Source organism: Lissotriton vulgaris, chromosome 9 (assembly GCF_964263255.1).
Source record: "Lissotriton vulgaris chromosome 9, aLisVul1.2, whole genome shotgun sequence".
In the NCBI taxonomy this organism is placed as follows: Eukaryota; Metazoa; Chordata; class Amphibia; order Caudata; family Salamandridae; genus Lissotriton; species Lissotriton vulgaris.
The window spans coordinates 1,138,976,839-1,139,265,196 of NC_141697.1; the positions used below are offsets into that span (position 1 = coordinate 1,138,976,839).

A 288,358-nucleotide genomic window follows, 5' to 3' on the forward strand; every position below is an offset into this window, starting at 1 on the left:
TTGTCAATGAGCCAGTTTGAGTGTTCATCAGGATGGAGTTGAGTGAAATGAAGTCTTCCGGGGAGGTGACTTTCATATAAAATTGAGTGTCAGCCGCATACATATGAAAAAGAATATTCGTGGAGTTCAAAGCATTTGCTAATGGTTCCAAGAACAAATAATACTGTGTAGGGCTGAGATTCTTTGGGATCTGTTTTAGAGGAAAGAAGTGAACCATTTCAAAATCAACCCTGATGGGCCCGTCCTGTGTTCTAGAGTGGATAGTAGATTGATGTGGTTAACAGTGTCGAAGGCAGAAGACAGGTCAAGGAGAATCAGGAGGCAAGATCATTTTGGTCTAGAAATGTTAAAATGTCATCCATGATTTGAGTGAGTGCAGATTCGGTGCTGTGCCCTCTCCGAAAACCAGATTGATGATGATCCAACAGTTGGGATTTCTCAATGTGTGAGCAGAGTTGTGATTGCACGCACTTTTTAACGAAGTTTTGCCATTGTGGGGATGTTGGAAATGGGATGGAAGTTATTCAGATCAGAGCTATCTGCGTTAGTTTTTTTTTAAAATGAGGGATACCTGCGCTGCATTTAGACAGTCGGGGATCGTGCCGTGCACTATTGAAGCATTAACAATCTTAAACCATAAGGGGAGGAAGGTAGCTTTTATTTCTTTGAAGAAAGGAGGTGGTTAAGTGTCGCTGAAGTGGTTAGATGGATTGATTGCAAGAAGAGTGTTGTAGATGTCACTTTCACTGAGGAGAGTAAAGGTGTGCCAAGATGTATTGTTCTTGAGGCTAACACTAGGGGGGGAGGAGTCGCTCCTGGTGAGCAAGTGGAACAGTGATCCCAGAAATTGGAAGTAGAACCCTCTTTGATTCAATGTCGATAATGATGCTTTTACTTTTATGATGGAAGAAGGTGGACAATTTGTCACATGTAGGAAAGCCGTCACCAAAGTTATGGCGGTTGGGAGCCTTGACTGATTGTTGATTAACAAGTTCAAAATGTTTCTTAGGGCGGTTTATGGCTTGATTAAGTTGGGATCTGAAGAATTCGGCTTTTGCAGACTTGATTTTTTTATTGAAAAAATTCCTGATAGCTCTAGGATGGTTTAAATGTTTGGTGGATGGTATGGATCTCCAGGATCTTTCCGCAATCCTCAGTTTATGGCGTTCCATGTTTAGGTTTGTGTTGAACCAAGGTTTGGAGATTTTGTAGGAGCCATTTTGTTGTTGTAAAGGGGGTTATAGAATCCATGATACCAGAGGTGGAGTTATAGGAATCAGTGAGGCTATGAACATCCTTCATCTCATGTTAGCTCTTCAGTAATGATGTTTTTTTGAGGTTCCTTTTCAATTGCTTCAATTTCTTGGGATGGTCCCCCTTCACAGACACCTCTCACTTAACAAAGAAGAGGATGCAGTAGTGGTCGGACCAATCGCATGGGGTAATGGAATCCAGTGTGATGGTGTTACCTTTGGCTATGATGAGGTCCAGAGTTTCACCCTTGATGTGAGTTGGACTGTCACAGAATTGTGTCAGTTCTTGATCTAAAAGGAAGGATTTAAGACAATTCACTGTGTGATCATTTCATAGACCAGTGGAGGTTGAAGTTTCTCAGGAGGATTTGGGACACTAGAGGGTTGTCATTGGAAGAGATGATTTCCATTAGGTGCTCAATAAAGGAAAGATAGTCTCCCAGGGGGTGGTAGGATGCATGTACTTTGCAGACAGGGCGGGTTTTGCTAGAAATGGTGGTGCATAGATTTTCGCTGGAGATCGGTGTGGGGGTTTCTGATTGTGAGACCAAAAGTGTGTTTCGGTGTATTAAAGCTATTCCTCCACCCTGTTCAAAGACCTGTCCATACGAATTATGTCATAACTAGGTGGGATTAGAAGGTACAGGATAGGGAAGGAAGGGCAATTTGGCCAGGTTTTCCATGAGGATAATGATATCCAACTCGTTAGTAAGGATAAGATCATAGATATCAGTGGCATGTTTACTAGCTGATCTGCAGTTGAGAAGTACGCATTTCAGTTGGTCAGTCAAATGAGGCGTAGGAGTCTGAAGGATGGTAACGCGCTTGAGGTTTAATTGATAGCTCTGGGGTTGTGTGAAGGTTCCCTGTCAGGGCTGGCCTGAATGGTATGGATTTGACTCAGTAGGGACTTGTAAGAATTTAATGGGAGGGAATAATATAAGAGTAGATCACAGATATCACTGGTTGAGAGATAATTCTTCAGTCTTCTGGGGTAGGAGGAGGAATTTGGGAGGGGTAAAGCTTTCAAGATGTTGTGAAATGTGTGTGTGACAGGGGCAAGAGCTGCGTCAATAAGGACGCTTGGTCGGGTGCCTTGCGTGCTAAGTGTTCTGAGTAGGGGGGAGATGTTGGATTGTGATGGCGTTCTGTTACTGGATTTCCTTTGTGAGAAGACGCAGATGGTAAGAGATCCCGTCATGAAGAGCGACCCAGTCTGAGGTTTGGTGGTTGGAAGAGCGTTGTGCGGATAGTTCCAGTGGGCATTAAGAAGCTCAGAGGGAATGAATGAACAAGTGCAGTCTTGTTGATTCCCAATTAACGAAGAGAGGAGCTAGTGGCGGATGATATGACTTGTTTGTGCCAGTTGGGATGAGGACGAAGCAAGGTAGAGTGGGTAGGGAATGATAGGATCCAGGGAATGTAGTAGCCTGGAAATAGACTGGGCTGAAGGCATGTTAGGGTAGATCAAGCAGAGAGGTTCACCAGGAGAGGAAAGAAGTGGTGAAGCGAGTGAGGATTCCCCAGCAAGGGACCCTAAATGTATCTGTGTAGAGAATGGGGAAGTGTATGACGCTGTAGGTCCAATAGCAACTTGATTCAACAGTGATGTAGACCGTGTAGGTTCTGGTGACACAAGGTCAGGGGACTGGATAGAATAGAGATCGCTTAAGGAGTGAGGAGGGGTATGCTCAGTTTCAGTCTCCCCAGGCATGAGGAGGAGTGTGAGAGAGATCATTTGGAAGAGTATGGTTTAAGAGGGGATGAGAAGACTTAGAGTTCACCGCTGTCTTGAGGGTAGGGAAGATATTATCCATCTTAGCTAAATTGTCATTCGAGGCTTGAATTAGGATAATCCTGTTGTTGGAAAGGGAAATGGTGGCGTTTGCATTGTAGAATGTCGAGGGCGAAGCTGTCAGTTTGAGACCATACTGTGTTTTTCTGGTACCCGTTATTTGAAGCATAGAATAGAAGATTTTCCTCCATAATGCCCTTTTTCTGGAGTAGAAGATAAGGTAATTGGTTAGTTAACTATTATTGTCACAGAAGTAAAGGTCAGAGATACGTGTTTCAGGTCGGGTTTTGAATAAACAACGTTTGTGCTTCTTGGCCCCATATTTTGAGATGTTAGGAGGGTAGTTGATTGTGGAAGCATGGAGACCGGCTAGGGTAAGCCCTGTATCCACTCTGTGAAGACCCAAGGTGAAATCTTGAGGGTGGGAGCCGATTAAAGGGCTCTTAAGTCAGTTGACAGTGAAAGCTTAGCAGAGGAGATCCTCCATGCGATATTCAACCAATATTTGGAGTGGCTCAGGGAATTCTTTCTGAATCTCAGCGTGGAAACAGGACTGAGCCGTGTTGAAAGTCGCATGGAGATAACAAGTATACTGTGACAAATGATATTGCGCCTAAATGAGGTTCGTATTAATGGTAGGTGGGTGGAACCGAGCTCCTCTCGAGTATGGCAACATGTTAGTATCAAGGATGGTGGTAGTGCTGAGGACGCAAATGTGCAAACTTTTTCAATAAATTCGTTTTATCTACTACAAAATAGGATAAAAGTAATAAGTATTACATTGCATGACCCCCAACTAAGCATGAGGAAAGAGAAATCTATCAAATCAGTTATGAGAACCTCAAGAAAAAATATTAATATTATCACATTGCCCTCTCTAATCTAGATCACATCAATCTATGTTATCTCAGCCTCCTCACTTTTCATCACTTCTTCCTCCCTTTCAACCTGTAAATACTATTTCCAGCTCACTGGATTCTCCATCCATATATTTCAATTCAATGAATGTCCCTTTTATGTGCCTTCCTTTTTGCTCACCAGTCCCAAATTCCTCTACCTACCTGTTCTTCCTGCTCCTCTTCCCATTCCCATAATAGTCACACCAGATGCCTGCATTTCCCTTCTTGTCTCACCTGTTGACTCTAATCCAATTTTCACTTTACCTAACCAGAAGTTACCCTCCATATCCTGCTCCTACCGGTCTCCCAATCTACCCAGTAAGCCATCCCAAAACATTCCCTCCAATCACTTTTGCAAGCCTTATATCTATTTATTTCACTCCTCTTTATCCTGTAATACATTCTCTTAAGTTGTCATCTGACGTGGGCTTACTTTCTTTGCCCTCTCTTCCCAGCCTACTTTGTGCCATTTTCACAACCAGTCAGGGTGCTGCTTCTTTGAAACCTAGCCAAGATAGGCTTGCCCAGATGGTGGAGTGTTGAACAGCTGCTTGGAGCAGACTTACAAAATCCAACTTAGGATTTGCTTCTACCTGAATATAGAGCTGTTTTGCCCAAATGCAGCATAAGATGGGTTTGTCCTGGCTGTACTCCCAACTCCGCCCCCTCTTATTTCATCCCAACCATATCTAAAGCGGCCCATAATTTGGCTGCAAACAAAGCTAGTCCTTTTACGTTGGAACACCACTCTCATGAAAATCACCCTCATTACCAACATGTTGACTCAATTTGAACGCTCGTTGTCAAACTTATATTTGACTCTGCTTTCTTTCTGTGATCTGGTACCCTCCCACTTACTTCCCTAAAACACCCAGCAACCTTTTCTGAGGAGCAACCATGACTCTCACCCCAGTCAACTACTTCTCTTCCTCTCTAATGAAGATATATATGCCAAGGTTGATAGCAGGTGCCTCCACTCTGTTTTCTTTATCTCAGCCATTGGCAATTCTGATCCTATTGCAGTGTCTTCAGCCAATGATCCTGGTTATAATGTAGCCATGCCCCCAAAAAGTACTACAATATAACATTATTCACATCCATGTTGAATCTTGCTTCCCTAAAGCAAGGAACCCATCACAATGTTTGTTACACATTTATACTCAATAGTGCTATTACTATTGTTAAGTACAGTCTTGAGATACTCAGTTGCTAAGACTCGGTTCATTGGCTGCATCTCACATCATCACAGGGTTGCTCCGTTCAGTGATCACTCTATTATGCATTTTGATCGAGATGGCGGGGCATGTGGAGGTGTTGTAGTAGGTTCCAGGAATTATTTTCATTGTAGGAAGATAGGTATTGACTTGGGGTCCGTGTGGTTTATCAAAAGACATAGATTCTTACCAAGAAATCTTTTAAAACATTCATCAATCTAGATCACATACAACCCCATTCCTTTGGAAACATTGGATAAAACAGTTAAGTACCATAATATAGTAAATAAGACAATTCAGATGGATACAAATCTATGGCCCAGATCCAGTTTAAGAAGTGTGTTTCATTTTGTAGTGTAGCTCAAAGTACCTGTAGATCAGTTAGTGCTACCAAGACATGTGGTCTGTTGACTATGTGATTAAAAAAGGTAATTTCTTGTGTGTCAGGGTTCAGTACACCAAACCATTTTTAAAGAGACAGCCCTACATGAAGCATCAAAACCAACCTCTGCATATGATTCAAGTAATGATGAGTACCTGGCCCAGTGCCACATCAACAAAGATTGAATCAGATTTTCAAGTTGCTGCAAATAAAAGTTCTGTGAGGAATTAAAACATGCATTTCTATCATTATACGTAAATTTAACAGCAAAGGTGGTGTACTGTCAGCATGTGGGGTGGTGTAGTGTTGCCTTATACGAAAATATTTCACTGGCAGGGTAAGTGGCCTCAAGGTCCCAGTCTGCATACCTGTTACAGCAGGGAGTTGATATAAAAATAACAGTCTCTAACTTGGAAGGATGCGTAGGCTTGAAGATCTGAGAGGAGTTTATGCACAATGTCAATGTCCCAGTCACTGGTGAACAGTCCCCTGCGGGACGATGTAATCCAAATGATAGATAGACATTGTGCAAAACGTGTACATTCTCTACTGGGCCCATGATTTTTTTGCTGAAGTTTGCTCCAGAAGATGTTGTCTTGAAGTGGACATACAGTAAGGTTGACAAGGACATGGTGTGATGAAGTATAAAGGTTTAATTTAATTGAACTAGTTCAGATTTTTGAGAGCAGGCAGGTAATGTTCCAGCATTATTTTGAGGAGTAACACAATCATATTAAGCCACAAGATGAAGCATAGTGCCATGAGGACCATACAGACAGAAGTCTATGCCATCTAGACGTCTATGTACACCTTCTTGAAGGACAGGAGACACCCAAGTATTGTCACCAGTGAGAAGCACCAGACTTGCGACAGTCAGCCGGCTGCCTCCGTGATAAGCACCACTCTTGGCACCTTGGAAGAAAATCCGGTGCTTAATAGGAGGAAGAGGTTTCTTTATGCTACTGTACTAATTCTTAAAGTTCTGCAATAAGCAAAGTAGGGCCCCAAATGCACTATTATTTTGATGGCTTCTAGTGTAGCCCCATCATTTCTGGTTTGTTGTCAATCTGCATCTTCTGCCTGCCAGGAGAAATGCAGCACATCTAAATGGGCCTTCAGCATTGTGTATCTATGTATGGGCGTTATGCAAAGTTGACATTTTAGGAACTCTATACTATAGTATGGGTTAGTCCTGTAAGACTGTAATCAACGTCCAAAATTGATGGCTGTTGTTTCCTTGGGTCACAATTATCGATTGAGTCCATTATGCTTTCTGTTTGTCTGTTTTAATACAAACAATGTTAACATAGAAGCCTTCCTTAAAAAAAATGTTATTTTAGTGTCCCTTTCCAACATGCTTCCTGCTGTTCAATAAACCTAAAGGTTCTCCTGTAATCTAATTTCATATCTTGTGTCTTATACTACCAGGAATGGTTTTGAGAGCCTTTAGACTTTTTCCTGCAGTCTTTTCTTGTTTTGCAAAGGGGCGACCACTCGGTCCCCCCGAACGTATGGTCGGGGGCCCGGATCCTCCCGGGAAACCATTTTGGGCGGGGGGCGTGTCACGGCTGGTATGCCCGAAGTGGCGTAGCCGGGGCGCGCCTTTTTCCCGCCCAAGAGGGGTTGTCCTAGACACCTACACCGATGGCCACGCCCAGTAGGCGTACCAGCGGAGGGTTCACACCCTCCCGAAGAGGAATAAAGAGAGCGGGAATCCGAAGAAGCATCCTCTTGTTCTTGTGCTTGGAAGCTGCACCCACTCGTTGCATGTGAGCCCTCGACGGAACAAGGAGCAATTTTGAGAACTTGTAATTCTTGTGTTTCTCTTTCAGCGACTTCGAGGCTAAGGATCCAGGACCGTGTTGATCAACTTGGATCGAATATTCGATAACAATGCCTGGCAAGAAGGCAGGAAAGAAGTCCGGGACTGACCAGATGCTTCGCATGCTGATAAGAGATATGGCGAGCATGAAGAAGCAGATGGCTGCGATGAACAATACGGGTAAACCGAAGAAGGTAATAGGCCCGGCATTGCCGGGAGTTGTCCCCGCGGGTAGGGGTAAACGGGTCAGGAATAGGGCGGCAGGGGAGGAGGTCCCAGTTCCCGAGGTACCCCCGGCAAGCCCGCCCATCCCAGTCGAGGCCCCGGTACCAATCCCGGACGCGGGTCAACCGATTCCGGTTGTTGTTACGCCCGCCAACGAGGAGGACATGCCTCCAGAATTAGCCGCCCAGTTGGCCGCATGGCTCGGCAGGAAAACAGGGGGTGCTACGGCACCTGAAGACACGGCCGAAGAGGCCAAGTTACTAATGCAGCAGTTGCGGCAGTCGCGAGATGCCGCAAAGGCGAATCTCCCTCTTGTCCCCCCACAGGTGACCTTGGAAGGACCGGCAGCTGGCGTCGGAAAAACAGCAGGAACGACAATGGAGCCGGGTAAGCAGGCATTGCCAATGGCGAGGGAGGGGTCTTTGCCCTCAAGGCGGGAGAGGGTAGTCCAACATATACCGTTGGCCACAAAAGAATTGATATGGGCTGATAAGTATGTGAATATGTTTTCTCTGCTGACTGACCATCGCGAGATGGAGTATGCTAAGACGCAGAAAGATTTGTGGCACCCGAGTGTATGGCGAGCAAAAATGGCGGGATTCAGGGTTGATGAGACAATCACAAATTGGGCCAAGGCCTTTGCGATGTTTACTGCAATTATTGGGGAACGTAAGCCCGAGGTTTTGCCCGAATTGTCCTGCTATCAGGCACGAATAATGGATTTTTATGAAACGTATGAGGACAATGAGTGGATGGGTTACGATATGAAGTTCCGTAAGGCCAAGGAGTACGATTCATCTCTGACGTGGGATTGTCTCGACTCGATTTCTTGGCAGAAGCAGCTCCTGCCGGGCGCGACGAAGTCGTCCTTGCTAGGCGGAAATGGGTCGGGGCCTTCCCGCCAACAGCCCGCGGTGCCCTTTCGAGCAGGCCCCGGTGGCGACCACCAAGCAAGGACTGGTGGGAATGGGGGTAAGAGAGGGGTCTGTTGGAATTTTAACAGGGGCAATTGCACCAGGCCACAAGGGACATGTAAGTTCAGACATGCGTGTGCAGGTTGCGGGAATTCCTCGCACCCCGAGAGTTCGTGCAGATCCAGGAATAGTGGGACGGGGGGTAGAGGAGGGGCCAAGCAAGACTGAGGGGGACCATTGTGTACCGCTACCTACCCCCGTTGATATCATGGCAATGACCCCCTGGCTAAACGAATACCCCGATCATGTCTCCGCTGGGGTGTTGAGGAATGGCTTCTTATATGGTTTCCACATCCCGGCGGGGGATTTTCGTGGGGAACCACTTTGTAGAAACCAACTGTCGGTTCAGCATAATCCAGCGGTGGTGGAGAGGAAGATTGCAAAAGAAGTTGCCCTTGGCCGGGTTGCTGGCCCATATAGGCACCCGCCAGTAACTAATTTCATCTGTTCCCCGTTAGGAGTGGTTCCCAAGAAGGACCCGGGGGAATTTAGGCTGATCCATAACTTGTCAGCTCCGAGGGGTCTCTCGGTGAACGATGCGATTGACCCAGGAGTTTGTTCAGTGCGGTACGCATCCTTCGATGATGCCGTCACCATGTTGAATCGCCTGGGGCCCGGAGCGCTGATGGCGAAGTCAGATATCGAGTCGGCGTTCCGGTTGCTCCCGGTACACCCACGGGATCAGCGTCTGTTAGGCTTTGTGTTCCAGGGACGTTACTACATGGATAGATGTATGCCAATGGGTTGCTCCATCTCTTGTGCTTATTTTGAGAAATTCAGCTGTTTTCTGGAATGGGCATTCACCAAAGCCACTGGCCATAGCCATGTTATGCATTACTTGGATGATTTTTTGTTCTTGGGGGCAGCCGGCGACACAAAATGTGCGCAGGCGTTACAGGAATTTTGCACCCTCATGAAGGGATTCGGAGTGCCATTGGCACCAGGTAAGACGGTTGGACCATCTACTTCACTCGAGTTTCTGGGAATTGAGCTCGATTCTGTGGAGGGATGTTTCCGTTTGCCAGTAGGGAAAGTAGCGAAATTCAGGGCTTCCCTGGAACTGTGCCTTAGCAAGGAGAAAGTTACCCTCCATCAGTTACAACAAGCAGTGGGTCAGCTTAACTTTGCCCTAAGAGTGATACCAATGGCCCGCCCCTTTTCCCGCTCTATCGCACAAGCTATGGTTGGTCTCAAGGAAGGACACCACCGCACAAGACTGTCTGCAGAGGTTCGCCAGGACATGCACATATGGTTGGCATTTCTGGCGAATTTCAACGGTCGAGTAGTGTGGAACAAGCCGCCAGCGTCTTCGGACGAGCTGGGTTTGTGGACCGACTCGGCGGGGAGCGTGGGATTTGGCGCAATCTTTGGTAATCGATGGTCGGCGCAAACATGGCCGACGTGGTGGCACACCAACGGTCTCACAGGTAACATCGGGTTCCTTGAGTTGTTCCCCATTTTTGTGGCTCTGATGGCATGGCCGGATGAGTTCAGAGATCGCTCTGTGGTGTTTTGGTCCGACAATATGACTGTTGTTGAATGTATAAATAATCGGGCAGCACGCTGCAAGTGGATATTGAGATTACTGAAGGAAATTGTACTGCTTTGCATGAGACTGAACGTGCAATTCAGGGCGAAACATGTGCCGGGTGTACTGAATCAGGCTGCTGATGCACTCTCTCGTTCACACATGCAGGCTTTCAGGGATTATCTACCTTCCGCGGACCTAGCGGCGGCACCATTTCCCGAAGCACTCTGGCTACTCGGTGCCCCGGATTACAAGACCTCGTGGCAGCAAGCTTAGCCCCCAGGACAAGGAAGGCATACGAAGGAGCGTTTCGTTCCTATTGTGCATTTTTGGGTCCGGCAGGGGAGGACAAATGGGGTCAGGAGGATTGCTTCCTAAAGTTTCTGGTAGCATTACACAAGGAAGGCCGATCAGTAGCAACGGCCAATAGGCACCGGGCCGCCATTTCATTCATGGCGCAGGCGCATGGCATCAAGGACCCGACATCGTCCTTTTTGGTAAAGAAAGCCCTTCGTGGTTGGCAACGCCTGGAAGGTCGTACAGTAGACGAGAGGCACCCGATTGGGTTAGAAAGGTTGTCCCTGCTTATGTCGATACTTCCCACGACATGTTCCTCCCATTTCGAAGCAGTTCTGTTCCGGGCCGCTTTCACATTAGCGTTCCATGGGGCTATGCGGGTGAGCGAACTGGTCGCAAAGAATAAGAAAGATGTGGAGGGAGGTCTGTGTCGGGATCACATCCTGATTAGGGGTGATTCAATGATAGTCACAATAGCCAAGTCCAAGACTGACCAGAGAGCTATGGGAGACAGTATTGTTGTCCAGCGCATGCGAGGGTCCCCCATGTGCCCGGTAAAGTGCGTTGAGGAATATTTGGCGCGAAGGGCGGATACATGGGGGGGAAGCCTGCTGAGACACATTGATGCCACCCCACTGACGAGGTTTCAGTTTCAGAGGGTGCTAACAATGGCAATCGCAGCGGCGGGCTTGGACCCGTGCGATTTTGGGACCCATTCCTTTAGGATAGGGGCTGCTACTGAGGCTACAGCCAGGGGTCAGAGTGTTGAAGAAGTGAAACAACTGGGACGATGGTCCTCGAATTGTTTTAAAAGGTATGTGCGATTGCACATGTTGTGAAGTCAAGTTACATGCACTCACGCTTCTTGTCTTCTGTTTGATTTACAGTTTCGCGAGCATGTTATGCGGGGCGGAAATTGCAGTCGACCCGGTACCAGGGGACCAGCGGTCAGAGATCACCGGCTGAGGAGAGAGTGGTGTGGGTCGTGGGCCACTCATACGTGAGGCGGGCCGGGGACGTATTCAAAGCAGGTGACGTGACTCACGCAGCTGGGGAATACGGGTACAGAGTGACCTTCCACGGAAGGGGCGGGCTCTGTATTGACCAGTTTGAATCTTTTGTCGAGGAACTCTTAGGGCGGCAGAGGTCACCGCCATCTGTAATCGTAGTACACCTGGGGGGCAATGACATGGTGACACTCGGTCGGCGAGTACTACTCGAGCGAGTTTTATCTACTGTTAGCTGGCTGGCGAGAAGGATCCCGGGGTGCACGATAGCAAGGTCCCACATGATTCCCAGGAAGGTGTGGCGGGGGGGCCTCTCGGTGTCAGCACTGAACCATTCAGTGAAAAAGGTCAACAACAAACTGGGTAGGTTGTTTCGCTCGGCGCAGTTGCACAGTATTCCGCATGGATGTATTCGGGGGGATCACATGTATCTCGATGATGGGGTCCATTTGTCCCGGGAGGGGAATGTCTTACTCATAGGAGACTTCATAGCATGGCTAAGGGGTTTGTGAAAGCATGACCTTTAGGAGGAGTTTGTGGGGGGGCCGGATAGCCGGTCAACTATCCGGCCTGTGGCGGTAAGGTCATGATCGGTGAGCAGTAATTTCAAGGTCCCTAGAGGGGGGCACCACCCACTATGGATGGGAGCGCCCGGGGGGAGGCGGCCATTGGCCCCTCCCATGGGGAGGCGGCACCCACTAAGTATGGGTCGCCTAGGGGAAGACGGCCATAGGCCCCTTCCAGGGGAGGAGGTGGCTAGATGCCCCTCCTACGAATTTCCCGGGGCCCGGATATCCGCGACGGCGGATGTGATAGACAGTGTGGGGTGGGAGGGGGAGTCCACGCTGCCTTCTTACAGACACCTCACACGGGTCCTCGGACGACCTTTAAGATGGCGTCGAGTTAAAATGGGGGGCCCCCACAAGACAAGGGAAATTGGAGTTGGCACAAAGGGTACAGTCCTCTGCGTGGCTGCCACTCACACCGTGAGGGCGAGGGTTTTGGTAGTAGGGATCTGACACCGGTTGCGACCTTGCCGTTGGCCCATAATGCTAGGATGTACAATTTTAATTTAGAAAATATGCATTTGCAGGATGTTAGACTCGGCTAGGAAAACCTTTGTACTAGAGATTTGTTAAGGTTAGCCAATGAACATGTCTTCATCGAAATGTAATAAATGAAAATTGTACATGATATGAAACTGTTATTTTAATGTTTTAATTTTGTTTCATATTTTAATAAATACGGCCGGGAGGGTAACTCCCTCCCGCCTTCCAAAAGTTCAGAACTGCGTCCGTCTTCCCATCCTTAGGGATTGTGTTGGGAGGGGGTGACAGGCATCCCGGCCATATGGAAAGGGGCGACCACTCGGTCCCCCCGAACATATGGTCGGGGGCCCGGATCCTCCCGGGAAACCATTGTGGGCGGGGGGCGTGTCACGGCTGGTATGCCCGAAGCGGCGTAGCCGGGGCGCGCCTTTTTCCCGCCCAAGAGGGGTTGTCCTAGACACCTCCACCGATGGCCACGCCCAGTAGGCGTACCAGCGGAGGGTTCACGCCCTCCCGAAGAGGAATAAAGAGAGCGGGAATCCGAAGAAGCATCCTCTTGTTCTTGTGCTTGGAAGCTGCACCCACTCGTTGCACGTGAGCCCTCGACGGAACAAGGAGCAATTTTGACCCACCCACCAGCCCCTTATGGCAATGTTAGTACTGCAATAAAGTAATTTTCTTTGATAACATCTTCTTCCCTTTGTTTAGCGGCATATAAAGGTCTAGTTTAGTGATATGATGAATGTCTGAAGGTACTGTTTCTGGTAGTATAGACAAATGTTGCAAATAAACAGGATAATTTTCTCCCTTAGTAGGTAATCAAATGTCGTATTTATTTTTTGGTTGGGCGGTAAGGTCATGATCGGTGAGCAGTAATTTCAAGGTCCCTAGAGGGGGGCGCCACCCACTATGGATGGGAGCGCCCGGGGGGAGGCGGCCATTGGCCCCTCCCACGGGGAGGCGGCACCCACTAAGTATGGGTCGCCTGGGGGAAGACGGCCATAGGCCCCTTCCAGGGGAGGAGGCGGCTAGATGCCCCTCCTACGAATTTCCCGGGGCCCGGATATCCGCGACGGCGGATGTGATAGACAGTGTGGGGTGGGAGGGGGAGTCCACGCTGCCTTCTTACAGACACCTCACACGGGTCCTCGGACGACCTTTAAGATGGCGTCGAGTTAAAATGGGGGGCCCCCACAAGACAAGGGAAATTGGAGTTGGCACAGAGGGTACAGTCCTCTGCGCGGCCGCCACTCACACCGTGAGGGCGAGAGTTTTGGTAGTAGGGATCTGACACCGGTTGCGACCTTGCCGTTGGCCCGTAATGCTAGGATGTACAATTTTAATTTAGAAAGTATGCATTTGCAGGATGTTAGACTCGGCTAGGAAAACCTTTGTACTAGAGATTTGTTAAGGTTAGCCAATGAACATGTGTTCATCGAAATGTAATAAATGAAAATTGTACATGATATGAAACTGTTATTTTAATGTTTTAATTTTGTTTCATATTTTAATAAATACGGCCGGGAGGGTAACTCCCTCCCGCCTTCCAAAAGTTCAGAACTGCGTCCGTCTTCCCATCCTTGGGGATTGTGTTGGGAGGGGGTGACAGGCATCCCGGCCATATGACCATTATAGTCTTCCGACCTCAGAAACCTTAAGACCTCATAGTAATTCCTGCTACAGTATTTGATATGCACCAATTTTGCATTAAAGATTTAACATAAAACGTTAGGCTCTTTTCATAGCCGACTCAATGGAGTCGGTAGTGAATTGTTCTTATTCAAAACTAAATTTACTACTAACAACTGGGCTTGAAGGTTTAAAGCCAGACTGATCAAATAAGATCTTGTACATGAACCTGTTTATCCATTACATTTTTACTGGTTTACCACCGACAAGTGAGTCATTAGATACTTGTCTTGCAAGAACTGCTGTTTTCTTAATGTTTCCTTCAACAACTTCTGACAGGCCCCCATTCAACTTTATTGCTGGAACCATTTTCACAGTGATGAGATTACTCTTGTGTGATTCATTGTGAATCTTATCTTTATTTAAGCCGTTCATAGCAACTAAAAGTGGATTTCATTAATTTTGAGATAGCATCTTTAGCCTGAGTAGCATCATCTGTAATTATAAAAACATTTAAATTCTTAGAGTAAATGTACTTTAGTGATACTCTCAAGATTGGATAATGCGCGTTTCCATCTAGGGACCACTGTATCCTCAAGTACTCATGAGGACTGACCACCGTTTAACTTATTCTACCGTGGAGATTAACATTTTCCGATGCAATCGAATGCTTGGTACAGCCCTTTTGGCTGCAAAGTGAGTTTATGATTTGGGGCTGACTACAAGTTGGGCATAGTCGTATACCCACATGGAATAATGCTCCACCTGACTATTAATGGCCTCGGTGTCCTACACCTCACGTTTTAAAGTGAGGGGAACACCGGACTAGATTTTAACAGGACATTAAAATATCTTCAGGTTTGGGCTGCAAAAGCAGCCCTAATTCAACCTCCAGTCCCCACATAAACCCTTACAATGGCAAGGGGGAAGCACTGCATGCTCCCCATGCCCCTCCCACATGGCTTTTAAAGTTACACAAAGAAGTTTCTCACACGCATGTTTTGCCTCTTCTGTGTTTCTCCTTTTCATAAAATAGTCGAAATGGGATTAATTTCTTAGCTATTTCTTGTAATGGGGTTTAGGATCGGCATAGGGTGGCACAAAGCAGCACTAAACATACACCACCAGCGTCATAGGGACAGCCGGGAGCAGGGAGCAAAATCAGCACCTGGCGCCCAATATTGTTCAATAGAGTTTCTTCTTTTGGCAGACAGGCTGAAGGAGGTGCACCGGAGGTTGCAGGAGGGAGACCAACAACAGCAGATGTAAGTAGTGCGATAGGGGTTGTAGGGGCACCGTTGGTTCAGGTCACCAAGGCCCAGGGGGTTTGGATGCAGCGGTGCTTTTCGAAGTTGGAGTCTTCTTACCGGAGCCAGTCACTGTCAGGGGGAGCCTCTGGATTGACCCTAGAGGCCCCATTGTGGAGTCCTAGAGAGGTCAACCAGCGTTGCACAAGAGGTCAGGATCGCTGGGGACACTTCACTTCCCAGGTGAGCCACTCAGACTCGAGCCGTGGGCGTTGGGTGCAGCGTGGGCAGGAGTTGCAGCTCTGCCTTGATCCAATGTCATTGGAATTTGTTTCTTCTTAGACAGGTCCGTTGTCTGCTGGTGATTTGAGTCTTTATTGAAGGCAGCAGTCCTACAAGGGTTTTCAAAGGTCGCTGACAGCAAGACAGGTCGCAGGTTCACAAAAGCTGGAGACAGGCCGGTAAGTCTGAGGCCAAGGCAGTTGTCGTCTTCTTGCTTTTTAGGACATCGCAGGTCCAGTTTCTAGGTCTGGGGGAGCTCTCGAAATACAAAATTTAGGGGGCGTTTAAGATGGGTCTAGTCCTTGTCCGCAGCAGGGAAAAGATCAGCAGGCAGCAAGGCAGCTCAGCAAATCAGAGAAGCAGTTCCTTCAGAACAATCAGCCAAGGCAGAGTGGCAGTCCTTGCAGCACAGCAGTCTTTATTCCTGGCAGAGTTCTTCACAGGTCCAGTAGTGTACTGTCTTGGAAGGGTCAGAGCTCCAGTACTAATACCCAAATGGGCCTTTGAAGTGGGAGTGACTTCAAAGAAGGCCCTTATTTGCGGGGGGGTAATCAGTTCTTTGTGTGGGACAGAGGACAATGCCTTTTCAGAAGTAAGTGCCATCTCCCTCCCCTTCTTCCTGCCCACAGAGAGCTATGAGAATGTAGATGAATGCAGATGAGTTCTCTGTCACACCCACCCTTCCTATGTTTGTGGCTGTCTGGAGGAAATGCACAAAGCGTAGCTGTCACCCATCCTAGACGTGTATTGGAGACAGACGGCAGGGCACACACAGCAGTAAGAGCAGAGAAATGTTCACATTCTAAAAGTGGCATTTCTAAAATAGTAATATTAAATCCAACTTTACTACTAAAGAGGATTTATCATTACATTCCAAAGATATAAAACATGATTTAGCTATTCCTTTCTAATCAGGAATAAGCTTAAATGTGTTTTAAGGAATTCTCAATGCTAGCCTATAAGAGGGGTAGGCTTCACAGTAGTGAAAAACACATTTGGGTGTTTGTCACTACCATGATATGTAAAGATTAAAAGTACAAGCCCTACCTTTTAGTTACTTGGCACCCTGCCCTTAGGGAGACTTCGGGCCTATCTTAGGGGTGACTTATATGTAATAAAAGGGATGGTTTAAGGCTTTGCACGTAGTTTTAAATGCCAAATCGAAGTGGCTTTAAACTGCACACACAGGCCCAGCAGTAGCAGGCCAGAGACAGCTTCTCAAACTACTTGTATGAATGGCGCAATCACTGCTGTAGGCCCACTAGTAGCATTTTATTTAAAGGACCTGGTTATACGGTATTCCACTTTACAAGGGACTTGCAAGTAAATTAAATATGCCAAACAGGTGTAAACAAATTACACCATGTTTAGGGGAGAAGCACATGCACTTTAGCAGCGATTAGCAGTGGTAAAGAGCTCAGAGTCCTAAGGCTAATAATAAGAGTTCAGCAAAGAGTTTAGGGTAACCCTTCAGAGAGGGCATTTTTCCAACAGATGTGTTACCTGTCAGCATGCAAAGACTGGAAGGAGGACACATGTGACCATGAGTCACATAGGAAAATCAGAACGTCTCGTATATATATATATAGAATAACAAATTGATTTTGTTGAAATGCCTGTGAGCAATGGGTTAAGATGTATTCTAATGTTTGTTTGTTTAGTAGGTAGGCAGAGGATATCTAACCAGAAGATATGATGCTATCACTGTAGCTTAGCTTGTATTGAGAGAGTAGATTCCTAGACTTATTTTGCCAACTTCTTTAGAAACAGATAGGGGGACTCATTTTTAAAATGAAGTCATGAGAGTCATTTACATGGCACTGAAAGTAGAGCAGAAATTCCATTATGGGTGTCATACAGAAGCATCAGTAATTGTAGAAAGTGCCTGAAAACAAAGTTAGCCAAAGTGTGTTCGTCGAAAGCACTGAAATCGCCAGATTCTCTTCCATTAATTCTGTTGAGTATTAGTAGCAAGTATAAGACTACACGCTTGTCTCCTCATGAAGTCTTAATGGGATGAGCAATGAGGATTCCAGGTATTCCTTCATCTACGCTTGTGATTATAACTGATGATATGATTTTGGATTACTGCACCAATTTGGCTAATCTGGTAAACTCCATCCCTCATCACTTAAATTTGGCTATACCCTCAATAAGTGAAGAACACTACCATGACCCTCAGCCTGGTGACTGGATTGTGGTGAGGAAGTATTTTTGAAAACCTTGCTTGAAACCTCGATGGAAAGGACCTTACCAAGGGATTTTGGTGACAAATACTTCTGTGAAGTGCGGAAGGTTGCCACAATGGATCAATGCATCTCACTCAAAGAGAGTGAAGACTGCAGATGAAGTGATGGTGACACATACCACTAATTATCAAAGTCAGTCAATCTCAGGTTCGCTAGGTTGATCCAGAGGGGGGAAAACAAATCATTCAAGAAGAATAACATCAACAACAAAAAGAGAAGCAAAGATATCATAAATCAAGTGAAGATGACACCAGTGGAACAAATCAGACTGACAGTGGAAGTTTGATACAAGCCAATTGGTCTGAAGGTGTAAGGGATTTAAAAGAGCGTTATAAAAAGTTGACAGTTTGAAGAAAAATGGAGAAACATCAGCTGAAACAGTGACAGATCTGAATGGAATAGATTTTCTAAAGCCTGATGGAGTAATGGAACTGAGTTCTCAAGAAGAAATGTTCAGAGTGTGCCTGCATAACTCTCTTAGATCAGAATACTAAATAGATTTATTTTGTTTATACTATTTTTTTAATACTAATACATACTTTGAAGACTATTCATGTTGTACCTTATGTATTCAGCCGAAGATATTTTAGCTACCTGCCTGAAACCTTATAAATTGAACATGTAAAATTACATGACCGTATCTGCTTACACCAATTTATCATGAAAACTGAAATTTAATCTATGAAATTTCTAACATTTTCGAAGAACTTAATTTTTGAAAATGTTGTACCTAATTTAGAGGTTTAGTATTTACTTTTGAAACTTTTTATACAAAGAAGGTGGCTATATGCGAAAAAATCTGCGTTACTCTAAAATAGTTTTTACGATTTTCATTTTACTAGTTTTAATTGGCATATTAGTGAGTATGAATTATCTGGCTGAATATGCTTATGAAGATAACAATTATTTATATCATAGTTACACTCAAGAATTAGTGATCAGGTATTACAGATGTTTCTATTTAGGAAAAATACTCATGTTAATCTGCATACAGAATAACAAAAGATTATGAATGTTGGTAACTGTTATGTATGTACTTACTGGAATACTTCTATTTCATAGGGGGAAATTTGTTTTCAACTCTTTTTGAGTTATGGAATTTCTTGCAACATCTATTTACCAATTCTGTTAGGACAAGTTCTACTGGAGGAGTATAAAGTTCATTATGAGGTACCTTTTGATGAATTATCTGACATTACGATTTTGGCTTCAGGTAATGTAATGGACTTATTACTTTCAGGTTGGCAGAACTTGCGGAGTTTCACTCCTCGGAATTCCACAGAGTTACAGAAAAACTCAGCAAGATTCCATGAAATTCCGCCAACGGGTAGAAAATATGCAGCTTGCACTGCAATTTAACGCAGGTAGCACAAGCGGCGCTGACAATCAGAAAGAATGGCACCATGCATTATGCAAGAGCAAGCAGCCATTTGGGTTGATTTTGCTACAGCTTGAGTAGAAAATCTACTCCAATTGCAACCCTCCGACCGCAACTGCTAGCGAACGCTGGTGACCGGCCACCCTCGACCAAAATTGCGCTAGGGGGCTGCAAATCTTGCTCGCCATCTTGCATATTCTGGGGCCTCGCTGGAGAAAAATTCTGCCACGCTGCGATTGGCGGAATTTAGCCAGAACTTTGCGTTAAAGAGTAACACGGAGTCGCCAAAAATCGGCCATTTCCGTGAGCGGAAAGGAATATTTCGTCCACTCCTGCTTATTACGCTACCTAAATAAAGTCTTGATATGACTTATGAGAAGTATGTGTGTAGGTTGACTGATGTAGAGCATAACATTATTAGAAAATGTAATGAAATGAGAGTGAAAACTGGTAGAAACGCTACTGAACCAAACGAGATTCAATTACAGGAAGCAGCAGGAGATTTAAAAATTCAAAGATACATCCTGGACTTTAAATTCAGGAGAAGAAAGAAGTTATATGCATGATGTGAGAGAAACATGATGAACTGGAAACTTCAGAGATGACTGGGACAAGTGAGTGCAGTTATAATTATGTAGTTGACAAGAGATTATATGTTGGGTAAAAATCCAGTACTTCGGGGCATTTATCATGTCTGTGGTAAAACAGCTTATTTTAACATTTCAAGTAATCGGGTAGCTTCCTGCTATCTTGTGTTACTCTTTCCAAGAGTGTATCATATAGGTGAGATTAATGAGATGAGTGAAATACGTTTGAAAAAAGTGAACCATGTGTTTGGTCAAGTGCTTGTGGATATATTTGATGTGAAAATTGAAAATGATCTACTTTGAAGGATCCTTTGGCTATTAATACTGCATGTGAATTAACTACAATGAATAAAGAGATAATAGCCAATTGTGAAATGGTTATCCAAAATAGGTTAGCTTTGGAATAGAAAGTGATGTGTGATGTGAAATAAAGGTCCAGCAATGCTGTACATCTGTGCATGATAAAAGCGTACCAATTAATGAATATATTAATAATATAACTAATATTTTGTATGAAACTAAATCCTTGGATAAGACAGTGCATGGAAAATGATCGATTCGTGGTTGAGTACAATTGAAAAGGCTAATAATTTGGTGATGTGGTGGTGGCATATTAAAAAGTAAACTAACTCCTAATATTAAAATTAGTCTTAATCTATTTGGTCTATTTCTTCTATTAAGCATTTGAAAGTTTTCTTCACTCGATGACATCAAATCCCAAACTTACGATGAAATGAAAGCACTGGAGATGACAAACTTGAAGAACCCAAAATTGATGGCTGAATTATTGTAGAGAAGTGTGGTGTAATTTATCATGATTTCAAATATCATTAGAGGGAGTAATTGACAGCATTTTATTAATTTGAAAATCATGTTTATTTACATGTGTTAACATAACTAGGCCACAAAATTAATTTACGGGGCCTTTGGCCTGTTTGCACTGACAGGTGAAGTAAATGTGGCTTTTAAGTTTGCCTCAACAATTTTTTACATGCATGTTTTGTCCTCTTCTGTGTTTTTCCTTTTTATAAAATAGTCAAAATGGGATTCATTTCTTGGTTGTTTCTTGTGTAGTATAAATCAGTGGGAAGCCATGTAGAGATGTTCTCGTATGTTGCTATAATCAAGGCTGGTGCTGTCTGCTGCCACAACTATATTTATATTCATTTTAATATTGTCTATTGTTTTGCTTGCTTCAATAGTGCAATGTAATTTCCCTTCTTTGTAGGTTTAAAGGGATCATTATCTCTTAATAATATAGGTGGCCCCTAAAGTAGCCTGCTTTATGAAGCACAATTTCAGCGATGTTGATTGGTTTACGTCATGTATCTTTGCTAGTACAGCCTTAAGATGCCACTTCATGCAATTTTAGGAGTGTTGTTATCCACTTCTCTGAAACTATAAAATGTGCCTTTTCTAAGATGTGTGCCATATATCCTTAGACCTTCGTTAGATTCATGCAAGAATTCTTTGCACATTTCTATGAAGGCAGACTCTGTGCTAATCTGTTTATTTAATTTATGCTTAGAGCTTTCCTTGCTTCCATTCCGAGCAGGTCCCATGTCGACTGCTATCTGGCTTTATAATTAGACTTTTGCCTCTGAATTGATGGTCTCCATGTTAGACTATTAGCAGATTTTTTTGTTTCCCTAGACTTACGACCTGAGTAGATTAGTTAATTACTGAACTATATTTGGTTATGGCCAATTACTTTAAGTTATGTACCCTTGCAATTGGCTTTATTTCTAAACCTTATAGGTGCTGATCTGAATTTAAGTAACTACTTTTTGTCTTCTGTAATGAGTAATAATATTTGATTAAACCTTTATGATTTTGACTTTGAATTTTGTCGTTCAAGGTTTTCTTTATTTGTTCAAGGGCCCCAATCCATTGGAACTCCCGCTGCCCAGCTCCTGAGCATCAGCCCTCTAAATTTATTAGTGAATGTGCCAACATTGTCAATGCCCTATTATCGCAAGTCATAGCCAACTCCAATTATGCCCGTTATAGACCCACTTCCAAACTACTTGGTGTCTAATGTATTATGTTTTAGTAGGAATTGAGTGTTCATATGACTAGCTTACAAACTCTGACCCAGTCTTTAATGTTTGCATCTGCACTTACCCATTCAAATAGTGCTAATTATTGGGAGAATCTGGAAAACTGTAAGTGAGCTGCAGCTGAGCACATCCCGGTAATTCTCAACACGCCCAAAGGTACATAAGAGATCATGCAGTACAATGACTAAGCCAGTCCTTTGTCTGCTACACTTACATAGCTTCACTTAGCAAGTGCATGCTTCACTAATAATGCGGAACACCTCATTTATACTGCAAATAGGATACAGTTATGATATGTAATATGATGCGTAGTCTCATTCAGGAATGTATGGTACTGGACAACAGGGAGAAAATAGCATGGTTGGCATATGTAGGGTCCTTTTTGGAGGACTTAGGTCTGCAGAGATACTTCACAGACCCATCTACTATTTTGAAGTGCCAAGGAAAGAATTGAAAAAACTGTGCCTTTCCCATCTAGGTGAGCTACGACTCTCTCAAGAAATAGGGAAACCCTCAGTACAACACTTGCTAGCGATACAAACCACTCTCTCCATGCAGCCCTACTTGATGTTTACCTTGAACCAGTACGAAATGTTCCTGTTAACAAGATTTAGATTTGATAGTTTTCATCGGTTGATTTCCTTTCCCCAGCAAAATGATTGGACAAGGAACCTAGCACCCTGCCCGTGTGACTCTACGGCCCCACAATCTTCAATTCATACATTACTGTTTTGTAGATATTATGAAATTCCACGCAAACGTTGGATCGTTCCCATATTAAAAACTATGAGACTTCGAACCTGCCGTCCTGCTTTCCTAGTGCTTCAATTTTTAGATAATGAACTACATGCTAAATCTGTAGCCTGTTTTTGAAATTTTGTGTAAACCACTGTGGTAATCTTAACCTTAATTGATTGTTGGTATTATGTATGCATTGAAATATGTTATTTTATAATTGCTTTTTTTAAACACGTTTTTATTTGTGCTTTTATGGTTTTCTATGAATTATGGAAACCGAATAAAGATGGTTTTGACTTGACTTTGATATGTAATGAAAAAACAAGCTGAAGCATATTATTTTGGGTTTTCTGTTTACATGAGCAACCAAAGGTGCATCTTATTACGCTGAATTTAAAGAGCCAATACAGTAGAGCAATTTTGGATGATGTAATTTACTTATGATATTTGTACAGTGATTACAATAATAATTTCAATTTGGTAGACATGCTGATTGGTATTCAATAAACAGGTATTTGTTAACACAATATATAGTTATGACTACAAAAAAGACAGAGTGACTCTTTTGAACTCATACATTAAAACAATATGCTCTTAAAATACTTTTTCCATCTGTTCCATCCACTGAACTTGCTATGCTTACAAAATCACAAACCACAGATGAAACACCTCTGTTGAGAAAAAAAAATAAAGATGCATTAGTGCTTTTTTCACATTATGCAGGTAGACATTGTTTGTATATACATCAATGGACTCACATTTCTTTGTTGCAACTTTACAATGTATTGCCTACTTGCAAACTACCTAACAAGACAATTCACTAGATGTATATACCGGTAGTTTGGAGCCTGTTCACACACTGCACTTTTAGTATGTTTAACAGTACTACAAAAGTATTACTCCTGCATCACAAAATGCTATTCACTAACTTACCTGCAGAGACCTCCACCTCTCCCATCTTTTCCGTTCAAGGTATCTGTCTCATAAGCAGACATCTCCGCACACGGAGGTATACGTTTTAGGGGTTGATTCCGATCTTGTAAGGAAAGCATCTGACTGAATCCGGAATGCTTTCCGTACGACTCGGAGTGCTGGAGTCCGACCGAGCGAGTACGATGCTTATGGACTCAGTTCACTTGGATTCCCATTGAACTCTATGAGAGCCTGTATACTGAAAGTGTACACAGGCTCCAATAGCAAAAAAGGGTGGGTGGGGAAAACCTATACCCTGTGGCGGGCACCCCATGGTGCCCACCGCACTGTGTATGCTTGGTTCAAGGGGACCCATGGGCACCCCCTGTGACCGATTCGGAGGGCCCCCTGAAGTCCGAGTCCGACAGTCGTTTCGTCTCGCTGAGACCAAGTCGATACAGCTGTCCGACGCGACGCGGACGAGATCTTTGCATTGTACTTGGTAGGTCGGACCTGTGTACGATTTGGTCGGAAACAAGGGCTACGCATTGGATCCGGGAAAGACGAATCCGACTCAGAGGCCTTCCGAACGACATCGGAATCAGACCCTTAGTAGTAATTGCGTGAGAAACCCGGACGATTGACTGGAAAACAGGGAATACTTGCTACTAAATGGAAGGATATAAAGAAGGGGTAAAGAAAGGTTTAAGGAAGGACATGCAAATTCAAACTCCCACCCACTGAGGTCTAAGCTCACTGCTATTCACAAACTGCACCTTTAAAGTTACTATAGGCAAAATAATCCCAAACATAGTAATACATATACACCAGCTCAGCCTTGGAGTAAGTCCAGCACAACATATGGCCACTCACAGGTACAGCAACTTACTCCCTTAGACAATAATGGAGGCAGGGACCTAAAATATACCCAATTGTTTAAATCAAATTATTTTGACATATATATATATATATATAAGGAATTAATGGGAAATTTTTAAAGTGCAGACTTAGGCCAAGGGCATCAAGACCCTGCAATACAGACCAACATGCACGCAAAACCGATTTCCAGCTCAAACCCGTCTCTCAGGAAACAACCACGTTCCAAACGTTGGCAGCAGCAAATGAAAAGGCCCTCCCGCCCCATCTCAGTTTTTTGACCCTAGGAACCACAAGGAGATTCTTTTTTTGCTGACCTAAGGTTCCTAGAGGGCACATACTGTTGGAATATGGTCTTAATGCCCGAAGGGCCCAGGCCATAGTATGCGTTGTGAGTGAGGCAGAGGGTCTTAAACACAATTCTGCGATCCACCGGGAGCCAGTGCAATGAACCAAGGGAAGACGAGACCAAATGATGTTTAGGTAGATCCATCACCAGCCTTGCAGCGACATTTTGCACCAACTGCAGGCGGCGCAGCTGGCCTTTGTTGATGCCTAAATAGAGGGCGTTGCAATAGTCCAATCTAGACAATATTAATGCCACCACCACTCTTTTACGCGCTTCAAAACAGTTCGAGCGGTTTAAAAACAAGAGGTGCCCCGTGAGACTGAGTGGAAGCAGGGCCAGAGTACCAGCATGCATCTGTAGTCTATACATATACACACACACACACATTATATATATATATATATATATATTCCAGTACTCTATCTTTAGAATCCACTCGACAGACAGGACTCGGATAGACAAGCGCGGACCCAGTATTTCGTGCTTTCTTAAAGTTTATTTAAAGAAAAAGTTCCGCCTGCATCAGTATGCCGCCATGACGCGTTTCGGTCCGACCTGGACCTTGATCACATGACGCGTTACTCATGGACCCATGCCTCATTTAAAGTGACAAGCAATCAATGATTAGAAACAGCTGTTACATTTGCACTATAAAACTGGAAAACAGACTGTGCAATAATGTAGATATAGACAAGACCGCTAGTAGGATACATATGTACACTCATATTGATATTATGTACAATTAAAATAGATAGTATTTACAAGTAATTTCATAAATATATACCTATACATTGATACAAAATTATATATAAATACATCTCAATAGAAAATCATGTATATAAAAATATATAAATATACATATTCAATAAAAATAGAGATATATTAAAAGATGATTCCCAAATAATATAAGGAGATCATCAACAGTTATATATATGTATCTATTTACTTCAAAAGCAGTCTTGAAATTTGCTGTTCACGTTAATATAGCCCAAGTGGGCAAGCACTTCAAAATGGGCCAAAGGGTCCTGGGAAATTAAAGGATCGATGTTATCAGCCGCCTAAAAATGTCTAGGCGAAAAAGTGATAAAGTGATATATATATATATATATACACACACACACACATCTATAGTTATATTAATATAACATTTATTACATTTAATTAATCTTTTTACAAAAATATAAAACAATTTTATAAACATTTTGTACATTTTAATGTACTTTAAAAATTAAAATAGTTAAGTGTGATTATTTTTAACATTATGTTTATTAAATAGTGTTTGTAAGCTAAATATATTTTAGTATAGTAATTACTTTATACACTTTTAAGTTAATGTGCTGTAAATGTAATTTTATATGTTCTAGGTTTAAAATAAATATTCCAAATAAATTTATGTTAATATTTTAAATTAAAATATTTGTAATTTGTTTTTAGCTTAATCAACTTTATTATTTTTTGCTATACTTCAGGAGTTAATTTACATGTGTACCTTTGTGAATAGGCCACTTAGCTTGGAAAGGTTTTCAAAATATCAATGCATACATGCCCAATGACCAACATCACTAGTCCTTAAATTAAGAATTGTAATGGACAGAACTCGATTTTTATTTTCTTGACAGTTCATTTCATCAACTTGCTGCACAAAATTAAATGTACTTGAAATAATTTACTCTGAGCTGATTTGGTTAAATGTAAATCTTATGTAATTAATACATACAAACAATCCTACATTATCAACATTCAATTTGCATTGTTTGTTTCTCTCATTTTTAATTGTATTACATTTGTATTTATTTGTAATTTTATGTATCAGTACTACCTATAATTTTGTCATGACCCAAATCCTGCTAAAACCTTTCTTCACAACAAGTTTGTAGCACTACAATATTTACTCGTTTTGCATTATTTATGACCTTTAACCAGCAATCAACGCATCACCTTGCCCAGTCACTTTCATAGGAAGTTCTCTTCTTTTCACGATTGGTGTAGTGGCACATTTGCACTACTAGGGCTTGGTTAGTAAATATCACATTTTGCACCTACATTCCAAAGCTGCATAATGTCACTTTGCCTACGGGTGCAAAGAGGACACACTGAGAATTCTGTGGGTTGGGGTTCTCCGCCTGAGAAAAGATGTGCAGCTGAATAGCCTCGTTCATCGTAAAGCCACACAAGAAAATGTCACTACATCTGGAATACAACGGTGATGCATATGCATTTTATTTGCTGGGGAGAAGAGTATGGCTCTTGGAGACTGTAGGAAAATAAAGTGTTCTGGATGAACAACCTTACTATTCGACAGTGGCGTCACTGAGGTTGGTGTCACCCGGTGCGGGTAACTCATGGTGTCACCCCCTCACGACTTACCGCATGGACTACCTCTGTCGGAAATGTACGGTGCTAGGTACTGTCTTACTCCCTCTAGCTCCCTCTTTCTGTATAGCTCCCTCTCTCTGTCTTACTCCCTCTAGCTCCCTCTCTCTCTGTCTTACTCCCTCTAGCTCCCTCCCTCTCTGCCTTACGCCCTCTAGCTCCCTCTCTCTCTGTCTTACTCCCTCTAGCTCCCTCTCTCTGTCTTGCTCCCGCTAGCTCCCTCTCTCCCTCTCTTACTCCTTCTAGCTCCCTCTCTCTCTGTCTTACTCCCTCTTGCTCCCTCTCTCTCTGTCTTACTCCCTCTAGCTCCCTCTCTCTGTCTTACTCTCTCTAGCTCCCACTCTCTCTCTTACTCCCTCTAGCTCCCGCTCTCTCTCTTACTCCCTCTAGCTCCCTCTCTCTCTCTTACTCCCTCTAGCTCCCTCTCTCTCTGTCTTGCTCCCTCTAGCTCCCTCTCTCTGCCTTACTCCTTCTAGCTTCCTCTCTCTCTGTCCTACTCCCTCTAGCCCCCTCTTTCTTACTCCCTCTAGCTCCCTCTCTCTCTCTCTCTCTTACTCCCTCTAGCCCCCCCTCTCTCTGTCTTGCTCCCTATAGCTCCCTCTCTCTCTGTCTTATTCCCTCTAGCTCCCTCTCTCTTACTCCCTCTAGCTCCCTCTCTGTCTTGCTCCCTCTAGCTCCCTCTCTATCTGTCTTGCTCCGCCTAGCTCCCTCTCTCTCTGTCTTACTCCCTCTAGCTCCCTCTCTCTCCAGTTTGGTCCCTCTAGCTCCCTCTCTCTGTCTTGCCCCCTCTAGCTCCCTCTCTCTCTCTTACTCCCTCTAGCTCCCTCTCTCTCTGTCTTGCTCGCTCTAGCTCCCTGTAGCTCCCTCTCTCTCTATCTTACTCCCTCTAGCTCCCTCTCTCTGTCTAGCTCCCTCTCTCGCTGTCTTATTCTCTCTAGCTCCCTCTCTCTCTGTCTTACTCCCTCTAGCTCCCTCTCTCTGTCTAGCTCCCTCTAGCTCCCTCTCTCTTGCTCCCTCTAGCTCCCTCTGTCTCCCTCTCTCTCGGTCTTACTCCCTCTAGCTCTCTCTCTCTCTGTCTTACTCCCTCTAGCTCCCTCTCTCTCTGTCGTACTCCCTCTAGCTCCTCGCTCTGTCTTCCACCCTCTAGCTCCCTCTCTCTCTCTTACTCCCTCTAGCTCCCTCTCTCTCTGTCTTACTCCCTTTCGCTCCCTCTCTCTCTCTCTTACTCCCTCTAGCTCCCTCTCTCTGTCTAGCTCCCTCTCTCTGTCTTGCTCCCTCTAGCCCCCTCTAACTCCCTCTCTCTCTGTCTTACTCCCTCTAGCTCCCTCTCTCTGTCTAGCTCCCTCTAGCTCCCTCTCTCTCTGTCTTACTCCCTCTAGCTCCCTCTCTCTGTCTAGCTCCCTCGAGCTCCCTCTCTCTTTGTCTTACTCCCTCTAGCTCCCTCTGTCTCTGTCTAGCTCCCTCTCTCTCTCTCTGTCTTACTCCCTCTAGCTCCCTCTGTCTCCCTCTCTCTCTATCATACTCCCTCTAGCTCCCTCTCTCTGTCTAGCTCCCTCTCTCTCTCTCTCTGTCTTACTTCCTCTAGCTACCTCTGTCTCCCTCTCTCGGTCTTACTCCCTCTAGCTCCCTCTCTCTCTGTCTTTCTCACTCTAGCTCCCTCTCTCTCTGTCTTTCTCACTCTAGCTCCCTCTCTCTCTGTCTTTCTCACTCTAACTCTCTCTCTCTCTGTCTTCTTACCCCCTCTAGCTCCCTCTCTCTGGCACATTAAACCCACTCTCTGCCGCTTTCATGTGGTTTCTCTTTTAAAGCTTTTCAAGATGCAAAAAGAAATCTGTGTACAAGGCACCAGCAGCGAGTTTGTAGACGTGAGAATGTTACGATATGTAACAGCTAAAGTAAAAGCTAATTTCCAAGCGGTTAATACCCCCCCCCCCCTCCTCCCCGCCCCCCTCCCTCTTTAGCACTGTGTCTTTTTCCATATAAATGGCGGGGGCCCCTCATTACTACACTTTTCAAACTTTATCTAATGAGAACATTTTAATTCGAATAGGTGAGAAAATATCTTGGTTCGCTTTTGTTTTTAAAGCGGATCGAGTCTCTCCGAGGCCTTCGGGTGCGGTGCAGGGGGTGCCATGTACAGAGGCCTGCTGGGGGGGCGGGGGGCGCAACCAGATGGTGTCACCCCCATGTGAGGGTGTCACCCGGTGCGGTCCGCACCCACGCACCACCCTAGTGACGCCACTGCTATTCGACAGCTGTTTCTCACATGTGTATATTTATACGTGTGTATATTTAACTGAGACCTATTGGTGTAACTCTAAACTTTTTAGCTATTCCCCATTTCTGAGTGTAGATTTACACCTAGGTCTCGAACCCCCTCAAATCAAGGAACAGAGGTATCGATCTCCACCACAGAGACAAAATTCATTTTATTATTCTGTAAATTGTAAATATAGAATTTTAACCTATACCTAATGAAATAAAATGTTTCATATTAGCTCAAATTAAGCGTATATTTAATATTTAATTCATGTAAATATATTAATTTAATGTATAAATAATACTTTTAAACAATAATAAAAAGAGAATTTTCACCATGTGGGCCACCTTTGTGCCGACCATTTTGTGCCAAAAATGGCGCCAAAGCCCATGCTTCCTGCTGAATCTGTCCATAGACCCAGCTCTTCAGAGGACACGGCTGGTTTGTTCCAGACGACTCGACCATTGAAGTCCGCCAAAAATGCTACCCAAATACGCATGTCTTGGCGGACCTCGGCCGATAATCTCGTGCGATGATGACCCTCCTTCAGGCCAACCATCGCTTGGGCAATTGAACGGGAAAAAGGGCGGGCCATTGGGATCACCCTCAGGGCAAAATTCAACTTCCCCACCAATTGTTGCAATTGATTCAGCGTAACTTTAGATGCATTTATACATACTTGCAGGGCTGCCCTGAATTTCGACACTTTGGCAGCTGGTAAACGAAAACAACCCTTACTAGAGTCCAACTCGATCCCCAGAAACTCGAGACAAGTCGTGGGACCCACAGTTTTACCTGGTGCCAATGGCACGCCAAATTGACCCATTAACACACAAAATTCAGACAAGGCCTGGCCGCATTCGTGATTTCCTGCGGGCCCAAGGAACAGAAAGTCGTCAAGGTAATGCATTACATTTCGGAATCCCGTTTTCTTCGAGAATACCCATTGCAGAAAAGTACTGAATTTCTCGAAATATGCACAGGATATAGAGCATCCCATTGGCATACACCTATCCATGTAATACGATCCCTGAAACATGAATCCCAGAAGACGCTGGTCGTCTGGGTGTACCGGGAGCAACCGGAACGCTGACTCGATATCTGATTTCGCCATCAACGTCCCGGGCCCCAGGCGATTCAAAATGGCCACTGCTTCATCAAATGATGCGTATCGCACCGAACATACCTCTGGATCAATTGCATCGTTCACCGAAAGACCATGTGGAGCTGACAGATTATGAATTAATCGAAACTCACCTGGGTCCTTTTTGGGGACCACCCCTAACGGGGAACAGACAAAATACGGAACTGGGGGTACACTATACGGGCCGTCGACCCGTCCCCTGCTAACCTCTTTCTGAATTTTATCTCGTACTACACCTGTATGCTGCAAGACGGAAAGTTGATTCTTGCACGTCCCGACACCCTGAAAGCCCCCTACCGGGATGCGGAAACCATATGTAAAACCGTTCCGCAGCACCCCAGCAGAAGTACGATCTGGGTATTCACTGAGCCAGGGAATCATCGCCAAGGTATCAATCGGGGTTGGTAAAGGCGCCCCTCGGACCATATTAGACCTGTTTGGCGCCTCCTCTACCCCCATTCTCACCCGTCCTGGCTCTGCACGAGGACTCAGGATGGGACGACCCGCAGGTACTGCATTCGTGTTTGAATTTACACGATCCCGGAGGCCTGGTACATTTACCCTTGTTGAAATTGAAACAGAAACCCCTTTTCCCTGTATTGCCGGCAGGTCTCGAGTAATCGTCGGTGCTCGTACCTGACCGAAAGGGCGTCCCCGCATTTTGGCGGGAGTATTCAACAACATTGCTACCTACTAACGGCATTTTTAACATTCCTGACTCTTTCATTTTATCCCATGTCAAAGAATCATAACAGTCCCACGTTAAACTCTTGTTATGCTCCTTTTCTTTCCTGAAAAGGTTGTCATAACAGAACCAATGGTTACCTTGATACGCTGTCGAGTACCCCATAATTCGTGACTGGTAAATTGGAAACTCAGGAAGCAACTCGGGCCTACGTTCCCCCAAAATGGATGTAAAAATTCCCCACGCATTGCCCCAGTTGCCAATATTCTCATTTACTTTAAAGGCGGCCATTTTTGCGCGCCAAACACTCGGATGCATTAGGTCCTTCTGACTCTTAACATGCTCCACTTCATAATGATCGACAAGCAAGGAGAAAATATTCACATACTCCCCCGCCCAAATCTTTTCCTTTACTGCCAAAGGCACATGTTGCCCCAATTTCTCTCTACGAGAGGGTACTGACTCATCCCTTGCGATCGGCAATGGCCGCTTACCTGAACCGGACGCTGTTTCCGCCACTTGTGGCTTGTCTATCACCGCAGCCGGTGCGGGGACTTTGGCTGCCTCTCTTTTTTCCCGCAACTGTTTCATCAGCGCCTGTGCCTCGGCTGCCGTGGCGCCCTCACTACTATCACCCAACCACGCTGCTAGCTGTGCTGCCAGCTCGGGGGGCATATCCTCAGTGGATGTCGGGGTGACGACAACGGGGATCGGATTCCCCTCCATCGGTACCGGGGTCGGCGCCTCGAGCGGGGCAGAGGGAACCGGGACGTCTCCCCCGGCTGGAACCCTTCTTGGCCTCTTTGGTCTCCCTCCAGCCGGTGGATGCCCCGATCTGTCCTCCCCGTCTCGCTCCGCCAGCTTCTTCTTTATGTCGGACATTTCCTTAAAGAGGACCCGAACCATCTGATCAGTCGTCATTCTTTTTGCGCCTTTCTTGGGCATCTCTCCAACGAAGTATCTAGAAGACAAAGAAAAAGATCAAAACGCTCAAAATTGGCTCTTCGTTCTGTCCCGAGCTCACGTGTAGCGAGGAGGTGCAGCTTCAGAGCACAAGAACAAGAGGACGTCTTCTGGTCTTGCGTCCCTTTTTATCCGTCTTCAGGGCGGGCGAAAACCCGCCCCTGCCTGCCCCGAGGGCGTGGCTGGCTGCGTCAGTGTCTAGGCCAGCCCACTCTAGGGCGGGAAAAAGCGCGCCCCGGCTACGCCGCTTCGGGCATACCAGCCGAGACGCGTCTCCCGCCCAAAAATGGCTTCCCGGGGGGATCGAGGTACTCCGCCATACGTTCGGGGGGACCGAGTGGTCGCCCCTTTCCATTAACATTGTTTTATTTAATATGTAGTAAATGTTCTTGAAATTATGTTCAATGTCTTGATTAAAGGTTTAAATGTTATTTAGAATTACGTTTTATTATACATTTTTAAATAGCCAGATAACGCTAATAATTAGATGTCATTTTAATGTGTGCGTGTATAGACATACATGTGTAGTGATAGCTAGGTCAGAGTTTCGTAGGAAAAGCATGTTTGTTTTGCTAAATAACTTTGATGAAGTTTCACAAATCTGCATGAATCATTCCAAAAAAGTTCAACCACCTCAGCTATGTCATGGAGGTTTTAAGCCAAATGGTCAAGTGGGGTCAACGAAATGGGGGGGTGATGGTCCTGATTCTAATAGGAAACTTTGCTCACCAATACAGAAAACACAGCGGATGGAATTTAACCAAATTTGGCAAAAAGTCAGAACTTTACTCTGAAAACATGTTTTTTCTGTGATTTTGGGCTAAATGAATTCAATTGTTATTGAGAAATTGTGTTTAAAGAGGTTCTCGGGTTAGGCTTGAAGAGATAAAAAAGTTAAGTATATCTAGATGGTTGGTCCCATGAGCCTCCTGTGGTACTGAACATTTTTTAAAAAGGGCAGCTGATTGGCCAAGGAAGTTTTACCCCCGTCAGCCATTTCCGTACCACAGAAACAGGACCAGTCCTGCGGTACTGAGCGTTCTGACTGGCTTACCGTGACTCAGAAGAAATTGTTGCATCTAACATTGCAGGACTTGGGGACTTGATCCCTGTGTCCTGAAAAAGTTGGGGGAAATAATGTAAGTGGGTATGGTAGGGACACCCTGCCCTCTGGCACTTGTAGGGGTGGGGGAACCCAAAGGGACCCTACCAAAGGCCAAAATGTTAAAAACTAATTTGTAATGTGGTACATTTGTGGGAACTGTAGGTCAAGCTCCATCCCCATATTGCTGTACAAGATTCCTCAGAGAAGACACAGACTGCAATCCTTCATTCTTATGAAAACAAGTGAAACCACTTTTAGCTATGTGAAGATGCACGTGGTGCATGTTGGAGGGATATATCATGGTATCACAATCAATAGGATCAAATGATGCAGACAGATCAGAAATTACCAACAGTGATATTTCTTCCTCACCTGCTTCTGAAAACAGCTGCTGTTATGACACATACCTATCTCCTCCCACAACCTACTCCACTCCTGTCTTCTCCTTTCTTTTCCCTCTTTCCCTTCATCAATGCATCCCCCTTTGGCCCACCTGTTCCTTTCTCTGTTGTCTCTTCCCTCTCTACATCAGTATCTCTTTCTGTCACTCCAACGTTGCCCCCTCTCTTTAACCATCTTGTTTTCTCTCTTCCACTTCCCCTTCTTACTTTCATTCTTCTTAATTGATCTTGACCGTCACCCTGCTGCCATCTTCTCTTTCTTGCTCTTTCTGACTCTAGTTCTGATTCCCGCTCTACAGATAATCGTAAAAAACATGAAAGCAGCACCATGATTGGGTGGGCAGGAGAAGCCATCACTACATTTGAGAGCTGGGGCTGTATCTGTGCTCCCCACAGCTTCATGACAGCACGGATTGCAGAGGCATGAACTGTGGATGTTTGATTGGCCAAAGCAAGACACTGTTCAACCTGACTGAATGCACATTTCAGTTACACAGCCTTGGGGCATTGTCCCAATCAATCCTCTAACTGACACTTGAGCAATCGTCTGAGTGCAGACTGCATCACTGTGAAGGAAAGTACCGTGGTCGGTCCTATAAAGGAATGACTGAATGATTGATAGTATGAAAAATAACATTAATTGGGGAAATACATTTTAATAAGATACTAATGTACTAAAGATACATTAATCTGTCTGGTATATGGAGAGTTGCATGGGGGGTGGGGGTATGCCCCAATGCCCCCAAGGCCGAGCAGCCACTGCTTGACACTCGTAGAACTATTTCTCTTGGCATGGTCGAAGTGGGCAGACATAGCCCTAAAAATAAAATATTGCCTGCAACTAACCTCCATTGAAGATGTACTCTACACTTGTGAGAGAGGCAAAATAAAAGAAATGTGGGTTGTAAAAATGAGAGTTTCTTCCCAATACAGCAGCCTTAAAGGTGTGATGCAGTCTTTGTCATTCAAAATACGTGGCCTCTATAAAATAGATGCAAATATGAAACAAGGATGATATGTACTAAAAAGAAAGGTATCTATGACAGAGACCACGGTAGTTGTTGAACACCATGCAATCAAACTCAAGTGCTCAGGGAACCTGTTGTATGTCAGAATACAGAGTAGAAAAATATAATGAGCCAAAATATGAGGAATGAATATCAAGGAACAACATTTTGAGACAATGAGTGCATGTAGGTAAGTATAGATTTTCTAGTCCTAATTCCATGTCTATTTTCAGTGACGATGTACATTGTCCAGGTACGTATATGTGAAGTTCAGTACAGTAAACCAATAAGTTGGAGCTATTTTGATGTTTATGGGAATGTTGTTCTAGACCATGAGCATGCAGGTGTTATGTTATATTGATTTGTATAGCACACTAGTCACCTGAGAGGGTATCCAGGCGCTTGGGCAGATGTGCAGGTTTGAGGTCCACAGGCTGCTTATACGCAGAGCTAGGTCTCCAGCTTCTTGTGGAACTCAAGAAGTGAGGAGAAGGCTCTGATGTGTTGAGGGAGGTCGTTCCATGTTGGGTACCATGTAGGAGAATGAACAACCTACACTTTTGCGGATGTGGGGAATGTGTGCGAGTGAGAGTGAGGCAGAGTGTAGGTGTCCGGTGGGTTGGTAAAAGTGTATGCAGCTGTTCAGGTATTCTGGTTCTGTGTTTTGCAGGGCTTTGTATTTTGTGCATGAGAAGTTTGAATTGGCTGTGCTTGTGAATGGGGAGCCAGTGAAGTTTCCTGAGGTGCGGTGTGATGTGGTTGCGGTGTGAGAGGTCGAGTATAGGTCTTTCAGCTATGGTGAGGGTTGTCAATTCAGTCAGGTGGCCGTTTTAGTTGGTGGTGGGTAGGTCAGCACCAAGTTCTCTGGGGTTGAGTTGGTGTGCGAAGTTGCTGTAGATGTTTGTGATTTTGCTGTGCAAGAAGAAAGAAGATGGATAGGTTGTCACAGAGTTGCTGTGAGGCAGCAATGTTGGTGACAGTGGCTAAGGGTGAGGTTAAATCCCTAACAATCAAGTTGTTGGAGCTTATTTTGATGCGGTCCACTAGTGCTTTTCTATTGGTAGATATAGCATCTGAGTGCAGCCCTGTAGATACTTCTGTTGGTGGTGTCGTGGATGGCTCTCTATTTCCTTTCTAGCTGTTTACAGTGTTGGTTAGTGTCTCGGAGGAACTCTGTGTACCAGCTGGCTTGCTTGTATCATCTACTATGCTTGTTGGGCTTGATGTGTGCTAGGAAGTCCACACAGTTCTTCATTCAGTTGCTTATGTCCTTCCTTGTCAAGGTTGCCTGTGGAGACTGAGCCATACTGCTTCTTTGATTTTGTCCAAGTGGAGGCTTGGAATGCTGAACCTGGTAGGGGTGTTGACTTGAGGTGAGTTGATTTTGGAATTAGAGGATGCAGTGGTCAGTTCATATGAGCTGTGTGGTGGAGTTGCATTTCATGCTGTCTCTTGTGGTAAAGATGGGGTCCAATGTGTGTCCTGTGGTTCTGGGATGAGCTGGGTGAGTGCTATGTTGCTCAAGCTTTCAAGGAGTGCTGTGAAAGTTGAGGTCACTAAGGAGAATGTAGGCTCTGGAGTTGATGAGCAGTGTGACAAAGTTGGTGATGAAGTTGGTAAAGGTGGCTCAAGGTATGGGTGGTTGGTAGGTGAGAGTTCCGTTCACAATGACATTTTCTGAGATTTGCAGCTTGAAATGCAGGTGACATGCTCAGAGGGTGATGTGCATTTGATGAATTCCTTGTAGATGATATTAAGTCCTCCTCCTGGCTTGTGAGGCGGTGCAGTTGAGCGAACTTGTAGTTCACTAAGATTGCTGTGGAAATGTTGGGAGTCGTTGAGGGGTTGAGCCAGGTCTCTGTGATAAAGAGGATGTCAGGTGTGTGGCTACTGAGCAGGTCACTGTTGTGTGTTTGCTGAGTGATCATGTGTTGAGAAGCATGCATGCAAGTGGGTGTTGACATGTGGGTTTGCTGTGGCATGTGGTGTATGGTGGTGGTGTTGCTCGAATGCGAATTTACCTTGAAATAATAAAAGACAAGAGGCGTTTGGCAAAACAGGAACAGTTGGTTTAATTAAATGCTGTGGCCGGGAGAACAGTGACAGAGTTGGGGTCAGAAAGTGGTTTTGGCCATCCTTATATACATTTCACGAAGTGTCATAAAACAATTTAGAGAAAGAAATTCAAGTCTAGTCATGGAGCCATAAATCTGATCACCTGGTATGGAGCGCATGTGGGTCTCGACTTTGCGTGGGCACAATGCGGGCCAGTGGGTATGTGTCCAGATGTCTGGCATGGGGAGTACGTGATCACTGCATGTAATGTGCATGCTGTCTTCTGACTGACTGAGTATTCCAAACTTCATGTGGCATCTAACTTTATGACGTTTAGGGAATGAGCACCTCTACGGCCAAATGTGGTTTTATTGGGGCCAATTTCCTTGGACCAATGTGGTGTCGCTGCATTTCTGTGGGATTGATCTGGGACTTTCCTGTTTGCACATTTGTCTACTGGCTACATGTCATCCCACCTGTGGTCTGTCAATTAATTGCTTAAGGCCTAGGACGCAGGACCTGCATGACCATGTATTTCTGACTCGGGTTGATGGGGAGTCATATTGGGTGGATTTGAGAACAGTGTATATTGCCATCATATTTTCCAATATTAACAGGGGTGTAGGCATTGTTGGTATTTGTGTGGCATGTGTTTTGGGAGCAGTGGTTGGGGGACTATTTAGTAATTTTGCATGGGTGGTGTGGGTGTGTGGCTGCTGAAGATCTGGCAGTGGGTACAGGTGTGAGGTGCGGCACAGCAGCAGTTGGGGGGAGGGGGGGGGGGCAGCTTCCGGAGTCAGGCGACCTAAGGAGTGCTGTGGAGTATTGTTGGGCAGTGACTGGGCCAGAGTTTCTGGCGCTATGTGTGGTCCAAAGGCAGATGGGCATGATTTTGGCGCGACAGCAGCGCACCCGATGCGTGCATCCACTGCCTGTCCGTGTTGCAGCTGCCATTAGGTAGGTCCTGGAAACGGGGAGGAGTACAGGGTGACGTGATGTCAGTTCCTGTCCTGATGGGAAATGAAGCCTCTTGCTAGGCTTCTTCTATTAAAGGCGGTTTTGGCTGAAAAACAAGTAATGTCACGTCCTGTCCAGATGTATGTTGGGAAATTCGGTGATGTCACTTTCTGTGTAGGTGGATGATGTGAGATCCAGTGATGTTCCTGTGCTGGTAGGTGATGGGAAATGAAGTCTTCTTGCTTGGCTTCTTCTTTTAAAGACGCTTTTGATAGATGAAGGAACATCTCTTCTCATTAAAGAATGGCACCGATCCTTAGTGAACTTTTGACTTTCCACGGTTCAAATCTGTGACGTGCATTATTCAATCACTGAAAGGTTTCCGTCTGATGGATAAGGTAGTCAGTTAATTTGGACATACGAAAGAACTCAAACTCTTCTGTCCAAGGCAATGATAAACTGTGCTGTCATACTTCTGATCATGCCCCTTTGAACATTATGTATAGATAAAATGCGGTGCGTGGTAATATGATTCTGAAATACTTAAAGACACAGAATTCAGGGGTAAGACAGAAGAATTTTACTTTGAGGCAAATCATCACACTGCACACTTAAAGACCTGAATGGGGTGTGCTTAAGTGCTACAATTTGGGGGCGTGGGGGGTGAGCACAGCCTACACGTTTGATACCTAAGGTTTGCCTGAATTGATACGATTTAAAAAAATGATAATAATTATTTCGGGGTTCAGAAAAAAGGAAACCCAATATCGTCGGAATTAACAATATAAATAATACCTGCAAGTAGTTGGATTATACAATTAAATACAGTTTAAACATGATTTAAAAACGGAAGAAGAATACGTTGCTTTTAAGTTAATAAAAAGCATTTCCATATTCTTATTAGAATCCACTATTGCACATTCCCCGCTGGCCTTCCTGTTTTCCAATAATAACACTTTTAAATTTGGCAACTCCTTTATATCCCGGAGAACATCAAAGAAATTCCCATATTAATTGAAAATTAGTGTAGGAGCCTGACCTTAAAGCATATATTTTATCCAAGTTCCGAACTCTATACATTTTGTTCAACCACTGTTGAAATGTTTGGATGCTTTTACTTGCCAATAAGGCAATATCAAAGATCTGGCTTCAAAGGCATTAATAAATAAACGTTTCTCCTGTAAAAGACTAGTTATAATATCCCGAGATTATCCTATAATAGCAGTGTTAATATTTATATCTGCCCCTGTCTCTACATTGTGCTTACAATATTTCTCGAAGTCGCCCCTTATTAGTTTTTTATTTTTGTACAATCTTAGGCAATGTGGGCCCAATTACCTCCACCTCCCACTGCACATCAAACGCATTTATCTTGCATGCGAGGGCATATTTTATGCAAAAAGGCTAGGGTTCTATATAGTAGCCATTTGGCATACAATTGCAGTCTCCTGAAATTAGCCCCTTTCAATAATGTGGCTTAACCCCTCCCACGCTTGTGACAGAACCGTTCTGTCATGCCCCTCGGGTGGGCTGTGCTGGTGACGGAACGGTTCCGTCACGGCCCGCTCGCCGCGCCTGCGTGGCGCTGATTTCGCACCTGTGCGGCGCGTTTAATTGAGCGGGCGGGGCCGTGACGGAACCGTTCCGTCACAAGCACAGCTCATTCGAGGGGCGTGGCGGAGCGGTTCCGTCACCAGTGCGGGAGCGCCGCGCGCCCCCCCCGCCCCTTAGCACTGCGGCGGAATAGCCGCCGCAGTGAAAGGGTTAAACTTGTTGGTCTTATTCCAAGCTCCAAACTAAAGATGAAGTTTCTCTTTAGTTTTCCATTTATCCCGAGCTTTTTTGAACGTTTTATTATTAGTGTTCTCTCAAAAAATGGATATCCAGCCACTAATTGATCTACATGTGGTTGATTCAATCAATCCCTCAGTAAGATCCAGTTTAGCAGAGAGCAGAGTGGGATCTATACTTTTAAGTAATTTCTAATCTGTAGAAATGACCATTGTAAGGCATCTGAGTTGATAAAATCAGCAACCATGGAATATCCATTTCTTTCCCATTTCTGTGTAAGATTTGACTCTACCAGGCATTGTTCCCCATCATATATATCTATCAAGCGCGTGGAGCCTTTTATTAGAGGTATATTATAATACTTAAACACTTGTGACTTTTGTTTTAATAACCATTGCAGTATCTTAAATCATACTTTGTTGTTTTTTTATTACAAGTCTCTGTAGATCTAAAATTGTATATCCTTTTAAAAATCTTATCATAAAAGTTATCTGTACTGGACAAGTCGGAGCTGCCAATAAATCTATATTATGTGGAAAAGTCGCATAATAATATTTCTTTAAGTTGGGAAGCAACCTCCCTTCATAATTGGTCTGTATGACGTATCTATCGAATTCATATATCGGTCTTAGAGAAGCATATGGAGCTTTTGCTAGCCCCGCTTGTCCCACAGCACCCGATCACAACGAAACAGTTATTTGAATAATCGGAACTCTATTATAAGAAAAGAGAACCCCAAGGTTTATCTGAAGTACATGGTCTGGTATTGTTCTGAGACAAACCAGAAGATACCTTGGAATGTTATTCAGAATTTAAAAGGATATATATGCTGTCGTGAGAAGAGCGCTATTTTATATATATATATATTGTCCTGAAGAAGGTGGCATAAAGAAATACATGAGCTACCGAAACGCGTCAACGCATCATTGAATGTTACTTCCCAGGAACCATATGTGTGTTTATGATGATGAAATGATCAATGGACACCTGGTTAAAAATATACATTGAGTTCAATGTGGAGTAACGGAATTTGAGATGCTTTTTATTTCTTGCACTTCACTTGGTTGTTAGCTCTCCAGTACTTAGTTTTATATATTGTCTTTATATATAATTTGTAATTTTTTTCATGTACAGCGAAAATTGTTGGTTAACAGGACTTTTTTTTTTTCACAACCAAATTAACAGGACTTTTTAACTGTCATTTATATTTTTTAATTAATTGTTGTACTATATGTCATTATTAATTTTATTAAAGATAAACTGTGTTTTTCCTAATTAGTTCTGTTGTTTAATTGATGTCACCAAATTACCTTTGAGGAACTGAATGTATGAGGAATGGAAGAATGATATATTAAAGTAGGTTGTTTTGACAGAAATATTGTCCATGACTAATATTGATTAGAGGGTAACAAAATAGTCCCAGGAGAAATCCTCTTTTTTACTTACCAGTGGTACCCCTTCTCTTGGGTTTGGCGTCGCTCCCAATTTTCATTTTCACTGACGTATCTAGTGCCAGACTGGGTATTTTATTTGCCCATTTAAAGGTCGGGAACAGACCTTCTAATTCTTTAAAAAATGTTATCTGTAGTGCATATGGAATTGCAGAAAACAAAAAAATTACAAAGAGGCAGAATTGACATGCAAATTAAGGCCACACACCCAATTAACGAAAAAGGTGGTTAGGTCCATTTGGCGAACAGCAGCCTAACTTTGTGTATTAACGATATGTAATTCAGTATATGCAGATCGTTCATGATCGTTCATGTTCTCGATGACATATATTCCTTTATATCGCTTTGGTCTTGTATTAAATAAATAATGAAATTCAGGTAATAACGTGTCTAGTGCACAATTATGTAATAGAATTTCAGTTTTTAACTTATTTATTTTATATCTGCCTAGTTCTTGATATTCTTGAAAAATACCAAAGATTTTCTCCTGAACATCTTGCCCAGGTTTAAGTAACGGGACAATATCATCTGTTGCAGTTGCTTTATTCGTGATAGCTATTGCCAGCAGCTCTATAAACAGTATTGCCAAAGGCCCTATTAAGAGGGCAAAGAGTATTGGCAACAGGTGGCAGCCCTGTAGCGTGCCTCTATTTACTCTGCATGTACTTATATTCCTAGAATTAATTATGACTTGCGCCGTAGCACCCTTATATAAGCAAGTTATTATTTGGGCAGCCCTGCTATACTTTTTGCCTGCTGTCCGCTGTTCGCCCCGTGCTGAGGGAAAAGACCAGGAAGACAATAGGAGCCCGGAAACGGGCAGTGCAGCACTACACTCCCCAGAATCCCCTGCGGCCACCGGCGCCCAGCCGCCACCGTTCCTTCCGCTCCAGGAGGCGCCTATTTAATCTCGTAGGGGCTCCCACAGCGCGGGAAGCCCTGCTGTACCTTTTGCCTGCTGTCTGTAATTCACCCCGTGCTGAGGACAAAGACCAGGAAGACATGAGAAGCCGGGGACCAGGGGAGTGCAGGACTACACACCCCAGCTTACCCGGCGACAACCCGCGCCCACCCGCCACCATTCCTTTCGCGCCAGGAGGTGCCTATTTAATCTCGTAGGAGGCTCCTACAGCGCGTCTGTGCCTGTCTGCGCCCATCAGCGGCCGAAAGAGGCCGGGCTGGGCCACCCCTCTTGGCCTCACCAGTCAACGTGTCAGCACAACCACAAGTAAGGAGGCGTGAGAGCTTCTTATTGCAGTAATATCTCCCATTGTTATTAAACCCTAATTTGTGTTTGGATTGAAGCACTGTTCCATCATGGGGAGGAAGAAACCCACACGCACACTGTGAAAAGTACAGACGCTACTCTAGATAGGTTTTTACAGAAGGCTGTGGGGGCAATTAACAAAGAAATTGAACTTGCCAAGCGCAGACTTTCATTAGCCCCATTACCCCCATCTGATATTTTGAACACTCAGTCTGCCCACTCCGTTACTTCCTCTACCCTGGAGGTTCCCACTATTACTACACCAGCCAAGACCCCTGATCTTCTGGCACTTCCTCCACTCCCTCTTTCACCTACTATTACCATCCAGAGCCAGGCTGCCACAGAGGGAGTGCCAAAGGGAATGGAAGTTGCAACACAAACATCTATGAGGGACCAGAGCATGGCTGGGTCAAAAAGGAAGCATATTGACCCAATGGAAGCGGATTGCCGTGCAATGGGCCATTTGCCAAAGGTCAAGAGAACAAGGCAAAAACCCCAGGACTAGTGGGGAGATCGTGGGGGAGAGGTGGCCTTTCAAGGTCCCAGACTGAAATGGACACGATGTTAGACAGAATTAGTAAAATTGTGTTGGACTCCTTAGAGCCTATTCTGTCCCGCCTGGGTCGCATTGATGGTGAGAGAGGAGTTAACATTCCCCTTAGTGCTCCCGAGGGTGGGAGGGCCCAAACAAATAGCCCCATAGTTATATGTATTGCGGTCAACCCATCGGATCTTGCCTACGATAGGGTTAATAGCTTGGACCACCTAAGAGTGCCGTCAGCGATGGCACCCGGGAATCGGAGGCAACCTGGTTCTGCTGCTGGTGTATGCGGATGACACGGTTTTAATGGCTCCAACTGCTAATAATTTACAGAAATCTCTAAATATTTTTACCGATTTTATGTTAGCATTAGATCTAAAAGTAAATTTTAGCACATCATGGTGTGTGACCCGAAAGAAACAAAAACAAGAACATTTACTGTTAAGGGCAAAACCATTGATAAGGTGTCCAATTTTACTTACTTGGGGAATGTTTTTAATAACAAATTGAACTGGGACCACCTTGTAACAGCTAGGGTACAGCATGGTAGTCGGGTAGTAGAGGGTTTATTCCGCTTTGCTTGCAAATTGGGCCACAAGCCGGTAGGGGAAGTAATCACATTATATAAATCAAAATGTCTGTCTTTTGCAACCTATGGGGCAGGAGTGTGGGGTCACCATAAAAGTAGCCAATTACAAGTCCTAGAAAATAAGTTTATAAAAAGACTGCTGATGATCCCAAAAAGTGCCCCGACAACCTTCTGTCATTCTGAGGTAGGGCTGGAATTTATAGGAGGACCAAATTAACATTGACCCATTAGTCCTTTGGTCCAAAATCTGGCTGTCCGAGGACCTAAAGTTTTCAAGGAAAATCATCGAGGATTGTTTGGCCCTCGATAACGCCCTGACCATTCTATGGCTTCGATATGTTAAAGGAAAATTTCATGAAATTAGTCTGGAACATTACTATGATAGTCCGGCCAGTATCCACAAAAACATGAAATCATGCAATACTATTTTGACCGGTCCCCTTTACAACAAGAATTTTACCTATCTTTTACCATGAATGTACAGCTTCGATTTTATATAACCAGGTTCCGACTTTGCACGTTGAACTCTCTTGTGGCCATCCCTAAGCAGGCTGGGTGTTTTGCACACTTTATAAAGAGACGACGGCAAAGTTCGTCATTCCAATTCTAAAAGAAATTCGCCCTTGCAACTATTAAGAGGGTTTTAATTTCCTATGTTCTTTATCTACTGCTGCTATTCGTACTGTTTTTATTTCACACTGTTTAATTTTATCAAAACTGCATTTTTTATAAGACAATGGTATGAATTGTAAATGAAAATGGTGCCTCTTAAATTAAAGTATCTTTTTAAAGAAATAATGTGATGAGCTATAGGGATAAGAGTTATATTATTGTATAAACTGGACACGTGAATTTTAAGTATTATCTTTGTATGTTAAACTTTTATGGTCTAATCTGAACCGAATAAAGTTATTTTGACTTCACTGGACCTATTTGGGTAAGATTTTTCGGAAACCCAAATCCTCCAAGGATCGTGAAAAGACTTTCCCAAGTTACTAAATCAAAAGCCTTTTTGGCATCTAAAAGCATTACCTGTGCTGGTATTTTATTCTTTGTCATATAATCTAAGGCTTCTATTAAAATGTTTGTGATGGTAAAAAGCCTGCCATAAGCCTGCATTGATCTCGGTGTATAATCAATCCTATGGCGTTACTCACCCTATTTGCTAAAAGTTTAGTAAAAATCTTATAGTTGACATTTAAAAGACTAATTGACCTATAGGAGTTAATGTTTTCCTTATTTTTATCTTTCTTTAGGAAACTGACTACCACAGCTATATGAAAAGATGGCAGAGGTTCGCCTCCTTCCAGTATATAATTTGCAAGTTTTGAGATTTCTATGTTTAAAATTGGTGCAAATTTCTTATATAGTTCATCTGAAATGCCATCTTCCCCAGCCAATTTACCATTAGATAAGGTCTCACCACTCTATCTATTTCTTCAAGGTATAATTTAGTAACATCTTCTGAGCTTGATCATATGACGGCTGTAAAATAGGAAGTTTATCTAAAAACTGCCTAAGTCGGATGATATCTGCCTGTTGCTGTGAATTATGAATCATCTTGTAATGTTGCAGGAAAGCATTCTGAATATCTAGTGATTCTGTGAAGTGGGCCTTGGTTTCTATATCTATTAAGAAGGTGATCTTATTCCTGGCTTGTCATTCTGTAGCCTGCCAAGTCAGTAATCTACCAGTGTGTTCGCTTTCTTTATATACCTTTTGGAGATAAGTGATGTTTGCAGTCTGTTCTAGTGCATAGTAATATTCATGCATATGTATGTTTGCCTGGTTAAATAATTCTTTATTTACAGTATTTCTAGTTTGCAGAGGTACTATGCCTGCCTTGTGTAATTTGGCCTCCAGTTCACGGCTTTTTAAGGATGCCTCTGTTCTTTTCTGTATCCCTTTAGTCAGTGCTTAATTTGTAAAATATGAAGTGCAGGTGCTCACATTTTTTTAAGAGGCCACACCCACTTCTCGTGGCCCCACCCTCTTCTAGCAGTGGCTCCACCCACTTACTCTCTAGTTGCTTCACCCACATCCTCAACTAGTACTGCTGACTCAAGTACTAGAAAACTAGCACATGGTGGCAAAGGTTAATTTAGTCGGCCTTGGACAGTTGCAATATGGGAGCTTCCATGCAAGATGGTGGCTGAAGTGAAGCAGCATGATTGCATGCCATCCCCACTTGGAAGGTCTATATCTTTGTTTCAAAGAATGTCAGTACTTCATGTGGATCTCCGTTGAGCAGCTCGCTGCTCAATAAACACTATGGTTCCCCATGGGTTTGCACCTCAATTTAAGACCATTCTAGTCAGCTGGTCTTTTGTCCTATATCATGCGCAAAGCCCAGTATGTTGCAGTTAAATGAATGAAGTCAAGTGGAGTATTGGTGTTCTCAGCATTGTGGGCGGCATGCGGTCAATGATTGCAAACAGGGTTTAACAAATCAACATGCACATCTGAATTGCTTAGAAAATGACAGAGATGGAAGAACCAAAAAATAATTAAATACAGAAAGTATTCGATTAACAAAAAGTGTGCGTCCACGCGCTAGAGACTGAGGAGGAAGGAAGTGGAAAGTGATTGAACAAGAACATTAGAAAAAGGAATGAGAGCAGTGTAAATCCAAATTCAAGTAATTAAACAAACATATGCCATTTAGTTTGAATATTAGTGTTATCAGTCTATAATAAAGCTTTAAAAAAGAGACATTGCACTTACTAACATTGTGCTTGGAGGACCAGAACTCCCTTTCCTCCCTTCTTGTGTGAGACACTCCCTTTTCACAGCATCTTTCAGTCATCATTTTGAAAGACATCAAGGAAAATATTGTGGCTAGGCCTCCAGATTCAAAATAGTGCAAACCACCTTCCAAAGCATATGTGTTGGGGGAGGCAGCCTTAGAGAACGTTGTTTGGAGCTTTGCATGTGTTCAATGCATGAAGCTGCTGTTTACTGGTCTGCGAGAGATGCACGAACCTGAGAGCATTTTGCTTGTGGATGAGAGATGATAATGTGTTTTAGCGAGTGTAGCGCAGAGCTTTGACCAGGAACACGCACAGTGCAGACCTGTTGTGGTTTCACGCTCCTGCTTCATAGTGCAGACATGCTCTGCTTCCTGCAGATGCCGGCATGACACACACCTCCTGCAGAGCAACAAAATAAACTCATCCGGACCACATGCCTGACGGCGCTTATGCTGTCGGTCTGGTCATCTCCCCAGGGTGGAACACCTCTCACAGACACAGCAACTCCTAGTCACAGCCTCGCCCACCAACCCCACTCCTGGGCGCGCAAAAGTGATATGTGATGCAGTTTGCCGCAGTGTTTAATTTGTAAAACAGTAAGTGCTGGTGCACAAAGTTTTGCTCAAAGCCTGTAGGTGGCAGTATGAATATTGGGGATGCCGCATAGCAATGTTACGTATTCTTGATTACACATCATGCCTATTTCATCCAGCACCGGTCACCCCTTTTCCTGAACTCATGCATGTTCTTTTTTTGTTACTGCTTTCTTCCTGTGTCACTGTTTTTTCATATTTCTCTACCTCTTTCTTTGCTCTTATTATGTTTGTATCTCTCTGCTTTGGGTGAAAGTCTGATTAAGATAAATAGGTAATAGTCCCAAAGAATAGGTGCTGGTGGGCCCCACCTGCATCAGCCAGTTCAAATCAAGCTCTGAGACAGCATGTTTAATATACCTTTCCGTCACAGTCACTGGCACCAACTTCCCAACCAGGTTTAGGCTCCACACTCTCCAATACTTATATTCATACACATTCAGAATGTGCCAGCGCTCATAGGGTTACAACTGCTGCATAGAAACCAGAAATTGAAGGGCACTGTAAGGCCTGACTGTCCCAACAGGATGTGAGAGGCTCCAGCGCACATGCTCTCAGTTGCCTGCAAATAAATTATCATTATTTCTCAGTCTTGCTTTCAATCTGCAGCTGCCTGGTGTTCTGGAGGACACCAAAATAGTCTGCACATGGAAGTGTCTTCACTCAACTCTGGAAGAAAAGCGAAGAAGTGTCCTGATTAAGTGCACCCCAGAAGCCCCGACTGAATGCACTCCTAGCAGCGTCAGCATCCAGTGCTGTGCTGCCAACATAGTGAGGTCAGCAAGAGGCTGTGCCTGCTGCACCGATCACGCAGGAGCCAAGCAGTTCCCAGCTCCTACTGGCCTATTCTATTGTCTTGTGATTGCTGAATTGCTTAATGGACGGGCATGGAAGCACTTCAGCAATCAAAAGAAAATTGAACACGCCACAAGGTTGTTGATAAAACCAGCAGGAGGTGTGAACTGCTTGGCTCATACAATAATAGAATTAAATCTAAGATTATTTAACCTCACCTGACCTCGATGGATCAGAGTCTTCCGGGGCCAAGCTTTGTTCCAGTGCCAGCTATTCCACATGGATGTGGCTGGCATCCTGCTGGGAGAAACCCCCTTTGAAGGGTGGCTGACTGGCAGCGTGGATGCTGGCTGGCCCTTCGTATTTCACCAGCGCTGTTCGTGTGTGTCACTGTCCTCAAAACCGTCCGTTTTATTTGCCTTTGCACTGCAGCTTGATAATAGCAGCTGTAGTAGGTCCAGGGGCAGGAGCCCCTCGGTCTCCAGAGTGGAAGTCTCAGAGCCACTACGAGGAGCTTCTAAGCAGCCCCATCCAGACAGTCGCAGCAGGGCCTCATAATGAGAGGCACAGGCGGCGGTGCGAGGGGTGGGGGCTTCAAAAACGAAACTTACAAACATAACTTCCGCCCGCTCGCACCGCCCAGTTAATTACTACATTTTCTGTCTTGGGCCCGGGCAGCAAATGAACAATGTTGCCACTTGCCGTGGTGCTGCAGCCCCTGTGAGATCACAAAAGGTCTAATTAATTATGTGTGGCAGGCCTGCTTCAGCTGAAAACAGTTCAGTGCGTGCGAGGCTCGAGCTGTTTAAAAAGTAAGGCACGCACTTTTAATTTTACTCCGACGACCTTAGGCTCACATTGACTTTGTGCGGAGAGTGCCTCACCACCATAGACCCGGCCCTGTTCAATAAGTGCCGGTGCTAAGCCCCGGCAAGCACCGGCACAAATTAAGCACTGCCTTTAGTTATGATGAATCTCCGAATTGTTGCCTTAAAAGCCTTCCATACTTTCTCTATGTGGGCAGTTTTACTATTGATCCTAAAATTATGTAAAATCTCACCATGGACTTCTGTGCACCACTCTTCATCCTCTAAAAAACCATTGGCCTACTGTTCTTTCTATCTTAATTTCTATCAGTCATTTTAACCATGGCGTGGTCTGAAAAGCCATTTTGTATATATTCATGATTAACCAATTTCAAGTTAGACGAAGTGAGAAAATAATCTATTCTTGAAACAGAGTTATATGTAGCAGTGAAACATAAAAATGCACGTTTCTTAGGATATTGGGTACACCAAAGATCAACCAGGTCTAATTTCCTCTTGCAATTGGCTAAAGCGTTAGCCAATTGCAGCTTATTTTGCATCAGTGTGGTAGAGGGTGTGTCTAAGGCCAAATCTTGGAGGAAGTTAAAATCTCCACCCAGGATCACCTGCCTGGAATATTGATTAAGGCTTTAATTTAAGGGGAAGGGGGATATCTAATATTGGTGCATATATCGTAGCTATAGTTAGCCTTGTTTTTATTAAAAATTCCATTAATAAGCACCCACCATCCCATGAATTGAGATGATGGTGAGATTAGCAACAAGCAAAATAAAACCTTTTAATAAAGCTCATGCAATTTGCATTTGGATTTACTGAGCTGCAGGAACATTTCTATAATAAATGCTGTACTTGTCATGAAGATGATCGTAATATCAGATGAAGAGGATACACATTTAGGGATGAAAGCTAGCTGGGGGTTGGTAGGTAATGATCAGACAAAAGGTACATTTGATCTTTAACATGTTGTTCTACAAATGATACATTTTACAGCACATATGGGCTACCATGTTGGAGCACCGATATTAGGGATAGTTGGCACTTAATACTTTAATAACAAGAACAACAATTTGAAAAAAAAATGGTGGGGGGCAGATAGCTATCTGGCTTAATATGGACAGGGCAAGGAAGAGGTATGTCTGGGAAGGTTGTACATGGCTGTGCAGTTTAGAGGTTTGTCCAGTTGGGATATGGAGTAGCGTGGGAGACTAACCAGTAACCAGTATGAAAATGAATCGAAAATCCTGAAATGGATAGTTACACACACATGTACCCAGTTGCATATTCCACTAGTGAATGACCTCAAAGATCATATCTTGGCTACAGCTACTCACTTTACTGTGGTGCTTTGAAAAAGTTCTGGGCAATCAATCCGTGACCATATTTCTGACAAACGTTATTCCTTTCTCTGGCAGCAACCCGATTATTTGACCGATAATCCAGTTGTTTACAACAGTGAGTCTCAAGCAAATGGTCAAGGTAGCTAGTCAGCTGAAGGCTTATTATACACTTGTCTGCTACAAAAAAGCTCTCATTGGGCTAGGAGACTTTTTGGAGCAATTATTGCTTTATTTCAGCAAGGAATTGTGTCTAACATCGTAAAACACACAATGAACACACATCAGCCAATCTACAGGGCCCAGCTAACTTCACACACATCTCAAATCTACTCTTAATTAGTAAAATCATGGAGGGGGAAGCTATTCTTCAACTGCAAAAAATTGCAGAATTAGTTCACATTCTTACTTGACAATCAGTCTGTAGACCAGGAAAATGAACGGAGACTGCGATTACCGATTTCAAAGAAGACTTGATCACCTCCCTTCATCTGGGTAAATCAGAAGTCTTGATCCTTTTCAATATATCAGCAGTGTATAATCCAGTGGATTACAAAATGCTCTAGTACAGCCTGCAAAAAAGGGTCAGGATTACCTTGGCTGCCTTTCTGTATTGGATATTACGTTTGACATAAGGAATGTGAAATACTGTGGAAAGAATAAATCGAACAAAATTCAACTCCAGCTTTGCTGAACTTCTTTATTGAGTACATGTGTATGACTCTTGACTTCTTTGTGTGCTTTAGTGTTTTCTTGGACTACCCTTCCAGGCCTTGACGTATTTCTTGTCAAATAGAATTAACTAAATGATTATGTATATTGCTCTAGCTGGACAACCAAGAGGATCAAAACAGTAACATCATCACCTGCCGGAAATACCTACATCACTGGATGAAGGAGAGGTACCTGTCCTTTGAAAAAATGCTTGCAGTGCAAAATCCAGCAGATACCAGTGAGCTGGTTATCTGAGTGGACAAACTGGGTTGTACCCAGTCTCCTACCTAATCAATTAGGAAACTTGAAGTATGGCACAATGAAAATCTCTTTGCATCATCAATGCTGCACAACAGATTAAAGAGATCCACTTCTATATCATTCTAATGAGGAGACACCTCCTGTTGGTCCAGCTCCTAAAGTTTCCTTGACCAGGGTCTTGGTGTTTTTGAGACACAGCTTTTATAATATGGTCTATGCTGCATACTCCAAACAAGAGACTGCAAAACTAGTCTGTCTTATCAAGCGGTCAGTCTTTGCCTCAACTTAAAGATATTGGATCACATCTTCACTGGCCCTCCAAGTTTTCAATTGGCTTTCAGTGACACAGAGAATAAAATTCAAAATGATCTGTGCCATCTTCAAAGATCAGGAGGGTCTTAGCCCCAAGTACCTACAGATTTATTCAAACTGTACCCACGCAGCGGTAATTTGTAATCAAGTATGGCAAAACTAGCTGCACAAGCCAGACAGAACAGCAAGAAACATGGGGCAAGAGATTGAGCTGAGTATTGGACACTTAACTCAGTAACAGCCTCAGACAAAGCTCAGCCTCATCCTAATCAAACTGTGTGCAAAAACTGAAAACATCTCTCTTCCATTTTAATCCATCTGGAAGCTTTTTGAGGTGCTTCTTGTCTGCAGATCCCGAAGATAGCAAAGGCACCATGGATGGAATCCATGACTCACCAAACAGATAGTAATAGGCATTAGTAATAGGCATTTATAGATCACACCACAACCCGCGCAGCATTCTCGTAGTGCGTAGATTACATAACAGAGAACACTAACGTATTAAAAAGCAGTGCAATGAACTGTTATTCCAGCTTTAGTGACCCAAAGGATAAAGCATAACCACCTGCTCTGGTATGGCAAATTGTCTGATTCCTCAGATAATATGAGCAATAAGATGTAATATGGCATGCATGGATAAACAGGCAGAGCGACTACTGCATATAAAGAGGCACGCCATGACAACGTGCACAGTGACAAATGTAGAGGCATTAAAAAAGAATACTCGGCAAGCAGGCAGCCAATGGAGATCTTTCAACTATGGAGAGACAGAATAACTAGGTCTAAATCCCAAAATAAGTCTTGCAGCCATATTTTGAATAATATGTAGGTTTTGCAAGATATTTTGGCAAACCAGTAAAAAAACAAGTCCAGATCGGAGGTCATTATTATCTTCATTACTGATCTAGGGAACAGGCTTGCTCAAGTACTACTAATTAGGCTTCAACAGCACTACTAAATCACAAACCAGCAGCATACAAAATTTGTATACAAAATATTTCAAAAAAAATATTAAAACAAAGACATCTTACAGACAACCAGTCCTCAACTGAAAATGTATCAGCAACACATCTCCAGGACTAGTGCAACCCACCACTGGTCAATGGCAGAGGAGGGCCGCGCTAGCCTGTGGTGTTGCAGCAGTTGTCTGACTACACCATGCGTAAGTGGAAAAGAGGAATTTGAGCCTCATTAGCCAACATTTGTTTTTGAACTTTTTTAAAGACTTTGAACTTGCTAGTTCTCTTGATGTTAATCTTGTAGCTGCTGAGTTCTCACGACACTTGTTAGCAGCAATGGACACCCTTGCCCCTGTTAGCAGCCATTATTCAGCAAGAAAAAACCCTCTGCCCCCAGGTTTATGGAAAGACTCAGAAAAATGAAACAGGATTGCCGCAGACAGGAGAGGCGTTGGCATGCTAATCTAGAGCCATCAGGCAGGAAATTGCATAAACAGTGCCTTAAGGATTATAAGGCAGCCATCGCGGAGGAAAAAGGAAAATACTATTCAAAGATCACAGGGTCCTTGAAATCTTCTAGGGATCTTTTTCAAATAATTAACTCCCTCATCTCTCCTCATGTGGCAGACCCCTCTGAATTCTCCCAAGAGTTCTGCAATAAATTATCTGATTTCTTCTTATCAAAGATCACAGACATTTATTCGCTGTTGGAAGCCTCAAACCCTAGGGTTGGCTCCTCTGTTCAGATCGCCCTCCATTCTAGCGATGCCTTTCCGTTGGAGGATACTTCTAGGCTTCTCACGTTTGCTAGTTTGCTGCCGGAGGAGATGGATCGCCTCCTAGATTTAGTCAAATCAGGCTCTCCTTTGGATCCCTGTCCCCTTAAGGTGTTAAAAATCGCCCACAAAGTCATTCTTCCACACCTTACGACTGTTCTCAATATGGCAATTTCTGAAGGGTTGTACCCCACCTTATGGAAGACGGCTTTAGAGAAGCCATTGCTAAAAAAGCCTTCCTTGGACCTGGGAGAATTGAAAAACTATCGATCGATCTCTCTCCTGCCGGTCTCTGCTAAGATGTTGGAGACTCATCTAAACACCCATCTTAGTACTTATCTTAAGGATCATTCTTTGCTTGATGCTTTTCAACACAGATTTAGAAGCCATCACAGTGCGGAAACCGCACTTACCACGTCTTCAATAACATCCGTACTAAAGTGGATGAAGGGCCTACAACTTTGATTGTTCTCCTTGACCTCACCGCTGCCTTTGATACCCTGTCTCCCCCAAGGATGGTTCAACGCCTCAGGGAGATAGGGATCGGAGGCTCGGCTTTGAGGCTTCTTTCATCCTTTCTCAGTGACAGGGCCCAAACCGTGAAATTTGGCCCTTTCTACTCCGCTTCTAAATCCTTGTCTTGTGGTGTGCCTCAGGGCTCTTCCCTGAGCCCAACACTTTTTAACATTTAAGTTGCACCCCTGGCAAAAGTTGTTAGATCTTTTGGGCTTGAGGTGCTGTCCTATGCGGACGACACCCAAATTATGGTCTCCATATTCCATAACATCAGGACTCTGCCCTTAACTTCAAGCTCTGCATGCAGGCCATTTCCTCCTGGATGGTGGAAAATTATATGAAACTAAACGGAGACAAGACAGAGGTACTGATCTTCTGTAGTAATCAGGACATCTGGTCTACTGACTGGTGGCCTGCCAGCCTAGGTGCCTGCCCCTGTCCGGTTTCTCATGGAAAGAATCTAGGTGTCATTGTTGACAATTCTCTTTCCATGGAGCGCCAGGTTAGTATGACCATCTCCACCTGTTTTTGCATTATTAGGGCCTTTTGAAAAATTGCTCACTTTCTTTCCTTTGAAGCATGCAAGCAGGCTGTGGTAGCACTGGTAACGTCCAGACTGGACTATTATAATGCCCTATATTTGGGCATTAACAAGGGTCTTGTGCAACGTCTGCAGTTGGTGATGAATCTCCCAAAATTTCATCCAGTCACAGCCGCCATCAGGTCACTGCACTGGTTGTCTCTTGATCAAAGGATCCTTTTGAAGTCCCTCTGCCTGACTCATAAGGTCTACTATGGCTTAAGTCCTGAGAGCATCAAGTCGATGTTTCAGTGATATGTCCCTAGCAGACCTCTTCGCTCTTCAAATAAAAACCTGTTAGCACTTCCCAAGTTTAGAAAATCCAGGTGGGGAGGTAGAGCCTTCTCGCTGACTGCGGCCAGGCTGTGGAACTCCCTCCCGGAAGAGCTTTTTGGTCAACCTTCCCACTCCATCTTCCGTAGGATCTTAAAAACCTGGCTTTTCTCACATACTTCAGTATGAGCGTGTTGTCTAGTCCGCTGTCTCCTCTTAGTTGCATTAGCGCCTGGACGCCGTTGGGCTTAGTTTGCGCTGTATAAGTCCAATACTTACCTACTATAAGTAGTTATGGTGTTGACCCTGACATGGCTGTGGGTGGTTGTCTAGAATTGTTTGTCATTATTGATAACTGTGCTGTGGAGCATAGTTCTCCTTGTTCAGAAGCTGTACTTAGGTCCTACAAATCCCTTAAACATATGGCACACGGAGTGAGCAAGCCATTACCTGCATTTGGTGTGTTGTTTCTGGATATATGCTATGTTGTAGGCCTTGTGTTCCTTGGAAGCTGAGTTTTGTAGTACAGTGTCACCTACTACATCTTAAATTTATAGCCACTTTTACATGTGGGGAAACGGATAGTCATTAATGCTTGCCATAGCATCTTGAGTTGCAGTTAGGTGTGTGCAAAAGTCAAAAAGGTGAAGGGAGTGCATGTTGGCCTTTACATCTGTTCCAAGAGTGTCCAGGATGGCTACATCAGGCTAACAAATCTAGAAATATTCGGAGTAGATGGTGAGGTGCTGGCTTACATCATATACGATCTGTATCTTGAGGTGGGTATGTCCTCTGCACTGGACAAAGGGGCATCTCTAAGGCATTTTGATAGTAATGCCTATGCAATCCGTACGTACAATCCTTCATTAAGAGGAAAGCCACTGAAGTGGTCACTCTAGTGCTTGCTATATCTCCCATGGTATCTGGGTGAACAAGCCGACATCTGTAACTTGCCACAGTAGGCATCAGGCGGAATGGCTATTAAATTTCACTTGGGTAACTGCAAACCCCATGTGGGGGACCTGTGTCAAAACATCATAGTGATTCTTCTTGATTTACATGGCGTGCACCATGTCTTTATGAGGAACAATGTGAGCTGTGTTCAGTCATATTGCAGTCGTAGCTGGGTCTGGATCTATGCAGACCCTTCCAGAGTGCTTATCAACCTACTCTGACTTCTTGCGTTTTATCGAGCAGAGAATCAACATAATGAAGGGATCAAACCAGAATAAAATCTACAGAGGAAAGAAGTCAAATGTTAAGATTTTTTCTGAATTCTAGATCATTAGACCTTAGGCACAGATTGGAAGGACTACAGTTCAATAGGTCTGGAGCCATACCCAAAAAACAGTGCCCCCTTTTTGTTGTCAGTGTACCAGAAGTTATTTTTTATAAACCATCATGAGAAGAGGATTTCAACATGCGAGTTGGCACATATGACAGAAGTTTAATATTGCCACAAGTCAGTGCCCTTCCCATTGATGAACTGTGCACAATGGCAACCACCTTGAAATGAATAAAATGGGCGACTGGGAGTCAAAACAACATGAGTAGCAGAGGTACTGCATGATTAAGCTTATGGGCTCCAATTAGGATATGGACAGTCACATTTTGTATGATTTGGCACCATGAAGGTGGGCACTTGGCAATCTGGAGATTTACAGTATCACCAAACATGCACAGTGTTAGTGGCAGTCGCCCCGTAGGAAGGCAGAGAACAATATTTTCCAGATGTCCCAGCTTCAGAAAAGGACCAAAGCAACCTGAGAGACAACGCAGAATCTATTTTTACACCAGGTTTTGTCACAACTTTTAGTCTGAAGTGCAGGTGAGATAATTGCGCTGGCCAGTAGGCAGCATCCCAGTGATCCACTCTACTCTACCCCTCCATTTTACCTCTGTTTGCCAGAGATTACTAAGAGCGAGCGCCTGTCCCTCCAGTTCCATATATCCCTTATATATTGTTGGATATGCTATTGCAGCAGTACCCAGAATCCCGCTCTTCTATTCGCCAAGACTGTAGATGGCCATGATGGGACCAGCTCAAGCAAGCCAGAGATGAGAAAAATGCTCAAAACAGATTGGCATGGGGGTATACAGAGGAGCCCTGTGGGACCTACAAATAAATGGGCAGGACTTTGGGTAAAAGATGCAAAACCAATGGGCTGACAACTACCTGTCAGCAAGCATCAAAAGCTCTTGAGCACTGGGCTGCTCAGACAAATACATCAGAGATGACAGTGTTCCTATGTGACCTGTGCCTAACAGGACCGGGGATGGAACACTGCCATCACCCACCATCAATTTCCAGTTGACTATTCAAGATGACTTGCATATATTGCCTAAGATCTGGCCTTCCCACCAGTGATTTATCAAACATTCACAATTAGTGTTGGCCTGATACATTTACGGAACGTATATCAAGCTTAATGATGGCATGATCAGAAATTAGAATGTATAAGATCCAAAATATTGATTTGGTCAAAAGAGATGGTGAAACCAAAAATAAAACAAATCTTGGATAGATGGATGGGGATGGAAAACAAAAGCATATTGCCTTCCAGTTTGGGTTTCTAAGCATTAAACATCTTGCAGGTAAAAATGGTTTTAATCAAACTTGCAAATGAGTTTTAAGTCCTCGTTCTGCTGGTTACAGGGCACTAGGGAAGTCATACTTTGTTCTTTCAGTTTAAGGATACACAAATTGCACAAATGTGTAAAGGGTGCTTCCTCGCGGGAGCGGAGTTCTAACCCACACTCAAGCTATAGAGGGGATAGTGGATGAGTCCTGATTACTACTCACAGCGGCTCTCCTATCGCCTGTAGTTGTCACTTCGTGATAGAGGTCTGGTTGAGGAGGGCAAAGGGATCCCCTCTCAATTCCTTTTCTATGCAAATCATGTCATTGGCGATCTCCCATGGCTAATGAGCCAGGCTGGAAGCAACAGGGTGCCGTTTTCAGCCTGTAAAAGTGATTGAGCAAGGCTGCCCCCACCCACTGCAACCACACCCAAGAAATTCACTCCTCTTAGAAGGGGCAATTATAACTCAGTATAAGTATATACTGCATGGATAATTGTTTGATACCATGATAACAGCTTTGAATCCCGAAGATCTAGTCAGCCTTTCATACCCTGAAGTTCGCTAAAACTCATGCACCCGATTTACGTACACTTAAACACATGTTATGCAGGGCTAAGAAACCTCTGAGGGTGAATGGCCACTTTTCAAATACAGGCTTTATTAAAAAATATTAGAACGCCTGCTTCCCACTCTCATCCAAAAAGAAAAAAATGTACATCCCAAGAGAAAAGTAGAGTTCGTCCTTTATGATTAGGACATCCTAAAAACACTCAAACATCTACCAGGACCTTCTCAAAGGTCTTTGACTAGTCCCTGGCTCTTATATCTAGAACAGAGGTCTTCACAACTTTTTATGCCGATCCTCCTTGAGCAAAATAATTTAAATTTGGGCCCCCCCTCCAAAAGTTTAGGGTCCAGAAGATGAGGTGCGTGATTGGCAAGAGTGGGTGGGATATATAAATCAGCAGTAATTGTGTTAAAATACTCATCTGGCTCATGGCTACGAGGCAGCAGAGCTCTCAAATTTCTAGTATATGCAGGTTCACCTACTCCTGGCTTTTTTTCTTGGCAATCTGAGACTTCTAGTCCTGATTTGATTTGATAATTCAATAAACATAACTGCAACTTGCACAAGGACCTAGGACACTTGAAAGTGCTTCCCCACAGTCTTCCCCCACTGGGGTTTAAAGTAAGAATAAAAGAGCCATGCATCTCGACTTTCTCCCCCGGGCTAGGACAGTTTCAGGGCCACCTAAATAGCTTGCAAGTTACGTAGGCCAATGCATACAGTCCAGGCGCCGTATATATATTTTATTGTATGTCTCCTAGTCCTGATTTAATAATGTAATGAACAGGACTTCAAGTTCCACAAAGAAAGAGTAAAAAATATAATCTGGACTGAATAAACTATACTTGAATGGGCCTTGGAAACCAGAGACTGCAGCCTCAGCTGTTTTCACCTTGCAGGGCTTAAAGTAGAAACACTTTAGCCATACCCTCACCCACTCCTCTAAGCCACAGCACAGCAGCACCTAGAAACCTGACTCTTCTAGGACTTTATATAAAAAAAAATATATATTGAGCATTGATTCTCCCCCCTGAGCTATGGCTCTGTGGCCCCCAAAAGAGCTTTCAATTGTTCCAGGCACATATTTGAGCAGCTTATCCTGTACAGGAATTATTTGTTTTGCATTCTGGGATATGCAGTTGTGACTTAACAATGTAATATACAGGACTACACATGTTTGGATGCAGAGAATTAAAACTTGGGCTGGATTAGTGACTCATGCATTAACTTGGGAAAATATGAGTGCTGTCTCCCCAGGGCTTCCACCTTTTTGCCTTGGCCTTAGTAGTAAGGCCTTAAGCTATATGTCCCTTCTCAGGCTTTAAGTAAAGAACTTGGTCCTGCATCTCACTTTCCCCACAAACCTTGGACTCCGAGGCCTCTTGGAGTTAGTGCACCGGGTGGCTCTGTATACGAGCCACATTGCCTGCCTGATTGGAGACTCTCCCCAGCCCTGCATCACATTTCCCCATGTCCTCTTTCTTGTCTTTTTAAACAAAGACAACGTGGAAATGTGCAAATTCAGTTTGTGCTCTAAGGCTATTTGAATACAATGCCCTTCCCCCTCCATACATTGTAATGAGCCACGAATGTGTCTGAGGGAATGGCGCCCCCCCCCCACCCCCATATCAAGTCACGGACCCCCTGAGGGGTGGGTCCCACACTTTGAACACCACAGTTGTAGAATGTTTCACTAACTTATTATCCATTAACTATAATTTTCCCCACTTATCTCTTAGTGGTTAATACTACATTTTTACCATTTTATATCTATGTTTATGTAGACCTTAATGTTCCTTATCTCTTGTCATTTTTGCATTACGTTTAGCCACAGAAAGGAGGATCAACGAATACTTTAAAAAAAACCTTGGCAAGCATATATTTGTCAATTGGTTGAACTGAGGATTGGGAAAGCTTGGACAGATTGCAATAAACTCTATATCATTATTGTGCAAGCTAGTCGTTGGCAGATACATATTTGCAATACCCCTCACGGAATTAGTTGGTGAATATATTATATGGAGCTGTCCTTATATAGGCAGCTGACTTTCATACAATAAAATGTTCTATTTTATAGGATCGATTTTATTGGGGGGAGTAAAGTCGTGAAGCAGTGTGGAATCGGTTTTTGCATTGTATCAAGGTGGAGCCCCCTGAAGGTGTAAGGGAATCCAAATCGGTCTTTAATACATTAGTAAAAATCGAAGGGGCTCTGTGTACCCTTGCACAAACCTACACGAGGTGTACCTTTTTTGCTCAAAAGAGAATGAGAGTGGTACTGGCTATCCAGGTATGGCAGATAACTATTTGAAATATCCCTCTCACTTAATTGGTGATTATATAAAATCGACCGCTCTTTATACAGGCAGCTGATTTTCATACCAATAACATTTTCTATTTTATAGGGTGGATTTTATAGGGTGGAGTAAAGTAGTGAAGCAGAACCACATGATTTTTAAAGAAACCGATGAACAATGCCATTCTTACCTCGAAAATCTGTGAGATCCTCCTAGTAAATGGTAGCGACTTGTAAGATTACACATCTTGTTTTCTGTTCTCCACGTGTAAACTCGAAGGGATAGATCCATAGATGATGTGATAACCCGAAAAGGATCCTTAAATATATAGATGTGCTGATTAACATAAGTAACCGAGAGAATATGTTTGTAATACAAACATGACCTACAAATGTTATGCTTACCACACATATTGATGTGATATCTTCTGTGTGATCTTTGAAGGATGCTAACTTAGATCCGGATATGGTATATAGGTAAAGCTCTGGTCCACTTGCTAGAAGAAGGGTTTCTGTTCCATGGCCACATATGTGCGAAACTGATGATCCCCTCCCAGGTGCCGCAAAGCTTGCAACCTGTTCAACTAAGGAAAGTTTTGACAGTTAAATATAGATTGCTTTGATTTTTAGCATTTTCTTTACTGCGACTATGAATATGCTGAGGCAATTTCAACATTCAGGAATCAACAAGGGTTCTTCTTTCAGACTGCGCTCATAAATCAAGGATAATAAATGCATCTGGCTGGAAATAAGCCATCAGAGGATACAAGAATAAAGCACACCTTTAATTTGCCTAAAGTAAAATGCCAAACTGCAGGGCTCATTTCCACTGAAAATTAAAAATCCATAACAGTTGCATTAAATATACAAGACACTGATTGGTCTCTCAAATCACCAAAAATCAAACCACTGGTAGTCACCTTTGAACTTCATATAGTGGTACATTACTTCAGCTATCGCCCCCTAATAGGCAAGATATTTTGTACCATCAAGGAGGCAGATAATTAAGAAACGGGCATAAACTGGGCATTTACCAGATTTGTTGTCAACATTAAAACTGAAACATATCAAACATAAAACTGCAATATTGGCTGTGCGTAAACCCAAAAATTAAGACACTTCAAACAGACAAGGAACCTATTGATCCTGGTTTTGCACCCTTTCTTGAGCTCTCTAAAGATGTATCTCTCTCTTGAATACACTAGTATCAGGGCCTTTTTACTGGCCGCATTCAATCGTTTCAGATGTCAGGCCTGGTGAATGCAGGACATCTGTCAAAATGCAGCAGATGTCCCATTCACCAAACTTGTAGTTCTTCAGCTCTACTTAGATTTGAGGAAACGCCATGTTCCGGAAAGCTGAGCATCTGCGGGTTCTGACAGCAGAAACCTGCAAACGACGGCCACTCTGCCATATGTCAGACCATCAGCGCTATTTAGGGTGGACATTCTGACTCAGATTTTTGCTCTTTGGAACCACCATGGAAAGGTTGGCAGTCTTGAACAGGAAGCCAAAGAACTCGCCCCAGGCACTGAGACAAAACCTGAATCTAGTGGAAAGCTGTTCCTCTTACAGTGGTGCCTCAGTAATTAAAATCAGAGAACCAGCCAACATCTATGGAATGATGGTGGTGATGGAACCCAAAGGCAGAGAGGGATTCCGAGGGGATCCAGCTTATGGGGAACTAAGGGCTCTTTGTCGGAGATCGTTTGTTCCTTAGCGTTTGATGAAGGGGGGGTGTGTGGCCCGTGTAAGTGTAGATAAAGTGGTTGTATGATGCAACAACGCGTGTTATTACAATGCGTGCTGTTACATCGCAGTCGTTACAACGACTGCATGTTACCACGCTATGCCTTTACTACGCAAGTTTTTACATCGACTTGCGCTAGGTGGCGTGCTAACATTAAAAAAGTGTAATTTACTATTCCAACTCCAGTCCACTTATCAGTAGGGAAGGTGTTGGGATAGTAAACTACACTATTTTTAATGTTAGCACGCCATCTAGCGCAAGTCGATGTAAAGACTTACGTTGTAATGGCATATCGTGGTAACATTGTGGTCGTGGTAACGACCCCGATGTAACAGCATTGCGGTGTATTGTCTGCGTTGTTAATGATGTTTCCCGATAAAGTGAAGTGCAGTGGGTGCGTTAAAAAACGTTAGATAATCCAAATAACACTTTTATTCAGGCTGATTATCTACCGCAGTAAAAGCATAAAGATGGCAGCTTTCCTGACGTGAAGGTTCAGTTAAAGCTATGCTCATCTCGTGGGGTCCCACCAGTTTCGCATAAGCGGGATCCCCTCCGAATCCCTCTCCGCCGTTGGGTTCCATCACCACCATCATTCCATAGATGGTGGTTGGTTCTCTGATTTTAGTTAACTAGGCACCACTGTAAGAGGAACAGCATTCCACTAGCTTCAAGGACCTGACAAGGCACTAACGCTGGACCTCGAATAAAAAGCCCTACAGTCCCCCCTCTTTTGGATAATACTGAGAGAAAACTCTCAGCATAGCCAAAACATGTATTTTTTCTTGTTATTTTTAGCTTTAAGAAACAAAACAACTTTGCTAAGCAGGCGCATGAAACATGACGTCCGCCCAAGTATTTTTAGTGTCGTCCACCCTATCAACCAGGATCTGGAAAAAACAATGAATCACCAACTCTCTGAACATCTAGAGCTTGCTTCTGCTTTGGAACAAGAACTATCAAGATTTCCCCCTGTCCACGGATATCATGGCACTGATGCTGTTAGATCTGTTTTCGGCCTTGGACACAGTTGACTAAAACAGACGATTCACAGGCTCCACAGGATCAGGATCAAATAAAGGGCTCTTAAAATAATAGAATACTTCCTCATCAACAGGATCCAAGCTGTAGCCCTCCCACCTTTTTCCTCTGCTTAGCACACACTCAAGCGTGCCACACTATTTAACACTTATGTTGCATGTTTTGGAGCCCTCATATGTTCTTTTGGGTTTGCCTAATACAAATATGCCGATTATATGGATCTCATTATCAGGTGTAAAAGGCACTAGGGGGAAACGTCACATAAATTCAAAAATGGCGGATCACAGCAGCAGCTTGGATGTCTGGAAATACTTTAATGCTAAACTGACAACATTGAGCCTTTGGTTTTGGGTGATTAACCAGTGCCTGGCATCCCTCCATAAAGCAATGGATATTGGAGTACTGTTCAACCCTTCTCTGTGTTTTACACTTGAAATGAACAAGAGTACCACTATGTACATCCTCCTTTGAAAGAATGTACTTTTCCCTCACCCTGAAAGTAAAGGCAAGAAAAACTTCCCTCCTGCTTGGACTATGCTATGATCCTTTTCTTTAAGAACAAAACGGGATAGGTCCATAAACACGTGGTGGGGGCTAGACCCTTTATAAAATATATAACACATATTGCCCAAACCACAAAATATCTACAAGCTTATTAGGAGGGAAAAGATCAATTTATTGTGATCCCCTTCGACATCCTACTTAGTGTCAATGTTTATTATCTTTTTCAATTTATGACAATCTATATGACAGAAAACAACAATACATTAAATATTTACACACCTATATATACTTTGTACATACATGAAAAACAGATTCTTTACACAGTACAAAAAGAAAATTTCTTGCATCAAACGTTACAAAAAACTAAGAATACATCACAAACAACATTAGAACAAACATTACAATCAAAAAATGAGAAAAATAGGAAAAACCAATCAAGGGGGAATTATAAGCAAATGAATGGCTCTTAAACAAATCAATACTGGACCAGCCGGTCCTATTATCGTAGAGATGACATTTTATTCCACCCTATGAAAGTGCCGACGCGTTTCGAGATCAGGCACAGTGTCGCTGATCTCTCATCAGGGCTGTTTTATTCTTTGTATCTGTAAGATGCAAAGAAAATATTTTACACATCACTCTCAAAACCGAACTTCTTTTAAGGCAATGGGCTGAGAAAGAAAATTGCTACATACCAAACTTGGTTGTAAGTAGAGCAGGGCATTAAGGCGTAAAGGATTTCAAACCAAATATTTCTAAACGTGGCCAGGCAGGACAACCTACAAGAAATTTTAAGATTTTTTTTTTTGCATTGATGAATCTAACCAGCTCGTGGTTTCAATACTAAGGCGTCACCCAGTGCTACATAAAGCATAACTTGCTATTGTCGACTGCCGCCAACCGGTGTTCTTATATATAATCCACCACCATGAAGGTAGGCTCCTAAAACAATAGTGACAAATGTTTTAGTGGTGGGGCTGTTGATTGCAATGTTCGCATAGTGCATGCATTATTAAAATACCAGGAAAGGCAGGAATCATTTCGCCTACCTTAATGATGTATTTCTATTCCCTTTTTAATTTTTGGAAATGTGCTCTAAATTTGCCGTCCTGTGTTAGCGAAAAAACCAAAAAGCGAGTGTAAGCGCCTGTAGCCAAAAGTATGACCATTCAAACAGATTATAAGCGTGAAATAGACAGGAAACATGTCCTGGCATTTACCTGCTCGAAAATAACAGCACGCCGCTGGTGTGATCAAAGTTTTCTCACAAGAGATGGCCGCCCAAGCACTTCCTGTATTTAAAGTCCACTTCCAAAAAAGGCATGATGGGACTTGTAGTGTCCTCATAATTGTGCTATGAGAAAATTATGTTTAGTATGGGAAGCGCATGTAAAATCAGGGCGCGCCTGTTACGTGGTGTCATTGTCAATGAATGGAGGCAGAAAATCAATTTTTTAACTATTTTGGTTACGCGCTGGGTTTAAACTAAAAAAACTTCAAAACTTTATTGGCAACTCGTATCTGAACACTAATGTTAAAACGGGCCATTTCATTTAAATTTGATAAATGCCGATTTAAATAGCATTTATTCCACAAGTACGGCAAGCACATTGAGGGTCATTATTGTGATCGTGTATTGCATGCACCCTTAAAAAAATGAACTTTAGTAACAGAGCACGTGGGGAGTCTGTAGGTGACGCTGCACCCATTATTAAGATTGCATATATCTACCTGTCAGGCAGTGGCCACGCTTACTCTTTATACACAAAATGTGTTAGTGAAAAGAGGACACCAGGCTACAGATTAGGTCCAGGGATGTCTGACAGATGCCAGTCCCCTATGCTGTATGTCTGTGCCAGTTATATATGGGCTATCTCAGATAAGCTATTAAGGCCTGTTTGAGTGCTATTGTATTTCAAAATGAGGTAAGCCTCTTTCTGCAGTAAGGCACGCTCAATATCGTGGCATTTTGTCATTGAATTCACAGTGAATAACACCGACCATTTAAATTCATGTTCATTATGGCCTTTATCACAGAAGTGCTCATCCAGCGGAGCGGTCATTATTTTTTTCTTTATGCGTGATCGATGCTGGCTGATCCTTTGGTTGACTTGTTGGCTAGTCTTGCCTAGTATTCCGTAAACAACATTTTTCGTTTTGCAATTGGAGAATTCTGTATGTCTCCACTTAGTTCCCTGATGGACAAATTCATTGCCCTCAATTGTGGTAGAACAAGCAACACAATTGCCGCACCTGTGATGACTTTCCACGGGCTTTAGGTTCCATTGTGCCAAAAGGTCACTTTTAGGTTTTGGAATGGTAATGTCAGCTTCTTAGGGTAGCCCCTGTACAGGATACATTTATGACGTCTGGCTCCTGTGGCAGGGGAGTCAGGCAGAGCTAATGTCTTTCCATGGATGGCTCAATGCAAGACACAGGGACATCAAATTCTCAATAGAAAACAGCACTAGTCGCATGACGTTTTTGGATGTTGAAGTGAGATGTGAGGAAGGACGATTGGTAACATCGCTCCATAAAAAGGCGACTGATAGGAACACCATCCTGCACCATAGAAGTGCCCATCAACGAAATTTAAAGGCCAATCTGCCCTATGGGCAATTGCTCAGAATCAGGCGTAATTGTTCGGATGTGGCTGATTATGAAAGACATGCGAGATCTTTTTGTCATGACATGCAGGACAGGGGCTACCCTAAGAAGCTCCTTAAGCACTCATTCAAACGTGCTAGATACAAGCTGAGAGAATGCTTGCTGCAGCTTAAGCAACGCCCTCCGATGAACAAAATTGTGTGCGTCACAACGTTCTGTCCCGACACCCACAAGCTGCGCCAAGCTGTTCTAAAGAATTGGCATCTATTAGAAGGTTTGAATTGTCCATTTCCTAAGCCCAACTTCGCTTATAGAAAAAATCGAAGTATTGGCGAACAATTGATTAGAGCTGACATTACCATCCCAAAACCTAAAAGTGACCTTTTGGCACAATGGAACCTAAAGCCCGTGGAAGGTTATCACAGGTGCGGCAATTGTGTTGCTTGTTCTACCACAATTGAGGGCAATGAATTTGTCCATTAGGGAACTAAGTGGAGACATACAGAATTCTCCAATTGCAAAACGAAAAATTTCGTTTACGGAATACTTTGCCCGTGCCCACTAATCTACATAGGCAAGACTAGCCAACAAGTCAACCAAAGGATCAACCAGCATCGATCACGCATAAAGAAAAAAATAATGACCGCTCCTCTGGTTGAGCACTTCTGTGATAAAGGCCATAATGAACATGAATTTAAATGGTCGGTGTTATTCACTGTGAATTCAATGACAAAATGCCACGATATTGAGCGTGCCATACTGCAGAAGGAGGCTTACCTCATTGTGAAATACAATAGCACTCAAACAGGCCTTAATAGCTTGTCTGGATTAGCCCATATATAACTGGCATAGACATACAGCATAGCGGACTGGCATCTGTCAGACATCCCTGGACCTAATCTGTAGCCTTACGTCCTCTTTTCACTAACACATTTTGTGTATAAAGAGTAAGCGTGGCCACTGCCTGGCAGGTAGATATATGCAATCTTAATAATGGGTGCAGCGTCACCAACAGACTCCCCACATGCTCTGTTACTAACTTTTATCTTTTAAGGGTGCATGCAATACTCGATCACAATAATGACCCTCAATGTGCTCGCCTTACTTGTGGAATAAATGTTATTTAAATCAGCATTTATCAAATTTAAATGAAATGGCCCGTTTTAACATTAGTGTTCAGATAAGAGTTTCCAATAAAGTTTTGAAGTTTTTTTAGTTTAAACCCAGCGCGTAACCAAAATAGTTAAAAATAGATTTTCTGCCTCCTTTCCTTGACAATGACACCACGTAACAGGCGTGCCCTGATTTTACATGCGCTTCCCATACTAAACATAATTTTCTCGTAGCACAATTATGAGGACACTACAAGTCCCTTCATGCCTTTTTTGGAGGTGGACTTTAAATACAGGAAGTGCTTGGGCGGCCATCTCTTGTGAGAAAACTTTGATCACACCAGCGGCGTGCTGTTATTTTCGAGCAGGTAAATGCCAGGACAGGTTTCCTGTCTATTTCACGCTTATAATCTGTTTGAATGGTCATACTTTTGGCTACAAGCGCTTACACTTGCTTTTTGGTTTTTTCGCTAACACAGGACGGCAAATTTAGAGCACATTTCCAAAAATTAAAAAGGGAATAGAAATACATCATTAAGGTAGGCAAAATGATTCCTGCCTTTCCTGGTATTTTAATAATGCATGCACTATGCGAACATTGCAATCAACAGCCCCACCACTAAAACATTTGTCACTATTGTTTTAGGAGCCTACCTTCATGGTGGTGGATTATATATAAGAAAGCCGGTTGGCGGCAGTCGACAATAGCAAGGTATGCTTTATGTAGAACTGGGTGACGCCTTAGTATTGAAACCACAAGCTGGTTAGATTCACCAATGCAAAAAAATGTCTTAACATTTCTTGTAGGTTGTCCTGCCTGGTCACTTTTAGAAATATTTGGTTTGAAATCCTTTACGCCTTAATGCCCTGCTCTACTTACAACCAAGTTTGGTATGTAGCAATTTTCTTTCTCAGCCCATTGCCTTAAAAGAAGTTCGGTTTTGAGAGTGATGAGTAAAATATTTTCTTTGCATCTTACAGATACAAAGAATAAAACAGCCCTGATGAGAGATCAGCGACACTGTGCCTGATCTCGAAACGCGTCGGCACTTTCATAGGGTGGAATAAAATGTCATCTCTACGATAATAGGACCGGCTGGTCCAGTATTGATTTGTTTAAGAGCCATTCATTTGCTTATAATTCCCCCTTGATTGGTTTTTCCTATTTTTCTCATTTTTTGATTGTAATGTTTGTTCTAATGTTGTTTGGGATGTATTCTTAGTTTTTTGTAACGTTTGATGCAAGAATTTTTCTTTTTGTAATGTGTAAAGAATCTGTTTTTCATGTATGTACAAAGTATATATAGGTGTGTAAATATTTAATGTATTGTTGTTTTCTGTCATATAGCTTGTCATAACTTGAAAAAGATAATAAACATTGACACAAAGTAGGATGTCGAGGGGGATCACAATAAATTGATCTTTTCCCTCCTAATAAGCTTGTAGAGATTTTTTGGTCCGGGCAATTTGTTTTATATATGATCCTTTTCTTTGGCCTGCTTAAAAACAGGATCTGCTAACTCCAAATTATTCAGAATGTTGCAACTGTACTGCTTTTCGGTTTGCCACCCCTGGGTACAACACACAGGGCCGTCGATCACTCAAATCTGAATCTGCATGCCCAGGCCTAATGTTCTCTTTTGGCTTCCCTGTTTCTCTTTAAATCCTCTTCTTGGTGGTGCCTCTTTGCCACTGCATCCGTCTGGATGGGTTTTCCTTCTCTGGAATGTTCTTCTTGCTTTTTACTCTGTATGAAAAAAACTACTCTTTCGCACGTTTGAACCTCCTCGTCTCAGACTAAGGTATCGGGTTGTACAAGATTTAGAGTCATTACTTCTTTTGGCAGCAGTGTGCTTTACAAATGTAGAATCAATCACTCAATATAAGTCTGTACGTTTACAGAAGGTCAGTATTATATTTTAAGCATGAATTAAACCTTCTTTACAACTGACAGCATCAAAGTTGCTAACACCTTATCATTAAAAGAAAGCCAGACTTTTTCAGAAAACGTGGGACAAAGGTAATAAGTTGAAAGTATAAGTTTATCAGATAAAATGTCGAATCTCAGTTGCCACCTAGTCTGCTCAGTTGAGCAGTTTTTTTTATCACGAGTGACATTTCTAATGAAGGATAATTGAGCAACAATGGAATGACTTCTCAATTGCACAGCAGAATTGTCTGGAAATAAACTATTGACTCATGAAATTAACGCCATTGAGTTTCCCTGCATTTGTTCTCCAACCCATTCCTTCTTACCTCTTACTAAACTACCATAAGACCAAGCCTGTACATGTTTCGTAGGTGGCCTTGCCTTTCACCCCTTACCTTGATGGAACAATGCAGATACAATTCCGCATGAGAGAGCTACTGTCTCAACAAGCCGATAAAGCCTTTCTTGCGCCTGGATATTGTATGTACAAGCCCAATCTCTCAGCTCACTGGGGGTTTGAAGATTCCACTACCCCTAATACTGGTTTGTATTTAGCTTAAATAGTTCTGCATCCATGAAATATTCTTGATTAACTGAATTCAATTGGTATTAAATATACCAAATAGTGCAGACTGCTTAAATTACCTAAATAAACAATTGCTTAAGTATCAAAAAGCAATAAAATAAACATTAAACAATGTACACAAGCTAGCAAAACCAAATGCGATGTGTGTTTATTACTGAAAAATGTGCACTCAACTCAATGAACATATGAAATGCAATGGGGATACATAAGCAGAAAAATGCATAGATTAAATCACCACTACTTCTTATAATAATAGCAACAATAAATATATTACAGAACATTTACGGCCACATGCATCAACCTATTTAGGAAGTGCAAACGGTGTGAATCGGTAAATTCGGCCGTTTGCGATTCCTAAATAAGTTTTTGGGATGCATCATGCATTTTTGTGAAATTCGCTTTTTTTAGCGATTTTCAAAAATGCGATTGCTTTTAAGGAATCGCAAATTTGCGATTCCTTAAAAGCAATGCATGATTGTGTTTCAAATTGCGAATTCGCAATTAGAGGGTGCAAATTACCACGAGGGTGAACCTCGTGGTAATTTGCGAAAATGTATTAAAATGCTCAAAATTGCATTTTAAAACACTGTCATGTTACAGACACACATGTCCTTAGGACATGTGTGTGTGGAACATGCACTTCAAAATACATTTCAGGGGTGCAGGGGGGGTCCTTTGGACCCCCCCCTGCACCCATGGAATGCATTAACATTTTGCGAATCGTTAATTGAAATTCGCAAAATGTCAATGCCTTCCCATTGAATCAATGGGAATTGCGAAATCGCAAATTAGAATTCGCATAATATTTGCGATTCTGTAAAAATTGCGATTTTTACCGAATCGCAAATATTATGCGAATTAAATCATGCATCCCATTATGCGATTCCTTATTTGCGATTCCCTAAAAATCGCAAATAAGGAATCGCAAATCCTTACTTTGATGCATGTGGCCCTAAATTCTGTTCATAAATGCGAAAAATATGTGAAAACCCAATTAATGCACAATTTGTAATGCAGCAGTACAGCATCAGTCATGTGGTTAAAATATCTCATAGCATGGTGATGCCACACTCTGGTACCGCCCATAAATGGCTGGTGATAACAAAAGTGCTACACATTTGGTAATAGTGTCATCAAACCACATTCCTAGGTTTTCCACAAAATGCAGGAGGAAACAGCCATAGTAATAATAATCCCACTATAGGGTATTTGCTGCTGAGATTTTCTTCCAAGTTCCTTTGTATTAAATGTAAGGTTTAAATTCACCAAAAACTTTTAAAGCTCCACAGATTCTAAGCAAAGAAGGGATATATACCCTTTCCCAGAATCACAAATTAACCTGGCGCATATCTGGGAAATTCACATTTTTTGTACATTTCCTGCCACTTACCTGAGTACTGAAATCTACGCTTGCAGATTAGAGACACTGACCAAAATTTACATATCTTTTTTATCTTTTCTGAACATGGAAAGTAGTCTTTGATGTGAAGGTTTTCCATTCCTCAAGCTTCATTAAAATATAGGAGTATTTATAACCCTTTCTGCAAACCAGTTTTGTCCAGGCCTAAATTCACAAGTGTAGTTGAGACTCATACCATTTCCACTGCCCACTCCTTTAGGACTAGCCTCAAACCGGCCACTAGAGGTCACACTTTGGAAGATTATACACATCTTGCAAATTTTATTCAGCAGTAAGTGACTTCTGTTCACCTAAAAATCGGCAGTTTATTATTCTCTGAATCAGCTAAAGAATTTCAAGAATTTGTGAGTAGAGGTCTTGTCTTTTCCAAGCATAAGTTACACTTACAAGTGGAAAATGTTTTTGAATCAGCGCCTAAAATATCCAAGTGTTTCAGTCACCAACCGCTGCCATCAGCTGTTCTAGCTATACATAAGCCCCTTTCAATGAAGATCTATCGTTTTTTCTCAGAGTTAGACTTCTTAATCTTTCCTCATGCGCATGAATTTGCTATTTAGCAGTGGAAGCCAGCCATTACGAAAAACTGCCAGTTGCTTGCTTCTGCAGCTTTAACTTGAATAGTTTTGTGATGTAGTTTAACTGGGTCCCTCTATTCAGGTTAAAGTGCAGTATTTCCAGGAGTTAAAATCCACAGTTTCCTGAACCACAAGCCCCAAAGGGTGCTTCGTACATAATATTTAAAGCATACCAACATTTGGAATATCACTTTATTTCGAGTATCCCACTGCCCTTTTATTACATGTCAGTGGCAATGCTGCTGTATTGTCTGAATACTCCAATACCTTCCTACATCCCTGACTTTGATGAGAAGAATAACCTAATAGAACAACCAATCCTCTTGAGCAATGCTTAATTTGAGCCGGTGGTTTCAGATGGGGCCCACCGGCACTCATTTGTGGGGTACAGCACTTATTTTAACTCATTAGACGTCTATTCAGGGCAAAAGGGAGAAAAACGCAAAAGGGGGAAGATGGAAAATCAGTGACAAAGAAACACAGCAAGACTGAAAAAGAAACTAAAAGGGTGAAATAAAGGGGCAGAGAGGATGTGATGGGGGATGAAAGAGGAATGAGGTGGAATCAAGAAATCACAGCCTTGGTTTCCGGCTCCCCTGGGTTTAGACTGCGCAGGCTTCTGAGCAAAAATGTGGGCACTGGCTCTTGATCTTTTACAAATTAAGCACTGCATTTGAGAGATAGTAAAAGCACAAAAATAGAGTTGGTGGACCAACTAACCATTTTCTCCATTCAAATTCTATTGCGACACGTTGTACACCTCGTAATTCCCATCTCTAAGACCATTCAGTACCATCACTAACACTCAATACCATCCATTTACCAATATCCATATGACCACGTCTTCATTCACTTGTTAGAACCAGCCCTCTCAATCCTGCGCCTCCGGAAACATCCATATTAACAAACTAAAACAACCAGCAAGAGGTCTGCCTCCATTCCCAACCCATATTCAATTTGTAGGTGAACCTATGATTAACTCGGCCTCACTGCACGCATTGGGTGACATGCTGAGAACACAATTGCAATCTCACTAGCCTTTCAGCAGCTCCCCCTCTACAGCCCTGGTTTTTCCTCCAGCACCCACTTTCTGAAAGCGAACATGCTTGTATTACTCCACAAACGGGGCAAAGGAAGAACCTCGTAGCCTTTGGTGAACTATAAAAATGCTCTGAATTACCTCACCTACAGTAGAACGTAACACAGCCGTATCTAACTACTTTCTTGACTAAATCACCCCTCTAGGCTTACAAATCGCCTGTCCAATTAACATGCTCCTCTCTCACACAATACACATGCCTCTACAATCTCCTCTCCCTGTCTGTGTTTGCCTCATTCTTCACTAAATTTGCATTAATCAGGTACACATTTACTACTCCATCCGACCCAACTCTCTTCCTATTTCCGTAGCCAGAACCTATGCAGCTATGTTATCAGCACTAAAGATCACAACTCAAGCTGAGCTGGTACCCATTCTGGAATCCACCAATCCCTCTTCAGCATCTCCTCACTCTCTCAGTCCCTATATTGTCACGCCACCTCTTATCTAAAGTGCTATCTGTGTGTTAATCTCTCTCTTCAATAACTCTACCAGCTCTAATGCTTTAATTTGCAAGCGGTAGAACCTCTACTTAAAAAAGACCCAGCTGACCCGTCAACTCCACCTATTTTATGTCCAGATTACAAGCATTTTTCCTTTTTTAGGGACCTGGAATAGAGTCTTCAGATATTTACCCTCATTTTTCTCTACTCAGAACTAATTAAACCCACTAACAATGGGTTTCTGACCACTGCACTATTCATTCTCTTATATTGGTAATTTCATTCCTATTGACCATCATACCAATTAATCTTCTATACTTAAAAGGTTAGACCTCTTAAATTCATTTTACACCATTGAATACTCCACACTCGCTCTTGGTATCACGATCACGCTCTCAACTAGTTTCCTCCTAATTTAATAATTGAATGTCCTGTCTCCTAAAGCCTATCAGACTTGCCCTTATTAGCTGGCATCACACAGGGTTTATGTCTAGACCATCTGTTTTTCCCTATATATACTGTTGATATATATTGCTGGTAACATTATTTCATTCTTCTAATTTTCCCATTATCTCTAGAAGATTATAGACAATACTTATTTCCCCCCCAACTTTTACCCCATAGCATTTAAGCCTGGGGTTTCAATGACCTTGCAACCACTCAGCAGTGAATGGCTCTCTGCTCTCTCATTCAAAACTTATCTAAACTGGAAAAATATATTTCCCTGCTAAGATTAACCCTAAATTTATTCCACACCCATTATATACCTTACTCTTGAAGCATTCATCACAACAGCTTCAGCCAGAAACTTGGGCATATACTTGAGTCCTATCAGTAAACATAAACGCAAGCCCACATCGACTATGTCCTTAGAATGTCAGCAGGACTAAAGCATTATTTACTCATGTTGTTCTCACTGTCCTATAAAAAGGAACTGATCCTATCACAACTGTCATTCATTATTCTCATATTTTTTCTTGATGTGATATACAATCAACTCTACATGGGTAAATCCCTTTAACAGCGTACTTATTTATTTACATATTCATGCCATCTTGTGCCTACAGATATATGTCTTAAACCCCTATATGGCGAACCATGACTCAGAACCCGATTCACATTCAGCACCCTAGACCGCACTTCGGCTTACATTATTTGTATGCCCCTGTATCTGTGATCCCATACTTAACTCATAATTGTATTTCCATCTCCTGTCAGATACAGTTAAACGCCTGTATTACGCATAAGGCCTTGCACCCTCAAACCCCACTGCATCTCTCCCAAAAACTTCACAAAGCCGGCTGCTCCAGAGAATTGAGACGCTCCAAAGCCCTCATCCTGGTCCTCCCTTGGTTAAAAAGCAATCTACTCAAGCTCGCTCTTTCTCCTGTAACTCTCTCAACCTTTGGAACTCTCTTCCCAAAGATCTACGTTGCAACCCCTCATACTTCAGCTTCATAAAGATCTTAAACGACACCTTCTCCTCAAATACTGGGGTCCTTAATCGTGTTTCCCTCCCAGGTGTCTCCTAACCTCCCCCGTATTTTTCCTTCTTGCCCCTCTGCTTCTCACCTGACCCTCCAACCCCGCTTTGCTTCCCACATCTTCCTCCTTCCTCCTTTTCACTTCTTCCCACCTCATTCCCCTAATTGCTCTCTTCTCTCCTTACTTCCTCCATACCCCCTCCTCACCCCTATTCCCTCCCCTTTCTACTCTGACCTTTCCCACTTACTACTTCATCCAAATCGCCCTGACTGGTTCTTAATGTTACTTCCTTTTCCGTTGACTTATATTTATTTTTCATCTACTTTTTGTTCTCATAACCAGCCTCTCCTTATGTCTGAGCTGTCAATTACTTTTGCCTGTAAAGCGCTCTGATACCCTTGGGTCCTGCCAGCGCTATATAAAACTGTTTAAATAAATAAAATAAATAAATACAATTAAATACATTTAAAGTCTACACAGTGCCTCAAGTCCTACATAGCAACCACAGCCATTGCTGGTTGATAACAATTGCTACAAACTCCGAAATTCTGTTCTAACATCCAATTCCAGAATTCCTTGTTTCCATTACATTGATCTCTGTACTAGTCATCAGAAAGCTGGACTGCTGCAATTGATGCACGGCCTGCCCCACACATTCCTGCTCTTGGATAATGCGTTAAACTTTGCCCAAGCATACCAGAACATTCTTCTAACGCATACCATTGTCACCAGGCTTGATGGCTATCTTCCAAAACCAGTAACAATAATCTAAAAATCCTGGTATTCAAAACAATGTACAGATATCTCCTAACTACTTAGAGAAAATCCTTGTTGGGTACGTAGCTCCATACCGTTAACGCTGAGTCAACCAAAATCTGCTAGCCGCAACAAAATCTCCTTGTTTATCCTCAAAGTTCTGGTCATTTCACTTCTTCGGACCTCATCACTGGAACTGCTACATTTTCTTCAATTCTATGACTGGTCTAAAAACAAATCTTCTCAAACAAGAAGGAAAAGATGGACTAATCTTCCAACACCATCCTCATCCTTCTGGCTCTCTTCAGCCATGTTCCCGAGGCAGCACAAAATTGCCCACTCTTTCCGCATCACAAATACCTCACATAAATGTTAACCGATATACTACATGAACATGCACTGTGCTTGTTTCTTATATGATTTAATGATTAAGAGAAAGTGTTCCATTTGATACTATTATTAAAGAAAGCATTCAATGTAGAGTTATAGAATTTACTCATATTGAGGGGTCGATTAGGATCGCGGACGGACTTGCGTCCGTCCGCGACCCCAGAGCAGGAGGGAACCTCCGCATGGCATGCGGAGTTCCCTCCTGTGTAATTAGGATGTGACCGCCACCCTGGCGGTCACATCTCCTATTTTTAACATTGCAGCGGGTGCAGCTTCAAGCTGCACCCGCGGCAATGTTAAAAATGCACGCATTGCATTTGCATGCAGAAAGAGGCAGGCACCGCGCGGTGCCTGCCGCTTTCTGCATGCAAATGCAGGGGGGTACCATAGGTACCCCCCATGTGCACCCCCCACCCCCCCTTCACCTAGGGGGCCCGCAACGGGCCCCCGCAGTGAAGATCCGTATGCTTTTCCACGGCGGAAAACCCGCCGTGGAAAAGCACTTTTTAAAGCCCATCCTGATATGGCGGACGGTGTCTGAGAGACACCGTCACCATATCAGAGCTTTTCCGCCGCGGTTGTAAGCCGACCGCGGCGGAAAAGCTGCAGACGGAAACCAGGACCCACCAGCCATCCTAATGTGGCGGTGGGTCCTTGGTCAGTCCGCTGCGGTTTTTCCGCATCCTCTGGGCCGGCGGTGGCTTCCGCCGGCCCCGAGGATGCGGAAAAACCGCAATCATAATCGGCCCCTTAGTGTGTTTTTACCGTGATTGAAATTCTGATGAATTAAAACCATTCTCTTTTAGTAGAAAATGCACTTACTATGAAGATGAACTTGGAAATTCGTAAATGTGTACTATAATATAGGAATTATATTTAATAACTTGGAAGCTAGATACAAAATATCCTCTCATTGGTAGAATGTGATTTCATTTCAAACAATAGAGTTTTTGTTATGTGTGCAGTGATGGTACACGTATACACATTTAAATGTAGTTCTAAGCCATACTTACTCTTGATTAATTGGAAGATTTACTGTATGCCACATGTAATACAAATTCAATACAATGTAGTAGAAACATATTCATTTGTGTTTAAATGTGTACAATCATTTTTATTGTGCACCACTGAGTTAATGCCTTAACCTGTCTTGACAATGGAGGCCAGAATTTCACCATGTTGCATTTCATAAAATGCTGTTTTCCATTTTCTACTAATGTGACATTTTTTGCAGGTTTTCACATGCATTGTTAGTTTAGAAATGATCCATTACTGTATTAGAGATAGAGGAGAGAGCCTGAGAAGAAAGCCTTGACGAAAGTACATGGAGAACCAGAGCATTAACTGATAGGTCTATTCAGCAATGTGTCAAACCTGCTATGAGTGTGAGGAGGAGATGTCGTTCCCATGTTCAACAGGTGATTGTCTCTGGGCGTTGCAATCTGGAACATGAGAACGGATTAGAACAATGAACCCCTGATGAGGAGGCGTACAAGGGGAGCTACCTGAAGACTTTGGGCCCTATTGTGAGTCTGGCGGGCGAGACCTGCCAGACTCGTGGTGGCGAGGCGGTGGTGGATCCAGCCACCGCCACACCGGCGGTTTGACCACCCGATTACGACTCGGGCAGTTGGACCACCATGGGACCACTGGCTCTGCAGTTCCCAGGCATAGGAGTGGCGGTCAGAGGCTACAATATGCTTAGCGGGACCGCCACAGTCCTGCCAAGAAAAATATGAGGTTCCTCTATGCCAGGCTTTTTGTGAAGGGAGAGGAAACAAACGGGGCCCTACAGGGCCCCCTGTGCCTCATACATATGTGGATGAACACAGGCGGGGCATAATATGTGCCACCCAGGAGGGGCATACTATGTGCCACCCTGTGTGCATGCCCATAAGTACATGCCGTGCAGGAACCTTCTAGTGCGGTCCCATTGTGGTGCCTTTTTTAACGGCCCGCTGCCTTTAAAAGAGGCACCGTCATGGGACTGACACGCCGCCCGCCTGGCAGACTACGAAAAAGTCATAACCTGGCGAGCGGGCAGAGCAGTGGCGCGGCAGTTTGCACTGCCGCGTCACTGCTCTGCCAAAATCTTGGAATCAAGGCCTTTGTGTGATATAACATAGTGTTCACCCCATCCGACTTCAGAGATCCCTTCAGAACCCCATTAGAACCATCCCTGACTTCAGAACTGCTTTGCTGAACCCTTCTGCAGACTCTATACAGATCTCTCTTGCAAATTCCTTGCAGATACCTTCCCTGATTCCCTACTACCTGAATGTACATTGACATGTTTAGACCTTGATGCTGTCCTTTGATTATTTTCTAAGTGTGGCTTAGGCTAACACTTATTCCTGACTTATTAAAGACTCTTGAACAAGCTTCTGAAATGCAAACACTTTTCCACTTGATTTTCTTTGTCTTCTCCTAATTTCCTTCATGAAAATTCCCTGATCTACAGAATTCTAGATTATCAAACCATCCCTTTAATCTGCACAGGCATTAGGAGATTTTAGGGACAGATGTACGACGGTTTTTGCATGCGCCAACGGATTTGCAAACCCGTTTGCGCATGCAAAAACCATTAGGTGTACAATACCAAAATAGCGAGTCGCTATTAGGAAGGGGGCGTTCTCTTCCTAATAGCGAGCGCAACCCCATGTACAAAGATTTGTGGGCAGCATTTGCGGGAGCAAAACCCTTGCAAATTACCACCCTCTTAAGAGGGTGGTAATGGGGTCGCAAAAAGGAAGGGGTCCCCAGTGGACTCCTTCCCCTTTGCAAAAGCAGAGGACATTTTTTTAAGGGCAGGCAGTGGTCCCAGGTACCACTGCCTGCCCTTAAACAATTCAACAAAAACGTTTCATTTTTTTTTTCTTTTTTTTAAATGCATCCCATTTTTCTTTTAAGGAAAACTGGCTGCATTTGAATGGTGGTCTGCTGAGCCCAGCAGGCCACCATACCCGGGAGGGCATGCCATTCCCAATGGGGGTCGCAAATTACGAAAGTCTCATTAATATTCATAAGCCTCTCTATTTGCGACCCATTGGGAATCGCTAACAGTGTGAGATACACTGTTGTACATCCAAATTAGCGCATCGCAAATTGCGAGTCGCAAAAGACTCGCAATTTGTGAGGCGCTATTCTGGCCATCGTACATCTGGCCCTTATATAACTAATATATAGACCAGAGATCGTAGATTATTTTCTGAGCACCCAATATTGAACGGCGCTCTTTTGTATTGCTGTAATTGACCAGCTTGTTTGTCTGATACGAGTCCCTCTCAATTTCTTTAGGTGCTTGGGACTCCCTCGTTATTCTGTACCTTTACAGCATGGTCTTATCAGTTGAGTATTTAAACTTGATTATTAATTTGTAATAAACCTTCTTAATCTTGGCTACTGATTCCTGGTCCTCATTGTGTAGCCAAATGGGTTGCACTGTTAATTGAAATTTGATTGAACATAAATGCTGACTCCCATCACCTATCAGTCAGGTTCAAAAGGTCCATCGCAGGACCAATGGTAAGCTAGTTGGCCCAGAAAAGGCTGTATCATACCCATGTAAACATTTATACTGTACGACATGACAATGTATGCAATGCCTTGTATGAGGACTCACTTACCAATGCTGATTCTATTAGCCTGTTTTTATTATCCCACCAAACTGTTTCTCTTGAGATATGGATTGTGCCTGTTCCCGCTAAGTACATCATTTCTTGCTGAAATGCTCTTGCTACATTTTTAAATAAATAACTGAATGAATGATTGAATAAATAAATGAATATTGCAGAGTCGCCCGATTCAGGCACATTTTTACCACAAACCATGTTCAGGAACATTGCAGCTATTTTTTTCAGTTTGTTTTCTATGAAGGTATGAAAATCTCTGTGGTGTAAACAAACCTGTTAACGCATAAATGAAATCCTCTCTTGAGTAGAATATCCCAGAATGTTTGTGCGCCTTGTTTTCTAGATAGAAATAAGCTCGGGCAATCTTTGCAGCATTTCAAGGCTTATGATAATCAACATCCCATACTTTATTGACCAGCAAAAAACAAACAAACAAACAAAAAACAAAAACAAAATTCATAAGCTTGAATATATGGCTATTGGTTTGTTCAGGTATTGCCCCGATGGCAAGTAGTTCAGTACAAATACCACTAGGGTCAACCTTTCGAAAGGGTTGTAAGTGTTAAAAATAATCTTGTCAACAGTACTATGAAAGTGGTACTTCTAACTTACTAATGTGGAAACCCCACCTTCTTGGACAAGAAATCTGTACTAAAACAGCCAATCCTAACGCTCGGGGTTAAAAGTAGAAAAACAAACACGAGTACCATTTCCACGTGTTATTGCCTGGTTACAGCGAAATTTATGGAAATACGCTTGTTGGCAACTCAAATGCTGAGTAGTGGAATTACCTCACATAATCCGACCATAAAATAACCATCTAATGAAGCCCTGACGTGAAATGGCATTTTATTGACCTTGCAGCCTTTTCTCTCTGTTATCAATCTGACATCTGTTAGTAGACGAAGATCATTACCTCAAGCCACTCAATAGATTTGTAAAATGTGAAGATGAAGATCTGAACAAAAGTACATGCAATGATAACATACCTATGATCTCCGTTTTATATTTGGACTTCTTGGCTGTGATATCCAATGTGGTCACTTTGCACTCCTGGTTTGGGTCTCGATTAATCACAGCTATTCTTGCAGCCTCCTTCGGCAACCAACAAGCTGCGATGCAGCCATTGATAGGCAAAGTGCTAGTTATTGTTGGCTCATCCTTTGATGGATTTGTAATGGAATCGGTACAAAATATCTGTCAGTAAAAGAGAAATATGTTGCTTATAGCATAGAGCTCAATACAAAAAGCATTATACATTATTAATATAAATCCACTACAATAGTCAAATCGATCTATATATATATATATAAAAACGAAAGTATGTCTGTTCGTCCTTTATGCATTACTACACCATTCATCCAATCGCCATGAAACTTTGGGAAGTTGTTGAGTACACTCCCGCGAAGGGAAAAAAAAAAGGGAAAAAAAAAAGAAAGATTTGTTAAATATCGCCCCCCTGGCCCCCCAGGACCCTCATAATCTTTCCAATACTTAACGTTTACAGTTTACGGTGCGACTCGCTTTTGCAATGACCATCAACAAAGCACAAGGACAATCGCTGCAAGTGTGTGGACTACATTTGGAGAATCCGTGCTTCTCACATGGACAACTGTACTCCGCACAAATGTAGCAAAGTTCTGTGTCTGCGATACCATTGATTTAACTGCGCCGTATAGGGTCCATCGTCTTTCTGTCAATTCTTTCAAAAGTTAAAATGAACATGGCAATGGCGACAGAGTTCCCTCCCTGCCAACACAGTGGTCCCCTTGCCCTATTTATATGCGGGCAGACCATAGATTTGGCTAGGGCGGTGACTACTCTGTCACCGCCGTAGCCTATCCTCTCCAATGGACTGACGGAGTAAGGGCCATCAGAGAATTTACTGTATGTTCGTCCACCCAATTAGGATGGGCGGATATATAGCCAGGTCTATCACCGCCAGGTAAACCCTCGCAGTAAGGGACAGTAAAAAAACTAAAATAGTGCCCTCCCCTTGCCATGCGATGAGGGCATTACCAAACCAGTTTGGTGCAAAGCTTCGTCATGCTAACGGAGCTCTGTACCAAACTACATAAAGCATTGATAGAAACCACTGTGACTGTGGTTTCTGGTAATGCTTTCGACATGCCACTAACTTGGCAGTAATTTCTAAGTTCAGTGGGTGTCATCCCCATCAGGGCAACAGGGTGATTTACTCAATCGCCCTGGTGAAGAAACAGGCCTCCCACTGAAATTTAAATCCACCCGTTAGTTCTTATAACTTTTTTAAAACACCCTCCATGGTTCCACTTATTACAAACTAGCCCACTGCCTCTCTCTTTTCTTATTTCTCCATGTACATACTCATAAGAGGCTACAAATGGTTCCGTTGGGTAGAGCCACAGGAAATTACTTTTTATACTCAAGAATCAGTTTTTTAGAAACAATAGTTATTGGATGCAATAGTTACTCTCAATAGGAGTAGCACACCCAAGAAAATATGCAATGAATGAATATTTTTTTTTTTTTTTTGTAATACAACTTTATTATGGTCTAAACGAAAAGGAACGGTAACGACAGTAACAGGGTTCACCACTGAATGTGATGCGACTGTAGCAGTCTTTAAATTAGATTCGAAACGTGAGGATAAAGTAATTGCAGTCCAAAACAGCTAAATACGCAGGTCCAAAATATGAAGGAATTAATTTTTACTGCCACATTCACTCCGAAGCCCACTCATCTCCTTCCGCATCCCAAAGATTAAAGCACATGTTCTGCTCAGCTAGATAATAAAGTGGCAAACACGCTGCACCATCGACATCACAGGACAGTTGCCTATAAAACTAGACTTCGTATGGAGGAAGAGTTACCCATGTACAATAGTAAATTACAAGCCATATTTATTCATATGAATGAATATTTCATTTAATTAATATCACAAGATTTTTCACAAGACTAAATTACATTGGGCTGTCAAAAAAACAGAACGAACAATGACATCACAAAAAGGAAATCACAAAGTGACAAAAGTCACAATTGGTGAAACAAACAACAGCATGTCAAATTCAAAACAAAAACAAGTCAAGTCAAGTCAGAGAATTTATATAGCGCACTACATACCCAGAGGGTCTCAAGGCGCTTAGAAAGGGGAGGAGGATTACTTGTCAAATATCCACGTTTTAAGTTGCTTTCTGAATGCTAGGTGGTTCTGGGTAAGGCGAAGGTAAGCGGGGAGTGAGTTCCATGTTTTAGCAGCCAGGTATGAGAAGGATCTGCCTCCCATGGTGGTCTTATTGATGCGAGGTACAGTGGCGAGGGCATGGCTGGAGGAACGTAGTTGGCGGGAGGGGGTGTAGAAGGACAGTCGTGAGTTGAGGCATTCGGGTCCGATGTCGTAGAGTGATTTGTGTGCGTGGGTTAGCAGTCGGAAAGTGATTCTCTTATTGACGGGTAGCCAGTGGAGGTCTTTCAGGTGACCGGAGATGTGTTCGTTGCGCGGGATGTCTAATATGATCCTGGCTGAGGCGTTTTGGATTCGTTGGAGTTTCTTCTGGAGTTTAGCGGTAGTACCTGCGTAGAGGGTGTTTCCGTAGTCCAGACGGCTCGTGACCAGAGCATGGGTGACTGTTTTCCTTCTTTCGGTGGGGATCCAGCGGAATGTTTTTCTGAGCATGCGAAGAATGTTGAAGCAGGATGAGGATACGGCGCTGACTTGTCTGTTCATTGAGAGTGAAGAATCCAGGATGACGCCTAGGTTCCGTGCGTGGTCTGTCGGGATGGGTGCTTTTCCAAGGGCTTCCGGCCACCAAGAGTCGTCCCATGCAGAGGGGGATGTACCTAAGATGAGGACTTCTGTTTTGTCTGAGTTCAGTTTCAGACGGCTTTGTTTCATCCATTCGGCAACTTCTTTCATTCCTTCGTGTAGGTTGGTTTTGGCGGTGCTGGGGTCATTGGTGAGAGAAAGGATTAGTTGAGTGTCATCCGCGTAAGAGATGATGTTGAGGTTGTGTTGGTGGGCGATGGCCGCGAGGGGGCTCATGTATACGTTGAAGAGGGTGGGGCTGAGTGAGGATCCTTGTGGTACGCCGCAGATGACTTCAGTGGCCTCGGACTTGAATGGTGGGAGGCGGACTCTCTGGGTTCTTCCGGTGAGGAATGAGGTGATCCATTCAAGTGCTTTTCCTTGTATTCCGATGCTATTGAGGCGTTGTAAAAGGGTGCTGTGGCAGACTGTGTCAAATGCTGCAGAGAGGTCGAGGAGGATGAGGGCGACTGTGTCTCCATTGTCCAGTAGAGTTCGAATGTCGTCTGTTGCTGCGATGAGGGCGGTCTCAGTGCTGTGTTTTGCTCGGAAGCCAGATTGTGAGGAGTCGAGGGATTTGTTGGCTTCGAGGAAAGCGGCGAGCTGGTTGTTGACAGCTTTCTCGATGACTTTGGCCGGGAATGGAAGGAGCGAGATGGGGCGGTAATTTTTGAGTTCGGTGGGGTCCGCTGTGGGTTTTTTCAGAAGGGCGGTGAGTTCGGCGTGTTTCCAGTCTTCCGGGAAGGTGGCGGAGTTGAAGGAGCAGTTGATGACGTCTCAGAGGTGCGGTGCTATGACGGAGTCTGCTTTGTTGAAGATGTGATGAGGACATGGGTCTGTGGGGGACCCTGAGTGGATGGAGTTCATCAGGCGGATGGTGTCCTCAGTGGAGATTGGGTTCCAGTCGTTAAGGGTGTTCACGGGGGGAGAATGTTCAGCAAATGGTTGGGTGGGTTGGTTTCCGGGTTGGTTGTCGAAGCTGTTGTGGATGTCTGCAATCTTGTTGTGGAAGAATGAGGCTAGGGAGTCGCAGAGGGCTTGAGAGGGGGTGATGTCGTTGGAGTTGGCTGAGGGATTGGAAAATTCCTTGACGATGTTGAAGAGTTCCTTGCTGTTGTGGGCGTTGTTGTCAAGTCGATCCTTGAATGCTGTTTTCTTGGCCTTTCGGATTAGTTGGTGGTGAGTGCGGGTGGCGTTTTTGAAGGCGTCCTTGGTGCTAGTGGTTGGGTCTTTTTTCCAGGCCTTTTCAAGGGAGCGGCAGAGTTTCTTGGACTTCTTAAGATCATCGTTGAACCATGAGGGCTTCTTGCTGCCAGGTTTGCTTTGACGTTTTTTCAGTGGTGCTAAGGTGTCGGCGGTGGTGGATAGCCAAAGGGTGAAGTTGGCGGCGGCTTGGTTTGGGTTAGAAGAGTGGGCTGGGGTGTTTAGAAGGAGCGATGCGGAGATCTGATCGGTGGTGATTTTGTTCCAGTTTCTTTGCAGAGTTGGTTGGAGGTGGTTGGTGGGTTTTGGCTTGTTGTAGGTGAAGTGAACGCAGCTGTGGTCAGTCCAGAGGAGCTCCGTAGTGTGGCTGAAGGAGACATGATTGCTGGAGGTGAAGATGGGGTCGAGTGTGTGACCTGCGATGTGGGTGGGGGAAGTGACTAGTTGTTTAAGTCCGAGGTTGGCGAGGTTGTCCAAGAGGGTGTTGGTGTTGCGGTCGTTGATCTTTTCAAGGTGAAAGTTGAGGTCTCCCAGAAGGATGTAGTCTTTGGAGGGGAGCGCGTGTGGAGTGATGAAGTCTGTGATGTCTTCACTGAATTTTGCGCTGGGTCCTGGTGGTCTGTAGAGGAGGGTGCCTCTGAGTGTGGTCTTGGGGTCGATGTGGATCTGGAAGTGAAGGTGTTCAGAGTTAGCGAGGTTGGCGTCAGAGCTCGTTGAGATGCGGATAGATTTCTTATGGACGATAGCGATTCCTCCTCCTGTGTGGCTGGTGCGGTCTTTGCGAGTGATCTTATAGTCTTCAGGGATGGCAATGGTGATGTCTGGTGCGGAGGAAGCGTTCATCCATGTTTCCGTTAGGAAGGCGATGTCTGGAGAAATGGTGTCTAGTAGATTCCATAGGTCAATGGCGTGCCTGTGGACCGATCGGGTGTTGAGAAGGATGCATTGTAAGTGGTTGGGGTCGGGAGTCTGATGTGTGGTCGTAGCGGTGATGTGGTCGGTGCCGCTGAATTTGCAGGAGTAGCATGAGAATGGTCCATGGGTGCGTCCAGGAGCGGCTTGGACGCAGTTGGGGGCGCGACCGGGGTTAAGGGCTAGGAGGGTGGCGGCATCGTAGGTAATGCGGGGGGGCTGGGAGGCGCGAGGGGCAGGGGGTCTGGCGCTGGGCGCGGTCCAGGCGCGGACGGGCGTAGACGGGCTTACCTTTGGCGCACTTTCGGCGCGGATTGGGCGCGGTCGCTGCGCGTGAACGCTGCGCGCGGGAACTCCTGTCATATATGGAGAGGGGAGGGGGAGGGGCGAGGGCGTCTCAGCTGGGAGGCGGGGCGGGCACACGAGGACAACAACAAACAAAATGGAGGCGGAGGGGGAGCACAGCGGAGCGCTAGAGTCAAACGCGCTAACAGGACTAAAACAGCAGTGGGAAATTAATTAATTAATCAAGCGCTAACGAAGCAAAGCGGAAATATGCAACACAGCAGGCGAAATGTAGTCTAATGAAATTGCACAATTAGAGCAGTCCAAGCAAAGCAGCGCTACGATATAATCAACACATGAAAATGAAATTGCACAATATGAGCAGTCCAAGCAAAGCAGCGCTACGATATAATCAACACAGCAGGCAAATGTAACCCAATGAAAAGGCGCTTTTTAAAAGCAGTTCCAACAATGCAGTGCAACAATACCAGATGCCTGCAAGAGACACTGGGAGCGACCACTCAGCCTGTAAGCGAGGAGCAAGATTTTTCACAAGACTAAATTACATTGGGCTGTCAAAAAAACAGAACGAACAATGACATCACAAAAAGGAAATCACAAAGTGACAAAAGTCACAATTGGTGAAACAGACAACAGCATGTCAAATTCAAAACAAAAACCGACAGTAAACATACATTTCTCTGTCCTTCTCTGGATTTCCACTATAACTCGCAATGTCTGTTCAGTCTAGGATTATAGTGGACCTGGACATAAGACTGCTCTACGACTACGTTTCAACCCTGGAAGTAATGTATGTGTGTATATATATCAAGTAGGGTCTTCCTCAGAACGAAACAACTAATGACAGCCAAATGGCAACGGGACAAACTGCTCCTCCAGTCCCGGGTGGAGCGTGTTCAAGGAGGAGAAACTTCAACTCTGGACACCCAATGAATGGGAGTTGATTCAGCAAATGAATACTGAGGGGACTTACCAGTGCACTATATTCGGTTGGACAAGGTTTGCGCAAGTCACTTCCTTGCAGGAAACTCTAACACAAGTCTGGCAGTTTTATTCCCAGCCCCTGAAGATTCAGCAGGTGTGGTAAGTGCTTAAATGTATCACATTGTGGTGCAAGCTGAAGGACAGTGCTGTGGGTCCTCCTGGTCTGCCGCATTGTAATGACATAGCTAGCTGAAGCCAGGCTGTCTACCAGAAGGCCCCAGCACTAAGAATGACTCCACCTCAGACCTTCTGCTCCGGGTGTCTCCCTTTGTTGCAGCCCAGGGGCTATCACAGAGCATGCTCAATGAGCTTCTAGGATATCGGTAGATTGGCATGCACACACCAATATGTCTGAAACTATCTTGTTCGTCATGTGGTCTGGCAGTTATGATGGTTGCTAGACAATATTGGCTACACAGATGTCCTACACAGTGGCATAACTAAACTTGAGGGGACCCCTCCTGCAAAGTACATACAGGGAGGGCCCCCAAACTTTGGACCCATCCAGAGATCTCAGACCATGGACCTGCCAGTGCCGGGCCGGAAGGGGTGGGCCCCCCACACCGCAGGGGGCTTTTGTTACACCACTGGTCAAACAGAAGCTTTAAATACCCTCTTCCGCCAGGCTAGCAGCAAGAGCTGTGTGTCACCTCAGGTCAGAATGGAGAAGGCAAGGAAAACGTGCTGCTAAGTGTCACAAACGTATGGAGGAAGAGTTACCTATGTACAATAGTAAATTACAAGCCATATTTATTCAAAATGACGAGAAAATAACAATGGACTGGTGGGGTGCGGCTCCGTGTAATTACCAGTGGCTGAGAATAATTCAGGTATACCATCCATCACTTTTTTGTATACTTCAGTGCTATGCCCTTAGTGTGGCGGGTATGCCCAGATGTGGGTCCTGTGCTTGCTGTAAGAAAATGCTACAACTGAGATCAATTACAGTCCCAAGCCGTAGTGTAAATCATGGGTAAGAGACCCTTCAATCACCATGAACACTCAAATGGAAAATTTCATGCATAGATTTGTTATATGATTCCCGTACAATTAGAACCTTGTATGATTCTTTAGTACTGTATTAATTTAAATCAAATATTTACATTGTAACTCACAATGCATTTCGGGCAACATGTACTTCATCAGGAGAATATTAATGTAAAACCTGAAATATACGACATTTTTCTTCCTTAATGAAAGCCAAACTTCTAACTAAACAGGTTAGGCAGGGACGGCCTTAGGCATGTGCAAGCTGTGCACCTGCACAGGGCCGCCAAACCCCAGGGGCCGCCAATACTGTAGTCCTGTGCGGACTCTGCCTAAGTGTCAGAAATTATGACATCACACGTTCATGCGTGCTCGCGCACACACCAATTATATTTCGGCTCCTCAGCCGGCACCGGCGTTTTCTAAATCCTGAGCTACGGCCAGCATTGTAAGGTAAGCGAGCTTGCTGCTCGATACCCATCTTCTTCATTTGTCCTACGCTGCGCCAGACAAGGCACACACCCATAGCTGAACCGGCTTTTTACCGACTCCTTTTGCTGCACGATACCCTGCTTGTCCCGTCTGAGGATTAGACAATGGCCCACCAGCCTCACCTCTCTCATTTATCAGGAGGCGTTTGCCCCCGCCTTTAAATAATAACGCACCAGCATGTGCCCATTTTTCTAAACCTTTGCCGGGCGGGGAATATTCTCTAACTCAGGAGGCCCTTTCCCCGCATACAATGACCATGTTTGACTGTGTAACCATTGCCAGCATTTATGAAAAGCGAGCACGCCCCCCGTTTGGTTTAAATCATGTCGCCCCTACCTAGCAATTTTAACCTTTGACTGTACCAGTAATAATTGTGAGTAGACGCACGTATTTTAGGCCGCACTCAGCCTTTCACATTGAGCCCCGATGGGCACTCCATGACCAGCCATTACAGAGAGTTGGCAAAAGTTAAACGCTTGTGTCATGAGCACGAGGCGGCTATGCAATGTCCGCAACGGACGTGGACATCCGCCATGCGTAAGACACCATATTCGATATGGGATCGATTTTAATGTTTCCGGGCAAAGAGGCTACCAATTCTTTCTCTGTGGGGGGCTGTGGGTCCGGGGCCCCTGTCATCGCCCTGGCACTGCAGCTGTCTGGGCCAGTCCCTCACGTTGTATGTCACAATACCATCCTCCTCCTAAATTTTATCGTTCTGGGACGAATTCGGAAGGGTAGGAGCAGCCGCAGGTACTGGTCATCTAACGCCTTTTCTGGATGTTTTATTAAAACACCTTCCTGATTTCTGGGGGATCCGCCCCGCCCGGACCCCCTCTTCCGGGGCCCCCTCTTCCGAGGCCCACTACCTACGCTCCCTACCCAAGGCCGGCATGAGCCTAGAGCCGCCCCTGGGTTAGGATTCAATCTCGTGAAGATAAGGCGACACACTACCTTCATGCATTAGTGTGGAGTGAGATAAATAGCAAATAGGCAACACAAAAGCTTGAAAAAACAAGCTTGTTGGTGAATATGTGACAGTAGGGAAAGTGTCTAGTGCCTAGAATCTATAACGCAGTGAGATCCTCATTATACACAATAAAACGCCCCGATTACAAGACAACCAAAAAGAGCACACCTGTGTTATGTGACCAAAGAAAACTATTACTTAAACAGTGACCAAAATAAATCATTACATAAAAAGTTTTTGTGTCAAAAACGCTAATATGCGGTCTAGAAGTAACCAGTTGTATGACTGTTCGCAGGTGCATAATATATAACACATGTATGAAGCTGTAAACACGTGTACGCTCCAAACAGGTACCCAATTTTATGCAAAATTAAGCTTACTGACTCAAGTCAACTAAGTTATTTTCTGCCGAAGGACGGAAGGTCAACTAAGCCAGCACATCAGAATGTTAGGAGTGGTCTAAACAGTGGCAGCTGTTAGGGAACAGTGGCAGTGGCAGGGGCGGGGGGAGTAGAAAATAAAAAAATAAACAAAAAACCCTCAAAACATACCTGCTGGATGCGTCGCCAGCCGCCACCTCTCCTCGGCGTAGGAAGCGCAGGGGCCCCCAGGCTCTCTAAGCCAATGACAACACTGCAATGCAGCAGTGTGTTTGGCTCCCCTAAACCAATCACATTGCTGCATTGCAGCGTTGTCATTGGTCTGTGCGCCGTGGTTCGGCACTTAGAAGGCAACAGGGAGCCTGTCCATGTTCCCCACCAGGCTGTGTAATGTAGCCAAGTGGGGAACATGCAAAGTGTGCATGAATGTTTTGCCAGCTCAAGACGGCCGGCCAAACATTCATGCGCATTGGAGTGTGCTCACCACTCCTCCCCTGGCCGCTTCTCTGGCCAGCCCCGTCCCTCCCCACACCTAGGAACAGAAAAATAAAATAATAATACCGTTTTGTTATTGTCATTTTCTTTTTCCTCTGCACTGCTCTTAAAGCAGTGGGGCCGCACTCCTCCAGCTTAGCAGGGGAGCCGCCCCTGTGTCTAACATTATAGAAAAATCTTCGGAGTGCTTTAGGAATCCATAATTTTGTTCCTGTGCTGGCTGTGCCACATGGAACCAGTCTGTATCCAACTGTTGAAACCCAATCATGGCAAAACTGATCTTGGGTTGCCTGTGCTCCCGTTCATGGAGAGACCTGGCCTGGGAGTTCGTGCTGGACTGTTCCTAAAGGGCAAGGGTGAGTTGTATATGGCAGGGGTCAAACTGAGGTGGCATGGTCTGCAAAATATCAGTGGACTGGGATGTGGCCCTTAGTAATTACCAGTGGATGGGATTAAATCAAGCATTCAATCCATTACTTTTTTGTATACTGCAGTATTATGCCCTATGTGCAACAGGTATGCTCAGACATGGATCCTGTGCTTACTGTGCCAGTGAAACCAAGCTGCACTGAACTGAAGAGCTCCAATCAGGGTGAAACCGCTCTTGGGCTGCTTGTGTTCAGGTTCAGGGCCTGGCCTGGCACTTTGGGCTCAATTGTTCCTACAGAGCAGGGCAACACTGAGTTGCATATGGCTGGTCCAAACTGAGCTGCGCTGCCATGGTGTGCAACATAATACCAGGCTTAGATGCTGCGCAGGCTAATCACTAGTGGTTGAGATTTATTGAAGCATTCCATTCATCACTCTTTCGTATACTTTGAAATGAGTAATGGCAGGAAGACTGCATGCAATGAACAAACAGCGAGACGCATGCCGGTATACAGCTTTGCTACAGGTGGGTCTTTAACCTCATTCATGCTGGTGACGGGCTCAGCTCGTCATGGAGTACAGTTGAGCTGTACTCATGACGAGCTGAGCTCGTCACGGCCGTTGGAACGTTCGCACGTGGGGGTAATTACCCCGCTGTGCTGAATGTTCTAATAACGGGTGCGGCCGTGATGAGCTCAGCTCGTCATGAGGGCAGCTCCGCTGTGCCTCATGACGAGCTCAGCTCGTCACCAGCATGGGGGCGCTGTGCCCCCCCCCCCCGCCGCACAGCGGGGGAAAACACCCAACAGCGAAGGGGTTAAAAACTGCATGCCATGTGTATTGTCGGCTCTTATGGGTCAGTTACCAGTGCGCTATAGGATGACAGTGAGCCAGCCTTCTGTACTTACTGGTACTTGTAGACCGGTTCAACTGTAAAACTTCCAAGGACCACAGCAGCATCAAGGGGAAGAGGGGAGTCTGCCATTAAGCCTTCAGAAATGGAGGCTGGATTTTCCTTTTGCCAAGTCCCACGCAGTTCAGCCAGCCAAAGGTAACAATCAGATGGATAGGAAATCTTAACTACATTTACCAGAGACAAGTCCCAGAGTCCAACAGGAGGCCACGGGTGCTGGTAAGAATACGTGATACCCATTTCTCTCACTATATAAAGGCAGCACAGAGAAGAGGAAGCAGAATGGGTCTAGAGGTTCATCAGGGATTCTCACATTTGCATTCTTCTCTTCCCAGGCATGTTTGGAGGGGAAAAGGGAATGTGAATGCAGGGATAGGATTTGAGGGGAAGGAGAATCAAATGGGTGTGGGGGTTCACAAGGATGATGATGATTGCTGCCGTCTTCTCTTTCCAGGCAAGGCTGAAGGGGAAAATGGAATGTGAATACAGAGACAGAATTTGTAGGGAAGGGGACTGCAATAGGCCTTGAAGCTCGCAAGGGATCCCTACTACTGCCCTCATCCCAGGGGAAGGACAAAGAAAACCTTGATTAAAGATTAACAGCTGAGAAACTGTTATCAGAGTGAAAAATGCGAATGTTAGAATTTCCATAAAAGAATGATTGTGATATTAATGTATTCAGGCAATGTTATACCAGACCCATACAAGAGATATTATATGTGAATAAAAGGACAATGATTTTATTGTCAAATCAAAGGAGTATTGTGAAGTTCTTTCTGCCAGCCAGATAGTTGTAGAACCAACATACATCAAAACCATGCGTTATTACGCGAAGTTTAATGGAGTCAAGACCAAGGCTCTCTGCTATTCTAGAACTGCAATACCCTGTTTACTCCCTAATGATTTCTAACATTCAACAGAAGATTTTCTCTTGTTGACTTCTTCTGGAGTTAGAAATCTGAGCTTTTATCTAGATAGCGATTTATCTTTGACTTGTCATATGCTGGGTGCATTATGTTTTGCTCTCCAGAAGATTCTGCGGAAGATCCTCTCACTCCTTCCACTGGCTTTCTCTGCCAAAAAGAATCATTTTTAAATATATGTGTGTTGTGCACAGGGCCTTTTGTGGGACTGGACTTGCCTATTTACAGTCCAAGTTCCAGCAGTATTGTACCTAGGTCTAGCTGACTCCAGAAAAAGTCAAAATACAGATTACCAACTTTAATCTGTAACCATTGAAAGGCAATGGCTACAAAAGCTATTCAAAGACGATTTTTAATATTTATTACCAAATCAAATACAATAGTATACTCAGATTTGTACTGAATGTTCAATAAAAGTAATGTTTAGAAAGTTACCTTTTTTCCTGCCTGGATATCTAGTAAACTATTTGGATTGAACCTATTGACAGCTGGTCTGCAAGTGCTGGTCTTTTATGAAGTGTGAAACCTGCTCCCAGAGCAGAAACAGGGGACTGAGTGAGGAGAGGTGTTTTTCTTCCCCTTGCAGAAAGACCAGTTAGGATAGAGGGGATCTCTCTTTCAACAGTAAATGTAGGGAGAGACCTGGAGAAGGCAAGCCTTTGTTCCCCAAGCCAGACTGGCTGTAAACCCAGTGAGAGGGAAGATAACCCCAGAACAAGTTCTGAGTGACCACAAAGGAAGAGGCTACTCGTTTCCTTGGGCAAACATCTGGCCAAGAGAGAAAGTGTTTCCCTATCTTGGATATTAGGAGTAAGGTACACTGTGGAATATGTACAGTCTACTGTAAGGCAAACAGATCCAAATATATAACAAGTGTTGTGGGGATGAGGGTAAAAGACTACCTACTCAAACTAAGAAATAACCTGACCTTTCAAAGGCCCCAAAAACACTAATCACGACAATACATAAGAAATCATGTTTAATCCTATTTAATTTGCAAAACAAATTGCAGAAATTTAAGTATTTCAAAATACAGATAAGGTCACTTTAGCCAGCACAGTACATTACACATACAAAAAATTATTGTGAAAAATACACAACCAAGCCCAATACAGAGCCTCAACATAGAAACAATGCTGGTTAGAGTAACCTAATCAATCCAACCTAAGCCAAAAAATATGACCCTGATGTAAAGTCCCAAAGTGATGGAGCAAACTAGCCTAATTTTCCATTCCTCCATCAGGCCCAACAACAGTGGATGATTAAAAAAGTTGTTCCTTATACTTATACAACCTTCATCAGAACCAATTATAAATGATGATGAAAACCTTACATCTTGAACACCTTACATCTTGAATCCTATGATAAGGTAGGATTCAGAATGGTGTGGTACTAGCTATCCACAAAACTTGGTGAGAGTATCCGGCAGATTGCCGTCAAACACATTGAAAAAATAATCATATGCAGAACTCAGTGCTGTCAAGAATGGGTTTCACAGTTGTGACTAACCATCATGGCCAAGTGGTAAACCGCCCGAGCTCCGCTGCGTGCATTCGTTAAAGTCAGCTCAGAGGAGCCCCTGTCCGATTAACTTATTGATATCGCCGTGCCTTGAACGGTTTGAGGCTAGCGACTCAGCGGAAGACCTCAGAAGAGCACTAGAAGTGCCATCTCAGCTACAGCAATCGGTACAAGATGATAGAGCAGTGGTCACCATTATGAACCTCAGCGTCTCACTGGTGAGCAAAGAAAATGCCTTACCGCGTGATTGCGGCAAGCGAGATGCCCTGGGCCCACCTCATCCTTCTCACTCTCACAGTAGTGGTACTGCACTGCACACTAGGGCCGGGTAGATGGATTTTTAAACCCCATGAGGCGGAGACCGGCAAAACTGCCTGACTTTAAAATGGCAGCCGCAGGGGACACTGATTTGGAGGTGGCGAGACATGCGGGCTGCCTGGTTGATGTTTGCTGCAGCCACGCTTTCTAGATGACAGAGGAACAAGCCTTAATCCCTGATCTCAGCCATACTTTTATTTTTTAAAACAAGTTTAATTGCGTCAAGTCAAGTACAACGCAGAGCCCTGTACCCCAGAGGCTATCTGCTACAGTTTAAAGCAAAACATATTGCATTGACATTTAATATAAACAATTATCAAAAAGAAATAGTCATATGAACCCAACAAAATCCCCACCCCCCATGCACTGGATCTAAGCCATACTTTGATTTGAGCTTACTCGCTATTTCTGGCCAGCAGCCCAGTATATAGAAGAGATAACACACACCAACTGTAGCCTCGGGCCTGCTCCATGTGGACTTCTTGGAGGCCTTACGCAAGAGTGGCTCTTCCTAGCATTAGGGGCTGCACTGCAAGGGGCAGCAATACGGCTCTGTGGCCTGACTGCAGGGGCTTATTTACCATGGCATGTCATGGCAAATAAGTACACAGACGGAATACTATTCAGAGTCATGGCCTTATGGGCTAGCACGTTCACGTAGTACTACCCCAGCAACCATCTGGCGCTCAACAATTAATGAATGCTGACAGTGCATAGAGATCTCCATTAGATGGGCCCCATGCTCTATAGTGTACTGTTTCTCCCCGGAATGTCATTGTTCATGGCAAAGTTTTCTAACGGGAAAATCTTCAGGGCTACGCAACTTTCAGCGACTTACTAGTGGATGCAGAATCTCATCTTTCTCTGAGTTATTTACCCAGGCCCTTGACTGTAGCCTACATGCCTCAGAAAAAGACACAACCGAATAAAGTGTCCAGCTACTTTCAATTGACGTGCATTCTTCAACAGCTAGAGATAGCGCAACGGTGTTAACCAAGGTAGACCTCCTGACTTCTCTACAAGATTTTAAGGAGCTGAGGGAAGAATTAAAAGTGGACCAGGCTAACTCTTTAGACGTTCTTCATTCAAGCCTTAATGACAGGCTCCAAACACTACGACAAGATGTGGACTCTGTGGGTGAACGCACTCTTGATTTGGAAACTAAATGCCAGACTCTGCCACAATGTATCGGCCGACTGGATGGCTCTACCTAACAAATTCAGAAGCACTTACAGGCTATGTACTTAAAATGTGAAGGCCTAGAAAAGTTTCTGAATGGAATCTGGAAAAAGGAGTGGAGGATCCGGACCTGGAGGAATTTGTGGTAGGCATGTTTTCTGAGGTCCTGGGAACAAGCAGGCCAAGGTCAAACTAGAACGTATTCACCAAGTAGGATCTGTACACACTGGTGAAGGCAAATGACCACAAGATTTTATAGCAAAATTGCACTCTTTTAAAGCGAAAGAAGCAATCTTGCAAGATGCAAAAAAAGTGGAGGTGGTCTCCTTCAAAGGTGTGACATGTTCTGCTTTTCAAGTTATCGCACCAGCCACTTTGGCTGGAAGACTTTAATTTTGGCCTGTCACGGATAAACTGCGCTATGAACTCATCAAATATAGGTGGACCTATCCCTTTAGACTTGCCTTTGAATATCAAAATAAGTCACATCACTTCACGCATATGGCAGAGGCAGCGAAGCTACTGGGCCTACCATCTCCAAAATGCAGAGATGCTGGGGGTCACAGAGAGAGACCTTCCACAAGTTCATTGACGGAAACTAATAATGGACAATGCCTTTTGTAGAGATGACCAAAACAGCAGGAAAAGTACTGGGCCCAAGGTTGACACGAGCTTCCTATCCAGACCACCGAAGCTGGATACATGGGTACTCAGATACTAGTATCCTTTGAACTGTGTGATTCTTTAGTTCATCCTATATTGCAAACTTCTTCTTCAATTCAGTGCTCTTCGTTCAGTTACTACTTACAATAGCTCTCTATGAGATCTGTTGACTGCCTATTGTCAAAGGAGAGTCCTTTCTCTTTAAGTATGATGACTACTTGATACAAATGTGCCTTGTTCTTATGTGCCTACTGTTAGAATGCTATACCTGTACATTACCTACACTCCCGCAGCTATGCAATTTAAACTGAACTACGCCATTTTTGGGGAACTAAGTTCCCAATTGTTTTTGCTATTTTCGTTTTTTTTCCATGAGGAACTTATTTTTGGTTTGTGGTGGGGGTGGAGGCGAGGGCCTGGACACTGGCTTCTCTTTTTACAGATGTGGGGATCTGATGGGATGGCGGGGTGTGGGGAGCAGGACAGGGGGCTATTGTTTGAAATCGCCTATTACATGTTATCATGGTGTTAACACCACTAACCTGCAATGTCAGGGGGTTGACCCATCTGGCCAAATGTCATAAATTATGGAAATACATCCTAGATAGGAGACATGACTTTATAACCTTGCAAGAGATAAATCTTAAACGAAACGAGAATCATAGATTGCACAATAAAGCGTACCCGATCTAAAAGTCCTCAGCCATCACCAAGCATAATGGGGTAGCCCTTCTCTTTCACTCCTCCCTCAAATTTCAAACAACAGTGTGAAAATCAGACAAGGAGCGGAGACTACTGATGGCAAAAAGGATCCCTGCAGGTCACACGTGCACCATAGCTCTATGTATGCCCCTAACACGGACCAGACTGCCTTCATAGAATCAAGGTTTACCCTTCTGGGAGAGTTTGCTGAGGAGGAGGCTATTTTAATAGGGGACCTCAATCCAAGTTGGAATCCGGAACTGGATAGCACACACACTCATTGCTCCTTCACTGGGAGCTTTTCCAAAGCCCTGGAAGAAACATTCCGTTCGACGCGGCTCATAAATGCCTGGAGGATCTGCCATCGTTATACTCAAGATTATGCCACCTTTTCCCATTCGGATTGCAATACTCCCACCTGGACTACACTTTTGTGAGCCGATCAGTGGAACACTCTATATACAAGCCGAAGTCCATTCTATAGCACTTTCAAACCATGCCCCTGTAGCTCTGACATTGGGATGGAGTCCCCCAAAACCTAAATATTGTAGGTGGTTGTTCCCAGGCCCACTAGCGAGGGATCACCTTTTCCGAGCTAAATTGCGTAAGACTATTATAAACATCTTTCACACAAATGATTCTCTAGAGACTAACCTGTCCAATACTTGGGACAACATTAAGGCAGTTATTAGGGGGCAATGCATTTTACTTCTGTCTATTTTAACTAAACAGAAAACCCAAGATAGGTTAGCGCTAGAAGCGGAACTGCAAATAGCAGAACGGGCCCACAGAGACACTCCATCATTACCACACCAATGAAAGGTCACTGCGCTTAGGGGAAATCTGAAAGTGATATACACAAACAGGGGAGAGTATACTCTGCTACTTATTAAATATGGGACTTATGATCAGGGAAACAAGGTGGGCTCCCGCTTAGCAGGACAACTAAGGGTTAACCATGAGAAGTATACATCAGCCACATCAGCTTAGATTGCGAGGGAGTGACAACAGTGGAGTATGACAAAGCGAACACCTTTGGAGATTTTTATAAAGAGTTGTATACAGCTTAGCCATCCAAAGAAGCAGATCAACTAAAATACCTGAATGATAAACTTACCGCAGGTGACCGATGATCAAAATGAAGCTTTAAGGAGTCTGATCAGGGAGGAAGAGATACAGGCAGCCATCTCTGCCCTTAAACTGCACCTCCTCTCTTAATTTAACTCCCCCTCCCCACAACAGGACCATCCCCTATCCCACCTCCCCTCCTACTCTCAGCCCCCATTACCCTTCCGGCTCCCCCACCGCGACTATCAGTCTCCCAGCCTACACACTGACACCCCCCACCTACCACCAATGCCCTCACTCATACCACCAACCCCCTCCCTACCTCATCCACACCCCTCCCGCCCAAAACCTCTCTCCTCCCTAACACCTTCCCTTACACCAACACAACGCATACCTCCTCGAACTCCAGTCCACGCTCCCACCTGCACACGAATTCCCTGGTCAGCCATTCACCTCTGACGGCCGCCCCCCCCCCCTCCACCACCTACCCCACGATGGACAATATCACGGAAACCCTCAATCAGATCAAAGAAGACTTACACAACATCAAGGAACTACTCGTCACCCACCTCATACACCCCTCACCCACCTCCCCTCCCAACTTGTCCCATACCCCTCCAGCTGACTCCCCCACTCAACACGCCCCAAACAGGGCGTCAATCCCTGCCCATAGGCGCAGCAGCTGCCCTCGTCCCCCTCGTCGTCCCTACAACCCCTCACACAACTACACCTCCCCGCCCAATGGGTCCCCCACCCTTCCGACTAACTCTCTCACTCAACTCTCCCCCAACCCGACCTCACTCCCAGCTAGCAATCGCAACAACCGCCCTCGTCGCACCCACAACTCTACTTCTGACCGCGACATACTCACCCTTCTCCGCTCCTACGACCCCGCCCCCCAAAATCACACAACCACCTCACACCTCAACATTCCCACGATACACTCAAATCCCCTTAGACCTCCCACACTAAACAGCAGATTCTCCATCCCCAATAACCTTAAAAAAGTCCCTCTCTCTCTAGAACCGTCTACCACCCTCATCACACCTCGTCTCAAATGCACTCTTCTCAACTGCAGATCGGCCTCGAAACATTCTGCCGCAATTGCTGATCTCCTCTTATCAACGGACCTTGACCTAATCATCCTGACCGAAACGTGGCTAACTGAATCTTCAACACCTATAATGGACATTCTGGTTCCTCCCAACTACCACATTATCAGGCTAGACAGAGCAGGCAAATTAGGTGGTGGAATCGCATGCATCTACAGGAATAACCTCTCTGTTCAGAAAGTCAATCCTACCACCCTACCTTCCCCAACATCCTGTGAATACATCTGCCTTGACATCTTCAGTGAGGGCAAACCGATATGCTCTCTTCACAGCATCTACCACCCACCCAGGGACTACTTCACCTTTTCCCAACAAATCATGGATATGATCTCAACGAATTCCGGTCGGCAGCTCACCCAAATATACCTTGGTAACTTCAACCTACACTGGAACGATTGCAAGGACGCGTTGGTAAACAGTCTTTAAAACTTCCTCGATGCCCTAAACCTCACCCAAATATGCAACAGCCCGACTCACGAGAAAGGTTCTATCCTCGACCTGATCATCTCCAAAGAGGAGTCTATCCAACTCGAGTCCATCCAACCCTGCGACTGGTCAGATCATCATACTGTCACATTCTTTATCAATGAAAAAGTTAAAGTTAACCCGGCTCAATTATCCAAGCCCAAAGTCTGGAAAAGAGACATGAAAAAACTGAACCCAGGCTCTTTACCCACTAACAAGTGCAATCTCCTACGGCCACCGACAGGCGATACTGACGTTCAAACACTGACAGACCACTATCTCAACGCCATGACCTCCATAATTAATGAGACTGCTCCTATGCAATTAAAAAGAGCCTCCACTAAAGTCTCCAATCCATGGTACGACGGGAGACTCAATGAAGATAGACAAGACATGCGAATGGCAGAGCGTACCTGGAGATCAGCTCCCTCGGCAATGCACCTAAAAGATCCGAAGAAAAAGAGAAACGCCTACTTCAGGAAAATAAAACGCTCAAAATCAGACTTCTTCAGCCTCCAGCTCGACCAAGCGAAAAACCGCCTGAGAAATCTGTTTGAGCTAATCAGATCACAATCCAAGGATCAACCCCAACCACTCAACACTGCGCGTGAGGCACCCTCCTGTGAAGACTTCGCTGCTTTCTTTACCCAAAAAACTGACAACATAAAGAGCGATCTCCTCATTGACGCAAGCCTCTACTCCAAACCCCAGTGCCAAGTAGCCACTGAACCAAAAAACAATGCCACATGGTCAACCTTTGGCACATACTCAGAAGAAGAAATTGGCAAACTGCTCAGCACCCTGAAACCATCCAATCACCTCTCGGACCCCCTTCCTGCTGCAGCAGTAAAAGACTTTACCCCCTTGCTTATCCCTCTCTGGACTAAAATTATCAACAGCTCCCTCCAACAAGGAAGCATACCTGACTCCCTCAATGTTGGTCAGGTCACACCTCTTCTAAAGAAACCTACCGCCGACCCCTCTGATCTCAACAATTACCGTCCCATTACCAATATTCCCACTCTCGCCAAACTGCTGGAAAAATGTGCACAACTACAATTGACTAAACACATTGAACAATTTGATCTCCTCAACCCTAACCAATCAGGCTTCCGAGCAGGGCACAGTACAGAAACTGCTATGACCCACATAATTGACGACGCACTTCAAATGCTAGACCAAAACGACACCTGCCTCCTCATCCTCCTTGATCTCTCTTCAGCATTCGATATTGTTAAACATGAGAATTTACTTGAGCTTCTAAACACAAGAATGGGTTTATCTGGAACCGTCCTCAAGTGGTTCACCTCCTTTCTACACAACAGGTCGCAGAAATTCAAGAGCAACAACCTGATGTCCTCGCCAATACCCGTAACGCTAGGTGTCCCCCAAGGATCCTCTCTATCCCCAACTCTGTTCAACCTAGTCATGGAACCTCTCACCACCTTGCTACAAGCATCCAATGTACACTTTCACATGTACGCAGATGACACCCAACTTTATCTCAAATTACAGTCCCCCAAGGTCGTGCTCCTGAACTCAACGATCAGATGCACCCAATCCTGGCTTGCCGATAACAATCTCAAACTCAATGCCCTGAAAACAGAGTTCCTTCTGATCTCACCACCAGCGAAGGTCTCCACCACTCAAATTTGGCTTAAAGACCTAACTGCACTCAACGTCCAACCCACCATCGTGGACTCAGCAAAATCCCTAGGCATAACACTAGACACCAATTTGAACATGCAGCAACATATCAGCAAGGCAACAAAGGGAGCAAACTTCCAGATCAACACTCTGAGGAAACTTAAACACTACCTCCCAGCCAAAGACTTCCAAACCGCTGTACAAGCACTAGTCATCCCACGAATTGAATACGGCAGCATCGCCCTCTGTGGACTCCCCCTAACTACAACCGCACCCCTAAAAGCTTCTCTAAACGCTGCAGCGAGACTCATCACTGGGTCAAAAAAACACTCCCATATTACCCCGGACTTGAAATCCCTGAACTGGCTGCCTTTTGAAGCTAGAATACATCTGAAAATCGCCTGCATGACACACAAGGCGGTACATCTAAACTCACCCGGATACCTCGCTCAGAAACTGACAATCTCCAGAGGATCTAGAAACACCAGAGGCACAAACAATCTTCTGTTGAAACCTCGAAGATTCCGGAAGGAAAAAACATATAAGCGCTCCTTCTCAGGAATGGCGCCTAGGATCTGGAACTCTCTCCCGCCGGAAATCAGGCTTATCTCTTCCACCACACTCTTTAAAAATGAAGTAAAAGCTATCCTCATGGCTAAATACACCTGAACTACTATCTCGAACACTGTTAGTACTCTGCACCGATCTATACTACTTGTCTGACCCTTGTGATTATTTGTATTAACTGTCTTATTATTCACATGGTTGGCTTTGTAGCCACCTATTCTGTACTATTTGACCTATTGATTTATCTGTGTAACTATACTCCCTCAGGTACTTCTCTTTGTAAAGCGCTCTGATATCTGCAAGGATCTTGTCCGCGCTATATAAAACGTTCAAATAAATAAATAAATAAATCACCTGGGCTGATGGCGTCACTGGCCAATTTTATAAAACTTTCAGCTCTCATATGGGCCACCACTTGACAACACTGTTCAATCATATAGCTACCTCTCTCTGGGTTACACACTCGATGAGTGAAGCACTTATTTCATTCCTTCCAAAGCTGGGGAAGGACCCACACTACTGTACTTCATACAGGCCCATTGCTCTATTAAATTTGGATGACAAATTATATACTACGATCCTAGCAGCTCAGCTAGAAGACATTCTGCCTGATACGGAAGGGGAGACAAACACACGATAATTTGAGGAGGGTGGTCCACCTGGTCGAAAAGGCAAACAAAAAACACATGCTGCGGTTCTACTGGCGCTAGACGCCGAAAAAGCTTTTAACAGTTTCCGTCAGTTTAGTATGTGCGAACGATTTATCAACATGGTCCAGGCTAACTATACAAACCCACTTTCACGAGTACTAGTAAACGAAGTGGGCTCAAATCTCTTTAAATTAGAGTGCGGTGCTCGCCAGAGGTGCCCACTCTCACCACTTTTATTCATCCACAGTTTAGAGCCCTTGCAGCTAAAGTGAAAGATGAGAAGGCGATTCAAGGTCTCTCTTTGGGTCTATTAACCACAAAATTTCACTCTTTGTGGATGATGTGCCACTTTCCCTAACTATGCCCTTGGTCTCTCCCTAGGGTCTTTACAGCAGAAACTGACAGCTTTTGAGAGGGTAGCAGGTTATCACATTAACCTTCATAAATCCTTCCTACTGAACCTGACTCTTTCTACATCTGAGATGAAGACGCTAACGGGACATACCTCTTTCTAATGGGTTAAAAAAGATCTTACATATTTGGGGATTAAAATCAATACCAAGATCTCGGATTTATACAGGACCAATTATCCCAGCAACTTAAAGTTGGGCTCCCATGTATCTATCTTGGCTTGGCCGAATTCATGCAATCTAAATGACCGTCTTACCACAGGTTTTAGATCTGTTTCAGGGACTTCTATTTGCAATAGATCAGGAGTTTTTTTCAACCCTACGCTCGCTGGTGACCAGCTTTATCGGGCAGGATCGCAATGCCGGACTCCCTTAAAAATGTCTGCGATTATCTTAAGAGTTTGGGGGCTTGGCTCTTCCTGACTTTCCCTCTTACTATAAGGCAGCGCAGCTGAGAGTGCTATCCGAATGGTCTCTGAGAGAATCAGATAAACACTGGTTCCATATGGATCGAGTGGTGGTGGGTTGCTATGTCTGGGACTTTTTATGAAAACGGAAAGTAAACAAACCCCCTAATGCATACCTTAGTACGCCTACAAAAACGACTCTTAAATCTTGGGATAACGTGAATCGCTTAGCTGCATGGGCCATGTTTCCCTCTCCATTCACCCCTATTCATTTTAACCCTGCCTTTCATCCAGAACTTACAACAGGTCCTTTTGGTCTCTGGGAGGGAGGGAGGGAGTCTTACTGTCTACTATGACTTGTTCCACGGATGGGAATATTCTTACTTTTTAACATTTTGCTTCTTACTTTGGCTTACCACATTTGGAGAGATACCATTACACTCAACTGAAACATTAGGTACTCCACCCTGACGTGAGAGCAGCAGCCACTAGAGACCTTTCCCAATTTAGATATTCGTAAGACAATGAAAGGGGGCTTAAGAAAACACCTCTCTCCTCTAGTCACTTTTATGGATATTTCCTTCAAAATTCAGGCACAACACATATTTTTGGACCAATATACCAGAGGACACAGTCTCCAATGAGCTGTGGCGAAAACTATGATGTAACATACCTAGGTTCAACCACTCTACGGGGATGAGAGATGCCCATTATAAAATACTGTATGATTGGTATATTTATTCCATTAAACTCAAACGAATTTATCCCAATTTGTCCGACCTTTGCTGGAGAGAGTGCAGGTTTCTCTGTGATTTCCATCACATAAGGTGGGACTGTCCCATAATCCGCCGTTGCTGGTCTGAAATTTTAGCTCAAATTAAAAACATTTTGGGATACCTGATCCCATTTACGGCAGGCTTCACCCTTTTGGTTCTGCGAGACGAGTCCCTTAACCGCCATACCTCAGGTGATCACTCAATCATGCGGTTATGCCACAGGGTGGCCAAGACATCGTTGGCTGCTTCTTGGAAACAAACACTGGCTCGCTTGATTACCCAGTGGCATGCCAGGTTGTCGCAGGACTCGACTATGGAAAAATTAGCTGACATACTCCTTGATAGCTATAAAAATGTAGAATATACTGGGGGTGCCCTGGTGGGTTTCTTGTCCGTCGGCCCTCCACTCACAGCTTGCCTCACCCATTCTCGAGCACCTTATCTTTTTCAGATATAATATCCTAGGAGTAGTGGTGACGACCCTGTGACTACCTGAAGACCCATATAGATGTCCCCTCAGACCTCGTTTACCCACAACAACCACACAACACTCAGCTCCATTGTCCTAACTCATGGTTTATAGTTTAAGGCTTTTTGGAGGATGGTGATTTTTGTTGGGCAATTGTTATGATTCAATGAGACAGATCATTTGATGACAGTGCTTTCATTGAAATGTCTGTATATGAGGATAATGTCATTACATATTGGGTACTGTCTGTACTATTAGCAAAGGGATGTGTACTTCTGATGTCCATGTTGTATATTACTGCCTTTGTGCAATGCTGTGCCCCCTGAAAAACTCAATAAATAAAGTTTGACAAAAAAATAGGTTTCACCAAAAAACAACAGCTGGCAAATTCCCGATACGGGCAGAAACAATATTTATAAAATATTATTCAGAGTAGGCCATGCTGTACCTGTCTTGAAAAGTAAAAATTGATTGAAGACAAGTCAAGTATACCCCCAATAGAGGGAATACCTTCAAGAGATACTGCAAGGGGCCCAGACTCTAAGTTTAAACAACGGTCAAACCGGATCTTCTGAAAAAAGTGGGTATGATTGCCCTGGGAAACTTTTACCCCATTGGTTATATAGCATCCGGAAGCCGCACTCAGCCACTAGCTAGTTCAAGCTATAAATGTGGCACCTCAAGGCACCCTCCTCAGAGCACTTTCAAGACCTGCAGAAGATTAGAGGAGGACTGATTGTGCTAACTTTAGAGTAGTGCTGAGAGGACTGAACCTGCTCCTTCCTGCACCCAGTAAAAGAAGTGAGTTTCAAGGGTCAGTAGCCTGATCTACTGTGTGGCTACAGAGACACAACAGGCTGAAGTTTTCCTGGGGAACCAGTTGCCCAGTCACAACTGGACCTGCATGGCATCCTGCACAAGGCCTTAGAGTCCTAGAAGCCCACTGAAGCATGACAGCCTTAATTGAAGAGCTGACGAAAAAGGGGATTACCACTACAAAGTATTGGGACTCAACAACATTTTTACTTCTAGCAAATGGAGGACCAGGACCAACATCCCGAGCAGATTTGGCAAAGGCACGACTTTGCTGTGCTGAAGAAACAGGTTTGTTCTTCCTGCAACTTCCACACAGCTGCAAATGCACTTCAGCAGGCAATGGCAAGAAATGATCTGACTCAGTGGAGCATTCTTTGGATGCAGCCTGTCGCCTTCTCCTACTGGAGAAATCCAAGCTTTATTTCTGAGACTAAGGGCCTGATTTTTGTGGTTGGGTAACTCCGTCCCAATGGTGACGGATATCCGGTCTCCCCAAATGTAAATCCTGTAGGATATTACGCAATTTATATTTTGGTAGACGGGATATCCGTCACTATTGTGAAGGAGTAACCCGTCTGCTGAAATAGAAATCGGGCCCTAAGTTCTAAGGTAGAAATCTTGACAGGATGAAGGTGTTGAAAGTATCCGACCAACGTAATAATGGTATTAGAGTGAAATATGAGGGGGTGTTTTCATCGAAATCAATGGCTTTAGCAGGACCTCACTCAATGGCTATTTGACTTTGGTGAGACCTTCTCAGATAATGCATGCTGCCTTGGCTTGATTCTGACTTCGTCTGTACATAGTAAGGGTCTGACTTAGAGTTCGGCGGACGGGTTACTGCATCACAAACTTGATGGATATCTAGACTGCCATATTACACGTGTATTATATTCAATGCCACGTGTAATGTGGCGGAAGAGATATCCGTCACATTTGGGCTGGAGCAACCCACTCGTCAAAGTCTAAATCAGGCCTCAAGTTTGAAGGTAAACCCTTGACCGGGACGTCCCGTTTGATGTATCCAACCTCAGGATCCTTTGCGGGAAGCTTCAAAGTGAGCCTAGGTTCCCATCTATTGTGACTGTAGACTATCATTGTACTTAGTGCTGCTTGGTGCTGTTTTCACTTTAAGCCTATGTCATTTTGTTTATTACCATATTCTAATTCGGTTTACATTTTTAATTGTTTGGTATTTAACTTTATTAGTGCTTTGGTATTACATGAACACTTCACACACTGCCCTAAGTTATGCCTGTCTGCTCTAAGTCAGCTACCAGAGGACTGAGCTTGGGTTAATTTAGTGACTTTTGGGGTTCACCTGACGGGAAACTGTTATTATTATTCCTTGAGGTGAGTATCTACCCAAAATAATAATCCACTTTCTTACAGCAGCTTGTCAAGAAAGGCAGTATCCATTGTGGTGGTGGAACATTCTCCAGAAATGTGATTCGGAACTATAACAAACAATACAATATGCTAGCCAAATATAAATCAGAAAATATAACTGGATCACCCTTGACTTTGTCTGAAATAAGATAAGATGGGCCACCTTCGCCAATAAGTCCACTATTTCCCATATTGCAGTGAATCCTAGAGACAGGTGCAAATCTGCCACTTATGCTTAACCAATAACCCACCATGGACTTAACATTTTAAATTGAAGATGTAATTACTTTACTCGTTACAAATTTCCCAACCAAAAGCATAGTTTTTCACATGCAACATTATCCATTTCCACCTCGCATTCCTGTGAACTTGATAGTTTTCAGGATGTCATATTGTTCACAGTAGTTGCCGATCATGGCTCCTATTTAAGAGTAAAGGTTGCTTTGGATACTAAGGCTTTCAGTATTATCTATTGAAACAACAATCCACTGTACTGCTAATCCAAATGTTGATCAGTTGTCTGAGTAGCATAAGATTCTCAAGTGTGCCTCTGAAAATCTTCAGAACTAGTGCTTATAACTACAAAAATGACTTTGTTATCTGGAAACTAGTGGACACTTAACAGAGGTAAGTATGTCCACTGCTTCTAGGAAATCTCCAGCCTCTACCACCATTATAAACAGTTCTGGATAAACCTGATGCACCTAGTGGGTCAACCAACTAGCAAAACAGCCTCTTTTCTTGCTTTGTCATCATATACATTCTAACCTATTGAGAAGCTTAGAGGTGGCCAATAGTGATGCTGAAAAAAATCTCACAATACATGAATTATTGTTACTATGCATTAAGGTAAAAGAATCAGCGTTTCCATTTTAATGATCTGACCTACAAAGAGCGTTGATGATGTATTGTAAAGAAGACAGCCAAAAATTCTACCATACAGTGAAACCATCAATCTGACAAATAAAATACTAATGTTTCTGTGATCTCACAAAATTAGAAGGTAGTACTTCTAAAATATACAGCCAGTGTTACCAGATAGCAAGGTATCAGGTATTGTTAGCAACACTTTTTTCATAAATGGTGTTGTTGGTTTCTGAAGTTGTGAATGTATACGAATGATAAAGTAAGACAACTGCCATCAGTAAGCCTTGCTCATTTTCTGAACTCATACAGCCAGGGAACCTATCTCTGGGGGCCTGGCTATATTTAGAAGGGAGAGGGGGCACATGGACCCCTCCCTAGGCCGTATTTTAGGCCCCAGGGAAAACATCTGCCGGGGCTCAGCCTTATGCTAACTGGAGAGGGGGCATGCAGCCCCTCATTCCTGGGCCGATGTGTGGCCCCGGGGACCCCATCTCCCGGCCATATCTATAAGTAGGGGGGGGAGCGCCGCAGACCTCCCTCCCGAGCTGATTCTGGCTTTAAGGGCCCCATCTCTCAGGGTCTGACCATTGTATGAAGGGGGAAAGGGGCACACAGCCCTTTCCTGTCCAATACTGACTCTGGGGACCACATCCCCGGTGCCCGTCCATTAAACAGTGGGTCCCTGGAGACCACCCAAGGCACTCACTGTGTGTTTGTTGGGGGTCATGGGGAAGCCCCAAAGCTTTAGCAGCCCAAGTCAACTCCCTGTCTCCAGCAGGACGCTGCATTGCTCCCACCCACAGGGAACAGCAAAAAATGCTTAGTATTGACGGTGATGCGGAAGCAAGGAATGGCGTCCGTGCGTTTGGCCGTGTAAGAAGTGGACATTAAAAACCGAATACCGGCATCTTCCGGGTGCTGCATACATATCCTTACGGTTCCCAGGCAGAGTGATTTTTTCCCGATGCAGCTGGGACGACGTCTTGGAAGCCATCCAGAACTCTCGAAGGAAGTTCAATTTAAAAGGCTACGCTCTAACTTATGTGGATAGCCTTCATACCATAAGATACATTGTCGAAATTTCTCACAAAGAAATAGGTACTACATACTTTTATGTCTAAATGGAAGCCCTAGTCCTGATGAGGCCCGCAAGTTGATGGGCTGAAACGTGTCAACATTTTGGATATGGACACCTAATGAATTAAAATTCATTTACAATAATAATTAGCAGTGGATAAACAATAAGGATCAAATCAAGGATCTCTTGAACACTGCGGTGATAAGGTGTACCTGATTAATTAGGAATGCTCTTTTGACAATAGAGGTTAGAGCATCCAGTCAAACAGTAGGGGCTATAGGAAATAATGAGTGAATGTATAACCTATTATTTCCAATGTTGCGTAAATATTTGTATATGTTGAGTGTATATGTTTGTAAATATTGATGTATATATGTTTATACTGTAGAAAAGAAGTTAAGTAAAAAATGAATATATGAAACATTTGAAAACAAAATAAAGTATCCGAAAAAGGAGACGTATCCGATGAATACAATTAGTTATTGAGGTAATGGTGGGTAACTGATACATTAAAAATGTAAGGATTTATTCCAGAATAAGAAATGGGTCCAGATAGGTAATTAACAAACATGTCTGAGTATTTTTCATTGAATTGGTCCCACAGCATCATAGTTTGGCTTTTGCATGTTTTTTACCAGATGCTTTTTGGGTTAGATGTGGAAACTCCTTTTTGGATTATGCTCCCTGTGGGTGGCAGCAATTCTTTTGATCTGTTTCCCTGAAACCAGATAAAAGGTCTTCTCCCAGGGAGCAGGAGCATTAAAACCCAGGGGGCGGGAGCATTTTTCATGCTCCTGCCTACTGGGAGTAGGCGTACAGTTTGCTTTTGGTTGGAGGGAGCTATAAAACTGCTCCCGCCAAGTGAGAGCAATCAGAGATTTATCTATGCAGGCAGGGAAACCGCTATGTCCCCGGGGTGGGCACCTACAGGACAGAGGTGAGCCGGCCCTGGGGATGGGATCCACAGGGCTATTAATGGTTTTAAGAGGGGTGTTATAGTGTGCTTTAAACAAGAGCTGCTCTCCACCTAAACTTGGGAACTACTCTGCTTATTTTTTGCATAATTTAAGCATCACTCTTTGCTTGAAAGGGTTTTGTTTTTATTTATACTGGGAGCTTCCTTATGTTTGAACAAAGCTAAACCTCTCTGAAGAGCTGTAATGACTGCAAAGCATGTGTTGCTGGTTGCTTTTATTAATTCCAGGTTGGCTTGGATGGTATTTTACCAATCCATGGCTGTAATACTGTGCCTGGAGGGGTAAAAGGCTTTTGTAATTTTTCAACTCAGCAGGAATGGCACTTGCTAATCCTATGCTTAAAGACTTTCCTGCAAGAATGGCAAACGACTTTGTCACTTTCTACCTTCGTATGGATGGCACTGCACTAATTCTATGCTTAAAACTTTGCTAGAAAAACAGACATTTGAGGTGAGCAGATTTGCGAAAATTGCTGGTGTTGTAGGGTGCTCTATACAGGAGCTGCTCTCCACCTAAACTTGGGAACTACCCAGAGTTCCTTGCTACAATTTGTTTTGTATATATAAACTATATACCTTGAGCTTGGTCAGACATTCACAAACCTGCAGCACCTCAAGCCATTATTAGAGGTCCCTTTCAAGTCGGAAGCAAAATCCTCAAAGTTCTTTCACAAAGCTAAAATACTTCAAGTGGTGCGACCAATGTCACAGAGTACCCTCTTCAACACACTCTAAATTTGGACCAAAATCCTCTTTTTTAAGCACTGTGTCATATGTCCAAGAATCTTCCTGGCTCATCATTTGAAATAACCTCACGTGATGAGGGCAAAACTGCATCCACTGGTCAACTATGGTGCTGGAGCTTTTTGAAATATGATGACCAATTGCCTAGATCTGACTCAAAGCAATACCTACCGAATGATATTTTCCCTGCCAAGGAATACCGCAAAAGAATAAGTAAGAATGATATTCTTCTTTCTGAGGCAGGACAGAGTTGCGGAAGCAATATTATGATGATATCGTTCAAAATTAAAAGAGCAGGTGCAGGATTTTTAAAAGTACAAATAAGGGCAGAAGTGTTAAAACCGGGGGGGGGGGGGGGGGGGGGCAATCAATTCTTAATATAAGGAGCCAACAGAGATTTTCTAAATATAAAATTAATCATCAGCTGAAGACTTGGGGGTCATTACGATGGAGGATTTTCCGCATCCTCCGGGCCGGCGGAAGCCACCGCCGGCCCGGAGGATGCGGAAAATCCTCTGCGGACCCACCAGGACCCACCGCCACATTAGGATGGCTGGTGGGTCATGGTTTAGGTCCGCAGCTTTTCCGCCGCGGCTGGCTTACAACCGCGGCGGAAAAGCACTAAAATGGTGACGGTGTCTCTCAGACACCGTCAACCAGATTAGGATGTGCTTTTGAACATGTTTTTCCGCGGCGGCTTTTCCGTCGTGGAAAAGCATGTGTAACTGCACTGCGGGGGCCCGTTGTGGGCCCCCTAGGTGTAGTGGGGGGTGGGGGGTGCACATGGGGGGTAACTATGGTACCCCCCTGCATTTGAGTGCACAATGCAGCAGGCACCGCGCGGTGCCTGCCGCTTTGTGCTGTGCATGCTTTTTTAACATTGCTGCGGGTGCAGCTTGAAGCTCCACCCGCCGCAATGTTAAAATAGAGGATGTGACCGCCACCCAGGCGGTCACATCCTAATCTGCACAGAGGGAACGCCGCAGCCCATGCGGACGTTCCCTCATGCTCTGGGGTCGCGGACGGACTCAAGTCTGTTCGCGATCGTAATGACCCCCTAATAATTATAAGCATAAACTTGTAACTGAAGGTACTTTTGTTTAGCGTTTGATAAGAATAACTTTAAAAGCCGATAGCATTATTTATTTGAGCCTTCTAGCCTGTTCTAAAATGATATCTGTCTGTCTAAACTTTAGCGCATTTAAGATATGGATATGTGAACTCTCTTGGAAGAATGAGGTGATTAAAGAATGCAGGCTGTATGAATAGAGGTTAGAACCACTCGTGCATTTTGTGTGCGCTTGCCCAGAAGTATTACATTTATATAGAAGATACCTCCACCAGATATTCGTTAAGCTAGGGACTTAGATCCTGTGTAAGCACTATTAATCAAATAATCAATTGGTGATAATGAACAGTTAATTATTAGATTTATTACTTTTATGCAAATTGTTTTTTAAAAAATTGTAGTTTAAAAGCACTAAAAATTGTGAGGTGTTGATTATGAATTCAACCTTTACTTGATGCTGTATATACATAGTTTTATGGGTACGTGGACTAGTTATCAGGTGTTTATAGACTGCTTGCTGCTCTCCTGAGGCTTGAGCCGGGAGGTGTGCATTTTATTTGCTGCTGTTTTTAAAAAATCACTGAATCGTCTTGAATTTACCTGTGTGTCCTCCCCCTCCCTCGCGCTAAACTGCAAAACGCCTTAGCGTTTTTCTCTGGCACCTACTTCTAACGTTGCCTTGCACCTGGTCACTTTAAAGGTGTGTGTATTTTAGCAACTTGTCTTTTTTCACCTTGTTCGGGCAGCTTACTTGCTCGGTTCCTGTCTGTGGGTGTGGCCGATCTTAAGGCCGGCATTTGCGGGGACTCGGTGCTCGAGAACAGCGGCCATCTTAGTGAGGGCGCGCTGGGGAACGTCGCTCGGACGACGCTATAAAAATAGGACTAAAATCTTCTCTGCAGACTGCTTGCTGCTCTCCTGAGGCTTGAGCCGGGAGGTGTGCATTTTATTTGCTGCTGTTTTTAAAAAATCACTGAATCGTCTTGAATTTACCTGTGTGTCCTCCCCCTCCCTTGCGCTAAACTGCAAAACGCCTTAGCGTTTTTCTCTGGCACCTACTTCTAACGTTGCCTTGCACCTGGTCACTTTAAAGGTGTGTGTATTTTAGCAACTTTTTTTTCTTTCACCTTGTTCGGGCAGCTTACTTGCTCGGTTCCTGTCTGTGGGTGTGGCCGATCTTAAGGCTGGCATCTGCGGGGACTCGGTGCTCGAGAACAGCGGCCATCTTAGTGAGGGCGCGCTGGGGAACGTCGCTCGGACGACGCTATAAAAATTTACGCACATGGCTCCGCGCAGCGGACGCGCATTGCAGGCGCGCCGATCGCGCGCCGGAGTCAAGCCAGAGTCCAGCCCGTCAGCGCCCGTCTGCGACAGACCGTGGCACGGGGCAGGACTCCATGCCCCAAAGACTGACAGGGCAGATTACCATCTGAGATTCCAATACGCAAGCTCAACTCTATTAGAAATGGGTAAGATCTCTAATAAATCATGTCTGCACACCATTGACCCTAACATGATGTTACCGTCACATTGTAATATATGTAACAAACCGCTCCCCACTCTCCAGAACCACGACGTCCCTAAGACCAAATTAAAAATGATGCTGCTCAATTGTAGGTCCATGATAAAACATAAGACAGAAATACACGATTTGCTGCAAAACTCTTAGAGACAGTGCCCTCGAACTACAGTCTCTTAAGAATGTGAATGTGGTACATTCTCTATAAAATTATCTCCATTTACCACCATTACTGGTCTTCTCATTTATCGCCCCCCAGGCACTGCTACACCCTTCTGCAACCAACTCCTAGAAGTAGCCACCCAGCTAGCTATAAGACATAACAACTTCATGATTTTAGGTGACCTCAATCTTCACCTTGAAGACAATAACGCTAAAGAAGCTCAAATACTCAAAACAGCATTACATGTGCTGGGAATAAAATTGCTATCCACCAACCCAACGCATCAGCATGGCCACCTCCTTGACCCTATATTCGCCACATGGGAAGGTATTGAGATGCTCCCCCCGGTCCCAATAATATGGTCTGACCATCATATCAGTACTTTTTACATCCCGACTAACATTATTAAGAATGTTCCCAATAAACCGCTGTCTGCAAAACGCCGAAATTGGAAAAATTACACCCCTGAACGCCTGATCAGCGAATTAGAGAAACACACCCTTCCGGTAGGTCAGTCCCTACAAGACACATGGAACAACTATGAACTTTGGCTAGGTAGGGAATTAGACAACATCGCCCCGTGGACCTCGAAACCCCCTGTAAGGAGAACCAAATCAGAACCATGGTACTCGGAAAAACTAAAAATCGCAAAGGCCCAATGCAAAGCAACAGAACGCAAATGGAGGAAAAACTACTCCCCCGAGCTTAAGGAAATTTACTAATCGGAACTAAAAATATATCAGAAAATGGTAAGAGAGGAAAAAAGCGCCTTTTACAAAATCAGAATTGAAGAGGCAGCCAATCCCACAAAAGAACTTTTCCGTATCTATAAAGAACTAACAGACACTACGTGTTTAGATACGCAGGACACATACTCCAACGACATATGTGAACAAATAGCTGACTTCTTCATAGAAAAAGTCGAGAAAATCCACGCCACTTTCCCCAAACCCTCTATATTAGTAAAAGAGGCAAGGACCAGGACCCCCCCTTACTCAAAAACCCACCCTTACTCAATTCATTACCCCTGAAAAAAAAGAATTGACCACCATTATCAATAGCATACATTCTGGTTCCCCTACCGATGTATGCTCTTTGGACAAAAGTAAAGACATTATGGAAAGCTTTCTTATAGATCACAAAAGAAATATGATAACCCTCTCATTTCAAGAATGCAATGTACCAGAGGCTTGGAAAACAGCGCAAGTCATCCCTCTCAAAAAAAAAAACAACATCCCTATCACTCAATTTCAAAACCTCAGACCCATCTCCCTCCTGCCACAATGTGCCAAGATTATAGAAAAAATAGTCAACAAACAACTCATGGCTTTTCTTGAAAAAGAAAATGTACTCCACCCCACTCAATCGGGTTTTAGACCTGGCTATTCTACGGAATCAGCTGTGTTATACTCAACAGAATGCATCCGCAAGATGGTAGACGAGGGATAAACAGCAGCGCTGGTCATGCTAGACCTAAGCGCAGCTTTCGATACTGTGCTCCATGCCACACTGCTGTCCCATCTCTCAGACATTGGAGTGAAAGACCACGCTCTGGCTTGGTTCAAGTCTTTTCTCTCTAAAAGATCGTTCCAGCTGCACTGCCCACCCTTTAAATCATCTTCTCGTGACGTGAGCTATGGGGTTCCTCAGGGCTCGAGTTTGAGCCCTACCTTATTCAACATTTATATGGAGCCCCTGGCTCGCGTCATAGAGAACTTTGGGGTGGGCATTGTCAGCTATGCCGACGACACCCAGCTCATGTTCAAGCTCACCCCTGACAGCGAGAAATATGCCACCAATTTCTCTGACTGCATGACTGCTGTAGCAACCTGGATGGACAACAATTGCCTCCGCTTAAACGGAGACAAAACAGAGGTGTTGGTGGTAGGGAACAATACTTCAATATGGTCCCAGGCATGGTGGCCCACGGCTCTGGGCGATCCCCCCCACCCTGTAGAAAAGGTCAGAAACTTAGGGGTTATGATTGACGCGGATCTTTCGGGAAAATCTCAAGTCAACAAAATCACAGGCAAATGCTTCGGCACTTTAAAAACCCTACGAAAAATCATTGATCTCATCCCTACTGAAGCCAGAAAAACAATAGTGCACGCGCTCATAACTCCCCACTTAGACTATGGAAATGTTCTCTTATTAGGCCTTAACCAAAAGCAGTTACACCAGCTACAATGCATACAGAATGCAGCCGCCCGCATGGTTCTAGGTCTTCCCAGAAGAACATCCTCCAAAGCGGCCTTATCCAAACTTCACTGGCTCCCTGTTAGGGAAAGAATCAGATTCAAAGGCCTCTGCTACGCCCATAAAATTGCCCACAATAAAGGACCTATCGATCTCAGAAATCTACTGACTATCCATCGTCCCCTCAGAGACCTAAGATCTTCTGGAATGACACAATTCAAACTTCCCCGTATTTTCAGAGCCAGAATGGGAGGAAGATCCTTTCGCTACCTTGGAGCTAAACACTGGAATGCTCTCCCAGTTCATCTGCGTATGGAACCCTCCGAAACGCTTTTCAGAGCCAAATTAAAAACACACCTCTTCCCACAATAATCATTTTCCTTTTTCCCCTCCAACCCTCTCCCTGGGACAGTTTTAGTTTGCAGTTAGCGCGGGGACACACAGTTTGTGCAGCCATGCGCTTTATAAATGCCTTATTATTATTATTATTATTATTATTATTATTATAGGATCATTCAAAATTCCAATTATTAAATAAATGTGCAACTGAATTGAATTGATTAGAAGGTTTTTGATATATGGAGCACATGTCCCATTCTGTGCCCATCACAATTTTAGCTTCTGTGGCTGTGGCCTGGTTGGTATGCGCTGTTTAGTTTTGTTTTTGTTTGGTTTTATCGTTAATAATTTGTTTTGAATTTGTGTTGTGTATTGCAATACTTTTAATTAACTGGCAAAAAAAGCAATATACTATGACTAAATTGAAACTGAACCAATGTGTAACCTATTTAGAAAACATAAATAATTACTTAATGATCAATAAGATTTCAAATGTTTATAGGGGCTTGCACCATGACGATTTGCAATGATTATGCAATAATGTTCTGAGGAGGTCACCCTGTAATCTGGCTGAGATCTGTTCCTCCTCACAGACTGCCAGGCAAGTTCATGGCCACACCTAACAGAATCTCCACACGAAGAACTACAGATATCAGACTAGGTCTCTACAGGAATTTAATATGGGAATAATGAGGACTGAGTCTTGTTACATGTAGTTGCTGGATTACGGAATTCTCCAGAATACACAGCAGAACCAAAACAACAACTTTTCTTACTAAAACATAAGGATTCTAAACTCAGCAGTTAGGCTGTGGATATAAATAATCTAGGCTGTGACAAAGGCCAGGTAAGGCAAAGGGGGAATGGCTATTCTGTATGTGGTCGAGGGAAACAAAATTACAACCAATATAATCACCAATGGTTCCCTTACCCACACCAAGGACCAGGAGGTTTCCATCAGAATCCCTTTAATCAACCTCCTTTTCCACCGCAATTTGGTTGGAACCCACATTTTGCCCCCCACCACAACAATTCCCTTCAAATATGTATCCACAGCCTTTTTTAGGTTTTGGCCGGAGAGGCAGGGGGAAGAGAAGAACAGGCAATCAGGTACACTGGGGCCCTACAGAAACCGTGGGGGACAACACACGGAGCAAGGCGCAGGACCAGAGAGCAGGACCGAGCAATCAACAAGTCTGATAACAAATCTATCGAAGGTCCCATTATCTACAGATGAAATAGCAGTATTAGAAAAGGGCCTTGGGTTTATACCTAGCCCCAGAATGGACCGTTTCAAGTTGAAATGCGAACTGGGGGAATTTTTCAGAAAACTCAGACTAAAATCTTTCTTTGAACAACAAAATACACAAGCTCAAGCACCTTTGAGTGACACTAATTTCAAAAGGAAATCTAACTTCAATCCACCTACCCATTTAGTACCGGCTGATATCATAACTTTTGAACAAGCGGTATCCCGGGAAGTGGAGAGTTTGACTGAGCCAAATACCTTTAAAAATTTAACAGCTGGAGAATACAAGGCTATCAAGTCTCTACAAGAGAATCAGGAAATTGTAATCAAGAGTGCCGATAAAGGGGGTGGCATAGTAATTCAGGATGCCACAGCCTACGACGCCGAATGCAAGAGGCTCCTAGGGGATTCTAACAGCTACACCGTGCTCCACCAAGACCCTTCCCCTTTCTTGAAAGATGAAATTCTGGAGTTGGTCTCTACTGCGGAACGAGATGGTTACATTACTAAACAAGAGGCTGATTTTCTCACTACTTCTGAAGAAAAAATCCCCTACTTTTATACCCTTCCCAAAATACACAAAAACCGCATACCACCGCCGGGAAGACCAATTGTGTCGGGGATTGGGTCCCAGTTGGAACCCCTCTCTAAGTACTGTGATTTTTTCTTCAAACCCCTGATTCAATCTACCAGCACCTACATTAAGGATACGAAAAGCCTCCTTTCAATGCTACTTAATGTAGAACTTCCAGAAGAACCTTGTTATCTGGTGTCCTTAGACATTGAAAGTTTGTATACATGTATTCCGCAGGACGCAACTCTTAAAGTTCTGGCAGACATTCTAGACCAGACGACATGGTCTTACAACACTTCCAAGACCTTTGTGATTGATTGTGCCACATTGGCACTAAAACGGAATTTTTTCCAATACCGAGACACCCTCTATCTACAGAAGACTGGCACCTCGATGGGCAGTACTTTTGCCCTCAGTATAGCGGGGTTGTATGTTTACAACTTCGAAAAAACGCACATCCTGTCAAATACCAATCCTTATACTCTCAATGTTATCCTGTGGCAGAGGTACATTGATGATGTGCTTTTAATCTGGAAAGGGACAGAAGAGAGCCTACTATACTTTTTTGATTGGGTCAATACTTGTGACCCCCACTTAAGATTCACCCACCAGTATGACTCTAGATCTATTACCTTTCTAGATGTCACTCTTACAAAATCTGGTAATCGGTTAACGAGCAAGACATACTACAAACCAACAAGTAAGAATAATCTGCTCCATTTCTCCAGTTTTCACCCGCGATCTTTACGCGAGAACCTTCCCTTTGGCCAATACCTACATTTACGTAGAAATTGTAGCAATCTTGCTGACTTTAACAAACAAGCGGATGACCTGACACTAAAATTGGAACAGAGAGGTTACCCTAAGAAAATCCTACAAAAGAGTAGAAAAAGAGCAAGAAATAACAACAGGGAAGCGCTCCTGGAGGACAATACCAAAGAAAATGAATCTGAGGTTCCTTTGACCTGCGTAACTACTTACAGTAATATCTCCAACTCTGTAAGCCGTTGCATAGGCAAGCATTGGCAAATCCTTACGAGTAATGGCAGAAATTGGCAGAAACCATTATTTTCTTACAAAAAAGAAAGGAGTTTGCAAGATGCCTTGGTACATACCCGCCCAAGAGTCAACCAACCCAAACAGGGTGCCACTATTCTGAATGCTTGGGGTCTACCTTCGGTAAGCGGCCACTTCCCCTGTGGGGGATGTAGCGTCTGCCACTTAACATCTCCTAAAAAAACACTTCAATTGGAGGAAGGAAAAACCTGGTACCTTAGAAATCACACAAACTGTAATTCATGTAACGTCATCTACATGATTACATGTCCTTGTGGTCTTAGGTATATAGGGATGACCACGCGAAAAATCAAAACAAGAATAGGAGAGCACCGCAGTAACATCCGATGTGGGAGAGCCACTACAAAAATGACCTCCCATTTCCTGGAGCTAGGCCATTGTGCCAATGACGTCAAGTGGGTGGTAATTGAACAGCTGTACAACACTAATGACAATATACTGTTCGAAAAGGAGCAGCGTTGGATATACCGTCTTTCCACGCATACACGGGGCCTTAATGACGACATCCCCTGGGGTTCGGTAAGGCGCCGATAGAAGGACCACAAGTCGTGACCATTAGCCTACTGCGTCTGACCATTTACTGATCAGTTTTTACACCTCATGGTGTTTTGATTGTTTTTCCGAGTTCTCATGGAAATTAGACAATGCCCCATTCACTTACATGATACACGCAGTAACCATTCTGTATTCTGTTCCACTCACAATACAATAAGAATATGACACATTCATTTAATTGAAAGTATGAATACATATTATAATTATTAATGTGGGTTGTACATCGTAATCACGCTGTCTGTCATGCTGTTTTGGGGTTCCCTTTCCATGGCTCCACTTACGTGCAATGATCGCTCTACCCGGTGCATATAAATAAACCGGCCCCTTTAAAAATATGTGATCGCGTGGACCACGTGATCGGCGTCACCGCCTAGGACGCATTACGCGTTCTCAATGTTTATTTAAAATACGGAGCCTTTACCGCGCTGGTAGTTACGGGCGGCGGATGTGGCTGTTTGTAGGTGACCAAGCAGGGAGCCGTTTGGTGTAAAGTAAGTTTCCTGTCAGCCCATATGGGATACTAAACTTGACGGATAACCACTACCAGTTTGGATAATACGCGATAATGCGTTTTTGTAAATATTTTTTCCAGTGGCCCAAACGTGAAGATTCCTCCTGCCGCATTGCCCATGGGGCACACTTTCAGTAAATAATATGTAAGTGTACACCTCGGCTTACCTCTTGTGGAGTACTTCGTGCTCTTGATGCCATTTGCAAATGTGTGTTTGTGTGTTTTTTAGATATTCTGTCCGAAGTTTCAATCTCACTCGGTTTTGTCTAAGCACTGTTTTTTCAAAGATGCAAGTTCATTTCCTCTTCGTTTTGGTATCTAATGCATGTCAAGATAAAGTAAGGTCTTTGTCTACAGGTTAACTGAATGGTGGACCTATTGAAATAAATGGGCCTACTCTGGTGTTTAGAAGGTTCAATTTTCCTTCTTTCTGAACGAAGACACCTTTGGTATAAATAATTAGGTGCACAAGTTTGGAGCGGTAACAGGGTAGAAGCATATGTGTATGGTTCAGAAGTTAGATATTACATATTTTGATTTCTCTCACTTTCTCACCTACCCTTACAGATCGAATGGTACCTCCTCTAAGAGGGGGCCACTAGCAACTTGGGGAAGACTTTCCTACTAAATGCTCCGACAAATCACAGGTTGTATCAGTAAAATGACACTACTCCCTGTATCTGTGCACTTTAGGGTGCCCAGAACAGTGAGCTGATTTTTCTTATTGGTCCTGACGAATGCCGAGCGAACTTAGCTTAATTGGCAGAAACATGTTGACCGTGTTTTTATACTAATTTTCTTTACACTTTTCAAATGGGACTTTGTGGTTCAAACTTGCACAACCCGGTGTAGTCCAGAAAAATAATGTTTTTCGATCACTGTTTTTAACACAGTTAGAGCTACCCTCTCATTAAATAATTTTGAGGAGTAGTGCGTACTCTTTTTAGATTCACCTTCACTTCTCTAGCGACAAAAGGGACCCAATGAAGACAACTGGCTACCAGTGTTCCACTGGGGCCTGAGGGTCCTTTTAGCTAGTTCTTTGAACACGTGCACTCTATCCTTTCCAACTGACAATAATAGCCTTGTTTAACAAACTTAGCGGTATCTAGTACTAACTTTGGCTAGTAGAGTTTGTCTGTACTAACACTCTCTTGTTGTTTGAGTTATGGATTCATAGGGGTATGAGAGTGTTTTCTTATGACCCCTACTCTCTTGTTGATGAAATTATTCTGTATCACAACTAGTAAAAGAACACACCCTTCTGCCATAGATGATGGAGATTTTCTTTACTAGAACGTGGGCTAGTCATGGTTCTAACTACAAAGTAATCACACACTTATTTATAATGACATTTTTCATACTATATATTGGTACGAAAGAACACGTGAAAAGAATCTTTTGGTGTTAAAAACACAAATACACTATTCACAATATAATTTGGAAAAAATAGAATGTATACTGACAAACCCCTAATCCTTAACTGCAAAATCAATGATTATATGTGATGCTTAAAAGTGAGTGCCTTTTAACAGAAAACATTTAAATTCTTTGGTATGGTACACAAAGATAAGATAAACAATGGGTTATAGACCTAGGGACAATTGTTGGGAGCTCTTGTTAAGTATAAAGATAATGCGATGTGGGCTTCTGGGTAAAAGGTACTTTTGCCATTAATATTCAATAAGGGGATCAGGCCTACGCATGTTAGTGCCTGTAATTTTCCCTCGTGGCTCTCCAGATATGTTAAAGCGTATCAGATCATTCTGAGTATAGAAGTCTACACGGTGAATTTTGACCATTGGGACATTGTGCTTGAGCCTTCATCACAGCGGAGTTCAGAATGCTATGGGGGTGAGCAAATCTCAAGTAAGTGATAAGGCAGAGGGACGTAGCCTAGAAAATGGCTAAGGGGTGGAAAAAGGTATGGAAAATCATACCTGTGTGAGGTACACTGTACCTAATTGAGTAACCCTCTATGCGGGTTACTCGTGACCCTGCATACAAGAGGAGCATGCCAGTCAAGAATGCCAATCGGATCTGAAAAGTAATGACAACTCAACACTAGACTGGAACCCCAGACCTGCTTCAGCCTTTAGGACATAGTCAGTGAGATACAGCTTGACTCAAATGGCTCAATGAGCAAGGGACCATGTCTAGGAATACCCATTGCAATTAGAGCATCTACTACAAAATCTGCATTTTGAGTATACAAAAAAGATTGTAAACATGACCCAATGTTCGGAGATTATGTTTATTTACAATCCCTTTAAAAGGAAAGATAAATATTTTCTACAGGTAATTATCATTTGGAAGAGCTCAGATGTAGCCACCTCTACATATCTAACACGAATATGCAATATTATCAACAAACATACACTCCAGAAAATGATGAATGAAAAAAGAGTGGAGTTCTATAAATTATATTGATTATGTGTTGTTGGGGTGGTCAGAAACTAGAGAACTGGATCACAAAATCCAACACCTTAATGAAATTAATTTTATCTAGCCCACAGGTAGCACAAAATATTTTTTTTAAGTATCTCATCTCATTCTTGGATGTCCTTATTACTAAACATAAGATGCAACAGGTAACAGGAATGTATACCAAACACACACATCTACAATTATTACAACTATTATCATTGAGTATTCTTCATGGAATATTAAAGCATAATGTATAATATAGTCAGAAAAGTTGTGAGGGCAAGATGATTATACAAACCTGTACAGAAAGTGCAACAGAAAAACAGGCAGGATTTCCAAACATATAAGTAAAGAAAGAATGATGACAGGTTAATCAAACAGTTCTCTAAACAACCTACAGATAAAGAGCATCATTTACAATAATTGGAAGTTAGCTGAATATGACACAAAGTAGAATGTTATTTTTTGAAAGAAAGGTGGATGGTGGCATATGAAAAAGTTTAGTGCTGGAAATTATCCGAGTAAGTAGGAGGGACAAAGATGTTTAATCAAACAGGCAGTAGGGATATGCTCATGCTTAAACTATTCAAACTGCTGTAATATTAGGGGAAAGGGTCCTTCATCCTCATATTGGAAACAAATAAAATTAAGCCAATATACCACATAAAAACGAAGTGCATAGAAATGGTAAAAATGCCATTATGGATATTCCTATCCAGGGATGACAGAAAGACTAGTGAAGTAAAGAAGGACTGAAGATATGTCCAATGTGAAACTCAGACAAAACGGAGGTGCTCATCCTAGGATCTTCTGTGAATAGAATGAAGGAGAGCACCCTGCCCAGGGATGTAGAGGCCCTAACTAGAGGGTCCAACAGGTATATACAAAGGGGTGATTAACCTAGAAGTTGACACTGCACATAACAACCACAAGGTCAGTCCAAGTAGACTCGACAGAACATATTAGAAATATATATAATTTTATTTCTTTAAGGATGACAAAGATATAAAGAGTGGATAGTACTTTAGTATTACATAATACATTTAGTGCATAAAAAAGACATACATTGATATGGGGACAACAACGTGAGGGGAGATAGGACTACATTAAGACCTACCCAGTACCAGCCACACTTCAAACACACTATCTCACTTACTTCTATCTCTTCCCACTCTCTCTCATATTCTACCATTCACCTTTCATTCTTCCATTCATTCTTCTAATCCTGCCGTGTACAACACACAGATGGTTAATGTGTTGTATAGATCGGGATGTTGGTCCAGGCAGATGACTTTTACTACGGGTCCTGATGTAGTTAGGACAGTAACCGTATTCCTGGAGACAAGCCGACGCGCGTTTCGGTGACAGGCCAATAAGGCCACACCTTCGTCAGGGCTAGGGGCAGTATACTGGGAGGGACACAAGTATAAAATCTGAAAAATAGAAAGCAAACAAGTCTCATTCTACTTTTTCATATAAACATATAATGCTAATTACAGTGTTATGCACGGCCAACATATACCTCTCATATTTCTAGTTCATTATAACATTTTAAACATACATTGGGTATTAATGAGTAACATCTTATCTATGCATTGGGTACTGGATGCCAGAGTATCTGATGTTGACCTTTTGTCACTGTGCAATGTCAAACTCTCTAGAGACACTCCCAGATGGAGATTCCCTATTGCATGGAATCTAAAAAGGCATAATGATAGCCTAGACTAAATGAACCATAGAGTAGAAATAATACAAAAATCAATTTTCACCTACATATAAATTCATAACCACCCTTACATTCAAGTTTATAACCACAGTGGCCATTCTTACACACACTTGACCAGACAGCTATAGTAAGGACCACGGTCCTGGAATGCAGGCTGCTATACTTTTCTTTAGTTATTAACAGAGGCTTTCAGCTAAAAGACCGGACAATTAATATTTTATCATATATAGGGAGAGTAGTCGGCTTTTTTTGTCAAACATACATAGATATTTTGCCTGTAAGATTTTTTATCTCTATTGCTGGAAATCACAGGTGTACGTAGACATGTGTTACATGGAACCGCCACTATTTCTGATTTTCATTGACAGAACTCCAGAAAGATATAGATCCCATAATAGAAGTAGATTAAAAAGACCCTTATACATCGTAACAGCACCCAAGTTGGATCAAGTCTAATAGTTTCAGGGTGTAATCGGTTTTTAAAATTTATTCATCTATATCATTGTAGGCCTATTGTGGAACTTTCTATTTCACCCGTGTTCTTTTAGTAGTAGAGTGGACTAACCAATTAATGTCACTCAAATAGTTCCAAGGTCACAGTTAAGGCCAATAGCTGTTAACAAGGGTTCCCCACAAAAGTCTTAAGGGGCTGATCTCAGTTCGCCATACTCCAAATATCCTATCCAGCACACAGTACCTGAGATGTCCCAGGGATGTTCATCGAAATCACACAGTTCCTGGAGCGATGGGCCCTTATTTCCAACCGTTGCTCCAGGGACTGGATGATGCTGATTGTGGAAACGGCTCGCACTGTAATGGAGATCCTTGAAAAAGAAATTCGAGAATTGGAAGATAAACTTAAAGAGGGGGATTCAGTAGATGAGGGGAAAAGGAAGCTTGAGGAAATCCAATTTGAATTGGAATCCTTCTCCGAATACCTGCTAAAAAGAAAAACTGAAAAATTAAGAAAGGATATTCGAATGTTTTCACAGGAAAGAGCTTACCCCTATCTGGGGACTAACTTCTATACTACCCAAGAAGAAAATGCTCCCCGAGGACAAGCACCTAGATGGGGCCAAGGAAGGAAAGTCACCACCTTCTCGGAAACAACCGATTCTGAGGGGGACACCCCCGAGGAATATGACCCCAGCTATGAGCAAGGTCATAATCCCAATCAAGGGCATAACTCCAACAGAGGAAATAGAAATGGAGGATATGACCGCAACTACAAACAGAACCGTTTTTTAGGGAACCGCCGGGGCAACACCCGTCCTCCGTCGAGAACCCCACAAACGAGGAACTACCATCAGGGTCGCGGACAACCGCAGATGTATGTGAAGACTCGCCATCATCAGTATTGGCGAACATAAGGGGGCTCCCTGTGTTCAATTTGTCCAATGAAACCATAGATCCAAAGGCCATCCAACTTCTATCGAGGGGCCTATCGTTTGTACCGTCTACCAACTTTAACAAATTCGAACTGAACAGAGACTTACAGCTATTCTTCAGGAAGGTCCGCCTCCAGAAGTTTTTCCTGGAGGCACCACCCGCAAATAATGACAACAACAGATCTGGTTGCAAACCCCCGTCCTCTTTCACACCCTCCTCAGAAATGGTGGGACCAGAGGTAAGCATCTTCGAAAAAACAGTCATGCGTAAAATCAACAAAATGACTAAATATGTGCCTATACCGAAAGCAAATCTATCTATTTCAGAGAATAGAGCTCTGAAGGAATTGGAATCAAACAAAAATATCACAATTAAATCTTGTGATAAAGGTGGTGGGATCACATTATTCGATACCACCGATTATAAAAGAAGAACGACAGAATTGCTTTCTTCCTCTGGCTATTACATCCGGATCACTCGGAACCCTGAAAAAGATCTGAAAAAACGTATACTGACAATGGTCCAAAAAGCGGTCAACCAAAATCACATCTGTGAAGCTGAAGCTGAATTTCTCACTCCATCTTACACCAAAATACCTATTATTTATGGGTTACCCAAAACCCATAAGAATAGTGTAGACCCCCCCCATGCGACCGATCGTCTCTACGATTGGCTCTGCTACCGAGCCATTATCTAAGTACATCGATAAATTCCTAAATCCGATGGTGACAGAACTGGAATCGTACGTACGGGACACAGGACACTTTATCCAACAAGTGGAAGGCATCCCATTCCACGAAAACTTGGAAATAATGGTTACCCTCGATGTGGAGGCATTATACTCCAATATCCCTCAAAGAGGGGCATATGAGGCTATTGAAATTGTACTCTCGAGGAACACCAATATAACAAACTCTGAATTCATCCTACAATGTCTCAAAGTTGTCCTGTTTGAGAACTACTTTGAATTTGACAACATCCTATATAGGCAGGCCTCTGGAGTCAGTATGGGAGCTAGTTGCGCCCCAAGCATAGCTTGCCTATATATGGGAGAGTTTGAAAGAACAAATGTCTTTAATGAAATGGCCCCCTTCTTCGAAAACGTCATGAGCTGGAAACGGTTCATTGACGACATCTTTTTCATCTGGAAGGGGGAAGAAGACCAACTCCGTGAATTCATTGATTGGCTGAATGCGGCGGACGCCAATTTGAAATTTACCAGCCATATCAGCAGGTCTAAAATAGAATTTCTAGACATCTGGATTGAACATCAGGAGAACCTCATCAAGGTATCTTTGTACACCAAACCAACAGCTCGAAATACCTTGCTCCAATATGCTAGCTTCCACCCACGCAGTCAGAGGGACAGTATCCCGTACAGCCAGTTCCTTCGGATTAGAAGGAACTGCACTGACCTACAGGACTTCCTAATACAAGCAGATATATTTCAGGAGAAACTACGCATCCGGGGGTACCCACCGAGATTGATCAAAGAGTCCTTTAAACGAGCCAGATATACCAACAGGGAAGCTATGTTCGGAGAAAGAGAATCTGAGAAACTAAACCAACTAGTATGCGTGACTCGTCATTCCGAAATGAACCATAAAATCAGGCAAGCCATTAATTCGAGCTGGCACATCCTGAATTTGGAAGACGAGAAGACACACCTGAACCGCCCTATTTTTGCCTTAAAAAAAACCCAAACCTGAAAAATCACCTGGTAAGGGGCAAAATACAAGAAACATCGGTGAATAAACAAACTACCATAACAGGAATGGATCCAATATATGGCAACCACAAATGTGGGACATGCCATATCTGCCCACAGGCCATTGTAGGTGATACTGTGAATACCAACAACCAAACGATGTCTGTTAGCCGCAATGCCACCATGACCAATTGTCGCACTAGCAACATCGTCTACCTAATACTGTGCCCGTGCAATCTCCCATATGTTGGAGAAACAGGTAGAGAATGCCGGGTACGGATAGGTGAGCATAAGTCCAACATCAGAAACCAGAAAGCGGCAGCTCCCATAGTAGCACATTGGCTTGAAAAAGATCATAAAGATGTGGAACTTCGCTGGTTTATCTTGGAAAAGATAAAAGCCAGCCCAGGAACTGACCCAGTGTGCCTCCGAAAAAAACGGGAGGTATTCTGGATTTTTTTACCTGAATACTGTAGAAAAAGGACTCAATGAAGACTGTCCATGGCATCAGGCATTTCTGTAAAAAATACTGTGGCTGATCTAATGTAATAAGTACATATAGAGTGAGAATAGTGGGTAAATCTTTCATATTTCCTATAGATATGGGTACGGTCGCATCTACAATATGAGAGAAATAAAGGGAGCACCACTAGGGACTCCAGAGATACGGGTTGGGCTTACCTTTTTTATTAAGCCGAACTTAGAACCATTTATTTGATATAGATCACTAAGGAACTAAGATAACATTTAAGTCTACTGATAACATCAGATGGCTTGCAGCCAGTTTACATAAAATGACTGCGGTATTGCTTCATAGGTAATCTAGGCTGATTATTTAAGGTGGGACAGCTTTATCCGCTTACACAAGAGGGAAATTATGCGTTATTTAGATATACATTTTGCTCATAAATGTTTGACAGCTCACTGCCGGTCTTACTAAGATGGCCGCGTAATTGCCTCGAATAGGAAAAAGACCGATAACCAGCCTGTTAGTGCGCCACCGGTTTACACAAGATGGCGACGGGACACGGTATGGGAGAAGTGAGTCCGTCATCCATGGCCACGTATTAGCTACACAGCTGACCCAGCCCCAGAGAAGGCGCGAATATTGCGCTATTTAAACAGGAATAGAAAGAAAACAAGTGAGAACCCAGTCTCCAGCAATAGGCCGGCAGGCGCGGTCGGCGGAACCCCATCGGAACGAGACGATCTTCAAGAGGAAGGTAAGTTTCATAGATAGGCAACTAGGAGGTTGGAGAGCATTAGCTATGATACATATATAATAGGTCCTTTCTTTTGCCATCCCGCCATTAGGCACTTCTTCAACTCGTCTCCTGTCGTGACAGCAAACCGAGTAGAGAAGCCCTTGGAACCCCATTGAAAAAGAGTCTGCACATTCGTTGAAGGTATCTACCTTGAAGTGATCAGATGGTTATGTTAAACAGGGCTGGATGTAGTGCACTAGTAATGGATCATTTTTCTTGTTGTCCTCCTCTAGTTTCGCTATCTGTCAATTATCGTTAGAAACTGAAGTGATCCGTCTGTGGCCATTGAAATAAACATAGCGTTGATGCACTTACCGACTAGCCCGGTATGTATATTTAACACCTGTAAACGCTCGACTGGGTAAAAATTCACAGGGAGGCTTTTTATGATTGTAGACCAATTTCGCTCCCCTATAGAGACCTTAACGGATAGCTACGTGCCCCCCGAAACCATCGGAAGTATAGAAAAACATACATTACCTCCTCAACTGTCTGACCCTCGAACTGAAACTTGCTAACTAGAGCCTCAGGTAAATAAAGCGATGTAAGTCTCCTAACGGAGGTCCTGAATTATAGAGTCAAGCCAGAGCCATATATCAGGGTGTCTTATCTTTTTTACAGAGAGTGGCTTGGTAATCCATCAACCGCCTGTGCCTGAAAAATTCAGCCCGGTCCTACTATCCTGTTGATCCTATTATCCAAAGACATCTCAGGTACTGTGTGCTGGATAGGATATTAGGAGTATGGCGAACCGAGATCAGCCCCTTAAGACTTTTGTGGGGAACCCTTGTTAACAGCTATTGGCCTTAACTGTGACCTTGGAACTATTTGAGTGACATTAATTGGTTAGTCCACTCTACTACTAAAAGAACACGGGTGAAATAGAAAGTTCCACAATAGGCCTACAATGATATAGATGAATAAATTTTAAAAACTGATTACACCCTGAAACTATTAGACTTGATCCAACTTGGGTGCTGTTACGATGTATAAGGGTCTTTTTAATCTACTTCTATTATGGGATCTATATCTTTCTGGAGTTCTGTCAATGAAAATCAGAAATAGTGGCGGTTCCATGTAACACATGTCTACGTACACCTGTGATTTCCAGCAATAGAGATAAAAAATCTTACAGGCAAAATATCTATGTATGTTTGACAAAAAAAGCCGACTACTCTCCCTATATATGATAAAATATTAATTGTCCGGTCTTTTAGCTGAAAGCCTCTGTTAATAACTAAAGAAAAGTATAGCAGCCTGCATTCCAGGACCGTGGTCCTTACTATAGCTGTCTGGTCAAGTGTGTGTAAGAATGGCCACTGTGGCTATAAACTTGAATGTAAGGGTGGTTATGAATTTATATGTAGGTGAAAATTGATTTTTGTATTATTTCTACTCTATGGTTCATTTAGTCTAGGCTATCATTATGCCTTTTTAGATTCCATGCAATAGGGAATCTCCATCTGGGAGTGTCTCTAGAGAGTTTGACATTGCACAGTGACAAAAGGTCAACATCAGATACTCTGGCATCCAATACCCAATGCATAGATAAGATGTTACTCATTAATACCCAAGGTATGTTTAAAATGTTATAATGAACTAGAAATATGAGAGGTATATGTTGGCCGTGCATAACTGTTTAATTAGCATTATATGTTTATATGAAAAAGTAGAATGAGACTTGTTTGCTTTCTATTTTTCAGATTTTATACTTGTGTCCCTCCCAGTATACTCCCCCTAGCCCTGACGAAGGTGTGGCCTTATTGGCCTGTCACCGAAACGCGCGTCGGCTTGTCTCCAGGAATACGGTTACTGTCCTAACTACATCAGGACCCGTAGTAAAAGTCATCTGCCTGGACCAACATCCCGATCTATACAACACATTAACCATCTGTGTGTTGTACACGCCAGGATTAGAAGAATGAATGGAAGAATGAAAGGTGAATGGTAGAATATGAGAGAGAGTGGGAAGAGATAGAAGTAAGTGAGATAGTGTGTTTGAAGTGTGGCTGGTACTGGGTAGGTCTTAATGTAGTCCTATCTCCCCTCACGTTGTTGTCCCCATATCAATGTATGTCTTTTTTATGCACTAAATGTATTATGTAATACTAAAGTACTATCCACTCTTTATATCTTTGTCATCCTAAAAGAAATAAAATTATATATATTTCTAATATGTTCTGTCGAGTCTACTTGGACTGACCTTGTGGTTGTTATGTGCAGTGTCAACTTCTAGGTTAATCACCCCTTTGTATATACCTGTTGGACCCTCTAGTTAGGGCCTCTACATCCCTGGGCAGGGTGCTCTCCTTCATTCTATTCACAGTTGTCTTTTCCCCCTATGACCTGCCTATATCTTTAAGTTACCCACGGGGAACCCCTTCTTTTGTTCATCCTAGGATCTTCCCCCTCTGCCTGGGACGACTCTTGGTGGCCTTCCGCTCTGGGCACAGCACCCACACCCACACCCACAGACCACGCACGTAACCTCGGCTTCATCCTAGACTCCTCTCTCTCGATGTCCAGACAAGTCAACGCAGTCTCATCCTCCTGCTTCAATTCTTCTTATTCTCAAAAAGATCTTCCGCTGGATCCCCCTCGAGACAAGAAAGACTGTCACCCACGCACTGGTCACGAGTCGACTGGATTATGGTAACACACTATACGCCGGAATCACAGCAAAATTACAGAAAAAACTCCAACGCATTCAAAACGCATCAGCGAGACTCATATTGGACATCCCTCACCAAGATCACATCACCGGACACCTAAAAGACCTCCACTGGTTTCCCGTCAACAAGAGAATTACGTTCCGTCTTCTCACCCACGCACACAAGGCCCTCTACAAACTAAGACCCGAATGCCTCAACACTCAACTGTCCTTCTACACACCCACCCGCCAACTAAGATCGTCCAATCAAGCCCTCGCCGCAGTCCCGCGCATCCGAAAATCCACCATGGGTGGCAGATCCTTCTCCTTCCTGGCGGCCAAGACCTGGAACTCACTCCCCACTCAACTCCGCCTTATTCAAAACCACATCTCCTTCAGAAAATAACTTAAAACCTGGCTATTCGACAATAAATGAACCCCCTTCCCCAAGCGCCTTGAGACCCTCTGGGTGAGTAGTGCGCTATATAAATCCCCGAACTTGAACTTGAAGATTCAAAAATCAACATTGGTTGAACACTTATTGAAGAAAAGGCAACAACTATGCCAGGTAAAATTCCAGGTGTTGGAAATTGTAAGAAGGACCGTGGGTGGGCTATCAGGGAAATCTCCTGACAAGGGAAGTCTACTTGATGGAGTCGTTGGGTACTCTGGACCAGAGGGGGTTGAATGATCAACATAATTTAAGTTGATGTTTGTAAACCATTACCATCAATTGAAAATACTAGACAAAGTCATTATGAGATGCAGACCTAGAAATAATGGATATGGATAAAATTATAGACTGTAATAAAACACTCTTGATAGAGACCATACATGCTTGTTTGAATATAAAAAGAACACTTGGTTCATTAACACAGTAAAAACACAACGTGGATGAAGGGTAACTCTTATGGTGTTTAGAAATGCCATGAAATAGGAGAAAGTGTCCAGAAAGTCCCTTCAGGAATATTGTTTACTGTCAATAGAGTTTGTTCAAGTGTAGCATGAACATACTAAAATCCTGAATAGATTTATGCTGTTTTTGACAATATAGACAAATGCCATGAAATAGGAGAAGTCAATGTAAAAATGCAAACTAACAACAACTGCGTTGTAACGACCACGTTGTAACAGTATGCATTGTAAACGCATGCAACATAAGGTGGCATATTCGTTTTGGATTTGTGTTAATTACACTCTTTTTGTGGCAGGATATTTCCACTGGCTCCAGATGCATGCGTAACCTATGAAGATGGATCAAGGTTCCACATTATCTACTACTGCTGACTTTCTCAAAGTAAGAGTCCATAAAAATCCACGTCAAATGAAACACATGGGAGAAGGGTCCGTTCAGAAAAGCTTAGAAAGAAATAGTTTCCAAAGATACAGTGCAATTACTAAATTACACACTAAGCAACCAATCACAGAGTAATCAAGGATAAAGGAAGTCATGAGCAAGTTTTGGATAGCATCCGCATAGGGAACAAAAAATATTTAAACGTGTCGCATTCCATATAATTGCTGCATCGTTTGTTGACAATGCTATGTTTTCCCGTTTGAAAATAGTTACACAACATAAGAAAACAAAATACATTTGCCCCTCATCTGTAAAGTTTGTTATGCCATGTGCGTTAATGCCTGGAAATACACCATAGATTAAAGTTACATCAACCAATGGTAAATGAATGTGAAAAATTGCACTTAAAAACAGTGGCTGAGGAGCTTACATTGAATGGGTCACATTCACAAAAGTAATTTGCACTTTTGAGTAAGTTTACTACTTTTCAATATTCCCAAACTGCAATTTTGTAGTAACTTACACTTTTGTATTAAGTCAAGCACTATATATGGCCAACCACTGGTACTGCAACACCCTCCCATTGAAAACAATGGAGGTAGTGGCTTACTATGAAAGTGTAAGTTGCCACAAAAGGGCAATTTGTAAAAACCAAAAAGTAGTACACCTACTCTAAAGTGTAAATTAGTACAAAAGAGCAGTTTGAGATTAGAACTTTGAAATACGTTTTGAAGTATTACAAAACATACTACAAAGTGCAGTTTGGGAATCAGGCCGAACCTCTCTCTCTCAGTATATATAGCATGAGCTCAAAGAGTTAAAGCTGTATCACCAGACTAGCACTGCATTTGTTGAGAATGGCAATTGTTTTTCTCTTTGGACTACAATTGTCTCAGTCACCTTCAGAAATGGTTTTGGTGATTTCATAAAGTTGCTGCTGATTAGTGAAAAACAAGTGTTAATGCCTATTTCCCTCCTCCATGTCATTAACAGAATCAATCATTCCTTTTACCATAGGACAGAAAAGGTGAAATTGACTTCTGTGACACATACTGTCAGTCACAGAACAACAATTCAGGACAACAGCACAATGTTCAAATTGCTTGAAGTAAAAACTATAAGGAGGAATACTAATGTTACAACATTTGGAGCACAAGCGAGAAAATACTGAGGGTTATTTTCAAAGGGGCGGAATTTACACAAAAAATGCATGAAGAGGTACATACACCTTCTATCCTTTTGAAACCTACCTTTGGGAGTTCACTGACATTGTACAGATTTCCAGCCACTATCCACTGAGTGTCTGGAGAGCAGAGTACCAGGTCTACTGCGGCATCTGTGTACACTCTAATCCGGGATATCTCATTTAACGCAGCCACTCCAAGCGTGTAGAGAAAACCTCCTCCGATGCCCGCCTGCAACAGAGTGACCACTGAGATGATGATCAGTGGGACAAATAATGAACAAACTACAAATAACATAATTTCTACCTACATAATGAAACATACAAGTTAAGGCATTGCAAGAACCATTAATCAAAACGAGGTTGTAGATAATGCAGTTTGAGTTTCCCTATTCATAATAAGTAAACATCTGGATCACAAACTCATTCGGCAGTATATTCAGTGAAGGCATAAATAAAATCATTTGTTATTAGTGAGGTTACATCTTTTTAACTTAAAGTCTAACTTGTGCTTGCAAACTTTTACAAACATACGGCATTGAAATCGGTGGTAATCATGCTAAAGAGAGAGTTCGACTGAAGGAGGAGCCAGGTACAGAATGTGTCACTAGGAAGGGAGCACACCTACACAATATATTTCTTTAAATGCAATCAAATGTGAGACCTAGCAACAAAAGTGTCATACACTTTGTTTATATTGACGTGGTATTGCTTTCTTACAGTTAAAAGTGCAACATTTCTAAAAACATCCAACTATTTGCTGCTTAACTATTACAGTAAGATATTTACTTTAAAAGTTGAACATCAATGAGCATACCATTTAAATTGCATAAATGGATATTCTGAAACACACACACACAGACTGAAAAAAACAATGTTAACAGGGATGTTATAGATAGGTTCTGAATTTACATGGCAAAAAACCATAGAATACAGTGAGAGTTATTTCAAGTAACTGTAACTTATGTCCTATGGTAACTATAACTCCCACCCTCGCCATGGAAACTAAGTCCTAACTAAAACTACTTACTGGTGACCGGCAGTGGGTTATTTATATTTAAATAAAGAAGAAGATTTAGAACGGGATGGGGAGGAGGGGTTTGGTGGCATTACTGATGGGAACAGAGAAGCAGCTAGCAGCACGGTCTAGAAGACTGAGAATTAGGAATTACTGCATCCCTTCTCATCTCCATCCTCTATACTGCACAATTCCACTTCATCCCTGTACAGTGCATTGTTGATTTGTAACTAGGTTTATGCTATGTAAATCCAAATATATATATATATATATATTCCGACAGAAATGCTATGTACATTACTTACTGACACAAACATGTTTCCATGTACTGTGTAGATCGCCATTACACATTTTGCAGTGTTTGTAGTAAACATAGCCAGCTCCTCTCCTTTCTGTCCATTCCAAACTTTGATAGTTCCTTTAACATCAGAGGTCAGCACAATTTTTTCCTGAGGAACAGTAATCAACTGTGATAAGGCTTCTTGCTGCACAGGGCTGGACCACAGTTGAGTCCCCTAAAGAAAATGCAAAAACATTGTGACATAAAAACTGTTTCAGTTCTTTTATAATACTAGTGTACACAACAGTATGATTTTTCTTACTTTACAGTACATTTTTCTATTCTTAAAATAAAAAGTATGCACGTGTCTTTGTTGCACAAGTATTGTTTTGCAATTAATGTTCGGAATACTGCTATTAAAACTATTTCCAAAATAAAAGTCAGTTTTATGTGGAATTCTTAGAATGTAGTACAACTATGACATTTAAGTACTGCTTAGGCTACTTTTATTTACTAGCAGTGCATAAGTTATGCTGGTGGTTGTAGGAGGAAGGAAAAAGCACTAATTTGGGACCAGGATTTACTTTTCTTTTTATCATCAGACTTCGACCCAGAACAAGCGAGAGAGATACATAAATTGAGAAGAAAAGAGGAAGAGAAAGATAGTAAACTGGGAAAAGCAAGAATGAAAATGAGTTTGCACAAGGTAGGAAGTGTCCAGCAGGTGGAGGAAGGAGCCGTGAGGTTGAATAAACACTAGTCGGCCTTAGAATTTGGAAATGTCAGCACTCAACTGTGTCAGTGGCAAGCTCCTAAAAAACCTTTAGCCCCCCCCCACAGTTTTTATTTACTTTGTTTCAAATTAGACACTGTTAACCAGTCATCTTCACTGCTCTGACCTTTCCTTTTTTTCTCCTTGTGCCCAGTCGTTGGGGTGGGTCCAACTCATGATACAGTCAACCAATCAGCATTTTGTATGCTAAAATTAAAATATCAGTCCCATTTCCTTCTTAAGTCCATTCTCTGATCTTGGAAGGGGAGCCTCAGGCCATATCTTGTGAAATCTACCTACAACTCAACTGACTGAGGCAGAAGCATTTCTAGGAGGGATGCAGGGCGTGAATACGAGGAGAGACGATTCGGGGAATAAAGCATTATGATTTCCCGCACTGTTATCAGAAGTGAAAGCACTGTTTATTGATGACGGGGCATCTAACATTGGTAATACGACTAGATAACGCCAGATGCTGTGTCTGCATCGATTTCACTTTACCAGCAAGACAAGAATTTTAAAACTCAGATAAAGGTCTTCATCCAATGAGGGTGTCCCCTGAAGTGTTTTATTTGGGCACCACAACATCTTTAGACTGACCTGGTTTCCAATGAATCAAGCAGGCCTAAAGCAACTCACACCAGGCATACACTATTGTTTCCTAAAAACAATCCAGTAATGGTACACAAGCAAACTGAGAAGTATTCAGCACAGCAGATCCTTTATGAGAACAAGAACTGCACACAGTAGACCTTAACTAAACCTACTGGACCACCAACAAGGCCGCCAATAGTCCTGAATTGTCTGCTCATAAACAAAGTAGTGCTTTCTTGCCATCCAAACTCAGAGTCTTCTTTACAAGTCTGGCCTCAATCTGAAAAGATGTCCAAAGGTGAATCCACAATCGTCCCAAGAAAGAACAGTGGTTTGCTAGAAAACACAATGTCATCCTCTAGACCAGTTTATTTGCCTTGCTCTCATAAATGCTGGAGAATCTGATGGAACAAGGGTGTGGAAGAAGGAGACGCCAAGGGGAGAATTTGCATATCTGAAGTAATCCTTCCAGGGCTACTAGACAATGGCACAATAGAAGTACATAGGCCCTTCCACCAACAGAAGGTAATTTCCTAGTCATCTGCTGGTGTTCCCTAAGAATTCAATTGGGCCAGAGGACAAGACACCTTCATGAAGGATTAAAGAGGTACCAATGATTAAAAAGAGAGGCATGGACCAGAGTTCAATCTCCACCCAGGACCGAATCAGGAATGCAAGTGCAGCCAATGCGCACGCCCTCTGCACCATGCCTAAGCCTACAGGTTCCGTTTACCTTGAAGGCTCTACAACCAACACTGACTATGTTCACATCAACTGGACAAATCACTCATAAGCATGTTGTGCCCCAACCATACCTTTTGGGCACAGGAGCAAAAAAAAAAAAACAAGTGACAATACTACATCACTTTAATCCTCTGATGGCAGCTACTGGCACAACTTGAACTTGGATGTCAAGAGAAGTCTCCTAAACAAAATCTACAGGAAGAGTCTCCAAGTTTCAAGCCTTCTTTATAGTTGCAATCCAAGTTCTCAAACCATGCACCAGTAAATAAATCTTTGGGCCACTTTTGGTGTCTACATTCTCTCCAACAGGGTCAGCTTCACAACTGCAGTTTGAAGAGCAAAGCTCATACAATTACAAATACACACATTCTGGGTCTGGCTGGCACCTGTTATGGAATTTTGAAAATGCTCCGTAAATTCCTGCCCCTGCTGTCTGAGGAGCACAGGCGTATTACTGTGCAGGCTCTCGTCGGTTCGAGGCTTGATTATGCTAATGCCCTCTTCCTTGGCCTCCCTGATTACCTAGTTCAGCGCCTACAGGTGGTACAGAACTCTGCCGCCCGGGCTATCTTTGGCCTGCGTAGACGAGCCCGAGCTTCCGGGCTGCTTCAGGCGCTACATTGGCTGCCTGTCCGGAAGCGGATCCAGTTTAAATCCCTGACTCTGATGCACAAAGCCCTGTTTGGATCAGGGGCTGGATACCTGCGGCGGAGACTAGCCTTCTATCGACCAGTCCGCTCCTTGCGCTCGGAATCCCTTTACAAAGCGGTGGTCCCTCGGGTGAGGAAGGCCCGCACGGGAGGGCGCTCGTTCAGCTGCAAAGCCCCACAGCTGTGGAACTCGCTTCCTCTTTCGCTGCGCAGCACTGTCAATTTGTTCCAGTTCAGGAAGAGCCTGAAGACCTGGCTTTTTAATCTTTAGGCTGTTCTTATTGCTTCAGTTTCAGTTCTTTTTCTCATTCTTTTGCTGTGTTGTGTTATTTTTATTCTGAGATGCAGGTGGAAAGCGCCGGGACACTCTTTTCGAGTAGCCGTGCGCTATAAAAGAACGCTGTAACATAACATAACATAACAATTCCTCTCTCTTCTGCGCCCTTCCAAGCCCGAATTCCTTGGGCTACCAGCATAGAGAGGATAGACACTTTACAAAGCAGAATAGCTACCACTGGGTGGACCAACAGCTCCCTTTGCAGAGATCCAGTAGGTCACAGAGAAGACAGCACTGATGTAACATTACCCAGTCTGCAATGCGGATCTTCTCAGTTAGGATGTGTACGACTAATATGTCCAGAAATCAAAGCACTACAGAATATTGTGCACCCTTGTCAAATGCAGTGCCTTCCAATGCCACAGTTTGACATCCATTTCACATGCGAAGTGAGAGTGGCATCACTCCAGAAGTGAGGACCTGGCGTTGAACCCCTAAGAGAATTATCTGCTCTCATTCACATTCAGACACTGGTGTTTAAGATGAAGTCAAACTTTTCCCACAACAAGTTACCTGTAGAGCGAGACGATTACCATTTACAACAGTACCCTGAGTAAAATATAACAATGGCTGAGGACCGTATCCTTGAGTTTATGGTAACCTTGGCTGATAGGTCATTTTAACATTCCTATGTACACTATATAAGATTGGGCAAGATGGATTAGGTATAATGACAGAGAAGGATCATTATGGTTGTCATGAAAGCCCTGTGTTGTTGTCACAGGCTTGAGAGGGTTGAAACATCTTTACATTTTACAGAGGTTAGGGAAGTGTCGGAATATCACCTTTGCCATCAGCAGAAACAATACACGAATGCTGGTGAAGTAGTGTGGCTCACTGGTTAGAGGCGGCAGACCCGAGAGCAGAGGACGGCCCGGGACCAGGGTTCGATTCCCGGCGCGGCAGGTTTCTGGACCAGGGTCAGCGGACTCGATAATTCTCTCACCTCGGTGCCCAACTCTGGGCATTAGCTTGCCTCATCTTCACTAACGGCCCCACCAGACCGCCGGGGATGCCTGGTCTCACCCTGGAGATACCCATTAAGGGACCATCTCTCAGGGAAGCCAGGAAGGGTTTCGCAGCGGTCGAAGCGCCTTGGGACCCTACGGGTAAGTAGTGCGCTATATAAATGCCAATACATAGCTATACATAGCAATGCTTCACTAGCACGAATAAGGATAAATATATTGATACATGTAGGTCGTTGACAGTACAACGGCACCTCGCTTCTGGTCCACCACTTCAACACAGGTGCAGTATCAGTGAATATTGTTCAGGGCTGCTTATGTGCAGGGCTGTCTGCAGCAGCTATAAGAGACAGGGCTATATAGAAACTATATGGAATGGGCTCCAAACGTCTACTTTTTTGGAAATTAATCCACCTAAAAACAAGCATTGACAAAGCCAACTTGTCTGGTGTTGGCCACCAGTCTCCTGGCAATTCTTGTTTTTTTGTCATATATTTTGCAAAATGCTACTGTTAAAGAATATGCTGGGCCCTCATCAGTCTAAAAAAAATCATTTGCTAGAGGTAAAAAATGTTTTTGGTCTCAAAGAAAATCATACATTACCCTAGTATTCCCTGGTACTGAAGATAACTACCTTGTGTATAGATGTTTTCCTTGTGAAAGTGCAGCATGCCGTAACTCGTACTGAAGTCAGCCAATGGCTGAAGTGGGCTGATAGTTTCCCCTAAATGCATGCTAGAGCTGATGGAAGAAAAATGTTAATGACACCAACCACAAACTAATGGATGAAGCCAGGCTGAAATCCCGATAGATTTCTATGTTATACACCAGTGTTTCCCAAACTGTGGGACACAAGCAGATTTTGGTGAGTAGCAAAAGTCGAAGCAATAAACAAAGATGCCTATTGATTCTGTATTTATCTTGTCATATTGGCTGAACTTCAACAACAGAGGCCAAATGTCAGGCAACGCTGTCTGACAAATTGCTGCTTATTTTGTTGTTTTTAACATAGGGATTGGTGTTTGCAAACTCATCTTACTTTGCAGGGAGAGAAAGAAAAGTAAAGTAAATTATGTGACAATCTTCCTGGGCTCATGAGTGTGAAAGGAAAGGCTGAGTGTAGGATGTCATTTTTTATAACACACAACAAAATCTAAATACCTCGGAAAGCAAAGACGAAACACTTTTATTTGTATTTCTGTAGTGTAATGGAAACAAAGAGGATCCCAACAAATCAACACATTTTTACTTAGTGAAGTGCAAATGACTAATATTTATTAAAACCAGATGTCTACACAATATCATTTGTGTGCACTATAGTTTTATCTGTAAATCGCCTGTCCATTAAAGCTAGGTGGGTCACAAACATGTGTCATGGTAAAAAGTGGGTCGCAGGTCTAAAAGGTTTGGGAATCACTGTTATACACACAGTTTTAGTAAAGTCAAAAGGTCTTGGCGAACACAGATTTGAAAATGTGAATCAGTCTGGAAAAGAAAGAATCTCAAAGTAATGAATCTCTTGCAGAAAAAGACATGGAACTCTCCTTCCTGCTGTGCCACAGATTTACTAAAAAAAAAGTCAATAAAGAAAAGCAACTCTTAATTTATGAACATTTGCCCTTTACTGCTAGACTGCGACTGCCAGAAAAAGCACGTGACCAGAATATCCTTCGAAACTAAGGGCATAATGCTCTTAGTTGTCTTGATGTCTCTTTTCACTACATAGTTTTTCAAGTTAAATCAGTGTACATACACTACTATGATTGACAGCTTATCTCGATGGCAAAGGAATTAAATGCCACTGGGCACATCTGTTCATTAAACTTAAAAAAATGTAATCTATAAGTGGACTGAAAGGCAGGTAGGGCTGGCTCAAAGCCGGTGGGCGAGTGGCATGTCAGCGAGACTCAGACACAGCTTGTCCAACCCTGCTGGCCCTTTAGAGGCACCTGCGTGTTGGGATGCTCTATATTGTCCTAAACCCAGTCCATAAATTATTTAAAGTCCAAAAACTATTTACACGTGGAAGTGTCAAATGCACACCTAAGATAGTCTTCTGAAGGCGTCCCTTGGAAGTGTAAAGAACTATATAAATAAAACAAACAAAAAATCTCAGGAAAGAAAATTCGAAAATAAAGGCAATTCCAGACAAAAGAAGTGGCAATTTATAACTCACAACGGAATGTTTTAAGGTGAGCTGGCTACTAAAAAGAAACATGCACACAAATGCATCATACTAAAAGTGTTCCTCTCGGTGGGAGTGAGGATGGGGTAGGAGACTGTGGAAAGTGTCATGGCAGAGGGTGTGTGGCAACAGATGTGGGGTGGAAAGCAGATGCGGAGTGGACGTAGAGTGCAAAAACGGATTTGGGAGCAAGTGTGTGGGAGCATGGGATGAAAGAGAAGGTGAGAGAGAATAGGGGAGGTGAGAGAGCATAGGGGAAGGGAGTATGTGGATAATAAGGATAGTGTGGATTGGGACCAGATAACAGGTGGGGTGAGAATGTGGACTGCGGCAAATCAGCGAACGAGAACAAAAGCTTGTGGATGTACAGCCATTATCTGGATGTAAAGGGGAAAAGGGGTCAGAGGAAGCACGGCTGGACAGTGAGTTATCCTTCGTAATTCAGTTGAGCAAGCCACCTTTTAAGAAATGCGACAGCAGTGGTTCCAGACCAATTTCTTTTGAGATATATATTCAGGTATTTTGCATTTTTTTTGTCGGGTTATTGTTTAATGTTCAGTCATTTGTAATTGGTGAAGCCTAAAAGTCAGGAATTATACCTACAGTTTTTGGTTTAGAAGCCATGAACTATAGTTGAAAAAAGTTAGGCTAGAATACTAAGGGTCACACAAAGGAGTAACAATGGTAAAAGATAATTATTATTGCAGAAACAAAGCACAATCTTTTAGATAATTGAAAAAGGCCTTTTAAAAAAAAGTATGGCACACCATCAGGGGACAATGATGTACGTGGAGAGGAATATATCACAAATTTCAAATTTGGGTTGAAGACACAGGCAACTAGACTGCTGATGGCATTTTGCACTGTCCATGTGAATTTGAATTTTGAATGTGCATGGTCTGTATACATGCAGCCTGGCTCAGTGGCGGAACGAAACTTGAGAGGGCCCCCCTGCAAACCAACCACAGTCAGGAGCTCTCAGGCCGGGGCAATATGCTGAGGAGACCCCCCTGGAGCTCGGAGGCCCCCCACACCATGAGGGCTGCTGGGGCCTTTGTTGCGCTACTGCTTCCCTTCACAGCAACAATTAATGATATCATGAAACCTTAGAAATACTACCTGTAAATTTTAAGCTAAATGAAACACAGCTTTTGTTTATATAAACCACCCACTTCCAAAGCTAATGAGATGAAACCAGGGGTCTGTATGTTATAGTGGAGAGGTTCATTGATCGCTCATTACTTTCAGTTGTTAATATTCAAGGCCACTGGAATTATGTAGCAGGGATGGGTCAAATTATGTGGCAGGGTTGACTATATTATGCTGCAAGAAAAGGCAAAGTATGCTGTATAATGCGGCACAATGTTGGGATAGTATTACCTCATTATTTTTTTATTTTTACTCACGTTATAAATGTTTGGGCAAATGTTTCATCCCATTAATACAAGTGCACTCAGTCTTTCATCCTTCAAAGGTCGATAGACAGAGTATCATTGAGTCGCGTTGCACACATTTGTAATACAGCACTAAGACATGCATTGAGACGACCGTGTGCTATACAAGAGCTCATGTGCGTTTCTTTGTCCTGTGTATTTCTTGAAAAGCCATCCTGTTTTGAAATTGTGAGGTGTGTTTTAACATTCTGCCCTAAACTTACCGTCTTTTGAACTGAGTAGTGCTGAGAGATATGGTGATCTATTTTTTTTAAATGATGAGTGCTGGGGGGTATGGCCTAATATGAACTTCTTTTGAATTGTGCAGTGCTGGTGGGGTATGGCCTGTAATGACCTTCTTGTGAACAGTGCAGTGCATGGGAATATGACCTGAAATGACCTTCTTATGAACAGTACAGTGCTGGGGATATGGTCTAAAATCACCTTCTTTTCAACTGTACAGTGTCTTTGGGATATGGCCTGAAAGTACCTTATTTTGAACTGTGCAGCGCTTGGGGAAATGGTCTGATATTACATTTTTTAGAACTGTGCCGTATTGGAGGATATGGCCTTGTTTTGAGCTATTTAGTATCCGGGATACGGCCTGTAACACCCTTATTTTGAACTGTGCAGTGCTGGGGGAAGTGGCCTGAAAGGACCTTCATTTGAATTGTACAGTGCTGCGGGATATGGCCTTTTTTTAAAATCTAGCACAAGAACTGGTATGTAGCGTCTTGTTGTTTATACTCGCCTTTGGAGCAGGAAGATAGAACGATCTACCCAGGATCACACAGTTTGGTTAGGCGCGGGGTAACTAGTACTAGAGCATTGCTCCCTTGTTTACGTTCAGGTGCTGGGCCACTTGACTAACTCAACACTTGCCAAAGTGGCTATGAGCTGGGCCACTGCTACCTGCAATTCGACCCCATCACTCGCCCACTCTGGTGGACGAGCTTGATGCCGGGTGCCAAATACCAACGTTGGCAAGTCTAAATTCCACCTCCCGTCTCTTTCTTCCACCACTTTACACCTCGGACTTCTTTACTTCAATCTTGCAGGTTCTTTTTCACCACTGCTTTCTCCCTTTTTAAAAAAAATATATTTATTGAGATTTATTGTTACAATGAAGAAAAAATATACAAATTCATTATTCCTTAAAAAAAGAAAAGAAAAAAAAACAACAAAGACAGGCGTTATCATTCATATTCCAGAAAATGAATGCCTTATAAAAGCCCGGATCAGATGGTAAAAGCATATATGACATACGATCAACTCTTAGCTAAAAGCTGCCACGAGGGTAAAAATTCCTACACTTAATATATACATTTGGCATTTCTTAATTTAACTTTTTTTTTTCCCCTCCCTTTAAAGTCTTGAATCCCTCCACTTCTTAAGCGGTGCCCAGATATTCCTGCCCATTTCCCGAGTTTTTTACCCTTTTTATTATACAAACATGGCTCTATATTGTGCATTCCCAATAATCTAGAGAGCCACATTTGGAAAGATGGAGCTGTGGTGTCCTTCCAACCAGTGGAGATAATGAAATGAAATGAATGAAACTTATATAGCGCACGACTTACCCTGGGGCATCTCCGCGCTTGCTTAGGAAACCCGTCCTGGTATTCCCCTGTGAGATAACCCTGGCAAGGTATCCACAAGGTGAAAGCCAGGCATCCCACCGCGAGGGGCCGTTGGGGAGATTAAGCAAGCTATTGCCCAGAGTCGCAGAGTGTGAACCCGTGAGTCGAGAAGGCACCGGAGCGAGAATTAACGAGTCCGTGGAATTTTTGAGCCCAAGACCCGCCGAGGCGGGGAATTGAACCCTGGTCCCGGGCTGAACTCAAGCTCCAGGTCTGCCGCCTCTAACCCCTGAGCCACACTTCAGATAAGAATCTGAAGTACCGCCACCGAGATAAAAAACAGAGCTTCTGCTTCTTTTCCCAGCTTCAGCTTACCATCAGTGCCTAATAACATCAGGGTAGGGGATAGATTGATTTTAAGATCTAGCAGCCCCTCCCAGAATTTCATAATGTCCCTGCGGAATGGGGCTAGCATATCACAGTAGTAAAACATGTGCAGTAGATCTGCAGGGCCAGAATTGCACTTGGGGCACCTATCATCCTCCTTAACACCGCAGGCAAACAACTTTTCTGGGGTGTGATAAAGATTAAACAATGTTTTATAATGCTGTGCCCTCAAGTTTGAGGAACGAAATAGTTTCTTGTTTAAAAGTAGGGCTAGAACAAGATCGGCCTCTGGGTCTCCTAATTTCAACGCCAGTAGGGATTCTGATTTCTCCAGATCATCCTGGATTCCCAACAGAAGATGATTGTATACTATTTTGATCTTCTTACCCCCTTTTAATAGATACTCAATCAATGGATTACCTGTTCCAAAAGACATCCTAGGTCTAAAGGCCGACAGGGTTCGTACAATCTGGCCATACATGAACCAATGGTTGGGAGGGATACCATACTTCTGCTGGATTGTTTCAAACCCAAGGATGGAGTCTCCTTCCACAATATCCCCCAGAATCTTCACACCCTGCCTCTTCCAGAACACGCAATTCCTATCCGTGCGGAATTGAAGAAAAAGGCTAGATTTCCACAAATGGAGGTGGGCATTTACCTTTGGAATATTCAAGAATTTTTGGGACGCCTTCCAGGTCCCCCAAGCCCCTTCCAAGATCTTATACCGAGATCTTTTATAGTATCGGCGCTCAACTTCACACATCAATAGACCAATAGCCTTCCTCCCCAATAACAGCTCAAAGATGGAGGGGGGACACTGATTATCTCTGTTAATAACATCCAAGCTTACATCTGGTTGAAAAAGAATAGTAATTTGTGTCAAGAGGCATGTCCAATGATAGAGCCGAAGATTTGGCATGGACAACCCACCCCTTTCCCGAGGGAGTGACATATATATAGTAGAACGTCTGACCTTACCATACTGCCAGATAAACCTTATAAAAATTGATTCCAAATTTTTGATTACTCTCTCCTCTAACAGAAGTGGTATAGCCTGTAACAGATACAGCACTTTGGGGAACATTGTCATTTTTAACACATTTATCCTCCCAATCAGAGAGAGATGTAACACATCAATTCTTTTCAAATCGGCTTCCTTTGTCCTCATAGCAGGCAAATAGTTATCTGCAATAATCTTATCAACAGAGGCATTGACTCTCACCCCGAGATATACCGCCGAATCCACGAACCTAGCATCTGCCTTAATTATGTTTTTAGTACAGATTATTTGTGTAGTTCCCTCATTTAATAAGTACCCTGACCGGCTGCCAAAATCCTTTGCAAGTTGAGCCAGAATTGGCATCGCCTGCACGGGATCAGAGGTTATTACCGCCAGATCGTCGGCATAAGCCAACAGTTTATTTACATAGCCATTGAGCACCACTGGGCTGATCTGCGGACAACCTAAAAGCCTCTGAATCAGGGGATAAATATATAATGAAAAAAGAATCGGGGAGCAGGGGCATCCTTGACGCGTCCCCCTCTTAATTAATATCTTATCAGAGCTCTCCCCCATTACTAGAACTCGGGCTACAGGATCTTGATACATTGCTTTAAGAGCTCTCATAACTTTAGAACCAAAGCCTCTTCCAGCCAGTATACCCCATAGATAATTCCATACCACGCGGTCAAAAGCTTTTTCTGCATCAAGGAGGATCATGGCCATCTCCCACCTGCGGCATCATGGGTATCAAACAGTGCTATAGCTCGTCTAGTATGGTCCGTCGTACCTCGTTCAGGAACAAACCCATGCTGCCACGGGGAGACAAAACCGCCAACGATCCCTCCCAATCTTTTGGCCCAGATTTTAGAATACAGCTTTGTATCCGCATTGATAAGTGAGATTGGGCGGTATGACCCTGAGTTTTCCTTTGGTTTCCCTTTCTTTTGAAATACGATTATGTTAGTTTCTTTTGAGGAATCTGGAGTTACACCTGAACACAATATACCGTTGAAGAGGTCCAGCAACAGTGGGACGATCTCGGTTTCAATACTTTTGGAATACCGTCGGGACCTGCAGCTTTGCCGGCGGCTAGCTCCTGTAATGCGACCCTAATCTCACTCATCGTCAAATCTTTATCGAGCTCTTCTCTCCCCTGTTCATCCAAAACCGGACCTTCATCACCACTCTCCTCACTCAGGCAGCTAGAATACCCCTCCTCCTTATACAATGATTGATAAAAGTTTTTAAAAACCCGTAGTATATCCTTTGGTTCGGTATAATCCCTGCCCTCCTCCTGTATACTAGAGATTATATTCTTGACCTTATCTTGTCTAATTTGTAACGCCAAAGCCTTACCTGCTTGCTCCCCAGTTTCATACTGCTTCGCCCTAAAGGTTTGATACTCACTGATTGCCTTCTGAGTTACCATTTTCTGAAGTTCTGCTTTTATAATCACCAATTTTCGTTGGCTCCCAACACCTTCCTCTCCGTGTCCAATATCTCTGACATGCTGCTCTTCTGCTTCGGCTAGTTCCCCCGTGAGTCTCTCTACCTCTCTCCTATCCTCTCTCCTTAACCTTGCCGAACAGCTTAAGGCTTCTCCCCTTAGAGTAGCTTTAAATGCGTCCCATATGCCATTTCGCGATGTGCTATACCGGTTTGCATCAAAAAATTCCCCTGTCCATTTTCTAAGATGTTCTACAAATCTGTTGTCAGCTAATAGCCTTCTTTCAAATGTCCAACTAGATGTTTTCCTTACTTTCTTATCCAATTCATAGGACAGTATCAGCGGGTTATGATCCGAAATTATTTTTGGGAGTTTCCTAATACTAACCTTATTTATTTCTGAAGAGGAAATAAAAAAATCTTGAAGCTTGGTGTATTTCTGGAAAGGATTCGAAAAATATGTGAAACCAGGGTTGTGCGGCTCCTTATCCCCCCAAACATCCTTCAGCCCATGCGAGCTAATGAGGGCCCTCAATGCTCGGAACACTCTGGGTTTCCGTCCTACATATAAAGACTGATTATACCAATCGACAGAAATTTTTAGATCACCACAGACTATAATAGGGGTGGGCCAGCTGGCTAACTCTCCTTACAAAATATCATAAACCTCTGGATCATCTTGATTAGACCCATAGACTACACAAAGTGTGTAGCCCATACATACCTCAGCTACTACCCATCTCCCAAGACAATCAGCTTTACATCGCTTGGCCCCCCCTAGGGAGGATCTTGCTAAGATTGCGACTCCCCTAATTGACGTGGTTTGCAATGAACAAGCCAACAACTCAAAACCTCTGATATTCATCAGGTTACTTTTTGTCCACGGTAGGTGGGTCTCTTGGAGACAAAGTACATCAATTCCCTTAAAAAATTAGCAAGCCTTTGCCGCTTCCTCCAGTCATTCAACCCCCCAACATTAACTGTACAAATTCTAATGTTCAACATTTTGTTGTTCTAAATTACCACCTTCGCTCTTTTGAAACATTTGTATCCGGACCTTAACTGGACCATTGCCCAGACCGAGCAAAAAACAAAAACCTGCAAAGCACCAGATTATCTCATTTTTTGATTTTTCTCCCTTGCCTCCCCTCCCACTCCCCCCATCCCCCATTACCGACCCTCCCACCACCCCACTCTGCCCCCTACCGCCCCCTGAACCCTCCCCCTGCACCCTCTCTCGTGAAGCGCTCAGACCAAGGCTGTGCATGTGATGGTTTACAGTAGAAGCAGTGAGGACTGCTTAAGAAAAAACTACTTCAAAAGACTTATTGCCCCTTATAACATACTATCTCCATCTGCCAGCCGTCCGATCCCCTACCTTGCTAAACTTAAATATGCTGAAAATGTGGACATAATGATTAGCTAGCTGCCCAAAGAGTCAAGATACTCCTACGCTTTAACTTCTGATGCGAAGTATTGAGTCCTCCCTTCATTAATTATCTTTAATTGAGCTGGGTTTATTAAGTAGGCCTGCATTTTCTTCTCCTGAAAGGGCTTGATCATTTGCCTCAATCTCCAGCGTCTCTTGACAGTTGTATGACAAAAGTCTGGGCAGACAAAGAATGACACCCCTTCGCAGGACCTCTTTGCGTCTGGTCTTGCTTTTTCTGCGATGGTCTGCCTCAAAACAAAGTTACCCAGGAAGATTAAAATTGCCCTGGGTTTGTCTCTTTCCCTTGTGTTTCTGCGTATTTTAAAGGGAGTGTGGTGTGCTCGCTGGATTTCTCCAGACCAGTTCCAACTTGATAGCTCAGGGAATGCCAGTTCGAAGAGTTTGATAACATACCCTCTAGCATCCGATCCTTCTGTCCCTTCGGGTATTCCTAGGACCCTAAGATTGTTCCTCCTGAGCCTGTTCTCCATGTCCTCAAGCTTCCATTGGATATGTTACTTGAGAGCAGTGAGCATCGACCTTGCTAGTGGCAGCGGCGACCTCAGCTTCTGTTGAGACAACTCTTTCCTCGAGGTTCGATACTCTGTCACCCACATTAGTGCAGGCTTTAGACAGTTTTCTAAACACGCCCTGCCTCTTTCTCATCGCTGCTTGAGATTTGCGATTGTCCTGGCATGTTTCCTCCCTGTGTGCGATCATTTCTTGATGGATTACGTCCAAGAGCGAGATTTGGGTTGTTTCAACACTAGGACTGCCCTGCAATGGCATCGCGGATGAATGGTCCCATCTTAAATCTCGTTGGGGATGTTCATGCATTTTTGATACAGCAATAGGTTTCACTGCCGTCGCTGGAAGTTCATGCTCGGGGTCACTTTCCAAGTTGCTATCATCCATATAGGAGCTACGTTCGTCGTCCTCATCAGACCACTCCGCCCCCTCAGATACTGAAAAGAAACATTCACTGGGGACATTCTCCTTATCTTTTTCTGCTCCCAGAGCTACGTTGCTATTTTCTGCATCCAGGAAGCCTGCATTGCCAGTGGCTCCCTCCTCAGTCAGAGCAATCACATTTCCGTTAGGGGTTTCAAGGGCATGCTGCGACTCCTGGGCCAAGACAGTTATCGCGGCCAAATCACTCTGCTCTTGGGTACTGTCAATTTCACTAGCGGCTTTCTTGTTTGTAGTTGTACTTGTGGCTATTTTCCCAATGCCCGACCCCAGTAGACTCACTCCCGAGTGGGAGGTCGCTTCAGGGGCTCTCTGAGTAGTTGCCTTTACTGGGGGAGTGGCTGACTTGTGATCGGTAGCTTCGGGCTGTGGGGGGACTTGCCTACCAACAACACTGTCTGTGAGCCCTTTGTCACAATCCTCCACCTCCTGGACAGCCGCATCTCCTCCCAAGAGCGAGGCCTCCTTAGTACCCTTCTCCTTCTCCTTACCGCCTTTGGTGAAAATATCTGCAATTGACGTGGTAGCCTGGCGGGTCCTTGCTGCTGTCTGTTGCTTTTTTTCCCCCAATTCCACCGTGGTTGTTTGTATTTTCTGCGGAATTTCACCTTCTTCTGCCGCTGCCGCCCCTTCGTTTCCCGTTTTCTTTCTGGACAATGCCGCTTTTGCCCCAGTATTCACTTTTGGAGCCATAGCTCCCCTTCGCCTCACGTTCCACCGGCACCACAGGCTTTGCGAGCCCCGCTTTCTGCCGCTAGCTCTAGACTCCGCTCTGAGCTCCGCTCAGCTCCCTTGTCCGGCAGCTCCGCCCTCTCGCACTCGTGGGGAACCAGCGGCAGGGAGAGAGGACAGCGATGGCCAGCTCCAGTACTTGCATCAGTTGTCTCGCCGATCCGCGACAGGTAAGGGCAGCAAACATCATCCGGGCATAATCAAGGTTTGGTTAAATTAAGTTGCGCATATTTTACGGTAAATGTCCAGCTACATTACACGGTTCCTTAGGGCTCAGCCCTCGTCCTCACTGCTCTGCTGTAAACGGCCACCACTACGCGGCCGCCATCTTGCTTCCTCTCCCCACTGCTTTCTTCCATTGCCATTGCATTTTAGGAACATATGGTACTCATGTGTCAACATTAGTACCATATGTTCCTAAAAACGCTCTCAATGCTCTGTAAATGGTATCCTAACTCAATCAAGTCCGTTCACTGACTATTAGTACACAGACCGCCTTGTTCGCTCTTGCCTGAAATCTGTTGTTTTGTCTTGTTCTTTGTGGGTCACGGGCTGTGCCCACTTGACATTACTTTATGATTCATTGCTATTTGTGTGCATTTTCTGAAATAAATTCCTGTCCGGCTGGACAAAGGACATATTAACTATCCAGTGTATGTCTATTCTTACCCTGATCTCTCAAATACTAGAGTCCACTGTTAGTTCAGCCATAGCGTGTGTATAGGTATTTTCTTGCTCTGAATGATGGTAGTAAACATTTTAAGGATTTTCTGGTCTGAGAAAATTGCTCCATAAAGCCATGTTTATTTATTTAAAAAATAAATAGCAAATTTTTCTTCCCAAGGGCATTGATATGATTCTGTTGCAAGTTAGATTTTGATTCCTTGAAATTCAAATATAAGCATCGGAGACAATTTTTTTATGCATACTATAGGTGGAACTGTTTTCATTTAGTTCTCATTGAATACACCTAAAAGAACATCTGTCTGTCTTTAAAAAAAAATATCTTTTAAAGTCTCATGTAGATAAGTTATCCTAGGTGTTGCTTTTGGTCCTCTAGCTTTAAAAGGTGCAAGGTCTTTAGAGTTGGGCGAGCCATTGTTTGAGAACCTTTGGAGAGATACACTACTGGTCAAATTGTCAAATCCAGGAGACAAAGGCTTCCGTTCATACGACTAAAATTGTTTCACAGATTTCATATGTAAACTTTCCTAAACTGGACATGAAAGATGAGGATTTGCTCTGAGTCTGCTGTTTGCCTACTCGCACCCTGACACGTGATATATGAGTTTGAGCCTGAGGTTGGACCAATTTTGGAGAAGAGTTCTGGGCAGAATTTTGTTGGTTGTCAGATGACGATCTTAAAAGATATTCATGCTGGATTTCGGGTACAATTAAGCTATTTTTGTAAGTTAGAACAATTTTAATCAAGATAATTTTGAAACTGTGAAGAATACACAAGGACCCCGCTATGGATTACAGGACCCTTGATCCGTGTGCCCTAATTGCATTAAAGAAATGTTTAAATACCAATGTGGGGATACATTAGGATTTTAAAATATTTGTTAAAAATGTTAGATTTATTATAGTGTACAGGTAAAAATCCACTTTGATAAGTTACAACACAGGTCTGTTGATTAGAATTTCCTCACAACTTTCATTTAATGTCTCATCTTCTGATTTCCCTGTTTGAGTTCCGTCTATTCTGATTCATAGCTTGTATATGACACAACTTGATGGGAAGCTACTTTTGAATTATTTTATCGGTTAATTCTTAATTTTTTTATTCCAATTTTATACCTAGTGATTTTTACTGGCATTACATAAAATGTATTAATAGAATAAATACATTATCTAGAAATGAGTCCTAGCTGCAGAAAAATTACCATATTGTATATTAACATTGTACAATAAATCTGTTTGGTTTTCAGTGGTTTCTTGCCTCACACATGCCTAGTAAGAGGGTCAAATTGAAAGAGAGATGGATGCAAAAGCTTGAACTAATCTTTACCTCTAATAATTCGTTCAGGCAGCATACCATTCCATCCCTTTCCTAGCTCACCTTCATCATTAATGAACGGGACAAACTCTATGCAAAGCAATTTAGGACATAGTCCCAACAGGAGCCATCTAGCATGAATGGCAGCTGCACATTCTGTGTTAGTGTAGAACAGAATGTATTTTTCAGTTTTATAATTCTATGTAGAGTTCTTGTGCTTTATATATTTGTTCCAAAATAAGATCAGATGTCAGTATCTCATTAGCAAATTCATTTAAGTATTACACTGTTTCATAAATATGAGCTAACACCAGTATTTAGTTAGTGCATTCATTTCAGTCCACAATTACACTATTGTACACACCCAATCCAATGTAATGATTTGCAATGACCTATCTGTAGGTATACTCTTTTGACTTGGTCTTGAGATTGCCACTTCACCTTTTTTTATGTTGGGCTGAAAAGTTCATATTCTCCACCCATACACAGCCATAGTGCTATTCACATGATAAAGGTTGCCACTTTATAGCAGGAGGCAATTATTGGTTGCATATCACTGGCATGTCATGTACGTGCTGTAGTGTACTTGTCATTTTGAAATGCAACGAATGTCTAGTGTGCATCTTGGTATTGGGAGTGTAAACACTTCCTGCTAACAAAAGAAGCATATTGTGGAAATGTGCACAGGAGTGCTCTTTAGGGATGTTTTTTCTCAAGAACAACAGAACCAACAACTTTATAAATGTGGTACCTCCTGAAAGTAATCCAAACCTGCCTTTGAAATCTGGTGGAAAGTGATGCAGCAATTTCTGAGAAAAAAGACAAATGTTTGACTTAGAAAGATTTCCAAAATGTGGATTCCAAACCAGTCTTTTCTGACCATGTCTCTTGGAATGCCTTGTGCAGACTGGTAAAGTGTTTCCAAAGTTGCATGAAAAGAAAAAAATCATATCCAGTGAATGCAATGGTCAACATAAACAGGTGGTCACTATCCAGTGATTAATCAATAAATACACATGCCAGAATATAATGTGCAGTGCTTAAAGCCTGTATGTTACCTCCTGAAGATTCCAAGCTCGGATGGTGCAGTCAGTTGATGCAGTACATACTACAGATATAAAATGTCCACTTTCAAATTTGTGTTCATTCTCAGAAAGATAAGCCATCCCAAAAATTTTTCCTGTGACATAAAACACGTAATTATTAGTTGCTCAAATTTGCTAATTAAATTCATACTCTCTCCTTTTTTTAATTCTTCGTTCATGGTAGGTTATCTGTTTGATTTTGCCTCCATTTGTGTTTATACTTCAGTGAATTCTAACCTTGTTATTTGAAGTTTACCATCACTAAAGCAGACTTCAATCATTGATTAATCAATGTCTTTATTGGATATTCAAATGTGAAATTGTATAAAAAGACAGACATAACTGAAACAAATACAACACAATCTGGCCTAAATATACAGATTTATTAAACACTTTGTTAAGAACATAAAATACGCTGGAGAAAAGTTCTACGTTAGGAATACTCTGCATTTCTTCAATGCCTGGTTTAAACACCACTATAGAAACTACTGGCTAGTTCTGTCCGTGAGAATACATTTGGCAGATTGTAAAACGTTCCTTCAAAGTCGCATATCGGAAACAAACAGACAAAAGCTACTCCATAACAAAAAAGGTCACATGATCCAGTTTACATTGGCAAGTCACTTTCACTTTCTTTCTTTATTCGATCTTCCGAAGACAAATCATAAAAAGGTACACATGATAACAAACAACATTATAATCAAAATGCATTGAGGAAATTACAATCACATTTTCCATTTAAAAAAGGTAAGACCGCAGGCAAAGACAATAATTTGATCGTAGCTAAAGTGGCAATGCAACCTAACTGGATCCCTAGATAGAAGCGAGTATTAAACAATAGCATTCAATATTAAAATCAGTCTTATAAAAAGTAGTAAAAAAATTAGCAGCAACAATAAGCATTTCAGCAGCAATACAAAAACAATACATCCAGGAGCTACTAAAGTGCTTTATTATTAAAACAACATGCTCCTTCTCTTTGCTAAAGTGCACCTCAAAAAGCTTGCAAAGAAAAGCAAACATCACAGTCATTAAGTTGCAAGAGATAATACAAGGCTGCTTTGCACTTAGAAAATGTATATCTGCGCACTAGCGGTACTAACATTTTCCTAGTAAATGGAAGATAAAATTGACAGAAAAAACACATTGTACAATAGTTTGGCTCAAATGTTCCTCACAAGGGCAAGTGATAATAGTTTCAGGAGAATACTGGCCCAAAGGGAAACATATCAACCAGCGAAATGACCCCAACCTAAATATAGTCAACAAATTCCTTTCATAAACATTAGTTACATATGGAATATACAGGGCAATTGAGGGAGGTACTTGAATAAGACAGTAATCTCTGACAGAGGGTTTGGACACTTCGGATAATTCCCTAGAAGATTCCTTGTGCTTTCGGAAGCTATCCATGACCCTCTGTCGGTCACCTTTGCCAATTAATTCTGGGTGCTCAAACAGTGAAGCACAACCACATTCCGTGAAGCAGGTTTTAATATATTAAAGCCAGGGAATAGAGAGGCCTCGGGCACAACTTAAGCAGTCTCTAATAATTGCCTGGTTCAAACCAGCTACTTCGTTTGCCCAAATAGAACACCAGATGGCTAAAGGAGCTGCATTTATTGTATCGTGGACATAATCGAGACCTAACTCCAGATGCAGGGAAAAGTGCGGCGATGAGGGGGGAACTCCTAAAGCTCTATGACAAAATCTATTCTCCTCAATCTGCATTGCAAGTACATCCCTACAACTCCAAATACCCATGCCATATGTTAAAATCGGTATACATTTACGGTTAAAAATCTCTAATATTGGGGCAAGGACTTTTTTACCTATGGACATTGCAAGGTTGAAAGTGGTCCTTAAAGCTCGAGTGTATCGTATTATTCTATTTTTTATCAAAGTGTGCCACATGCAACCTTCATCAAATTCCAAACCTAGATAAGGAAAGGAACTAACCCTCTCCTAATGTTGGCCCTCTACGTTCAGATTGCAGGATTTAGTATTTTTGGGGCCACATATCATAGTAAAAGTTTTCTTGTAGTTTGGCTCCAGACCCAGGTCCTTCATAAAACTAACATAGCTGGCAATGAGTTTTATAAGACCTTGCCAGAAGTACTGCGTCGTCCGCATATAGTAGCGCTGGCACCGTTTCGGTTGGGGCTGACGTCCACTTGCGGGACGTCAGCCCCAACCGAAACTAAGGTGTTTTCCAAATCGTTGGTATAAAGGATTGGGGCAAGGACGCAACCTTGGCGCACCCTGCGCTTAATGCTGAACTGCTCTGAACATTCTACAGCATCACCATACCTCACTGAAGCGGAAAGATCATGATGGAGAAGTCTCAAAAAGGAGACCAGACCTGAGTCGACTCCCATGTTTACTAGGATGTCCCATGACTGAGAGAGTGAAATATAATCAAAAAATTGGTCAGGTCCATAAATACCAGATGAGTGGACGCTGCCTTCGAGTATTTGTATTTAGCCAAAATAAGACAGAGTATAAGGCACTGTTCGATTGTGCCTAGCCCCTTCCTAAACCCACACTGACTGGGAGGCAGAATGTGATTGGCATTAATCCAGTCCAATAGGCGGTCTAGCACAACTCTCCCAATTACTTGGACGGAGGAATCCAAAAGGGATATCGGGCGATAGCATTTAGGATTGTGCATGTTTCAGTTTTTAAAGACAGGCACTATTACAGATTAACGCCACAACTTTGGCACTCCATCACTACAAACTGAATTAAAACTGAAGTGAGCACCGGAGTCCAGAATACTGGGTCTTCCTTGAATAAATCCAATGGAATACCATCTGGCCCTGGAGCCTTCTTACCTTTACTACTGACTATTGCTTTTCGGACCTCCCCTTCATTAAAAACAAGATTTGGGCATACTAAATTCAACTGTGCTCGAGTTGGAAAGTCATTTTTTGAAACTTTCATTCCCAGCTGAACTAACTTGGTGTGGTGACAAAGATAGAGGATTTTGCAGAATATCCTGGCTTCCTAGACCCCATCTTGGTAGTGTTTCAACCTTTGCACTAGACAAAATGATTGATGGATGATAGAATCAACATTAAATGGAAGCTTGACTAAGAATGATATGTGGAAACTAGATTTCCTTTGGTTGTTGTTATTTGTGATGGATTGGTTTTGAAAAAGAAAACTATAGTAGTGAACATTTGGAAGAGTAGATTACAAATACAGTGTGTAAAATGCTAAATAGAGTAATGTCAAAATTCAACATAACCTTACAGTGCTGATTCTGGTCAAGTTTACAGGATTATTTGTAATGACATTTTGGTTAATGAGCGAGTAAATAAATGAATATGTGAAAAGGAGTCGAGTGTGTGAGAGAAAGAGTTAGGGAGAATAAGCTGCTTAATAATTAAGTGAGTGAGTGAATGTGAGTGATCATGGAGGAGCTAGAGTGTGAGAGTGAGTTAGACCCATCAGTCTTAGGGTGGTCTTCCCACAAAGTTTTACCCTGCTCCCCTCCTGTTTTGCTGAATTTGTTTTTGTTGCATTTAGGACACTCTGCACTTTACTACTGCTAACCAGTGCTAAAGTGCTTGCTTGTGCTCACTCACTAAAACATGGTAAAATTGGCTTACAACTGAGTGAATAGTTAATTTAATTATAATTCCCTAGTAAAGTGGTATACCATAGGCCCATGGCCAGTAAATTAAATGCGACTAGTGTGCCTGCAGCACTTAAGTAGCCTCTTAAACATGTCTCAGACCTGACATTTGCAGCCTGTCGTAAAGTTTAGACTGTCAAATTCGATTTCGCAAAATAACCCTTTTTGTCAAGCCTAAAGGTCCCTTTTTAAAACATATAAAAGTCACCCCTAGAGTAGGACCTAAACATCCCATAGGGTAGGTTGCATTGTTTTCAAAAAGTTAGACATGCACTTTAAAGTTTAACGTGTCCTGGAAGTGAAAAACTCTTAAATTTGTTTCTCACTACATTGAGGACAAGAGGACTACCTCTTCCATAGGACAACATTGGGTTACCTTATTACATTTAATAAGCGACAAGTTTTTGGGGGGAACAGGTAGAAATATTATGTTTGATATCTAGAGAATTGTAAATTAAAATCCTCTTTAAAAGTAAAATAAGATTTTAAGTCACAATTCTAAAAATACCACTTTTAGAAAGTTGGTATTTCATTGTCCTAACCATTTGGTACCAGCAGTCTGTTCCTGCTTTACATGAGTAGGTGTAATTGGCACCTGCGGTCTGTTCCTGGGTCACATAACTAGGTGTAATTGGCAATTGGCCTTTGCGTATTCCTCGCAAGGTGCCACAAAATAGCAGGACAGGGGAGAGGGGTTGGAGGCAGATTGGGCCACTCTGGCAGGATGGGCGGGTCGGTGCACAGCCCCACTTACATTTCAAAGACACTGCCTCAACACACACACACACACACACAAAACGTCACACTAGGCCACTGTGCCTCCAGACATCCTGGGACCTGGGCGAAAAGGCAGAACATTCCAGACATTTCTGTGGGGAAGAAAACTCAAGAAAGTTCTTCTACTTTAAAGATGGGACCAGTTATAGAAATATGTCCCTCAGGCCACTCTTCAATTCACTTCAAGTCCTGAGGAAGGACTCTCAGGTGACTGCTCTGCTGTTTGTGTCCTGCTGTGTATTTCAGAAGAAGCCCTGCTGCTCCAAGAGGTCTAAAGCCTTCCCTGTGCTCTCGGAGGACTGCCCTGCAATTAGAGACCTGCACTGCTGCTTGAACCCAGGACTTCCAGTGTGAGTCCAAGGGCTAGCTGGCTGGCCTCCTGATCAGAGCCTCACAGACAGAAAAGGCTTCAAACATCTTGAACTCACGCGTGGACCCAGTGTGAGTCCTGACCCTGCCAGTGGTGTCCCTCAAGTCCTGAACCCTTGGATGTGGTGCTTAAGGTGCCCAGATAGCTCAAATCCAAAACGTATATACATGCTTCAGAGCATGGCTTAAGGGCAATACTGTCACAACTAAATGAGGAGGGCCTAGACCAACCTGTAGTCTCCATGAAACTGAACGCAGCGCAACACAGTCCACTAAGACTCCAGCCCAGCATGATGCAACTCATCCTCAGCACATTTCAGCACAATTTCAAGCAAACACTGGTGGCTTCTTTGATGTTGATGTGGCCCGAAGTAACACCGGCCAAGCGTGACACATCTCCTCCCCTGTGTCTCCGCAAACCCCATCAAAATCCTTGATGATGACGGAGGACTTCCCATCACAGCACTTCATCGATGGTCATCGACTCTGCTGCTGCACAACACATATCGGACCCCAGACCTCACATCGCAACTCCTCGTTGACAATTCATCAATGCCAGCCTGCTCAGCTTGACGCAAGGAATTTGCATCTTGACACTTAGGTCACAAGGTACTTTTCAGTAGATTGAATTCAGTCCTATATCTGGCCTGCACTCCATTGCGGCTGGCCGGAACTTGTGACTAGGACCCGGTCTGCCACGATCTGATAATCGCGGTTGGCGCCTTTTGCTTATTACTGCTTGATTTTCAGAAATCCTTTAAAATTGCATGACTCTGGTTCTACTAATTTTGTGGTCAAATAATTTATTAAAATTTGCTCTATTTATCTTATGTTGTGCTTTTACATTATTACTGTTTGTGCACCGCATCAATATTTGACACATAGCCTCAAAGTTAAGCCTGACTGCCAAGCTACCAAAAGGTGAAAGCACAGGTAAATAAAGTGACTTTAGGGGTTCACCCTGATGGGTATTATGGCTGTTGCTTGATAAGAGCTCACACCTTCATCAACCAACAACCACATTTTCACAGGTATTCAGACAGATACTAAGCATGACACAAAAAATGAGCATGGTGAACTACAAAGAATGGACAGCAGAGAAATGAATGCTAAGGAGGGAGTGAAACAATGGCTGAGCTGGAAAAAGTGAGTGAGCGAAGCTCAGACTGGGCAAGAAAGAAAGGTGTGAAAGTGACTTTACTTAGTAGAGTATAGAATTAAGCATGTTCTTACTCTGAAGGAATACACAGAAGTCATAAACTATTAAATTCATTCAGGTAGATACAGTTGATAGATCAAGCCCTCAACATGTCTCATCAGGACCCTTCTGGCGATATGCCTGAAAAGAAAAGATTGGATGGACCAAGGGCACAGAAAGTGCTTGCACAGTTTCTTGTGCCCTTGGTCCGCTTTTTTCTATTCAGGCGTATTTCTAGAAGAGTCATGAAGGAAGGAAAAGTCAGTCAGTCAGTGAAACCCCAGCGATACAGCAGCCTTCTCCCATCACACAATGGAATTTCAGAGTTCCTGCCTCTCTTTTCTAGATTCGCTTGCCTGATGGAACCAAAAGGGAGTCAGTCAGCAAACTGCTAATGGGGCTGCGGCCTTCTCATATGCTAGGCATGTAGCTCAATGTACATACATGTTTTCCACTGCTGGAAGTGCCCCTCTATGTTGCCCCTTTTCTCCTGCAGGCTGCACCAGTCTGAGCCTTTCTTTCCCTCATTAGAGGATATGCCCATTGACCAGGAGTAGTTTAGGCCCTGCCCTCTACATAAAGATTGCCTGTTACTTCCTCTGTTTGGATTAGGTTTCAAACAAGGTGGTCAATTTGGCAAACCCCATTGGTGGCCTGAGCCTGGAAATTCCTGAGATCTATGGAAATGATGGAGGTAAGTTTGTAGGCCCTGGTGAGCTGGAGGGCAGTTCTCATCCTACCCACTGTGTCTGCCCGGATAACCTCCAAGGGACTTTGTTCAATCTAAGTTTTGTTATTTAAAATTAATATGAGAAGAACCAATTTATCGTCCTTACAATGAGTGAATCAAAACTGATCAAATTGGGTTGTCAACATGAAACATATAAACAAAGACACAGGGTGTATACGAAAAAAGTGTTTTTATCAAATAATTCATTAAGAAAAATCAGCTTCATATACAGACAAATAAGCGAATAAGATTTTAGGACTGTGGGTACACATAAAAATAAATTGCTAAGTGACTCAACAGAACCTAAAAGACACCTATCCCAAAACACATTGAGTAAAACAAAGCAAGGGATGAAGTGCAAAGTCGACGTTTCGGTTTCTTAGCAGTTATTTGATGAAACCATCCTCAGGACTGTAATCAGTTCAGATCTGTATAGAAATATTGTAGTCTGTTTGCGGATTATCGTCATCCGCAAGAAGATCTTGGAAGGATCACAGTATCCTAGGGACCTGACTATCGAATGCGGAGATCGCTCATCCAAGTTGGATGTAGCGTCTGAACTTCACTCACATAGGGTTCACGTATTCATACACAGTAGAATTCATCCAGTGTATGTTAGGTGAATTATTATCAAATTTCTGAGACAAATCAGGGGTCGATGCACATAATTTGCGCTTAAACGAGCCTGTGAGCAGTCAGAGATCCTGCAGTGTCTTAAGATGCAGCAAGGTGAAGTCAATAACGCGTGTCATCAGAGTGAAGCCACTGATGACACGCGTTATTGACTTCACCTCGCTGCATCTTAAGACACTGCAGGATCTCTGACTGCTCACAGGCTCGTTTAAGCGCAAATTATGTGCATCGACCCCTGATTTGTCTCAGAAATTTGATAATAATTCACCTAACATACACTGGATGAATTCTACTGTGTATGAATACGTGAACCCTATGTGAGTGAAGTTCAGACGCTACATCCAACTTGGATGAGCGATCTCCGCATTCGATAGTCAGGTCCCTAGGATACTGTGATCCTTCCAAGATCTTCTCGCGGATGACGATAATCCGCAAACAGACTACAATATTTCTATACAGATCTGAACTGATTACAGTCCTGAGGATGGTTTCATCAAATAACTGCTAAGAAACCGAAACGTCGACTTTGCACTTCATCCCTTGCTTTGTTTTACTCAATGTGTTTTGGGATAGGTGTCTTTTAGGTTCTGTTGAGTCACTTAGCAATTTATTTTTATGTGTACCCACAGTCCTAAAATCTTATTCGCTTATTTGTCTGTATATGAAGCTGATTTTTCTTAATGAATTATTTGATAAAAACACTTTTTTCGTATACACCCTGTGTCTTTGTTTATATGTTTCATGTTGACAACACAATTTGATCAGTTTTGATTCACTCATTGTAAGGACGATAAATTGGTTCTTCTCATATTAATTTTAAATAACAAAACTTAGATTGAACAAAGTCCCTTGAAGGCATCTTTACCTTTCTATATTTACTTACCCAAGCCCTCAAGGGTATTCCGGGTTGCTCACTTCCTTAATAATTGCCCGGATAACCAGCAATGACTGGGCTGACCACGGCTTCCCAGCTGGTCAGCTTCTGGCACAAACCAAGTTGCAGCAGTAAATTGATACTTGTATAGCGCACTACTCACCCGCAAAGGTCTCAAGGCGCTTGCATGAATACCGCTGTGGAACCCATCCTGGCTTTCCCTGTGAGGCGTCCACTCCTGGGCACCCCCAAGGTGGAGGCCAGGCATCCTTAGCGTTGTGGGGGCCGTTGTGGAGATTAAGCAAGCTATTGCCCAGAGTTGCAGAGTGGGACCCATGATTGGAATAGGCACCGAGGCGAGAATGGTCAGGTCCGTGGAATTGTGAGCCCAAGACCAGCCGAGGCGGGGAATTGAACCCTGGTCCCGGGCTAGACCTCTGCATCAGGGTCTGCCGCTCTAACCATTGAGCCACACTTCTCCACTGCAGTGACGTGAAGAATATTTTAAGTGTTCACATTTGGCTCGTTCTCAGGTTGGTCAGCAAGCATCTTGACTGCTACAACCTGACTCTGTGTCCCACAGTAAGACTGACAAAGACTATGGATCACAGATTAAGAATATAAGAGAGTGCGATTGTGTGAGCCAAAAATCAATCTGCAGTACACATTTCAAGGTTGTCTTTCTGCGGTCGCCATTTATTGGGGACCAGCTAGAGATCCCATACTTTTATTATCGCATTTGGGCCGCGCGCGTCAGGACAATGGACAGCTAGAAGTGCAACTCCCTTGAAGAGTGCAAGTACTTTATGACATGATGGAGTTTCCAGTGGATGTTGACCAAATGGCAACACCTCACTGTCTTGGTGCCGATTCTTCTGAAGTACTTTAAAGCACTGTAATAGAGCCTCGAACCTCTTGGACATAACACTTGCTCTGACGCCAAGACGCTTTCCTTACAGAGGACTTTAGCACAGACCCATTTGTCTTGGCTCTGTCATGTACCCTGAGTGACATATTGACCCACCGGCCTGAAACCCATTTGTGAGACATTGTGCACGCTTCAGATGAGTTGCACTTCTAGTTTTCCATTGTCCTGACGAGGCCCAAATGCAAAAGGGCCGAAACGCGGTACGCATCAACACCTTTACTGGATGGGTTTTTGAAAATGTAACTTTTCTGTCAATTTAGGCTGGGCACATACTAAAAGTGTGGGAACTAGTTTGTCCCCCATAAATGTTGACCCCAGAAAACTACCACTTAAATGTGAACTGCAGATTGACAGCCACATAAATCCCAAACAAATGAAAGACGGAAGTCTCATGTTCAAATGTTAAATTGCATATTCATAAACATACAATGGAGATTATTATTTGTGTTTATGTAGTTGTTATAAATGTTTTGCCATGTATGCATCAGTGCATATATATATATGTGAATAATGTCAATATGAGTAGTGTCTTCAGATATGAGAACCAAGAGCACCAGTTACTGAGCTTGCCCTTGTGCTAGCAATACAATATTTATTTTGTAACAGAAATAACTTTGACCAGTGATCAATTTGTGTTTTCGCTGCGATAAACTTGCGGCTGCATAATCAGTCCCCACGCTATACCATTTTTTCTTTGCTCTACCTCCCTGAAAATGTCTGGTGTGCATTGAGCTCAGTCGCACCAGACAAATCCGGTCACACACAAAGAAGAGTTATCAATTCCGTACCTCCCTAGAAATGAGGCACAACACCTGGTGTGCGCTGATTTGAGTTGCACCAGACAATTCTGGTCATACGCACAGGTGCAAGTTCAGCAGTGCCACATGAGGTAGAATGAGGCACTGCAATGGGTACGCTCCCACCTCCGAGGGTCGCAACCTGCGAATCGGACACCATTTGCAATGAGGAGGCAGCCAGCGTATCGTACAACAGAGATACAGCATGATAAACAAAGTGGGCAACGCGAGGTCCTGCAACCTGTGAAGCCACTTCCCTTAGATGTGGGCCATGCTTTTGGTGCTCCACAACAGGCAATCTGGTCTCCAGACACAATACCTACTTCCATGCTCACCAGCGCTACCAGTGGGAATACAGTAGACGATGTGGGCACTACCAGGCATCACAGGTTGATGGTGTAGGCCACTTGCGGGAGGTGTTTTATGTCCCTGAGACATAAGAGAACAGGGGGCAAGCCAACAAACCCTTGGAGAGCACACTTTAGGGTGCCACACAGCAGCAGGTAGTCAGCTCAGGCAGCCACTATTCAGGAAACATGCACTGTCCATTCAAATGGCAGTAATCCTCCTTGTGCACAGCAGATTCCTCTGACAGTGTACACCGCGCAGTTCCACGATCTCCGGTCCCACATTCCCAAAAGTATATCTCTACCCTGCTGAAGTAAGGCACCAGTAGTTAAACTGTAGTGTACCTTTGACGTGGGGGCTGGTTCGGAGGGTTTCCCTTTGAACCACAGATGTCTCCCCTTAATTTCAGTCCTGTCTTCTTTGGGCAGTGGAATGCTTAATCTTTAGTGGGGCCATGATCTTGCTCCCAGAGGCAAAGTTTCAAAACCCCTTTCTCAAATTTATCCAGCCAGGCACACAAATGGCAGAGGTCTGTTGTTCCAGTTGCATGCCCAATCTGTATTGCTATCTGGGGAAAGCACTGATGTGCTCCCCCGTCCTCCAGTGTGGACTACAGTCAAATTAAAAGACACACAAAGAGTTTTAGAGCAGAGAAATGCCCATTGTCTAGAAGTGGCATTTCTAAGCTATTACAAATCCACCTTTACCACAGGAGGATTTGCCATTGTGAATCGAATGATAGAAAACATTATGAGGCTGCTCCTCCACTGTAAGCCACCATTGCAGTTTGAAGTAATTTTAAACATTTCCTCATGTTAACCTATGGGAAGAGCAAACCTCATAGGTAGTGAAAACACACATGGGTATTCTTCACTACCTGGGCAGGGAACGCACATGTGTACCTGCCCTGCCTTTCATCTACCACTTGCTTCACCCATTAAGACTTAGCCTAGTTAGTGAAAGGCACCCTCAGTCTTGGCCAATGATTTAGAAAGGCCAACCTGAACATAAGTGCGATTGTGCACCCGAAGGCCTGCAATGGCCGGGTCTGGTGGCTCAGTGGAATGCGTCCATTGCAGGGTCCTGTGTTCAAACTCATGGTCACAGGTTCAAATCCCGGCAGGCCCACTCAGCCTTTCATCCATCTAAGGTAGATAAAATGAGTACCATTGAGTTGGGTAACAATGAACATCTGTTATTCAGCGCCAAGAGACCTCTTGGTGAACGTGCGCTTTACAAATACATATGTTATGTTATGTTATGTAATGGCATGCTTGAGACATGTTTAAAAACATTAGTTAAGAATCCCTTCCTACCATATGTAGGAAGGAGTGCACACTTTCACGCTGCATTTACAGTGGGAAAGTGCCTAGAACCCTAAGACCACTACAAGAGAAGCAGCACAATTGTTTGGCTAGGCCTTGGTGTAGTTCTGCGAGTGGCAGAGTGCAGTGCGAACTGCAGTTTACGCTGGTATTCCTGCTGCTCAGGTAGAAATTCTACCCGAGCGGCAGCTCGCACTCGGGAACTTACCGTTCGCGATCGCGAGCAGGGAAAAAACTCTGCTGCACATCGCGAAGCAGAGTTTTCTGCAAACCGCGAGTTCTGCAGAGTGCAGAAAACTCTGCAAACTCTGCTAACAGAGCAAAGTTCACCGCCCAGGCCAACTGGTGTCCCAAGGGAGGATCAGATCTCCCAGGTAGGGAAAACCCACATGGGGTTCTTCACAAACAGGGCAGGGAATACTCATGTGTACCTGCCCTGCCTTTCGCCTACTACTTGCTTCACCCTTCAGGGCTTACTGTAGAGGTGCTCTATTGGTGGTGCAAGGCCCACTCAGGGTTGGCTGAGTGAAAAATACCATAACCCCCGAATGTGCCCATTCCTATGTTTGCCAAATCGTAACTCACCCCGTCGTTCCACCCCCCCCCCCCCGCCCTACTTCCCACTTGTACCTCCTGCAATCATGTCAGCCAACAATGCCGGTTAAAGTAGTGGTCGTTGTTGGCCGCAGTTTATTAATATTAAAATTGCAATATTAAAATTACAATATTCAATTTTCAATATTACAAACAAATACTGGTTGTGCAATTTCTTCATTTACGAACTGTCCTCATCAATCATACATGAATATTAATAGACACATGACACCGTCTTGTGAGCAAAAGGTGTCAGTTTTCTTCAGTTCGTAAATGGCACTTTGCAACCAGTTCCTTGTGAATCCTTGTTGTCCCATTGGTTGGTTGCCCACGCCGTCTGCGTGTCGTGGAGGGGAGCTTTTTCCCACTGGAGTTAGGTCCCCAGCACGCTACCATTTGCGCCCTGCCGTCCGGCTGGGTCTGGGCCGCGAGTGCCGTCTCCTATTGGTACTCCCCTCCTTGCTGCGGCCACGTCACCCTGCCGTGCGGCATTGAAAAGTGTGTGGCCCTCTTCCTACACACCGCCCGCCGGTGTGTATCCTTACCAACCATTGTAGGATTTCCGCCACGCCGCAGGGAGGCTTACGTCTTTCTGCGGCTCCCCCCATCCTGTTTTAAAAAAAAAAATGTTATACTTACTTACAGCCTGCCATCGCCAATGCACCCCACAGGTTATCCCAAAAGACTTGCATTCCTCTTTCGGAGAGGTGCACCCCGTCCTGGCCGTACAGCTCTAGATGTCCTGGGTGAATGAGGCCGTGGCGGATTGAGTCCATGCCGTTCGTGGCACAGAACTTGTGCATTGCGATGTTCAGTTTCCTCCTTGCGTTATCCACCGCTTTGTGTGAGCCAGCGCCTCTCCAATGTTTTCTGCTGATCATCTCCGACCAGATCACCGTCGTGGGACCCAACCACGTTGTTGTCATCATGAGATCCTTCTGGATGGCCTGCCCCAATGCTTTGCGCCCCAGTTTATTCAGGTCGTTGCCGCCGAGGTGGATGATCAGCGCGTCGGGATGCCACGCCGAATCTGCCAGTAGGCTGTCCAGGGTTGGCAGCAGCTGCTCCCATCTCATCCCTGGTTGTCCCACCCACCGGATGCACGTCGCTTTGGGTCTGGCTGCCGCTTTGTGCCCCGACCGTCGCCACCATGACTCCATCCTGGACACGAATGAATGTCCCACCACCCAAACCAGCCGCGGGCGTCCTCCTGTCAAGAGAAAGGATTCTGTTAAGGTGGCCCGCTGCGCACCCGGGTTTGTCTTCTTTCGATGCAGTTAATCATACTTTTTCATTCTTTTTTTTTTTTTTTGATATAGTTATTGAGCTCCGGTGGCCTTCTGCGCACCGGAGTATCGGCGGAAAGTGGGCATTGCCACAGCACCCTGCCGTGCAGCATCCCAAGGTGACTCCCTTTTTCGTGGGACGTTTGGGAACCTTTCCTTCCCCTTTTTTTTAATTTTTTTTTTTTATATCAGGTGTGGCCGTATGTATGATTTGTAGGCCCTGGATCGCCATCTGCCCACAGCCCGTATCCGATCCTCTGGCATGCCATGCTGCGATGCCGTGGTTGCTGCCCCGATCCTGAAGGAGTGTGGGGCGAAGGCTGCTGGGTGGAAGCCCGCTTTTCCGAGACCTTGGCGCATCACAGCTGTGAATTGGAACCTGCTCAGGTTCCTCCCGTCGCGATGCCTGAAAAGAGGGCCGTCGCCCACCGGGCGGGTTATCATGTATTTGAACAAGCAACACACTGCGCAGAGCCCCGTCTCGGGGATGCAGTGCAACCTAATTGTTACCCCTTTTCGTGCCTGGTCTGTCTTAGACTGCCTTAAAGTAATCTCCACCGCTCTTGCCAAGGGTTTAATATCCCTGGCCTGGAGGCATCCCTGTGCCGGGTCCATCTTGTTGGGCGCCACTAGCTCGCTTATGCGGAATGCGCCAAAGAAGGCTGTGGTGAATGCGGCTCTAAATAGTAGGAGCTCGTACCTGTCTGCGATGATTCCATCTAAAGCCCTCAGGAGGAGGCCCAGCTTACAAAAATCAATGGGGCGCCTTACATCTGTCTTTTTTCCTTCTACTCTCCTCCACCCCTTCAGGGCTGCCTTGAGATATGGGGAGGCCGTGGGGTCATCTCCAGTATGAAGCCTGGCAAAATGGGCAATGGCTGATAGGTGTGCCTGTGCCCATGACCTTGATTTATTGGCATTGAATGCCCACTGCACAAACTTCTCAACGGCTGTCCGTGTTCCTAATTTGTCCTCCAGTGTGCTTATGCCGCCCACGCTCATTACAGTACTTGTGCATCTCTTGTATCTTCTGGTGGCTTCAGGGGTTAGTGAATGGCCCACCAGTCTGGATAGGTCTACCCCCCCAGGTCCCACAGGCATGTAGGGAACGGGGTCATATCTCGGTCCGCCCCAGGGACCAGGTCTCTGAATCGCTCCATCTGTGACCGGGACAATGCGTCCGCTGCCATGTTCTCTGCCCCTGGGACGTGGCGTGCTTTCAGCTCCAGATTCCCTTCCAGCTGCAATTTAATGAACTGCCTCATTAGCCTCAATGTGTCTGGGCATCGGGCTGCGCCCCGGTTAATGGCCTGCACCACCCCCGTGTTATCTGACCACAGTGTCAGCTTCATGTTCTTCAACTCCTGCTTTCAGATGGTCAATGCCACTATTATTGGGAAAAGCTCCAGGAACGTGATGTTCCAGGTGACTCCCTGAGCGTGCCATTTGTCTGGCCACTGGCTCGCGCACCATTGATTTCCAAGGATGGCCCCAAACCCCAGGCTCCCTGCAGCATCTGTGAATAGGGCTATCTGCCTGGCTGTCACCCAACCCTCTCTCCAGATCAATACTCCGTTAAATTCCTGCAGGAACTCGTCCCACATCTGGAGGTCCTGCTTCACCCCCGCACCCAACCGAATGCGGTAATGTCTGTGGGTGACTCCCGCTGTTAGCTGTGTCAGGCGCCTGGAGAAGACCCTGGCCACGGGTATGACCCTGGCCGCGAAGTTCAGCTTGCCTATCACCCCCTGAATGTCCCGGAGGGTGGCCTTGTTCCGCCTGCGCAGCCTGCTAACATCCTCCCTGAATTCTTTTACCTTTTCCGGGGGCAGCCTGGCTGTCCCTGCCACGGAATCCAGTTCTATCCCTAGAAAAGTTAGTATCGTGGTAGGGCCTGTCGTCTTATCTGCTGCCAGGGGGACCCCTGAGGTCCTGGCTAGCCTTTCAAATGCCAACAGAGTGTTGCTGCACGTGGGGGATCCCGCTGGACCTGTGAATAGGAAATCGTCGAGGTAGTGTAGTTTGCCGCCTTCCTGATGGTAATCATGAAGGGCCCATTCTAAAAAGGTTGCGAATTGCTCGAAGTATGCGCACGATATGGCGCAGCCCATGGGCATCGCCTTATCGACAAACAGGTCACCCTCCCACTGAAAACCCAGCAAGTAAAAACTGGATGGGTGGACGGGCAGCAAGCGGAACGCCGATTCAATGTCCGCCTTGGCCATGAGGGCTCCCTTCCCCGCCGTTTTTACTAAATCTATTGCGTCATCCACTGTCGCATAACCTACTGAGCAGGCTTCCGGGGGAATTCCATCGTTCACTGATGCCCTCTCGGGGAATGAAAGGTGGTGTATCAATCTAAACTGACCCTGCTCTTTCTTGGGGACCACCCCTAGTGGGGAGACCACTATGCCTCCGCGTAGTTCCTTCGGTAGTGGACCCTCAATCCTACCCAGGGCTTTCTCTTTCGCCAGCTTGGTGCATACCACGTGTGGGTGTTGCATCGCTGATTTTAGGTTCCTTGCCCCCTCGAGTGGTAAGGTGCCTTTGAATGGAATGACAAATCCTTTGTCAAAACCTTCTATCAGAACCCTGGCATCCGCCCTGTTCGGGTACTTATTCGCCAACCTGCGCAGCTGTTGTCTGTCGATAGGAGACCTGGCCAGCTGGCAATCTTGAATGTCTACCAGGTCACCTCGCCTACTAGGCCCGGGGCTAGTGCTTTTTGCTTTTCTCTTTTTTGTCCCCTTTGGATTCGCGCTTGCCTCCCCTGCACGCCACTGCCGCGTGCTTGCCCCCACAGCTCCAGCAAGCGTGCTGGAATTTACATGACGAGCCCCACGAGCAATCCCCTGCGTCGTATCTCCAACAAATGGCCTTGGCTTTGTTCGGGGAATGGGATCTCCCTGCGAATTCCGCTCCTGCCCTTCTGGTGGGAACTACGAAAGGAATGGTCATACTTGCCCGCCCAAGATTTAACCTCCTTCGCTGTGAGCATTTTATGGATGAACCCAGATACATCCTGCTCGTTCCATTCTATCTCCGGATGCCTCTGCATTTCGAGCCTAAAACCCTTGTCGTATTCCAGCCACGCTTCCCCTGGGAACTGCCTATGTGCCAGGTCAATATTAGCCTCATAAAGCCAAAGGTCTGCCGCACAGTGGGGGAATTTCTCTACAATAATGCAGGCCATTATTCTGAAGGCATCCAATCAATTTTCAAAATTGCGCTCCTTTCTGCTGCCGCGCCTCTCTCTCCTATCCTCCTCTTTCCTGTCACAGGTGGTGAGGTCTAGACCCTCGAGTTGAATTTCGAGCAGAGAGAATATATCGATAAACTCCTTCCGCCATATTCTTTCTTTAACAGCTAGTGGGATAAGGCATGCTAGGCCTGTGGCCTTTGTTGTCAAAGATGCCGGGCCGGGGGATGGCCTGCTGTATGGATCGGAGGTTATGCCTCCCAGCGCTGGGCTCCCTAACGCAGATCCGTAACCCCAACCCATGTCTGGAGAAATCTGCTCGCCCTGTGCCGGCAGAACGACTTGTTCCTGCCCCCTAGCCTGGCGCGCCAAACCTGGGTCGACCATGTGCCAAGATAGGCCTGCCGCCTCATCTGCGCGCTGCTCCCTGGGCCCGCCTGATACCCCCTGTCCCGTATTGTTAAGCAGTGCTGGCGCCAGTGATTTTAAGCATTCCTTAACTATCTCGCTGATATGCTCACCATCATCGCGTCCCGGAGGGGGGGGGTTTTGGCGCTCCTTCCTCGGGGGTTCTTCCTGGAGGACTTCCTTATCGGTGTCTTTTTGCGCCTTTTGGGATCTGATGGGCCTGCTCCCTCCTCCGCCTGGTCGACCGGTCTGTTTTCTTTCCCGCTGACGATGTGAGGCTGGAGCCACTCGCTCCCGTGGATGGCCGTGACCTCCCGGATCCTTTTCAGCAACTCGGCCACTTCCCCACGCTGGCCCTCTGCCATGGCTCCTAGCGTAGCCGACGACGGTTCCTCTGCTCCGCCCAATGCGTGGGTTCCGATGAAGACGGAAGGGGTAGTGCTACGCAGTCCCGCTTCGCTTTGGCTGCGTGACTCCGCCGGGGAATTTCTTTGGTGAGCCTCGTCGCAACTTCAGCCCGTAGTGGCACGCTGCGCACCGTGGGGCGGCTGGTACGATGGAGCGGGGAGAGGGCTTCGGCGCGTCGGTTCTTCTCCCTCGAAGTCCTAGTGTTCCGGAAGGTTCCGTCCTAAGCAAGGCTCCGCCGTCCTATTCTGCAGATCTTCTTGTCGCGCCGCTCTCCCAGCTCCACGAAGAAGTTGTGGCCTAGCTGGGAGAGTCGGCGACTTAAATCCCCCTGACTCTCCTTAGGGGGCTTCGGTGTCTCCCCTGATTGGGGGATTTGAATGAGGCGGGGGGTGCCATTGGGCGCCTCTTAGGGGCGCCCAGGCCAAAGGTTACTTCCGGCCGGGCAGGCTGGTGCGCTGCCCGCTTCCGCTGGTCTCCGGGCCCTTTGGGGCGCCTGGAACCAGTTTCACCACTGGTTGGGGCACCACGTGGGTTATGGCGCCGGCCTTCTAGCCTCCCCCCCCCCTGAGGGAGGGTGCGGCGGCCTCTGCAAACCTGAGCATAGGCGCAACTGTGCACCCGCAGGCCTGCAATGGCAGGATTGATACATGTTTGGAAGACTATACTGGTGGATGGCACAATCAGTACTGCTTCCCACCATCAGCCAGTGCAGTACCTGCCCTGGATATGTGGTGTACCTTTTTACAGGGCACTCACAAGTACAACACCTAAACTAATCTAGTAAGCACCCCTTCCTCGCATGTGTAGGAAGGGTGCACGCGCTTTCCCAGTGCATTGCAGTGGGAAAGCGCCCAGAGTCCCATGAGGCACACGGTCAAGACTGATTTGTATATGTCCATGTCTGAACTGGGGTGGCTTGGTGAGCAAAATAACTATGGATTAAACCCAGATCTGTGACTGGGGGTGAATGTTTTGCCATTGTGCAACATTCCCTCCATCATCTTGTGTGTTTTGCTGTTCACCCTATGTGGGAAGGGTATGCCCAGAAGTGGGTCCCGGTCTCACTACGCCACTGGAGTCAAGTTATCATGGCTGAAGACGGCCGATAGCCAGAAACCGGTCCTAGGATGCTTGATTCCGGTCCAGGGAAGACATGGTTTGGCAGTTGGGGCTGGACTGTTCCCATGAGGCACAGGGTCAAGACTGTTTTGCATATGTCCATGTCTGAACTGGGGTGGCTTGGTGAGCAAAATAACGATGGATTAAATGTAGATCTGTGACTGGGGGTGAATGTTTTGATATGTGCAACATTCCGTCCATCATCTTGTGTTTTTTGCTGTTCACTCTATGTGGGAAGGGTATGCCCAGACGTGGGTCCCGTGCTCACTACGCCACTGGAGTCAAGCTATCCTGGCTGAAGACGGCCGATAGCCAGAAACCGGTCCTAGGATGCTTGATTCCGGTCCAGGGAAAACATGGCTTGGCAGTTCGGGCTGGACTGTTCCCATGAGGCACAGGTTCAAGACTGATTTGCATATGTCCATGTCTGAACTGGAGTGTCTTGGTGAGCAAAATAACGATGGATTAATCCCAGATCTGTGACTGGGGGTGAATGTTTTGCCATTGTGCAACATTCCGTCTATCATCTTGTGTGTTTTACAGAAAGAGAATCAGCAAATACCAGGAGGAGAAAAAACAAAACGTTTTATGGAAATCCTTGAAGAAGGGTCATGTCCAACACCTTCTGTCTTGGAAAAAAGCAATATGCTTGACTTGTCCCAACCCTCTCTCCAAAACCTGTGTATTGGCCACTACCTCTTTTAATGGTTTAGTATGCAAGCATTAGTGTGCACTTTACATAGGATTATATGCAACAATCCCTCACTTCTCTCAGTCTGTGAGGTTTCCTCTCAAAAAGATTTGAAGAGGAGAGGAGCTGCTGAGAACACAGCAAGGAATTTCCCCAGCCCTTACTGTGTCAGTACAACCTGATAGCAAAGGATACAAGTTCCTTTGTCATCATTTACAATTAAAAATGGGATACAATTAAGGTAAACCCAGTCTGCAAAAATACAACCAAATTATAAAATATTGTAGGGTCAACACAAGTTTATGGTAATTGGTACCACAAAGAATCACAGTAAAATAGTTTGACAGCAAATTGATTTTTGTAAAATATATAACCACATTTGGAACAACAGTGGTGCTACTCAGGCATAATAAAGTGACTGCACAATGTGCTAATGACACACGAGTGACAAAAAAAGTGCAAAACATGAAAATAACCACAGGAAAAGGAATCAACATTAGGTAGTCTTGGTTAAAGATTATGAGAGGCTAGAAACTGCAAAGAATCAAATTAAGTATGTCAGGTTTGTTCGGAGAAATAGGGGAAATAGTCCAAAATTTGTGGAACTCTTGGTGTAGGTTTCAAGCCCCAGTATGGAATGTTCATATTCTCTCCCGAATATCAGTGCTGGGGCCACCAAACTGCTTTTTCAGCTGGTAAAACATAGCTCATGTTCCTGCACCCTTCACCAGACCACTTTTGATCTGCCAGAGCGGTATTCCACCCTTGAATATCATTCCTTTCACCTCATAATCAGGCCTCTAATGTTTGCCTTTAATGGTACTGTGTGTCATTAAGGACAAACCTTAAAAGAGAATATGTTGGCATAGGTCATGTCCCGCTTGCCAGTCTCTTTTGAGAATGAAGCATATCCCCACTTGCAGTACACACCTGCAAGAGCAAATATTATTTGCAAACAAGAATGCTTTTTTATTAATAATTGTGCAAAAGATTATGTTTAAATAGCACATATTCTGAAAATCTGTCGTAGGTAATTATACTTAAATGTTATAGGCCTAAAAGTGAAGTAAATAAGTGCTGATTTAAGTTAGCCTAACTGATGATGCCATGCCTAATATATATAATGGTTTAACATTCAACGCCCTGTTTTCACATTGCATAGATATATTTCCACTAAATGGTTTTTTTTTTGCCGCAGATAATGTAACTTTACAGAAGACTTCTATTAGTTAGTGAATAGGCACTAGTTTTGTATTAGACAACTGATAGTCAGGTTCTAACCGGGAGGAGAGGAGGCAACAGGAAGGATGATGCATGAGAAGGACAGTCTGGACCGCAGAATGTGAAAGATATAACTTTTCAAGGACTAACGTCTAACTCTAAAGACTATTGCACGAATGTTTAAAAATGGGAGTTTATTCCCAGGCCTTTACCACAATCCTATTGTACAATTCAGGAGACGGAAAGACACTTCTTGCCATTTGGAATATTGTGTGTTTATATTAGTGTGTTTTCCTGGAGTAGCAGCTGGATTTTTGCCTTCCCTGACTCTCTGACAGGACTCAGCTTTAAGTTTCTAATACTTCTTACGTGAGAGGTTACCTAGTCTACTTTCATTGCTTGTCTGCTGATTTAGAGCGGAGAATACTTGTCCAGCTTGACATTCAGAGGCGTTATGCTTATGCATTGATTCTCTCATCAGAACTCTTTATTGAGTATCTGAACTGACACCTTATTTTCACCTTATTTTAAAATGTTTAGATTAAGGAACTTCCTTTATGGAACACGTTTGCTGCATTATAACAATATTTACTATTTTACCTTATATTGAAATGCCAATTATTGGACTATTTGCATTTCTAATGCTTAGAAGACTAATTGTTAAGGAGTACATTGGATTACATTGGATTAAAACCCGTGACATTGAAAATTAAAAACACTTTAACTCATACAAAACTCTCTTTATTGACTGTTCAAAAGTCACAAACAATTTAATGCATTGTTTGATTGATGTTGATGATTGTTCCTTTATAGTTATCCGTGTTGATGAACAAAGGTCCATAGGTTAGTGGCGTAGATTGTTTAATGAAGACATCTGAAGATTAAGGTATAGAAAACCCTGTTCCATCACCTACTTTCCTAGACTTTAGGTGAATCGGCCTCTTGCGAAATGACCTTTGGGCTATACTAGGACAGGATGTACATAGAGGTAGGCCACACAGTCTCTAAGGTGAACTACTAGCTTGTAATCTAGAACACAATAGCTCGAAACACTTTTGAGTAAGTGATGTAAAAAGAATATGAAGCGAATAAAAATTCTTTGCGGAAAAAAGGATTCAAAATGCCAAATTATAGAATCTTTTTTTTTTTTAATTAGGTATATTGTTAATGGCACTGGGCTTCATCAACAGGCATTGATGACTTATGGAGTGGGAGCCAAACCAGGAATGTGGTTACTCGTCTTTAGCATGTGACAAGGGTGCCTTCAAATTCTTAAAGGAATATACAAAAAGCTGTTTCATCTTGACCTGCTACTTCAGCAGAGTTTCGTACTATTTAGGAAGAGGAGAGAGCTGTGATAATACCGTAAACGTTTTAAATAGTAATATATCCACAGGAAAACGATACAAGCAAATATAGAAATCGTCAGTTTATCACAGTGTATGTTCTCCAGGTTTTTGGTAAGTATTGCCTTACCATTGTGCCCCCTCATGGTTTTGCAAGTATAATCCTGCGTGCCTCGTCCTGATGTCATTTGGTGTTCTAGCTGGGAGCGATGTAGATAGTACTTCTTCCATGTTTGCATCCCAGGGACAAGGTTTGAGATGTTGCAAAACGTCCAGCGACTCAGGCTCATCCGTCTGTTTAAAATAAAAATGGGCTGTTAAAATGGAACTAAGCTAAACTTTTTTCCAATTTGTGACTTTTTGTAAAACTGAGAATATGAAATCTTCAAAAAATAAAAGTGACGTTAGAGATATGAAGTCACAATTTGGCAACAAAAGTTGAAAACCTTGCCTGCAACTGATTTTCTGCAAAATATGTGCCTACTACGCATTCAATCTATCAAGAAATTCCAAACTTTGTATGGACTGTATCAGATAATACTTAGTTTGGCTGTTTGATTCTCTATAAAGCGCACAGGTTTAACAAACATGAGGAAAGCGAGCAAGCCCGATTGAAATCCATTTTTGAATATTCGCAATGCATATCATCTAGTTGTTCAAAGGGAATTCATGTGCTGCATAATCTGTAGATTTTAACAAAAAACGATTTTTGTTTCAAGCTTAAATGGTTCAAGCATTACTAAAGACGTAGTGACACATGTCTCTGTGCAGTGGAAGGCATTTTGCAAAGCTTGACTGGTCACCTTTCTGTTACTGTAGTCGGATTTAAACTGATACTAATATGGTGCAAGCAATGCCAGTAGTGTTACGTGTAAAAATGACAATATAATAAAGTAATGCTATCATAAAATGTGCTGCATAACTTGCCTTTTTTTGCCTCATAGTTTACCCACACCTGCTGCATAATTTGGCCCTCCCTTGCCCCATAACTCCAGTGGTCTTGTGTACAACATATTTATTAATAGGGGTTTTCAGCCAGACTTCATCCATTAGTCTGTGACTGTGTCATGCACGCGTTTCTTACACCAACTCCAGCATGCATCAAGGGGGAATGTTAGCTCACTTCAGCCATTGACTGACTTCACTATGAGTTACGGCTTGCTGCGCTTTCACAAGTATCGCATCCACACACAAGGCAGTTCCCTTCAGTGCCGTGTGTATCATTGTAATGTGTACTTTTTTCAGATCAGAAAAACACTTTTGACTTTAGCCAATTTTTTTTTTTTTTATAGATTTAATGAGGGCTCAGCAGTTTCCAAAAAATGAAAGTTTTGTAAAAACCATGGCAAAAGAATTGCCAAAAGGCTGGCGACCAATGCCAGACCTACTGGCTTTGCCAATGCTGGTTTTCCCTTTCAGTCACAATGATTCAGTTTGGAAAAGGCTATCTTGCACTCTGGTCCTCCACTGTTAGCCAGCCATAATTTGTAACAAGAACTCGGTAAACTTAGCTGCAGCACAGGCAGAAATAGGACGGTATTTGTGCAAACTGCTTGAAACACACTTGTCAGTGAACTTTAGAAGTAGAGTTTAAAAGAGTTCTAGACAGAGAACCCCGCACTATTAAACCCGGCTTCATTTTTCTGCATGGGTTATTACTGCCTGTGGAATAAAGTCGGCAGGGGCAGATACTACAGCAGGATTCTCTTTGCCATTCTCCAAGTTGGGCTTTTCAGGACACAAAGAGGAGACTTAGACTTGGCTGGCAATGGTGGGCCAGGAAGGGGGTTCCTAACAAAGGCAATGACCCCTCTTTCCTTTTATTTCCCTCTAGTCGCTGCACACATTGCTTGCTGTACGAGACTGGACTAAGAACGAGGTGTCGGTAACCCTGCCAAGTATTCATAAAAAAAGTGGATGAAAGGGACCTTTCTTGTTACCACTGATGCCAAGCTTAAAGGATCCGGTGCCGCCTCCAGAAGGCATTGAAAGATGCCCGAATGGCTGCCTCACGTCATTATACTGACGGCGGCCCGGTGGTTTCGAGAGGGAGCCAGTGTCAAGTGTTTGTTTCTGGAAGCAGTCTTTAATTAGCCATTCATCTACTTTAAATATTGAACAACTTTAACCTCCCCGTCCCACGTAGAGCACGTAGGCTCGCGCTAGGAGCCATTCACATGCCATATGAGCGGGGCAAGCTAAAAACACGGTGGCATCACACTGTACAACTTCATCTAACTGTGGCATGTGTAGAACTATGGTCCAGGCTTAAAATGCGCCCTCCCCCTTAGAATCACGACCTGATGATATTTTATTTCCAGCCTTTTTCCGTGATGTTTTTATAAACATTCCGCTGCTTTCATTGGAAATACATAATTTCAGAAGGGCGAGTTCCCTTTTGACCCATTAACTCACTGGTTAGAGAGCGACTTTGACAAACATCTTGAAAGAAAAAAAAAAGGATGGAGCGACGAAAAAGGTAACACACATGCTGGAACCACACAAGGGAGACAGAACTGACCAAGACCCAGACTGCGGACGTGAATGAGGCAATAACGAGAGAATTCATTATTTGCTCTCATAAGCAGAACTGCTTATTTATTTATTTAGGGAATTTTGTATAGCGCACAGCTACTCCAACGGGGTGTCTCGGCGCTTCTGTGAGAACTGATGCTGTGTCTGACTCAGATGGTACTAACAGAAGAGAAAGGTTTTTAGAGCTCTCCGGAAGAGGAGTTCCTCCTGGATGGTCCGGATGGACATAGGTAGCTTGTTCCAGTGGGAAGAGGCACAGACTTGGAATGTTTTTCCCCCAGAACGAACTCTTTTGAATCTGGGGGTGGAAAGAAGATGTTTAGAGCTAGAACGGAGAAAGTCTGGTGTTGCTGTACGGATGGAGGCAGGAGGATAAGTATGCAGAGCCCTTTCCCTTGACTGCCCGGTGAGCTAAGGTAAGTGCCTTGAATTCCGCCCTCTTGCTCAACTTAGGCCTCTATTTTCTTTTCCTTTGCGTCTTCGCCTAGACACCCTCGGGTATTAGCACGAGTTATACATGTATTTTTCATTTCATACCACGAAATACTCTAAAACCGCAGACGAGCTGTTTTTTAAATGAATAGTTCTTGCACTCCAGTGTTGGTTGCTTGTTTCGTCTGAAATACATTAACAGGATGGATAATCCTTACACCACTGTGATACCATATCATAGACCAGTGCGGTTTAGTGAAAGGAAACCACAATTTCTCATCAACTCAGTTATCCACCCTCCAGTAGACTCAGAACAAATCAAGATGTAGGGAATACTGTTCCTTGAGATTCAGCAGACCAACCACCAATCAGGTCTCAACAATTCGTTTTTACGGCCCTCAAGTAGTCACTACACTAATGAGGACCGAGTGAAGTGGAATTCCTGTCCTTCACTTTAAAATACACACCTGCACACATGGGGTACTCCTTGAAACATCCATGGCTAAAAAACATTGTTGTTCTATTCCACAGCAGCCACACAGCCAGTTGTTTCCACCCTCCTGCAGACGTACAACTAAAGAGGACCCAGGTCCACGTTTCTTCTGACCCCACTCCTTCCTAAACCATCAGGATTCACTAGAGTACTCCCAAGAGCTCAACATTGAGAAGACTAAGGCAGGGGCGTAGACTCAGGGGGCTGTTTGGGGTGTTACACCCCTCTAAAATATATATCCTGTAGTAAATAGTTGGGTAGAAGTGCTTTCAGTTGGGTATAGTGAGCTATTTGTCGGATTTCACCAGGGGCGGCTCTAGGCTCATAGAGGCCCTGGGCAGGGAGCTAGGTAGGGGGCCCCGGAAGAGGGGCGGGCGGAGCTCGGAGGCCAGTGAAGAGGGTGGCCTCCCAGCCACCCTCTTCACTGGAAGTGGAACAGAGCTGGAGCCGCCAAATCCCTGCCAGGGGACGCCACGCAAATATGTATCCATCCTCAGAGGATTATTATATTAAGGATATATATTGGCGTGGTGGCTGGGGTTTGGTGGCCCTGTGCAGGTGCACAGTTTGCACATGCCTAAGGCCGCCCCTGATTTCACCCTGGATTTTTAAACGCACACACTGAAAAACACACACACGCACACTCTCTCTCCTCTCTGCCTTAAAACTTGTTTTTTTGGAAAACTATTGTCTTTTAATTAACCCTAACAATCTGCACTCCTCTCTCTTTCCGCTGCATCTTAAGCCTCGTGCTTCTCATAATGTTTTTAACAAGATTCCTCAGCGTGATTGTTGGGAAACCTGAAGCATATACCCCCTCAATCTTAGTGACCAACCTACACCCCTGGACGAAGGAGCACTTGTACACCACGCTCAGCTCATGTTGGGTGTCCTCGCCTCCTGGATTGTTCTGGCATCTCTGTGGTTGCGACCACCTGAAGGGGGGTGCAAACTCCGTGCTTTAAGCATAAACTGCCCACACACAAGGGCGCTTTCTGCATTGGGCATCGGCGTCCTCCATCCTTAACCCAACTTGACCTAGAAAACCTCAACCTTGCCTAAGCACATCTTTGTTAGCATGAGTTTCAGAATGTGCACAATCTGGGCCTTTTTGAAAGTGCTACCTTAAGTAGATGTATTAGAATAGGTCAGCTGGTGTTAAATACATTCAAAGTTATCCTTGTGGAAATTGCAGAGACTATTTGTCTAAATGAAAGGCCCAGGGAGGATGAGTGCTTTTTACCATGCATAACCAAAGATAGATAATCTGCTGTGATGAATGGTCAGGGTCACACGCTGTGGTACACCGAGCCTTCCGCGCTTTAGAGACAGTTCCTTATCAGAGTTTTTAATAAAAATTTATGACACACTTTGCAGAAATTCCTGGGATACTCAAATTAACAGGGCACTCACCTCCAGAGTTGAGAGGTTTCTGCAGCTTCATTCCACTCCTATCACAAAAAAATTGAAGACCAATATTTTACCCATAGTAGACTTTTAGACTTTTTTAACTTTTTACATTCAGACAAATACACAACAGAAAGAGCCTTAAGATTACTGTAAGCTGTGATCATGCAGTGAATGGAGACAGCGATACAAGCCTTCTCTGCCTCATTCAACTGCAGACGCTCCATGTGGCCTACCACGAAAGGACCCGGCAAGGGACTGGTCTCTGACACAAGTGGGTGGAGGAGGATGGAAGGGTCATTAATACCATCAGGAGACACACCAGAGTGTAAGGATTTAAGGACAGTGGGCGAAATGTGGAGAGCTAGCGCCTTGATCCCTCAAACTGCGCTGCAGGGCACAATGGGGGGTTTAGTACTGCCAATATATAGATTAACATTGATTCACATGGGACTGCAGGTTGCAGGATGAGAGACTGCCATGGAGTGAGATGGGGATCCCTTTCCCCATAATAGACACATGACAGAAAGGAATGGGTTAGTGCCAGATATCGTAAAAAGTTATCACCAAGGGGACGGGGATGCCCCAGGAAGTTCTTTGGAGCTAGATTAGTTGTTATAAACTCTACGCATGTATGTAATCATTGCTTAAGTGGGATAACCAATCCCCAATATTATGGCATTCTTCCCCCTAGCATCAGTGAGTATCCACTGGGTTACAGTCTCTGGAGGAGCTTGTCCCTCACTTAGGGCTCAAGTACGTGTCACACTGCACTTTGTGTATGTAAATTGCCATGCATAGATATTCTTTAATATTCGACTGCAAATGTTAAATATTGTTCATTCATATATACATACACAAAACAATGTCTAAAAAACACATTCTGCTTTTTTTACATGTTAAGTTGGATCTGCACTTCAGGGTTCCTAAACATGGGAGGTTTTCACAGTTGTGTGTAAATGTCTATGTCGGATGGTAGAACGCACTGCGTGTTTACCGTAGCATATATGAATGGCATACAAAGGGCACACTGCATTTTAGGAGATGTGTGTATGCACTACGTGGTTATTAAGAGGTGCTGGGTCTTATGTGATTGGCTGTTGAGTCAGGCTCTTATGCCCAAGTAGAAGGCCAGCGATGGAAAAGCAGTGAGTGTTGCAAGTGAGCAGAGGGTAATGCTGCCCTAGTTAATTAGACATTCTGTGGTATTTTACATATCGATGCAAATAGTGGCCGCATATACAACCGCACACAGACCACAACTGAGTTAGAGATTTGGGTGTCATTTGACCCCCCTTACACTCCGGTTTAAAATAATGTCGGATAAGGCACCTAAACAATACTTGCATCCGTTCCGCAAGAGCTATTACTCTGTTAGGATGGAGACTAAACGTGCCACTTTCACCTTATTGGGCGGGGGCACACCTTATACCCCATGTAGAATTAATACTAAAAGATAGGGACCTGTCATGCACTTACTGGACACGTGTATGACTAGTTATCAGTTACAATGGCACAGTATTCTGTGGTAAAGCAGAGACTTAGCCAATCCAATCAAGTTACCTGCAAACAGGGGGAAATATCATATATATGGTCGTAAAGTCACCAGCGAGGTATGTCTGCAGCTGGCCTGCAATATATCCAGCCATTAAAAGGGTATTACTGATCACCAATGTGTGTCACGCAGCTGATCCTTGTTGAAGCATAAGAGGCATTATCTTATTTCACTCGGTACGAAATACTATTTCAAATAGTAAACTGGAAGCCCCACGTCTTCTTCTGTGAGCTATATTATAGTTCACGCAGCTGAGGTATCACATTTGCGGTCTTACGTGAATGGAGGGGTTGTGTCGTTATACATTTAAGGACAGTATTGTTGTTTTGAAGCAAAACTATTGCAATTACAGAGTGCCTGAGGTATTCCCTTTAAGTTATCATTATGATTGCATGGGCTGACTAAGTCCTGCAGAATAGTAGCATTTGTCCAGCGTGTCATACAGGTGTATGTTGAACTAGAGTGTGGGGGGACAAGGTGTGGCACACAATAAAAACTAAGGGACCGATTACGATGTCATGCAGAAACTTTCCTCTGACTCCTTGTCGGATTAGGTCCCAACCAGCTGGCGGTCAGCGGTTCAGCACGACCGAATATGATGCTTCGGAATACCATTCTGGAGGTCTCCCGTTGACTTCAATGGGAGCCTGTGTTCCAACCACAACACCCTGTTGCAGGCACACCATGGTGCCTGACACACTCTGCATGGCTGTAAGGGGGGCCCCAATAGGTACCCCGAAGGCCCCAACCGGAAGCCTCAGGATGAAGGGGGCCTGCTATAGGCCCCTAAAGACCGGTTTCCGAAGCCTTTCTGTGTCGGACAAACAGAGTCAGAAAGGCTGCTCGAATCCGATAAGGTAATTTGTCAGTCGGAAACACAGTCCGTAGAGCAGTACGATTCGGCTCTGACTGACTCAGTTTCTCCGAATGCCGGTGTCGGAGGCACGGTCGGAAACAGAAGCGAGGAGGCCGTAGGGGTTGAATATTGCAGGGTTTTTATTGATGGTATTCAATAACCCATAGTAAATAAGCAGGATGTGAATTTTAAGTAGATGGAATAGAGTCCAGTAACAAAACAATCCTTGGGTATAGCATAGACTGTTCTACAGCGTTATCTTCCCTGGGTCCTCCTTCAGTGGGGTTGTCAGGTGGTCCATGTAGCTCTTGGCACTCTCTTTGGTATGGTTTCCCCCGGAGTAGCGAAATCACTCAAAAAGCAAACAGCGGTCACTGCCTGTATCCTGCGTCTCTATTATCAGTTAATCCATCAACACACCATGTGCGTAGCGAAAGAACGTGAGGGAGGGCTTTCGCTTATGTGCGTTGACTTAACCAGGGTAGGCCCTTTTATGCTACTGGCACATGCGGGTCTTTGGAATCTCCCCTCTTTATAACTTTTAACCATGCGTTAAGTAGAGGGGGGTATAGGACGACTTATGGCAAGAAAAATTGGTACAGTGATTTTCCCCAAATTGTCCCACCCCACTCCCACACTGTTCCCGCGGCACCCGTTACGTACCGCTGTCTGCCACAACTCTTCTGAGTTCTGGCGGCTCGTGCGTGTCCCCCGGGCTCCACCAGTACTCAGTTCAGATATCGGGACCCTCCGGACCTTCGGCTGTGGTCTCCTCAGCGGCCTGTCGGTGTGTAGCGGTGTCCTCGACTCTGTCTGCGTCCCCTTCCGTCTCCATAGACTTCCTTCCAGCGGGCGCGCTGATTGTTTCGGCTTCCGGCTTTTTTCTGTCGCTCCTGACCTCTTTGGCTGCTTTCTGATTGGTCAAGCCATTGCGTTCCGCCGCTTCTGGGAGAAACAAATTCCGAGTCAAGTCCGGCGTACTGTGGGGCGGGGAAAAGACTCTTCGTTATCGGGTAGTTCGGGGTATCAGCTCCATCGCCCTCGTCATAAGGACGGTAAGGAATCCAGTTGGGTGCATCGACATCAGGATGTTTACCCCTGTGGTCCTGATCCACCTCACAGCCGGTCGGAACCGATTCAGAATGTCTGAACGGTTTACTTTTTTACCGTGAACGTCGAAATCGGTTGGTCAGATATGTTTCTGACCGAGTCAGGCAGATAGGTTTCGAGACTGTCTAGTGGAATTTGAATACCATTCAGAGGCTTTCCGCACAACATAGTAATCGGTCCCTAAATTGTTAGCGGCTGAAAAGCAGAGTGGGTCTCTGTTTTTTATTTTAAACAATCACAGAAGTACACAGATGGTCATGGTTCATCCATGGTCACCATCTGTACTCTTCTTCATAGCACAGTCCATCACACCGTACAGAAGGCTTGTGTGATTACTTGGCCAATTGGGGACAAGTGAATGGATAAAAAATAACTTAGGAGTACTCACTTCTGCTGGACCATGAACTGTTCGCCTTACGAATGGAGGTACAATTTTTACAAATTTGTAAAATGTATCCATTCTGGAGATTATAGACGATTCCTTTTGTAGTAAGTGCCTTACAAATAAATATAAAATAAATATATAAATAAACAATGTGTGTTTTCCGTCGCGTTTCATCAACACTGCTAAGGTATCTCCCCCCTACCCATACCTGATCTTTTCATTATTTGATTAAGGAGACCCAAGAGCCTGCAGGTAAAATCAGAATTACTACAGTTAAGGCAAAACAGCAAAATGACAATAAGATGATTGGCATCGAGAACCTCAGTCCTACCCCCGCAAACATGCCTCCCACACAATGTTTTTGTTTCGGCTCCTCGCCTTCTGCTGACCTGAAAACACTGGCAAACAACTATGCGTTATTGTTCTATGTACAGGATGCTGCTAACAGTGGTTAATTCCCTCCACAGAGCAGTATAACTGTTAATTACCTACTCTGTAGTTATAGCCCAGGACACATATGGAGGACATGGGGAATAAACAACTTTTAATGCTATTACTACCCACCCCCTTTACCAGGATTCAATGCAAGAAAATAAAAACACCACCAGTCTTTATCTGCTCATGCACATACATCTAATTAGCAGATCTATGCAGACAAAACACATTGGCTGCAATAACCAGCACATGCTGTTTTGGTGACCAGTTTATCAAGGACTTGTCTATAGTCTATCAGTTTGAATACAAGGTCTTTCCTCTGTCAGCTGATCCTTCCTTGTCCACTATCTGGTGATAATATCTGCAGAAACAAAATGGTCTGATGAATTTTCCCAGTGACGGCTCATGTACAGACTAGTGCTGACGTGTCCCACCCATGGTTCCCAAAGGGCCTTCTCCCATTTTCCTGTGAGGACCCATCCCACTTTTGGTACCCTCCATCAGAGTTTCTAAAGTGCCTACCACCATCTAGCTGTGAGAAACAAGCTGAAGCCAAGTGCCTGGGTCTGCCTTAATAGCAGATCCCTCAGCACCATCCTCCAATTCCAACCTGTGTAACAATCTGTATTAATTTTATTTGTTTTTGATTGCTTTAACATACAATACATTAGCCAGTGTAAATTTTCACACCGGCCCGTTTGATTTAAATGTATTTGAACATGGATGCGCAGAATGGTTTTTTTTCTATGCACGCTGATAATTTATTGGAATCGATTATAGATATGTATATTTGTAATTTTATCAAGAAATGTTGAGTTTGCATGAATTTGGAAATTTGGTTCTTATACAATGTTTTTATGTTAGATTTAAAGTTGTGAGAGACACCAAGTCTTTTTCCTGGAGAAGGTGGTCGGATCATTTTAACTCACCGAAATGAGTCGCGCTGGTTCAACAAGGCACTAAATCGACTCTATCTTGGCCAAGCAAGAGACTGTCCACAATAGAGGTTTGACCAAGGAATTTTTGTTTGATTAGTGTGAAGTAATGACAAAAAACTAATGTCTATGATATTCTCCCATTTTATTATATGTATTTACTGTGATTCCTTGTAATAACGTGCATGATTTTGTGAACATTTTTGACGTGTGTTTTGTAGAAACTCATGGTTTCATCATATGTACTTTTTTAAATAACTTTTTAAACTTATTTTTATAGAATACATATTCATATATTGGCTTTTGAAAACAATTAGTATTCTTTGGTAACATAGGCATGCTTGGGATGAATGATGCATGATTTGACATCAGTTTGTTCAAACATATCCAAAGGGAATGATTTATTTTTCAGTAACACAACTTATTCGTCCCACATTTAGTAAAACGTTTCCACCTGAAATACACAGAGCTATAACCTATGTGGGTGCTAGGCCAGCCTGATCCCACACACTGAGCCGCTCACATCGTAGCCCATGCACACTGCAACAGGATCCCATCAAGGGACAAGCACTCTTGCATCCTATGCACACGAAAATATGTTTGTTCTTAGTCAGAGTTTGGTGGAAGGGGAACAGCACTGCACATCTGCGAAGCCCCCATCTTGCCAAACTACTGGTTCTCCCACTTGTTTTAGAGTCAGGGAAGTTCCAGAGTTGCTCGGGCTTACAAAGGTTTAGACAAGCTGAACCTCCGGCGTCCATCTCTGACCCGATGGCCTGTCCACCAAAGGGATGCAAGTTCACAAAGACGGGCATCCCACCATACTAAGGGTGAGGCAACTGTCACTCATTTGCCCTCTTGGTGACCTCTCCCTCCCCCCTCATGTTTTCCTCTCCTGCCATTTTCTTCCCCCATCCACAGTATGTTCCCCTCCTCGCATAGCTTTCCCTTTCATGCAGCACTTCAAAAGCTCACCAGGGCAACCCATCTTCCTCCTCCCACTCTACATTCCACTTCCTTGCCATGCATTGTCTTTCCTGTAGCTTATACAAGTCTGTGAGTCTTCCCATCTTTCTCCAGCTACTCACATTGTGCATCCGCCTTGCCAACTTGTTGTTTTCTTCTCTGCAGCCCTTTCACAGCTCCCTCAGCCTTGCAATACTTTTAGCATCCACCGCTATTGCCATTGCCCATGCTAGCACAAATGCTTCGAGAACTGGCAAAGCTAATAGTGTTGTCTGTGTTAGATTTGACAATGCTTGTTTGGTGTGTGGCTAAATACACGTGCAGTAATAATGTTAATAAAACTCATCTATACAAAAAGTCTTCGCTAAGTGTTGAAACAGGCAGAATTTCTATCCAGGTTAATATGACCTTGAAGTTGTAGATACATTTCTACAGGGAATTAAGTCGTTCAACATGCTGCCTTAGTGCCACTGCAGTGGGTTAGAGCTTCTTCCATGTGTTAGCCTGCATTGCTTATTGTGTTCCATATCTCTCTGCCCTCCCTTCAGTAAGGCACATCATGGGCTCTCTACTCTCCATCTGGGCTTTTCTATCCTTTTGCATAAAGAGGCGTGGCTGAGGTACACTTCTGTCCTGCACTTCCTAAGGTAAGTGTTTTTGACAGTGAGCCAAACCTATGGGACTTTTCTATCTTGCACTTTCCATGGGGAAGAGCTTGTGGCAGAGAAGATATTTTGGGTCACATACCAGAGTCTTTGCCATCACCTCAAAAAATACAACTTGCAGGCGAGTTGGTGCTAGCACTAAAAACAACAGTCAGCACCCATGGTGGCAACGTGCTGTACCAATGGTGGAACTGGACATTCGCGGCAGAGGTATTTGGAAGCCCACCTCCCAAACAAAAAAAAGCACACCTCTACTTTGTACAAATGAATCCTTCACTTGTCTTTAAATGGGAATATCCCCCTGCATGGTGAACAGGCGTGTTCCCTATCCTAATTGCCGAACTGATTGATTCTGACTTTGTGTTTGGTCCTAGCAGTACAATACATTTTCACATGTGCAGAAGCCTAGGCCTGTCCCTGATAACAGGAAGTCCAGAAAACTGTTCTGTGACCTGGAGGGGTGGACCAACCATGCCCTTATAGTGTGCAAAGGACCACCGTCCATGCAGGGTACATAAAGCGGCGAGGGCTGTGTACCACTTTTTTTTAATCAGTAGTGTGATCAGAGCCTTTCCTCTTTGACAGGGGAGATGGAAGCCAACTAATGACTCACACATAAAGTTTTGCTTTGATGTGAACACCAGTTCCTAGTGCTGACATTCCATGCATGGGTCAAAGTGTGTATATCTGCAGTGAGTGTGTAGCACAAGTATGGTAGTAGGTCTCTCTCTGTGTGATGTGAGTCTTAGTACTGGGGCAGTGAGATCCATTTTACTTGGCCTCTGATTCATCATGGTGCACTATAAAGGGTGTATACAGATTCCTCGGACAATAGAAGTGTATTGTGTGGAGGATGGAGACCCAGGTGGGAGAGGATGGAGACAGGGCTCCCCTTAGATAGACAATGATGATCTTGTTAGTAAAAGGCTGTTGAGTAGTGCATCCTGAAGACTGCCGTTTAAAGATCCAAGGTGTGTGGAGTGGGACTGCAGTTTCTATTGTTCGAGGTGAGGAACTTTCTAGGCATGGCCTGCCTCCTTAAGTCTGTCTCGGATCAGTGCCTTGAAAAGGCGGATGACACCCAGGTGTAGAAACCTCACACTTCATTGTGCCCTTGTCTTGGATGCTCCTGCTTGAAGCCAGTGTCGTTTCTATGACAACCTTTAACTTCCACAAAGGCTGTATCTGAGGAATAACCACAAAATTACACTGAAAGAGAACTACCGCACTATGGCTACAGGTATGGTTGTGACCTCACCTGTGACTACACTTACCTTCACTGTCTCTCCTGGCACATATATGTCTTGGGACACAAACCTGTCACTCACTATAGTGTGACTGGCACATGTGTCTCTCGGGCCAGTGGTAGGGATCCTATTCACCAGAATGGGTTGGAATTGCGTACTCCCACCCTCTGGGACGATTAACTTCCCGAGAGGAGTTGGCCTAACAGCTAGGGTGGTAGACCTCGAATCTGGGGAACCGGGTTCGAGTCTCGGCAATGACGCTGAACATCCGGTTATTCTGGGCAAATCACTTAATCTCCCCGTGCTTAACATAAAAAAATGAATGTGTCCTCATGTAACAAAACTGGTGCTCTGTAAAGTGCTCTGATACCCGATATCTTTGGGTCAGGTTTGCACTATATATAACTCCGAAAATAAATAAATAAATCTGGACCTGTCACTCTGCAAAATGCTAAGAAGGCCTCCTCATCTGAGTAGTCTTCCCCTATGGCTTCCCTGGACAGCCCAGTGCTAATGACCCTCTTGGAACAGGCTGGGATACCCCTCAAGTTACCAGACTGCTGGCAGTCAAATACAGGCCCTGTTAGCCAAGTGCGTTTTTAAACCTGGGTCCCCTGTCTCTGCTTGCCAGAGTTGGGGTGGGTGCTACTCTCAGCTTTTTTAGGGATCTGGGGGACTGTATGGTAAAACATGTTTGTTGCTGCCATCATTCATGGGCTTTAAATCATGTCAGCCCTTTCTTTTTCTATTGCCAGGATTCTGGCTTCAAGGGCTACTCTTTGGCTAGTCTCTCCAGGTCCACAGCTGGATCCTCCGGTGCTTCTATGTACCTGGGGTGGCCTGGCCTACCGCTAGGTCCATGCTTAGGATAGAGGTTAGTGTTAGATTCCTCATCTCTGCGGTATTTATGAGGGATCCATTATCCTGAGTACTGATAATTCATCATCACAGTCCATCTCCTATTCAGAAAGGCCAGGATTCTTTTTTATCTTGGCCGCATCTGACTCTGCCACCAGCAACTGGAGCTGTAACATGGAAGGATTGGAGCCAGTTTTTTTAATCTTACTGGCCTTACAGAGGTTCCTTCAGCGCCTCATACCAAGATGCAAGTAAGTGGTCAGGTTGAACTCCTGAACACTAACCTCTGTGCTGTACATTTTTAGTACAGCTGGGACCTTTTTAGAAACTTATCCAAAAAATTATAAATAGACTTTTAAGGCCTCATTGACTAGTAACACTTTAAATTTTTAATACAGGTTGCACTGGGAGATTAAAAATATAGAAAAAATCGAAATTCAAAAATTTAGCAAAATAATTTTTTAGCTAAAATCAAGTTTCGATTTATTTGTGGAATCACCTATTGACCAAGTGGTATCAGCAAATGCAAAGTCTTGTATCGTACTGCTGATCCACCAACGTAGGAAGCAGGCTTTTTATGCAGTATACCAAAATGAGGCACTTTATGTAGAAAGTCGGAATGACCCTTATTGGCTTGCAGGGCTTTAAATTAATAATACCAAATGCTATCTTTTGTGGAAGTGTGGGCGAACAATTAAGGAGTATCAGAGGTTAGTGTTAAGCACTTGTAGTCAATAAATGAGACACACAATCAAAAAGAAACTGGAGACCAATTTAGAAAAATAACATAACTTTTTATAGAATTTTAGAAACCAAAATCACATAATCGGGTAAGTACTTTAGACATTATCATATTTTACAGTAAAAACAGTAGAAAATTATAGTTGTCAGATTTCATGTATGAGCCCCGAATGTGGTAATGTTATTGAACAGGAGAAACATTCACTTCATAGGGTCACTTACAATCGACTTTCAGGACTGTTCTTCTGGACTTAAGGTAAGTAGGGGGCCATGGTCCAAGAAACTACCAGCAGTACAATTCAGTCTGCCCCGTGTGTCCGGGTGCAGAAGTGATCTCTGCATCACCTTTGCATACCTTGGGGGTGAACCTCATAAATATGGGCCACAGAAAGAGAGTACATTTCTACTTTGGTACAAGTCAGTTCTGGGTGGACTTTAAATTCTCCTTTGCTTTGTGGACTTCAAATTCACATTTGAGAACTGAGTATCTCTCTGTGTTCTCTGAAAGGCCAGACCTCATAAATATACTCATAAGAACTGGATTACTCTTGAGTTCCATAATAATCATCATATCAGGTAAACCACTGTAATATGACTTTATTTTCATGACTAGATTCATAGATAGCCAGATTTAAAAAAAAATACATATACACACACAATTTCTGTCCTCCTGATCTGTATAGTCACTACTGGAACACATATTATACAGAACAGCTACCGTAATAACAATGTTTGCACTGGTTTCAGTGCCAGTTAATGACGTGTGGTGATCCCAGCAATAAACAGGGATCGGAATCCACTTTTCTAAACTTGTCACCAATGCCCCTCAATACCTCTGAATTTACACCAAGATGAGAACTCAACACAACCTTTTGCGATAGAGCTCAACACAACCTTTTGCGATAGAGCTCAACACAACCTTTTGCGATAGAGCTCAACACAACCTTTCGCGATACTATCATTGCTCAGGGAACTGAGATTGCTGGAAGGAGAATCCAGATTCATGAAAAAGCTCAAGGCATGGTTGTTCCCATGAGGATCCCTAACCTGAACCATTGCCAGCATCTCTTTCATTTAGCACTGGGACGACCTAGGGAGCCATGCACTTTACTAAACAGCTAAACATAAACAAGACCACCAACGCATCAATTATTCTGCCCTTTCCACTAATTGCGAAAGGGCTGGTAAATTATCTTATAATTTGATTTGTCATCCTAATTAAACCACAGCTATATGCTTTATGTAATTATATCTGTAAGGGTTGCACTGTCACCACTCTGCTTTTTTCCAGCAGGACAGGCAGACATTCCTTAACATGCTAGGCAGAACATTACACATACACCAAACACTGCACATACATGCCTTTGGTTCAATTATCCAAATGCATTATGAAAAATGAAATGAAAAATTGCATTTGTATAGCGCATAACCGCCCTGGGGCCTCGCAGCGCACTGAGAAAAAAAAATCAGACAAGACATTATGGGCCAGATGTAGGTAAACGACATTTACCGATTCTAAAATACCGAATTTTACCAATTCGGTATTTTAGAATCGGTAAATGCTATGTAGGTAATGAATCAGTAAGTATTACCGAATCGGTACGATTCGGTATTTACCGAATCGGTAAATACCGATTCGGTAAATCCCATTCATTCCTATGCCCATAGGAATGAATGGGAATTACTGAATCGGTATTTACTGATTCGGTAAAAGGGGGGAACACATTCAAGGGTGGCAGGGTGTCACTTTGATACCCTGTTGCACCCCTGAATAGAGTATGGGTGCACATACATGCCCTAAGGGTATGTATGTCTGCCACATCGCACTGTTGGAAAAGCAAAAAAAATGCTTTTTCAAAGGTTTTCATTATTTACCACCAACTTGTAGTTGGCCGTAAATAACAAATCCTTAACTGAGGAATGCATTAACTTGAGTGCTCCCTACATCCTGAATTTGGTAATTTACCAAATCGGTATGGTAAGAATTCAGTATTTTACTGAATCCTTTAATTACCGATTCGGTAAAATACAGAATCCTACCAAAATGCCACCTACATCTAACAAGCATTGGAAATGCAATAGGTCTCGCATTAGAAAAGTTGGAGCTATTGGTCTTGTAAATGACAAATATTTTATTTATTTGTTGGTTTTTAAAATAGCTAAATTGATAGCTTTGTCATTTACAACGCCAATAGTTATAACTTTCGCGAATGTGACACCTATAGCATTTGGAATGCAACATGTTTTGTATTTACGTGACATAGATGGCAGCTCTGGTCGTTAGGCCACATCTCTAGAGAGCAGGAGAGTGCAGCAGGGGAGAGAAGCACAGCAATGCAATCGGTCTCGCATTAGGAAAGTTTGAGCTATTGGTATTGTAAAGGACACATTTTTCATTTATGTGCTTGTTTTGAAAATTGCGAAATTAATAGCTTTGTTATTTACAATGCCAATAGTTTTATCTTTCGCAAATGTGACACCTATTGCAACACAATATGTGTTGTAGCACTGAGTGGTGTGAGGGTGAGTGGGTGTGTGAGGGTGTGAGGGTGAGTGAGGGTGAGGGTGTGTGAGGGTGAGGGTGTGTGAGGGTGAGTGAGGGTGTTTGAGTGTGTGTGAGGGTGTGTGAGGGTGAGTGAGGGTGTGTGAGGTGGTGAGGGTGAGGGTTAGGGGGTGTGAGGGTGAGGGTGAGAGGGTGACTGAGTGTGTGTGAGGGTAAGGGGATGAGGGTAAGGGTGTGTGAGGGAGAGGGGGTGATGGTGAGAGGGTGCGAGGGTGAGGGTGGGTGAGGGTGGGTGAGGGTGTGTGAGGGTGAGGGGGTGTGAGGCTGAGTGAGGGTGAGAGGGTTGTGAGGGGGTGTGAGGGTGAGTGAGGGTGTGTGAGGATGAGGGGGTGAGGATGAGTGAGGGTGTGTGAGTGTGGGTGAGGATGTGTGGGATTGAGGGGGATGAGGGTGAGGAGGTGTGAGGGTGAGGAGGTGTGAGGGTGATGGGGTGAGGGTGTGAGAGGGTGTGAGGGTGAGTGAGGGTGAGATGGTGTGAGGGTGAGATGGTGCAAGGGTTAGGTACAGACAAACACTCAGGATGGCTCCCCGAACCCATGGGTCCCTTACCTGCTCTGGACACGGCGCTTTGGGTGACTGCTCTGATCATCAATGGCAGTTGCTACAGATAACAGCTCCGTCCAAGCCTTCTGCTTCTGCTTTCGGGTGACTGCTGTGCCCTTTGATGGCGAGGGCAGAGGAGAGCAGCTCCGCCCGAGCCTCCCACTTCTATTGCTGCTTTCAGGTCCAAAGCATCATCACCGAAAGGAGCATATTAACAGCGTGCAGAAGCTATGGGCTACGCTGGGCCCCTGATATATGTCGCGCTGCAGCACCGGGCCCGAGTAAAACGGGTGTTGTGGTTATATCAAACAAATGTATGTTGACCAAAGCAGGGTCAAGCCTTCTGCTTATGCTGCTGCTTTCGGGTGACTGTTGTGCCCGTTGATGGTAGTGGCCGAGGTGAGCAGCTCTGCCCGAGCCTCATGCTTGCGTTGCTACATTCAGGGCCAAAGCACCATCGCAGAACGGAGCAGATGAACGGCGAGTAGCAGCTATTTGGGCTACACTGGGCCCCTGATGCATGTCACACTGCGTGACCTACCAGGCGGCAATGGGTGCCATGGCTGTAAATTCTTTTTAAATGATAAACGCAGGGGGCGCACTAAAATGGTGCCCCTGTGTGTTTCACTTATGTGCATGGCGGCCGTGAAGTGGGCGCCCATGGTAAACAAGACGGAGGGGGAAGACGGAAGGGGAAGGCAGAGAAGGGGAAGGGGGAGGAGAAATGCGACACGGCGGGCAGGGGAGGGGGCGGAGCGGGGAGAAGAGTGCTACAGAAAGGGAAGTACTGGCTTTCGTACACTAGTGATCGAGACCCATTGCAGGGAGAATAGAGGTAGATTAAGCCCTTGCTGTGGGATTGTGTCATTGGAAGTCCCCCAGACTGGTCCGACGATGTGCTTTGTTGACAGCTGCCTTAGGCCAACACATTTATTCTCTACCAGATGGTCCCTCACTCCGCCAGATATGCGCAGCACTCCCGGGTTGCCTCGCTTTTGTACGTCTTGAGTGTGAAAAAGGCATTGGAGTGTCAGCACAATTAAAATTAACCGCACTACAGAAAAATGAAACATAGAGACCGTGTAGTGAGTGTGAAAGTGAAAAACTGAATTTAATAACAAGTTTAAACGAGACCCAGAGGAGGCTATCTTAAAACAAGGTTGTGCTGGGAGAGAGAGAGTGGGGAGGAGAGTAGGAGGAGGAGGGGGGAGGAGAGTAGGGGAGGCACGGCGAAGTGAAGAGACAAGACGGAGGGAAGGCAGAGAAGGGGAGGGGGGAGGAGAAATGCGACACGGCGGGCAGGGGAGGGGGCAGAGCGGGGGTGTGGGAGGAGTGCGCCTGAGGGAAAATACGGCTGGGGGCATGTGCACGCACTTTTAGGCTCAATGCGCATGCGCATTGAGCTTGAATTTCACGGGCACTGCAAGGAATCGCCACGATTCCTTGCAAGTTCGTTAAAGTCTGTTTAAGCCCCCATAGTCTCGCAAGCTCGATGCGCATGCGCATCGAATAGCGTGACCTAAAAAGCCCAATACCGGTCGGTAACGGCCGAAATTCGGTAATTTCGGCCGTTACCGACCGGTATTGGTCGACCTACATCTGGCCCTATGTCTCATATACTTACAGCACAGTTTTAATTTGCATAACAGCTATCAGGCAACTCTAAACAGTGATCGCCATTCAACACTGAAATTTATTGAGTTCCGTTGAGGCATTTTTTTCTTCCCAAAACCAAAAAGAAAAAAACACATTGGACAGAGCCACAGGTGCAATCATGTGCTCTTTAGAGCACCAGTGACAAGAGCCAAATAGATGGGTATGGTAGTCCCCTCAACACTACTCCCATAGTTTTTCACAATTACACATATCAAAAACAAATAAATATATTTACATTTCACTAAACAGACAAAACACGTTAGGGACGCTCCCAGGTACCATCATGTGAACAACAGGGCACCATTGTAAATAGTCAGTTGAGGGCTGGTACCCCCAACACCACTTCCATGTTCTCCCCCATTTACATATTGAAACCATTCACAAGTGAGCCTGAACGTACCAAACCGACATGCTCACAACACTGCCCCAAACATATAATCAGCAAAAGATGCTTCTTAACAGAACTGCCTTCTCAGGTAGAGCTGTAGATAACCATGCACACAGTCCTTTGACACACAGTCATACAGATAATGCACTTTAAAGATCCCTGACAAGATCAGACACAGCTTATTCAACCATTATCCAATATAAATGGCTTGACAATGGATAGACCGATTTTCTCTAACCACATACAACAGACCCCCTTTATTCTGGTCGACAATAATCCCAGAACTGTGAAGGGTACCCTCACTCCTAAAGTGCTACAAAACCGTACAAATAGAAGACGTGCACTAGAGAAATATAGGTAAAGTAACTGAGTTTTATAAAAAATACATAAATGCATTTTAATTTGTGTATGATAGATTGTTCTATATGTTATATATTCTCTTTGATGGTTTATACTTTTTGGGTTGAGCCTGGGCAGCGTATGCCAGCTCTGCGAGGCATGCAGTATTAGAGTGTGGACTTGAAGCCCCACCCACTCTGTCCATATTTGTTATTGGCTTGTGCCATTGTCCTATGTAAATGCTAGCTTCTGATTCGTTAATAGGCTTGTTAGTCCCCCCTTAGTACCACCTTGTCTTCAACTGTAACCTCCCATTAGGACTGGCCCTTTTACTTCCGTTGTTAAGCAGTACGTCTTACTTAGTCTGTAAGCACTATTTTCTTTAACCTCTTCCGTGCTCATGACGAGCCTAGCTCGTCAAGAGTCACAGAGGACCTGTGCTCATGACGAGCTGGGTCCGCCCACACGTGATTGATTCCCCGCCTGTGTGGGCAAATTAATCAGTGGGCGGAGTTGTGACGAGCCCAGCTTGTCATGAGCACAGCTCTACTGTGACACATGACAAGCTGGGCTCGTCACGAGCACCGTGGCGGCCCCCTCCTCCCCCCTGCACCGAGTGGGAATTACCCCCGCAGCGAAGGGTTTAATGAGTTTCTCCTACTACAGGCACAACAGGCTTTCCTGCAGCATTCAGTGTGTCATGTGCACTTTCCAAGAAGCACAGGACAATGGCGGCCGCTTCTTTCAAATGCAATAGGTCTCGCATTTACAAGAGTGTAAGCTACTGGCAAATGACAATACCTTTTATTTATGTGCTAATTTTCAAATCAAATAAATAAAAGACATTGGCATTTACAATGCCAATAGCTTCAACTCTCGCAAATGCGAGACCTATAGCACTGCAAATGCCCCTTTGAATCTTATTCATAGTCAGTTGCCCACCATGGATCAGGCAATACTTCCTACAGTGTCAGGTGGACTGACCATGTGATAAGTGTATTTTTCAAGCCATTTCTTGCATACAGTGTGCTCATTCAGCTCTTGAAAAACCAATAAGCACAATACACTATTTTCTGGAGAGAAAAAAACTGAAGGAAGGAGAGAGGTGCCTGTGGCAGCTGGGCTCAAACATTGGTTTCACCACACGACAACGTTGCGTGAACTTAGGCACTATGACTGACACAATGGGGAGCACCTAGAAGTATTTCTTTTACAACATTGACTATTGTAATACAAGAGCCTCACTAGAATATAAAAGCGTTATGTTACTCCATATGCACAAATGATATTGTTCTTAGTTCAAAGCTTTATTTCGATATGTGTGATAGCATAAAAGCACATTTACAATTAAAAACACAGTTCATTAACAGTGCATTTAAAAAAGAGTACTTATGAAATCCTTTTATATTACAATAAATAATTAAAAGTATATTAAACTTTAACAGCTTTGTTGATATATTAAAATAAAAAAGAAATTCAGCTTGGATTTAAATCATCAAATATGATCTTGTGAATTTATCACACTGACTGAACTGTCTCTTTTGCACGGTCAGGCTAACCTGTTGCCTGGGACATTCTTTCTTCCTGGAATCTTTCTACACTGATGATTCGAAATTCTTAATTTATCTTTGTCACCGAACGCAGGAATGTAATCTGTTGTACGAATTAGAAATACGTGCATACTTTAAGTGAAATAGACGTGTATAAGATACACTCGTCCTGGTGGCTCGCCCAGTGAATTTGCTATGTTCATCACCTTCCCACACAAGCTTTTTTGTTTCTTACTCAGCGAGCCCAACCAGTGCCGCACCTAAAGAAAAGTAAACAGTGAGCAGTACGAGTGCCAGTGCATGCCATGACAGCTCACAGAAGGAAAATGATTCTCAAGCAGGCAGACAGAGAGGGAGGGGCACACATGGCAAGGGACAATCCCCGACATATGGTGCATTGGTCACAATCATTCTTCTTGGCTTTCATACAAGTCTCACTAGAGTGTGGTACGCGCTCAGCCCCTCCACGAACAGTGTTACCTTGCTGACGATGGCTGCAGTAAGCAGTTCTTTTGCATTTAGGTAGGAAGAAATGCAGACCAGGCAGTCCACTGTCAGCTCCCCCATCTCGGAATCTGGGTCAGTGGCCATGGCATATATTAAAAACAGAAATCAGCTCACACCCCACGTGGAAGTTCGACCAAAACTCCACTGACGACCAAACAGAGCTGGATAAACCCTCCCAGGCAGGCACCGCTGAACACACAGCATATTTCCTGATGCAGCAGCACTTCCTGCTTGTCGCTGCTCTCTACAGCGGCTCGCATGGGTCAAATTAAGTTTCGTTTTCTGTCCCATTATTGGGGATCGTAATCACATTTCTTTCCATTCAGAAGAGGGGCCTGGAGTGTAGAGAAGGTGAGGGTTGGGCAGGGGAAGGGGTAGTACGCTTGGCGCAAGAGTGGGTCATGTTTGGGATACCACGTCCAAGTAGAAGAGGAAAGCAAAAACAAGCATTTACAAAGGCAATAAGTATGGTGCTGCTGCGCTTTTGGCTTTGTCAATTTAATTTATTTATGCGTTTTTATACCCTAAAGTGTCAGAGTGCTTTACAACAGTACCAGTTACATTACCTAAGGACTTCAGAGTATAGGAATTACATTAAAGATACGAACAGACATACACACAAGAATGTTCGTAAGTACACAAGTCTACTAAAGATAATAGTGGTTAGAGTTCCATATATACAAGTTGCAAATTCACTCAAGGTTACATTTTAAGAAAAGTTGAAGCGATTAGGGTTTAACAAATATATATATTACATTCTTTCACAGCATGATCTTCTCACAATTGCTGGGGTTCTTGCTTTCAGCCCGGCCTTCAGGGTGTTATTGCACTCCCGGGCAGTGACCTTGGGCCTGGAGGGATCCCCCAGCTGGTGATGTCCAGATGTCCTCCAGAATTGTTAGGATGGAGGCTTACCAGCCGGGCCCTAGCACAATAAAGGGGCCGCCAGTCGTCCTCAGAGCAGCTGCCCCTTGGTCTCCCTCGGTCCTCGGCCCTCCATTGTCCCCTTCTTGGCGGTGGCACACCCCACGACTGCAGCAGGGGTAAAGGATGCGACCCTAGGGCTGGCCCAAATCCACAGGATCCCACACTCTGGATCAGGAGAGCACCAGGAAGCAGCTTCTGCCAAGGATCAGTGATCTCAAGAACAATACTTTATCATACTACTACATTGTGTGAGGACGTGCCCCCTGTGAAAGAGCAGAAGTTGTCCCTAACAGCAAAGTAAGCCCATAGCTGATGTGGGCGGACACACTGCCCAATACAGTATGGCAGTAGTGGAGCAGAGAAGTCAGAAAACTGACATAGTAGTGCCTGGCAGTGAAGGGAACTACTTTGTGTGCAGATGTTTTGCCTGTGTAGGAGCCAACTGGCAAAACACAGAGTAAAATTACCCAATGGCTGATGTGGGTTGACCCACTGCTCCTTGCTGTAGTGGGCAGAAGAAACATGTAAATGGCACATTAACCAAATAATGGGTGAAGAGTGCTGACTGGAATCTATCTATCTATCTATCTATCTATCTATCTATCTATCTATCTATCTATCTATCTATCTATCTATCTATCTATCTGTGTATGTGTATATATATATATATTCACTGAAAAAACCATAGGTTTCAGGGGCGTTATAGTTAGCTGGACGTTTCACTCGTACAAAACCATTGAAATTCCCCCGTTATAGTTAGTTTAGCTAACTATATCTCGCGAGCCCGCAATGCACTGCTGATGACGTCACATATTACATCACTCATGACACGGTCAGTGACATCACTCACGACATCACTGATGACATCTCAAATGACATCACTGATGACATCATCCAGTGAATGTGTGTTTTTCTGAAAATTAAATATGTTTTATATATGTACATCTCAAGGTCGATGGAAGAATAAATGGGTATATAAGTGTCTAAATGGATGATTTTTTTGTAAAATTGATTGTATAACACACTGATGAAGTGTATCTTAGTGATGACATGGGTTAGTGAGTAATGTTTAAATATGTTAATATCTGTATCAGTCTCTCACTTTGTGTATAAGTGACTGCATAGGTTGGTGAGTAGCTACATGAGTGTCTATATATGTGTTATTACTTGGTTTTTCGAGTGATCAGTATGAGTGTCTGAGTGTCCGTATGGTTCAGTGGGGGGTATTACTTAGTGCATAGATGCATGAATGAATGAGTCATTGTTGGCTCAGTGGACTAATGCGTCCATTGCAGGACTTTGTGTTCAAACTGATGGTCACAGGTTCAAATCCCGGCGGGTCCACTCAGCCTTTCATCCATCTGAGGTTGATAAAATGAGTACTGTTGAGTTGGGTAACAATGAACATCTGTTATTCAGCGCCAAGAGACCTCTGGGTGAACGGGCGCTTTTCAAATACACATGTTATGTTATGTTTGTATGTGTTGCCAACAGTATGTGTGTAGGACTGTATGGGTGGATAGATGCGTTAGTTAGTCAATGACTGTCTCAATAGTGTCTTTATAAGTAACTACATATATTTTAAACTAGTATATGTGAGTATTGGTGTATTTAAGTGAGTATATGTGAGAGTGGGAGATTGGAAGAGTTCCTGTATGAATAAGTATGTGTTTCTATAAGAGATTGTTTAAATGAGTAAGTATGTGAAAGTTTCTATAGAAGTAAGTGTGGTGGTGTGTGTATAACTGTATATGCAAGTAAATGGATGTTTGATTTTTTATTAGCATGAGTGACTGTGTGTGAGTAACTATGGAGTGGCGGTGTGTAACAGGATGTATAGGTGTTTGAGTATATATGATGAGTGAGTACATGTATGAGTGACTGTATAGGACTGTTGGTGAAGGAGTGGATGTGTATGTAGATCTTGGAATTACTGAATAGGTTGTTGTAACTGGCATTGGTATGTCTATATTTTTGAAAATGTTACTTTCTATTTTTGAATTTGTGTATCTAAGGTTATATTATATATATCAGCCCCTGCTTGCCAAATCACCCCAAAACTTTCAGGATAGGAGCGGACCGGAGTGCCCCACGAGTTGTACAAAATACTCGAAGATTCGTAGACCGGCACCAAAGTTATTAGAAATAGAATGTTAATGATTTCCGATGGAAAATAGGTCCTAAACATAACTACCTATATATATATATATTTTTTTTTTGCCACAAAGTGATCCTGCAGACGGCGAATGCGCTCAACAGCGTGTGCTCTGCTCAGGGGTCGGATCCTGACCCAATTTAAAGTTTATGTCACAAAGGGAGCGGCACAACCAATTTCTTATTGAAGCCTTTTAATCAGAAGCTCTGATTAAAAGGCTTCAATACAGCACAGCACAGAAGCACAGAAGCAGCCTACTCAAGGTATGAATTAAATAGCATCATGCACCCAGCCTCTTGATGTGCTTGTATCACCACGGACTACAAATCCCATAATTCCAGCTAAATGAAGACACATGCTTGTCTAGGGATTTGCCTGATGGAAAACGTCCATAAAACACGTGACTCACATCGAGAATTGACTGGAAGCAGCCCCTGATGAAGGGGGGGGAGCCCCCCAGAAACGCGTCGGGCATGTCATTTTATGCAGTGTGGTGAAGCGTGCTGAGACTTTGCAGCCCGGATGGGAGAGACCTGCAGTGTGCCTCTTATGTCACAGGCATTTTGTATGAATACTTCTATGCGGTAGCCTGACCGCGGAGAGAGCACTATCGCCTGTCGCTCTGCACTGGTGAGCGGCGGGATGAAGCTCAAAGCATCCAAACCTTTTGGCTGTGAAGGAGCGCAGGACTCGTCATTTTATTGCAGCACGCTGAAGCACAGAAGCAGCCTACTCAAGGTATGAATTAAATAGCATCATGCACCCAGCCTCTCGATGTGCTTGTATCACCACGGACTACAAATCCCATAATTCCAGCTAAATGAAGACACATGCTTGTCTAGGGATTTGCCTGATGGAAAACGTCCATAAAACACGTGACCCACATCGAGAATTGACTGGAAGCAGCCCCTGATGAAGGGGGGGGAGCCCCCCAGAAACGCGTCGGGCATGTCATTTTATGCAGTGTGGTGAAGCGTGCTGAGACTTTGCAGCCCGGATGGGAGAGATCTGCAGTGTGCCTCTTATGTCACAGGCATTTTGTATGAATACTTCTACGCCGTGGCCTGACCGTGGAGAGAGCACCATCGCCTGTCGCTCTGCACTGGTGAGCGGCGGGATGAAGCTCAAAGCATCCAAACCTTTTGGCTGTGAAGGAGCGCAGGACTCGTCATTTTATTGCAGCGCGCTGAAGCACAGAAGCAGCCTACTCAAGGTATGAATTAAATAGCATCATGCACCCAGCCTCTCGATGTGCTTGTATCACCACGGACTACAAATCCCATAATTCCAGCTAAATGAAGACACATGCTTGTCTAGGGATTTGCCTGATGGAAAACGTCCATAAAACACGTGACTCACATCGAGAATTGACTGGAAGCAGCCCCTGATGAAGGGGGGGAGCCCCCCAGAAACGCGTCGGGCATGTCATTTTATGCAGTGTGGAGAAGCGTGCTGAGACTTTGCAGCCCGGATGGGAGAGACCTGCAGTGTGCCTCTTATGTCACAGGCATTTTGTATGAATACTTCTACGCGGTGGCCTGACCGCGGAGAGAGCACCATCGCCTGTCGCTCTGCACTGGTGAGCGGCGGGATGAAGCTCAAAGCATCCAAACCTTTTGGCTGTGAAGGAGCGCAGGACTCGTCATTTTATTGCAGCGCGCTGAAGCACAGAAACAGCCTACTCAAGGTATAAATTAAATAGCATCATGCACCCAGCCTCTCGATGTGCTTGTATCACCACGGACTACAAATCCCATAATTCCAGCTAAATGAAGACACATGCTTGTCTAGGGATTTGCCTGATGGAAAACGTCCATAAAACACGTGACTCACATCGAGAATTGACTGGAAGCAGCCCCTGATGAAAGGGGGGGAGCCCCCCAGAAACGCGTCGGGCATGTCATTTTATGCAGTGTGGTGAAGCGTGCTGAGACTTTGCAGCCCGGATGGGAGAGACCTGCAGTGTGCCTCTTATGTCACAGGCATTTTGTATGAATATAGATATAATTATATATATATATATATATATATATATATATATATATATATATATATATATATATAAAACAAAGACTTCCCACAGCTTCTCGTGCACACCAGCCTTTAGCGCTTCAAAGATGGGAAACGGACACCAAAGTTTTGTGGTGAAGCAGGTCTTTTATTTTCGCAATTAAGGAATGGCATTACATTGATTCCTATGGGCCTAGAGGCCCATAGGAATCAATGCCGTTTTGCATTTCTATTTTTTGGAATTCGCAATTTGTTGATGCATTACAAGGGTGCAGAGGGGGGTCCAAAGGACCCCCCCCTGCACCCCTGAAATGTATTTTAAAGTGCATGTTTCACACACACATGTCCTAAGGACATGTGTGTCTGTAACATGACACTTTCCAAAATGCATTTTTGTGCTTTCCTAAAGAATTTCGCAAATTAACACGAGGGTCAACCTCGTGTTAATTTGCACTTCCTATTTCAAAATTCGCATTTTTTGAAAAAAATGGATGCATTGCATTTAAGGAATCGCACAAATGCGATTCCTTAAATGCAATCGCATTTTTAGGAAATGCAAAAAAAAGCGAATTTAGAAAAATTTGTTTCATGCATCCCAAAAACGTATTTAGGAAGCGCAAACGGCTGAATTTACCAATTCGCACCGTTTGCACTTCCTAAATAGGTTGATGCATGTGCCCCTTAATCTCCCAAATTAAAACGGACACAGGGCGCGTTTAGACAGTGGTGAAGGGAGGGGATGGTGTAGGAAAGTGGCTCTATGTATAGTGGATCAAAATAAAATCAGCCAAACTACAAATTCCGATTTACTCACCTGTTATCAGGAGAGACCTCAGTGCTGCATCTTTGAGCCCAGTACTGATCCTGAAAAGTAATTCTAACCGTACTTACCAGAAACTTGAATTTCCTTCCATAGAATATCTGCCTACTTTTTGCTGAAAAAGTTTCTGTCGATTTTTTAAACTTACAAATATTCCTCTAAAATTAGCTGAACTACGAATTCCGATTTACTCATCTGTTATCAGGAGAGACGTCAGTGCTGCATCTTTGAGTCCAGTACTGATCCTGAAAAGTAATTCGAAACATACTTACCAGTAACTTGAGTTTCCTTCCATAGGCTAACATTGACTGGTTTCACTTGGAAATTCTTCCAAGTGTGGAGTTTTGGAACTTTAAAATTTTCACCTAAAATCATCCGAACAACAAATTCTGATTACCTCACCTGTTATCAGGAGAGAACCCAGAGCTGCATCTTTTAGCCCATCACTGACCCTGAAAAGTAATTCTAACTGTACTTACCAGTAACTTGTATTTCCTTCCATATGAATGAAGTGTCTATTTTCACAAACTACAAATATTCCTTAAAAATCGCCTGTATGACTTAAATGCATTCTTTCAACTATTTACAGGAGATGCACTAGTGCTGGATCTAGGATCCACCTCTGAGTAAGAAAAAGTAACGATAACACTACTTACCTACTAAATGAATTTCCTTCCATAGGGTAACATTGACTGGTTTCACTTGGAAATTCTTCAGTGTGTGGAGTTTTGGAACTTTAAAATATTCCTATAAAATCAGCAAAACTATGAATTCCGATTTACTCACCTGTTATCAGAAGAGACCTAAGTGCTGTATCTTTGAGCCCAGTACTGATCCTGAAAAGTAATTCTAACCATACTTACCAGTAACTTGAATTTCCTTTCATAGGCTAACATTGACTGGTTTAATTTAGAAATTCTTGTAAGTGTGTAGTTTTGGAACTTTAAAATATTCACCTAAAATCATCCAAACAACAAATTCCGATTTGCTCACCTGTTATCAGGAGAGAACCCAGAGCTGAATCTTTTAGCCCATCACTGACCCTGAAAAGTAATTCTAACTGTACTTGCCAGTAACTTGTATTTCCTTCCATAGGAATTTCACCAGAAAAGTTTCCAAGTGTCTATTTTCACAAACTACAAATATTCCTAAAAAATCGCCTGTGTGACTTAAATGTATTCTTTCAACTATTTACACGAGATGCACCAGTGCTGGATCCAGGATCTAAGTGAATTTCCTGCCATAGGATAACATTGGTGATTCTATGTGAAAAAAAATTTGTGTCAACTTTTAAAATACAATAATATTCCTTAACAAGCATTGGAAATGCAATAGGTCTCAGATTTATTTGAGTTTCAGCTAATGGCATTGTAAATGGCAATGTCTTTTCGCCATGTGTTATGAAGTGTATGCATGTGGTGTGTAGTGGAATTATGTGGGCTGGATTTGAATTGTAGCAATGGTGGCATGCTGCGCTTTAGATGAATATGTTTAAAAGTAAAGTGTGCCATACTGCAATTGCTACAATAGTTAATTGTGGATGCGTTAACAATTGACGTGTGTACTGATGGCTGGTGGTGTATGTGCCTGTAGAAATTGTGCACTGATGGCTGATGGTGTGTGTGCCTGGTGGAAGCGTGCACTGCCGGCTAGAGTTGTGTGTGCCTGGTGGAAGCGTGCACTGACAACTGCTGGTTGTGTGTTTCTGGTGAAAGCGTGCACAGATGGCTGGTGGTGTGTGTGCCTAGTGAAAGCGTGCAATGACGGCTGGTGTTGTATATGCCTGGTGAAAGCGTGCACTGATGGCTGGTGGTGTGTGTGTGTTCCTGGTGAAAGCGTACAGTGACGGCTGGTGTTGTGTGTGCCTTTTGAAAGTGTGCACCGACGGCTGGTGGTGTGTGTGTGGTGGTGAGTGTGTGTTTTTGTGTATGTGGTGTTGTGTGTGTGGTGTTGTGTTTGTGTGTGGTGTTGTGTGTGTGTGTGGTGTGTGTGTGTGTGTGGGGTGTGTGTGTGGTGTGTGTGTGTGGTGTTTGTGTGTGGTGTTGTTTGTGGTCTTATGTATGTAGTGTTATGTGTGTGGTGTTGTGTGTGTGTGGTGTGTGTGTGTGTGGTGTGTGTCTGTGTGGTCTTGTGGTGATCCTCTGTGAGACACCAGGGTCTGTCGTCTGGAATGGAAGCTTTGGTGAAATGGGGGACCATGGAAATGTTGCGCTCCTGTGAAAGAGCTGGCAGGTGAATGGAGTCCCCCTTAGAAACCAAAGACTCTGAAAGCAGTGCCCCTGTCTTTAACACCACCACACCAGTGTGCCTCAAGTAACATGTGCCAGGTCTTCTACAACGCAGGGGCAGAGAAGAGAGGAGAGGCAGGACAATGCAGTGGCAGAGAGAAGAGGCAGGACAACGCAGGGGCAGAGAGGAGAGGCAGGACAACGCAGGGGCAGAGAGGAGAGGCAAGACACAACGCAGGGGCATAGAGGAGAGGCAAGACACAACGCAGGGGCAGGAAATAGAGGCCCGACACAACGCAGGGGCGGAGAGGAGAGGCACGACACAAGGCAAGGGGGGAGAGGTGAGGCAGAACAACGCAGGGACTGAGAGGAGAGGCAGGTGACAATGCAGGGGCAGAGAGGAGAGGCAGGACTCAACGCAGGGGCAGAGATGAGAGGCAGGACACAACGCAGGGGTAGAGAGGAGAGGCAGGGGCAGAGAGGAGAGGCCGGACACAACGCAGGGCAGAGAGGAGAGGCAGGACACAACATAGGGGCAGAGAGGAGAGGCAGGTGACAACGCTGGGGCAGAGAGGAGAGGCAGGACACAACGCAGGGGCAGAGAGGGAGGACACAAAGCAGGGGCGGAGAGGCAGGATACAACGTAGGGGCAGAGAGGAGAGGCAGGTAATAACGCAGGGGCAGAGAGGAGAGGCAGGACACAACTCAGGGGCGGAGAGGCAGGACACAACGCAGGGGCAGAGAGGAGAGGCAGGACAACTCAGGGGCAGAGAGGAGAGGCAAGACACAACGCAGGGGCAGAGAGGAGAGGCAAGACACAACGCAGGGGCAGAGAGAAGAGGCAGGACACAACGCAGGGGCAGAGAGGAGAGGCAGGACACAACGCAAGGGCGGAGAGGTGAGGCAGGACACAACTCAGGGGCAGAGAGAAGAGGCAGGACAACGCAGGGGCAGAGAGGAGAGGCAGGACAACGCAGGGGCAGAGAGGAGAGGCAAGACACAACGCAGGGGCAGAGAGGAGAGGCAGGACACAACACAGGGGCAGAGAGGAGAGGCAGGACACAACGCAAGGGGGTAGGTATGGCAGGACACATCACAGGGACTGAGCGGAGAGGCAGGTGACAACGCAGGGGCAGAGAGGAGAGGCAGAACACAACGCAGGGGCAGGGGGAGAGGCAGGACACAACCCAGGGGCAGAGAGGAGAGGCAGGACTGAACGCAGGGCAGAGAGTAGAGGCAGGACAACACAGGGGCAGAGAGGAGAGACAAGACACAACGCAGGGGCAGAGAGGGGAGGCAAGACACAACGCAGGGGCAGAGAGGAGAGGCAGGACACAATGCAGGGGCAGAGAGGATAGAGAGGACAACGCAGGGGCAGAGAGGAGAGGCAGGACAACGCAGGGGCAGAAAGGAGAGGCAGGACAACGCAGGGGCAGAGAGGAGAGGCAAGACACAATGCAGGGGCAGAGAGGAGAGGCAAGACACAATGCTGGGGCAGAGAGGAGAGGTAGGACACAACGCAAGGGGGGAGAGGTGAGGCAGGACACAACGCAGGGGCAGAGAAGAGAGGCAGGACAACGCAGGGGCAGAGAGGAGAGACAGGACAATGCAGGGGCAGGGAGGAGAGGCAAGCCACAACGCAGGGGCAGAGAGGAGAGGCAGGACACAACGCAGGGGCGGAGAGGAGAGGCAGGACACAACACAAGGGGGAGAGGTGAGGCAGGACACAACGCTGGGACTGAGAGGAGAGGCAGGTGACAATGCAGGGGCAGAGAGGAGAGGCAGGACACAACGCAGGGGCATGGAGGAGAGGCAGGATACAACGCAGGGGCAGAGAGGAGAGGCAGGAGACATCGCAGGGCAGAGAGGAGAGGCAGGACAAAGCAGGAGCAGAGAGGAGAGGCAGGTGACAACGCAGGGGCAGAGAGGAGAGGCAGGACACAACGCAGGGGCGGAGAGGCAGGACACAACACAGGGGCGGAGAGGCAGGACACAACACAGGGGCAGAGAGGAGAGGCAGAACACAACACAAGGGTAGAGAGGAGAGGCAGGACACAACGCAGGGGCAGAGAGGAGAGGCAGGACACAACGCAGGGGGCGGAGAGGAGAGGCAGGACACAACACAGGGGCAGAGCGGAGAGGCAGGTGACAACGCAGGGGCAGAGAGGAGAGGCAGGACACAACGCAGGAGCAGAGAGGAGAGACAGGTGACAACGTAGGGGCAGAGAGGAGAGACAGGTGACAACGCAAGGGCAGAGAGGAGAGACAGGTGACAACGCTGGGGCAGAGAGGAGAGGCAGAGGACAACGTAGGGGCAAAGAGGAGTTTGCAACATAGCTCGCCGTCCACATAGGAGGGCTGGGTCCACCACCCACAGCCAGGAGCACAGCTTGCTGTCTTCAAGGAGAGCTGGTGCATGGCAGCGAATGTGGACTCCCGCTGCAGGGTAGGGAGAGACCTAAAGTGGGACTGTCAATATATTTAACAGCATCCCCCCTCCACCTCCCCCACAGGAAGAAAAACAATGTTGAAGCACTGCGATGTTCAGAACCCAAAGCCAGGCCATACCTTGAATAGGCAGAAAAGCTGGAAGGAAAACAATAACCGAAGTTTAAGATCAACAGAAGAGTCGGGCATTTGAAGAAAAAATGCCGCCTGTCAGCACTTAACACAAGATCCGAGGGCACACCCGCGTCAATGGGAGCCGGCTGCAGAGGTGACATCGAGGGTCACACACACTAGAAAAGGAGGGGCGGGGGCAGGGCCTTTCTGGATAAAGGTCAGACACGTTAAGTCCCCGGAGCCCCTAAAGCATGCCCAGAAAAACAGTTCATGAAGCCAGGGGCCCGCCCTCCTCAATTGTCTGAGTTGTCAGCAGCGAGAGGCGAAAGTTTAATAACGGAAAAGAAGAACCTACCCTCCCACCCCCTTCAGTGTAAGCCCTCCATGATAAACTGGTTTCTACATCAGTCAGAGGGATTACAGACTCACAGGACTCCAGCGCAGATCGAGGGCCCTGGCGGGAGGAGGCATGTTGCACAATCGCAAACAAAGGTTGCAAACCTCACTGCCCCTTCTAGCCTGAAGTCTGGAGCTCACCGACCCCGGTGCTGAGAGGCAAGCTTGCAGCCTGGCTCCTGGGTCAGGCAGGCACCACCCCTGGGCCTAGATGTGTCCAAGCCCAAAGATATGCTGGAACAAAAAACTGAAAAAAAGAATGTATACATTAACCCAACGAAGCACTGCGTCCCTGGTAACCTTAAGGCGGATTATTCCTATCCAATGGGCCTGTGGAGTTAGTGCTTAGAAATTAAAAGCAAGCAGCACTTCAACCGATCATGAAAGCAATCCAATTGTAAAAAAAAAAAAGCCTGCGAGTGGTGCGCGCGCGCGCGCCACTGCGAGCATATGTCTTCAATTATCGCAGCTGTGACGGCCGCGATAATTGAAGACAAATGGCCTCTGGTGCGCGTAACAGACACCAATAGGCCATGGGCGGAGCTACGTGACCGCCCATGGCCTATTGCGTGTCCTGTTTTAAAAACACACACGCGCGAAGGCCAATGAAAATGGACCTAGGAAATAAGCGAGCTGCGTGGAATTTCCAGGTCCATTTTCACAACGCCGAGAAAAGGACTCTGGCTGCGCGACACTGCTGCGCAGTGTAATCTAGGCCCGAGACCTAAAAATCACTACTGTAACCAAAATGCTTTTACTCAACTGTTTACAGGAGATGTCTGAGGACTAAATCTAGGATCCAGTCCTGTGATTAGAAAAGTAATCCATAAAGTAACTAATTGCATTTAACTAAAAATTCACATTGAGCTCAAAGTTAATGTTAATGTTAATGTTAGGGATTTGGTAAAGCGCAACAGCTGCCTCAGCAAAGAGGCGTCCCGGCGCTGCTAGATCAAAAACAAAACAGATACTCAAGGACAGTCTGGCAAAGACATTAGCCTATGGAAGTGAGAAAAGGATGGTTTTAATAGCTTTCCGAAAAGTCAACAGATTCTCCATTCCACAAATGTGGACCGGCAGAGAGTTCTATAATTTGGCCGCTAACAACCGGAAGGAGCGACCTCCCATACGGCATAATTTGGTTCGTGGTACCATCACCAGGTGTTGCCCCAACGAGCGCAAGCTACGGCGGGGAAGGTACCAAGTCAGCAGCGGGCGCAATAAAACCGGTCTCCCGGTTTTAAGGATTTTAAATGCCATGACGAGGGCTTTAAATTTGATCCGAGAGGCAATCGGGAGCCAATGTAGTCTTCTAATCGTTGCTCTGGCAGAGCATCTGCGAGGAAGCCCGATCAGAGTCCTCGCTGCCAGATTTTGGACCCGTTGGAGTCGCAAAATCTCAGCTTTATTTGCACCCAGAAGCAGAACGCTAGCATAGTCCAAGTGAGAGATGATTATGGCTTAGACAATAAGCTGGCGAACTGTTGGCTCAAAGTACTTCAGGATTGGTTTTAGGCCTCTCAGCAGGCCCACACAAGTAGCTGCCACTCTCTTTGTGTGGGTCTGAAAGCTGAGTGAGGAGTCCATCCATACTCCCAAGTTCTTAACTAGGGGCTTGGGCGTTGGTATAGTGCCCAGCGATGCCGGCCACCAATGCTCGTTCCAGAGGGCGGTGTTTTTCCCTGCCAGCAGAACCTCTGTTTTGCTAGCATTGAGCTGTAAACAGTTCTCTGCCATCCACTGGGCGACTGCTGCCATACCATCTCTAAACCTCGTAGCTGACGCAGATGGCCCTTCAGCTAGGGTGATAACCAGCTGGGTATCATCCGCATATGATACCAGCGCTAGGTCCCACTCTTTAGCCACGACTGCCAGGGGTTGCACATACAGATTGAACAGAGATGGACTAAGTGCAGAGCCTTGCGGAACTCCCTGGCCGATAGAGTGAGACTGAGAGATGTATGGCGGTGCCGAGACCCGAAAAGATCTCTCCTCTAGGAAAGATCGAAACCACTGTAAGGAAGATCCCATGATCCCTACCACCTCCAATCGGTACAGAAGGATCTCATGCGAGACCGTATCAAAGGCAGCGCTGAGATCTAACAGGATCAGCGCTGCACTGTGACCGGCAACGAGGATCAACCTTAAGTGTTCAGTAGAGGCGAGAAGGGCGGACTCAGTACTATGGCCAGGCCTGAATCCGTTTTGCGACGGATCCAGAATATCATTTTGGCTCATGTACTGAGAGAGGACATTATTCACATGAGCCTCAGCAATCTTGGCCATCCACGGGAGAAGGGAGATTGGCCTAAAATTCTCAGGTTTGGACGGATCTAGTGAGGGCTTCTTAATGACGGGGGTAACCCGTGCCTGTTTCCAGGCCTTAGGAACTATGGCTGTGGAAAAGAACAGGTTAAGTATGGCACCGATCGGCTTTTGAAAGTGCGCCAGGGACACCACAAATTGCGCCGGCCTCATAGGGTCCGATGGCGAGCCTTCTTTCACTTTCCTGCAAAGTTTGACTAGCTCTTCTCCAGAAATCTCTGGGATAGATGCTAGAGTGGAACCTCCAGACCTGATATCAGCAAAATCATCATGTAGACCAGGAGGGTGCAGCGAGAAGGTATTATAAATATTTTTCACCTTTTCGACAAAAAAGATGGCTAGTTCTTCGCATTGCTGTGCAGAGGATAGCTTAGATATCCTGCATCTGGAGTTCTTTAACTCTTGCACAATTTTAAAGATGCATTTAGTGGGGTTCGAGCTAGATTTTATTTCCTCTGCATAGAATGCCGCACGCGCAGAGCAAATCGCTTTATGATATATCTTCATTTTTGCCAGATAGATTACTTTATCTCCCTCTTTATAATCCCTTCTCCAAGAGCGCTCAGCTCTCTTACATTGCTTCCTCAAAGCTCTCTGAGCCTCATCTTACCATGGGTTAGAGATGGTCCTACGCTCCTTAGTCCATTTGACTGGAATGAGCGCGTCCAGACCTCTCACGATCCAGTCACAAAAGGCAGTGTACGCCACCTCCGGATCAGCTAAGTCTTCCAGGGATAACATCCTTAGGAAGGCATGGAAGTCCTTCAGTTTGAGTTTATGCCAGGGCCTTTTTTGGACCCTGTTCACCTCCTCCCTCGGGAAAGGCTCAGGGATCTCCATACTAACTTTGACCAGGAAGTGGTCAGTCCAGCCCATAGGCTTAGGCACCTCTCCTTTCACTTGTGAAATATTCGAGAACACTGGGTCCAGGTTATGGCCGGCCAGGTGCGTGGCCTTATTAATCAATAGATCTAACTGGAGGGCGGCCAGGTCTGCCAACAGATTACAAATAGTTGCATTGCAACAACTGTAACTACTGTACTTAAAAGTCTATTGCCTATTTGCAAAGTCTTTAAACTAAAGTAATTCATTCTGACAAAGTATATTTTATAATGTAATGTATAATGTAATTATAATGTAATTTAAAAAATAAAATTTCTAAAAATAAATAGTTTAAGAAATGTAGTAAACCAGTATCAAAAAAATAAATGTAACCATTAATACATTTAAAAATTGTCATTTACAAAACCTTTGAAATTCACTGAATAAAACATAGGTTTCAGACATGTTATCAATAGGAATTAGCATTAAAAAAAAACGTTGAAATTCACTGAAAAAAACATAGGTTTCAGGCCTGACATAGTTAGGAATTAGTATTTACTACATATATATACTACATGTGTAAACAGTTGTTTGGGTAAGAGAATGTCTTTATGGGTGTAATTATGAGTACATATATTTCTCAATGATATAAAAGACAGTGTATGTGATAGTTGTTGAATATAAATAAGTATACATGCGACTCAGTGATTGTATGAGTGACTGTATGGATAACTGTATACTTGTAATAGTGATTTTATAACACAGTAAGTATGAGTTACTATCTATATGAATAAATGAAGTGTTTTTTGTATAAGTGTGTAGCTGAGTAACTGTAAGTATGATCAATTTTTTGTATAAGTAAGTAGGATGACTGCATACATGAATAGGATGTGTGCTGGTGTGTAATGTTGATATAGGTGTATAAGTATATTTAATATTATTCTATTGAGCTTTGTTAGCATGTATGAGTGAATATATAGGTAAGTGTTTAGATGTGTATGTAGATGTAGGAATCACTGAGTGGGTTTTTAGAAACTTGTATTGGTGTGTCAATGCATTCAGATATGGTACTCCATATTTTATAATGAGTGTTGAAAGATTATGCTAGTGTATGATGAGGTGTATCAGATTGTCATGCGGATGATGTCATCAGTGATGTCATCACTGATGTCATTTGAGATGTCATCAGTGATGTCATCAGTGATGTCACTGACCATGTCATGAATGATGGTAATATGTGACATCATCAGCAGTGGATTGCGGGCACGCGAGTTACAGTTAGTACAACTAACTATATCTGAGAAATTTCAATGGTTTTGTACGAGTTAAATGTCCAGCTAACTATAACACCCCTAAAACCTATGTTTTTTTCAGTGAATTTCAAAGGTTTTTTAAATGCTAATTCCTAACTATATCCGGCCTGAAACCTATGTTTTTTCATTGAATATATATATATATATATAGTTATCGTTAGGATGTAGTTATGTAGTTTCCATGGGAAAAGCGTTTTTTCATTTGCCAATAACTTTAGCATAATTTGATGAATCCTCGCGAACTTTTTAAAACTAGTTGGCTCAGATTTCACTTGTACAAAACCAGTGAAATTCGAAAGCTATAGCTACCTGAGCTAGCTATAGCTTACGTCCCCACAATGCACTGTTCAGGACCTCGCATATTACATTACTCATGAGAAGGTCAGTGACATCACTGGTGACATCACTGATGACATTTCAAATGACATCCCTGATGGCATCATCCATTGAGTGTAAGTATTTTCTAAGAGTTTATGATTCTTAAACATATATCCTAAGCTACTACAAACTTAAATTAGCATACTAGGTGTACTACTGATGGGTAATACTATTTCTAACATATGTTATGTGAGTGACTGTGTGTATTCGTGTGTGAGTGGGTTTCTGAGTGGCTTTATAGATGTGTGAGTGGGTGTGTGAATGGCTGTATGGGTCTATGTTATGTTGTGTATTAACTACTTGTAGAGCGCATGAATACCTGTGGGCGTCTTGGCACTAGCTTTGCTGAACCAAAAGAGGCGACCTAATAGTTGGTGAAAAGCCACGTTTCCAATAATTTCCTGAAGGTAGTGAGACTGTGCATTGCTTTGATATGTAAGTGTGGTGAATTCCAGATTTGAGCTGTACCTATCACAAAACATTTTCCTCCCCAAGAAGAACGTTTGAAATTGTCAAGTCTGTGTCTTTTGTCTTCCGCTTATTGTAAATGTCTGGGTGGCTTGTACCAGCTGAAACTCTGTTTCAGGAAAGCTGGGCCAGAATCATGCAATGCTTTGTAGGCTGTGCATAAAGCCTTAAACTTGATTCTCTATCTGACTGGGAGCCAATGAAGCTTATTAAGGATTCTGGAGACCAACTGATGTTTTGGAATACCTAGCAAAATTCGTGCAGCAGCATTCTGCATGGTTTGGAGTTTGTTGAGATGTTATTATTGCATATTGAGATAAAGACTGTTACAATAGTCTAACTTTAAGAGCATTAATGAGGTTAAAACCGTTTTCTGTGTATCTAAGGGTAGAAACTGGCGATTATTGCTATAGTTCTCAGGATGTAAAATAAAGATGATGTGATGGAGTTAACTTGGTCTCCAAACATAAGGTTGTTGTCCATGAGAACTTCTAGGTTTCGGCCCTTCTTCCCCGGAGAAGGTAGAGTTCCTAATTCCTCTGGCCACCATGAAGGGGACTAGAAGGAAACCCAGTTTCCAGAGTTAAATTTCAAGCAATTGTTGTTCATCCAATTACTGACAGATCAAATACAATCATGAAACCTGAGTCCTGTATTATGATCTCTATTGGCCAGAGACACAACAATTTCTGTGTTGCTGGCATTAGAAGTGAGAGAAAAACCAAAAGACCTGAAGAGGATGGCCAGTAATGTAATGCTGTTTTATCCCAGTGCACTCAAATAAACAAATTGTATCCAGATTTTACATACAATTTGACATCAATCAAAAATCTTTCAAATTGGTGTCCATCAATTTATTGTTCAAATATTCGATGTGTTCATAATAATGTTCTTATGATACAAATCCTCATTATTTAGCGGTCTTTCAAAGCACCCAATGCATTTCGGGTCTATCAAATGAGACCCTTCGTCAGGGGTCTGTAAAATAAGTAATACAGGACCAAATTAGATACTCCACCATCTAATCAGCGACAATATGCAGTTAGTTCATAGAATTTAGACGAGAACATAAAGAAAGAATGCACAAAGCAAATGTTTATACCAAAGCTGCGAAACAGGTGCGCATACAATGGAGTGGTCAATTGCAATGATTGGAAAGAACAAAAGTCAAAAGAGGAAAGCTCCCAAGAGCTCCCGAAGTGACATACTGCATATTGTCGCTGAGTAGATGGTGGAGTATCTAATTTGGGGATTTGTATCATAAGAACATTATTATGAACACATCGAATATTTGAACAATAAATTGATGGAACCAATTTGAAAGATTTTTGATTGATGTCGAATTAATCAGTTGGAGATTGTGAAAAAAAGCAACGTGTTTCAATGTGAATTGAGCGTGCATCTTAGTGGGCAGGTGACCCTCTCCCACACTACGTTGTTGCATTTAAGACTCTGTGCGTCAGATGTGGCGCCAACCAAATTTTGCGTAAAATCTGGATACAATTTGTTTATTTGAGTGCACGGGGATAACACAGCATTTCATTACCCCTTTGAGTCTACCTCATCCCTGACTGCACCACTTCACCAAAATGCAATTGGACGATATAGTCCTCCCAACGACCAACAAAGTGGAAACGCTAGGATTCACGCCAGAAGCAGCCCAAGAAATATATGGGTAAATACAGGAGACCAGAAAATGTACTCCACACAAAACTACCACTGCACAACTTTTGAGACAATTGGAATACATGAGTAAAAAAGAGATTAATCAAAGGTTGCATGCAACCACTTTGATCCACTATCACAAGAAATAAAGGATCCCAAGGGGACTAAGAATAACCCTGAAGCCAATGCTCTGTAAAAATAACAAGAAATTCGTTGAGAAATGGTATCAAGTTTTGAATAAATGCTCATTGGACCTCATATTATTAATTGTTGAGTAGCTCTCTAAAGTACTATTGGAATTAGAAGAAGAAATCAAAATATTACAAACGGAAATTAAGAAAATCCCTGATTTACAACAAACATTAGAAGATATCAATAGCAAATTAGAACGGTATGCGAAGGAAGTGAATGAGCGTAAAGTACGAAAATATCGCAGAGATATATTAGATTATAAACTTGAGGAAGTTTACACTTGGGCCGAGATATATAACCAAGAGAAATGGCAACCCCAACCTCAGAAATCCAATACAGCCTCCTCAAAGGAAAGTGTTGTTTCTGATTCAGATATCGCCCAATCAAGAAGGCCAGTGAAGACGACAGTGAAACCCATTGCAAAATAAATACCGAGCCAGTCCACACAGCAACCGTCTTTTTTGGAGATCAGCCCGGCAGCAAATGCCCCACCTCAAACAGAAGAACAAGAAGGGGTCAAAGAAACAGCGGAAGGAATAGCCAGAAGGACAAGGAGCCAAATGTTGAAAGTCACTTAGTCATCAATATCACTTCGAAAAAACTCACAGATTCTCAAATGAACATTCTTAATAAAGGTACCACTTTTGTTCCCACATACCGCACCAATCTTGCAGAAACTGAAATAGCGCTGTTCAATTTCTTCAGAACCCTCAGATTAAGATTCTTCTTTAAAGATACCCAAAAAATCAGAGATGATGATCCATGGAACACTGAATTCAGACCTAAGAGTAACTTCTGCTCACCCTTTTCTTTTTTTTTTTTTTTTTTTCCTCATCTTGCGATTATTGTATGCTTACGGAGTGTCAGGTGTCTGCCTCTTTGATCTTTTCCGACACTGCCCCTTGGTCTCGCTTGGCTGGGGAGTTATGACCTCTTGTTAGTTTGAGCAGTTTCCTTTACTCGTTACATAACAATGCTTCTGGTTTGGATCGAGGGGAGCTAGCCAACTTGACTACTCAGCAAGTACCATACTTGTCTACCAGAAAATATATCGCTTTAATCATAGGACATAAGTGTGGTACTTATTTGGGGTTTAAGAAGGTTTCGAATCTATCCCAGAACTTAAATCTCTTGCTTACACTACTTAATTTATCTAGTTTGCTGATTCTTATTGCCGAGTTCAGCCATTCTGCATGTGTCGGACAGGTAGATCCTATCCACTTAATACAGATCTCTCTCCTAGCAAGAACTATTAAAACAAAGAGGAGGTTCTCCTGCTCCTTGGTGAGCCCCCCTTCATTACCTGAATCTAATATCCCAAAAAGAACATGAGTAATACTCACAGTTAGTTGTTTGGACAAGATGGTGCACAAGGTCTTACCGACTTGGTCCCAATATTCTTTCAATTGAGGGCAGTTTTTAAACATGTGGACGTCATCTGATTTTTCCTCTCCACATTTGGGACATTTCTTTATTCCAGCATTTTTAAATTTGGAGAGTTTTTTTGGTGTCCAATACGCCCTATGAATTGTATATAAATGATTTCTCTTCAGCGCCGCGGATTTCAAGTTGGACCAGCATTTGTCCACTGATTTTTCCCAAATTAGATCCAGATCTGTTGTTGCGATGTCTTTACCCCATATTTGGTTTTCCATGTTAGCGTCGATATTATTGGCCATAATCAGAGCCCAGTACCACTTCGCCACTTCTTTTGGTTGTCGTATTGATTTTATCATGTCATCTTCCAATTTTTCGTTACCGCTTATATTGGGCAAAGTTTTAGACCAACTTGACATTTGATAATATTTGAATCTGGATATAGTATTATTTGTCAGTTTTTGCAATTCTGGCCATGTTTTTAAGTTTGAGCCATTTAGTAATTGTCCCCAATTTTTGATGTTGACTTTTTTCAATGCCAAAGCAAGAGTATCCTTTAAGCATTCTGGGGTTCCAGGAGATTCCCAGATTGGGGCCCACTTGCTATAATACGGTATTTTTAGAATGCCTCTGATTTGTGTCCACATCTTTGCTGCATCCCTTAATATCTTAAGCTTTATTTTTTTGAAGAATTTGGGGTGTCCAAACTTAAACAACACATGGTCTTCTGATTTTGTGATTGCTTTAAAATAGTCAGGGTAATGTTTGTGATTTTTTAATAATACTTTGATATTTTTGAATTGGAAGGCTCTGCAATATTCCACCAGGTCTGGGCTGGCTAGTCCACCATCTTTCTTACTCCTCCTGATCTTTTTCCATGCAATTCTTGATCCTTTTGCTGCCCATATGAAGCTTGTTATGTTTCTTTGTGCTCAAACTAATTCCGTCTTTCCAAATTCCATGGGGATCGTGTTGAATAGGAAAGTAAACTTCGGGAGGACGGTCATCTTGATTATGTTCGATCTTCCAATCAAGCTCAACGGTAGAGAGGTCCAAATTTCAAGCAATTTTCTTACCTCTCCGGCAATTTTGTTTAGGTTTCTATTTGCAATCTTCGCTAAATCATGATTTACTAAAATTCCTAAATATCTTATTTCGTTTTTTATGAAATTGCTTTGAAAGGTCGTGTTCCATGTCATGAGTTCTGTCTTAGTTTGATTTACCAGGTATCCTGATATTTTCCCGAATGCCTTTAAAGTTTTCTCAATGCTTGACTTGGCTTTAGGATAATCTGCAGTAAAAATCATTAGGTCATCCGCGTAGAGAGCGATTTTTTTCTCCCAAGAACCGTATTTGAATGGACTGATATTATAATTGCTTCTTAGCTTGTTCGCTAGCGGTTCAATATATAGATTGAACAGTAAGGGCGAGAGTGGACATCCCTGTCTCGTTCCTCTAGTTATCTTTATATTTTCTGTTAGGCTCCCATTTATTAGGACCTTTGATCTTGGGTTTTTATAGATCTGATTTACCATATTAATAAAGTGGGGTCCAAGGTTGTTCTTAACCAAGACGTTCTCAAGAAAGGCCCAGTTGACCCTATCAAAAGCCTTTGCGGCATCAACGGTGAGTATGGTTAGTGGAAATTTCTCATTTATTGCGATGTCTATTGAGGTTAAAAGTTCTTGAGTTACTTCATGAAGATATCTTCCTTTTATGAAACCTTTTTGATCTTGGTGTAATACTTTTGATAGTACTCTCCCTAGTCGTGCTGCCATTATTTTAGTAAATATTTTATAGTCTGTATTTAATAACGAAATTGGGCGGTATGACTCGCATTTAAGGGGGTTCTTGCCGGGTTTCAAAATGATTGTGATTATAGCATCATTCCAGGAGTCTGGTATGGTTTTCTGTTGTGTTAAGATTGAGTTGATTAGTCTCGTTATGTGCGGAAGTATAGAGTTTTTCAACTTTATGTATAATTCATTCGGTAATGCATCTGGTCCTGCGGCTTTTCCCCTTTTCAGACTTTTAATGGCTTCTGCCACTTCTTCTTCTTGAACTTCCTTATCCAGAGCTTCTCTTTCGTTCTCTTCAAGTTTTAGAAGTGCTGCATCTTTCAAATAGGAATCTATCATTTGAGCTGAGGGATTTATATCTTCTGTGTATAGATCTTTAAAAAATTTCCAAAATTCATACTTGATAATATCTTCATCAGAGGAAGGAATTGTTTGATCTTCCGGAATTATACTTTCCACTTTGTTTTTAGCTAGATCCGATTTAAGCTTCCACGCTAGCCATTTTCCGCAGCCTTCTCCGAACTCATGTTTCGCCAGTTTGCTAGAGTCCCATTTTTTCTGTAACCTATTTTCCAAAATTTGATCTATTTTTTCTTTTTGAGACTGTCTTTTGTTTAGAAGATCTTGTTTCTTTTCCTCCTCTTGTTCTGTTGAAATATTGATATCTAAGAGTCTGATTTCTGATTCCAAATCTAAGATCTCTTGTTTTGCTTGTTTGTTTTTATGAGCCCCTAAGCTCAGAAGTTTACCCCTTATGACCGCTTTATAAGTATCCCAGGTTATTTGTTCTGTGGTACCTAGCGCGTTTAGTTCAAAGAAGATGTTTGTTTCAGATTCCAGCTCCTTTATGATCTCTTCATCCTCCAGCAAAACTCTTTCGACCGTGAATCTTCTTTCCGATATATTGTCTGTAATTTGTAGTTCTAGCTGAACTGCTGAGTGGTCTGAGAGGTGGGCAGGTAAATGAGATACTCTTTTCACTTTCTTTGATAGATCGTTACTAACCAAAAAGAAATCAATTTGTGTCCCAGTTTTTTGTTATATAAAGTGAACGGTTGGGATTTCTCTCCTTTGTTTTTCCAGATGTCTACCAGGTTTAGATCTCTTTTATAAGTCCCAATCCATTGTCTCATTTTCTTTAGGTTGGTGTATCTACCTGGTGGTGATCTATCTAGTTTTAGATCCATAACTAAGTTAAAGTCACCTCCCAGTATTATGGGAGAGGTAGCTAATAGAAGGTGTGAATACAATTTTCGCAAGGGATCAGCATCATCCAGGTTCGGACCATAGTACCCTGTGATAGTAATGGGAGAATTTCCTATTTTAACATTAGCTATGGCCCAACGTCCTTTATTGTCAACTTCTGTACTGGTTATAGTAGCTTTTAACGACTTTTTTAAAATTATTGCTATTCCCTTTATATTGCATTGTTGCGTTGTGCATATTAGCGTGTCTACCCACCATAAATTCTTGATTATTTGATCCCATTCTTCTTTTAACAGGTGGGTTTCTTGTAATATTATTATCTCGCTTTTCCCAGTTCTGATATACTCTAGAATTTTATTCCTTCTGCTTTTTGTTCTCAGCCCATTAACATTCCAGGATAGAATATTTACATCTTTACACGCACTCCCCATTTATTCTGTTCTCTTTTGTTTTTTTTCCCTATTTTGCTCCCCACCCTTTTACGTGTGATTTTGTACTTGATAAGTCGTGCTTTAAAGTTACCCTCCCCGGGGAAGCCTCCATCTTCTTCTCCTTCGGTTATCTTCGTAACCCTTTTGGCTTCCCAATCCCCTCCCCGTGATTTTTTATGTACAGTTAAAATAATGATTTTAGTTGGCTATGTTATAACTCTTTCATACTTCTCTTTTTTTTTTTTTTTATTTTGTCCATAAGTGTTCATAAATGTAGTTTAGATCTATTTCTCTCTTACTCTTGTATATATTTACATATGCGTATGCATTATATGTTTTATTGTTTTTTTTTTTCCCTTTTTTTTTTATTTTAAGTTTATATAGGACTAGCGGCCCGTCCCGACGTTGTCCGGGTAAAAAAAGGCTAGGCAGCAATGGTTTTAGTATCATTGTACATTCGTCCCACATGATAAGAGACACATTTTGAAGCAGTGTCCCCAAAGGTCCGTTTTTACGAATAGAGCATATTGAATCCCTTTCAAGGGAAACTGTTAGAAGCAGTTCAAAGGTAGAATGTGCTGTTTTCCCAGCTGTTAGCAAAGTGGCAGCTATTCCAGATGAAGCAACAGCTAGAGCCAAATTCCCAGAAGATCGAACTTTGGCAAGTATGAGGTTGATTAGGTAAGTCTTTCCTGTGCCACCGGGGGCGTCTATGAACAATAGTTTGCCTTGCTTCTTTTCAACACTATCAACTATGGTGTTGTAGGCGAGTTGTTGATCGGGAACTAAGTTAGGCGGGTGTTGAGCAAGGTAGTTATTTAGCTCTGGAATATTGTGTGCGGTAGCGATATTGTGGTATCCAGTTAGGTTAGTTCGGACCGCTGGTGGCAGGCTGAAATCTTGTAAGGACTTCTCGCTTAATAGATACAGTGAGGCTTCAATTTCTATTAGTCCTTGGTTTATGATTTCATTGTTGATAGCAGCCCGTGCCGACGTTGTCCGGGTATGAATTGCTGCCGGCCAGTAGTATATTGTTTTTTAGGATTTCGTTTTGATAGCATTTCTTATCTGTGACAGGCCTGTGAAACGCTCTGATTCACAGTGCACTGCTGATGCACTTAAGAGTGCGCGTTCAGTAGTGTGTGAACTCGAGTTTCCCTACTTTATATTTCTTTGCAATATTATATAGCGCAAACTCGACAACATGGCATGAGCACAATTTACATTACAGAAGAACACATTCATTTGTGGTAGGCACGGGGAGACAAAACGATTTGCCTGGAATCACAGGATGTTGAGCTGATGCCGAGATTCGAACGTAGCTCCCCAGCTCTAAAGTTCGCAATTCTAGAACTTGGAGGTGTGTCTAAAAGTGTATGTCAGTGCTGGCCATCAATGAGAGAGACCTGTGCATTTTTCAAATGGGTGGTGAAAAAATATGAGTATGTTGCTGGAGATGTGGGCCGCCGTGCCACCAATGTACTTACCGGGGGAGGGTAAACACCGATTATTCCGCAACTTTCTTTCCGCATACCATCACTCCGCATACTTTCATTACGAAAGTACCATGACTGCGCAATGCCATTATAACGCATGGCATTACATTTTATATGCTTTTACTACGCATACATTTACAACGAAATTCGTTGTAAATGCACGAATGGTAAAAGCATGTTTTTTTTAAATGTTTGGATAAGGTAAGTATGGGTATAGGGGTATATGTTTTGGGGTACTGAGGTATATGTTTTGGGGTGTTTGGGTATTTTAAGGGTTCAGGTATAGTTTTGGGTTATAGGGTACAGGGGTAGTTTTAGGGTTTAGGGATAGGTATGGGTTTTGGGTTACAGGGGTATTTTTAGGTTTCAGGGCTAGGTTTGGGTTTTGGGGCCTAGGGGTATTTTTAGGGTTCAGGGGTAGGTTTGGGTTTTGGGGTACAGGGGTATTTTAAGGGTTCAGGGAAAGGTTTGGGTTTTGGGGTATAGGGGTATTTTTAGGGTTCAGGGGTAGGTTTGGGTTTTGGGGTACAGGGGTATTTTAAGGGTTCAGATATAGTTTTGGGTTTTGGGGTATAGGGGTATTTTTAGGGTTCAGGGCTAGGTTTGTTTTTTGGGGTACAGGGGTATTTTAAGGGTTCAGGGCTTGGTTTGGGTTTTGGGGTACAAGGGTATTTTTAGGGTTCAGGGCTAGGTTTGGGTTTTGGGGTACAGAGGTATTTTAGGGTTCAGGGGTAGGTTTGGGTTTTGGGGTACAGGGGTATTTTTAGGGTTCAGGGCTAGGTTTGGGTTTTGGGGTAGAGGGGTATTTTTAGGGTTCAGGGGTAGGTTTGGGTTTTTGGGGTACAGGGGTATTTTAAGGGGTCAGGGCTAGTTTTGTGTTTTGGGGTACAGGGGTATTTTAGGGTTCAGGGGTAGGTTTGGGTTTTGGAGTACAGTGGTATTTTTAGGGTTCAGGGCTAGGTTTGGGGTTTGAGGTACAGGGGTATTTATAGGGTTCAGGGCTAGGTGTGGGTTTTGGGGTATAGGGGTATTTTTAGGATTTAGGGATTGGTTTGGGTTTTGGGGTACAGAGGTATTTTAGGGTTATGGGGTAGGTTTGGGTTTACCCCATGTACAGGGGTATTTTTAGGGTTCAGGGGTAGGTTTGGGTTTTGGGGTACAGGGGTATTTTAAGGGTTCAGGGCTAGGTTTGTGTTTTGGGGTACAGGGGTATTTTAGGATTCAGGGGTAGGTTTGGGTTTTGGGGTACAGTGGTATTTTTAGGGTTCAGGGGTAGGTTTGGGTTTTGGGGTACAGTGGTATTTTAAGGGTTCAGGGCTTGGTTTGGGTTTTGGGGTACAGGCGTATTTTTAGGGTTCAGGGCTAGGTTTGGGTTTTGGGGTACAGAGGTATTTTAGGGTTCAGGGGTAGGTTTGGGTTTTGGGGTACAGGGGTATTTTTAGGGTTCAGGGCTAGGTTTGGGTTTTGGGGTAGAGGGGTATTTTTAGGGTTCAGGGGTAGGTTTGGGTTTTGGGGTACAGGGGTATTTTAAGGGTTCAGGGCTAGGTTTGTGTTTTGGGGTACAGGGGTATTTTAGGGTTCAGGGGTAGGTTTGGGTTTTGGGGTACAGTGGTATTTTTAGGGTTCAGGGCCAGGTTTGGACTTTGGGGTACAGGGGTATTTTTAGGGTTCAGGGGTAGGTTTGGGGTTTGAGGTACAGGGGTATTTATAGGGTTCAGGGCTAGGTGTGGGTTTTGGGGTATAGGGGTATTTTTAGGATTTAGGGATTGGTTTGGGTTTTGGGGTACAGGGGTATTTTAAGGGTTCAGGGCTAGGTTTGTGTTTTGGGGTACAGGGGTATTTTAGGGTTCAGGGGTAGGTTTGGGTTTTGGGGTACAGGGGTATTTTTAGGGTTCAGGGGTAGGTTTGGGTTTTGGGGTACAGGGGTATTTTAAGGGTTCAGGGCTAGGTTTGTGTTTTGGGGTACAGGGGTATTTTAGGGTTCAGGGGTAGGTTTGGGTTTTGGGGTACAGTGGTATTTTTAGGGTTCAGGGCTAGGTTTGGGTTTTGGGGTACAGGGGTATTTTTAGGGTTCAGGGGTAGGTTTGGGTTTTGAGGTACAGGGGTATTTATAGGGTTCAGGGCTAAGTGTGGGTTTTGGGGTATAGGGGTATTTTTAGGATTTAGGGATAGGTTTGGGTTTTGGGGTACAGAGGTATTTTAGGGTTTAGGGGTAGGTTTGGGTTTTGGGCTACAGGGGTATTTTTTAGGGTTTAGGCATAGGTTTGGGTTTTGGGGTACAGGGTATATTTATAGGGTTAAGATGGGTTAGTGTTTAAGGGTGTTGGGGTATTTTAAGGAGTACGGGTGGGTTATGATTATGGGGTGCAGGAGTATTTAAAGGGAGCAGGGTGGGATTGCCACACGATAAAAGACATGGCATGAAGGGCTGAACGTACCACATGCCCCCAGCGTTTGTCACTCCCCCAGCACACGCCCACAGCACAACGTAGACACGCCCACAAGGGACTACTTTGCTGGCACGGTTCTTTTACCTTTTAAATGTATATGGTGGGCGTCTGCATAGCCTATGTCCTTCTGCTGCAACTGCCCTTTCCAACGATGTATTGGGTGTTGTGATTGGTGCTGTACTTTTTGAGTTTGGAAATTTCATTTGCACCGTGGCACCTAATTGATGCAGTTCGGACATTAGATTACCCAATTCCCATTGTCTGGTCTGAGAGGCTTTTGACATATCTGATCTTATTTTGAAGTTCCAACTGTCTTTGTTATACGTCCCTTTTTTCAATGCCTCTCCCAAAATCCTATCCTTCAATGTGTAGGTTTTGAAGTTTACTAGGATCTTTCTAGGGTTTTTTCGTTCCTTGCTCTTTCCATAGGGATCCCTATGAACCCTCTGTATATCATCATCGAGAATCTCTTTGTCTGCCCATGGGAAATGTTCCATCAGTAGTGCTACTACAAATGCTTTTACATCCTTGCCTTCTTGATTTTCTGGCACATTTAGGATCCTTATGTTATTTTTCCTTGCTTGGTTTTCTAAGGATTCCAGTTTTTCATTTATAGTTTTATTTTCCAATCTCAGAGAGTTTATCTCCTTTCTGTTTTTCTCCACCCTTTTGTCTAAACTGGAAACTTCATTTTCTACCGCAGTGACTCTATCACCTAGTGCGTTCAACTTGCTGTCCACCTCTTGTATTTTATTTTGTTTTGATTCAGAGATAGAGAATTTCTCTTTCATTTCTACCCATATTTTTTCTAGGAGTTCGTCTGTGTGAGTTTTTGTTATATCATTATTGGACTCTACAGACCTTGAATCCTCATCTTCCTTGTCCTCGACCTCTTCCGTCATGTTGGCGTTTATACTTGCTGCTGCTGCAGCGGGGAGATCTGCGCCCCCCTCCGCCATATGTGTTTCCGCTTTCTCTTCCGAGCTACTTTCTTTGATTTTCCAGATTTCTTCCAGACTTATGTTCTCTACCAAGATCTTTTTCTTAGTTCGTGGCTTTCTCCCTTTCTTTGCGCTCCCTGTACTCAGTTTACCGGCTAGAGTGGGGGCTGCTCGCTGTTTCTCCTTTTTTAAGAGGTGGATATCTGGTGGTTTGTTTGTAAGTTTGTTTGTAAGTTTGGCTGTTGTTTCCTCTTTCTCACTCTCCAACACTTCCAACACTTCCAATGTTGTTTTTGCTTCTAAGGTGCTAGAAGATCTTGGGCTCTGGCCTTGTTGCTGGATTTTAAAATAAGACCGAAGAGAGGGAGTAACTTTTATTTTTACTTTAGATTTCTGAGCAGACTCCAAGTTGCTTTCTCCCTTCTCTAAGTTGCTCTTTAAGTTGCCTTTGAGTGAGTTTTTTTGCTTTTTCCTACTCACTCTTGGGGTGATGCCTTTCGGAAACTGTTCCTGACTTAGAAACTTTCTATTACGCAGACTGTAGAAAGACCTCCCTGTGTTGAGCTGAGTTTGTAATTGAAGAGGTTCCTCTTCAAGATTAGGTTTGACCCAATTTTTTGGAGGATTTTTCAAGTCTTGGGGTGGCTTCTCCTCTGTTCCCTCCTCTTTTGAGGCTGCTATTTCACTCATAAGCTGCTTGTTAATTGAGTTTTTCTCTTCTATGTTTGTTTGTATATTTTGACAGGGATGAAGATATTTATGCGTCTGACTGAGCAGGAAAAATTGATACAATTGGTTGTTAGTATTGCTGTTACTGCTGTTACTGCTAGTATTGTTAAAGTTATTGTTAAAGTTATAGCCTATATTATAACATAAGTATTTCTGATAGGCTTTGTGATAGGCTTTGTGATGCAGGCTTTCCAATATCCAATTGTTCTCTAAACCAGAAATGCACTCTTCACCCTCAAACTCACGTTTTAGCCTTTCCAAACCACTATTTCTGCAGGCTTTTATTGTTACATTTATTGCTAAATTACTTCTGTTGCTGCCGTTATTTCTGCCCTCCGTTGTGATTTCCCTTATGTTTTCCAAATCACTCGCTGTTGAGAGTGAGTCTGTGCCCCCTCTGTGGCTTCCCTCGACCCGCCGCCACTCTCCTCTGACTCTGCCACTCGTGCCCCGGAACTGAAACCTCAGCCTTCCGGAGACACGGCGGCAGTGCAGTCTCGCCCTTTGTGCAGCGCTCCACTTTCCCGTACCTGAATCCGCCCGAGACCTCTTTGAGACCTCTGGGAACCTACCGCCACTTTGCACACTCGGCTGCTCCCGTCCTCCTCTACCTCCAGCACGGGCGGACACGGCTCTGAGTCCAGGTCCAGGTTAAGGAGCGAGTTTTCAGCTTCCACTGCGCTGTTACGGACTTTCGCCTCCTCGTTTACTCTGCCACACTGTCCTCCGCTCCCGCCTCTCTCCGCAACAAAGCCTGCAGCAATGGGGTCAGCCTCTGAGACCCGAACGAAGGGCGATTTCTCCGCGGTAAATGCACCACAGTCCTCTTCTCCAGAGCTCAGCAGAGAAAGCGGAGAAAGTCCAGAGAATTGCACCATGCCGTGGACCACGTCACGCCTCGAACAGCTCGCCTCACTCAGCTCACCTCGTTCTCAGGTAAGAAGAAACCAATTTTTTTACCAGTTTGTTTCACTCGTCCTCTAAGGTGAGATAGATCTAGTGTAGATCATATCAGCATTGTTTCTTATGGCATGTTTGAGCCTCTCTCCAACTTTTTTTGAAAATTATCACGGGAGAGCCGGGAGCTCTCCGACCAAGCTTCTTACTCGGCCGCCATCTTCCCCCCGATGGTTTTTCACCCTTTTCCCACAAAACTATTGATGCTTTCGAGAGATCAGTACTATCTGAAGTAGAAAGAATCCCGTTCACTAAACCTAAGAGACATAATCTATCAGCTAAAGAATGGAATACATTAAAAAATTTGAGTCTTGAACAGAACTTAACATTCCAGAAAACTGACAAAGGGGGCGCACTTATCGTGATGGATACTGACTTTTATGTCAGAATTGTCAATAATCGTGTGTCTGATAAAAACATTTATTTACCACTTGAGTCTGATCCCACATCAGAATATCAATCTATTCTACAAAAGATTTTGGATCACGCATTAGAAATGAACTGGATTAGTGAGAAAACGCACACATTTTCTGAAAGAAAGTACCCAAGAAGACCGCAACTATACATGTTGCCTAAAATTCCTAAGGATCCAATCAACCCTCCTTTCAGACCCATAGTATCGGCCTGCGGCTCCATGTCCAAACCGATTGGAAAATTTGTTGATAAGTTTCTGCAACCAATTGTACAGAGAAGCATAACACATATTAAAAACACTACTGCCTTTTTGAACCTGTTGGATACCATCAAGTTAGAAGCTGATGAAACATATTGGTTATGTACGATTGATATAACCACACTTTATACCTCCATTCCCCACAATGAAGGTATCGAAGCTCTTGAACTGAGCCTCCTTAACAGTGACTTGGAAGAGACCAAAAAGATATTCATCATGGAACTCATGCAATTTGTATTATACCACAGCTACTTTGAATGGCAGGGTAAATATTTCAACCAATGTAATGGGCTTTGGGGGGGCCCCCTCATACGCCAACATCTATATGTCGAAATTCGAGATCGACTACATCCTGAATAATCCTGCATGGACTGAGGGCCTTGTGGCCTTCAAACGTTACATTGACGACATATTTGTGATATGGAAAGGAACGAAATCACAACTGGAAAAGAACATAGCGTTAATCAACACATACAATGACCGCATCAAATTCACCTATGCCATAGATAAAGAATCTATAGCCTTTCTGGATGTGAGAGTTACGTTGCACAACAACACACTCAGCACCAAAGTACATATCAAAAAGACAGACCGAAAGTCAAGCCTTTTGTTCCAAAGTTTCCATCCGAAGCAATTAAAAAAACATTTACCAACTTCACAGTAAATCAGATTAAAAAGGATCACTACGAACGACGAAGATCTACTAGAATCATTCAGGGAGCAAACCAATAAATATTGTCAACGAGGATACCTGCAAGATATTTTGGAAGAATCCCTTCAAAAAGTCACAGCAATACCTAGAGAAGAATTACTCAAAGAAGAAATAAAGATTCTAGACAAAAAAATAGTATGTGTCCTCAAATATTCGACTGAATCATCTCACATTAAAAACATTCTTAAAAGACATTGGTCTCTGATCCACATGGAACCAGACCTCAAGGGTCTATACAACAACAGAATCACCTTTGCATTTCAAAGGTCCAAAAATTTAAAAGAAATCTTGAACACTCCCAACAAAGACAAAACGGCTTACAAAGGCATGTTGAAATGCCAGAACTGTAGACATTGCAACAATGTGATTGTTGGCAACAAATTTACCCACCCAACTAAAGGAACTTCAATCGAACTGAAACACAGGACCACTTGTGACACAACCAATTGCATATATGCCATTAAATGCCCATGTGGCAAAATATATGTGGGCCAAACTGAACGCAAAATCAAAGTTCGGATCACTGAACATAAAATCAATATACGACCATCGAACATGAAATCTACAATTGCCAGCCATTGGCAGGAAGCTTGACATCAAATTTCCCAATTGAGATTCACGGTATTGAAGGTGCTTAACCAACGCCGTGATATGGATCCGACGAAACACAGACTGAGAGCGGAATACTTTAGGATCAAAAAATGAAATTCCCTACAACCGATGGGGATGAATGACCGTATTGAACATGTTTGCTTCTTGTAAATTAGCGTACATTCCCGACATTGGCCGATTTTATATTCTTGTTCCCAGTAACAATGTTATTCCTATTGTTTTTCACCTATTTTTTATTCTGTTGTACGAATTTTGAAAGTTAGTGATGTTCAAAAAACCTTTAGGTGATCTACTCATTTTATTCACACATCTCACTGTATTTCATATACTTTGCTCTTTGAACACAGGGCTTGGTGATTCTGTATTATGTCCTTTCACGTTTTCGCTTCCTTCTTCTTTTTTTCTAATCCTTTTTTTCAAATACTTTATCCATTAGCGTCAGTTTCACTTGGGTACACTTCCCTGAAGCCGAGATCCCCGTATCACGTGACTCGGGACTCACGCATTTGCGTTAAATCTTATTCGTTTACGATTCTTGTACTTCCGTATGCCTGATTACTATCGCGGACGCCTAGACGCGGCTTGAACGGTCTTTCTGTAAGTCTTCCTTAATTTAGATTTTTCATGTTGTCACGGTAGACTACACCCGTGTTTCTTTTTCCTTCACGGTAAAGGTCTGGAGTTTAGCTTAACAGCACTATTGGTTGATACTTGCAGCATCGAGATTTCTGCATTAGAACACACGATTTCTACCTTAGCACATATGTCACTTCGGGAGCTTTTGGGAGCTTTCCACTTTTGACTTTTGTTCTTTCCAATCACTGCAATTGACCACTCCATTGTATGCGCACCTGTTTCGCAGCTTTGGTATAAACATTTGCTTTGTGCATTCTTTCTTTATGTTCTCGTCTAAATTCTATGAACTAACTGCATATTGTCACTGATTAGATGGTGGAGTATCTAATTTTGTCCTGTATTACTTATTTTACAGACCCCTGACGAAGGGTCTCATTTGATAGACCCGAAATGCATTGGGTGCTTTAAAAGACCGCTAAATAATGAGGATTTGTATCATAAGAACATTATTATGAACACATCGAATATTTGAACAATAAATTGATGGAAACCAATTTGAAAGATTTTTGATTGATGTCAAAATAATCAGTTGGAAATTGTGAAGAAACCAACGTGTTTCAATGTGAATTGAGCACGAATCTTAGTGGGCAGGTGACCCTTTCCCACACTACGTCGATGGCCAGTAATGTGACATACACATTAAATAAAGAGATACTCCATGTAGACCCCTGGGGCACTCCACAGTATAAGTGGGTGTGTGGGTAGCTGTGTGGGCGAGTGAGGGGCCGTGTGAGTGGCTGTAAGGATGTGTGAGTGACTGTACGGGTACGTGAGTGGCTGTTTAAGTAGGTGTTTGGTTAAGGAAGTTTGTGTGTGAGTTGATGTATTGCAGATTGAGTGTCTGTGTGAATGACTGAAAGAGTGAGTGAGCAGATGTGGGAGTGCTTGTATGGATGTGTGAATGGGTATGGGAATGTAACTGGTTGTGTGCGTGTGTGAGTGAATTTGTAAGTGCTTGTACGGGTGACTGAGTGAGTGGCTGTGTTGAGAGGCTGTATGTGTGATTGAGTGGGTGTGTGAGTGGCTGTATAGGTGAATAAATGGGTGTGTGAATAGCTGTATTGGTAAGTGTGTGGCTAGGTGAGTGGTTGTATGAGTAGCTGTATGGGTAAGTAACTGGTTGTGCTTATTTTTCCGCCCTCTGTTTTGCCTTTTTATGGTAGTTTTTCTTCGCTCTGTTTTGACTTTCCTGCTCATTCTTCTGTCCTCTATTTTGTCTCTTCTTCTCATTTTTCTGCCCTAAGATTTGCCTTTTCTGCTTGTTTTTCTGCCCTCAATTTTGCCTTCACTGCTCATTTTTCTGCCCCCTGTTTGCCCTTTTCTGCACATTTTTCTGCCCCCTGTTTTGCCTTTTCTGCTAGTTTTTCTGCCCTCTGATTGGCATTTACTTCTCATTTATCTGCCCTCTGTTTTGACATTTTCTGCTCATTTTTCTGCCCTCTGTTTTGCCTTTTCCTGCTCGTTTTTCTGCCCTCTGTTTTGCTTTCTGCTCATTTTACTGCTCTCTGTTCTGCCTTTTCTGCTCATTTTCTGCCCTCTGTTTGCCCTTTCCTGTTTGGCCTTTTCTGCCCATTTATCTGCCCTCTGTTATGACTTTCTGCTCATTTTTCTGCCCTCTGTTTTGCCATTCCTGCTAATTTTCCTGCCCTCTGTTTTGCCATCCCTTCTCGTTTTTCTGCCCTCCATTTTGCCTATTCTCCTTGTTTTTCTGCCCTCTTTTTTGCTCTGTTTTGCCTTTTCTGCTTGTTTTTCTTCCCTCTGTTTTGCTTTTTTCTGCTTGTTTTTCTGCCCTCAGTTTTGCTTTTCCTGCTTGTTTTTCTGCCCTCTGTTTTGCCTCTTCTGCTCATTTTCTGCCCTCCGTTTTGTTTTACCGCTTGTTTTTCTGGCATCTGCATGCAGAGAGCTGCAAAATATGCAGCTCCATACGTACAAGAGCAATCTTTCATCTGTTTCCTTGCCTACATGACAGCGTGCAGGTAAACAGATGAAAACTCCACTCCCAGCAAGCAGGAGCAGTTTGACAGTTCCCGCTTCCTTGGAGCAGAGTTAGTGTTTGCTCACGCTTGGTGGGAACTGTCACAACTCCCACCAAGCAAAAGCAAACTGATATCCCCTGAATGTAGGCACCTCAGGAGATAGCAGGAGCCAGCCCCGTGGGGTGGTGATCCCCAGGACTATGAACGGCTCCATAGAGGGAGCTGCGTGGCCCCTTCTTTAGTATCTGGGAAAGAACTGGAGCCCCTGTGTATAGGATAAATAAGCCCTGACAGGGAATAATCAATAACATGTAAAGACACATCTGGGCACAGTGAGTTACATTTAAAGCAGGCAAAGAAATTCTAGAATTACGACATTAATACTGGCAATAATTGACAAGACAGATATTAAACCAGTATGTATTTATTTTATTTATTTTTTTCTTCTTTCTTTTTTATCAAAATTTATTACCAACATTTTCTATAAATAGATGTACATATTTGATACATATTGTTAATAAAACATTAACAAAAATCATTCTGACTTGTCATACTTCATATCATTGTTTGTAAAGACCAGCAATATAGACATGTATACATTAATAATATGCCTTTGTTTCGAAGATTTGCATGATCAATTATCAGAAGAAAACAGTTTTGTGATGATGTGCAGAGACTGGCAATATGTTGTCAGACTACGCGTGTTTCGACAAGGCCTTCGCCAGGACTCTGTCACAGTAATCACTATTGTTAGATCGATGGTAAAGGCTCAGCACAGGGCTATGAAAATACAAGCTCTCCCATATAAAAAGGCCAACAGGATCACCCATTTCCTTTCAAGTCTCAGTATGCTTATGAAGTGATAAAGACCCCTATTCTTTCTTGCATGTCGAGGGGTTGGATGAAGTTGACTGATGAGTAATGAGTATAGACACTATGGAGTCTATTCCGATCCGGTAAAAAGCACTCCGAATTGCCGTTTGGAGCATTTTTCCCGTACGAATCGTACCCTGCAACGTCCCCCGTACGTATGACGAAGTACGATCCGTACCAGGAGCTGGACTCCGTACGAATCGTACAGGGACCGTATGAATCAAATCCCCGTACGAATCTCCCTCGGAACCCGCTGTAAGGGACATCTGTACGGTTTGCGGCTGCTTTCTCCGAACCGGCAAGTACGATTCGTTTTGGGTACGCACTGTACGACCCTTTTTCTACGGGAGCTGAAAAAAGCTGTAAAAGCAGAGTTCATCCCGAAATAGGTACGGAACGGCCCACCCTGGTACGGTGCGTACCCCCCATGATCGTAGGGGTACGCACGGTACCCCTGCGATCACGGGGTGTACGCACCGTACCCCGAGATCTTGGGGTGTACGCACCATACCCCATGTACGCTGGGTGTACGGTAAGCATGAGCGAATTTTGCGGATCTCGCGTTCGCGAATTTTGCGGATTTGCGGATTCGCAATCCGCAAAATCCGCGAATTCCCGCGAATTTGCGGATTTTTTTTTTTTTGTGTTCGCCCGTGTTTGTGCCAGTTCGCGAGGGTTTTTACAATTTCGCAATTTGCGAACTTACCTGTCGGGTCGCAAGTTTTGCGAACTTGTTGTTTCTACGTGTCCAACCTGTTTGGGACACTCTTCTTCATCACTGCCACTCTCTGTCACCACTGCCACTCTCTGACTACTCATGCCACCCTCTGGCCCACCCATGCCACCCTCTGTTTCATCACCACACCCTCTGGTTGTCCAGTGTACATTATTTTCGGCAAAGCAAAGCACACCTTCCCTGCCTCAAGTGACCTGAATTAATTTGGGGCTGATTAATGTGTCACAGAATATTTTTTTAGCTGGCACCTGCTTCCTTAGTGCGCCCTGATTAGTGATCTTTTGCACTTGCTAAGTGCTTTCATTGTTGCAAAATTAGTTACAACACCTGCCCTGCCCCAACTGACAATAATGAATTAGGGGCTGATTAATGGATTTTAACTTCCAGCCTGGCTCCTGCTTGTCTCCCTTAGCTGTAATTCATGACCTTTGTGGCATATGTGTAACTATTCTGAGGTTCAGAGCAGGGTCACATAATAGTTTCAACTGGCAACTGAACTCTGGAGGGGCCCCTCAGGAAGCACTACAGGAAATGGCTACTAATGATGTGCCTGAACTTTTGAACCTGGTAAGTAGTTACTTTCAGTTTTGCTTAGATCGTATTTCTGCAATTTCGCACTTATTCGCGGGGCGCGAACTCACGCAAACAGTGCGAGCAGTGCGAGCAAAATCCGCTGCTCGCGGATTTGCGGATTTTGCAGGAAATTCGCAAATCTCGCGGATTGCGGATTTCCCGAAAATCCGCAAAATCCGCGAGCGGAACGGATTTTCCGCCCATGCCTAGTGTACGGTGCGTACCCCATGTACGCTGGGTGTACGGTGTGTACCCCATGTCCGCTGGGTGTACGGCGCGCACCCCTGCGATCATGGGGGGTACGCACAGTACGGTGTGTTTGTGAATGTGCGCTTTTCCGTACGAATCGCCCTTACCTGACGTGCACCGTACGAAGCGCGTCCTGATACCCCGGCCTGGATCGTACTCGTCAAGTTGTACGGTGTGTGTACGAGTCGTATGGAAAAGGCTCCGGATGCGAATCGTACGGGTGAGAATTTTACCGGATCGGAATTCGGCCCCTATCTGTCCTGAAATGACCCGATCACTCAGCAATTGACAATATTTATTTGGGAAAAGTAACTATTTCTTATCCAGAAAAATGCAATGAACAGCAATACCCTTTATATTGGCTTCTTCTCTATGTATGGCCTACATATCCAGCATTTTGTTAATTACTTGTCATTGAATAGTGGCCATCGATGAGTGCACCTAAAGCATAGAATATTTTTTGTTGTAATTATCTCTCAGGTGGGTCCACCACCACCATATGGCGTCCGTGTCAGACTGAGCACCTCCCTTCAAAAAAGCCGGTCCCCCTTCTTTAGTAGGCATGGGCCAGCCTGGGGAGGTGGTGGTGCCCTGAGCTGTATATGGCCAAAGAGGGGACAGTGTGGCCTCAATCTCACTTTTATATATTATATAGGCCCCAGCGAGGTGGTGGTGCCCTGGGCAGGGGGGTCTGTGTGGCTCCCCTTTAAATATTTTATTTTAGCCCCAGGGAGGTGGTGGTCCCCGGGGCTTCAAACAGTCCCGGGAGGTAGGGGGTCTGCGTGGCCCCGCTCCATAAAAAAAAATCCCCTAGGTTGTAGTGGAGCCCATGGAAGGGGTCCGCACAGCCCCCCTCAAATATATTAAAAAATCCCAGGGGAGGTGGTTGTCCCCAGGGGTTCAAGAGAACTTTAGGAGGGGGGCCCCGTGCAACCCCTCATTTTCTTTCTATGCCTTATGCCCCCTATACTGTAAACAAGCATCGGAGACCACACTTGTTTTTTTATTTATTTTTGCAGTGAATTTGAAAATCTGTTGTGATTTTCACTGCAATTTTTCTTTTAATGCTTTTTGGCCCTGGCGGGGTCCCTGGGTGACCCAGCACCTCAACTAATAGTCAGGGTATTCCTACTCTGCCCTCTCCTCTTTTTTAAACATTTTTCTTTGCGAATCCTGAGTCCCAAGATGTCTGCCTACATCTTCTGGTTGAAGTGTTGGCAGTCAATCAGATCTCTGCATGAGATCAGGAGGATTTGCGGAGGGGCCGCGCCCCTAGATATACAAATTAGTTTTTTCTTTATTATCGCCAAAACTACTGAACGGATTTACACCAAATAACAAAAAGGGAGCTTTCTGGACCAAAAGCTACCTTTCTGCCAAATTCTGTGTAATTTCGTCCAGCGGTTCAGGCTGTAGTTGTGTCTAAAATGTCTATGGGGAGTAACATGGGAAACAGACTTTTTTTTTACCCCCCCCTTTTTCTCGACCCCCACTTGATGGATCATCCTGAAACTTTCCATGCACAATTGGACTCACTGTACACTTTTTTTTTAAACTCTTGTGAAGATTCATCAAACTGCGCCAAGAAAATAGATAAGTCAAAAAACTCTTTGCCAATGGAAACTCTGTCCTAACAATAACTACCTACTGACGAGCTCAAGAGATTCCCTCAAACTCACCACTAAAAAATAGAGCTCAATGTCACAGGGGTTTTATATTCCCTTGGGCCAATTTGCTCCTGTGGAAGTCAGTCTCCCGCTGGGTTAGCAAGCACGTTGATTGGCTCCCAGCAACATGAGAAAAATGTTGCTGGCAGCCATTACGGGACTTGGGGTCTTAGTCCCCTCTCCTGAAATTTAAAAAACAATATATGTAAGGGGGTAGGGGAGAGATACCCTGCCCCATGAGGCTCTGTGGGGGGGACCCAGAGGGCACTCCTTAGGGCTAAAATAAAAATTAAATCAGCGTTTTTGCCTCAATACGTCATGACTACCACAGGATCAAAACAAATAAAGTTTTTTTAAATGGCGGCCCACCATTTAAAAAAATATATATTTGGGTAGGGGGCATGTGTGGGCTTTCTTCCTCCCCAGGGCTGTGTACCTTTAGTATGGGGAGGGAGGTGCACAGCCTCCCTCCCTGAGTCGTGTAGGCCTTGGGGATCCCTTCCCCCAGGGCCATTTTGGTTTTTTTTTTAAAGGGAGGAGGCATGCAGTCCCCCTCCTGAGCCTTTGTAGGCCCCTGGGACCCAATTCCCCGGTGTCAGTTGGTTGATAAATAGGGGACACAGGCCTTCCTCCCGGAGCCTGTGCAGGCCCCAGTTACCCCATCCCCTGCAACTAAAATCAAGTTTAAAGGCAGGGGGCTGCACAGCCCCCCTCCTGGAGCCTTAAAAAGTCCCAGGGACCAGATGCCCAGGACCACCTCAAGTGTTCTATCCCATAGAGCCCACCACTGGGACACAGTAGTTTTCCTGCCAGCACTACTACGAGTAGGCAAACATCTTTGTTCCTGGCATTTTTAATTCTTCTGCCAGGTGGGAGCAAACATGCCTTTCCTGCCTCCAGCAGCACAGGCACAGAAGGCATGTCCGCTCCAAGCTGGCGGAGATTCAAACAGAGACGCCAGGCTTTGTGGCCAAACCCCTGCCACACATCAGCGACTGCACGAGAGGGACTAAGCACCTCCGTTTGTCTTGGAAAGGAATTTTTCTTCACGAGAATTGATTGGCATTTGTGCCACATCTGTCTCAGGCTGAGGCTGCCCGGTCTGACCCCTAAACTGTCTTCCTTCTGTCTTGATAAAGACCCGCCGCGACCACCAATCGGGGCGCACCAGGGTCGAAACGTCGACGAACATCATAGGCCCAGAAAGACCAGGATCCGGATAGGAACTCTAGGAATCCTTGGTTCAAAATCTTTATCTGGCCAATGAAGATATCTGTATATATTTGTACATAAATTGTACTGTATATTTCGTCATTTACTGAGCACCTTTCACTGAAAGTCACTTCATATTTGACAGTCACTACAAGCATTGAATGTTATCTAAGAATGATTACAATTCAGATACCAAATGTTTGATTTTTTTTAATACAATTGATTGATTACATGACTTATAGCTTTTGAGCATTTATTTCTCAAATTGTTGGACTTGACTCAGAGAGTTTATGTTCTCATTAATGAGTGTTCCCAAAAGTAATTGGTCCGACCCAACAGAACCATTTTTCATTTAAAGCCTGCCACACATGGCCAAATGCTGTGTGCAGCGTGGGGGTAGGCTGTCTGCAAAGGGGGTTGGGCTGCGGCCATTTCCTGTGGACAACCCCACACTGCGCACAACTTCATCAGTGATGTCACTGACCATGTCATGAGTAATGTAGTATGTGTGGTCATAAGCAGTGCATTGCAGGGGCATGAGTTATAGCTAGCTGAGGTAACTAACTGCTAAATTTCTATGGTTTTGTACAAGTGAAATCTGAGCCTAGCTATAACATCCCTGTAACCACCCGGGGGCTTATTTGAAATGAAGCGCGGGAGGGTGCGCTTGTTTTTTTAAAACTTTTACCGGAGTAGCGGATCATCCCATGATTTTCCGCGACAATTTCTTTTTTTAATTGTTTTTTTACCTTTTTCCAGGGGCTCAGTTGAAGCCAAGTCCCAGGATGGCTGCCAGCACTTTCTGGTTGAAATGCTTGCAGAGAATCAGACCTCAGCATGTGATTGGGAAGGTTCCAGAGCCTTTGTGTCCCTATATATACAAATGTGTTTTTTCAGTAATATATCCCAAACTACTGAACAAAATTGCAAAAAATAACAAAACGTTTTTTTTCTGGTCCAAGGGCTACTTTCTGCCAATATTGGTGTAATTCTTTCCAGCGGTTTGACCTGTAGTTGTGTCTAAAATCTCTCTGCAAATAAAATGGAAAAAACACTTTTTGACCCCCCAGTTTTCTCGGTCCCCACTTGATGGATTGTCCCAAAACTTACTTTGCACAACAAGAATCATTGGTGTACTTTTTTGAGGCAATTTAGTGTAGATTTGTCAAACAGCGCCAAAGATATAGTCAAGTCAAAAAACGCTTTTCCTATGGAAATATGGTCCTAACTGTAACTACCGACTGGCGACTGCCAGCAGTATCTTGGCTAACGCCAGACCTAAAAATAAGCATGCACTTTCAAAACCAATAGTTCTCTTCTATAACCTCTTTCAGAAAAGTGCATTTAAAAGCATTAATGGGAAAAGAGACATTGTGGTAAAAGCACAGCAAGTGGTTTTCAGTGTTATTTAGATTTGCACAATTACTCAGTGCTTATCAGTAATGCTTAGCACCTGTTCAGATTTTCACCATCATTTATATAAAGTAAACGATCACTTAGTAACCCGTAAACATGATCAGATTTGAATGATCTTTTATAATTCGTTAGTGTATGCTCAGATTTTCACCAACACTCAACAGTTGTTAGGACATAGTAACATAGCTATAGGGGAAGAACCCATTAAGTAAGAGTCAGTTCCTGCTCATATTTGTCCGATACCCAAAATGTCACCATCTGTTGGGCATCTTGAGTGCATGCTTAAATTTGCACCTTCAGAAATGTAATCTGAATGCTCTGATTTGGACCATGATTTGCCAGTTTTCTTTAGAAAAATTTTGGGGGGGAGAAATGCAGCTATAAACTGAGGGAAAATGAATGTATTGTTGCCATGAGTTGGCTGGGAGAATCAGAGCTTTGCTTTTGTTAAGAAGAGACTAAAAAACTGCAGGAAAGGACACCGCTGATCTCTATCATAACAAACTGCTTTATCTGGGATCTGAACCACATTTTCACTCTCCACTTTCTTATGAAGTGGTTGTAGCGTCCCATTGGACGAAATGGAATTATGGACCAAGTGTAACATTATATTGGTCTTAAGCCTTTATCCTTAGTTCATGTGCATTCCTTTTCATTATTCAAGCAAACCTAATGTTCTCAGGGAGTGTTGGACATAGACCTAGATTTGCTTTTGTATTTCAGCAATTCCCTCTACCAAAAGGGTTCTATTCACAATGGAAATTTCATAGTATGAAAAGTAGTACTACATACTACAAAATGTAATTCATAACCCTAGTGTGTACATCTCCAACTCCGCCTCTTCTATCTTTTCCTTAGGGAGATCCTCACACATGTAAGCTTACTTCTTAGTAATAAATGTGGGAGGGACCAAGGGAAGTGTCTAGACAAAAGGGCAAGCTTACTGATAAATTTGAGGGGTTTAGGGAACATTAAGCAGGGGGTTATGGAGAGTTAGGGAGAGATTTAGGGAGGGGCATGCGCCCAACCACAAAAGTGTAAGCCCATTGCTATTCACAAAATGCACTTCTAAAGTTACTACAGCAAAATAGGACCCACAACAGTAGTGATTGTACTCTAGTAGTGATTGTACTCTAGCTCAGAGCTGGAGTAAGTCTAGCACCATGCATGGCCAATCACTGGTAATGAAACACTCACCTACAGAACATAATGCAAATGGCACTCAAGATAAAACCCCATTGGAAAGAATTTTAAATATTAGTTTAATATTAAAACTTATCTAAAAATAAACCATATTTATTATTTTATTTTAAAATATTTTAATAACGTTTTATGAATGTAAAATAGTAATGTAACTTTTTTATTAAAAGATCATTAAACATTTTGTAATTAATTATGTACATCACTATTAATAATTTTGTTGCATAATAAAATATATTTAGTCCTTTAAGTGGGTTTTTTAGTTTACCTTTCAGAAAAATAATTGTCATTTAATATATTTAAATTTTAAATGAAGTTAAACATGCTGTATCATTTTTATTTTGTTCTACATTTAAACTAAATATGGAAAATTAATTTGCATTAATATTTAACATAAAATGTTTTTAACTAATTTCTTCATGTTAAATAAACTTTTGACTTTTCTCTATACTTTACTATAGGGAGATCCCTATCGAGAATATAAAAATCTTATATGGATTGTGTTTACATAGAAGTTCCAAGACTCTACTGGTTGAATATTCAGCATTTAAGAAACATTGCACTATGGCATAGTTTCTGGTTGTGCGACTCATATTTAGAACTGCCTTTTTCCTAAACTACTGGCAACCACTCCTCGTGTTGTTCCATATATGAAGATACTAATTCATAACAGTTACCCTAGCATTCACATTTTTCTACAATCTCAGCAGATCCTACATTTAGTCCCCCTGTGGTGATCTTTTAACTGTACATTTGTAAAAGAAATATATATATATCTTTTTAACCTCCATAGTTGTCTAAATACATTGTCCGTGCTAACATTATTCTCAAATAAAATGTCTTACACTGCACAAAATGTTCTTTCATATTACATCACTCTAGTACTCTCCCTCCTTTAAGTACTTTGCAACGAATCAACTCCTTTATATGTTCAGTTTTCTAATAGTGCCTCGATTACATCTCCTCAGGTACTGTTATACTGGATTCATCTCACATACCAATGTTTCTCAGTCGTTTATACATACTGAGGAATATGTGTTTATGCTTTTTATGCACTCCTCATTGGCACCTTCCTAGCATCATTCACTTGTCAGAATATTATTAATTAAAAAAACATAAATATATTAAACAAGTTATGATGATGGAGTCCTGTGCCTTTGATTTCTTGATCCTTCAGGCATATTAGACGCCAGTAGTGTCTGCAGCTTCTCTTCCAATGCTTTCTGAATATTAAATGCAAATTTGATAAAAGATTTTGAGCCACTAGGTTTACTGAATCTGTGTGCAATTTAGTTTTTTTGAGCTCAACAGCTATTTTTGGGAAAATCATTATCTAGGAGTGGGCTACCACTTATGGACACCAGCTTCATCGTTTTCACAGTTTGAAAACTGCATAGGGAGAAAAATAGGCCGCTTTTGGTCAGTGGAATTGTGTCATAGAAGAATTTTTCGGATATAAATGTGAACACGAACACACCAGCTGGTTCAACATTGTCGTATTCATTGAACTGCCAAGCCTGAATGTTGTGGTGTGGTTTCCATCATACATTTAATAAAGTGGAACTTATTTTGTTTCCTTTTTAGGTCTCGCCTAGTGACACAGAGCATGCGCTGCTCGCATTGGCGAGACCTATATTTACCGGTTTCTCTGCCGAAGGGAGACAGGAGATGGCACACGCAGACAGGAGATGTGCACTCGCGACTGGGAGATGTGCACTCCGTACGCATGCACATCTCCTGTCCCCGTGTGGGGCTGGGGCATAGTGCACTTTCACTTTCCCTCACCCGTTGGCTCCACGGAGACAGCTTGTTAATTTGCAGAGTCTGTTTTCACTTTAGCTGCTGGTCTTCTTTATTTAATTAATGTGAATTGCGGACCGCTTTTACTTTAGCAGCCGCAGTAAAGGAACTTGTTAAACTTTTGTTTAATTTGCATACCTGCTGCCAGGCTAAGTGAAGGAGGAGGGAGAAGGCTTGTTTTAATTGAAGTCACAGCAGGCTACGATGTTTTCCTTTCTCGCTTCCTGCTCGGGATAGTTGACAGAGTGGGGATTGCAGCAACAGCCATGTGAGACCTCTCTGGTAAAAGCAGCCCCCTCTCTGCGGTGCACTTCTGATTGGTGAAGAGCGATTCGATTATGTACTGCACTTTATCTGTTGGCGCTGATTCTCGGAAAGAGGACTCCGGGAAGGTAGCCTGCTCCAGGGCAGTATAAACATTGTAAACCAGTGCCTGGGCTTTGTATAGGCACAGCACAATCTCGGCCCCTTTCTAAGCACTTTCATAGATCTGATTTTGTAAATCTACACCACCAGAGCAGCTGCCACTGGGGTCTTAATTTTCATGCGTAGGCTGTATTTCAGGGCCTATGCACATACAATCCTTGTACTCTGTTCCGATGCTTTTAAGAGCAGCACAGACGTATTATCACTCAACCAAGCAGCAATAGTTTTATTGAACTTTTTATTGGCGACATCCCTTATTTGACATCCCATATTTGTTGAAAGATGTGAACCCGTAGCCTCCAACTTGGCTGCACCCACTGAGCTGTCTTATTAGAATTGGATCGGCGGCGTAGCGCAAAACTAATCCCACTTCCCCCGCAGAATGTGATGAGATGCCTGAGTCTCCAGTGTCTCACAGACGTTAATTGACATTGGGCTGAATGGGGGCCCCTGTGTTACGCGCTTGAATTAGATCATGTAACCAACACATTACATAGAAAGCTCCACAACTGTAGCTTAAACCGACTGAAGTGTTATTGTGGGTTTGGCCAATGTAACTTGCAAAGTGTACTCTAGGGGCGCCCAACGTAGGTCCAGGAGGACTACACTACGGCTAGAAGTGCTATGTGAGTAGCTCTATAACTGACTAATATATATTTGCTCCATTTTGGTTAATTAGTTTTCACATATATATTATTCTAAACAGTGAAAATTGGCCATGTATTTTACCTTTTTTGGGCATCTACGTTTAACACAGACCTCTGCAGTGGGTGTTTAACCACACTGAGCTATCTGAGTCCGACTGAATCCTTTACATTGAATTTGTTAGGTCAGACTAGGTACTTTGAGCTGTCAGTCACCATAACCTTGTGAGCAGTGGTATGTCCTAAGGGTATGTTTCGAAACTGATATGCTTAGTCTGGGGAAACCTGATTTTATCAGGAAAAGCGTTAGTAGCTGCTTCCGGCATTAGGGTACATCCCAGCTCTGGACAATAGGTCTCGCATTTATGCAAGTTTAAGCTATTGGCATTGTAAATGACAATGCCTTTTATTTACATTTTAAAAACGAAACCATACATAAGTCATTGTCATTTACAATGCCAATAGCTCAAACTCACGTAAATGCGAGACTTATTGCATTGCAAATGCTTGTTGATTCCAGTTTCAAGTTTAAAGGCTTTATTTCGATAAAAATATATCTTAAAAGCAATTTACAACACATTTAAAATCCACAATAAATACAGCATACTTGGTGGTATACAAACTGACTTAAAACAACAATATATATATATATATTAAAAACAATCATTAAATGGATAAAGAAAGCCTTTTGGTTCGGATGGACCATGACCATCCTAAAAATTTGGACACAGCACATGAAAACAAAGTCCGAGTGTCTGACATCAAGATACGTAGCGCCACACTATAATGTTGAGTTCCAAGATCTCTACATATTGGTTTAAACCAACAACGCCTCGGAACTTCGTAGGCCGGGCATTCGAATAACAAGTGGGCGACAGACTCTACCGGTGTCATGCAAATCGGTCAAAAAGGTGAAGTCTGTTGAGGAGGTTTCCAGCGCGCAGTCAATTCGCCTACTGGTAGAGACCCCACTCTAAATTTAAAATACAAGGTCCGATCTACAGGGTTCGTGATGATGTCCAGATATGGTTCGCAGGCAGCCACATCCTTAACCCTCAAGAATTCAATGGTGGATCTACAATGCTTCGACACGGAACAATTTTTATTAGTGATCCAATTCCAGTACAGCTTCTTAAGAACAGCTTTAGGTGGAGCCGATCTAGATTCCCAAGCATCTCCCAAACCTAACTCCCCAAGCAGGAATTTTACACCTTTCAGCCATTTGATTTTGGACCAGCCGTGCATAGACAAGACCTCCCTCAAACCTTCAGCATAAGAAGCCAACTCAGGCACTCGCCATAACCGGGCCCATAGTAACAGCGGGCGGATTAGTGCTTGGTCTTTAATCGAGGGGCACCCCATTTCTAGTAACAAAGGTAAGCTCGGGGTGCTCTGGGGAAGTGCCATCAGATCCTTCAAGAATCTATTGTCGGATCTGACTAGTACCTCGATGTTACATAAGCCCCACAACCCTGCCCCATACAGGGCCGCACTAACCCCTCTTGCTTTGTAAATCTCAATAACCGGGGCGATAGGTTTTGTTGATGAGGAGCGCTGTTCTCTAAGGAGAGCCCCCTCTACCTTTTTATGGCTTAATAACATCTTTTGGATGTGCGAATTCCATTGCATGGTGCTTGTTAGCCGAATGCCTAAATAGTCGAATTCCACAACCTTCTCCAGGGGTACAGAATTCAATACTGGAGGTCGTCCCATTTTTTTGGGCGGGTTCAGAACCAGATACTTGGTTTTGTTAGTGTTAATAATCAATCCCCTTTGGGTACAGAAGGCCTGAAAGCTATTCAAGAGGCTTTGCAGGCCCACGGGGTACTTCGAGATGTCATCAGCGAATAGCAGGGTTGGTATTCGCTTGCCCTCCAGGGAGGGTGCATCTGATGGATTTTTAATAGATGTTCAACCACTCCATTTACATAAAGTGAAAATAGAGTGGGAGCAAGCACACATTGTTATACTCCTCTTGCTCCTCAGGGTCAGGATGATGCTATAAGGGTTCCACTTCCAGATTGTTCCAAACTCAACATGATATACACTGAGTTCAAGTCAGATCAGGCAGGGGATATAGGACGCGAAGGGACCGCAGGAACAAAGGATCTGAAACACACAAGCAGACAATATTAGCACTCTCACTCCCCCCCAAATGCTACTCTCATTAGGTCTCACTAGGCAATAAGTACCTTCACTGCAGATCCTCTGCCAAATCAAAATGACCAATCAATACCCAGATCCAATACAAGTCCAACGAATCTGGTCCTGCACAAAATAACTCCTGATTAATTCATCAGATGAATTGTTAATCAAATAGCCCTTCCCGAATTGCCTCTTGTAAATACAAGTTTATGTTGAACCATTTCAAGTCACAAAACAGTGTACTATAGGCTTCCAGGGTGTAACAACCGCCGCCTTTACTGTCTTACGGTGTAGCGCTCCTCCTCTCAGGGGAATCAACACGCTTCCTTGGAAGTGAAAAACAAATGCCTTTTTTCCACAGTCGCACTCCTCTAACACTGGGGAAGCAATGCGATTCAAATAACTCACCAGCAGCCTCTACGGCTATTGTCGCTTATTAGTTGAAGTTCGTATTCCGCCATATTTGCTTCAAGAGGTGGAATGAAAAGGCTGCGGAGTACGTTACCTTCATGGCTTCGCCAGTTGGGTCCTTAACAGTCAGTCGGTTACGATAGCTTGAGAGACGGAGTAATCGACTCCTCTCTCCCTACCTGACGGCGACTTGCGATAAGAAAACCACGGGCCCAGTACGAGCGGATCCTCGCTCCGTAGTTCTCCGATGGTACGAAACAGTCTCCCGGCTTGGGCAGCTTCCCTCGACGTGATTCACCGAAATGATACAAATTACGCACGTGCCATGGTGCACGCTTCCTCCTTTTAATGACTCCTCCTCCCCCTGAGCCTTCTGGGACTCGTAGTTCCTTTCTGCTAGTGCGCTTCCTTTTCTTTCTTCTTGGCAGGCGCATTAGCTAGATCATGACACACATCCCTGGCGGACGCCTCTATTCACTGAGATCCTATCTGTTTTTTGGCCATTCGAGCCACACCGCACCTGAGCAAAGTTGTCAGCATAAAGCCTCACCAGTAGGGACAAGATATACGAGGGCAACCCCAGTCCAGACAGGACCTCCCACAGCCCCTCCCGGGGCACTAGGTCAAAGGCAGTCTTTAGATCTATAAACGCTAGGTAAAGACTGCCTTTGCCCAGTACCACCACCTTCCAATAGTTAAGCAACAGTCTAAAAGCCTGTTCAATGGTCCTAATGCCGTACCTGAAACCAGCCTGATAGTCTGATAAAATGTATTTATCGGCCTCCCACTGGAGCACCCTCCCCAACACCACTTTACCCGCCACCTTCTGTGTGGCATCAATAAGGCTGATTGGTCGGTAATTGGCGGGGTCGTCCCGGCTCCCCTTTTTAAAAAATTGGGACGACATCCGCCCCTTTCCAAGAGTCGGGGACTGATGCTCCGTTATTAATAGCATTGAGTAGGGACAAAATTATCTTCCCCCACTCAATGTGACTAGCGCGTAACAGGTCTCCCGGTATCCCGTCGGGGCCAGCTGCTTTAAGTGGCACCAATGATTTTATTACATTTTCAACTTCCCTTGGAGAGAAAGGGTCTCCTAGTTGGTCCTCTAGGGGGTCACTTAGGATAGAATGGGAGTTAGACGTCACCTGATTACACTCCAAGATGGTGTTATAAAGGGACGAGAAGTGATTATACCAACTTTGGCCCGTGATGTTGCACGTAATGAGGGTATTATTTAAACTGCTCCTCCCCCTAATTAGGTTCCAAAACCCTCTGGGGTCCCTTCCTGCACTGGCTTCCTTTAGGTTACACCAGTACCTATCCTCCCACTCTTTTTTAGCTGCATTAATGGTCTGTTTATAATCTTTTCTAGCCAGCCTAATTTTGACCGGAGAGTTAGTTTTAACTGCTGCAATAAGTGCAGATTTTTTACCCATGCATTCTTTAGTAAACCAGCCAGAAAGGCTCTTCGATTTCTTACACTCCACCAAAGGAGGGTCCCTGCTTGGGATTAAGAAGAAATTACTCAAGGCCGTGATAGTCTCACAAAAAAAGTGGAGTCACATCACTATATGCCAGGGAGTGAGAATCCAACTTGATCTGAACTGCCGCTAGAAGTGCCCCTGTAGCTTGGGTTTTCCCCTCATCCAAAGTAACCTGACCCCACTTGAGACGCCTCCCTCAGCTTGAGGGATAGACATCCATAGTAGAGAGCCCTTTGGATGGCATAACAGCACCAGGGCCGCACGTCCACAAGGGGTGCAGCGCCAGAGAAAGCGGATTATGGTCACTATCTACTGATGGCAGAACTTCCATGTCATGCATGAAGCTCCAGAGCTTAAGATCAAGCAAGATGTAGTCAATCCTCGAAGTATGGTGCACTCTGTTAAAGGTGTGGGCTCCAGATGGGTCAAAAATGGTTCTCCCATTTGCTGCCCTCAATCCTAGTTCCAGGGTCAAGGAATTCAATTGTATGGCATAGATGTTAAAAATGTCTAAGGTGTGCCCTCTTCGTAACCCCCTTAGTGAGATTCTAAGAATGTCAGGGGAGTTGGTGGCGCTCTGCACAATTTGACAATCCAGAGAAATGTTGACCCATCTGAGAAGGCCGCCTGAAAGCCGACCTTTCCCTGAGGACGAAGGGACTGCTGGTGCAAAATAAGTGGTGTAGCCAACCTTATAGCAGGGCTCCTTTCTCCAGGTCTCTTGGAATATACAGATCGAATACGCCTCCACTAGTGAATTCCAGTCGTGTAGGTCGGGTAGGTCTAACTTCCGGGAAATACCCAGGATATTCCAGCTGAGGATCCTAAAAACTAGATCAGCCACAACTGGCTCCACTTGGGGATTGGGCTCAAGAGAGCCAGGCCTTCGCGTGGTCTCTACTGGTGGTCCCTCACTCACACACCGCCCATTATTAGTCTGGTAAGAGCAGGGTTCAGACACTGACAATGACATAGGCATAGAAGTACTAGAAATAACAAGTCTTTCAGTAGGAACCATAGAGCCACAAGGTGTACTTACTACACTATCTAAACCCGGGTTACTAGGCTTGGGCACAATCACCGAGTTTGGGAGCGTGGCGTTGTCACAAGGATTGACACCACGTCAGTAGCCGTTGGACCAACCATATCCCCCACGCCCTGCGATAGTTTGGTGAGCCAAAAAGTCGTTAGAGTTATTGGGAAAGAAACCATCCTGCCTTCCTCTCCAAAACTGTTGGGCGCCATACATGGGACCTTGCGCTCTAGCATAAAAATAACTCAGATCAACGGTACCAATTCCTGCACCACCATACCCTACCCACTCATTACAAAAAAAACGTACAACCCTTACATCTTTGAAATTTACCACAATGCAGTCCCCCTGACAATCTTTTGGCCTATTGCCAACCCACCCTACCCTTCTAACATGAAGAATCTGACCATCTAACTTGCTAGAGAGGGGTCTATTGTTCCTTAACCAGTGCATGGTTTTGTTCTTAAGCTCCTGATAGGATTCATATTGGTCAGCCTTCAGGGGCGGGACACTAGTTAGCACAACAACTTACGGCTGACATTCTGGCGGGAGATTAACATTGGGAGCTCCAGAGACCTCATTTGGGGCCTGAGGGGTCTTCTGGATGCTCGGTGCAGTGCTGTAAATGGATCGCTTTTGGTTGACTGGAGGGGGATTTTGGTCAACTCTCTGTCTAGGTACCCTGAGTCGGGAAGTTTTCTGCCCAGATGGATTCGGTATAGTGGAAGAAGGACCAGCAGAAGGTTGCCCTGTTTTTTGGGCGTCAGTGGGGCTAATTGGCTGAGCACAGTTAGGAGGTCCTGCCATTACTACAGCTGCCTGACCTATCTGAAGTGACCGGGCTGGTTCTGGAGTTGCTGGCACCTGCACCACATCTAGAACTGGGGCCCTCCCATTGTGTCTAGTTTGTTCGCTCTCTTTGCATGCAATTTAATTAGTGATTTGAGTGAGAAAAAGTTATCCAGGGTGGCCTGCTCAAATCTGTCTAGCCTCTCTGCCACTACCTTTACCCTTTCCAACATGGGAAGGATCAAGGATTTCACCAATTTTTCGATCTGGGAAATCAAAGGACTCGGGGGTAGGAGACCTGTAACAGGAATAGGAGTAGACTCTATATTGCCATACACAAGCTCTGCTGAGTTGGTCTGGTTGGAAGAGTGCAGGCTTCCTTTGGGCCGATTTAAGAATCTTGTCCTCACTGGCCCCAAAAGTTTCTCCCCTTCCATGGCATTTTTTGCTTAAATTTTTTTTGGAGGTTTAAATCACCCACCCCTTCTACTGCTTATGGTTCTTTTCCTTTTGAGGGGGGATATCTAGGACCCACAACCCCAGCTGTCTTCCCATTTCCAAGGGGGCCCCTAGAAGAGTTAGAATTTCTAAGTTGTACGATGTTAACAAGAGGAACCGCAGGCAATTGAACTGGCAAGAGGGGCTCTGGCCCAGAAGATACTACCCCGTTAAGCCTATCTAGGCTGGCCCTTATAGCATCTGTATTCATTTGTTCTGGGACCGGAGAATGCACAACAGTATTTGCGGGTGAAACCGCTAAAGCTAAAGGCCCTTATGAGGAACTCTTTTGGGCAAGCGGTTCAAGTGACAGTCGGCGCTCAGTAATAGCAATTTCCTTCTCTAAGACAGAGAAGGCTCAGGTTATAAATTGGTCCATAGTACCGTTTATAGAGCGACACCCCACCCTCCCAGCCTTCCCGGACCTCGTAGTCATTGGTATGGGCAATAAGCTAGGCTAGATGGAACAACCCCCCAGGGACAACAATAACTGTAATGGAAGGGAAATGACACTAATAATAAATAATAATAAGAAAAAACATAAATGTTAGAGGGGTGTCCCAGCCCAGCCTCGACCAGCCCTGGACGGCCACAGACGGTCCTGCCCTTGTCCCGGGCTTCTCCCGGGACGCTCCTGCACGCTCTCGCGCAGCGGTAGCCTAGTCTGACTATATACAGCGTGCGAGGTCCCGTGGGTGGGGCTGACAGGGAACGCAGGACCAGGTGATGGTGATCACGCAGGGACTCCTGGGAGATTGAGTCCCTACAGCGTTGCTATCCGCCCTGTCAGAGTTCTTGCAGACCCCTCGTTACACACGGCGCCTCCAGCCCAGGAAAAACGGTGCTCCCACTAGATACGATGCGAAGCGGCACCCGCAAAGCGGCACCCGCGAAGCGGGTGCGGCGAGTTGCTGCGCTGGCACGCTTTCCACAGCCAAAGGCTCCACTTGAAAGATCAAGAGCAGTTGATTACTATGCAGTGGGTTTCATCACTGCCCTGCAACTAATTTAATGATTTTTCTTATGACCTGTGGGAGCTGATCATACAGGGTCATTAATCCCAGTTGTCATTTAGTACCACACAGATAACCTATAATTTCCTCTATTGCCTTTAGTGCTGCTTCAGCTTTGTTGAGCACCTCAAAATTATGGCCCTGATTATGATGCCACTTGGACCGCCACTGACAGGCCACTCCTGCTGCTCTGACTGACCGACAACACTTCGGTCCGAATGCCGGATTACAATCGAGGCAGTCAGACTCGAAAGGGTCAGGGGTAATCACAATCCCGAATGGAGGCGGTGCTGAGGCAGGCACCGCCGTCGGGATTACGTTATCCTTTTCCGATAGCCTTTTCATGTCGGTAAGACTGCCATGAAAAGGCTGTCACAAATGGATTTTAGGAGCTCCAAACAGGGCCCCTTCCATCTTCGGCCACAGTAAAGTGCCCCAGGAGGCATATGTAGTGCCCCCACGCACCATCATACATCATGTGCCATGCATCACACGGTGCATGAAGGTGCAGGAAGTGCCCATTTGCACGGTGGTTTGTGCTGCTGCCCTTTTCCTGGGCTGGAGCACAAGCCGCAGTGTAAAGGAGCACTTTGTGACCGCCAGCCCGGCGGTCACTTCGTGATACGGTGGTCGGACTGCCACCTGCTTGTCGGGCGGCCTCTTAACCTCTGCGATAGTGGGTGGCGATTTGACCGCCTGACATCGTAGTAAGGCCCTATATTTTTAATATTTTGGCGATAAGCTTCTCCTTTTTGAGAACATGCCCCATCATGAAAATAGGTCTGTCTACATAGGTAGGACTTCTTCATGGCAATTTCCTATTGTGATATATGCCACCCAATTTGCTCCGGAATTTGCCCCCTTCCTTTTTCTGCCAATTTTAGGTCAGTGTAGCTGTCTGCCAGACCTACTGTTCAAATTCTTTAAAATATACATAGAATGGTTGTTGGGAGTATACTCACTCAATGCTAATAACTGTTTCATGTTTCAATCTGGCACATGTAGAGTGCTGCATTGCTATGCATGGTACAGTATTTTACGTCTCAAAAGTACATTGAATTATGAAACATTAAATGTGTTGTCTCGTACATGCATTGCATGCATAAAACAATCTTGTTTGTTATGTTTTATCACTGCAAGGGACTTTTAAATGTTTTAGTCCGGAGTCATGTGTGGGCCAATCGTTTGGTCTGCCTGGCAGTTGGGACAGGACTGCACCCAAGAGGAACAGGGTCAAGACTAATTTGCAAGTGGCTGGGTCCAAACTGAGATGGAATGGTGGGTGGAGAATTATGGATTGGGATATGGCCCAGATAGATTGCCAGTAGTTGAGATTAGTTCATGTATCCCATCCATCACCTTGTTGTTTTTGCATTCGATGCACCAAGGGAGCCGGGGATGCTTAGACATGGGTCCTGTTCTCACTGTATCACTGGAACCAAGCTATGGGCGGAAGAGCCCAAAATGTGAGCAAAACCGGTCCTAGGTTGCTTGTGTTCAGATCAGTTCAGGGAGGACCTGGCCTGACAGTTCGGCCTGGACTGTTCTAATGAGGAACAGGATCAACACTGATTTGCATATGGTTGGGTCCAAACTGAGGTGGCATGGTGGGTGAAAAATTATGGACTGGGATGCAGCCGGAGCGATTGCCAGTGGCCGAAATTAATTCAAGCATTCCATCCATCACCTTGTTGTTATTAGAGCGACATTGCCTAGCCACTCAAAAGTAGACAAAGGGCTAGATGTACAGGCAAGTCTTTCACAATGTCATTTAGTGCGGGGACTTTGTTTGACTCCTCACTGCACCCCAGATCACACTGTGGCTACAGCATTGCCCATGTCGAGTGAAGTCGCTGACAACCAATAGAGGCCCTGATTTGAGTTTGGGAAACTTCACAACCCCTGTTGAATCTCCATGCAATCAAACAATGCCACAAAGACATGTATTTCTCAACTCTACGGCTTATTCGCAGATACCTTCTTTGATATTTTGGTGCCTCTACTACTGTAGACGCTTGTGTCTCGTCATGCTGTCCATACAATGCCATGCACTTTAATGCCCCTTTATCATCAAGTGGTGTCCATCTTGGTCAAAGCCACTTCCTTTGTTTCTTGGTACCATGGGCCTGATGTCATTTCCTTATGGCTGCACGACCCTTGTCTGCCACTCGTACTTTCCATGAGTCTAGGGGCAATATGTATCAAGCCAAATTGACTTCGCAAACGCCGAAATTCGCAGAATTTCGGCGTTTACGAATGCAGTTTGGCCTAATAGTATGTATCAAGGAAATCTGCTTGCAAAATAAGGAAACGCAAAATTTGTGATTCCTTATTTTGGGATTGCATTTAAGGAATCGCAAATTTTGCGATTCCTTAATTGCAATGTAAGAAGCCAAAAAAAATCGCAAATTGGCCTTAAGGAATCGCAAATTACCACCAACTTCTAGTTGGTGGTAAGTTGCGAATTCCTTGAAAAATGCATATTTTAGCATTTTTCAAAGTGCCAAGTGACGCACATACATGCCCTTAGGGCATGTATGTGCGCCACATGTGCACCCATGCATATTTCAGGGGTGAAACAGGGTGTCCTTTGGACAACCCTGCACCCTTGAAAATATTCTCAATTTGCGATTAGCAAATTGCGAATCGCAAATTTCCCATTCATTCCTATGGGCCTCCTGGCCCATAGAAATGAATGGGAAAGTATTCCTTAATTGCGAATTCGCACTTTGCGAATTCACAACTAAGGAATATCAAGAAATCGCTATAAAATTGCGATTTTCTTGATACATAGCAATTAGTTTGCTACCTTCATAAATATGACCCTAAATGAAGGGGGGTAAAGACCAGCAGCAAATTAGTCACTACACGGGGGTTCTTCTAGAACGTTGTTTTTACCATTGAGTGGGTGCTATATTATCCTTTCTGTGCAACACTTCTATTGAGTTGATGCATGCCAACTCCACCTACCGCTGCTTCATATTTTCTCTGCCACTTTGCCCCTACGGGTAGTGGTCAGAAATATTCACTTCCATCACTTATAGTCAAAAAGTTAATCTCCTTTACACGATAGATATTGCTCTTGTTTGGATTAAACGCTACATAATGCTTGCCAGAACAGTTATTTTTTTTTCCTCAGTGAATTATGTTTCCTCAAGCACCACTGCCCTTGCTAAGTGCCTGAACGCTTGGGTTGCATTTCTGAGCCAGTTTTAGACAATAATAAAGGACCCTGAAAAAATACCAGGATGTGTTAGCGATAACTGTTTTCCACTCAAGCCAGAGAGCACTGAAAGGACCCAGCACCGTATTGCCTGTTTTGTGCAAAAAAAATATAAACTCCTGCGCAGCGATGGTGCACCCAACGTCCTCAAATATGAACGCATCTGATAACAGCCTATTAGTGATGTTTAAAATGACCCAGGCGCTGAAGGGACAGAGCGAAGGCGGGAAACATGACCCTTGGCTCGGCGTTTCTTGCTAGTGTGAGGGTGCCAGGAGGAAGTCACATGCGCGGCTCGAGCCTGACCTAGGAGTCTATCAGGGAGTAGTGTCGTCTCCGCGAGCGAGGAAGGGCGGGAGCTGCAAGATGAATCACTGACACGATAATTATCCTGAGGAAAAGCCTTGAAGGGTGTATTACACATGATAACTGGCCTTTCAAGGTAACAATGCGAACTGTTAACTATGCTGAGCTTCCGGGAACCGAAAATACGCTGCACTAATCTGGAGAACCGTGCACAGTGCATGCAAAGCTCCTCCTTTTCATGAAGTGAAATTTCAGTCTATACACACAATGGGGGATATTTACAACAAAATGTCGGAGCGTGGTGTTGCGGCAAAATAGGTAACGATGCGCTACAACATTTTTAAAACGCAGGGATGCTATGTATGAACAAAAATACGGTACACCCCTGTGTTTCCCCTAGCGCAGGCACTAATAAAGCTGCCTAGCACCAGCGCAGGCACCAGTTGCAGCTCGCGGGTGGGGGTTGGGGGGGGTGACGCGGGGGTTCGTGCAGGTGGTGGTTAAAAGAAAAAAAAAAACGTACCTCCCCGGGTCCCGTGCCGCCTCTGCTCTTGTGCCGGGTCCCGCATTTGGTGTTTTCCTGCTCCTGAACATGAACAGGCATGCTCCCTCCCCTCCCGTAAGCCAATCACAACGCTGCAATGGCAGCTGTGTGATTGGTACGGACAGCGCCCAGCTGGGCGTCTGTAGGGATGCCATTTTCTTTATGTTGGCGGCTTGCAGCCTACATAGAGAAAATGTAGCATGCGCATGACTGGTTTGGTCAGCCCCAGCGGGCCGACCAAACAGTCAGGGCCCACAACAGTGGGCAAGCCACTCCTCCCTGGCACGTCCCGACCAGGCATAACCTCCTGCCCGCCCCCAACCAGGCATACCCTGCCTTCTCCTTTCTTGATTGCGAGAATCAGAAAAATAAAACGGTATTTAGAATACCATTTTATGTTTCTGCTTCTCGCACTGCGAGAAAGCAGTGGGGCGACACCTTTCCGCCCTAATGGAGGAGCCGCCCCTGGCAGGCACCCTTTCGCCATGTTGCAAGGGTGCCTGCGCCACAGGGGCAATTGCTTATGTGCAGGAAGGGACACCTTCTTGCACATAAACAATCTTGAAATGCGATTTGCTCTTTCCATGTGTGCTGCAGAATTTCTCCTCCTTTCGCCAGTATAAGACCAGGCATTACCTGGTCTTAATTTTTGGCACTGCCCCAGCCCTATATATATGGGGCAGCTTCAAAAAGTAATGGGTGTTGTGGTGGTACATCCACTGCAACACCCATTGCACACCTCTTTCGCGGTAAGTTAAGCGTGAAAAGGATCCTTATTTACAAGGTTACTTACTGTTGTCTTCCAGACGCATATTTTTCCCACCTAGGTTCACCATATGCAGCATTGTAGCCCCGGGCATGCCAAAAAAAACATAGCTCCGATGAGCTTTGAAAAAAAATCCCTGCATGTTGGGCATTTTTTATTGTTTTTCACAAACAAATTCCCGCTTTGAGAGTTTGTTTGTAGAAATCAATAAAATGCCCAATGCCCGTCGGCATTCAGGAAAAGGCATCTGTCACACACGTTAATCCACTTCAGGCATAAAAATCTCAAAATATTTCAGGTGGTCCTTCGGGGGGGGGGGGGGGGGGGGGTTTAGGGGGCGGGATGGGGGGGAAGGGTCAGTGGGAGGGGGAGGCTCAGAAATTGTCTTAAAGGCGTCACTTCTCAACAATTTCTATTTTGTCCTCCAATCAAATACAATTTAGATACATCTTGCCCCTTTTTACAGATCTCTGAATAGAATGAGTGGTTTGGTGTGCTTCAAACCAATTACAAAACATATTCTGCTAGTTCGTTGGCATTACTTTTTTACACACAGTTCAAATTTATATGTTGCAATCTATTCATATTTATCGTGAATTTCCAAAACTTCAAACAATGGTTCGTCAATTGTGCCCAGTGCCACTGCTGTAGAATGAGGATGGCGGGGTGAGGGGGGATGACAAGTAAAAATAAAGATCATTTACATGCTTGCGCCGCATGCTTCACGTCGTCTTTGGCTCTTCCTCGCTCCTGGAAGCCAAAAGCACCAGACTCCCCTAAGCCAATCACAATGTTGCTCTCACCATGACAGCTGCGTTGTGATGGGTCTGAGCACCCTGGTTAGGTGCTCAGATGGGGACTGCGAGCATGTGTATGATCTCCCCCCAGGCTGTGCATTACAGCCTGGTGGAGAACATGCTAAATGCATATGACTGTTTGGCTGGCCCAAGACGTCCGGCAAAACCCTCAGTGCACCTAAGGTGCATATACCACTCCTCCTCTTGCACTGCGACAGAAGTCCAGCCTCGCTCCACCCTGCCCAACTTGGCTCCATAGAGAAAAATAAAATGATAATAATATCCTTCTAACTTGGTCTGGGTATGTAATATATGGATATTCATAGGTTGAACTGCAAGAATTCCCATGATGATTCTTTCACATACTCCATCAGTAATCACATGAACTGTTCTTATGATAGTCCTATGAAAAAGTGCAAATCCAGGATTTTCAGCTCTCTTAGGAAGAGAGGTACCTTTCAGAACCCAGAGATCTTTGTTTCTCTGCCACCAAACACATTGACAAAGACATGCAAGATAAGACAAAGACATACAGCTGGTAAGTCACAGGCAGAGCCTGGACTCATGGGCAAAAACAGCCTGTCGGTACTGAACAGGTACATGATGGCATATTGCATCTCTCTTGATTACCAACGTATACATTCTAATTCGAATTAAAAAAGACTCAGTAGGAAGGGTCATTCAAGAGAATGAAATATAACCTCAAATAATATTGATACTTTAGGTTCATTCCTTATTGCCACAGTTGTTGTGATAGTTGTTACTCTAATTCTGAACATGTTCAGCAGTAGTTTGGTCAGCCCAGTTTTTGTGTGTGTGTGTGTGAGAGAGTGTGTATGTATGTTGTGGGGGGGGCTCACTTTGGAGGATAGGAAGGGTAAGTGGACCCCAAGAAAATACCTGTTGGTAGGTATTGTTTGTACTAACATTGATCCAATACAGATACGTTTGGGAAAGGTAATCATAGACCTGTTCATTTTCTTCACTCTAAATTGCAAGGTGCACACTGTAGCTGCTAAGCAGAGTTTTTGATGTGGGCCTACATTTATTTATTTATTTATTTATATATTTGTATCGCGCCTGAATCAGCCCCGAAGGGGTATCTCCGCGCGTAGCTTCTGGTAAGGTATTAGGAAACAGCCTGGGACATGAGACTGCGCAGATAACAGGAAAAAGCATTGATCTTGTGTAAAGAGGTATGTTTTTAATTTCTTTCTAAAGGAGAGGAGATTAGGGGTGTGCCTCAGCTGTGGAGGCAGAGAGTTCCATAACATGGGGCCTTTAAGTGAGAGGGCCCGTCCTCCCTGTCCTGCTCTCATCACTCTGGGCACCTGCAGCAACATAGTGTTGCTGGAACGCAGGACACGTCCCGGTGAGTAAGGGACAAATATGTCTCTTAGATATTTAGGGCCAGACCCATAAATACACTTATGCATTATACAGCATACTTTAAAGTTGACACGTTGTCTCACCGGGAGCCAGTGAAGGTGAGAGAGGAGTGGGCGTGAAGGAGTTCGGGGAAAAGCATTCAAGATGAGTCGAGCTGCAGTGTTTTGTACTACCTGCAGTCTGCCAAGTTGTTCTTGACTGGCAGAAATGAGGAGTCCATTGCAGTAGTCCATCCGACCGATGACCAATGCTTGTACCAACGTCTTCCTGTGGATGTCAGGCAGGAAGGGGAAAATGCGTCGTAATAGCCCAATTACTCGGAAACAAGTTCCAGCAACTTGATTGACATGATCTTTTAATATCAATGCTTGGTCTAGGTGTACTCCCAGGCTTTTGACAATCTGTTTTGGTACGAGGACAGGTCCCAGCTCAAGTGGCCACCAGTCGGGGGACCATAGCAGGGTGGCCCCTCCAAACAACATGACTTCAGTTTTGGTCACATTGCATTGGAGGAAGTTCTGGGCCATCCAATCTGCCACGGCTCTCATACCATTTTGAAAAGATTGTATAACTGTCGATGTGAGGGTTTGGAAGGGATACAGCAACTGGGTGTCATCAGCGTAGGAGATTGGGGAGAACCCGTGAGATCTCATAATGTCCGCCAAGGGGGCCACGTACACGTTAAATAACGTGGGGCTTAAACATGAGCCCTGTGGCACTACCTTGGTGAGCTCCCTACAGATGGGTTTGTGGGAGCCCAATTTGACACCTTGTTGACGGTCCGCAAAAAAGCTTTCTAGCCATGCCATGGCGGTCCCTCTTATTCCCACCTCCCTCAAGCGGCCGAGAAGAATTTTATGCGACACCGTGTCGAAGGCAGCGGACAAATCCAATAGCACCAGAATCACTGATAAGTTCTTGTCAAGGGTGAGGGGAACATCCTTTACCACGAATCTTTTACAACACAGTATCGTTACCACACAGGTTTTACAACGAAAGTCGTTACAACGACTTGCGCTGGAGGGCGCTGTAGGATAAGGAATAGTTTAGTTTTCTATTCAACACCTTCCCTACTATCCACGGAGACTGGAGTTGGAATAGTAAATTAAACTATTCCACTATCCAGCGCCCCCAACGCAAGTCGTTGTAACGACTTGCGTTGTAAAACCTGCATTGTAACGGTACGCGTGGTAATACCACCCTAGAGACTTAACTGAGTCGGATAGGACGAGGGGGCAGTTTAGGGCAACCAGATTCTTGAGCCACTCTTGGATTTGACGATGGTTGCTTTTTGGAGAGAATAGGATTAGTTCTGTTTTATCTGGTTGAGCTTTAATTGGTTAACGTTGAACCAAGGTTGGATCTTGTTTAGAGTGGCATTGAGGTGTTGGATGTCGCTGGGAGACTTGATTTTGAAATAGATTTGGATGCCCAGTTGCCAAGTCCTCACTCATTTGGGGGTTTAATTACTTTGAACTAGTGCAGCAGCTTCAGTTGTGAGTCACTGTGTCTCAGAGCAGCCATTAGGCCCCACCACTGAACCTTGCCTCTTTCTGGAGTCATTGGGAAAAGCAAAGATGGTCACTGTCAGGCTGTGAAGCAGCTACAGGTCTCAGCCTGGCAGGACCAGCAAACCCCCTATACAAATGAAAAAGGTCTAGTCCACCCACAAGTTCTTGCTGCGGGTAACAAGAGTCCATTGGAAGGGTTACATATGGTCCTAGAACCACATTCTATGATCCATGGCAGTAGGGGTTAGAGGTGACAGGCACACTTGCATGACCCAGATGCAGTTCGTTCTCCAAATACAACAGCAGGCTGCAGTTCAGTCTTGAATGGTGGGTCAGACACTTGTAGCCCCTTGCTGTTCATGCAGCAGTTCCACTGGTCAGTCCCAGGCCAGGGAGCGGGCATAGATCATCTCAAGGCCGACTAACCTGAATACATATTGCTCCACTGACCTGCAGGGTAGCACTTCCACTGGTCAGCGAGTCGTTGGAACAATGGCAGCATTCTATAGCCATGTTCTGATACTTACATTCCAGAAGAGGACTGTGTATTTCTCATCTGTACGTTGCAATCGTATCAGGCTGGATCTACTGTTTTCAGTGTCTATCCTTGGTCAAGGCAATAACCCTCTTTGTCAGCAGTTGATGTCAGGAGGTGCAGTGTTGGGAGTCATCTACTTCCTAACGCTCAAAACATGGGCACAGTTCTATTCTGTTTTGGAGAGTTGGTCTAGCGAGTGGGTAGCCAACAGGCCTCCCGGTATACACCTGTTACAACGCATTTGTTACAACGCACTACCATTACAACGCTACTTTTACAACGCATACCATTACAACGCATTGCGCTGGGGGGCGCTCTAGGATAGGGAATACGTATAATTTACTATCCAACACCTTCCCTAGGGTCCACGGGGACTGGAGTTAGAATAGTAAATTATACTTACCACTATCCAGCACCTCAAAGCGCTATGCGTTGTAATGGTATGCGTTGTAATGGTCGCGTTGTAATGGTAGGTAGTTGTAACGGTATGCGTTGTAACATGGTACATCCGGCCTCCCATATGCCAGATGACTCAATGCACTTCCAAGTGGGACACTAGATAATAAAAGACCTTAGGTGTTTCCTAAAGCTGATTTCTGACTGGATCATTCTAAGATCCACAGGGAGGACATTCCAGATTTTGGGAGCTAAGTAGGCAAAGGAGTGCCCCCCCCCCCCCCCCCCCCCCCCCCCTGCTCCTTGCCTTTTATTTTTCCCCGGGGGCCAGCTGAACACTTAGATTCCCAGACCGCCGCAGAGACCTCCAGGGAATATAAGGGTTGTGCAGTCGCTGTATGATCTGTACGCATCTCCCATGCATAGCACGGTGGGCTAAGCAGTGTGTTAAATTTAATTATTTTCTGCACCAGTAGCCAATGCAGGGCTGCTAAGGCTGGGCTGCTGACTGGTACTTTGGAATGTTTATGGGGATCCAGTCTGCAGCATTCTGACCACTTGCAGCCTCTTTATCACAAATTTGGGGCTTCCAAGATAAAGAGAATTTCCATAGTCCAGAAGAGAGTTCACCAGTCCTTGCACAAACCATTTTTCTCGAGGAGCGCGGTAGCCAGTTTAGCAGTTTTTTAAGTGTTCTTAGAATGCCAGAACAGCTAAACGCAAGATTCCTGGCCTGTGTTTCCAGAGAAAGTTTATTGTCAATCCATAATCCTAGGCCTTGAAATGCTGGAATAAGGGGAAGATGCTCCCCTAGGTTGTATGGACATCACAGTTCCAGCCAGGAAGAAGGATTACTTCTGATGACTAATTATTTAGTTTTTTCGCCATTTAATTTTAGACTACTGGTAGACATCCAGTCTATTACCTGTTTTAGACAAGTATTCAGTTTGTTAGAAGTTTTCCCTACACCTGAAGTAAGAGTTATTATGGTCTGTGTGTTATCCGCGTAGGACACCAGTGCAGGGCTGTGCGCACGCACTACCACAGCAAGAGTGACCACATATGGATTGACTAATGTGGGGCTTAGGGAGGAACCTTGTGGGACCCCAGAATTTAAGGGAAAGATAGTAGAAAACATGTATTCTCCACATAGCTGGAAGCTCATGTTTTCAAGGAAGACTTACAGCTATTTAAGTGTGGCTCCAGAAATTCCAGCTTTATACATCCTCTATATTAGGATGCGATGGGAGACAGTATTGAAGGCTGTGCTCAGGTCTATCATAATCATAGCTGCTGAGCCGCCTTGATCCAACATTCTTCTGTGGCTGATAGCAGGGCAGTTTCAGTACAGCTACCAGGTCTGAAGTCTGTATGGATGGGGTGTCAAATGGCTTGCGGCCCTAAAAAAGAGGACAGGTATTTATTCACATACTTCTCCACGGCTTTGCTCACCCCAGGTAGCATGGAAATTGGTCTATAACCCTCGGCACGTAATGGATCAGCAAAGGACTTTTTCAGCAGGGGTTTCACGATTGCAAGGTTCCATGCAGGAAGGATGCTCCCACTGCCCAAAGAATGATTGAAAATAGCTGTCAGAATTAGGCAGGATTGCATAGCCCCTTTACCTCAGTATATCTGGGGGGGGGGGAGCTGGGTCCAACGGTGATCCTGATTTGATGGATTTTAGGGCCTCTTGAGTGCTTTATTTGCTGATTGCAGGGAAAACAATCAATTTAACCATGGAAACAAAGGTGGGATCCCACTGGTTCACCTCCCAGCGGGTTCACCCCTAAGCATTATGGCGGATGCAGTTCATTAAGCATGTGTACTTGCACAAAAGTTATTTCGAGTGTTTCACCAGGTTGGTGCAGATCAATGCTGGCCATCTCTAAACACGTGTTTCTGGATTATTATCCATCATCAGTAGAGATTAGGCATACAAATATTTGGGGTTGCTGAGCAGGCTGCCAAAGTCTTCTCGAGTCACAGTACCTCTCCGGGCGCGCTGGTGCCTCTCCACGAGCTCATCAGCTCAAAGCGGCTCGAGGGAGCCTTTTAAACAGGAAACAAATGTTGGATCACACTGCTTCACCTCCCAGCGGGTTGGCCCCTAAGCATTATCGTGGGTGCAGTTCATCAAGCATGTGTACTTGCACAAAAGTTATTTCAAATGTTTCACCAGGTTGGTGCAGATCAATGCTGGCCATCTCTAAACACGGGTTTCTGGATTATTATCCGTCATCATTAAAGCTGATGAGCTCGGGGATGAAGCACCTGCGCACCAGTGAGAGGTACCGGACCTGATATAATGTTTGGAAGCTTACTCAGCAAACCCCAAAATGCAAGACTGTATTCTCTACTGATGACGGCTAATAAACCAGAAAAACGTGTCTAGAGATCAGCGCTATCTGCGCCAACCTTGGCAAAACACTTGAAAATATCAGAGCGAGCTACAAGAGACTGCATTTCCCAGAATGCCAGGGGGGAACCTTGCCTGAGAGGTCAGCGGTGTGCTCCCACATCCTGTTGTCTAATCAATTTAACCATGGCCGAATGTTCAGCATGGAGGGTCATGCTAAGAAGGATTTTGTAGACCTTGTCTAGGAAAAAGTGGGCAAACATATTTTAATGTGTCTCTGTGGACTTGGGGAACGTGCGGACCGGAATAACAGGCAGGGAGGCCGAATATAGTGAGCTATGTCTCTGGTTTTATTTCAACAGATGGATGGAAATACAAAGTCACTGTGCAGTTAGGGATGGTGGATTTGGTTGATGACCCGGTTCGATAAGGTGGATCCTGGATCAGGTGTTGCTTCCCGCTTTCACCTTTCGTCTCCTCGGGATGGCGCTGGGGCTCCACGGAGGCTTGAAGAAAGGGAGAGAAGCGTAAGGGCTTTAGTCCGTGCAACACAGTCGGAATGCTGCCACCTACACCCGGGCGTGAGAGGGTATGAAAGAGGACGGTGAGGGAGGGACGGAAACGGGTTTTGGAAGAGGCAAGGAAGAGACGGGAAGGAAGAGAGGTGCCAGGTGCTGGGCAGTGATTGGGCTCTATACAGCGTGCGTGAAACAGGGGATATTAATATATATACAGTGACTCGGTGCTCGTGAATCCTACGATATTTACAGCTATCTATATACAATTCTATGTACAGGGGCACTGAGAAAGGGTGACGTGTACTCACGTGCCCCGCCGCAACTCACGTCCGAGTTGCGGCCGCTCTCCAGCTTCCTCCTGAGGACGCCACCAGTCCTCCGTCCAGACGTCCTCGTCCTCCTCTTCGCTTCGATCTAGCCGTGCTGCGCCGCTCTCTGTCGGGGGTTCGTCGCTCTCCGCTGCCTCCTGCCACGAGTCGGTTGCTCCGAACGCCTTTCCTCTCTCCTCGGGGCTTTTTCTATCTTCCGGCTGGTTGACAGCCCGTCCACTTCCGGGGTCAGGGGCGGGTACTTCCGGGTTGAAAGAGGTCGTCCTGTTTCCGCTTCCGGGATCGCTGGTGAGGGTTTCCGGTTCTCCGCGTTCAGGGGTCAGCACCTGCAGGGGATGAGAAAGAGAGGGTGTCCTGGGTGACCGGGACGTTAACTGTCCGAGCGAGGGAGACAGGAGTCCCCCGCTCGGACACCGCCGAAAAGAGGTAGGTGCAGCTTCCGTTCCACAGTCTCAGAGTGGGAGGGCCAGATAAACTCCTGGATGGCTTCATAAGACAATTCACCTCCTTAAATAACTCTTTAGTCATACTTTTTATGGCTTTCTTACAGATTGCCTTCCTAGACTCATTGTACGTTTTCCTCCAAACCCATTTAAGCTTTATTGGATTTTTTTTTCATTCTGCAAGCATAGATGTAAAATACAAGGCACGTCTGCCAGGACTGCTAACTCTTTGAATCCTCAGAGGGACAAGATTGTTCAAGGAGTTACTTAACCATCCCTCAAACTTATAATACCTTTCTGTGGTATCCTCCTTGCCATTTTATGTGGCCTGGTGTCTTTGGGTCTGCAATGACCAGGTTTGCAAATTCAAGACCCAGTGATTTTAGGGCCACAAACTCTAGAAAGGACCAGACTGGCCATAGCAGGCACTGGGCATTTCCCTGGTGGGCCAGAGGGGTGGGGGCTGGCTTTGTGCCCGCGGGGCCGCTTTTGTCACTAGGGTCCAGTTTTGAAACAGGGCTGCAATATCGTCTCCGTGTAAGAAAATCGGGGACAGTGCGTCTCACTAGCACCCCTCTCCCAGGGCTGGTCGAGCTGCATCCTGCCAGGGCTGTTCCCACTCCGGCCCTCCCTCTAGACCCCATAATCCTGGTTGTGGAGACACAGGGCCTAGTTTCCCTGGGTGAAGATGGCTCTTCTGACCATTTCAGCACCGGAGGGGAGCATAAAATGTTTCCCCCTGTGTGGCCAAAGCCTAACCTGGACACCCCTTCCCACACCTTCTTTCCTTCCCTAGAATCAAGGCTAGGTGTGTATGTGACCACAATCAGAGCTCAAGTGCACCCTCCTGTCCCAGAGCCTGCACCGAGGGAGGCAGCTGTGCTCCCTCTCCCTCCCTACTCCCAAGCCCCCAGACCCCTTTTGAAAAAGGACCGACCCATGTCAAAGGCAGGGCCTAAGGCTTTGCACTGCACCCCCTTCGCCCAAAGCACATCATGGGGGAGCACCGAATAATCCCTTGGACTATTCTACCCTACCTGCACCCTGGCCATCAACCTTGACCCCCCAGTGGCTCTACCACTGACTCTTTCTTCCAGCTATGGGCATGCAGAACATATCAGTGGATTTGTTGTATGGAATCATGGAAGAACACACAGAAAATGACCTGGTTTTCAGGATCAATATTGATAGTCACCATTTGAGGGACAAAAATTGTTAATGTCAGTTTTTGGTGTGGGGAATCGTAATCCCCCCCACACACACACCTGCCCCTAGAATTCCTGCATCAACATCTAGTAAACAAATCCCAAAAATGGCTAACCAAATGAGCTGAACTCTCTTTCACTTTCTGAAACTCAGTACAATATTTCTGAACTTCCTAAAAGGATCACTGGATCATTTTCTTTGTAATTGACCCTATTCATGTCATAAACTATTTCTGCTTTTACACACACGCATGCACACACGCGTAGGGCTGGAATTTGTTGTGAAATCACATAGGCAAAACGAGTACTGGTTGTTATGTTTTATAGCCTCAGACGCAGCTATGTATGTTTGGCTCCACTTATTGTGAGTAGTTGCGGTCAAGAGTTGTTGAATGACACAGTCTTCGAGGTCTGGAATTCTAAGTTCATCTGACCCTTAGCAGCTCGCACGCCCAGCCAATGAGTTACCATTTTAGGAGTGATTGGCCCCAGAGTGCGTTTAACTCATGTACCTGTTGCTGGGCAAACAAATATGCCGATGGCGCTGTTGACTCATTATGCCCTGGAAAATTGACTTGTCCAGCTTCTGTTTGCACGTAAGGAATAATAAACAAAGACAATCCAGTTGACATTGGCCATTAAATAAAAGAGACCACCTGTGGCTTTGCTGCTGGTTTATTCCAAGGATGCTGTACTTGCTGTAGCTCAGCTGGTGATTGTGGCTGCTGGATGGTGCTGAGAGCATTTGAGTTCAGCATCTGTGCAGATGTTCGACAGAGGAAAGCCAGCCCTGGGCCTCTGCTATGCAGTAGGCACCACCCTGATAGCAGACCCCCGGGGGACGTCCAGGCGGCCATACCCTCTGGTCTTATCATCTCAGTCCTATCCAGAGGGGGAAAAGGTTGCACAGGAGATATAGGCACAGGAAGTCTAATAACAACATGAATGTAAAGCAAAGCGCACGGGTGGATGATGACTTCATTTACTTAATAATAAAAAGGAACAGTTCTTGGGAACTAAGGTTTTAGCGTTTGCATGAAAAATGACTGCGGGCTTTGATGATGTCAGTCACACATCTGGAGCAGTATCGTGATTATACCGAAGTGCAGTTACTCCAGCAGTGCAGTGGTCCAAGCCATGAGCCTCCTCTTGCAAATACAACTTTTCCAAGAGAAGCCTGCACAGCAAAATGATGTCTACTAGCACGCTTGTTAAACTGCACATTCAAGCTGCATTCCTGCAAACAAAAGTGTTGTGTTGCCAATTCATGAATAATAAAAGTTGGCAAAGCCAACAGGTCTGCCTTAATGAGCTAATACGTGCAACCAGAGACGTGCACACATGCACACTTACTGTTTGTGCGGGATCGCTGTGCATACTGCCTCTTTCTGTACATCCCATGTGTGAGCCCTGTTTAATTCTGTTGAAGCTTGTACTAGCATACTGAAGTGAGAAGAATACTATTGTATTGTATTGTAATTGCATTTATATAGCGCTTACAACCCCATGACTAGGCGTCAAAGCGCTTTTTGGCAAGTATCGCGTTACTCTGGAACCCAAAAAGGATTTGTTGTCGATTAGAATAGTGACGTTTGAGTTTATTTGAGCAGTGAACACGGTAGTCTGTTAGCGGGACTGAAAAGGATTATGGGGGGATAGAAGAGTCTGGAAAGAGTTTATTGGGAGATCATAGTAGTAAGATGTAGTTTGGGATGAGTATAAGGAGAGATGGAGGAGGGAAGAATCTCTAGAAATGGTTTAGGGAGATCATAGTAGTAAAATGAGTTTTGGGATGAGTCACAGGAGGGATAGGTGACGGAAGAATTTAGAGAAGGGAAGAATAAAGATGAGTTGTTTGTGAGATCATAGTTCAACAAGCATTTACAATGCAATGGTTTCGCCTTTGGAAAAGTTAGAGTTATTGGCATTGCTCATGACATTTCTTTTTTTTTTACTTATAAATAAATGGCATTGTTATTTACATTGCCAACAGCTCTCACAGCCCACACAGCTCTCTCAGCCCACACAGCTCTCAGCCCAACACAGCCCACACAGCTCTCAGCCCAACACAGCCCACACAGCTCTCAGCCCAACACAGCTCTCAGCTCTCTCAGCCCACACAGCTCTCAGCTCTCTCAGCCCACACAGCCCACACAGCCCTCACAGCCCACACAGCTCTCAGCCCAACACAGCTCTCAGCTCTCTCAGCCCACACAGCTCTCAGCTCTCTCAGCCCACACAGCTCTCAGCTCTCTCAGCCCACACAGCCCTCACAGCTCTCACAGCCCTCACCACACAGCCCTCACCACACAGCCCACACAGCCCACACAGCCCACACAGCTCTCACAGCCCACACAGCTCTCACAGCCCACACAGCTCTCACAGCCCACACAGCTCTCACAGCCCACACAGCTCTCACAGCCCACACAGCTCTCACAGCCCACACAGCTCTCACAGCCATCCGCCCACACAGCTGTCACAGCACAGCAGTTGCTCTCAGTGCAAGTGTGCACTGAAGCAGGTACTGTAGTAGAATTGGCCTATACCATGTACTGCACTGTGACATTTACACAGCACTTCATCCCCGGGCTGTGGAGCGCTCTGGTTTGCACGGAGATCCTAGGTGCAAAGGTTTAAGATGGCGTGGGTTCGAGCGTGACCAGTGCCTGTGATGCTGGGTGACGCGTGTGAGGTCTGGAGATGGGGACTCTGCGCAAGCACAGATCGGCCCTCTTACGTGGCTGGTTATAATATACTACTTTGCACAAGCGCAGACATGCCCTGCCTCTTACATGGCTGCGCAGCCAAGTTTTAATGTGCTCCATTTTTTTTTGCTGTTTGCAAAGTCCTCTTATTCCTGCTGGCACAGAGTGGTGCATCTTCGGCGTTTCACCCTGTGCGAGATTTGTTGAAGGAAGGAACAGATAGGAGAGGGGCTGCTCCATGACACTGTGGTTTCCTTGACAGTGGTTGCTCACTTTTTTTTGCTGGGGGAACGAACAGACAGGCTGACATTGCAGCACGCACACAGAAAGACGGACCTTAGACACTGCAGGCACACAGACAGACAGAGACTGCAGGCACACAGATAGACGGACACTGGAGGCACACAGACAGACAGACGGACCCCGGACACTGCAGACACACAGACAGGCTGACATTGCACGCACACAGACAGACGGACACTGCAGGCACACACACAGACAGACGGACCACGGACACTGCAGGCAGGCAGGCAGCCGATCACCGCAGGCACACAGATAGACGGACATTGCAATCAGACAGATGGACACTGCAGGCGCACAGACAGCGGGACACTACAGGCACACAGACAGATGGACACTACAGGCACACAGACAGACGGACACTACAGGCACACAGACAGACGGACACTACAGGCACACAGACAGATGGACACTACAGGCACACAGACAGACAGACACTACAGGCACACAGACAGATGGACACTACAGGCACACAGACAGGCACCGTATCCTGGCCGGTTGACATTGTAAACCTAGACACAAGGGTTGTTTCTTATTCCTGCTGGCACGGAGTGGCGCATCTTCGGCGTTTCACCCGGTGCGAGATTTGTTGAAGGAAGGAACAGATAGGAGAGGGGCTGCTCCATGACACTGTAGTTGCCTTGACAGTAGGTGCTCACTTTTTTTTGCTGGGGGAACGAACAGACAGGCTGACATTGCAGCACACACACAGAAAGACGGACGTTAGACACTGCAGGCACACAGACAGACAGAGACTGCAGGCACACAGACAGACGGACCTCGGACACTGCACGCACACAGACAGACGGACACTGCAGGCACACACACAGACAGACAGAAGGACCACAGACACTGCAGGCAGGCAGACAGCCGATCACCGCAGGCACACAGACAGACGGACATTGCAATCTCACGATATGATTTGCATTGAATGCCCTTAGAAATCCAAGTTACTCTATACTGCTAATGCGCACCTGCAAAGCATTTCTATTCCAAATGACAAGGCTGCCAAAAATAGTAGATATAAAAAAAGCTAACTAAGAGTTTGCGCCCAATATTGCATAAAAAGGCAAGGCTAATCTACTTTAACCTGACATAATCGACGTGATGATGACTTTTACCAGTAATACTGAAGTAACACTCAATGAAATGAATGAAGTTACAACAACTCACTATGGAAATAGGCGAGTTTAAAAAAAAAAAAAAAAAGTAGATGCATGCCTCATGAGCTGCACTCGTCGACGAAAAAATTTGTTAAAGTGGAGGCAGGCAGAGCACTGTCTTTGTCACAATTTCCCTTATGGCATGATTCGAAGCTAAGCAGGCCACACCCTCACCATGAGACCTGCCTGTGGAGCTGGAGGTATGTCTTTGACAAGAGACATTAAGTCGATGGAAGGAGGGGTTGCTCGGACACTGCACGCACACAGACAGACGGACACTGCAGGCACACACACAGACAGACAGACGGACCACAGACACTGCAGGCAGGCAGACAGCCGATCACCGCAGGCACACAGACAGACGGACATTGCAATCTCACGATATGATTTGCATTGAATGCCCTTAGAAATCCAAGTTACTCTATACTGCTAATGCGCACCTGCAAAGCATTTCTATTCCAAAATGTGCCCCCAACATTGGAGTGGTAGCGCCACGCAGCCATGTCCCCCTGCCCAGCCATCACTCACCGGGCGTCTCTCGGGGGACTCCAGCACTCTACCGCTCGGCTTCTCTGGTCATCTCTGCTCCCCTCGCAGCCCTGGGCCCTCTCTTCACTACGGGAGCCCCGGAAGAGGCCAGGAACAGTGCTGCGTCCGCCGGTCACCACAATGCAGCCGGCAGCTCTCCTCTCAGCGCGGGGCTCCCCTTCTCGCACCCTCGCAGCCCTGGGCCCTCTCTTCACTACGGGAGCCCCGGAAGAGGCCAGGAACAGTGCTGCGTCCGCCGGTCACCACAATGCAGCCGGCAGCTCTCCTCTCAGGCAGGCAGAGCACTGTCTTTGTCACAATTTCCCTTATGGCATGATTCGAAGCTAAGCAGGCCACACCCTCACCATGGGACCTGCCTGTGGAGCTGGAGGTATGTCTTTGACAAGAGACATTAAGTCGATGGAAGGAGGGGTTGCTCGGACACTGCACGCACACAGACAGACGGACACTGCAGGCACACACACAGACAGACAGACGGACCACAGACACTGCAGGCAGGCAGACAGCCGATCACCGCAGGCACACAGACAGACGGACATTGCAATCTCACGATATGATTTGCATTGAATGCCCTTAGAAATCCAAGTTACTCTATACTGCTAATGCGCACCTGCAAAGCATTTCTATTCCAAAATGTGCCCCCAACATTGGAGTGGTAGCGCCACGCAGCCATGTCCCCCTGCCCAGCCATCACTCACCGGGCGTCTCTCGGGGGACTCCAGCACTCTACCGCTCGGCTTCTCTGGTCATCTCTGCTCCCCTCGCAGCCCTGGGCCCTCTCTTCACTACGGGAGCCCCGGAAGAGGCCAGGAACAGTGCTGCGTCCGCCGGTCACCACAATGCAGCCGGCAGCTCTCCTCTCAGCGCGGGGCTCCCCTTCTCGCACCCTCGCAGCCCTGGGCCCTCTCTTCACTACGGGAGCCCCGGAAGAGGCCAGGAACAGTGCTGCGTCCGCCGGTCACCACAATGCAGCCGGCAGCTCTCCTCTCAGCGCGGGGCTCCCCTTCTCGCACTGGGAGCCCCTCAGGACAATGGCCACCCTTCTTCTCGCATCCGCGGCGGCTTCCCCAGCAGTTCCGGTCTCCCTCTCCACACGGGAGACCGGCAACGAACCACCAGCAGGCTTCCCCCGGGCAGGGGGAAGCGGAAATGGCCGCCTCGAGGCCCCGCCCACGTCGCACCACTGCGTGCCTGGCTTCCTGCGCTGAGGGCCGCCAATGGCAGCGCGGCCCTTGGCAGGGAGGCGGGCGCAGCTCCTCTTGCTCGATCTCCGGGCCAGCGGCGGTGAAATCAACACGGAGCAATGCCGGGTGGGCACCGGCCTCCAATAATTAAATAAAAACGGGGTGGCACCCGTAAATAAAAATATAACAAGCGGGAGGGGGCGGGAAAGGAGAGGAGAGACGCTGACGACGGAAGGCGGGTGCCGGCAATGCCGGACCAGACACGGGGGCGTTCCCGGCGTCGCGTGACGTCGGCAAAAGCCAAAGAATGTCGGGAACGCCCCCGTGTCTGGTCCGGCATTGACGGACAGGCCCCTCGTCCAATGGCAAGGCTCCGTTTACGGAGCCAGCCAATCAACGACGAGGGCCGAACCAAAGCACCCTACGGTTCTCAACAGGATTTCGCCTGCGCGGAAAAGCTGCGCAGAGCGCAGCTTCCGCTAGGCGAAACCTAAAAATGAGCTTTGGGGTGATGTAAGGGGGGCAAAAGCACACATAGTAATCTTGCATTTGTCAGCACATGAAAACTAGACCGGTTGACTTTGTCAGTTCTTATTATTTTAGTATGGCATGTGATTTGGCAGACAACTAAAGCTGTCTCTAGCCAGTACCTAAAATGGTGACAAATGAGTACTGGTAGAATGGACAGAGAGATACACGAAAATGACAAGCAAACACAGGTGGAGAGGGAAAATGTGACACGTGAAATGGAAATGTTTAGGAGTAAACCATGAAGAAAAGCGCAGATAGTGTTGCAGTTCTCATAAAGACATACTGCTGACTTACTGATGTCTTCTGTCTTCTAGCACTGCCCTTCTCTCCTGATTTGCTCCTGAATACTTCTGGTGTCTTTTGTTTGTTGAGCTTCTCCTCAAGTATATTCTATTGCTGTGATTTGTCAGTCTGTGATTTGCACCTGTAGTTTGGGGTGTTTTTCAGAAGTTGTTTGCCCTGTGTCCCTACATTCTGTTGGGCTTTTGCAAGCTGCCGTCTGTGCTGTACTCCTAAAGTTTCTTCTACTTTGTGCTCCTGCAGTTACTGTTGAGCTTGTGTTGTCTTTCCTGTGCTTATACAGTCTGTGCTGCCCCCCTGCAATCCATGCTGAGCTCCAGCTGTACCTGCTGTGCCCCAAGCTGCCTCTGTTGTGCTCTTGCACTATCTAGTGCACCACTGCAGACATTGATGACCTCCGGCAGCTCCTGCTGTTCAGTTCTCCAGCACTCTCTGCTTGCTGTTGCAGCCTGTGCTGTACTGATGCAGTCTCTGCTCTGCTTCTCAGATTTGTGATGTGCTTAACAGTGGGTGCAATCAAATAGGAAATGTAGAGAACTGAAAAAGTAGTGAAAAAAAATGTCATGGCAAAAACCAAAACCAGGACAACCTTTCTACACTACAATAACCACACAAATGGTATTTCTAGCGGCAGCTCCTCCGCTAGGGCGGAAGAGTGTCCTCCCACTGCTCTGGGAAGCCATTTAAAGATTTTACGCAGTTGTTTAAGTATACCATAACATATGCCTGATATTTGGTTCACATGAGCTTTCATTGAAAGAGTGTTGTCTAGCATATTGCCCAAGTCACGTACCACTTCTTTTGGCTCTGGGCAGGGTCCAAGTTCGTGAGGCCACCACTCCTGGGACCAAATAGTTTTGGCTGAGCCAAATAGCAAGATTTCAATTTTGCTATAATTGAGCTGGAGCTTATTATCACTCATCCACCTGCTAATGTGAACCATGCACTGCTTGAACCTTAGACATGTGTCCGGACACCGAGAATTGCAGGTGATTAATACCTGCGTATCATCGGCATAGGATACTGTGGAGAAGCCATAAGATTTTATGATAATGGACAGTGGGGTCACATATAGATTGAGCAGAAGGGGGCTGAGAATCGACCCCTGAGGTACCTCCACAGTGAGAGGCCTATTTCCAGACACATGGGTGTCCATTTTGAGATAGGTATAGCGGCCGGTGAGATAATCTTCGAACCAGGCTTGGGCATTGTCCCTGACACCAATCTCCCACAGTCGATGTTTCAGAATGCTGTGGGAGATGGTGTCAAAGGCCGCCGATAGATCCAACAGGATCAGGATTGCTGACTCACCTCTATCCAGGGAGAGCCGAATGGTATCCACTATCTCAATGACTGCGGTCTCTGTACCATGTGCGGCGCGAAACCCTGACTGTGAAGGATCAAACAAAGCATGTGTCTTAATATAGGTGGTAAGTCGTTTGTTCACCAGATGTTCCAGTACTTTCCCAAAGAATGGTAAAAGGGATATAGGCCTGTAATTGGATAGGGTGGAGGGGTCACTGTTGGGCTTCTTGAGAATAGGCTTGACCTGGGCTAACTTCCAGCTGCTAGGAATGGAGGCACTTTCAAAGGAGCGGTTATAGATGTTAGTCAACGTGCCAGCCAAAAGCAGGAATATCCCACTACATCTAAGAAGAGGCAATAAATCGGTGGGAGAACCTGATTTAATTCTTTTTAGGGTTTCTAATACTTCGTCCGAAGTGGTAGGCTCAAATTCAGTTAGAGACGGAGGGTGAGTGATGTCAGTGAAAGCCATGTTCTCTTGAAATATTGTGCCTGACATGGGCCTATCCTGATTATCTACTGGGAAAGAGGAGTAGATTGATTTGATTTTGTTGTCAAAATAACAAGATAGTGAGTTTACTCACTCTGAGGTGGGACTGAAAGTGGAAATGTCCACTAGGGGGGCAGTGAACTCCTTCAAGATTTTATACAGTTCTTTGTTTGACTGTGCCACTTTATTTATTCTTTGAGAAAGGTAGTGTGTTTTTGCTTTCTTTATGTTTTTTTAGATATTTGGAATGAGTGAGTTTATATTTATTGCGGTCTTCTTGCGTTCGGTTCTTCCGCCAGCGTCTTTCAGCTGTTCTACAGGTCGCTTTCTCACACTTCAGGTCCTCAGTGAACCAAGGTGAAGCAGTGCTCTTAGCCTTAACAAAAGTTTCCGGGATGATTTCATCTAGAGTGTTTTTTATAGATGTTTCCAATTGGGTTACCATAAGTTCGATGTTCTCATGGTTGTTATTGGGAGGTATGAAGTGAGACGAGAATGCCTCAAGAGTTAGTTTATGCCAAGGACGGATAACTACTATTTCTTTCTGAGTGGTAGTCCTTGACCCTAGTGGTATAGGAAATTTAAAATGTATTAAAAAGTGATCAGTCCAGGTCATAGGCATGGGTGGTTCACAAGTAAAATTGGCAAAGTTAGTAAAAATTAGATCAAGGGAGTGCCTGCTTGGTGGGTGGGGCCGGTTACCCTTTGTGTAAGACCCAATGTGTCCAAAGAGGCTATGAGATTACAGGAATCTGTGTCATGCAATTGTTCTGCGTGATGATTAAAATCACCAAGCAGAATAAAATTATCAGTCGCCAGTACATGTAATGCAGTAATGCAGAATCGTGATTGGCTAGGGGAGCCTGGGACCCTGTCTGCTTCCTGAGTCTTGTCCCTGGAGTCCATAAGTCAACTAAAGAGGACCTAGAGTCAGCGGCTGGCCTGCACCTAAGTGATTATTTTACTTTTTTATTTCATTCACTCCCACTTTCCGCCTACCACACCCCATGGCCCGCCCACCACCATCAAGTAGCAGCCACCATTAGGTATTCCACCTAAATATCAGCTCACAAAAATACTCCCAACATAATTTCATGGTCAAAATAGCATGACTACAAAAATATTGTGGAACAAAATATCTAAGTTAAGTGTATAGTTCTTAAAAGTTTAATAATAATAAAGTGCAATTTATAAAAAGTTTGGCTGCGTCAAATGAAGTGTCCCATCACTAAGAATTCGCTCCTGTGAGGTGTGGAAGTAATCTCAAAGATTAAATCCTTGGGAAAAAGAATTCCAGAACTTTAGTGCCAAGTAACTAAAGGAACAGCCTCTGATTCTAACTTCTTTATATTTCAGGACTGTGCCTAACTTGGCATCAGATGATCTCAGGCTCCGAGTTGGGAGGTAAGGTTTAATCAAAGACTGGAGATAACATGGGCCAGAGTTTGATAATGCCATATAGGAATAGCAGAGAGCTTTAAACCCAATTCTCTGCCTAACTGGATGCCACAGACGTTTGCTCAGACATGTACCAATGAAGACGAGTTTAGGAAGGCTCAACGATAGGAGTGCCGCAGAATTCTGAACACGTTGAAGTCTGCTGAATCATGATTTGGAGAAGCCAAGGTACAGGACATTACAGTATTCCAGCTTGGAGATGATTCACTCTTGAACTACAGTTTTCTGAGCTGATACTGTCAGAAACACTTCGATTTTCTTAAGATTTGCAATAGCCCAAAACATTTTGCAGCTAGTGAGTTGGTTTGTTTGGAAAAATAAAATTTTCGATCCAGCCAGATACCAAGGTTTTTAACTTGAGGTTCGGTAGAGTGCAGTGGACCTAAACTAGTAGGCCACCAAGCAGTGGGGGAATATATGACATTACAACACAAACAGTTACAACGCATGCCTTTAAAATGCAGTTTTTACATCGAACTACCATTGCATCGCATGATTTTACAACGCATGCCATTACAACGCATTTTTCGAAGCTACCATTACAACGCATAATAATTATAGGGCAACAGTGGGGTAAGTGTCAGATAGTGTACGGGTAAAAATTACTATTCCTACTCCAGTGAGTGCAACAGTAGGGTAAGTGTTGGGGTAAAAATGACTATTCCCACTCCAGTGAGTGCAACAGTAGGGTAAGTGTTGGATAGTGTAGGGGTAGCAATTACTATTCCCATATACCCTAAAACCCATAACCACCCTAAAACTAAAAAATCTCCATTACTTATCTTATAATGCGTTGTAATGGCATGTGTTGTAATGGTATGCGTTGTAATGGCATGCCTTGTAATGGTTTTTTCCCGCAGTGGAGCAGATGTTGGATGATTGCCCAAAATCAGTTCTTCAGTCTTTTCAGCATTTAATTTTAAACAGATATTGTCCATCCAACAGGATACTTCTGAAAAGGCACAAGCAAGCAGTGTTATAGCTTTTTTCTGAAAGAGTGCTAATAAGAATATGAAATGATGGTAGATCCATAGTGTTTGGTGTCATCAGCTGGGGGACGGACATACATGTTAAAAAGAGTTGGACTCAGAGAGGACCCCTGAGGCACTCCTTGATGCAATGGAAACACCTTAAAATTAAAAGTTTTTTGAAAAAGCTGCAACGTTCGAGCCTGCAAAAAGGAGGCCAACCAAAGCAAAGCCTTATTACCAATGCCGATTTGCTACAGTATTTCAAACAAGATATTATGGGATACTGTGTCGAAAGTGGCACTGAGATCCAGCATAATGACCGCCATAGAATCACCCGAGTCCCAGATCCGGGGCACTGACTCAGTCGCTAGCAGTAAAGTGGATTCAGTACTGTAAGAAGGGTTCAAGTTCAAGTTCAAGTTCGGGCATTTATATAGCGCACTACTCACCCAGAGGGTCTCAAGGCGCTAGAGAGGGGGGTTCATTATTTGTCGAATAGCCAGGTTTTCAGTTCTTTTCTGAAGGAGATGTGGTTCTGAGTAAGGCGGAGGTGGGTGGGGAGTGAGTTCCAGGTCTTGGCAGCCAGGAAGGAGAAGGATCTGCCACCCATGGTGGGTTTTCGGATGCGCGGGACTGCGGCGAGGGCTTGATTGGATGATCTTAGTTGGCGGGTGGGTTTGTAGAAGGACAGTCGAGTGTTGAGGCATTCGGGTCCTAGATTATGAAGGGCCTTGTGTGCGTGGGTGAGAAGGCGGAAAGTAATTCTTTTGTTGACGGGAAGCCAGTGGAGGTCTTTTAGGTGTCCGGTGATGTGATCTTGGCGCGGGATGTCTAATATGAGTCTCGCTGACGCGTTTTAGATGCGCTGGAGTTTTTTCTGTAATTTTGTTGTAATTCCGGCGTAAAGTGTGTTGCCATAATCCAGACGACTCGTGACCAGTGCATGGGTGACAGTCTTTCTTGTCTCGAGGGGGATCCAGCGGAAGATCTTTTTGAGAATGCGAAGGATGTTGAAGCAGGAGGACGAGACGGCGTTGACTTGTCTGGACATTGAGAGAGAGGAGTCTAGAATGAAGCCAAGGTTACGTGCATGGTCTGTGGGTGTGGGTGCTGTGCCCAGAGCGGAAGGCCACCAAGAGTCGTCCCAAGCTGAGGGGGAGGATCCTAGGATGAGCATCTCCGTTTTGTCTGAGTTGAGTTTTAGGCGGCTCTGTTTCATCCATTCGGCTACTTCTTTCATGCCTTCGTGAAGATAGGTTTTGGCGGTGTTGGGGTCTTTGGTGAGGGAAAGGATTAGCTGGGTGTCGTCGGCGTAAGAGATGATGTTGAGATTGTGTTGACGCGCGATAGAGGCGAGAGGACTCATGTAGACGTTGAAGAGGGTGGGACTGAGTGAGGATCCTTGAGGTACGCCGCAGATGACTTCGGTGGCCTTTGAGTAGAATGGGGGAAGTCGGACTCTCTGAGTTCTCCCAGCTAGGAATGAGATGATCCAGTCCAAGGCTTTTCCTTGTATGCCGATGTTACTGAGGCGTTGTATAAGGGTGCTGTGGCAGACTGTGTCGAAAGCGGCGGTAAGGTCGAGTAGGATGAGGGCCACTGTTTCTCCGTTGTCCAGGAGTGCTCAGATGTCGTCGGTCGCTGCAATGAGGGCAGTTTCGGTGCTGTGTTTGGCTCGAAATCCAGATTGAGATGGATCAAGGGAGTTGTTGGATTCAAGGAAGGCGGCGAGCTGGCTGTTGACGGATTTCTCGATGACTTTGGCCGGAAAAGGGAGGAGGGATATGGGTCGGTAGTTTTTCAGTTCTGAGGGGTCTGCAGTGGGTTTTTTCAGAAGGGCGCTGAGTTGAAATGAAATTAAATTAAAAAGAAATTTCTAAAGCGCACTGCGGCCAAGCGGCTTCCTGGCGCTGAGGAGCACATCAGAATCTACAGAGGGTCGCAGGAGAGGTTAGCCGGGGAATGCCTGAAGAAAAAGAAAAGTTTTAAGGGCTTTACGAAAGTGGGAGAAAATGGGGATAGAGCGAATGGAGAGAGGGAGATTGTTCCAAATCTGGGGGGCCAATACAGAAAATCGGCGTGTTTCCAGATTTCTGGGAAGGTGGCAGAGTTGAAAGAGCAGTTGATGACATCGCGGAGTTGAGGTGCGATGATGGAGTCAGCTTTGTTGAAGATGTGGTGGGGACAGGGGTCAGAAGGCGAGCCAGAGTGGATTGAGTTCATGAGGCGAATGGTGTCTTCAGTGGTTATTGGGTTCCAGGCACTGAGGTTGTTAGTTGGAGGAGTGGAATCTGAAGTGGGTGGGGTGGGTTGATCACTGGGAGAATTCTTGAAGCTGTTGTGGATGTCGGCAATTTTGTTGTAGAAGAAGGAGGATAGCGCGTCGCAGAGGTCTTGGGAGGGAGTGATGTCGTTGGATGCTGCGGTGGGGTTAGTGAATTCTTTGACGATATTGAAGTGTTCCTTGCTGTTATGAGAATTGTTGTCGAGACAGTCCTTGAATGCTGATTTCTTGGCGGATCGAATCAGTTGGTGGTGTTTGCGGGTGGCTGTCTTGAGGGAGGCCATATTGTCTGAGGTTGGGTTTTTTCTCCAATTCTTCTCCATGGTGCTCCATTCTCCGGCTGTATGAAGCAGGCCATTACGCTCAATATAGTTGGAGGGATGTTGTTTATTCACATGTTTCTCTATGATCTTGGAAAAGAAAGGTAAGAAGGAAATTGGGTGATAAGTCTCAGGCTTCTGAGGGTCAAGCAGGAGTTTCTTCAGAAGAGGAATGACGATCCTGTGTTTCAAAATCTGCGGAACACAGCCAGAAGATAAGGAGCAATTTAGCAGGTCACGCAGAACTGGTTGAACTACCACATAGCCATGTTCTAAAATAGAAGGATATACTGGGACTACAGAAGATCTTAATTTCACAGAGGAATATAGCAGAGAGCAGCTGTTTTTTATTTTATTATATATTTATGTTTTTGTAAATAAATATTTACATATTTTTGAGTTTATTGGGCGATTGGATGGGTAGAGTTTTCTAATCAGACATTAATTTATGTTGACTAATTTATTAATTATGTTGTTTCTTTTTATTGTTAATGTTTTAATAAAAGCATTAAATTATACTTTCCATTCTTATTTCAGATTCTGGGGTTTATTGTGGGATTGGGTAGGTGGAGCTTTCTATTAACTGTATATTAATTCATGTTACTTCAGTTATGTTGCATGAAAAGTCCAATAGCTTATGCGTCATAAAAATGTGCCACATTTTTATGTAGCAGTATTACTTTACGGTTTGGCCATTTGTTTAAATACATGCTAATGGTGTCTGGTAAAAGTCTCACCTCATGAAAGCGTACTTTTAACATTTTCATCGGTCTGAGCGAAAAACGTTTTAAATTATACAAGTAGTGGTGGATTAATTTAGGGCAAGAAATGCAAACAATAATGCATAATAAAATTCTTGGGACCTCTTAATCACATAATTCCAGTCACTCTAGATAGAGAACCCGCTGCATTGTGTGAATGAATAAATCAATTCAAGCTTGCAGTCGTTACTACAATTTGTCTTTTTCTTCCCTCCTTATGTGACCCAGCTTATCCCACTCAAAGCTCTAAGGGAAGTCAAGAAGACCCATGGCACAAGGCCTGGTTGGAGTTAGCCACTCGGCTGCATCTGTATCAGACACTTTTCAGGGGAACAGAGCAAGCAGGGGCTACTGGGCCTTAGCTGTAGGGCGTTGAGTCATTTGCCTCAGCTGTCCCAGGAACCATTATAATGTGCCTGCGAAAAACGGGATTAGTACAACCACTTCCGCACTTCTCAGTGGGATTGATGGTGAGCAGTCACACGCTTCTCAGGGAGGTTAAAGTGGGGTTACACTAAACTCAGAACTCAACAAATACCCGCAGCATAATTACTGATTACCCAGCTTGCATTTTACAAAAATAAGAAATCTCTACACACTACCTACTAGTGGAGAAGTGTGGCTCAATGGTTAGAGCGGCAGACCCTGATGCAGAGGTCTGGCCGGGACCAGGGTTCAATTCCCTGCCTCGGCGGGTCTTGGGCTCAAAATTCCACGGACCTGATAATTCTCGCCTCGGTGCCTATTCCAATCATGGAGTCCCACTCTGCAACTCTGGGCAATAGCTTGCTTAATCTCCACAACGGCCCCCACAACACTAAGGATGCCTGGCCTCCACCTTGGGGGTGCCCAGGAGTGGACGCCTCACAGGGAAAGCCAGGACGGGTTCCACAGCGGTATTCGTACAAGCGCCTTGAGACCCTTGCGGGTGAGTAGTGCGCTATATAAGTATCAATTTACATTTACTACAATAAGCATGTTCTCTGAGTCTCTGGCACAGGCCAACAAACATCCAGCAGCATACTAACTGCTTACTCAACCCAGTGCTTTTCTATGTAAAAAGAAAGTACTACACAATACCATACCACATACTACAATATGCAGGTACTCTGCAGCATTGGTGCTAGAGTATTGTATCTCAAACAAAGGTACTTTCAAAGCTCACTTTTCACCTCCTCCTGTTCTATAGGACAGGGCAAGCCCACTGTAGGTCTTAGGCACAGGTACAATGCTCCCCCTCCTAGTCAAAGTGTATGCTCAGTCTTAGTTTTCTCATCAAAGTTAGTCCTTGTGGCAGGTGTGTCAACACTCAGCTCCTGTCCCAGGAGCACATGCAGGTGGGCTGCACAACAAAGTCAGGAGGTGGAGATGGTCAGGATCGTAGCCTGTCTCTAGAGATTTGGCTGTCTTCCGGCCACATTCTGATGTGTTGGAAATTTGGAGATCATGGTTCAATACATGGTTCTACTTCCAAATATGCTAGCTAGTTAGCCAGGGTCGATCCAGTGATTCCTCCACTTCAGTTCTTGAGCTTGACTGGCAGCAGTTGGACCCTTTCATGTTGCTTTATGGATTCAGCAGCGACATCACAGCCTGATAGGGTACACTTTGGGTCACCACCTCAGGCAACTGCATTTGGGTTGCAATGAGGGGGTCTGCTCTGGCACAGTTTGGGCAAGTGCCAGGGGTTATCCTCTTCAGAGTTAATCCAGGCACACTTTGGATAAATGCCACTGATTTATCAACAATTGGGTTTATTGGCACAGTCCGCTCGGGCACACTGTAGGCAAGTGCCGTAGGCTAACCACTTCAGAGTTCGTTTCGGCACACTTCAGTCAATGTCATGGGCATCGCAACAGTGTGTTCTGGAACACTTGAAGTAAGTGCCAGAGACTTAGCAACCGTTCTGCGGTGCAGTCCACTTCGCCACACTTCAGGCAAGTGCCACGGATCCTCGGTTTCAAAAAGAGTGACAGGCTCCCATATGGGAGTATGCCTGTCCCGTTCCTTTGAGTTTTTGGTGAATTGACCCTAAGATCTAGGGACAACTGATTCTTGTCTACACTGGCAGTCAGCTCCTCCTGTAGGCTTAGCTCACTCATGCATTTCCGGGCAGAGAAAGCAGAATAGAGCGAGTACACTCTCAGCACCAGGAGAGTTATGCGCTATAAAGATAAACATAACATAACATAACAACATAATCAACAGCTCTTCCTTCAGATCAGACTTGGGGTGATGTTTCATCACCTCTGTGGAGCTGGCTGTTAGGCAGATACCAGCCATAGTTGCACACCAGTTCTGTGTGTACTCTGAGGAGCACCCCTCCTTCCCTAGAGAGAACCTGGAACTGGAACAATAAATGGGTTTATAGCTCCCACTTTTATACAGCAGACAAAGGATGTGTATTCTCTGTACGCACCTTCATAGGTAGTTTGAGTTGGTTCTTCTTTCATGTGTTAAATGTTAAATGTCGTATACTTGTAAAGCGCACAGCTGCCCCAGCAAAGGGGCGTCCCGGCGCTGTATACCGCTGGGGAACCCATCCTGGCTTTCCCTGTAAGATGGTCCCTCCTGGGCATCTCCAAGGTGAAGACAAGCATCCCCGGCGCTGATGGGGCCGTTAGTAGAGATTAAGCAAGCTATTGCCCGGAGTTGCTGAGTGGGACCCATGGTTGGAGTAGGCAACCAGGCGAAAATTATCGAGTCCACTGACCATGGCCCAAGACCCTGCCGCGTTGGGAATCGAACCCTGGTCCCGGGCTGACCTCTGCTTCCAGGTCTGCCACCTCTAACCAGTGAACCACACAACTCCAATACAGTCTTCCAGTCTCAATCTTGAAGTAGTTTGATTCGCCACACAGCAGGGTCATCTCCAAGCGAGAGCAACCGCAACAAAGGCATTAAGAGGTGTGAGCATTCTGCAGCTAGTTAGTCACAGCCAAACTGACAGTGGTCAAGAAAAGAGACAAAAGGCTGCCTTCAACTAAGGGACCCTTTACACTCTAAAAAACATAGGCTGCAGTCCCACCCTTCTCCCTCGCCATCTCCCATGTCCCCACCCTCCAGTGTCAGGAATGTCAGCATTACACTCCCATTGTCCCCAAAACCAACCTCACTTCCTTCTTGTTCACATGAACAGACCAGGGCTTTCAAAATGGAACCTGCAGGCATCCTCTACTCTGTGTCACTCACACACCTTCCATGTATTTGTTAAATATCACAAACATACACACACTAAGATGTTCGTGCTAGGATTCAAGTTAGCCTGTAGATGCGCCAGCATGCGTCAATCTGATGCAATTTAGATCAAGGGGGGAAGTGAGCATGTAAGGCAACTATATTTCTACCGGGTTGAACAATTGATGGCTGTTACACGTGACAACCTTGGTGCGGTCTTCCCCCAAACATTTTGTCTTCCCCTCTCCTGCTTTCTGAGATATTTTTTGTTGGCATTAGGACTCTGTGTACTTTACCACTGGTAACCCGTGCTAAAGTGCTAGTGCTCATTCCCTTTAACATGGTAAAAGTGGCCTACACCTGGTTGGCACATTTACTTTACTAGTGAGCCCCTAGTAAAGTGATACTACATTGACCCAGGGCCTGTAAATTGAATGCTACTAGTCTGCCTGCGACAATTCTTATTCAAACATATCATTTAGTGACATTCAAAAGGCACACAAGAAAAGGTAAGGCAACAGGCCACTGTTATGTGATCAATTATATTCATTTATTTTTGTCATAATTATCAAAACTTGTTTAAATCAAAAAGGTTCAAGCGCACGATATGCAGTTATACATGTACTAGGCAGTTGTCATCAGGAGAAAGAAAAAAAGGTGTGAGGAAATTGTGCTCTAGTGAGGAGAATGGAAGGAGAGTGAAAGGATTTCACAAGGGAGATAACTCAATCAATTCAAATGAAAGGGACCCAGTGATATCTTAAACAGAAAATGGTCTCCCTTTCTGAGATTGCGGCCTACCCCTATACATTAAATACAGTAGTGTTTACACAGCAGTAATGTTCATTTGTTGTCACAGTGTAGCCACATCTGTGATTTCAGTAAGGGGGATCACGGTGGGGTGTAGGCCGATTTAAGGGGGTGTCGTCGATTTTTCGACCCTGGCGCAAAAGGGGTTAGTGAGATCCTCTGCTACGGGTCTTCATCAGGATGGGCAACGGGGGTATCAAAACGTTAATGCAATAGAAATTCAGTCGAAAAGCTTCATCGTTGTATAATTCATATTGAGTCAAATTTGTACTCGACACCGCCTCATGAGAAGGCTGCGCGTAGGCGTCTGGGCAAATTTCGGTCCGACAGGAAGGCAGATGGACGCGACGCGCTGGGCTCACTACTGAGAGTTCGCAACTAAGAACCTTTTTGAAATGTTCCCAGACGCCTACGCGCATCCTTCTCATGAGGCAGTGTCGAGTACAATTTTAACTCAATATTAATTATACAACGATGACGTATTCGACTGAATTTCTATCGCATTAACGTTTTGATACCCCTGTTGCCCATCCTGATGAAGACCCGTAGCATAGGATCTCACTAACCCCTTTTGCGCCAGGGTCGAAACGTCGACGAACCCACCCTTAAATCGGCCTTTCTCCTGATGACAACAGTCTAGTATTAGTATAACTGCATATCGTGCGCTTGAACCTTTTTGATTTGAACAAGTTTTGATAATTATGACAAAAATAAATGAAATATAAATGATCACCTTATAGTGGCTTGTTGCCTTACCTTTTCTTGTGTGCCTTTTGAATGTTACTAAATGATATGTTTGAATAAGAATTGTCTAGGACCACTGTTTTCTTTACCGATCGATACCCAGGTCCTTTGACACATACTGGGTCACCCCATTGATTATAATGGTACTAGTCTGTCTGCAGCATTCATTGTACCACTACTAAAGTAACACTTAAAAACAGATCTCAGGCGTGCCATTGCTGCCTGTGGTGCAGTTTTAAACTGCCAGTTAGAAATGTCAAATTAAACTTTTTTTCCAGGCCTAAGCCTCTCTTTTTAATACTTATACTTTACCCCTAAGGTAAGCCCTAAAGTCCATAGGGCAGGGTGCAGTGTATTTAAAAAGTAGGACGTAGGTTTTTCATGTCCTGGTGGTGAAAAACTCCTAAATCTGTTTTTTACCACTAGAAGGCCTGTCTCTCCCATCGGACAACATTGGGTTACATTATTACATTTAATAAGTGCTGACAATTGAATGGGAGGAGGTAGAAATATCACAAAATATTGTCATTTAAAATCTTTAATAGTAAATTTGTATTTTCTGTCACAATACTGAAAACGCTACTTTAGAAGGTTGCATTTTCTTTACATAATCATTTTGCAGGCTGCCAGTCTCCTGGGTCTCATGACTGTGAATTGCTCTGCAGTTGTGGTTGGTGTATTCCTGCCAGACAGTGAGACAAAGGCAACTGGGTGTAAGCAGGATGGGTCGTCCTGTTTGGATGGCTGGGCGAGGAACTGTTTCCTGTCCCACTTACTCTTCAAAGGGCTGCCTCCGGCAGACACATGAAGGAACCTGACACCCACCTATTGTCACCCAAGTCTTCTTGGAGCTATGGCAGGGGAATGTAAGCACTATAAAGAGCCAGATGTGGAGGTAGCCCTGAATGACCCCCACTTAAGGGCTGGCACCTGGTATAAATATTGAACCCTCATAACAACTCTTCAGTACACTCCGGGAACTGTTGAAGACTTCTGAATGACTGCCTTGGACTCCTGCTACTATCAGAGGACTGCCCTGCTGCTTAGAAGGCCTGCCTTGCTATTTTAACGAGAACTGAACCATCCCCTTGTATCAAGGACCGCCAGAAGTGACTCCAAGGGTTAGTTGGCTGGCCTCCTGTGTGAGCTAAAAATCTCCTGGGGCATTGAACCCTGCACCTGGCCTTGCTTGAGCGTGTCCTAACCCCCAAGTGGTACCCCCAGGTCCTGGACCATTGGAAGTCGTGTTAGTGGTACTCCTCCAAGAACCTGGTACATAGAAAAAGTTTCACCAAACAGTGGCCTGAGAACTGACAAAAGGCCAGCACTAGCCTGCCAGCCTATCCCCCCCAGTTGCATTGCCAGTTGGCCAGACTTCCCAGCAGCTCCTGCTAGACTCTTTTCTGCTACACCACATCCTGTTCAGCCGGGCATCTTGGAGAAGGCATCTGGTCTCATGGAACCCTCGTCCTCTACTGACTGCAGCTTCATCCCACTGGAGATTTTGGACTTCCAAAAAAGTGACTAAGTCCAAAGGTAGAAATCTTCACCATGACTTTGTCCAACGGCTCCCTAATGACAAAGCCTCCTCATCAGACACTACCGGCTGCCCTGTCTCACTGAACCCTTACCTTCTCATGAACTTTTCTTCAAAATTTCTTCTAAATCCAAAGGTAAGCTTAGACTAGGCCCAATCCACCTTTTGTATCTAACCCATGGTTCGGCATGATCAGCCTTAACTTTTGAATTTGCCATTATTTCTCACGACCAGATACCCGCAGTTGGCTCCTAAAACTTTTAGGCACTATGGGCCATATGTATCAAGCACTAATGCGTTCGTAAACGTGCGAACGCATTAGTGCTAAATGGTATGTATCAAAGAAATCTGCGTGCAAAATAAGGAATCGCAAAATTTGCCATTCCTTATGTTGCGATTGCATATAAGGAATCGCACATTTTGCGATTTCTTAAGTGCAATGTAAGAAGCATAAAAAAATGCTAATTGGCCTTAAGGAATAGCAAATTACCACCAACTTCAAGTTGGTGGTAATTTGCGAATTCCTTGAAAAATGCACTTTTTTGCATTTTTCAAAGTGCAATGTGAAGCACATACACGCACCCATGCTTATTTCAGGGGTGCATCAGGGTGTCCTTTGGACACCCCTGCACCCTTGAAATTATTCTCAATTTGCGATTCTCTAATTGCGAATCGCAAATTGAGAATAACTTCCCATTCATTCCTATGGGCCTCCTGGCCCATAGAAATGAATGGGAAAGTATTCCTTAATTGCGATTCGCAATTTGCAAATTGCAATTAGGGAATACTAAGAAAACGCTAAAAAAATGTGAATTTGTACATACATCCCTATTTGCGATTCTATTTGAGAATCGCAAATCAGATTGTTGATACATATGGCCCCAGATTCCACTAAAATCTTTAGAAATTCATAATTCCAGTTCTACTGAGCAGATTAAATTTATTTTGATATAAATTTTATTTATAAAGTTTTCGAAATTGGTTTTGAATTTGTTGTGTTTTTACTTTATTACTGTGTGTGTGCTGCATACATACTTTACACAGTGCCTCTAAGTTAAACCTGACTATTTTGTATAAAACTATCAGAGGTTAAAGGACAGGTAAATTAGTGACTTTTGTTGTTCACCTTGACAAGGACTGTGGTTGTTGCTTAAGTAGGGTTTACACCCCTCTCAACTAATAAGAACATTTCTTATGGTGGCTTGATGATGTTAACACTTCTTATAGTTTTATCAGCTGTTGCAATTGCTAATTCTGTGGATGTTGGAGGCACCCCTACAATATTCTTCATGGGCATGACAGGGTTGGTTGGTGACGGATCCTCTCTCTCTCGTGCTTTATGTGCCAGCGAGGTGTCATCATCCACGCTTGTTCTTAGCTCTATAGAACGGACACCTGAAAGATGCTCCGGTGCATCCAGGCATTTGAGTGATTATGTGTTGTGTTGAAGTTTTTTGTGTTTTGCTCACAGGTTGGTTCTAGTATTGTAATGCTATCCTTTGAATCTAGTTGCTTGTAGGGTTCCAGTAGAGGGGAGTGGTGTGTTTTGAGCCGGTTCTAGTCGTATTGATGGGTACTTGTAAGTCAGGTTCTTTTACAATAGAATTTTGTTCTTCCCTTCTTCCTTTGAATGTTCATAGTGGCATCTCTTGGTGAGGGTTACAGTCTCAATTCAGGTGTCTTGCTGAGCCTGGAACAGTCACCAAGTAATTTTGTGTACTGTTTCTCCTTTGAATATCAAGAATAAACTTCTTCTGAAACTACGATGCCTGAGCCATATGCTGTTTTGCCTGCACCATTTATTTGGCATGAGATTTTAATGGATCCTTTGGGGAGCATCAAATTTCAACTTTAATACTCTGCACCAATTGTTGCTATCTGTTCACTTTAATCAATATACTAGTTGACTAAAGTGAGCTCTTTTCCGCCTTCATTATCACGCGAAAGCATTTCCAACAATTTTCTGCTTTTACTCATCATGGAGATATTTGGCAGATACAGCGCATGTGCTGTGAGTGACGTGTGTCCCTCACCTCATGCTCTTGAGTGGATTCATCACTGATTCATGTGCAGTGGAACAGGACAGCCCACCGCGTGGCCTCTTCTTCCTGCAAGCTGATTGGCCATGTGTGAAAGAAACGATTCTCATCAAAAGACTTCTGATCGGTCAAACTTCAGTTGACATTTGTTATTGGATTTCTTAGCTCATCCAGGATGGAAGAAAATAGATTTTACAAAAAACTGCTGATTGGTCAAATTTCATTTGGCCATTTGCTATTGGGCATTAAAAGCTCATCCGGGGAAGGCTAATTTCTGTGGTAGCTCACTGATGCAAGAAAGTCAGCTGAGTCTGTGCAACATTGCATTTATAAGATATTAGCAAACTGTAGGCTAAAAAAGAAGACTAAAAGAAAATAGAATCGGATTGAAGTTGTCAGGTAGGCATGACGACGGTCCCTCTTCGCTTAACCCCTTTAAGGGGCTTGGAGATTCATTACCAGTGACTCTTTTTAATAGATTTTGCTTATTGTTGTTTGCGTCTAGAATATCTTGAAAGGGACTACTCAAAATCTGGGATTCAATCTGTGCCCGCAAGAAGAAGTAAATATAATCATATGACCGTACCTGCGGTAGAGAACACTACATGGTATGTTTTTTCAACTTTCCTCTCTCATACATACTTGTTCAACTGGATACAGCTAGCTATTGGGTATTCTCACTCTCCCACTCTTTGGCTTTCTTATGAAGCTTTGCAAGCATGGCATATAGTAGGAATTTGTATGGTAATAGATCATTGAAATATGGCTATTAGAGTAGTGCAGGATAACGTTGGCCCTAATAGAAACACATATGTTGATGTATTTCATTGTCAATATTTCCCTTCCCCTTACCAACTGGACATTTTCTGGTGAAACAATGTGTTGTTTTATAAATGAAATTAACTGCATATAGTATCTATGGAGATTGCACATTCTGAAGACTGGAATGCGTAATACATATTTATTAATATATGCATTGTGGTGTTTGTTTGTGTATTTATATCAATGTGGTATTATGTATTTTTTATATATGTATATGGTGTTTTATATGTATTATTTGTTATATGTTGATTTTATATGTTGTTCTGTATATGGCTTAATTTTCCAGCCCTGAAGAAGTTCTGCTTTCAGAACGAAACGCGTTGGCTGCGATAGATCAAATAAAAGAAGAATATATACCCTAAAAGGAGGAATTGCATTTATTGGATGGACTATACATAATTGTGCTTAGTATTCAAACTATATAGTGAGGTGGTGCAACTTTAATACATGTTTTACAGTAACTGTAGGGAAGTGCTTTGTCATTTTTAATATAAATAAACTTGAAAATGCAAATATTCCCACAGGATTTCTTGCCGAACCAGGTGTGCAAAAATTAAAATGGAACAATGGTTAAAGGCTTTCAACAGCTTTTAAATAGTGATTGAAGGGTCAAAATATGATCATAAAAGAAATCATTCCATGTTATACAACTGTTTAGGTACCGAAGGCCAGAGCATTTTTGATCATTTACTTGTATTAACACTTTCAGGGACAGTTGAGTGGGATTAATCGATGGCTTCTTAGCTGAACTTAGAATTCTTGCACCCACTTGTGAATTTAATGGCAATTTAGGCAATTATTTGAGAGATGAAATTGTCATTAACTGTTTTGATAGAAGAATCCAAGAAAAGTTACTATGTTGTAGGAAATCTACACTTGAAGAGACACAGGGATACAGAGGTCTATAATGACCTCTAAGGATTTGAGCAAATTCAAAGAGAAAACTGAAGTTGACAATGTAAATACTAATGTGGCTAAACCAAAGTACAATCTTTCCTCACACAATGAAACCAGGAGGGTTGAGAATTATAGTGCAAGTTTAATGGACAATTTTTTTTTAAAACACATTATATTGATTTTACATAACCATAGTCCAAACATGACTGTGGAACATGCATTTCGAAATGCTGAAAGGTACATTCCTCTAAATTCTTGGTCTGACATGGTACCATATGTGTATCCTATAGCAGATCATATACATAGTCAGTACATTAATTACAGGATTTCATAGTCCCTTTTATGGAAATTATTAATGGACACATGTTTTAGATGTGGTTCTAAAGGCCTCTTATCAAATTCCAATCAGTGCCCTGCAGTTGGATAAAACCTAAAACGCTACGAGGTGTTGTGCTGTCTTCTATCACATCGAGGATAAATATTCCCCTGAAAAAGGGGTAGGCCTGAAATGCATCGGGATTATAAAACCCATGGGATATGTGACAAACATAGTGTGATGACGTAACAGTATGGGCCTGATTATGATCTCGTTCGGAAAGCAAACCGATCGACTCGTGTCCGGAATGCTTTCCGTACGACGCATGTCAGGGGAGTCCAACCAAACAAGTACATGCATTTGAATGCATCTGGATCTGATTCGTCGGACTCCCATTGACTTCAATGGGAGCCTGTATACCGAACGCATACACAGGCTCCCATTGAGAAAAAGTATGGTTGGGGATCATCGTGCACCCTGTGGCGGGCACCCCTTGGTGCATGCCACACGATTCGGAGGATCCCAGGTGAAGGGGGGCCTGCTATCGGCCCCCAAAGACCGATTTCGGCAGACTTTTCGTTTCAAGCAAAACAAATCATAAAGCGTGTCCGAATCGTTCATCTTACTTGCTCACTTCGAAATCCTACTTCATAGAGCTGTACGATTTGGCTCTGGAGGGCTCTATCTCTTCGTATGCCTTCCGGAACCAATTTGATCAGGGCTAAGTGTTTCCAGGCATCGTACTTGGTCGTTCGGAATTGGGAACGAGTCGGTCAGAAACAAGGGCTCCACGTCAGTTATGTAAAACCAAATCCGATTAAGTCGTTCTGACCGAGATCGGAATCGGGCCCTATAGGTTGAAGATGAATTCTTGTCAATAAAATAAGATATCATACATATGGTGTTGAGTTCATGTGCATGAACAGTTTTGATTGGTTGCTAGGAAACTTGGAACATTTGAAATAACCAGGATAAAATTACTCAGCGGTGTGCATTGTGGTGACGTTTCTCCCCACAAGGAG

The 288,358-nt window shown here is 44.2% G+C and overlaps 1 protein-coding gene across 2 annotated transcripts; it reads right to left on the reverse strand.

The window, feature by feature from the left end:
- Positions 1-23,033: 23,033 nt before the first annotated feature.
- On the reverse strand, positions 23,034-196,154 carry FBXW12 (F-box and WD repeat domain containing 12). Of its 2 annotated transcripts, XM_086939172.1 has the most exons (10): positions 195,895-196,154; positions 178,629-178,666; positions 173,886-174,049; positions 151,838-151,959; positions 133,571-133,780; positions 132,315-132,479; positions 79,798-80,005; positions 59,884-60,062; positions 59,670-59,797; positions 23,034-23,286 (listed from the first exon to the last, which is right to left on the reverse strand). In XM_086939172.1, exons 1-10 carry the CDS (start codon positions 196,003-196,005, stop codon positions 23,187-23,189), a joined length of 1,425 nt encoding a protein of 474 aa, XP_086795298.1. In that variant the 5' UTR covers positions 196,006-196,154; the 3' UTR covers positions 23,034-23,186. The 2 variants fall into 2 exon arrangements, with proteins under 2 accessions (XP_086795298.1, XP_086795299.1); XM_086939173.1 differs by lacking the exon at positions 178,629-178,666 and having other exon boundaries at positions 195,895-196,118.
- Positions 196,155-288,358: the final 92,204 nt, after the last annotated feature.

Bases quoted from the DNA above. Each gene is read 5' to 3' on its own strand.
- FBXW12 (XM_086939172.1), bottom strand. From the start codon at position 196,005: ATGGCCACTGACCCAGATTCCGAGATGGGGGAGCTGACAGTGGACTGC. The intron at 133,781-151,837 runs GTAACATACAGG...CATTTTCTTTAG, and splicing joins GAGCTTGGAATCTTCAGGAG to GGGACTCAACTGTGGTCCAG. The intron at 23,287-59,669 runs GTAAGAATGGCA...TTTTCTCAACAG, and splicing joins GGATCTCACAGATTTTCGAG to AGGTGTTTCATCTGTGGTTT.